The 206,346-nt window shown below is 41.8% G+C and overlaps 1 protein-coding gene across 1 annotated transcript; it reads left to right on the top strand.

Moving 5' to 3' along the window:
• The first annotated feature begins 12,611 nt into the window (after positions 1 to 12,611).
• Positions 12,612 to 154,887, top strand: Musk (muscle associated receptor tyrosine kinase). The gene is made up of 17 exons (XM_051162526.1): positions 12,612 to 12,687; positions 59,643 to 59,952; positions 67,323 to 67,449; positions 71,485 to 71,636; positions 82,818 to 82,945; positions 84,975 to 85,116; positions 109,692 to 109,721; positions 116,024 to 116,148; positions 124,213 to 124,372; positions 130,282 to 130,288; positions 137,827 to 138,090; positions 139,607 to 139,782; positions 140,449 to 140,472; positions 149,359 to 149,557; positions 150,008 to 150,199; positions 151,598 to 151,746; positions 153,988 to 154,887. Exons 2-17 carry the CDS (start codon positions 59,874 to 59,876, stop codon positions 154,668 to 154,670), a joined length of 2,637 nt encoding a protein of 878 aa, XP_051018483.1. The 5' UTR covers positions 12,612 to 12,687; positions 59,643 to 59,873; the 3' UTR covers positions 154,671 to 154,887.
• Positions 154,888 to 206,346: the final 51,459 nt, after the last annotated feature.

Below are 206,346 nucleotides of genomic sequence, written 5' to 3' on the forward strand. Positions count from 1 at the left end.
TCTGGAGCCTGGGGATGGCTCAGCTATTGCTGTCCAAGCCTGGCCCTCAGGGGACAGTGGGAAAACAGCAGGATTCCTTCCATCATTCACAGGCTCTCTTTCAAGAGGGACACTAGGACACGTCACCAAAAATACCCAGAGAGTCTTCCACAAGCTCCAGAACAAACTCAGATGGTCACCCACCCTTAGGGAAAGAGCCTTTGTGCTCCAGCCTTGAGAACAAATTATTTTCAATATGACTGCGCTCACCTGTGATGTTCTTAAGAAACGCTCAGATAATGTCAGTCCCACCTATGTGGGACTTGATTTAGTTCAATTTTTAAAATTCCCCACATCATAATAATATGTAGGCATTGGTCATCGCCAAGATCCATTGTCCTGGCGTGACAGAACAAAATTGTTTTCTTGAGTCGCATACAGAACTCTTCCTTCTTGCCGGGCGGTGGTGGCACACACCTTTAATCCCAGCACTCGGGAGGCAGAGGCAGGTGGATCGCTGTGAGTTCGAGGCCAGCCTGGTCTACAAAGCGAGTCTAGGACAGCTAAGGCTACACAGAGAGACCCTGTCTCGAAAAACTAAAAACAAAACAAAACAGAACTCTTCCTTCTCAAAGGAAGGAGATGGGCAGCTTTGGGTGCCTCCTATATTATTAAGCCTCTCTGCCTGATTGCCTGAATACAATGGCATTTTAAAATATGTAGACTCCAACATACAGTTTATGTATACAGTAGCTATGTGTGTGCGCAAATTATGTATAATAAATAAGAAACATCTTTGTCACTAAAATTAAAGTAAAAAACTAGAAAAATGCTTTTTATTTGTTCCAATTTCATTGGAAGTAAGACATAGCAATTTTGAAGAGTAATAGACTGTATTGGATTTTTTCAATTTTTATTAGTATATATTAACTGTACAAAATAGTGGGAGTCTTTGTGTTTCTACTCATCTCATATATTGTGCCTTGATCAGAATCAACAGGCTTATTAGCCCCCCTTTTTTGTTTTTTTTGTTTTTTGTTTTGGTTTTTTTTTTTTTTTTGAAACAGGGTTTCTCTGTGTAGCCTTGGCTGTCCTGGACTCACTTTGTAGACCAGGTTGGCCTCGAACTCACAGTGATGTGTCTGCCTCTGCCTCCCGAGTGCTGGGACTACAGGCGTGCGCCACCACGCCCGACCCTTATTAGCCCTTCTTATATCTCTTCCCTACACTTCCTCTTCTCCTCTATATCCACATAAGCTTGGTACCCATGCTCCCCAAATTCCTTATATCAGAGAAAATGTGTAACCCTTGTCTTTGTAACTATTTTTTTTTCCTAACAAGACAATCCCAAATCTATTTATTTTCCTGAAAACAACCTAACCTCATTTATGGCTGAGTAATGCTTCCTCGTGCACGCATACCCCCTCTATGCCTTCCTCTACCAGTGGGCACCTAGGCTGATGCCGTAGATTGGTTGCTGTGACAGGACAGTGACAAGAATGAGTGTGTGCATAACTCTGCAGTCACCTGGCACGGGCTGTCTGAGTATGTGTTTTCAGAGTTCAGTTAGCTGACCATTCATTCTGTTGCTAATTTTTTGAGACACTTCCATATTGATCTCCATAGCTGCCCGGCTAATTTATGCTCTACATTCAGTATATAATTTAAACTCCACAACCAACATCTTCCCTTTCTTTAATTCATCCTACTCTTCTTCTTTTACTTCCCCTTCTCTTTCCCTTCATCTTCCTCCTCTTCTTCCTCCTCCCCCTTTTCCTCTTCCTCCTCCTCCTTCCCAGCCATTCTGACTGGGGCATGGAATCTCATTGTTGCATTTCCCTATCAGCTAAAGTGATGAATAATTTTCATTTATTTATTCACCACTTGGCTACTTTTGAGAAATTTATGTTCAATTCTCTTGCCTATTTATTTATTGAGTTCTTTGCTCCCTTGGTTACGTAATTGTTTCTGAGTTCTTCTATATATGGATGCCATATTCCCTCTGCTGGATGGACTACGTCCTGCAGTTTGTCTCTTTGCTGTGTCTCTTCTTTTGCTATGTAGAGATGTCTTCCTGCCAACTTTTGTTTATGAAAGGAAAGTGAGTGGACAACTCCGTAGAAAAATATTTTTAATAAATAAGTATTTCAACTGTATGTCTTACATATTCCTTCTTAATCTCAAAACTTTCACCAGGTCTACCTTATCCACAGTTTCCTTTCTGTTTCTTCTTCTTTGTTGGGTGTGACTCTGAATAAGTTTCATGAACACAAGTCCTAGGTTCTAAATTCTAAATGCAAGGGGTCTGCTTTGACTTTGCAGATGGTTATGTGCTTTTTCAGATCTCCTTGTGACATAAATTGTCTTTTCCTTAAATTGTTGCACAATATTTGATCCCATTGTGACCCCTGCGATTGTGAACTGTAAATCCATTTCTTGTGGTTGAGCTCTAACATATACTTTTAATCCAGGAACTTTCTTTTTATTGTAAACAGGTGATTACAGTATGGTTCAGCCAGCCCTAACACACACCTTTAATCCAGGAACTTCTGTTTATTGTAAACAGGTGATGAAGGTGTGGTTCAGCCAGCCCTACCACACCTTTAATCCAAGAGCTTTCTGTACATGGAATTTAATAAAGTTAACCCTAGGTCAAGAGGTAGAACAAGAAATCAGCTGACAAGGATTAACGAGTAGGAGGGACTTTGAATTGAGCTTTTTGGCTCTTTAGTTTTTAGCTTTTAGCTCTTTAGCTCCTTGGCCTTTAGCTTTTTGGGGGCCTTTTGAACTTTGAGCTAGCAAGCCTTTGGCCTTGGGTTTTTTGGCCTTTTCCCCCTGGGCTGTCAGCTTAGCCAGTGAGCCTTTTGGGCCTTTTCCATTGCCGCATGAGCTGAATAGGAAGGTCAGCTGAGTGCTTTCTCTGCCTCTCTGAGCTAGCAAGTTTTTCAACCCAGCATCTGACTCCTGTGTCTTTATTGGTAAATAGAACTATTGGGATTTTCATTTAAATCATGTTCATGAATAGTATTTGTTCTTCTTGAAAATCTCTTTTGGAGCTATAATAAACTAAATGACTCAGCAGAGGCAAATAATACACTTGATTCAATTAGTATGCTTCACATTTTAACAAATGTCTGTATTCTTGTCTCAATTATGTATGTATGTGTTGAGCTTTTATGTTTTTTGCTTTTAGCTTTTGTTTTTGTTTATCACAAGGACTCAAACCCAGGTACTGGGTGCTAGGCAGAACTGTCCCACCCAACTCTACCCTTGAGTGCCAGTCCTGTCCTATCACTGTTTGCCTTCTCATGCATTTGCAAACAGACAGGTAATTGCTCACCTAGCAGCTCTTCACCTTTAAAAGCATGCTTAGTATTTGAAAATAATCAATAACACTGTCAAATCTCCAAAAGCCTGGTTTTTAAGAGATGAAATATGACGCGTATGAAGACGATAGGAATAAAACAAACGAAGCCTGAGTGGAAGGCAAGCCCAGAGAGCAGAAACATTTCTGGGCCAAGAAGACGGTTCACAATGAGTTCAAGTTTCATCGTGAGTCATGGCTTGGGGATCAGCTTCACGGCTCTTGCTTATAGTCGCTCATCTTGCATTTCCATGGTGCCTGGCTACACATGGAGAGCTTCCAAGTGCTTTCTCACTTATGTATTTTGCAATGAGAGGAGAGTCAATGTAGTAAAAAGAGCACATAAATGACCAATCTGGTAGCCATCTTGAGAAATACATTCACATTCACATATGTGTACATTTACACATTGTGCACACACACATACATATATATATATATACATACCCAGATTTCACACACATATATATATATACATGCATACATATACCCATGCACATATGTATACACACATACATATATACAGACAAGGTACAATTATAGATAGGAAGAGAGTTTTTAAATAATTTATAGTTTAAGAAATACTAAATACTTATATCAGCTTAATAGCCCAACTTAAGTAAAAGTTATCAAAATTAGTCTAAATACATTCATTATTTATGACACTTTCCTATTTTTATGAACAATAAGAAACAAATTTCAAGATATCTCATGTAATAAAACTCTTTTTTTTAAAAATAAAAACACTATTTTGCCCTGTAACATCACTGTGGGAATATGACCCAATCAAAAAGCAGCCTTTAAAGAAAGCGGCCTACAGACTCTCTGGTGTCCATATGATAAAAAGACCAAATTCATACTAATATTCAGTTGCTATAACATAAAAATGGTCCAGCGTGTTTTCTTGGGCCCAGAAAATATGTAAATTTTATTCACCATTTTAATAGGTTAAAAGAGGACCTGAGTTTGATCTTTTCAAATGGGGAAAACGACGTCCATTAGGATGAGAACAAAGTGTAAGTCTGGGCGGAGCTCTGTGTGCCCTGCTGGCTGCTGCCATTAGCTCCTTGGCCAGGGCTGAGCCAGGATGGGGTTGTGTGAGTACTGATGGATAAACAGGGCTCAGCTCCTTTCAAAAAGTATCTCCTTCCACCTCCTTCTACCACAACTCTTAAAAAAAAAAAAAAAAAGAAAGAAACACACACAAAAAAAAAAAAAAAAAAAAAAAAAAAAAAAAAGAAAAGTGTTTTCTTGTAATCTTAGGGCAATCTCAATGTTATTTTGAAATTGCAGATTAAGCCAGAAAGGTAATTCAGTGTTACAACAACCAAATAAATTCCTTTTTATCAAAAAAAAAAAAAAAAAAAAGAACTAAGTTCCTAACATTAGGAAGTAGTATAAAGTGGCTTTGAGAAGCAGAAGGAAGAACTGATATATTTTTTTAATCTTAGAAAAACATCACACCATTCTAGAACTGTATCATAGAAAGGGGCAGGGACTTAACCCTCAGGAATCTACACAGAATAAAAATAAAAGTATGGGTTAAGAAGGTAGATTAATTCTCCTCAAAAAAGTTTCAGGTTACATATGGTCTGCCCATTAAAAAGAGATGAAAAAAAAAAAAAAAAAAAAAAAAAAAAAAAAAACATGAAGGAACAGCCCATAGCTTCAGAGCACAGAGTAGGAAATAGTGCTTTGGAGGGAATCAGCAAACCAAAGGTCAGACTGAAGTGGCCTGGGACGTCAGTATTCTAGTCATGGCAGGGATGTGCCCGCCATGCAGCAGAGGCCTGTTGCTATAGGGCCATAGCAGAGAACTCAAAGCACTCAACAAGGAAATTTGAATTCTTTGTCACGCAGGTGATCTGGGTTTACTTGCCAGATCAGAGCCTAAGTGACTTAAAGGGACAATTACTCTCACAGCTATTATTAATGCCCATCTGAAACAGACACCAGGGCAGCCAAGAATCTAGAATACCAGAGCACGACATTTCACAGTGGTTGTAGATGTTTGCTTGACAATTATGTTTAGGATGACTTTTACTTATGAAAGGAGAAATAGATTTCTGATGGCATTAAGAGATAGTCCCAAGGAAATTAAATGACGAGTAAGTCAGATGACTATGTCGATGACTATAAGACATGGACAAATGCTTAAGCATGTACACAGAGGGAAAAAATAGAGAAAAGTCGCTTTGTTTGATGACATAGAAATGATTGTTTTGTTTATCAGAAAATGCTATAAATAAAATAAAAAGCAAACGACAAAACTTGAAAACGGCAGGGAAAATTTTATGTTCTCATATACCCATAAAACCCCTTTGTAAGGACATATTAGCAAGAAATTGAAAATGCAGATTTACTAGAAAAACAACTCACAAAGGAATAAATACAAAGAGACTCCAAGGCTGTAGAAAACCATTCCAGCACACTTAACAATTATGGAAATATGCATTGTTACAAAAGCAAGAACCTCTCTTTTTGCATTTCATGTTGGCAAAAGTTAACAAATACATCTTCAGTTCTAGAGATGGCTACTACTGGGGTGCAGACACAAAGCACATGTGTTTGCTTTCCTCCATTTTCTTTGAGGTTAAACGTGACTCATTTATCTTAGCTTTCTTTTGTTTCTTTTCTTTCTTTTCTTTTTCTTTTTTTTTTCTTTCTTTCTTTCTTTCTTTTTCTTTTTTTTCCTGTTGCTGTTTCCAGACTTGATCTTGCAGTCCTTCTCAAAAGGAGTCCCAGGTCACCACTACTAATTAATCTCTGTCTGTACTGCAGAGAAAATCCAACTGCCCTTTGTGAGCTAAACTCCAGTGGAAATGGATCTAGCCTACACGATTAGCCCTTGGCGGAGCTGTTTCAATAGTATATTTGTTTTTAAATGCCTCAATGATGACCATATCATTTATATAGAAAGGTTTCCTAAGGAAATAGTGAGGGGTGAGCACACACATTTACACATGAGACTGATTGTATAGCATTCATTATCTAAGTTAAATGTTGGGAATGCTGGGAACACCCTTAGCCAATAACAATAATAAAGTGGTTAGAATACATTAGATGGATACAAGAACCATCCATACAGTATTATGCCTATGTTTTCAAAACTGCTTAATGTTATAGATACTCCACTCATTCTAACAAGGTGGGAGGAGACAAAACACATGATCATGTCATGCCATTTAAAAAAATATATGAACATAGAAAGATGGTGATGAAAAGTAAAAACACATAATAATTTTGCCCAAGTTGCTATTGACTATTTTATTCATTGCATTTTAAGATATAGTATATATGAATTTGTGTGTATATCCAGGTAGGCAGACACACTATAAAATGTACAACCTAGGATTAATAATCTAATGGGGTCCTTACCTTAAATAACTTAATGCTGTAAATATTCAGAAAAGTTTATCATATAATGATGTTTTCCTAATACTGGCTTTAGGAACATACTAGATTTTGATTATCCATTGTGTTCAAACTACCCTACAACTTAATGACTTGAAAAGATAATGCGCTGTTATTTTCTGTGACTCTGTCAGTTGAGAACAACTGACTGCCTCATATTTGGTGTTTCCCATGAGACTTTGACTACATGCTAAGTTTGGAGAAATCTAGAGACGCAGCTTATAGACATCCAAATAGAACCTTTGTCCCTTTTTATAAGATGCAATGCATCTGCTTTCTCTCCCAGACAATGACCTGAACTTCTTACATAGCAGCTCATGGCTCCAATAGACAGAAAGCAGAAACTTCTAGACCTGCCAAGAGCGGAACTGGCATGACGTCATTTCTGCTGTATTCCAACATCCAAAGCCAACCTGACCCAATCTAGACTCACACTTCAGGAGATCACATGGTGTAAAGGACATGATACAGCCACGACCTAGTTGGGGATCTATACTCTGTTGGTCAGAACTAGACCCAGGTGTATCACTCTCAGGGGTCTCTCCTGTGTTCTTCCAACTTGCTAGCTCCTACCAAGAACTTTTAATGCATTCAGTGGGTCATGAACTGATGCAAAGTCTAAACACTTAGGGACTTCTCATTCCACTGGTTGATAAAAGACAGTTACAGTAGTTTAATTAATCCCCTGGGGCTTTTATCCAGTACTTACAGTGTGCAGACTTGAACCCTTTGGAACCTACTCTGCTAACTTCTGTTCATCCTATTAATTTGTACCTTGTTTTCCTCCACCCAGATGTTTCTTGTATTTAATTTACTTAACATATTCAGACTAGGAAACCATTCCAGCATTAAGATGATGCACCAAACACACCCTCATTTATTTGCCATACTCTTGGCTCTTTCTCAACCTGCTTTGCAGTTTTTAACATCCTTAATTTTGATTGAATACAGATGGAATCTAATTTTGCCAGGAAAGAAAAGCAAAACATACTATGGTCTTTTTTTTTTTTTTTTTTTTTTTTTTTTTTTTTTTTTTCTTGTCCTGTGGAGAAGGTCTAAAGGTAAAACACACCCTTCCAAATCACAGACTCCAGAAAATCAGCTTAAGATTAGTATTGTAGGCAAGGTCTAGACAGTCCCTAATTTTCCTGCTCTTGGGTAATTCTTTCCTCTTGAATGTAAGCTGGCTTTGGTAATGCACTCAAACAAGATATGGTATAGAAAGTTTTCAGGTGGCATTATTAAGATTAAGCTACAGAAGCCTCTGTTTTTCATGTTTGTCATTCCTTCCACTCCGCCCGCCCCCCCTCTTCCTTGTCCTCTGGGGAAAGCCAGTGGCTGTGTTGTGAAATGCCCCAAGGAAACCCATGTGGCAAGAATCTGTCTTTGGCCAACAGCCAATGAAGACCTTAGCATGTCAGTGCTAAGAACTTGCAATCAGAGCTTTCAAATCCCTATGTGAGAACTTGGAAATAGGTTCTTTCTCCATCAGCCTTGAGACGGCTGTCCGGTCTGCCCAGCACCGTAATTTAGAATCCCAAGTCACAGAAATTGTCAGATGTTAAGTGTTCGATGATTTAAGGTTTGGAGAACCACGACTGTAGCAGCGACATGGGTATAAAAGGTGAAGAAAGAGCTCCATGGTGGTCCAGAGGATATTCAGAGAAGCATCACTATCTTTGCCTCTTTCGTGTGACGCTTCACTCTGAGGGTAGCCTCAGTTGCACAGCTTATACTGAGAGGGAGGTGCTTAAGTTCTGAGAAATGCCTTAGCTTTATAGCTAGAGACCCCAGAAACGAAATTCTGAGGAACAGAGAATATAGGGGATAGTGACTCCGTCATTATGCGCGGAAACTGACAAATCCTTCCTCAGGATCTAGCAGTACACGAAGCAGACACACACACAGCATGGCTTTGAAAAGTGAACTCCCACTGTATCCCTGAAGAAGAGTTGGAAAAGCTTTGAAGATTAGAGCTGCACTCCCCAGAAGGAGCAAGAGAAGTTGTGGGCTTATTGGTTACTCAAACAAAACAAATCACAAAGCCACCTCCAGAAGATACTTAAATAACAAAGAAATTCACAGCATTATTGTTAAGATTTCCAGGACAGAATCCCAAATTATTTCTAGGAAAGAAAGAAATATCCACAAGGAGACCAATAGAGCCAACACATCCAGGTGGAGGAGGGGGTACTGCGGAGACTGATCCACCAACCATGGATCATGCATAGTGAGGACCTAGACCCTTTGCTCACACGCAGTAGATAGGAAGCACAGTCTCCTTGTGGGTCCCATAATATGAGGAGTAGGGACTACCTCTGACATAGACTCTGTTGCCCACTCGTTGGTCACTTCCCCCTCGAGGGGCAGCCTTGCCAGGCTACAGAGGAAGGAGACATAGGCAGTCCAGATGAGACTTGATAGGCTGAGGTCAGATGTTAGGGGAGGAGGGCTCCCCTTTCTGAGGACTTGGGGAGGGAGGGAGGGGGTATGAGGGAGGATGGGTAGGATCAGGAGGCAAAGAGGGAGGGGGCTACAATTGGGATGTAAAATGAACAAATTAAAAAAAATCTTGGATTCACTCATGATCTTCTCTAAAAAAGAAAAGAAATGAAAAGAAACTAATCCCTTACCAAGAGAGAAGACAATCAACACATGTTGACCCTAAGGTTTGCATTGTCACAGATGTCAAATCACTTCTGAGAAATTAGCTTCTATGTGAAAGTAAGCATTCTTAGAATGAATTGAAAAGTAGGAGTTTTGGGTATAGAAACCATTTTTTAAAATTGCCAAATGCACATTTAAAAACTGAAAAATAGAACTATTGAAATAAAAGAAAAATACTGGGTGGACTCACTGGCAGAAGAGAGACATCAGGGGAAAGAAGGTTTCTTTGAACCTGAAAAAGAGAGATGGAACAATTGAATTGGTGGGGGGAGGGGCACACGGAAGTCATGGGAGTGGGGTCCGGTCAGGGGTAAGCTGCCTTCAGCATCAGTAGTGACACCATAGATCTAACACTTTAGAGTCCTGGAAAGTGTAGTTTGAAGATTTTTTTGTGGGGGGCGGGGGGGGGGGGGGAGGAATCATAGGTACACTGTTATTAAACTGTGCGACCATAAGGAATTTTTTTTACTAAAGTAGAAGGTTCTGAGAACCTCAAGCAGGAAAATATCAAAGAAACCAAGTCCAGACAAAACAAAATCAAACTGCTGAGTCAAAAACCTCTCTCTTTTCTCTCAGTTCTTAAGATGAAAAACCAAAAACAACAAAGACAAAAATACCAACCACACCAAACCAAACTAAACAAAACTGGAGGAAATCAAGGCGCTCTAGAAACAAAACCAGCAGAAACTGTACATATGAAGGTAAACATAAGGGCCTACTTTTGCCTTTTCAAGTTCTTTTTAGCAAGCATAACTCTCAAATGTAAAAGTAAAACATTTCCTGATGGTACTTTCAAGGTAACTAAATAAGTATTTACAACTATAATATAAAAAAGGTACTATATGACAGGAAGTGCTTATATAAAACTGCTATGTTTTTACATGTACCTGTGAAAAAACTGTTGCAATATTTTTTAATAGACTTAATTCTCTTTATTTTTCTTGTATAAAAACCCTTATGTGGTAGCCACAGCTGGAGACTGGGGCCTCTGAACAGAGACTCTGGTGGGAGTGAGTTTTCACAAGATGGTTAGTGAATTCCTGCTGGGATGACTCAGTGAACACAGTCTCTTTCCAGAGGTCAGGTGTCAGGTAGCTGTAGGTCCTGGAAATGACATCAAGGATGGCCTTCACAAAGTTGCCCAGGGTGGTGGTGCAGCCCCTGGCTGATGTGTAGCAGTCACCAATACTGACCACCATCAGTCGCTTCTTGGGCACAGGAACAGCAATGATGCCAAGTGCCTCTGGGGGCAGGGATGAGACTCACCAAAACAGCCACAGTGGCCTGTCACCTTGCATGGAGCAGTGCGTGGCCTGCCAATCTTGTTCCCCCAGTAGCCTCTCCAGACAGGGATGGTGGAAACCTTAGCCAATATGATGGCCTCGCGATGGCAGTGGCTGCTTCCTTGAAGCACATAACACCAAGACTAACATGACCATTGTAGTCCCCAATAGTGACAAAAGCCTTAAACCCGGTCCATGGGTCAGCACGGGCCTGCTTCTGCACTGGTGTGATATTTAGAACTTCATCTTTTTAGGGGTGCACTCAGGAAAATGTCAATAATCTCAGATTCCTTAATGAGCAGGGAGAACAGGGAGATCTCCTCCAAGAAGACAGAATTCTTCAAAACAACATAATGGTCCTATAGTGTCTGTTCCTGAAAACAAGAATCAAACTCCATTAAAGCAAACAAACAAACAAACTAACTAAACTAAATTAAACTAAAAGAGAATGTAGGTAAACCGCAAGCACAGTAAGGGAGGTCTTTACTCAGTAGTTAGAAGGAGAAGTAGGTGAAAAGATACAGAAGAGTGAAAGAGCAAGCCTGATACCTATGTTCCATCCAAGATTATATCCTGAGGCATTTAAAAAAAAAAAACTTAAGTGATTTATAAAAACTTAAGCCATGCAAAACGCGAAGCTAAACACCATAAAGAGATGAAAATGATCAGCCTGGGAACAAAAGGTATGATATCAGTACAGACCCCAGAGGCCATGGAAATCAAAAGGAAAAGCCAGACTACAAACAACCCACCCATACATATTTGACAATTTAGATAAGATGGCCTGCAGGAGGAATGAGACCTGCCTTGAGTAGGAACAAGGCCCACTTGGCCAACACGCATGTGCAGAAGGGGGCCTTCGAGTAGAGTCTGCTGGAGACCTACCTGGACATGCCTGGGCATTCTCAGAGACTGACTACCCAGAGTCTGGTCAAGTCAAGATGGGAACCAAAGAGGAGGAGCCACAGCAGCAGCTCACAGTTTGGAAGTCAATGAGACACTGGGAAGGAACTGTAAAGACATGCCCTATTTGAGCAATAAAACTGTCTGCTTCTGCCTCATGCCAGAGTCTTGTGTCGTTGACCCTGCGCCAGCTCACCTCCACCCCCAAAGGTCCTGGCCATGGTTCCCAGCAACAAGGGACCAATTCCCTGAAATCTACAGGCTGCAAGAAGTCACCCCAAATCAAAGTGAGGGCATTTATTTCAGGAGACTGTCCAAGGTTTAGTTAGAACCATTGGCTGCCTCCATCAGAGCTTAATTCTGAGCTTAATTCCCCACAAGCCACTATTTCCATCTCTCCTCTTTCTCCAGACTGTACTCATTAGGAGTGAGAACTACTGCAGCCCTCAGGAACCCTGGATAGCTAGCTCAGTTTTCCTCAGAAACATTTACAAGATGATCTGATTAGCCTTCCCATCTAGGAGTCCTCCCCTCATTGTCCTCCCTAAACCTTTCTGCAGCTAGAATCACCAGAGACACACTGAAGGCTTTGGGCCATCTCCCCAAGGATCTGCGCCTGCGTCTCTCCTTTCTGACTCAGAGCTGCAGTGCTCTGGTTGACTTTTCTGTGGTGGGATCCTCGTCGCAGTCCAGCATTCTCTTGCTCTTTCGGTCTTGCAACACTGTTCCCTGGCTCAAGCAATTATCAGGAGCACATGGCTTGTCTCATGAGCTTTATTTCCTGCTATGCAAGAACCAACAGAGTTCTCAGAAGAGCCCAAGTTCCTGCCCAAATAACTGTGGCGATGTTAGGACACAAACGAAGCATCTGTCCCAAGTCTCTCTTCTAATCCAAGGGAGAACACAGTGTGTTTTCTGTGGCCTGTGCCTGTCAACTCTGCTTTCTGGATATACATCTTATATCCTTCTTCTCTTTTCAGTTGTTTTTTTTGTTTTGTTTTGTTTTTTTTTTTTAGTGTTAGTTTGTTGTGAAAACATTTACAGCAAATGCAGAGCTCTCATCTCTGCCTAAAATTTGTAAGTAGTTTCTTGAGCTTTTGTTTGGGTTTTTGTTTGTTTGTTTTTCAAAGACAAAAAAATTCTTTTCCTTTTAAAATGGTCTTTGCAAATTAATGCCTGGGAGGAAAAAATACACACACTTGCAGGCAGCCTGTTGTTAGTAGTAAGGTAGGTATATGAGGCGTGTGCATTCCTGGCCACATTTTGAGAGAGCAATGGAGTATGCAATAGAGTCACTGATTAAGCCAAAAAAGTTACAATGGTTGAGCCTCCCAAGAGCCATCTCCATACTTAATATGGATTTCTTTAAACCACTGGAGCCTCAGTCCTCTCCCACACTCCTTGTAGATTCTGACTTCCATCCAAGACCATCACTACAATTTTAAGACCAGGAAGACATGGTATGTGTGCCGTCTTCTGCACCAAACTCTTGCTTTTAGTTATGTGGCGTTGTATAACGCTATCTGGGGGTGGGGGGGGGGAGCAGGGGACATGAACAAATGCCTACTCAACCCAGAATGGGAAGGTATGACAGACCCAAGAAAGGATATCAAAGACCAACTTGGTATACCAATAATCTATTGGTGTTGCCCATAGTCTGGGTGAGGGGTTGTATCCAGGAGCAGAAGTGATTCAAAGACAGTGGCATCACCAACAGCCAAGCCCATCATGAAAGCCAGCCACCTGGCACTCACTGCGTAACCAGAGGGAGGTCAGCTCAGCAGATTGGTGAGTGTCTTTTCCAGGCAGCTCTGTTGGTCTGTTGGGCTTTGGCAAAGGCCTTCTCAGTACGATAGAGGTAATTATGTGGTTTTGTTCTTAATTTTGTTTATATGGTGAATCACACTTACTGATTTACATAGGTTAAAACAACCTTGTGTCTCAAGGAAGAAGCCCACTTAGACATAATGTCTGTCTCCTTAATGTGTCCCTGAAGTCAGTTTGCAAGCAAAAAAAAAAAAAAAAAAAAAAAAAAACCCGCTAGTCTGTAGTTTCTTTTTGTTGTGACCTCAATTGGTCTTGTTATTAGGATAACACTGACTTCATAGAATAAATTTGGTAATATTCCTTTGTTTTCTATATTTTGGAACAAGAAGAGTTATTATGAGATCTTCTTTAAAAGTGTCATTAAATTCAGGATATAATCCATGTGGTCCTGAGCTCTTCATTCCAGCTTCAATCTCACTGCTTGCAATGGGTCCACCCGAGTTCTTTACACCTTCTGGCTTTGACCTTGGCAGATGATAGGCAATTAGACTCTCATCCACTTCATCTAGGGCTTTCCAGCTTTCTGGGGCCTAAATTTTCACAGATCCTCAAACGATGGTCTGGATTTCATTGGAGTCTGTGGTAAATGACTGTTTGGTTCTTTGTAACTTATAGTCATCTTCCTTGGGTTGTCCAAACCTGTTATCCTGGGCGGTGCTCATGGGGGTCTCTGTGTATTCCTCACCCTTAAAAGTTTGATGGAATCAGCTAGAGCTGCTTGGTTTAGCTTTGGACCAAAGGCTGAACAGCACCTGTCCCCTTGGACTCTACTTGTTTCTGCCTCCTTTGGGATAGGCCTGTGTTTGCCTCCCTTGGGCTATACCTGCATTAAACTCGCATTCCCCTCTTTGGGCCCCAGCTGTGTCTTCCTCCATTGGGTTAGGCCTGTGTCTCTACTGGCTTGTATGAGCCAGTCCTCAGGACCTATTTCCCTCACACTATCTCAGTCTGTGCAGTCGTGTTCTCAAGGACACAGAGGTGGTCATGCAACTCAGCTCTCCTGCTTCTGAGGCACTTAGACTGACCCTACCTGTCCCATCACCAACAGGCTCACAAGCTAGGCTGGAGAGCTTTCCACTGTTCGAGTCAGGCAGGTCAGGGGCCAGGTGTTCCCTGATTGCCTTAGGTCTCTCTGCTGGACCACGGTGAGGCCTGCCTTTATGTTGATCACAGATTTTTCCTTTTTTTAAATTAAAGGTCTGACTTAAGTTACATCTTCCATTGTTCCCACCATGTGATTTTCTCCTCACTCGCTGATTCTTTCCACAGTTCAAAGTGTTTTGGATGTAATAAGGGCTTCTTAGCAATCTGACTTGTGTGCTCTTGTTCTTTTATATAACATCTCCATCGACTCCTCTATTACACAAGCAAATCCCATTGAGTAGTCATTGGGGCCACTACACATAGCAGTGGCCTCTGTGGCCATGTGTGGACACTCTTCTCCCTTACATCTTACTCTCATGGACTGCAAAACTTATTTTAAACCATTAACTCTTGTTAGAGCATCTCTATATTCATACACCAGACTCTACACATCAACTGGGCACCCTAGCCACCCCATCACAAGCTTTAAAGAAAGATGGCCTTACTGAGTCTCTACCTAAATTTTACTTCTGAGCAGAGAACTCAGTCTTGGTTGCATGGATCAGCAACCACTGTAAGGGTCATATGACTGCTGACCTAGCACAAAGGCACACTACTGCATACCATACAGGGAAAGATAGCCATATCAGGGTTTCTCCTATGTTCTAACCTAGACTTTTCCTCTAGATAGAGGACTCAATCTTGGTTGCATGTCTCACTTTCCATCATAAAGGCCACATACCCCTGACATAGCAAGAAATCACATTATCTATCCCATACCATATAGGGAAAGGTAGCCATATCAGGATTCATCCATCCTTGGGCTGCTCAGCCTCAGTTGCATGCCATAAGCAGGACTATGCACTCTTCGTCTTTGCTTCTGTCTGCCTGTACTTCAGTAGCAATTATACTCTGTGACATTGTTCCTGGGGGGATATCAACACATGTGTACTCAACCCAGACTGTGAACCAATGGCAGTCCAAGTAAGTATATGACCAAAGTCCAACTGAATGAACCAACTAGTTTATTAGTGTCACTTATAGGAGCACGGGCATGGGGTTACTTACAGGAGAAGAAATGACTCTGAGACAGGTATATCGGCATGACTGACAGCCTATGAAAACTAGAAATGTGGCATTCACAGCACACCTTGCAGTTAGAGAGACAAAACAAGGCAGCTTGACTTGTCTGAGAGTGTCTTTCAGCAGTCCTCCCTGCTTATATGTGCTTGGGGAGGGCAGGACCTAGTTAATCTGGTCTATTTCAGAAGCTTCCTGAAGCTTTTTAGTTGTTTATTTCCTGAAATTAAAGAGCCTCCCTGTAAGGAGGATACTCCCTTTAAGACATCTTGAATCTTTTTTTTTTTTTTTTCTTTTAAGATTTATTTATTTATTATGTGTACAATGTTTTGCCTGCATGTACAACTGCAGGCCAGAAGAGGGCACCATATCTCTTATAGATGGTTGAGTCACCATGCTGGGTTTTGAACTCAGGACCTTTGGAAGAGTAGGCAGTGATCTTAACCACTGAGCCATCTCTTCAGCCTAACATCCTCAATCTTAACAGCTTCCCTCCATCCAAGACAGGTGGTTTATCTCAGAGGAAATTGCTGCACAATTCATGGTGACCTTAGCTTCTCACTTACAGGATTTCCTTAATTTTCAAAGAACCTAAAGGCCTGCCACCAGCATCTCTTTGAGCCAAGACCTTGATGCTCCTCCCTCCATGCATGACCCGAGTCTGCAGCATGGGCTGTTTGTGCTGATGTCAACCCTGAGCATCCAGAATCCCCTGCCCATCGTCCCCTGTCACCTCTCCACATTACCCCCTCCCCCGCCCCTGCATTTTTGTTTTCTAAAACAAATTTTCCTCTTTTGGTCTCTCGTTCACTCTTCTGGTCCTGAGATGTATTACATTTAAGGCTTGACTTTGACTTCAAAGTGTTTCTCACATGTGCGACACCAATACCATCAGAGGACCTATGCCCTACTAAGTGAAAAATAAAAGGAAACAATGTTGAGGGAATGAAGTAAAAAAAAAAAAAAAAAAAAAAAAAAAAAAAAAAAAAGCTCTGCTGCCATTAAAAGGGAGTGCAATGGCCGTCGTGATGACTTCTGATGCACTCAACAGCATCCAGCTCTTTGGAGTCCTGCTGAGCCACAGTCTGAGCAGTTGTCACAGTGAGCTTGTACAGCCTTTGTGCTTCAGAAGACTGACTTTCAAGCCTGAATGCATCTAGGAGGAGAGGGAACAATTTGAAGTGTACTGACACCAAGTCTTACCCAAACATCCTTATTTAACTTGTGTGAGTTGCAACCTGAGCAATAAGACTTTTTTTTTTTTTTTTTCGAGTTTCCTAGGTGAGTTTTATCCAAACACAGTGACTTTCTAGGCTGCAACATTTTAGCATGATTGGGATCTGCAGTAGAAGGGGACAAAAATGCAGGTTGCTGGGGTTTCTGATTCCATAAACTTGTACACTGCTAGGGAATTTCCACTCTTTGCCAATTCCCAGTTAACTCAGTTTTCACATCTGCTCATTTTTCTCCAAGTGCAAATCCTTGGTCCTACCAAGAATGTAAAGTAAGCCAAGGCAAAAGCTAATGTCATGAGCCCTCCAAAGGCCCCAGTGCTTAAGAGTGTAATTGATGCTTAAGAAATGTACTGCTCTTGGGACATGACAGAACCTTGAGATATGGGGCCTACTGGGGATCCTTTAGATCCTGGGGACCCTTGCAGAACAGAACCCTAGATGCCTCTTCACTCTATATTGTCTAGTGGCTGTGAGGTATTTTGTCCCGTCCCCCCCACCCCCGCACACTTTCACCATGGTGTGCTGCTTTGTGTCTGGGGAAAACCAAAGCCACGAGGCTGGCCTTGAGTAGGAATATACAAAACAAAAACAAAAACAAAAACAAAACTTTTCTCTTTATAAACTGATTATCTTGGGCAATTTGTTACAGTTAAGGAAACCTAACAGATCCAATGCCCCACATTTCTGCTTTTAAGTATAAAATGAATAGTAACAGAACGGTAAAAAGAATGCCGTCTGAGAACAGGACACATGAGGTTGTTTTGTTTTTTGCTTTTAATTTTTGAGGAGGTGGTAGGGATGGAATGCAGAGTGTCGCACATGCTATACAGGCAGAGAGCTTGCATGCTCTCTCAGTTCTCTCATCTGAGGTCACAGGGTTACATGACTTCAAGTGTATGCTATTGGATTTGAAATACTTCCTCACAAAACACAGTTTACTTCCTGTTAAGGTCTGCCATGTTTTCTAATGATCCATTATCAAGCAGATTCAGTTGGAAGGAAAATTCAAATTCAAGAGCTTTGAAATAAAGATGGGACTTTCCCAGCTTTCAAGGAAATCAGTTTGGAGCATCTTAAAAAATCTAATGGCAGACCCAGAATACCAGTCCTTGAAGGACCTCAAGTCAACATGTCACAGAGACACTTAAATATCACTATTGATCTAGGAGACAAAAAAGGAGAAAAGAAGGAAAGGGAGGGCAAGAGATGGGAAATATGTGTAATATAAATTGAACACTTATATCAAATAACTTCAGACATCTCAGTACCATTTATAATAAGTCTATACCAATGAAATGGTGTGGCACAACTTTTATGCTTTTTAAAAAATGGGCAGAGCAGAATTTGACATCATAGAAGCTGATGACAACCTCAAAAAAGGCCCATGTTGTTGCTAAATTATCAATAGGGCCTAATAATCTTTATTATCAGGCCTATAATTATTAGTACTTGAGTAAAACACACTAGCAATCAATCAAGACATCAACACATGTAATATTTTAAAGTAGCCTTAGTAAACCTGGGGCAGGGCAGACATTAATCCTCTAAACTACTTCCCATATTGAGGCAGGTTTAGGATACCTGGCCCAATCCCATGCTATCTGTTCCTAATGACTTCTATCAAGCTACCTCCCATCCATAATTCCATATACTTGCTAATGTTCTTCATCTGGGCCAAATATCCATCCTCACCAGCCATGTGCTTCTCTTCCCTCTAACCCATGGCGGCCTTCCTCTCTTTGCTTCTCCACATCGGGTCTCTTCCTTCTTTTTGTCTTTCTTCTTCCCAGGATTCTCTCTGTCTCCCTAAGCCTGAGAACCATTGCCACGCCTATCTTGTTTGCCCTGTCCAGGTGATGGTCTTTTTTTGGTCAAAAGGTGGGTCACGGAGACAGGAAGCAGTAATTAGCATCAAAATACCTCAGACCATCCTCCAACAGGTCCAGGGATCTGAGCTGGGAGGGTGTTTTCCTAATATCATCATATTGGTTTGATACGTAGCATCACAGAAACAAGACACAGTGGTGCACAGCTATAATCCCAGCACTTGGGGCACAGAGCCAGGAAGATCAGAAATTCAAGGTCATCGTCTGTTACATGGTGAGTTAGAGGTCAGCCTGTTTATATGAGCTGTTGAAACCAAACACAAGAAAAAAAATAGACTTACAGTTTTGACACAAGAAGTCCTTGGGCCAAAATAACTATCTAAAGTTGAGTCGTATAGGTTTCTGGCCAGATAAGCAACCTTAAGCCTTCAACCAATTGGGCTCAAGAAGTTGTTTCTTTTTTAGATTTTTTTGAGACAGGTTTCTCTGCGTAACAGCCTTGGCTGTCCTAGACTTCCTTGTAGACCAGGCTAGCCTTGAACTCACAGATCTGCCTGATTCTGCCTCCTGAGTGCTGGGATTAAAGGTGTGCAACACCGCTGGCCTGCTAAGAGGTTGTTTTTGAGTCTTGTCAGTTATCCATCTCTATCTCTTTCTGGATGACCTTGAAGATGATGATGATTCTTGACTTGAAAAACTGTGGCCATGGGGACAAGAAGAGGATGCACAAGGTATGGGAGCTATGTCAAATGGAAGGTTATTTACTGTGGAAGAGCAGAGATCTGAACCCTAAGGGCCACATGACTCTGCATTCTCCTAAGGGATCACTGGTCCTCTCAAGGGCCAAAAAGGGCATCAGCATACTTTTGGCAAGGTATGAGGACCTCCAACAGTCACCCTAAATCCATGTCCACTCCAGGGGCCAGAAATTCAAGTGTAATGGGCCAGCTACCATTATGAAAACTAAGCCAGAAGGTTACTGTTATTTTAAAAAATATGAATGCTGGGGGAAACTAATTCCACTGTATTCATGAATAATTACTTTGGGGCTGTTTCATAAGAGGTCTAGTTTTGTCTTTGCTGACCACTTCCTATTTCTTTACTTTTTAGGGCTGAACTTAGTGGCTTCTACTTTTGTGTACTCCTCCCCTGTAAGTGTTTATTTCTGCACAAATGACAAATCATTTATGAATATGCAACTTTTCTCAGTGCCTAGGTAATATCTTGCAGAGTGAGGGTCTCACAGTAGAACTGGGTACTTAGACATGGATGAAATGGCCTCCTGAGGTCTTGTAACAAGTTGTCAACATTCCTGACCAGGGTCTGCTCTTGGGAATTCGCTTCCTTTTCTGTTTTTCCTCAGAAATATTTAACAGTGTGTAGGAGGATCCATGTAGAAGCTACTGTCTGCTTCTTATTTATTTGCACCAAGAACTTGGATGAGAAATTTGGCTGAGAAGCCCCTTTCATTCAAGCAAGTCACAGTGAGGAGGGTTCACTAATAAAGACACTGAGATGGGGTGTTTTCCAGTTGTTCCACAGACTCCAGGGTGGCAGGGACAGTTTATTACATAAAGCAATGAGGGAAGAGAAACAAATCAGATTTGTTATGCATTCACTTTCACTGGTCTAACAATTACTGAAAATTTCTTTTGGAGTCTACCAACAACTCTAAGTCTTCAGTACCCAGTGTTTTGGATTGCCATTCTTTCCTGGCTTACACATCTGATAGCACGTATATAGGTCATAGGACAATCTTAGGCATCAGTTCTTGGTTCTTGGGTACTTCACAAATCTTTTTTTTTTTTTTTTAATTCAGGGTCTTACTAGTCTGGGTTTCACAGTTGGTCTAAAGTTTGCAAGGATCTACCCATCTTCAGTCCATCATTGCTGGGATTACAGGTGTGGCCATTCTGTTCCATTTTTTATATGAGTTCCAGGGAAGGCAAGCTGAGGCTTTCATACTTGTGAGGCCAGCATTTTATCAGTTGAGTCATCTCCTACCACCTCCGCTATTTGAATAGGGTTGCTGGACAAGATAGCGCAGAAACAGCTAGCCTGAGGCTGTACTAACCATCTTGGATTAATTTGTTCTCAGTTGCTGTGATGAAACACTGGCAGAGACCAACTTGGGGAAGAAAGGGTTTATTTGGTTTATACCATTGCCCCATAGTTCATCACTGAGGGAAGCCAGGGCAGAAAGCTGGAGGCAGGAACTGAAGCGGAGACCATGCCATGGAGGAACTCTGCTAATAGACTTGCTCTCCATGGCTTGTTCAGCTTGTTTTCTTAAACAAAGCAGGACCAGCCACCTAGGGGTCATACTGCCCACAGTGGGCTGGGCCTTCACATGTCAGTCAAGAAAATGCCCACACAGACATACCCACAGGCGAGTCTGACAGAGACAATTCCTTACTTTTCCCAAGTGATTTTAGTTTGGAATAAAACTAACCAGCAGAGGTCCCATCTGCTGTTGTGGCTAGAATTGTCACCCTCATGGCATAGTTCTAGCCTTACCATTTGTCTTCCTCATTATTCCGTGGCCTTCTGAAAAAACATGCACCAACCTGGTGTATAACCAAAATTCAATTTTATGTTCCTTGTCTGCATACTTAACTTTTCATTTAGTTTGACTTTATTCTAAACATGTACCCACAATCCCCAGGGCCAGGGGAGCTTGAGGCTGCTGGCTCATCAATCCTACTGACATGAAACAGGTCATGCCACTTTATTCTTAGACCTAAGTGGGAGATCTATGTCAACTCCTGTCCCCAAGGCCCAGGGAAAATCACTGAGGAGTGGAACGAGTGTAAAATCCAGAGGGTGGAGGGAAGTGCTGTGAACGGCCCCTTGGAAGGCGGTGTGAATGGCCCCTTGGAAGGCGGTGTGGCCACTGTGCCCACGAACACATGGCAGCTATGCTTGCCTACACGAGATCAGATCAGCGTCCATCAGCATCCAAGAGACAACACGAGGTGGACTCAGCCAGGCATTAGCCAAAACCAGAGAGGATATAAAGGGACAAGGGGGCCACGTTGGAGGTGTCTGGAGAGATGCTTTGCTTGTATGTATGAAAATGTCAAAGACTAAATACGAACTACAGACAAGAAATTGCCGTTCTTTTCATCGAAAGACTTTAGAAAAGAACATAGTTTTAATGACTGCTATCTCTAACATCTAGACTTCTTTGGTAAATGTTTGTAATTCATGCGAATATGTAGTGAATTCTGTTTCTAATGTAACCATCTGCGGTCTGGGTCTGGCTTTCTAGGCTTTTGCTTTTTCCTCTCACCACATAAAGGCTCTCTATGCAGATTTCTGTCTCTAGCTTCATGCTTCCTCTACTCTCAAATATTCATGAGAAAGAAATCTCCATTTCTAGCCATTTCTAGCCCAAACTTTACTCCATTTTGTTTAAACCCTTCCACTCTGTCTCTATCACTCTGTATCTGTATGTATCTGAGATGCTGTGGGCATCTCAGAGCTGATGTACCAACACCTGTAGATTTCGCTCTCACCATTCCTTTTCCTCCTGATCCACTCCTCGGCCATCATTTGTCCATGGGGTGGTGGTGGTGGGGTGGGGAGACGCCCTTCTGATGTGTAAGGTGACACACGCTGCATTAACTGATCCAGGGGCCAGTCAGCATCACCTGTATCCATGGATCCAGTGGTATGTTCACTCGTTAAGTCTGTGTAGTTTGGACGAATAATCTCCACTGTGCCAATAGGGATTTTGCTGTCACTTAAGGCCTTTTAAAATGCATTTTCATGTAACTAAGTTGATGAAGGAATGTTTGGAAGGCATTTAGGTATATAATAAAGCCATTTCCATTCTACGGTGTTTATTTCTTTTTTTTTTTTTTACTTTTGGCTTAGAAAATACTGGTATTTTTAGTCAAGCTATCTGGCTGCAGGAGATATCATATGTTTTTGATAATTATATCAATTATTATTTACATCCTTAAATATCGCTGAAGGAATGCTGTTTGCTTAATTCGTTTTTTTTTTTTTTTTTCCCTTTCTATATCTTCCTGGCAACTCACTGAAGTTAGCTTGTAACTTAAGATAAAAGTTGGCAAGATATAGTTAAACAGTTTTAAATGAGCATCAAGAGATACCAAATGATCATGTTAATTACAAGTATCTTTACACTCAAATATTTTACTGACTTACTACCTTTTACTTTAATGTAATTTTTCCAGATTAAAAAAAAAAAAAACACTCTATGCCATCTGCTCCCACAGTATTTTGGCATAGTCACAAAGTTCCCCTTCCAGACCCTGAGCTTCTGAAGTTCCTTCAGGGGAGTTTGTTAAAGAAAACACATCAGAAGAATTTCCACCCCTTCCAGCTTGTTTCTTAATAAACAGCAGATGAACTGATCAAAAAACACACAGCTGCACAAATGGTCCCTTATCATCACATTTCCTTTCTGATTTTTTTCCTAGATACCATGCTTGTACTTTGTCCAAGGAGAGAGTGTTTTAGGTACTATATGTGGAACCTATGAACAATTTTTCTTTAAAACACACAGATACAGTGTTATAAGCTGAATTATAAACTGTGATGATCTCTCACATCCTCTCATCTAGTTCATGAGGAAGCAGACCCTCAGTACGTGACTAAATAAGCAAGGCAGCTTTTCAGAGGGAAGTTCACAGACAGAAGCAGTTCTATCAGTAAAATAATGTTTAGGTTCTGGAGAGGTGGCTCAGGGGCTTGAGGACATTGACTGTTCTTCCGGAGGCTTCAGGTTCAATTCTCAGCACCTACAGGGTGGCTTAAAGTCATCTCTAACTCCATTTCCAGGGGGATTTGATGCCCGCTTCTGGCCTCTGTGGGCACTGCATACGCATAGTGCAGGCAAAACACCCACACACATTAAAAAATAAGGTAGATTTTAAAAAATCAGTAAAGGCAATGATTTCCTGTTGAAATGAAAAGCTGTCTTATGTAAATGCCAGCCATTTCCAGTTTTCCCGGCAGCAATGAAAGATGAAGTGGCTCACTTTTTGAACGTATATTTGGACATGTAGAACTCAGAGCCTTTGGGTTTAATTTGCAAGTGACATGCAGTCTATGGAATTGACAAGAATGGATAACAACAGTCCAAGAGTCTCCCCAGGACAGTCCAGATGGAAAGGGTAAATTGTTTAGGAGAACATCCATATCCAAAGTCATTTATTTCTGGAACGTATTCAACCCTGCCAGACCTAGATTCTAATTCAGCTTCGGGAGCCAATCAGGACTTTTTAATTTCTCCATCACTCTGTGGATGTGATCAGTCTGTCTCCTCCAATATTTCTCATTCTGATCCATCTTTTTGCACACTGGCCGCAGTTGGCTTTGTAAAGTAAAAATGGTGTTGTCTGGTAAAGCCCAAACACCTTCCATGCTTGCCCTTGCTCCTTTCTATGGCTCCTCTATGCTCACACTCTGGCTCTCTATGGCCCTGCCCCTCTATCCGCACACTCTGGCTCTCTATGGCCTTACCCCTCTACGCTTACACTCTGGCTTTCTGTGGCCCTGCCCCTCTATGCTCACATTCTGGCTTTCTATAGCCCTGCCCCTCTATGTTCACACTCAGGCTCTCTATGGCCCTGACCCTCTATGTTCACACTCTGGATCTCTGTGGCCCTGCCCCTCTGTGCTCACACTCTGGCTTTCTATAGCCCTGCCCCTCTATCCTCACACTCTGGCTCTCTATGGCCCTGCCTCTCTATGCTCACACTCGGGCTTTCTGTGGCCCTGCCCCTCTATGCTCACACTCTGGCTTTCTATAGCTCTGCCCTTCTATCCTCACACTCTGGTTCTCTATGGCCCTGCCCCTCTATGCTCACATTCTGGCTCTCTGTGACCCTGCCCCTCTATGCTCACACGCTGGCTCTCTATGGCCCTACCCCTCTATGCTCACACTCTGGCTTTCTATAGCCCTGTCCCTCTATCCTCACACTCTGGCTCTCTATGGCCCTGCCTCTCTATGCTCACACTCTGGCTTTCTGTGGCCCTGCCCGTCTATGCTCACACTCTGGCTCTCTATGGCCCTGTCCCTATGCTCACACTCTGGCTCTCTATGGCCCTGCCCCTCTATGCTCACACTCTGGCCTTCTGTGGCCCTGACCCTCTATGCTCACACTCTGGCTCTCTATGGCCCTTCCCCTCTATGCTCACACTCTGGCTTTCTGTGGCCCTGCCCCTCTAATATTGTGGCTTTCTGTGGCCCTGCCCCTCTATGCTCACACTCTGGCTTTCTATAGCCCTGCCCCTCTATCCTCACACTCTGGCTCTCTATGGCCCTGCCCCCCTATCCTCACACTCTGGCTTTTTATGGCCCTGTCCCTCTATGTCCACACTCTGGCTTTCTGTGGACCTGCCCCTCTATGCTCACACTCTTGCTCTCTGTGGCCCTGCCCCTCTATCTTCACACTCTGGCTTTCTATGGCCCTGCCCCTCTATGTTCACACTCGGGCTTTCTAAGCCCCTGCCCCTCTATGCTCACATACTCTCTCTCTGTGGCCCTGCCCCTCTATGTTCATACTCTGGCTCTCTATGGCCCGGCCCCTCTATGTTCACACTCGGGCTTTCTATGCCCCTGCCCCTCAATGCTCACACACTCGCTCTCTGTGGCCCTGCCCCTCTATCCTCACACTCTGGCTTTCTATGGCCCTGCCCCTCTATGTTCACACTCTGGCTTTCTGTGGCCCTGCCCCTCTATGCTCACACTCTGGCTTTCTGTGGCCCTGCCCCTCTATCCTCACACTCTGGCTTTTTATGGCCCTGCCCCTCTATGTTCACACTCTGGCTTTTTGTGGCCCTGCCCCTCTATGTTCACACTCTGGCTTTTTGTGGCCCTGCCCCTCTATGTTCACACTCTGGCTTTTTGTGGCCCTGCCCCTCTATGCTCACACTCTGGTTTTCTGTGGCCCTGCCCCCCATCCTCACACTCTGGCTTTCTATGGCCCTGCCCCTCTATGTTCACACTCTGGCTTTCTGTGGCCCTGCCCTTCTATGTTCACACTCTGGCTTTCTATGGCCCTGCCCTTCTATGTTCACACTCTGGCTTTCTATGGCCCTGCCCCTCTATGCTCACACTCCGGCTCTCTGTGGCCCTGACCCTCTATGTTCACAGTCTGGCTCTCTATGGCCCTGCCCCTCTATGCTGACACTCTAGCTTTCTATGGCCCTGCTCCTCTATCCTCACACTCTGGCTTTCTATGGCCCTGCCCCTCTATGCTCACATTCTGGCTTTCTATGTCCCTGCTTCTCTATGCTCATACTCTGGGTTTCTGTGGCCCTGCCCCTCTATGCTCACACTCTGGCTCTCTGGCCCTGCCTCTCTATGCTCATACTCTGGGTTTCTGTGGCCCTGCCCCTCTATGCTTACACTCTGGGTTTCTGTGGCCCTCCCCCCTATGCTCACACTCTGGCTCTCTATGGCCCTGCCCCTCTATGCCCACACTCTGGCTTTTGCATCCTCTTTCCTCTGCCCAGCGTAGTTCTCTCTTCTCAGTGGTTTACCCCTTCTCCCATCCTTTAGCTCCAGCCCTGAGCATGTTAGGATAATCCGTAGGGCACAAAGGCTGGTCAGGGGAGTCTTGTTAACCCTGGAAAACACCTACACCTTCCCTCTTACTGCCTCCCCAGGCCCCAGCAGAGCTGCCTATTCACTTCTCTGTCTATCTTACTGAACCACGTAACTAGTTCTTCTGCAGTCCTGAATACACGAGATAAAATGTAATGAATTTGCCTAATGAGTAAGCGGAAAAATCAGACTGTGCACTTGCAGAGTAATTGCAGTGGATGAAGAGAACTGGTTTATTAAAATCTTGTCTCTGCTGCCACCCAGTGGTCAATCAGCTTAGAAGTCGAAAGACTTCAAAAGAAAAGAGGGGAGAAAGGAAAACAAAACAAAACAAAAAGAAAGCTCTTATTTGTGGGGAGAACAGATGCTCTGGTTTGTACCATTGGTATTTTCCTTGGGTAGAGTTCTGTATTCTTCCTCTTAAGTGTGATCTTTCTAAGTCAAGAGCAGTCGCTGAGATCAGGTGGTTTCCCATTTACTCCCATCTTCAGAAGGCTGAACTGGAGTCGCAATAAAAGAAGATGCCAATAGACATAAACCGACCATCACCATTTGCTTGGAGTGTTTGTATGTGTTAGTGGCAGAATTCTTTGACGAATGGTGTGTGTGTGTGTGTGTCAGAGAGAGACAGAGAGAGAGAGAGAGAGAGAGAGAGAGAGAGAGAGAGAGAGAGAGAGAGAGAGAGAATGTCTGCACTTTTTTTGAAAATGACTCTTGTCCCTTGGCATACAAAGTGAATGATGGTGTTAGTTTGTTTACTTGTTTGCTCTTTAGTTTAAAAAAAAAATACCACATAAGTGATACCTCTCATTATTTATTTGTAATCATCTAATGAATCATATGAATACTGGGGTTAGCCCAGAGTTCATAATTTTCTCATCTAAACTCCCAGTGTAGTACTGTTGGAAGATGTTTACTCAATAGTAAGCATCAAGTGTCTTCTGCAAGCTGGTGTCAGAACTGTATGCTTCTGTGGCCTGGGTCTATGAGAGTCACAAGCTAGATTCATCTGGTCCTTCATATGAGTGTAAGAGCAAATCTTCCTGACACCAGCTTTCTTCTACTCTCAGTTTTCCTGTAATTCAGACCTCATCCCAGGATTTTAGATAGTGATGCTGAACGGAGTCCTGCAGCTGGATTATTAAATCTTCCCCTGCTTTTGTAGATCTTCTGGAAGGTTGTTCTGCAGGCAAGTTTCTCAGTTTCCTCCTAGACTGCCACTACACCCCAAGCTTAGTGTCTTCCTGCTCATTTTATTTTCTTACTCAGTATATCCCATTCCTCCATCACAAAAATTAGCATTTTGTCTTTCTCAATTCTCAATAGGACAACTGGAATTTGCTGTACATTTTAAAAGCATTTGGGAATACATGCACTATGGAATACACATAACAAACACCCTTAAACATTGTTTTCCTCTAAAAATATTTTACCTACTTCTTATTTTATTACACATTTTGAAAACATTGTAAAATGCCTTATGACTGCCACTCAATATCTTATAGACTCATCACTGGCAAAAGAATATTTAAATCTAATAAATCTTAGTTTAGTAATTATAATTTTATACAGATACTAAATTTGCATGTTATAACTCTCATTCAATGTTTACTTGAGTTAAGTTGTCTTTCTCATGTTACACAAATACTTAGGTGAAATAATGAACTCTGATTGCTTCCAATTATGTACGTGATTGTCAGACGCATATATCACTAAGGAGACAATCTAGACGAAGCAGTCTTCAGGGGCTTCACTCACACCCGAGTCACAATGCAGCAGAGGTCATGGTGCCACCGCAGAGAGCAGAAGACTGGTTGCCTGGGGTCTAGAACGGGGACAGAGTATCAATCATTAGAGTCATAGGAAACCTCCGGCTGGTGATGGGAGTCCAGATTCCTGGGTGCTGGCTGTTTACACACTTATGGGTGTGTTCAAAGCTCACTGGACTGTAGATTTAAAACTGTGCCTTAGTGTTCGTTAAGTAGACTTAACTTCACTTTTCTAATTGTATGGAAAATGTGACATTCTCACATGGTCAGCTGTTAGGAGAGCTGTGTAGCTCATCTGTTCTTGTTTTGACATTTATCTCTAGGGCATATATTGGGAGGCTTAAATTTTCACTACTACAACCCCTTTGGGTTCTCCAAATACTCCAAAATTTATCTGGACATAATAAATTTTAACATTTTCAGCTATTACTGAAGAACACATTTTCCTTCGTCAGTATGTTTATTAAAACTATAGCATGCTAGTCCTGAGCTTAAATGCCATTGTGAGTGTATGCTGACTTCCATAAACACAAGTGTACTTGTTATTCTTTGGACAGAGTTGAAGGCAAAACCAGAAGGGACCATGAAGGCATTTCAGACAGAAGTCCCCTTATAGTCAACACTTGCTAGAGATGGAGTTTGTCATGTTTACAGCTCCATCAACATTCTCGGAGGCTAAATAGCCTAGTCGCGAGGGCACACTGTGACCACAAGGTCTTCTTGCACTCCACAGATTTATGTCTTTGCTGTAGTCAGTTACCACAGCCCAACTTGTTCTGAACAAGTACAACTTTCATGTACACTCAAGCTGCCTTACATCCAAGGAACAACAGCCAGATTCTTTATGTCCTGCACTTTCATGTGACCTCAGTCTATGTGTGCTGCCCAGCTGCTTCGTGATACACCAGCTGCCCTGCAGCAAAGCCACATGCATGGGGGGGCGGTTCTGCACGGAGGTGATCACGTGCTGCAGCTTCACTCCCTGGTTCAGCTCAAGTGTCAGGCTATAGATTTATGGATTAGGTGTCAAGACTCCACCTCACCAGCTTACTGTATCATGTAGTATGTATGTGTTATTACTCATTATTATTATTAGCTTATTTATGAATTTATTTATTTAATGTGCATGTGTGTTTTACCTGCATGTATGGCTCTGCACTACATGAGTGTCTGCCTGCAGAGTCGAGAAGAGGTCAATAGATTCCATGGAACTGGAGTTACAGATGGTTGTACCACCATGTGGGTGCTGGGAATCGAACCCAGTTCCTCTGGAAGAGCAGTCACTGCCCTTAACCCCCCAGTCATCTCACAGCCTCAGAATTGTGTGTGATTTTTTTTTTTTAAGCAAACAATTCCATAGATCTGAACAAAATGCTACATAGTAAATTTTGCTTACAGGCCATAGACACAGATCAGGCGTTTATGTAGTATTAATAGATTTTGTGTGTGTGTGTGTGTGTGTGTGTGTGTGTGTGTGTGTGTGTGAATGTGTGTGTACGTGTGTGCATGCAAGCCTGCTCTCTGCCCCTGTCTCTGTCTGTCCGTCTTTGATAGAGAGGGTCTGGCATATCCCTGGCATCAAACTCACTATGCAGCCAAGGAACTTGAACTTGTGATCCTCCTGCCTCCTCCTGAGCTCTGGGTTTGTGGTGAGTCTGTGTCACCATCCTTCCTTGATGTTGTGGTGGAGACAGAACCCACGTCTCCACCTCTTCAGTCCAAGATCTACTCCTAATACAGGCTCACACCTATCTTCTCTGTAGAGGAAATGGACATCTAGGTGAAAATTCTAGAAAAAATTATTCCTTAAAAGATTATTGAGGAGGTCAGGCAGTGGTGGCGCATACCGCTAATCCCAGCACTTGGGAGGCAGAGGCAGGCGGATTGCTGTGAGTTTGAGGCCAGCCTTGTCTACAAAGTTAGTTCAAAGACTACACAGAGAAACCCTGTCTCGAAAACCAAAAAACCAAACAACCAAACAACAACAACAACAAAAGATTACGAGAGGCATCAATAGGCAACTGTGCAGAAGAGGGATTGCACTGCTGAGGTACAGAATCACTGTTAACTAATCTTTGGAGATAACAAGGGGACATGAGGCTGCAAGTACATAAATATGCTTAAACTTTCCATAAAAAGAAAACTGTGTTATGTAGGGCAACTGTAGCGACTGGGACCTGGGGCCTATGTAAGGCTGTAGAATGGATGCCGGATTGCTAAAAAGAAACTTGTCTTAGCCATGGCTCTATTGCTATGAAGAGACATCATGACCATGGCTACATATAAAAGGAGGCATTTAATTGGGAGCTTGCTCACTCAGAGGCTGAGTCTACAGTAGCAGGCAGGCAGAAGTAGCTGAGGGCTGACATCCTGATCTGCAGGCAGGAGGCAGAAGGAAAACAAGACTGAGGCTTGTGTAGGGTTTGGAACCTCAAAGCCTGCCCTCAGTGACACACCTCCTCCAACAAGGCCACACCCCTCCAATAAGACCATAAGTCCCAATTCTTCTCAAACAGTCTACTGGCTGGGAACCAAATGTTCAAATACACAACCCTATTGGGACAAAGTCATTCAAACCATCACAAAACTCACCAATACATTAGGTGGATCAACCATCATTAGAAAGATGGTTAGTTTGGGAAATATTGTAAATATAATGTACCTGGAATTGAGAAGGTATTTGACAAATCATTTATTATGTCTTTGTGAACAAAAATTATAGACTATCTATAATAAATAAGAAGCAATAATGTCTCTTATTATTTCCTCTAAACTATTAGCATGTATTTTTGTGTCAGATACTCTGCCCTACAGAAAAGACCCATCAATATATTGTTTTTTAGTGAAATGTGCTGAAGAATTCTCCCCATTTGTGACCTCACTTCTGAGCCAATTCGACACCCCTCTCCTCCTAAACACATATGGTTTATTAGGCTATTTTACTTTACTCTAGGCCTTGGACCTCTCACCTGCACTCCTGGCTAGTGCTCTCACCTGCACTTCCGGCTAGTGCTCACATTCTTTCTTTGAAAGTTTCTATAAAAAGGGGTGACCATGAGTTAGAGATGATCTAATAACAAGGCCCAACAAAAAGATAAAAGATGCCGCTCATGCTTAAATGGTCTGAGAAGTTTAGCGGTACCCCATGCAGAGATTAAACTAAGTGGATCTTCCATAAGACATCTGCTTCTGCCCCACGTCACTTCTTAAATGTTTTAGTTTGGTCTGGGTAACTATTGGCTTCCTTTGTATCTGACTTTACCTGTACACGCTGATCAGCAGATGGCACCGCTAACCTGAAGAAACCGTAGTTGGCTGCATAAAAATCAAAAACATAACTTTAAAATGCTTAATGGTTGTTATTTTCATTGCACATGTGCATTGCAAAAATTGAGAAAATGAAGCCTAATTTTATAAGAAACAAATATTAATGTTTTAATATCGCCAAATTTCATATTTGATGAGAACAGGATCTACACTATGGGAGTTTGCTAACTGGATAAAAAAAAACAGCAATCTGCTATAAACAGATCACTATGTAATCACACATTTCTCAGCAACATAATTCATTATGTCTGTATAAATATGTCATAATTTAGCTAAGAAATGCCATGTTAACAGGAAACAGGTTATTTCCAGTATCTAATTTTCATAAACAGCAGCACTTCCTGAACATTCTTCTGCACATTCTGTTAGTTGGAAGGAACATATTTAACAGTCCTTACGTGATACATTCTTAGAACTCAAAGTATCATTTCAAATTGATCACAAAAGGACCTGGCAATTTGTATCATCCTTTTCCTTTGCTTCATATACACTGGAGATTGCACCGAAGAACCATTTATCTGGCTGGAGAGACAGCTCATTGGCTGCTCTTCCACGGAACTGAGTTGGGTTCCTGCAACCACATAAAACAGACTATAGTTGCCTATAGCTCCGGCTCCAGGGTATCTGACGCCCTCTTCCTGTCCCCTATGGGTATCTGGCATGTGCGCACGTGCACACACACACCCCACACATGCACACACGCACACATTAAAATATTCTTTAAAAGAACCATTTATCTTAAAGTAGGAACAAAATATAAATTGATTTTAAATAATATATCTTTTATTGTAGGCCCATTAACTACTTTACAAATAGAATAATTAATATTTACTCTACCTATTTCATTAGCACTCATATATGAAGTTATTCCTGCCATTAAAGTCGTTCGAAGTATTTTAACACCATTCATTCATATGTTTTTGATGAGGGCTATCATTTTAGGGTAGAAATAATGTATCTGTTCTTATGTTTGAATGTTTTAAGTTCTTTGAATTATTTTGTGATTAATTTCTTAATTAATTAAAATTAATTTTTGTCTCTCCTGGCGTGGTTCCCACAAACTGTGAGCTAACACAAAACCTGTCTTCTTTATGTTGCTTCTGGTCAGGTTTTCCATTGGAGCAAGGATAAAAATATGGCTGTCAGATTCATAAAGACAGAGAGCACCATGTGGGAAATGAGGCCTCCGGGCAGCCACGTGGGACAGTGCTCTTTATTTGTGTGAAACAGAACACAGCCTTGTAGCTGCCATAATTCTGGGACCTTTGCACAATGTTGTGTATTTTATGGCCTCTTGATTTGTCATGGAGAAGGCTAAAATCTCAACAATTATATCTCTCTGCATTTCCGTTTTGCCATATATGAAAACTTGTAATGTGGGTTTTGTATTTTGATGTTCCTGGAAAGTATTTTGCTCGAATACCGCTGCCTTTTCCCGTTTTTGCAATGGCTGGTTTACTTTTTGCATGTGGGTCTGTGTGTGGCATGTAGGTGTATGTGGGCAGGTGTGCCTTTGTTTGTGTGTACATATGTGTGGAGGTGTGAAATTGACATCAAGCACCGTCTTTTGGGTCACTTGTGTTGTTTTCGAGACATGGTTTCTCTGTGTGGACCTTATTGACCAAACTCAAAACTCACCAATGTCAGTTGTCTGGCGGGCCTGCTTGCCCCAGAAACTTTGTCCTGACTCTGAGTGCTGAGGTTACAGGTGGCTACAAGCCTCTCCGCTTTCACATGGGCTCTGGAGACCCAGCCTCACCCTCACACATGTGTAGCCCAGCACTTTACCCACTGAGCCATCTCCCCATCTTTCTTTAGTTTGAATTATACACAGTGCATTTCTCAGTGTGTCATTTAGTTTCTTCATCACTACGTTAATAGATGCTTTGAGAGTGATTGAAGAGTTAAATCTTTTCATCAGCTCTGTGTTTTACAGAGTCCTAAATATAGGGTTGCTTAGTCTAACACTGTTGACTTTATGAATCTCTTAGCATCTCTAAATAAGCCAGAGCTGGTGGGGCACACCTTTAATCCTACCATCCAAGAGACAGAGTCAGGCAGATCTCTGTAAGTTCCAGGCCAGCCTGGTCTACATGGGTAGTTCACGTCAGCCAAGGCTATGTAGTGAGCGCCTGTCACAAACAAACATTTCTCTATGATTCTACCTATGAATAAGAGCCTGATCATGCCATTGATAACAATAGTCATCCTTAGAATATTTAGTTTTCTAAGTTTAATTTTAAAAAATAAACCAGGCCAATTTATATCCAATTTAGCCTGTGTCATCTGCATCAGTGTGTCCTTCTGGGATAAAGGAGGTTGGTAGACCAGTCGAGGAGCAAGGTTTATCTCCATATGCCACCTCCTTTCCAACAAACCAATTCCTCAGGCACCCCAGGAGGCCCACGTCCTAACACGCTTGTGCAGCATCCATCTATTCACCCAAGTGCTGGAATCCCCGTGAGCAACTGGACCCTGTCCCCAACAAAGACCTTGCTTCTCACTTTAGGCTTCCTAAGAAAGTTCTGATGCCTGGTGCGTTTCCTACTCAGGGACACAGAGAGTGGTACCCATGGGTCACGGTGCACATTTCAGAGACATTTACTCATGCCACCTGGGAAATGTAGTTCCGGCACATGCACAGCTGTCCTTCAGACCTTTTCACAGTTCTCCTGAGGGTACTCATGCAGCGAGCTAATAACAAGCAGGAACAGGTGCAGGTCTCCAGCTTTCAAAGCCTTTCTTCTTTTTATCAGCAGTTCTGGTTTTATAAAGAATGAAAGTTACCAGCTCATTCCTACCCCAATTTCCTGGTAACTCAGTAGGGTGTCCTAGGGATCCAGATGTCCCTGATAAAACTTCGACACATCTGGATAAGACCAAGGCTTCAGGCTGTACCAGGCCCTGACAATCAAGTGGGGAGGTCATTGAGCACACAGGCATCCTGTGGGGCCTTCCAGGACGGCTGGGGACTAGTTTTTTTTTTTTTTTTTTTTTTTTTTTTTTTTTTTTTATCAGTGCTTTTGATTTAATTTCCGTGTTGAGATGAAACTAAAGAACTTTAGAAACAAGGCGTTCCTTTAGTCGCTGGTAGTTGCTCAGTGCCCAGCTCCTTGTGCTTTGTCACAGAAGCAGCCGTTAGTCTCTTTTCATATCCCAAAGTGCAATAACCCTAGCAAAACTCATCCATAATGCGATGTAATATTTGCTGTTTTCTGAGGGCTGAAAATTTGAGAGATTTCCCATTGCTTTATAGTTTTCATACTATTTGTTCTTTCTATTGGACCTTTTTTTTTTAAAAAAAAAAAGTTATTACTTTAAATAAGCCTTTTGTGCACAATTGTAATTGCCAGTTGCAAGCCCCTTACAAATATTTACCCCTAGGCTCTGTTAGGAAGCAGGGCTCTCTCATCCCTAATGTTTATGTATGAGCTTTATTTGCATACAAATCATGGTTCTTCTCTGACCTTGCTATCAGGAGAGGACCACTGTAATCCTATTGATGTGTTTAGGAACAGGATGTCTGTTTATGTGTGGGGGGTACATACACGAGATATCGCATATCCTGCCTATTATTTTGGCCAAGTCTTGTTTTGCGAGTTACCATAGATACACATTTTTTAATCCAGTAAGAACAGTGTGACATGCAAAGGCATGTTATAATATAATGCCAAGTCTGTAAACAAATGTTTAAATCAACTTTCTGCAGCAAATCTTCCTTGCTTAACATGGGGGGAGTTACACTCTCATCTGGGTATGAGCTAGAAGTCAGCCTGTGGACTGGACTGTGGCTTGTGGCACCAGTTGGCCTGCTGCATGACATAGAGTTGTCTCCGCCAGCCACACATTACATCTGTCTATGCCTCTATTTGTTAGACAATCTGGCACCAGGGACAGCTGAGAAGCAAGATTTTAGAACAGCTCAGTTGATTGATGCATTCAGAGCTATCTCTAAATCCAAATAAAAGGCTAAGTGCTATCAAGCACATGTAAATCAAGCAGGTCCCTCTTAGAGCCTTGACAGGGCCTGGCTAAGGTCACATGACACTCACATGTGCAAACGCCAAGTGACTTACATTCAACAGTAGAATCAAAGCCTGCCTGCACCACACACTCAATTAGGTCACATTTTAAAGTTGTTTCAACTGTGAGATACTAGTGCACGGTCCGGCACATAAGCCACGATGAGATCAAACTCAATGGTGGGGTCTTGGGATGTCAGGCAGGGTAGGTGCGGTATCAGTGATGAGTACAGAAAGTGAGCAGGTGGTGGTGCCGAGGAGGCTGGTGGGACATCATCTGTGACCAGTGAGTGGACATGATACATGACATTATAATATAATAATATGTGGTAGCTAAACGCCAATCACTAGAGTTTCACTCTTGGGAGAGCCCAGCACTGGGCCTCTAGGAGTTATGACAACAGCTTGCTGCGCCCATGAAAATTCTGTGCACGTGGAAGTACAAAGCACAGCATCAGACAGAACCTAAAAACAAGACAAGGCAACCAGCAAGATGCCCATTTTGTTATCTGCTGTTCCCACCGTCCCTAAGTAACACCAGCTCTGGCTAATGTAGGCGGCAAGGAATTTACTCTAAGAGTAGGAAGCTCAAGAAATTAAGCACAAGCCTAAAGACACAAACCAGAAACATGAGTGAAAAACAAGGAGGTGGGCGGAGGCACCATGTTGCAAGTTGAGCCCAGGAGCCACTGGACTCTGTGGCTTCTTGTCACCACAGCCACTCCCCCAGACTCTGCTGCTGTCATGCACCATGACAAATGAACCCTAAAGGGACAATTTGTTTTGCTTTTGTGGGAACAGTCTCATTGGCTCATCTTGGCCATGTGACTGTGTGACCTACTTTAGTTTACAGGAAAAGTAGAATCTGGAAGCTTCACATCAGGCATCATTAATGACAGACAGGGTCTAGACACCATAGCAGGTCCTGAGAATGGAAGGGTGATGGGCCTGGAGATTTAGTAGCAAAAAGTACACATGCACGTGCACACGTGCACACATACAAACACACTATACCGGTGGGGAGTTTCTGCATCAGAAACTTTTGAATTCTTTAGCTTACTTAATTATAATAAAAAGTTGTTTCTTTCTCTGTCTAATTTTTGTTATTGCTGTTGTTGTCACTGGAGATTGAACCCAGAGACTCTCACAGACTCGGCTGAGCTGGTACAGTGAAGTCTGAGAGTGGCTCATGTTGTGTGCAAAGGGATGATGGAGTGGGCAGTCATGGTGCGTGAGTCTCTTTTCTGGAGTGTCTCTCAGAGCTTGCATACAGTGCACGGCATCATGTAGCCTTGGATTGCACTCCTATTTCACCGCCATCACCACACATGCACTCCGAGGTGAGTAGCCTAGCCCTGACCCATCCTTGCCAACCTGAGACCTGATAGTACCATCTATGACTCAGTCCTCTCTGGACAACCTCCTCTGAATCCTCGTCCGTTCCCTCATAGGTAGAAGGGTGAGGTTTGGTGAGCATGGATGGAGGAGGCTTTCCTGATCTGCTGACCCATGCCCAGCTCAAGCTCTTAACATTTAGGGGGCCTTACTGAGTTTTGAGATGATTTGCTCTCTAAGGCAAGGCACTTGAGAGTCCGTATCAACGAACCTTCTCTCAGCAGGCTTCTTGGGCCCTTTAATGAATGATAGAGGTTCCTCCTCTCACCATCCTATATAAATGTAATTATTTCACCATTTTCTGGGTCTGTGTGACTTTTTATTCTGCATCCTTGGCACATTGCTTTCACTTGGCATTCACAGAAAGGCACGAAACAGAAGAAACATCGTTAAAGAATAGCTCTTCTATGCCTGCAGGCTTCCTAATCCATTCCCTAGCCCCTTGGTCTTCTCAGCTCAAACGTCAATGTCCCTGAGCACCCTCTCAGATTACTGTCCTGTTGCCTGACTCCCGTGTGCTCTCAACACACCTCTTTAACACTGTCACCTCTCCCTTCTTCCCTCCTTCCCACCCGCCTCTTACCTCTCTGGACAGGGTCTCACATAGTCCAGGTTTGCCTCAAACCTACTGTGTAGTCAAGGATGACTTTGAACTTCTGATCTTCCTGTGTCCACCTCCGGTTGCTAGGATTACACGGTGAGCCACCGGGCCCTGTTTATGCGGAGCTGCATAAAGGTAGACCTTTATGTATTCTGGACAAGCACTCCAGCTGAACTGTGTCTCCAGCTCTCCTAGTCCTGGTTAGTTTCTGGTGCTGTGGGTTGAACCCAGGATCTCTCGGTCTTGCCAGGCAAGCACTCTATGTCCCCAAGCCCTGCCCTCATTCTTACTTGCTAATGGCATCACACTTCTCCTTGGCCAGGCTGCAAGTCCCTTGCTCAGAGATTTGCCCATCCCTGTAACCCCAGAGCTCAGTTCAGTGACTTCGCTAAACGCCCCCCTTCAGAAGAGAGGTGAAGACGGGGACCAGGTTTCTCTTACACCCTCTACATTTTCTTTTCCAAATTTGAAATTTATGAGCTGTCTCACTTTGTTCTCCCAAGTTGGAGAACAAAAAGCAAAGAATAAAGAACTAAATTCAGCACAGCCACTGATGATTTTTATCTCCGTCATGTTAAAAGCTAACCAGCTGCTCGTAAACAATCAATAATAGCAAACAGCTATACAAATGTATCTTTTCATGAGACTCTCCAGACGATACCGACTTGTTAATAATGTGGTATTCTGTGCTGGTAGAAAAATGAATTGTTGACTGTGAAAATACCAGTCAGTCATATCGCTGCCCCTCAACAATATACAATCTCATCTTTCATAGCTCTCAGCTGCGCAGTGCTTGGAAGACATTAGACAGGAGCCAATGTTCTGCATATAACAAATGCTCAGTAAGGACGCATCGAATTCCAGTTGGACAGAGCTTGCCCCTTCTGCAAAGGGCACATAAACGAATAAACACAAGGAAATCCCCTCCCATGGCACACACACAGGCATGCACACAATCCTCAGAGCAGCTGGGACGTATTATAAGTTGGAGGATTTTGTTAGTTCAGATGGTTCAGGTCTGCTGAGGCACTCTGGAGGAGAAGTAAATATTATGAATAAGTCTCATTACCATGCTGGCCGTTGGGGAACACCAGCCCGGTTTACTACAGTGTGATAATAAAACAGTCTCATAAAAGAACACCAACATTACTCACTCAACACATGACTGCGAGCAAGATGGTCTCTGTTTTCTTCCCCTAACTACTCCAAACATGATTTCATTCAGACTGTCCTCCAGATGGACTGACTCTCTTTTCAGTAAACCCTGTCAATATAATCATGGAATGTGTGTGTACTGAATCAGTTATCAGTCTCTCTCTCTCTCACACACACATACACACACACACACACACACACACACACACACACACACACACACACACACAAATCATTTTTTTAAACCAAATATGACCTATTTATGGAACTTCACAAGGAAGAGTGGCGGTGGTCAAGGCAGAATCATTTGCAGGGCAGGAGGGAAGGCTGTGGGAGTCGGGAAGGAGCAATGCAGAATCCAGACCATAATAAGACAATGTACTCAAGATTGCTGTGACATCGATTTATTAATTGGCAATGAGAAAGGACTCTTATAACAAAAGAAAACACGGACGGCTCATCTAGTCAGCATGTGATTCCTATCATGAAGCTGAGTGGAGAGCCAGTTAGTGGCCACAAGCAGAGGCAGTGACCAGAAAGTCAGAAGATGGAGACATAGCGAAACTGACTTTTAATGGCCCAGGGCTGAGATGAGTCTCCAAGAGCTTGTCAAGGGATTAGAAAACACACTGCCATGCTCTTCTCAAAGCCTGGTACATTCTTTTCTGGTTCTTCACCAACTTTTACTAATCCATCTAATCTTAGCTTAATTATCACTTTCACAGAGAGACCTTTGCTGGTTGTCTTATCTCGGGAAGGGCCCTTTCTGAGCACCCCAGGGTCCCCTGTAATATCTCTTTATAGCTATTACCTCAACTTGTGCTTCCATATTTATTCCTTGGTCTTCCTACTGAACCCTCAAACAGAATGAGGGATGTGTTTATTTCAAGCCCCACTGGACTCTTAAAACCTAGCACAGTGCCTGGGATATTTGCAAGCACCCAGCAAATACTTGTTGACTGGCTGAGCGAATGTTTGGGTAATGGCTGAAGGTGCAGGGGGTAAGTTCAGGCTTTCTTGACTGAAACAAAATTAGTCTGTTCCATCTGCGAAATGAGGATATGATAGTGCCTGCCTTAGAGCACTCTCCTGAGTGAATAGATGTAAAACACTTTGAGGAGAGATTAACACAGAGTAAGGACATGAGCATATTAGCACCGTCTTACAAATGATAATTTTAAGAGAAACCAGAAGCCCAGTTGCAAAACAACTCAACTTCCCTGGGAGATTCCTTGGTTGGATGCCAGCAATACTAAGATATTTACCCACGTTTCCATGCTTTAGTAGAATTTTATAACACAATTTAATTAAACACATGACTTACAAAGTTTGCACCTAAGTCTTTACAGCTTAGGACCAGCTATGTCTACTTGTTCATATACCTCTGCACTCAATCACCGTGTGTGGACCTAGTTTTGATGGCAACTGTCAGTGGTAGACCTAGGACATTGGACACTGTGGAAGGAAGAAAGGCTTTGTCCCAGGTGAAAGCTGGACATTGGGACAGACTGAGAGGAGCCATCATGTTTCTGGAATTCAGGAAACAGACTGAGGACTCTGGCCAGGCTGTTGTGTTTCTTTTCTTTCTTTCTTTCTTTCTTACTTAAAAAAATTAATTTATTCATATTACATCTAAATTGTTATCCCATCCCTTGTTTCCTCCCATTCCTCCCTCCCTTCTGCTTTCACCCTATTCCCTTTCCCTATGTTGGTGACTAAGGGAGACTTCCTCTCCCTGTATATGCTCATAGGGTATCAAGTCTCTCCTTGGTAGCCTATTATCCTTCCTCTGAGTGCCACCAGGCCTCCCCATCAAAGGGATGTGGTCAAATATGGGGCACCAGAGTTTGTGTGAAAGTCAGTCCCCACTCTCCACTCAACTGTGGAGAATGTCCTGTCCAGTGGCTAGATCTGAGTAGGAGTTTGAAGTTTACTGTACATATTGTCCTTGGCTGGTGCCAAGGACCCAGATCTACCCATCATAATGTTCTACTTATAGGTTTCTAGGGCCCTCTGGATCTTTCTATTTCCCCATTCTCCCATACTTCTCTCACCTAGAGTCCCAATAGGATGTCCTCACATCTATCCCAATTTCCTGCTAAGTGAAGATTTCCATGGGATATGTTCCTTGGGCTAGTGTCCAATTATGAATGAGTATATAAGACTCAAATGGTATATACTCACTCATAATTGGACACTAGCCCCTAGGGGATATTGTGTTTCTAACTGAACATCAATGGGAGAAGGGAACTGGAGGGAGACCCCAGCCATTGCACCCCGAGAGAGAGACACAGGCGGAGAGGAAAGGAGAATGCTGCTGTTTCGGACCATGAGGGTGCTGAACAGATTGGGGAGAGGATCAGTGTGCAGGCCCGGAGACACCAAGAGATCTGTCCCATGGAGCTGATACCCGAAGGTTTACTCTTGTTTCCCTTTAACATTTTTCCCTCCTATATAGGTTACCTGGGTTGTATAATAAAGTCTAATTGTTAAGAAACAGGGCCAACAGGACATCCCAGGGAAATTCTATATTGCTGAACTATTTCCCCAGCCCCTGATGGCAACTGTATCATTTCTACTTCCATACGCTTAGTAGGATGATATCTGCATTATTCAAGGAACAAGTTGTGCAATTTAGAAAGCAGGCTGACTGATAAAATGGCTCAGAGGACAAAGGGACGTGCCATCAAGCCATGTAGCCTGAGTTCAATCTGTAGGACCCATGTGGCAGAAGAAGAGAATGTTGCCCTCTGACCTCTGCACATGCACCATCTCTCTCTCTCTCTCTCTCTCTCTCTCTCTCTCTCTCTCTCTCTCTCTCTCTCTCTCTCACACACACACACACACACACACATACACACACATCTACACACATTACACACACACACATTACACACACACTACACACATACACACAAACTACACACCTATACACACACACACTACATACACATACATAAACAGACTACACACATACTACACACACTACATACAGCACGCACACACTACACACATACTACACATACACACTAAACACACACACACTACACACACACACACACACACATAATAAAAACATACAAATGAAAACAATTAGCACACCCACCTCCTTAACAATACAGGTAGGAATCATAATTGTCTTACAAGTTTTAGGACAAGGATTTTGAGTTAAAACACTTGAACTTGGGCTGGAGCGATGGCTTAGAGGTTAAGAGCACTGGCTGCTCTTCTAAAGGTCCTGAGTTCAATTCCCAACAACCACATGGTGGCTCATAACCATCCATAATGAGATCCAGTGCCCTCATCTGGTGTGCAGGTGTATATGCAGGTAGAATACTATACATAATAAATACCATAAATAAATCTTTAGGAAAAAACAAAAACAAAACAAAACAAAAAACACTTGAACTTATATTCATGTTATAAGGGACACTTACCATGGTTGTTAAGAGTCTCTGGTTCATTCAGTGAACATTTACTGATGTCAAATACACACCAGGAATAAAGCATATTAAAGCTAAGCTTCACATTAAAGACAATAGTACAGGATCTTTCTTCACCAATTAATTTATCATCAATAAAATAATCAATGATAGTGTGATAGAATACATGTGAATAGAATACATATGAATAGAATACATGTGAATAGATTACATGTGATAGAATACATGTCATAGAATACATGTGATAGAATACTGGTGGAAATATTTTAAAGGAAATTTGGACAGGTAGACACAGGGTCTCATAAATATAGTCTTTTTTGACTGAGTAATTAAAATTCCATATTTACCTGCAGACTGTAATTAGAACATGACTTAAAAAAAATGAGATACTAGCAGTTTGTTTCTTACAGTTAAATTGCAAAACTTAAAATGAATGAGCACACAGAGGATGACATATCTGTTTATTACAATAAAATTCATAATCACCAATGACAGTAAAAATGTACATTAGATCACTTGTAAGGTACTCTAAATATTATTGGACATATATTCTCTAAAAAAGAAATGTACATATATTGTGAAATTATTTCCTACGTATGACCTCACTGTTAAAAGATCATTGGTCAAATTATTGACTTCTCATTATTTCAAAATATAATCATATTTTTCAAAAGAAAAATATGAGAGAATAAAAATCGACTAAAGTCACATTAGCTTATTGTTGAGATAATCTGATATATTTTGATGATAATTACTGCTTGCTGTCTGACCCACCTTTTAAAAATGTATTTATTAATTCATTCATATTACATCTCAATTGTTATCCCATCCCTTCTATCCTCCCATTCCTCCCTCCCTCCTACTTTCACCCTATTCCCCTCCCCTATGACTGTGACTGAGGGGGACCTCCTCCCCCTGTATATGATCATAGGGTATCAAGTCTCTTCTTGGTAGCCTGGTATTCTTCCCCTGAGTGCCACCGGGCCTCCTCATGAAGGGGGTGTGGTCAAATATGTGGCACCAGAGTACGTGTGAAAGTCAGACTCCACTCTCTACTCATCTGAAGAGAATGTCCTGTCCAATGGCCAGATCTGGGGTAGGGGTTCAATGTTTACTGCACATACTCTCCTTGGCCGGTGCCATAGTTTGTAGAGAACCCCTGGGCCCAGATCCGCCCATCATAATGTTCTACTTGTAGTATTCTAGGACCCTCTGGATTCTTCTATTTCACCATTCTCCCATACTTCTCTCACCTAGAGTCCCAAAAGGATGTCCTCACAGGTATCCCACTTTCCTGGTAGGCGAAGACTTTCATTGACATGTCCATTGGGCTAGTGTCTAGTTACAAGTGAGTATATACCATTTGACTCTTTCTGCTTCTGAGTTAACTCACTCATTATGATAATTTCTAGTTCATTTGTCCAGTAATTTCAGGAATTTCTGAGTAGTATTCCATAGTGTAAATGTACCACAGTTTCTTTATCCATTCTTCTACTGAGGGACACTTAGGCTGTTTCCATGTTCTGGCTATTATGAGTAAGGCTGCTATGAACATGGTTGAACATATGTCCTTGTTGTGTGCTGGAGCATCTTCTGAGTATATTCCAAGGAGTAGAATAGCTGGGTCTTGAGGGAGCCTTATTCCCAGTTTTCTGAGATAGTGCCAGATAGATTTCCAAAGTGGTTGTACTAGTTTGCATTCCCACCAGCAATGAAGGAGTGTTCCTCTCTCTCCGCATCCTAGCCAGTATGTGGTGTCACTTGAGTTTTTTATCTTAGCCATTCTGATGGGTGTAAGATGGGATCTCAGAGTCATTTTGATTTGCATTTCTCTGATGACTAACGACATTGAGCATTTCTGTAAGTGTTTCTCAGCCATTCGATAGTCCTCTGTTGAGAATTCTCTGTTTAGTTCTGAGCCCCATTTCTCAATTGGGTTATTTGGTTTGGTGGTGTTTAATTTCTTGAGTTCTTTATACAGTTTGGATATTAGATCTTGTCAGATGTAGGGTTGGTGAAGATCTTTTCCCAGTCTGTTGCTTTGTTCTGTTGACAGTGTCTCCTGCCTTACAGAAGCTTCTCAACCTCATGAGGTCCCATTTATTAACTGGCCTGGGTTGTTGGTGTTTGGTTCAGGAAGTTGTCTCCTGTGCTAATGTGTTCCAGGCTCTTCCTCACTTTTTCTTCTAGCCAATTTAGTGTCTCTGGTTTTATGTTGAAGTCTTTACTCCACTTAGATTTGAGTTTTGTGTATGGTGACAAATATGAGTCCAATTGCATTTTTCTATATGTAGACATCCAATTAGACCAGCACCATTTGACCAGCACCATTTGTTGAATAAGCTATCCTTTTTCCATTGAATAGATTTGGCTTCTTTGTAAAAAATCAAGAGACCATATGTGTATAGATTCATTTCTGGGTCTTCGATTCAATTCCATTGATCAACCAGCCTATTGCTGTGCCAGTACCATGCTGTTTTAACAACTGTTTCTCTATAGTACACTTGAGATCAGGTATGGAGATTCCTCTGGAGGATGTTTTATTGTATAGGATTGTTTTTGCTATTCTGTTTGTTGTTGTTGTTGTTGTTGTTGTTGTTGTTGTTGTTGTTTCTCTATATGAAGTTGAGAATTGTTCTTTCAATGTCTTTAAAATATTTTGTAGGTATTTTGATAGGCATTGCATTGAATCTGTAGATTGCTTTTGGTAATATGGCCATTTTTACTATGTTAATTCTCCCAGTCCATGAACAAGGGAGATTCCTCCATCTTCTGATGTCATCTTCAATCTCTTTCTTCAGAGATTTGAAGGTTTTTTCAAACAAGTCCTTCACTTGCTTGGTTAGAGTTACTGCTAAATATTTTATATTGCTTGTGGCTATTGTAAAGGGTGTAGTTTTCCTAATTTCTTCCTCTGCATGTTTGTCATTTGTATATAGGAAAGCTAATGACTTTTTTGAGTTAATTTTGTATCCAGCCAATTTGCTGAAGGTGTTTATCAGCTGTAGGAGTTCTCTGGTAGAATTTTTGGGTTCATTTATATATACTATTATATCATTTGCAAATAGGGATAGTTTGACTTCCTTCTTTCCCATTTGGATCTCCCTTGATCTCCTTGTGTTGTCTTATTGCTCTGGCTAGAACTTCAAGAACTATATTCAAGAGATATGGAGAAAGTGGGCAGCCTTGTCTGGTCCCCAGTTTTAGAGGAATTTCCTTGACTACCTCTCCATTTAATTTGATGTTGGCTATTGGCTTGCTGTATATAGCCTTTATTATGTTTAGGTATGTGTCTTGAATTTCCGATCTCTCCAGAACTTTAACCATGAATGGGTGTTGGATTTTGTCAAATGCTTTTTCTGCATCTAAGGAGATGATCGTGCCATTTTTTTTTCTTTCAGTTTGTTTATATGGTGGATTACATTGATGGATTTCTGTATATTAAACCATCCCTGCATGCCTGGAATGAAGCCTACCTGGTCATGGTGAATGATATCTCTGATATGTTATTGTATTTGTTTTGCAAGTATTTTATTGAGTATTTTTGCCTGACCCACCTTTTGTTTAATAAAAAGCCATCCCACCTGGACAGGGCAAGAGATAGATGGGGCTGAGAAAGAGAGAGAGAGAGAGAGAGAGAGAGAGAGAGAGAGAGAGAGAGAGAGAGAGAGAAATTCTGGGAAGAAGAAGAAGAATTGCCATTAGGAGAAAGAGAAAGACCTAAAGTTAAGAGAGGAAGGCTGCCATGAGGAGAAGCACATGGCCAGTGGCATGGATGGAGAATCTGGCCCAGATGAAGAACATGAGCAAGTATTTGGGATTGTGGATGGGAGGTAGCTTGATAGAAGTTATTAGAAGCAGATGGCATGGGATTGAGACAGGGATCCCATGCCTGCCCCACTATGGGAGGTAGTTTAGAGGATTGATATCTGCCCTGCCCCAGGTTAACTAAGGCTATTTTAAAATATAACAAGTATCTGTGTCTTAATTGATTGCTAGCCAGGCCCACAGATAATACTGATAACACAGATAATTTTTAAAAACCATAGCTTATTGCAGTCTCCAAGTATTTCTTAATGCAGAGATCCAGCCAATTGTGATTTCACCTGGCTGATGCCAGAAATAGTTGTTCTGCTCATAAAGAGAGAAATCTACAGAGCTTCTCTTTCTGAGTAAGTAGTGTAATTATGCGTAGAGTGCTGCAGATCATACCTTAGAACTTCCATGGTTTTCTCTAGTCATCAGTTCCCTTTGGCTCCGTCTGGGCTAACCTAACACAACCTCCAGTCTGGCCCCGGGGCCCCACACTCAGGCTTTGAACACAGGCCAGGAGTGTGGTTGGTTTGCAGACCCTAATCTGACTGAATACCAGGGCATTACAAAGCAAGTCTTAGCTGTGGTTTTATATTTTAATTAAATTGATCTCCAGAAAGCATCATAGTGCATTGGCTTGAAGAGATTGTTGCAAAAAATAGACTATGAATAATTTGGCCATGTCATGGTGATTCACTGCCATGGCACAAATCATCTAGAACTGTTTTGTGCTGTTGAGCTGTGAAGAGGCTAAAGCAAAGGACACTCTTTCATGACATGGTGTATTTTTCTAGACTGGAAAAGTCTTTCCCAGGTTCTCTTGATGCTAATGTTGTGTGCTTCTGAGCCATATTGACTCAGCGTACTGCACTGTGTTAATGGATGATGCTAGAAGGTCTGATAATAGTCATGCACGAAAGCATTTTGAAAAGTCATGTGCCCAAACGGAAATTGTTAGGTAAGAAAGGAGCAGTCATGCATTTGCTTTTTTTGATCTTTCAATCAGCTGGAAATGAAGGGGGCTGGTACTTTGGGAAAACAGTTTGTACATCTCTAATGTTTTATGGCTTTTTTTCTTTTTCTAAAATGAAAACTCCACCACTCAAGTGAAATCAAACTGAACATAACCTTTTCAGGACTGTTGGAGGTTGGTCTGGTGTATTTTGATGCTAATTACTCCTTGCTGTCTCTGCCCCACCTGTATCTTGCCTAAGAGTCTGACCTGTTTGACCAATAAAAGGCCATCACACCTGGGCAGGGCAAATGGGATAGGCGTGGCCAAGGTTCCAGGGCTTGGGGAGACAGAGAGAGTCTTGGGAGAGAAGGTCGAGGAGAAGTACATGGCTGTTGTGGATGGAGGATTTGGCCCAGATGAAGAACAGTAGCAAGTATTTGGGATTGTGTTTGGGAGGTAGCTTGATAGACATTATTAGAACCAGATGGCATGGGATTGGGGCAGGTACCTGCCTCACTATGGGAAGTAGTTTAGGGGGTTAATATCTGCCCTGCCCCAGGTTAACTAAGGCAATTTTTAAAAGATAACAGGTCTGTGTCTTGATTAATCGCTAGCAGGTTAGAAAATACTGACATAATAATAATTATAGGCCTGATAATAAACATTATTAGGTCTTACTGGTAATACAAACTACAACACGGGCCTTTCTGGAAGGCTTGTGGCAAATGTTGCTAAACCACACTTTGGTTTCCTGAGAACCTGCGGATCTGTGGTATGAAGTAGCCAGTGAAGGTTTGCTTCGCAGGACAATTACCACTGCCTGTTCCCCAACATCTCTTCCTCTCAGCAGTTGTGTGACAAGCTGGCCACCTCTTCCCACTCCATGTAAATTTTTCTACTCCTGCTCACAAAAACGAGAATAACTGGGCTTCCTTCAGCTTCCCTGGCAATTACCCCTCAGTCTTTTCTTTCTTTGAGCACATACATGTATGTGTGTTCCTGTAGGTTACATGTGTGTGCGTGTGTATGTGGATGCCTGTGGTCAACTTCTGATAACATTTCTCAGAAGCCAGCCACCTTGGGTTTTTTTGAGACAGGATCTCACATTGGTCTGGAACTCACTGAGGAGGCCAAGTTGTCTCTGTCTCCCTAGAGCTGAGAGATGACAAGCATTCAGCACCATGCCTGTCTTCTTTTATGTGAGATCAAACTCAGGATTGCATGTTTGCAAGAAAGCACTTCACCCGTTCAAGGACTTCCAGCCTTTTTTGCTTTCTTCATTTGGGCTTCCTTACCAGAGCTCCTGAAAGCAGGCCTTACCACGAGCTAAAGCTATGTGTCACTTTTGCTCCATCATGATAAAGGACCTCTGCCACTTGCTGGTTTAACAACATTAACCTATTGACAATCCCAAATTTAATTCTTCAGCCCAGATTTTTCCATCTGGGCTCCAGGCCTCAACTCCATGTCCTCATCAAACATTTCAGTTAGGGTGTGAAGGGATCTGTGTACTGTGGGGTGCTCCCCCTTTGGACCCCAGATTAGGCACAGACCACACCCAAATACCAGTTTCCAAGTACAATCCAAACACAAAAAGATCCTTCATTAAGCAAGGCAAAGAGACAAGGTGGGTAAATCTGAGTCCAGCAGAAACAGCAGCACATAGCTTTGTATGTGTTAATTTTAAGGTGTGTGTGTGTGTGTGTGTGTGTGTGTGTGTGTGTGTGTGTGTGTGTGTGTGTTGGAATGAGCTAGGGCATGTTGGTAATTCTGATTGGGTATTTTAATTAGGTTAGTCAAGATAATGAATTCTGATTCCTGGACCCTGACGGTGTGGTAGTTGGACCTTCGTGATAAGTTCCTGGAACGACTTAGTGGCCAAACACCAACCCCAAGTCCCTACACCGGGGGAGTAAACCTAAGAGGCCACCTTTAGGAATGCAGTCTAATGGTTTAGCAAAAGGAAGAAGAGTAAAAGGTGAAACCTGCCGGTGCCATGTTTGCCGTTCTTGTGTCTGTGGTCTCAACGCTTAGGCTTGCTGAAGCCCTTTAGGATGTTTAGACAGACATCTCACACTAACAGTCAGATTCTAAATCATGACTAAGGAACGCCATCCCCCACTCCTTCTTTCAGTAGGAGCTCAGGCCGATCTCAGACTTTCTATGTAGCCAAGGTTGAACTTGTCCTTCTGACCTTTCTATCTCCACCACCCCCCCACCCCCTAAGATTATGGGTCTGTACCACCAAGCTTATTTTTATGTGTGGTTGAGATTGACACACTAGGCAAGCATTGTACCAATGTAGACGGATCTCATCCAAGAACATTTTCCTTTTCAGATGTTTCCTTTTTTTCCAGTCCTCTGCCTCTTAGTGAACCCCACCACGTACACGCAACAACAGTGCAAACATCTGGCCCAGTCTTGTCATTGTAACAGCCACACAGAAGCAGCGCTGTGTTTTATAAGCTGGTCTCAGAAATGACATGCCAGGAACATCTTTTGTCCTCTGACTCTTGGAAGAGAGTCATCATGTCTATCTTACACTCAAGGAAGGAGGATTATCCTGAGGTCACTGGAACGGTCACCAGGCCACGTGCTACTACTTTGAGGGCAGGCTTGGCGAGGAGTGTTCCCGACCTTCTTCTGTGCTCCCGACCTTGCCAAGAACATCTCTCTCTCGCAAGGCCACACAGCCGGATGGATGCAGTTGTCCATGTTGCTTTTGGATTCCAGTACTGGCTTAGGGCCTAGCTGTGATTTGCTGAACCGAATTGCATTGTACAGCTGTAAGCCACAGTCAGAACATGTAAACAGTGCTGATGGCTGGGAGCAAGTTGAGAAATAAGGAAACCAGAGTTAGGCTCATTGCTGGCGTGTTCCTCTTGAAGATGATATAGGGCAGGGCTTTTATCATTGTTTTCCTCGGAGGGTTCAAAACATAGCTACTTTCCTTTGAGATGAGGTCTCACAGTATTGCCATCCTGATCTTGAACTCATAAGCTCAAGAAATCCTCCTGCTTCAGCCTTCTAAGTATCTAGGACTCCAAGCACTTATCCCCTGCCTCAAGCCTAAGCCTTTAAAGACTGTGTATCTGGAGGGTGGGGTACTCTAGCTAAGGAGGAGTGGCAGGAGGCAAACACCAGGCAGCAATGGGGCTCAGCTTGTTGTTCTGGTAAAGACTCACCCTGTGGTTTCCAGTCTCCCCTCTCTGTCTTTCCAAATGAGGTCACCAGGTGGTTTCCAGTCTCCCCTCTCTGTCTTTCCAAATGAGTAATTTCTGCATGAGACCTAGGATTCAGGGAGACAAAAGGAACAAGAATGCAGAATGGAGGCGTGTGTGTGCTCAGGGACCACATAGCAGCTGTATTAGAAGAAGAGCTAGGCAAGGTAATTGCTTAGCATTGCCCATCTGAGTCCAACTGACATAGGCTAGGGAAAGTCCAAATCATTCTTTCCCTACACATGGGATCTGCCCAGAATTCCAGCTTGGTATTTTTTCCCCCTGAAAAGTGAGATAAAGAACATTCTTCTTTGTTTTTTACCAAAAGTACAGATTTCAAGTATTCAACATGGAATTCCTGGTCTTCCTTTCAACTCTAACAAGCTGCACTCCAACTGTAAGATACAATTCGGAGGTGCTTAACATAGCCACACTCCCTGTGCGTGAACCTTTGCAGGGGAAATTTCAAAGCACACTTCTGGAATAGAGATAGAATCAGCGGGGAGACCCAGCAGGTCGATGCAATGATGAACAGACCTCAAATTACTGAGGCCTTACACCGACAGAGAGTGGGGAGAAAGGCAAAGCGTGTAAAGTGACAGGGCTTGGGCTAAATACAAGGTGAACGCAGGGACACCAGGGATCGCTCCCAGGGTGAAGACTTTGGAAGCTGAGGAGAATATCGTGGTTCGTATTAAAATAAGAGATTAAGCAACTTCTAGCGTTCAAGGAGGATGCTAATATTCCAGGGTCCTAGGGCCAAATCTTCCTGCTCCATTGGGCATCTTCAATATTGGGTTAATTCAATTAAGACATATTTTTTGCACTGCAGAAATTCATACTTAGCTCTGAGAAACTGCTTTCCCAAGCTCTCCAAAAAAGCTTCCTACTTTTATATAGAAAATAGGGCAAAAAAAAAAAAAAAAAAAAAAAAAAGCGGGACAAACATTGACATGATGTGGCTTAGGAACAGAGAGCTGTCTAATGCTGCCTTCTGAGGAGCGCTTTAGCATTGAGAGAGCATATTTTAGGGACCAACTTAAACCGTGACAACTGGAATACTCATGCTGACTTATACTTTGTGCATGTGTATGTATGTCTCTGTGTGCTTGTGTTTATGGGGTACGTGTATACATGTGTACAACTGCATTTGGAGGACAGAGGATAACCTGGGGTGTCATCCTCCAGAAACTCCATCTACCTCCCATGAGACAGGTCTCTTACTGAGCTGGAGCTCACCAATTAGGCTAGGCTGGTTGGACCCCTGTCTTAGTTACTATTGTATTGCTGTGAAGAGACACCATGACCAGGCAACTCAGAGAAGAAAGCATTTAATTGGGGCATTGCTGATAGTTTCAGAGGGTTTCTTTGTGATCATTAGGTCATGGCTGGGAGAGTGGCAGCAGGCAGGCATGGTGTTGATCCTCAGACAGAAGGCAGCTGGAGAAAAGGGGAGGGGGGATTGCAGGGGGGAGTGAGAAGGGGAAGGGGAGAAGGAGCAGGGAGGAAGGGGCAAGGGCAGGAGAGAAGGGAAAGGGGACAGGGGGAGGGGGAGGGAAAAAGAGGGAGGGAGACAGAGACGACAGAGGGAGAAAGAGGGCACCTGGCATGGACTTCTGAAATCTCAAAGATCATAGCCAGCGACACACCTCCTACAAGCAAGCCACACTTTCTACTCCTACCTAATTCTCTTAACCCACCCACTGGGGAGCAAGCCTTCTTCTATACCAGCTGCACTCAGATTACCACAGCAGCGAAGCCTAGGGATCCTCCTGTCTCCTCTTCCCAGTACTAGATCACAAACTTGTGGAACCGCACATGGGTTTCTCTAAGGGTTTTGGGCATCAAACCTACATTCTCAAGCTTTCAAAGCCAACGTTTTACAGTCTGAGCTTATATGGCCACAAGCACATCAATTTGAAATTAAAAAAAAAAAAAAGATTTTATTTCTTTATTTTATGTATATGAGTGCTCTGTCTGCATGTACACCTGTCCACCGGAAGAAAGCGTTAGAGGGTATAGATGGTGGTAAGCCACCAAGTGGTTGGTGGGAATTGAACTCAGGACCTCTGGAAGAGCAGCCAGTGCTCTTAACTGCTGAGCCATCTCTCCAGCCCCCAATTTGAAAAACTTTGAATTCGTCTGCAACTTGTTTGTATTAAGCACATTGTCATGATACAGGCTTTTTACCTGCCAAGTTGCTCGTGCCACTTTGTGAAGCGATCTGAAAGTCAGCCACAGGCCTTGCCCAGTGTGATCTCTAGACGACGCATTCTAGTCTGAGTCTCCTTCAGGCATCTCTGGGTAGCCATATTTAATCTTTCCAAGATAGCAACAGTGCATGGTAGTAACTGAGCACAACTGAGCATGGGCTAGAAGGTCAAAACACCTCTGTCTAGCTTACCGTCTAAGCCGGCTAAGTTAGTAAGTGTCAATTAAAACATGAAGTCTGTATGCGCAGTATATATGTAGTGATTTGGAGGGAAAAGATCACCCTCAAAAGTCAAATCTGCATTAGAAATTTACCTCTAAAAGGGAAAATTGGCTTTCACCAGGGACAAGGCCCTTGGTGTGTTCTTTTACCCCAACCCCAAGTGGTCACAGCCCTAAGCACATTTACGTACAAGGAACACTAAAAGACTCAAGAGAATATATATTATACATATCAAAATAGGAACATATTGTCCACTATCAATTAAATTAACTAAGTAATTATAATGATTAATTATGTATATTATTAATAATATATTAATATTGTTATATAATATAGTATATAATGTGTGTATAACTAATAATAAGAAAGGCCATGGAGCCGGGCATAGTGGTGCACGCCTTTAATCCCAGCACTCGGGAGGCAAAGGCAGGTGGATCGCTGTGAGTTTGAAGCCAGCCTGGTTTACAAAGTGAGTCCAGCACAGCCCAGGCTACACAGAGAAACTCTGTCTCGAAAAACTAAAAACAAAACAACAACAATAGCAAAACAAAACAAAACAACAACAACAAAAGATTGGGATAACCATTTAGATGTAATAAGAATAAATTAATAAAGTAAAAATTTTTTAAATTATAAAAAAATAAAAAAAAGAAAGAGGCCATGAATTTGAGAGGGAGTGGAGGAGGAGGAGGAGTAGGAGGAGTTAGAGGCATGGGAGGGAGCGATAGAAACAACGTAAAATGTAGTATCGATGTCTACAATTCTGAAAAAGATTAAATTAAAACATATTTATCATATTTATCTTTATTGTATAGTGGCTATAAGATTCTTGGAACAATCCATAATCTTTAAAGCCTTACCTTTTGTGAATGCAAAATAGACATTGTTACAATGGACTCTGATTAACTTAGGGAAAAAATAACTTATTTGAAAGGCTATTGGTTGGCTTATGGAAAGCTAGGAAACCCAAGAAAGCCACACAGCAATGAAGAGCAGCTGGTGTCTAGACCAATGGCCAAGATCTGATAAGAGGAACAGCCTGGTCAGGGTGACGCAGCACGGGACAGAGTCTGCCATCCCTGGACACTGGATACTGCAGAAGGCACTGCCATGGCTGCGTACTGCTGTTGGCATGAATGCCACTGGATACTTGATGTCACTGCCACTAGAATGAACCCCAACTTTTCCCTTCTTCCATGTTCCAGATTCCAAGTCCCTGAAAGGTATCAGACCATCTGAGCTTTGGTAACTTATTCATACCCAGCCACCAGGGTGAGAGGAGCAGGTAGTTGCTTTTCTTGACAGACAGCACACTTCTACTAGAACACACATAAGCATAAATAAAGGTTCAAGTACAGTATTTCAGCGAGAGTTCACTGTCAAAGACAATAGCATCTGTGCAAAGATGTTTCTTTCATAGTTATTACCTGGCCACAGAATGGTATCTAGACCTTTCACTTTTAATATAGTTAAAAAGTCCTTTAAGGGTACCAGTGAACATCTGAACAGCCCTTGCTTGGACCAGGGAGGTGAAACCTGCAAGAATGAGAAGAACGTCACCACCCTACACCACTTACAGGATGAAAGCAGCGCCCCCCAGTGGGTTTCTTTCTTCGGTACCATCAAATCAGAATCGAGAAGCCTGTGCTCTTCCAATTCTCTCTCCCTTGGGTTTTCAAACTGCCGTCTTGAAGATCGGTCAAGCTAAGCTTGCTAAGCCATTAAAGCACTCAGTATAATACAAAATGTATTTACGCAGACTACTCTGAGCCAGAAAGAAGTTCTGGATTCAGGAATGTGACCGATGTCCCTCAGAGAATATCGTGGAAAAAAACCCTCATAACACAATAGCGCTGAAGATGGACTTCAAAGGGGAAAGGGATGGAGCAAGTACAGAGGCTACAGGTGTTGTGGTTGAGCAATTAAAATATGTAACAGTTACAGCAAATGAGAGTTTGGGCGTGCCTGACTCTCCTACTGAGATGGCTAACACTATGTTGATGGATAACTTTATGTTGAAAAGTTTGTCGCCAGCATGGTGATGCATGCTTTTAATCCCAGCACTCTGGAGGCAGAGGCAGAAGGATCGCTGTGAGTTCGAGGCCAGCCTGGTCTACAAAGCGAGTCTAGGACAGTCAAGGCTACACAGAGAAACTCTGTCTCAAAAGAAAAAAGTTTAAGATAACTGTACTTAAGAGAACTATACTGCAAAAAAAATGAACTTCGAAATGTGAAAGGTTTCTAAGGGTTAATTTTTTTTGAATTGCTTGGAGTTGGGATAATAGCAGGTGGGCTGGGGTAGGGGTGGGGTGGGGGGTGGGGGCCTTGTAAAGTATGTCTTTGTAGAATTCAAATGCTGATCTCTGTACCAGCAGAGACTTGAGAACAGCTCAGACTTTTTGTATTGCTTTTCTTATGGCTGCATCATATTTTGTAAATACTCCCTCCAACACCTTCTGGTTTTGCCTCTGTGAACAAAAGCTTGCTTTTCACAAATGACCTTCTGCTTACATGTAGTCAGAGAGCATAATTTTGTGTTCTTTGCCTTTGAAAGCCCCTGAGTGATGTCAGGCTAGGTACCACATTGGGTGTAGACCTGGCACAGGCATATGGGGAAAAAAAAGCTTTCTTCATTAAAATGTACTAATGATGAGATTGGTGAGTCTCTGAGGGACCCCAGACCCATAACACTTGGCAGTATGTCGTCTGTGTTCCAAGGAAGGCTAAAGTGCCCTAAAATGTCCTGCTGGAATAACCCCTCCCCCGCCCCCCCCATTTTCCCTCCTGATCCATTCTTCAGCCTTCTTCACTTGCTGTGACCCAGGGAACTGACTTCTGTGAACCCTACCACCGGGTTTTCTTATTTCCATCTGTGTTTAAATGATGGAGAGAATTTCCTAGAAATTAAAGCCACCCCCTAGATTTGCATCTCTCAACCAAAGGTCTTATTACTTGTTGGGAAACTCAGTGTGTAGGTTGCAGTAACTATTTTTTTCTAGAGATGGTTAACAGCAGCTATTAGTGTCTGCCAGGTTCTTCGCGATGGTTTTGCACTTTTTTTCTATATTGTACTTTTGTATATAGCCCTGTGTTCTAATTGAGTGGGCTACTCCTTTCCTCCTGGAGCCCTCTGTTAGTTACTTTCTGTTGCTGTGATAAAATACCATGAACAAAGATACTTGATGGAAGAAGAGGGTTTATTTTGGCTTATGGATCCAGAAGGTTAGAGTCCACAGGATGTGGGAAGGATTAGTGGCAGGCAGGAATGGGAGCAGCAGCAGGAAGTTGGCTGGTCACATCTTCACTCATACGCAGAAGGCAGGGAGGGGTGGGGGGTAGAGAGGACGTGAAGGAAGAGAAGGAGGGAGAGGGACAGAAGGAGAGAGGAGGAGAGGGGAAGGGGGGAGAATGAAAGAGGGAGAAAGAGAGAGGGAAAGAGAAGAAGGGGAAAGGGAAGGGCATAGAGGAAGAGAAGGGAGGGGCAGAGAGGGGAGAAAACAGGAAGTAGACCAGCCTGTAAGCACACAAAGCCACCCCAAAGTGCTTCCTCCTGCAAGGTTCTACCATCTGAGGGTCCCAGAACCTCTCAACATAATGTCACAAATGGAATCAAGTGTTCAAATACATAAGCCTATGGAGGGCATTTCCCAGTAAAGCCAAACAGACCCTAGTAGCTGCTTACGTATATCAGATATAAACAAACCCGTTCCGGTGGCCATTTTTCTTCTTGGAAATTCCGGCTCCCATAGTTAAACATTCCACGGTTTCCTTTAAGTTGGAAATCTGACATTCATCTTGGATTTATAACTATATCTTTCTTCTTTTTTCTGTCCCCGTTCATCTTGAATCCATTTCATCCACACTAGGGCAACCTCATGGTCCCTCACAAATGCTAAAGGCTTCAGAGCCTGTCTCCACTCTGAGGAATGAGGTTACCTTCATTTAAACAAAATAGGCCCAGATCATGGGGGCTGTAGTCCCCAGGTTAACTCCTAAACTACTAACTTCATCCTGTCTCAGGGCCACCCCCTTTGCTGTCCTTGCTCCCACTCTCCAGTGTCTTACCACACTCAAGTGATCAAAGATGAGGACAAATGCTGGTCCTGTTTGTTTCCTGCCTGCATCACCACTTGCTAATCGACTGTTCTAAATCCATGGCTCTGCTTCCTGGTAAGCATCCCTTTCTGTTCCCTTTTGTGGAACACTGCTTCCTTGGACTGATGTGTCGCCAACTAATGCCTTTTCGCCCGAATAAGCCTACCCAACCATTCAATGTGTGTCATTCAGGAAGGTGACAAGTACTGGTGAAAAAAGATGTATCATGCCAGAGTAAATTAAGTACCACTCTAAATTTAAAGCCAACGACCTCAGCTGTGTGCTTCCTTAATCTCGGAGGCGAAAGCTTTAAATCACCTCACACCAGGCCATCTAATTTATAGAGACAGCAACAGCTACCAGGTGGAGACTCTGAAAGCTCTTGCTACCTTGCCTATGTATTTTCCTATTCATTTCTCCCTCAGCATTTTAAAGAGTATTTATTTATTTTGCATGTATGGGTGCATGACTGAGTGTATGTAGTGGGTATACCATGTATGTACAGGTGCCCAGATAGGCCAAAAGAGGGTGTTTGGATCCCCTGAAATGTGCACTGCATGAGGCTGTGAGCTGCCCAATGCAAGTGCTGGGAGCTGAACCTAGGTTCTCTTCAGAACAGCAAGTGCTCTTAATCGCCCAGCCATCTCTTTAGTCTGCTTCCTGGGCAATTTTTGTGACAAGATCTTGTGTTTAAAGGCCCAGCTCCTTCTGTCTTCCCTGAGACATGGAACATTCTATTTGCCTTCTCTGTCCTGTGCCCTTTGTCTTCTGCATTTTCACAGGATTCTGCATAATACATTTGTACAACAAAGGTTTGAAAATTTCTGTTTCCAACCAACATCTTCTTCCAAAGCTGCTAACATTCCTCCCCGTCCCAGTCTTTTGGAGAAGCTTAAATTCATGCACTAGCTCATTTCCCTCATCCCCTACTCTATTTATTTAAGTTGGCAACACATTTCATGTATGTGTATGGGGAACAGTTTTGATCTGTGTACACTTTGCAGAAAGATCTAATCAAGCTAGGTAGCACACATAACACCTCACCAAGAGGCAGCAAGCATGTTAAAGATATATTAGCAATTTTAAAACCATACACTACTATTAAGTATGGTTACCACAAAGAGTACTAGATCACAAAAAACTCAGCATTCTAGACTAACACAAAATGTGTAGCTTTTAAAAATTCATCATCTCTCTTTCCCTGTCTCTCCTCCTGACCCTGACAAACACCTTCTACTCTCTGTTTCTGCAAGACTGGCCTTTTTAGATTCCACATGTAAGGGCAATCACCACACAGTGTTCGTCTGTTTCTGCCTGGGATGATCACATCACCATACAGTGTTTGTTTCTGCCTGGCTTGTATCACCTAATGCCATACCTTTCAGGTTCACTCATATTGTGAATGGCAGAATCTCCTTGTAAGCCTGAGTAGCATTAACTCATGTGTATGTGCAACGTTTTCGTCCTCCCGTCACACACCAATGGATACTTATCCTCATTAATTGTGATTAATATTGTAATGGAAATAGGCAACTATCTCTTGGATATGCCAATTTCACTGCCTTTACCTGTATCTGAGAAGGGGGTTGATGATTACACTCTAATCCTATTTTTAGGTTGTTAGAGAAATCTCATCATTTTGTCCAGTGTGGCTGTGAGTTAGATTCCTACCAACCATGTGTAAGGGTTCTTTTTTCTTCATATTCTTGCCAACACTTGTGTAGTAATTACTATAATTTGGGAAGGAAACTGACTGGTTAGGGCAAATGTGAGGCTAAATTTTCACTATATGCCTGCCTATATCATTTACTGTGTTTTTGTTTAATAGGGTATATATAAAGCACATTTTAGATTGTTTTACAAAGTGGGAATTGAGGGGTTGGAATTTTTCCCTCATTACTATGGTTCACAGACAGGATGGTTAGTTTTCATTGTCATCTTGACCTGACTTGTTACCTAGGGGACACACCTCCGGGAATGTCTGCAAAGGTGTGTCCAGAAAAGTTAAGAAAGGAAGGAAGACCCACCCCGAATGTGGGTGACATCATTCCAGGGGCAGTGGCCCTGGACTAAATTAAAAGAGAGAAAGAAGAAAGCAGGTTTGACACCAACATTCAGTGCTCTCTCTCTCTCTCTGTCTCTCTCTCTCTCTCTCTCTCTCTCTCTCTCTCTCTGTCTCTCTCTCTCTCTCTGTGTGTCTCTCTCTCTCTCTTTCTTTTTCCTAAGTATGTAGGCAATGTGACCAGGTGCCTCAAGCTTGAAAGGGTGTATTAGAATGTGTCCCTTGCAGAAAAGGGAGTTTCCCTGCTATGATGGGCTGTACTTCAGACTTAAAGCTAAAACAAGCCTTTTCTCCTGGAGGCTTTAAAAAAACAAACAAACAAACAAACAAACAACAAAACAGATATTTGGTCATAACAATGAAAAAAAGCCATGAATATAGCATGCTTTCATGAACCTTACTTCAGCACCATCTTAAGATTGGGTCTTACCAGAAGACCTGGTGCATCCATCCTTCATCGTTTTGGGGTAGCTGGTTGGTATGGTTTCATACAGTCAACCAAAAGTGTGGGAAGATGTCTGCCCTCTCGTCAGCTAGGGTTGCTTGGGAATAGGGCAATATCAGTAGGTCATCAAATATAATACAGAAAAAGGCTAGTGAATGCCAGACAGTGCCCCTATGTCACAGCAGGGAGGCTTGCGTGCATTTTGTTTGTGTGTGTGTGTGTATATGTGCGTGTGTGTGTATGTGTGTGTGTGTAACAAGAAATCACTGCAGGTTTGGGGGCAGGAGGAGCTAGCTCTGAGAAGATACCCAAGGCATAAGGTGCAAGACTCTGATGATTGTCCAAGAAACAGGTTAAAATCAAACCATACTAGTACAAGGGAAAAGGGGGAAAGAATTCAAGGAGTGTATGGTGGCTGAAATCTGGAGCAGCTGGCCTAGGCTGGCTGTCAGCTGGGGGTCGGGTGAGAGATGGAGAGAGTCAAAATTAGTTTGATCCAGATTCCTCATTGGAGTGCAGGAGAGGTGGTAGACCCAAATTACATTAGGACCGTTGTCACTCAGGGAGAACTGTGACGGCTGTAACGGCATCTGGTATTGTCCTTTTGCCACTGTCTTAAAAGGGATTCTGAAGGGATTTTCTTTCCCTTGTTCCTCCAGCCCTCCACTTGCATTGCTGGCCTAAGTGGATACTCCCCAGCTGGCCACGTCCATCATTACAGTCAGGTCTAAGGATTCCTGATTATACTTAGAGCCTGCGGCGCTGCAGACACAAACAGTCGTTAGCGGACGGCGGCCCTATTTGTAACAAACTGTGCTTTAAAATGTAAACCACGGAGCGTTTTCCTCACGTTGTCCAGAAGAGGTCTTCATCCTGAGCCTGGATCAATCATGAGAGAGCGCATCCACATTCCACTGTTACAGATTCTCACCCTGGTTGCCTTCAGCGGGACTGAGAAACTTCCAAAAGGTCAGTCTGTACAATCTTGCCCTGAGGAGTGTGTGAGCTTCATGGTCACTGATTCGTACTCTGGTGTGCCTAGGTGACGTAGGAGTGGGGTGCATGGAGAAAGAGTGATTGTGTCTCCTCTGATGATTGTTTTCTTCTAAGCTCTGCATTTAAAAAAACAACATGATGTGTGCAGAGCCCTCCCTTCTAGGGAGAAGTTACCAGGTAGACTGCCAGCTATTGAGCTCTGTTCTGTTTCTGTGGCTGTCAAACGTTGGGGTGGTCTAAATGCATGATAAAAACCATTCCACGCCGTGTTTGCCAAAGATATAATCCACCCCACTTCCAGATAGCCAGGGTGTTTTTTGTTTTTGTTTGTTTGTTTTTGTTTTTTTTTGTTTTTTGCTCCTGAGCAAAAGTCATTTCTATTTTCAGTTTTGGTTTTTACCAAACTCTTAATGAACACTTTAGTAGGTGGAAATCAGAGCCAGGGAAAGACGCACAGAAGACGCCTATGGAGAAAATCCCAGGGACAACAGGCTCTCCATAACGCTGCTACTGGGGTCGTGATTTGGGCTTGGCAGGAGACTGCACTACTATTTTTTTTCAATGCTTTTGGAATGTACCGGAAATAACACCACCTAAGGGGGAAAGCAACTTAAGAAAGTGACAAACACCTGTTGCAGGGGCAAGAACTTCCACAGCACTGTGGTTTCTGGCCAGTCTTATGACAGTTAGAATCAGGAAGAGTGGAAAATCCATGGTTTGCAGAGACCGGGGCTTCACTCAGATCTTTTCAAAGTAAGGCAGGAAGAAGCAGCAGACTAAATGTCATTAAGTAGTGTCACGTTAGGTGTCTTACACCAGACTTATGAAGAGTTCTGGGTTTTAGTCAGCTGAATTATTCTCATTTCCTCCAGGTTGTCAATGTATGGAGAGATTTTATCTTGAGTAACTAGTGAACGCGATGTCTGCACGTACATGGGAAACATGTCTTTAGGTTCTGTAGTTCACCTACAGTTCTGGAACCACAAGGTCATGGATTCCACGTAACAGGCAGTGCTCTTCCCGAACAAGCCAATCACACGGGTATTATTTTCCTGTTTATTTATTTAATTCCCGTTTTTCCATCTTACTGGGGCAAACCGGTTGGTGTTTTCTAATGTTCTAAATCACTTACAGCACAGTGATACTTTAAGATATCTTTAGATAAAAAAGAATCTGGACCTTTTAAAATAGCTAATAATAGCTAGAAGGACTTAGCATTGGCTTCAGGTTATTTTAATGCTTCCTGATCAAAACACAGATGTCCGGTAGAGCAACACCTGGCTGTTTGGACCTATGAATTCTAATAGGTCTTATTTATTTTAATCTATACCAAGAAGTCACTGGCAAATGAAGAGGATACATGTTAAACCCCAGATTGTTAAGAACACCACAGCGATTTGATGTTCTAAATCACCTGTGCATGCACAAAACAGTATCAATAAAACTCAGCGAAGCACCTCTGTGTTTGTATGCTAATTTAGATTCTGGAGACAAATGATTTTCTTTGTAGCCCCCAACTGTCCTAAGTACTCATTCAGAAGCATACAATCACCTCTGTTTTACAAACTTCAGACTAACATGGCGCAGGATAGCTATACCAAATATTCTGGCTTAAAAAAAAAAAAAAAAAAAAAAAAAAAACCACCAGAACATCAGTGCAATTTTGCCTTTTTGTAGTGTGTTTGCTGTGAATTTTAAAAATGAAAACAATATTTCTCTTAGCCTACTCTGTTTACTGTAAAAGTTGAAATTAGCATTGGGTCCATGTCAGCCCTATCCCCAAATACTACCCCTAGGTGACTAGATGTCAATTCAATATACAAGATGAACTCTGAAAGTAAACAACATTATGAAAAATGAAATCCTTAAGATTTTAAATGTTGTACTATATGGCATATTTTTATATAAAAGGGCCATTTGAATGTGTTGTTCTCTTAATATTGAAAATTATGAAGATGTCCTCGCTGAGCTCACTCATGGCCGTTCTTGGTGGCTGGCAAAAGATAACAGCGAAGAGTGTTAGACTAACAGCGAAGGGTGTCTTTGACTAAGTCCAAGTACTTGTCAAAGTCCAAGTACTTGTCTAAGTCACTTGTTTAAGGTGACGGAAATCAAGGACCCTGCACAAAATAAACAGTCCTGTTCAGAACAGTGCCCAGGTTTAGAATGGACGTTCTTAAAACAGGGCTCTTTGAGGCTCGAGGGAATATTAGGAGGATTCATCGCTCCCTCTGCACATATTTTCTTTATAAAAATATCTGGCTTTGTAGACTAATAGTTTATTATTTTAGCTTTAAATTAATTGAAATGCCTAACATACCGAGACCAAAAGAAAGCCATTGTCTTTTCAGATCATTTCAACTGGTGATTTTTTTTTCAAATGAGTTTAATGTCCTCACCTCAAGTGGGAGACATTAGGAACCATGCCATGTATGAAAGTGGTTAACTTTTTATTTAATTTCCTCAGCACCTGTTGGTTTATCAGGCTGGGTTAGATATATGGTGAGATGTTAAAAATTTTGTATGAGCAGAAGATCCACGTTGACAGAATCTGGATTTATTTAGCATGCACAAGATTTCCGCACAAAACCCCACCTTCAAGATGACCCCATTGACCACCAAACCTAGAATGGTCAGTGTCTAACTAATTTCTCTTTAGATAAAGTGCAGAAGGCCTGCCTTTCAAATCACATGTATGTAGGGATAGGATTCACGGATTCCACTCATGAGTCAGTGAGCTGACACAGCTGTTGGGAACTCATCCAGGACAGCAAGTCCTGGGCGAGTGTTTCATACCGACACACATTTTCAGTGTTACTCATTGCATGTGTAGGAACACACAGTTGCTTTACGTCACTGCCCTTATGAGGGGAAGTGAAATATGGAAATTTCATAGCGTCTCTAAAAGTAAGTAGTCTAGAGGTCACTGAGAAGGGGAAAGGGGGATGTCAGCAGACTGATTTATTCAGGAAGATGACAGGAGTACAGGGGCCTGACAGAGCATCAAGCTAGGGCTGAGGACAGCAGTTTAAGAGTGACTCTGACCTGAACAATTGTTTTCCTGTGTCCAGCCAACACTGTGTAAATTCGGAAGTAGTGAGGGCAGGTGCTCAGATTAATCCAAGATTGGTGCTTTTCAGAGACCATGCAGCTGAAGAACTTGAGGGTACATAATCTGGGGTTATATGAAAAACATCAGATGCCAGAGGTCAGACAATGGAGAATGTGAAACAAGGATATTGAAGGCTTGAGCGGGGCATTACAGTTCATTTCTCCTTTCGTGTCCCCAGAGCCTTGCTGCAAATCTTTAAAGAAAACATGTAGTCTCTGCTTTGTTTCCTCATGGAATAAAGCAATGGTGCTATCCAGAGTCACAGTGAGGATTGCACATGGTTGTTGTGAGAGTAACAGGCAGCATGCTCAACCTGGGTCCTCACAGGACTGTGGCTTAACCCGAGGGAACACCTCCAAAGGATGCAAACTCAGCCATCCCCCAAGGGATGCAAACTGAGACATCTCCCAAGGGATGAAAAACTCAGACAGACATCCCGCAAGGGATGAAAAACTTAGATAACCCCTGCCCCCTGCTCCCAGAGCTACCCAGAACTCCTGTGAAAGCCTGTCCTTGGTGGGAACAATTGAAAATGCATTCAGCTTTGAGGAATTAATGGCACAACTTTAAGAGTTGAGTGTCATTAAAGGTTAATCTTACAAGTTACAAAGACATCATGACAGCAATTTCCATTTCACCACCATTAAATGAGCCAGCTAATAGATCAGATATGAATATGATCCCTGTTATTCTCTGGAGAATCTGAAAAAAAATTTCAATACCAAAGTGTTTTCTTAGGCTGAAAAAAAGAACCGATTCTGTATTGGTAATAATTAGAAAAATGTGAATTTTAAGGTCTCAGCATTAATTTTATTAAAAAAAACCATGCACCTGACTTCCTTGCATCTGGACACATCCATTAGAAATGGTTCAACCAAAAGTCATAAGAGACAGAGGAAAGTAGTGTCGCTCCTTACTTGCCAACAGTTAGAATTCAAGCCAAGTTTTCTGTGGATCCAAAAAGCACTGCACTTGCCCTCATGTGTTTGTTGTTCATGTGGTTCTTGGATCAGGAGACGAGACAGAGCTCCAGTTTAAACAGGCTCTGGCTGGGATGAAAGCTGGGTGATGGAGGTGAGTAAACAGGAGGAGACCTGCTGAATCAACCGTGCCCTGGTGCAAGTGAACCGCCAAAGGGAATTTGGGTAGTTTTAGAAGACGAGCAAAGTGGATCTGAAAAAAATTATATCCTTCTTTTAGAAATTAATATTGATTTTTAATATTAATATTTAGGCCACCCATTTTCCATGCGTAACTGTGACTATAAAACCCAGTCCATCTTAAAGCTCAGAGATAAGTTCTCTCTCTCTCTCTCTCTCTCTGTGTGTGTGTGTGTGTGTGTGTTTGTGTGTCTGTGTGTTTCCATGTGTAATGCAGATATGTGCAAGCCAAGGCATGTTTGTGGAGATCTCTCGTTTGCCAGTGTGTAATGCAGGTTCGCTGGCCTTTGAGCTTCCAGGGCTTCTCCTGTCCTGACCTCCCATCTTCCTGTAAGTGCACTAGGGTTACAGATGCACCTGCTACAATGCTTAGCTCTAGTTCATTCTGGAGATCTGAATTCATGCCCTCATGTTTGCACATCAAGGGCTTTGCCCACTGAGCCATCTCCCCAGCCCCAAGACACAGGACCTCTAAGCCAACCTTAACCCTGAAGTTCCTCTCCATCACTTCCTACTTTTGTGATGGTTTCAAGAATTATTTAACTATCCTTAGCTCTTGTCTCATTTCAAAATACTTAATTGTATTTAACTCTTGTTTGTATGATAAATAATATAATAAAGGTGAAGTGTGAGATGGAGCACATAGAAGATTCTTGAAAAATTTTAGATGCTGATATTACTAAAACCAGAGTCAGACGTCACCCAAAACTGTCACATCACGGAACACTGTGGGATTGTGTTACCAGGATAATGACTCTAAGTGACAATTCATGTCCTTCTCTGTAGCTAAGATTTTCAAAATTTTGCTGAGTCTGTCTTACTTCTTTGGTCTTAAATGTTCTCAGAGGAATGGGTGTCACCACCACACATGCATGTCTGTCTGTGTGGAGCAAAAGAAACTGATAGATAAAACTTACTGTTAAAACAAACACTACACAAGATTTATTTTGAAAAGACAAAGCAGGCAGACAAAACAAACAAAAAAAATGTTGCTTTTGCTTTAAGACTATTGTCTCATTCTTTCAGTGATGCTTTGCTGCCTGGCATGCTTGCCTTTAATGAAACCCTGAAAACTTTATCACTGATATCATTCCAGGCACTATTTGTAATAATCACATCCTGTCCTATGTATAGGACAGTGTACTGAAATATATTCAACATCCATCTTTCTGAGAGAAGGGGGAGGGAGGAAAAAAGGAGGGAGACAGAGAGGGAGAGAGAGAGAGAGAGAGAGAGATCCAGTTTCAAATAACTAACAAATCCTGGAAACAGAGTCAATCAAGAAACAGCACACCAGTACAGCACACTGCGTGTGCCAGCTAGGAACTGTTTTCACCCTCAGAGCAACCCCAGAACACAGACGCAGTATAGTTAGAAAGCAAGTGGTGGGTTTGGGTGGGTTTAGGGGTGGGGTGTCCATGCATCTGCCTCACCTGCTCTCCACCTTATTGGGTGATGCATACTCATCTGCAGCTCAGTCCTAATTCAGCTAAACTGGCTGGCCACTAAGCCTCAGGAGTTCTCCTGTCTCGTCTCTGCCTCCCGAACGCTGGGATTGCAGGCACGTGTTCTGTGTCCAGCTATTTCATATAGGCCCTAGGGGACTGAACTCAAGCCATCTCTCCAGCTTAGAAGTGGTTAAATTTTAAGCATTATTAATATTGAGCATTAATATAACTTAACTATACATCTATGCAACTTATCAATTACAGCTATTTAACTATTACAGAATTCCTGGAAAAAATAAAAAAGAACAATTCATTCTTGTCAGTTCAAACTGGCTCCAGCAGACCACAGCAAAGAAGGATACCATGTGACCTTACATCACTTTATTCAGTTAGCGCAGCCAAGCACAGTTCACATGTACCTTTCTATGTATGCGATCATTTGTAATAGGTTCCTGAGAAGCAGTAACTACTTAAAAATGTAATAGATTCCAGAGTATCAATTACTTACAGTTATTTTCTAGGGCTCGGGGAATGGCTCAGCCATTAGGGGCACCTGCTGCTCTTCTAGAAGACCTGGGTTCAGTTTCCAGGACCACGCCTAGTGGCTCACAACCACTTTAAATCCAGATCCATAGGGTAAGACTCCGCTCACAACCACCTTTAATCCAGATCCGTAGGGTAAGACTCCGTTCTTCCCACCCAGCCCTAGACAATCATTAATGCATTTTTTTTCCTCTGTAGGTTTCTGAGTTGCAGAAACTTTATGAATGGAACCTTCGAACATGATCTTTTGTGACTGTTTTCTTATACTTTGGCTTTGGGTTTTTTGTTTTGTTTTTGTTTTTGTTTTTGTTTGTTTCAGTGTTTCTTCCACACCGTAGAATGTAACACTTTCCTTCTTTTCATTGCCAAACACTATTTCATCGTGCGTGTATATTAGTTTTGCTTTTCCTTCCGTGGCGGGCACTTGGGTTGCTCCCATGTTTTGCCTATTAGATAGTAGTGCCATGAGTACAGATGTGCGTACAGATGTGCAAAAAATTGAGTATTTGAGTCCCTGCTTTCAGCTCTCTTGAATATGCGCCCGGAAATGGAGCTGTTGATCATAATTCTCTTTCTGTTTCTTTCTGAGGAACCTCCATACTCTTTTCCCCAGTGACCACCATGTTAATCCCTACCCACAATGCACAGGGCTGTAATCTATCAACATCCTCACCAACGTTTATTATTTTTTTCCTTGTAGCCTCCCCAAATGAGTATAGTTTTAATTTACATTTTCATTTATTTTTTCAAACTTTTTGCTTGTGGGTTTTTGTGTGGCTTCGTGTATGTTTGCACATCTGCACACACATGTGTGTGGAGGTCAGAGGCTGACATGAGGTGTCTCCTTTGGTTGCTTTTAACTGTATTTACTGAGAATGGGGTCTCTTGCTGGCTCAGCTAGTCTGGCCAGTCAAGAATCTTCTGTCTCCTCTGGAGCCCTGACATTATAGACAGGTCATCCCATGCCTACTGGGATTTTGAACAGCAATTCTCATTTAGGCATATCATAGCTTCCATATGTTGGAGGAGGAGCGATAAATAACATTCTGGAAAGTTCTCTCTTCTTTCTGCTCTGTTTAGCTCCTGTCATCACCACGCCTCTTGAAACTGTAGATGCCTTAGTGGAAGAAGTAGCAACATTCATGTGTGCCGTGGAATCCTACCCCCAGCCTGAGATTTCTTGGACCAGGAATAAAATTCTCATTAAGTAAGTATTCTGTCTCACCCTGATAAGGATGCTTGCTCTGCCTTACAGTTTCTCATCCATAGAAATATACCTATGCTGTTGGTGGCACTAAAAGTCACCTTCTAGAATATGTACGTGAAAAATATATTCATTTTGTAAATGGAAGATCTGACGTGCAGGGCAAAACATTGATTTATCTGACACGAGGAAAGCCAGATGAGAATCCTGAAGCTTTTCAGAAGTCAGGACGCACCATGGTGGTCTAAGTCTGCAGGCACATGTCCAAAGACACACAGAGGAGCTGAGAGGCCACCCTGTCCTCCTCTGTGTGTTCCTAAACTATGAGGTTGTCTAGGAATCTGACTTCTATGTCACTGTCATCTTTTTCTTTCAAAATGAGACATTCTCAAATGGATAAAATTCCCATTTGGCAGATAAAGGCTCGACTTTTCTTCTTTTGTTACAATAGCCATCTTACCAAAAATACTTCTTTTAAAAAACTCTAAAGCAAAGTGAAGCAAAGTGAGCCTAGGGGGCTCCCTAGCAGGCAATGAAACTTCTGCTGAGGCTGGGTGTTCTTAGTCCACATGGGCTACTGTGATCAGAACTGCTGAGACTGGGTGGCTGATAAGCACCAGGGATTATTTCCCAGAGCCTTGGGGACTGAGAAATCCGAAGTTCAAGAAGCCCTGAGTGGATGGCCAGGGGATAGGGGCTTACATTTTGTTCACAGATGGCCATTTTCCTTCTCTGTCTCTCCATCTGAGGGAAGGTCATGAAGTGCTCCTGGCTCTCTGCCATGGGGCCATGAGTCCCACCCACAAGAGTCCTAGTTTCATGACGTAATCACCTTCCAAAGGCGACATCTCAAACACTATCACATCGGGACACTAGGCGTCAAGGCATGGACTCTGGGGGAATGTGTGAGCATTTTGTCTTCTGTGAGTACTTAAACTGGTGTCTGCAGACTGGGACCCATGAACCTGGAGGGAGAAAGGGTGTACATATTTCTACTGCCTCGGACTGGAATGTCTTGCTTCTTTCTGTGACGCACACTCTGAAATGCCACGGAGAACTACCATGTGCCTTAGCCTTCATGGTCTCTGCTAGGCAAGCTCTCTCAGAAGATCCAGAGCATGACAGCTCACAAACAGTTCAAAGACTGGAAAACATTGATAACATCGTTTGCAATTTGGATAGGGTGAGAGTTTTCCACTTCACAAAGCCTGAATTTCTGTTTTTATTTGGCAGTACTTTTTCCTCCTTTATGAACAGCCTTTGAAAGATTTATTTAGTTTTATCTTGCTTTTATGACTATTTTGCCTGCGTGCACACACTGTGCATGCAGTGCCCAAGAAGTACAGGAGAGGATGCTGAGTTCTCTGGAATCGGAGTTACAGATGCTTGTGGGTTCTGGGAGCAAAACCTAAACCCAGGTCCTCTGCTAGAGCAGCCAGTGCACTCAACCACTGAGCCAGCTCTCCAACGCCAGCTATCTTTCTCCTCTTGAATTTTGCTACAAACTTCCCAAGACCACCAGGCTGTAGCGTCCACACCGTGCCTGGAATTTTCCTGGCTAATTGTGGGTCCATTATTCGTAAGATTTGAATTCCAAATAAGTACGAGGCATCCTTCAGCTGAATTCTCTGCCATTGTTTGTCAAGGATCATCTTTCTTTCATTTTTACAGGCAATGTCTTAGCCTCCCCAAGTAGAGTCTTTAACATGCATATTTTTAAATCAACAGTCCCTTCAAGTCAACTGCCAGTTAATGATAATTTAGGCATTCTCTAAGCTGATTGAGCATTTCCCTACTATGTCTCTTAGCTCACTCCAGGAGCTATCACTAACACGTATGTTCCAGCTGACAGCTTCCTCAAGAAATCTAAGAGTTTGATTTTTTTTCTTATTATTATGGTTCTCACAACTCTGCCAATTCAGCTTTAACTGCCCAGGGTCAAAGCCACGCTTCTGTTTTCCGGTAATTGTCACAGCAGCACCATGATGCCAGCTACCAACATCTGTATTTATTTTTCTGTTGTGACTGTCACAACTGGTCACAAGCGTAGTGACTTCAGACAACACATCCTTCTTAGTTACAGTTCCGGGTCATGAGGGCCAGATAATCTCACTGAGCTAAAAGCATCGGCCCCTGCTGCCCTTTCTGAAGCTGTTTGGCTCAGTTGTCTCACTTGTCAGTCCAGAGGCCCCCTGCATCCTCTGGCCCCTTTTTCTGTTTATAAAGCTGACAATTACGTGACTCTGATCCTTGCCTCCATGTCAGACCTCCTCTGACTCTTCTACCTCTCGTTTTCACCTTTAAAGGGTCTCCTTTGTCATTACATGTGGCCCATGTGGATAATCTAGAATGTTCCACTTGAAGATTCTGAATGTGCTCAAATCCCCCTTGCAGTGCATTGCAGACTCTGATGACTGAGATGTGTGCGTGTGTGTATACATATATATGTATATATATGCATACATACAAACACACGCAACATGTTTCTATAGTTGAAGCTCTTTTATTTCCTTATGTATCTCAAGTCACTGGCAAAGGGTTCCTGTCACTTGTTAGACATTTAAAAGTTACTTGTTTAAAAAAAGGGAAGAACTAGGATTTTGGAGAGGAAAGTAGAGATAGAGGGAGGGGGAGAAAGAATAATAAAGGATATGTATAATCAAAGTTTATTATATACATGTGTGGAAATGTCATATTGCTGTCTTGTACTTTGTATAATTAACATTTAAAAAGCATAAGAGTGGGACTTACGAACACAAAGGTAATAGATGCAATTCTATTTAAGGTATTTAACAAGCCATTAATGTAAATAAGATTCCTTAAATTTTTATTTAGTTAATTATAAATTCATTGCTCATATTCACATGTATTAAAATATGCTACAGTATTCATGATTATTAAATATGAGAATTAAAAGGAATAGAGAGTTGGTTCAGCAGTTAAGAGCACTGGCTGCTCTTCTGGAGAGCCTTAGTTTGACTCCCAGCACCCACAGGCAGCTCACAGCTGTCTGTAATGTATGTAGCTCCAGGGCATCCGACACTGTCTTCTGGCCTCTGCAAGCCAGGCATGTATGTGGTGCACAGAAATAATGTGGGCAAAGCACTCATACACACACTATACAATAAAGGTAAACAGTTATCAAAAGAGTGAAAAGTACTTATTTAGTGAGTGAATAGATATTCAATTAATTGCTGTTGATGCTTGTGAATATTTAGTTCTTTCTGCTCACTACATTTCCATGTGCACTCCTTTTCCGGTTTGCTCCTTTTGGGAAAAGACTCACACATCTTAGTTATACTTCCGTGGGCTAGGGGGGACTCTTTAGTCAGTAAGAGTCTTTTCTTGCAAGCATGAGACTTGAGTTCAATCCCCAGAACACATACAAACACACACACACACACACACACACACACACACACACACACACACACACACACACACACGGTAAGTTCAGTGTGGCAGTGAGCCCTTGTAACCCCACCTCTAGGGAGGCAGAGGAGGCAGATCCCTACAGCCTCGTGTAAGTTCAGAGTGGCGTGCAAGTGCACACAAAGCCCATGCTTCCCTGTGTAAATGCTACATGTGTTTTTAGCAGTAACCATCACCTCACAGAAGTGTTTTGTACAACTCAGTGGTGCACTGATGATCAGAATATAGAATAGCTTTATCTTACTGGACTAAGCAAGGCTGCTCAACTAACTCCTCAAAACATATATTTCTTCCAACCCTGTTTCTGCTTCCTCACTGACTGGCCATTTATTTGGTCCATTAATCAAAAAACAAGTGTGTGTGTCTGTGTGTGTGTGTGTGTGTGTATGTGCAGGTGAACATATGTATGTATGTGTTTGCATGTGTGCGTGTGTTTGCATGTATGTGTGTGTGGATATGTATGTACATATGTATGTATGTTTGATGTGTGTGCATGTGTATGTATGTGAGTGTGTGTGTGTGTGTGTGTGTGTGTGTGCGTGCGTGGGTGCATGTGTAAAGTCACAGATGGTACACTGATCCTCCACTTTTCTCTGTGACCTGCAGGCTGTTTGACACCCGCTACAGCATCCGGGAGAATGGGCAGCTCCTCACCATCCTGAGCGTGGAAGACAGTGATGATGGCATCTATTGCTGCATAGCCAACAATGGAGTGGGAGGAGCCGTGGAGAGCTGTGGCGCCCTGCAAGTGAAGATGAGTGAGTAGGGCAGAGCATCGCTTATGATCTTAAAGTTGTCTCCACCCAATTCATAACAGTGGTTAACAGAGTACTCTGATAACCTGACACTCAGCCATGGCACAAGCTCAAGTACAAAATACAACTTCCAGGGCCAACCTGTTCCAACTCCCTTATTCCTGCCACAACCGCCACTGTAAGGCAACCCTTTGGATCTCTCTCCTTTCCACTTGTTTTTGACCTCTCACAGCTCTTGACTACATTTGAGAACTTCCTTCTGAAAACATTGTGCATTTGTTAAACATTCATGTGTTCAAGTATCCGCAGAGACCAGAAGAGGACATCAGACCTGTTGGAGCTGGAGTTACAGGTGGTGTGTGCCACCTGCTGTGGGTGCTGGGAACCAAACACTGGAGAGGTGCACAGTGCTCTTAACTGGCGAGCCACCTGTCCAGCTTTTTCTGTGCATCTACGAGCCTTGTTCCATCACAGTCCAACACCTTTTAAAATCTCTCCTCTTTTTGTAGATGCATTTACTTCTTTGCTTTATCTAAAGTTACTTCTTTTGAGTGACTTTTTACATAACTGGAGGATGTTCTGGTTTTCCCTACCTCCTTACGGGGAGCAAATCTCCTATCCCTTGGTGCCACCTTTAAGCCATTCCTCTTGTATTCCTGTGCAGACTCTTCTGGAGGCTACGAGGTTCTGGTCCTCCACTTCTCTGCCTCCATCAAGCACTCACTCCTAGACACTCCCATACCCATCAGAGCATCTGAGTCCAGTCTCAGCATCTTCCTGTTGTCTTTGTCTGCCACCATCCCCGAGGGCTTTAATAGCCAGGAGATAGAATCACCAGCTACATCTTCACAAGTCCTCACCCTGCAGCCCTGCAGTGCTATTTATCTGAACTCTCCGCCAGTCTTTGCAGTCGTAGACTCGTCCTGAACCTTGCCACCCATGAGCAGTAGACCAGATTCAAAGCCATCAGTGCCAAACTGTTGCTCTCTGTTTGTGAACGCTTTTGTCCAACTTCACTGGATGTGGAAAACCTCCCCACACTCAAGACTTGCCTCCATGGAGCAGGCACAAATTTAAGGTCAGAGTAATGTCAGCACACTCTGCTCTTCTGATGCCTTGTATTGTAGGTATCTGCTGTTTGAAACACTCTCACTCTGCAATAATGCAAACTTTATATTCTCACTAATAATAAGAAAAAATTACATAGGCATACATGTTGGCATCTGATAGAATCTGAGTCTACCGGAACCCTGTTGTTTTTAGGTCTTCATTATTTCCCCATTATTTCTTTTTAAGGTTTTTATGTATTTCATCACTTTACAGCCTGATCCCAGTGTTCCCCTTGCTCCACGTCCCAACAACATGAGCTGTCCCTTGAGTGTTTGACCTTAGCCACTCTGATGGAACCCAGGAGTCCTTTTGATTTGCATTTCCCTGATAGCTAAGGATATTGAAGATTTCTGTAAGTGCTTCTCAGCCATTAGAAATTCCTCTGTTGAGAATTCTCTGTTTAGATCTGTACCTCATTTTAAAAATCTGGTTATTGGGTTTGCTGACGTCTAGTTCCTTGAGCTCTTCATATATTTTGGATATAATATCTCTGTTGGATGTGGGGTTGGTGAATATTTTAACCGATCCTGTTGGCTGCCATTTTGTCATTTTTATGGTGTCCTTTGCCTTATGGGAACTTCTCAGTTTCAGGAGATCCCATTTATTAATTGTTGAACTTAGTGTCTGAGCTGTTGGTGCTTTGTTCAGGAAATTGTCTCATGTACCAATGAGTTCAAGGCTGTCCCCCCTTTTCTTTTCTAATAGATTTAGTGTATCTGGTTTTATGATGAGGTCTTTGATCCACCTGGACGTGAGTTTTGTGCAGGGTGATAGATATGGATCTGTTTGCATTCCTCTACATGCAGACATCCAGTTAGACCAGCACCATTTGTTGAAGATGGTTTCTTTTTTCCATTGTATAATTTTGGATTTTTTTGGTCAAAAATCAAGTGTCCTTTGATGTGTGGATTTACTTCTGGATCTTCAATTTCATTCCACTGATTTACTTGTCTGTTTTTATGCCAGCACCAGGCAATTTTTATTACTATTGCTCTGTAGTACAGCTTGAAATCAGGATGGTGATACCTCCAGAAGTTCTTTTATTGTACAGAACTCTTTTAGATATCCTGGGTGGTTTTGTTTGTTTGTTTGTCTTTCTATATGAAGTTGAGTATTGTTCTTTCGAGGTCTGTAAAGAATTGTGTTGGAGTTTTGATAGGAATTGCATTGAATCTGCAGTTTGCTTTTGGGAAAATGATAATTTTTACTATGTTAATCCTATCAATCCATGAGCATAGAAGAACTTTCCATCTTCTGATATCCTCTTCAAAGATTTGAAATGCTTGTCATATAGGTCTTTCACTTGTTTGGGTAGAGTTACAACAACATAGTTTATATTATTTGTGGCTATTGTTTCCCTACTTTCTTTCTCAGCCTGTTTATTGTTTGTATGTAGGAAAACTATTGATTTTTTTTTACATTAATTTTATATCCAGCCACTTGGCTGCAGGTGTTTACCAGTTGTAGGAGTTCTCTGGTAGAATTTTGGGGGTCACTTACAATACTCTCATATGATCTGCGAACAGCAATACTTTGACTTCTTCCTTTCCAACTTGTATCCCCGTAATCTCCATTAGTTATCTTATTGCTCTAGCTAAAACTTTAAGTACCGCATTGAATTGATAGGGAGATACTGCACAGTTTTCCATGACCCTGATTTTAGTGAAACACCTTTATATTTCTCTCCATTTAATTTGATGTTGGCTATAGGCTTGCTGTATATAGCCTTTATTATGGCCTGGTATGTGCTTTGTATCTCTGATCTCTATAAAACTTTTAACATGAACAGGTGTTGGATTTTGTCAAATGGTTTCTTAGCATCTAATTAGATGATCATGTGGTCTTTTTCTTTCAGTTTGTTTATATGGTGGATTACATTAATGGATTTTCATATATTAAATCACCTCTGCATGTCTGGGATGAAGCCTACTTGATTATGGTGGATGGTGTTTTTAATGTGTTCTTGAATTTAGTTTGCAAGTATTTTATTGAGTATTTTTGTATCATAACAGAAATTGGTATAAAATTATTTTTGTTGAGTCTTTGTGTGGTTTAGGTATTAGGATAACTATAGCTTCATAAGTTTTGACAATATTCCTTCTGTTTCTATTTTGTGAAGTAATTTGAGGAATATTGGTATTAGCTCTTCTTTGAAAATCTGGTAGAACTCTCTACTGAAACCATCTGTCCCTGGGATTTTTTTTTCTGGGAGACTTAATGACTGCTTCTATTTCCTTAGGGATTATAGGACTATTTAAATGGATAAAGAAACTGTGGTATATTTACACTATGAAATACTACTCAGCTATTAAAAACAAGGAAATCTTGAATTTTGAAGGCAAATGGATGGAACTAGAAATGACCATACTGAGTGAGGTAACCCAGACCCAGAAAGACACACATGATATATATTCACTTATAATTGGATACTAACCCAACATGGATGTCCTCTGAGAGTCTTCACTCAGCAAGGGGTTGGGACAGATGCTGGGACTTGCTACTGGGACTCCAAGTGAGAGTGGTATGGGAGAATGGGGAGATAGAAGGAACCAGAGGTCCAGGAACCCTACAAGAAGACCATCAAGGCTTGTAGATCTGGACCCAGGGGGTTCTGCACAAACTAATGTACCAACCAAGGGCAATGTGTACAGTAAACCTAGACCCCCTATTCAGATCTAGCCAATGGACAGCGCATTCTCCAATTGTGTGGAGAACATGGACCGACTCTTACATGAACTGTGGTGCCCCCTATTTGACCACTTCCTCTTAGTGGGGAGGGGTGGTGGCACTCAGAGGAAGGGGAAGCAGGCTATCTGGATGAGACCTGATAGGCTGTGATTATATGGTAGGGGAGGAGGTCCCCTTCTGTCACTGGACTAGGGAAGCGGAATAGGGTGAAAGAGGAAGAGAGGAGGGAATAGGGAGATACAAGTGAGGGGATAACAATCAAGATGTAATCTGAATAATAAAATTTAATTTAAAAACGAATAAATTGCTTACCTGATCTTGATTAAACTTTGGTAAGTGGTATCTATCAAGAAAATTACCCATTTTGTTTAGATTTTCCAGTTTTGTGGAGTGCAGGCTTTTAAGTCAGGCCTAATGATTCTTTGGATTTCCTTGGAGTCTGTTGTTAAGTCTTTTCACTACTGATTTTGTAGTTTGGATAGTCTCCCTCTGCCTGTTAGTTTGGCTCAGGGTTTGTCTATCTTGTTGATTTTCTCAAAGAACTAATTCTTTGTTTTGGTGATTGTTTTGTTCTCTTTGTTTCTATTTTATTGATTTCAGCCCTGAGTTTGATTATTTCCTGCCATGTACTCTTCTTGTGAGTGCTTGTTTCTTTTGGTTCTAGGGCCTTCAGGTGTGCTGTTAAGTCCCTAGTATGAGATCTCACTAATTTATTTATGAAGGTACTTTTTGCTATGAATGACCTTTCCTCTTAGCACTGTTTTCATTGTTTCCCATAAGTTTGGGTATGTTGTGCATTCATTTTCAATTCTGGAAAGCATTTAGTTTTTTTTTTATTTCTTCCTTGACCCAGTAGTCATTGAGTAGAGAGTTGTTCAGTTCCCATGAGTTTGTAGGCTTTCCTTTGTTGTTAAAGTCAAGCTTTAATTCATGGTGGTCTGATAAGATACAGGGGTAATTTCAACTTTCTTATATCTGTTGAGAATTGCTTTGTGACTGAGTACATGGCCAATCTTAGAGAAGGATGTGTACAGTGCTGAGAAGAAGGTATATTGTTTTGTGTTTGGGTGAAATGGTCTATAGATATCTGTTAGGTCCATTTGAGTCAAAACTTTTCAGTTCCATCCTTTCTCTGTTTAGTTTCTGTCTGGATGACCAGTCCATTAATGAGAGCAGAGTATCAAAGTCTCCCACTATTAATGTGTGGGCTTTGATGTGTGCTTTAAGCTTTAGTAATGTTTCTTTTACAAATGTGAGTGCCCTTGAATTTGGGGCATAGATATTCAGAATTGAGACATCATCTTGGTGGTTTTTCTTTTGATTAATGTGAAGTGTCCTTCCTCATCTTTTTTTGATTGATTTTGGCTGAAAGTCTATTTTATTAGATATTAGAATGGCCATGCCAGCTTTCTTCTTGGGTCCATTAGAATTGGAAAATCTTTCCCCAGCTCTTTGTTCTGAGGTAATGTCTATCTTTGATATTGAGGTGTATTTCTTCTGAGCAGCAGAATGATAGATCTTGTTTTCTCATTCATTCTATTGGCTTGTATCTTTGTGTTGAAGAATTGAGACCATTGATGTTGAGAGATATTAATGACCAATGATCAGTTTTTCCCTCCATTTATTTAATCACTTTACATCCTGATCCCAGCCCCCTCCCTCCTCTCCTCCCAGTCCCACCTCCACACTCCTCTTCTCATCCTCTCTCTTCTTCCTCCCAGAGAAGGGGAGGCTCCCAATTGGAACCAATCCACCCTGGCATCTCAAGTCACTGCAGGACTAAACACATTCTCTCCCACCATGGAGGGACAAGGCAGTCCAGCTAGGGGGAAGTGACACAGTGGTAGGAAGCAGAGTCAGAAACAGCCCCTACTCCTATTGTTAGGGGACCCACATGATGACCAAGCTGCACATTGGCTACATATGTATAGGGAGGCCTAGGTTTGTCAATGCAAGCTCTTTGGTTGGTGCTTCAGTCTCTGTGTGATCCTGTGAGCCCATTTTAGATTACTCTGTGGGTCTTCTTGTGGTGTCCCTGACCCTTCCAGTTCCCTCTATTATTCCTTCCACTCTTCCATAGCACTTCCTGAATTTGGCCCATTGCTTGGCATTGGGTCTCTGCATCTGTCTCCATCAGCTGCCGTACAAATCCTCTCAGAAGACAACTGTGCTAGACTCCTGTCTGCGCCATAGCAGAGTATCATTAATAGTGACAGTGGTCAGCCATTTTCTGTGGGATGCGTCTCAAGCTGGGCCAGTCACTGGTTTGCCATTCTCTTAATCTCTGCTCCATCTTTGGCCCTATGCTTCTTGTAGACAAGACACATTTTGGTTCAAAGGTTTTATGTGTGGGTTAGTATTCCTCTTTCTCCCTGGATACAGGAGGTGCTGACTTTATGCTCCTTAACATACATTGCTTGGAGTCTCAGCTAGTGTCACCCCCCATGTCTCTCAGGAGCCTCCCCTGTCCCAGAGATGCCCCACTAATTTTTGTTCTCTCTCCCAGTTCTTTTCCTCACCCCATCTTCCTCTTTCTGCCTACCTGATCCCCACTCCCATTATCATCCCCATCCTATCTCTTACCCAGTTCCCTCCCTCCATCTACTCCAGATTTGTATTGTATTTCCTGTTTTGAGTGAGATTCAAGCATCTTCCCTTGGGCTCTCCTTGGGCTCTTTGGTATGTGGATTGTAATATGGCTAATATCCACTTATAAATGGGTACAGTACTAAGTGTATGACCAATGATCATTAATTCCTATTATTATTTTGATGTTGTTGGTAGTGTGTGTGTGTGTGTGTGTGTGTGTGTGTGTGTGTGTGTGTCCTTTCTTTTGGTTTTGCTGGTGTGAAATTACTTATTTCCTGTGTTTTCTTAGGGGGTAGGTAACCTCCTTGAGTTGAAATTTTCCTCCTAGTATCGTCTGTTGGGCTGGATTTGTGAAAAGATATTGTTTAAATTTGGTTCTGTCTTGGAATAACGTGTTTTCTCCATTTATCGTGATTGAATGTTTTGCTTGGGTATAGTAGTCTGGGCTGGCATCTTTGATTTCTTAGGGTCTGCAAGATATCCATCCAATCTTTTTTGGCTTTTAAAGTCTCTGTCAAGAATTCTGGTATAATTCTAATAGGCGTAACCTATTAGAATATTTTACTTGGCCCTTGCAGCTTTTAACATTCCTTCATTTCTCTATATATTTAGTGTTTGATTTTTATGTGGCAGGAGGATTTTCTTTTTTGGTTCAATCTATTCAGTATTCTGTAAACTTCTTATATGTTTATAAGCATATCTTTCTTTAGGTTAGAGAAATTTTCTTCTATGATTTTGTTGAAGATATTTTCTGGGCCTTTGAGATAGGAATCTTCTCTTTCTCCTATTATTCTTAGGTTTGGTCTTTTCATAGTGTCCCAGATATCCTGGATGTTTTCTGTCTAGAACTTTTCAGATTTAACCTTTTCTTTGACCAGTGTATCAATTTCTTCTACTGTATCTTCTATGCCTGAGATTCTTCTTTCTTACATCTCTTGTGTTCTGTTGGTGATGCTTCCATCTGTAGTTCTTGTTTGATTACCTAGGTTTTCCATCTCCAGGATTCCCTCAGTTTGTGTATTTGTTATTGCTTCTATTTCCACTTTTAGATCTTGAACAGTTTTATTCATTTCCTTTACCTGCTTAATTGTATTTTTCTGTATTTATTCATTTCCTCTTTCAAGGCCTCTATCATCTTTCTAAAGTTGAATTTAAGGTCATTTTCTTGTGCTTCAGTTGTGTTGGTGTATCTAGGGTCTGCTGTGGTAAGACAGCTGGGCTCTAGCGGTGCCATATTACCCTGGAGGTTGTTGAACTGTATGTTTCTGCTGTCCTCTAAGTTATCTGTGTTTGGGGTTATTATAGGTTTAGGCGCTGATTTCTTAGTTTATCTTTGTTAGATGGGTATATTTTGGATGTTTTCCCCCTTGATTTCTGTTCCCTCTTAGTCTTCTGGCCTGAGTGGCCTGTGGTTCAGGTTTAGTAGGGTGTCTCCCCTGGGGTTTCTGTGGCCTGTGTGACCTCTGGGGTTTGGGTGCCAATGTTGCCTAGTACCAGTGTAGCCTGGAGTCCCTTTTGCTGATGGGCCTCTGGGAAAGCAGGCAGAGTTGGGGGATGGAAAATGGAGCCCAGGGGATGGGGTACAGGTTAAGGCTGTTGGGTATGCTTTAAGCGAAGTTGGCAGGCATAGGGCTTGGGTGGAGTCTTACCTGGTGTCCTTGGTGCTGGCTGCTAAGATGTTTCTTGAACTTTTTCCTTCATATAATCATTTTGGATTTAAGTATGAATGTTCTGTTATATTCAGTATTTTGAACTTAAAGTGGAATGTTTTAAATTCTTAAGAATTGCTTTGTCTCCAGTGGTTCTTTTTCACAGTGAGCTGCGCTTCTGGGATGACGCAATGCTCCATATTTTTCCAAGGGAATTGCCAGTGAATTTTTTAAAAAAAGACATTTTCTTACTTTATTTTTGTTCCATCCAAGATAAACTATGATCTCACTTCAGTTCATTTCTTTTTGTCTTTCCCCTTAAATGTGTGTCACTCTTGTACTACTTGAGTACAAATGTAACAGTCTTAGGTTACTTTAAGTGGAAGCTGGCGGGGCAGCGTTGTAATGGTGAAAGATAGGTTTCATACTCACTATGAAGAAGTAGGTGGCATGTAGCCACAACAGAGTTCTTACGGTGTGTGCAGCAACAAAGGAATCAAGGAAAGAGGCCAGGCTGTCTCACTTGCTGAGCAATGAAGACTCGGTTCTGAAGATGAAGGCCCGCCCTTCTTTGGGGAAGGGAGCCCATGTCAATAGTTCACTGTCCTACCTTTCTTTGGGCTCTTCTTGTTGTCTCTCAAACACAGATGTTTGTAGCTTGGTTCTAGACCAAATCTGCTCATCTCTAACTTCACCTCCTTGTCCCCATCTTTATCTTAGCAAGGTTTATCTGTTTTCATGGGTTATATTAGTATGGTCTTTCTAACCATTAAGCTTTGAAAGGTTCCCAACCTCCACAATGATTCTGGCCACACCCTTCCCCTAGGATATTCCTTTTGAAACTTCCTCAGGTTCAACTCCATGTTCAGCAGCAGAGTACCACCCATCCTTTGCTTCAACAAGCTACCCATTCCTGATTAGTTCCACCATGAGTCACGATCCCCTTGGCAAGAGGCTCCACACCTCCACATGCCCATTTTTAGTCAGTTTTCCAAAAGCTGTCCTAACCTTCCACTGCACAGATGATCAAGGCAGCTGTTTCATTAGAAGCCAGGAGTAAACTCCTCAACACAGCAGACAGTTCCTTAAGCTACTCACAAAAACACCATTATCTGTGACTTGGGTTCACTGTGGGGATCTTGTTCATGAAAGCCAATGGAAGGAGTTGGAACCTCCTTTTTATTCATTTATTCATTTATTTATTTATTTATTTATTTATTTTTGACAGTAATATGAATAGTGGCTCCCAAGGCAAGGTTTTGCCAATGTTTGTATAGCAATACAACCCACAGTTAGGTACTTGGTAAGTACCTAAAATCTAGATGTTCCATATTGTAAATATAAAATAGAACTGCAAATTCTAGAGTACAGTAGAATGGCTAAGGCTCACAGTTTTCTGTATAATATTTTAAGCCTGTCTTGTACTTTTGCCACCATGTTGAATCCTATTAACTGTAAGGGGAAAGAAATGCCTGGGTTAGAAACCAACAGGCACTTAATCAGTTGTATGACTTACAACTGACACAGAAGGCTCCACAGCCCTCCAACATATTCACAGATAAGGAAAAAGAGAAGTCTTTATCCCTTATGCATATCTATCAAAGTGGCCCGAAACACACACACTTCTCAGATAAATGTCCCACAAAGGTATCTCTTTGCTCTGTATCTGCAGTATAAGATCACTAGGGGCATAAGGCAGTTTAATTTTACTTTATGAATGCCTTGAGGTATTTTGAACTTCTCAATTCTACATGTTAGATTTAATACCTTTTTTCTTTCAAAGCTTCATGGTAAAGAATAAAAATGAGCCTATACCACCCATTTTTCCAGAAAAGCTAACCTGAGTGTTGACAGAAGAGTGCACTTCTCCAAATTATGCCAATTTTCTCCCTAGCTGCTCACATAAAAGCTGCTTACATGCTTTCTAAATGAAACACCACATTCAATAGTCAAAGTAACGTGGGAACCGGAGTCAGAAACAAATGCCTGTAGTCTCAGCCCCTGGGAGCCAGAGGCAGAAGGATCACCTCAAATTCAAGGCCAGGCTCTTCGATATGGTGAATTCTGGGTCATCCAAAGCTATGTAATGAGACCCTGTCCCAGAAAACACAAAATAAATATGGGAATGAAAAGGAAACAAAAGGGAAAGTAGGTTGCAATTCAAAATGATGTAAATTTAAATTTTGAAAAATTTCAAAACGTTTCACATCTATTGGTATATATTATATAATGTTAAGTTATGGGGCCAGTTTATGCTGATCAACTTTTTATTAAGTGTAATTTAAAATAAAGAGTAGTAAGAAATTTCAGACATCTAGTATGCTTTATAAATATGAATTTTGCAAAAGAAAATAGGGGTTTTTTTTTTGTTTCTTTCTTTCTTTCTTTTTTAAAACACAACAGATCTGACCATCCTTTAAGATTGATTTCCAACCTACCATAAAAATCTTTACTCACCAAGAAAGTGGGTCAGAGGAGAGGACATCCGATTGAGACTTTAGGCAAGAGTAGCATGGAAGAATGGGGAAATAGTAGGACCCACAGGGTCCTGGAAACCTACAAGAAGAACTTTATGACAGGCAGATCTGGATCCTGGGGTCCTCCTCAAACTAAGGCACCAGCCAAGGAGAATATAGGCAGTAAACTTCGAACCCCTACCAATACCTAGCTGACGAACAGGATATTCTCCACCGTTGAGTGGCGAGTGAGATCTGACTCTCACACGAACCCTGGTGCCCCTTTTCTGAGCCCTGGATGGGGAGACCTGGTGGCACTCAGAGGAAGGATAGCAAGTTACCAAGAAGAGACTTGATATTCTAAGAGCATATATAGGGGGAGGAGGTCTCCCTCAATCACAGACATAGGGGAGGGGAGAAGGGGGGAAGTGGGAGGGAGGGAAGAATGGGAGGAAACAGGGGAAGGGCTAACAATCGAGATGTAATATGAATAAATTAATAAAATTTTTTTAAAAAGATTGATTTCTATTTAACACCAACTAATGACCTATATTAGCCTTTACCAAACTTTGTAGTTTAGGATCCCTAAGACAACTCTTGAAATGAATGTAAGAATTAACTAGAAAGCTAAAAGTCAAATTTTAGTACAGGTGCATTGCCTTTTACATATTTGACTTTCATTTTACCCACAGAACCCAAAATAACACGTCCTCCTATTAATGTAAAAATAATAGAGGGCTTGAAAGCAGTTCTGCCATGCACTACAATGGGCAACCCCAAGCCATCTGTGTCCTGGATCAAGGGGGACAATGCTCTCCGAGTAAGTGATTACAGTGTTAAAATATGTGTGTAAGACATTATTTTTAAAAGATTTATGTTTGTATGTATGTGTGTGTGTGTATCTGTGTCTGTGTGTGTGTACATTGGTATGGGTAACCATGGAGGCCAAAAGAGAGTATCAGATCTCTTAGAAGTGGGGTTGCGGACAGTGTGAGCCACCCAGTGTGGGTGCTAGGAGTCAACTTCAGTTCTCTGCAAAAACAGCAATGCACTCTTAATGGCTGAGCTCTCTTTCCAACCTGCATAAGTCATGTTGTAAATATGACTATTCCTGAACACCTATTTACATACTAACAAACTTCTAGTGTATGTTTCATGCACATGCATTAGCCAAACTTAAATCTTTCTATTTCTAGTTATACACACTCACTCTAGGGCATTCCAGTATGGACTGCCCTGGAGACAGAAGTGATAAAAGTCAGCAACATTAGAGATAGAATGGGGCAGAGCCCAAATAAAGCAAGGCCTGTTTTTCTTGGTCAGTTGAATCATTATCATCAACATCATCATCATCCATAGTGGTATTTTAAAATTGAATATTTAAGACTTTAAGAATAACAAGGCTGAAGGAAAAACTCATGTTTTAGAACTGACAGTTTTTGGGTGTAGAGAAATGAAGTATGGAAGGAAAATGAGAGAACACAGGTGAGAAATTAGAGCACAGAGGACTCAGAATGATACACAGGACAAGCAGTAACGAAGAGAAGTTAGATTAGAGCTTTGCTGTTTGGGCCACAGAGATGGTTTCATGGCTTAGCGTGCTTGCTGTGCACAAAAGCCTGAGCTCATACACATCCACGCAAATGTGAGCCTGTATCCCTATGGCTTTGGGAGGAGGAAACAGGAGGATTTGGGGCTTGCTGGATACCAGCCAGCCTAACTCTGCGCTCAGTGAAGACCCTGTCTCAAAGGAATAAAGTGGAGAGAAATGGATCATGACATCCAATGTCCTCCTCTTGCCACATTTATACACGTGGATACATACACCTGCACAGACATGTAGATATGCGGCATTCATACACACACACACACACACACACACACACACACACACAGAGACATACCACACACACATACACACCGACATACATACATACACGCATGCATAAATGCACACATATACACACGCATGTGCACGTGTGCACGCACACACACATGCACACACACACGATGTACTATTCATGGGCTTAGCTTGCACTGCTTTTGTGTATGTCTGAATGCTCACTAATAAATTGTGATTCCGCATCATGATCACCTCCAAGGTTTTATCTCATCTGAAAATGAGATGACAGGCTCCAATTCCATCCTACCAAGCCCAGCACACTCCACAGGAAATAATACATACTTGTCATGACCTGTCAAATAACTGAGACAAACTAAATTTGATGGCTTTGCCAACTTTAATTACAATATTTACTGCCCCTGGCTTTCCTTTTATTCTAAGTCTTGGTGTATTTTCTAAAAAAAAAAAATCAAAGGCGATTGACTCTGTGTACGTTACTGAAGTTACAGTGAATTAAAGAAGAGAAGATAAATGTCACATCTGAACTCCAAAGAGTAATTCTAATGTTCTCAGAGGATATGGGTTCTCCTAAGCATGCAGTGTACAGCATGGTAACTGAAAGCAACGTTTTGACATTTTGCCTTGTTTTGTTTTATTTTGGGGCTGTGTGTATGGTAAGCACATTTTCTACCACTGAGCTACACCCCCAGCCCCAAAGCACAATGCTTTGAATCAAGCGGAAGCTGCAAGCATGACTTTTGGAAGTCACGATTGCTGGTGTGTTCTAGTGGGAGGAGAGGAGAGAAAAAGAATAGATGCAGCCTCCCAGGATCCGTGAGATGGTCCATTTAGATCATCTTGATGGTCTCAGTAGTATGTATTATGATGCGTGGACAGGACAGAGGATGCTATTGTGGGTGATAGGGACAATGATAAATCAATGAAATAAGGCAAGCGTTGTCTGTGACTGAGGCTGTTCTCAAACTCACATCCCTGTCTTTGGCAGGAAAACTCCCGAATTGCAGTTCTTGAATCTGGGAGTCTAAGGATCCATAATGTGCAAAAGGAAGATGCGGGACAGTACCGGTGTGTGGCCAAGAACAGCCTGGGCACAGCTTACTCCAAACTGGTGAAGCTGGAGGTTGAGGGTAAGGTGCAGCGTGCATCACTCTAGTCTGGGAAGACCGTGCTTTGAACTGAGAAAGAGGGTAGGAGACTGTTTTGTTAGCTCTGAGGGAGAGGCTATGGAAACAGAAAGGCATAGAGCCACGGCATTAAAAGCCATTTCCTACCTATCACCTCAATTGCTGCTAAGTTTGACCATTGCCACCAGCAAAACCCATGATAAGGCTAAAGCGACGACACCATTTTAGTGTCTCTTTCTGGCTTGAACAAATCTCTTATTTATAAGTTTGGGGACAACTAGTTTTTTTTTTTTTTTTTTTTTTTTTTTTTTTTTTTTTTTTTTTGGTTTTTCGAGACAGGGTTTCTCTGTGTAGCCTTGGCCATCCTGGACTCACTTTGTAGACCAGGCTGGCCTCGAACTCACAGCGATCCACCTGCCTCTGCCTCCCGAGTGCTGGGATTAAAGGCGTGCGCCACCACGCCCGGCTGTGTGACAACTAGTTTTTATATTTTAATGTATTTGAATTGACTTTTAAAATATAAGAAGATGAAAAAAAAATCCTTTATAGATTAACAAAAGATGTGAAAATAAGATAATGAATTGCACATATAAAACATGGTCCCGATTCTGTGGCTCATGTAGTAGTCAATGCTTTGAACATAGTAACAGTTTGTCCATAAATGTTTTTTTTTTTTTCATTAATTAATTCTGTAATTTACTGGGAAATCAGAATCCAAACAGATTTTAGTGTTCAAGTCCATTGTTCATCTGGTTAGTTACCTAAATTTTTATCACATTTGGTTTAAAAATAGGAACTAGGATCCAGATGGGAAGGAGAGAGGGAGGCAGGGAGGGGAGGGAGGGACGGAGGGAGGGAGGGAAGGGAGGGAGGGATGGAGGGAAGGATGAAAGGAGGGAAGGAGGGAGGGAAGGAGGAAGGGACGGAGGGACTAGGAGGAGTAGAGGGAGGGGAGCTGTAATCAAGATATATATATTATGTGTGGAAAAATCCTATTTTCAATAAATGGGGGAAAAAAGAACTACCAACACTCCGTGCTAGCAAGTGACTCGGTGTGAAATCCTTCCCAAGTCTTCCTGTTCCGAGCTGCAGATTCGAGAGCTCTCACTTTGTTTCGTCTCTGTAAAATTGAGTTTAGGGAGTTAGTAAGCTATGGATTATGTTCAGCAGCCTGTCCTTGAATGTGCTTCACAGATGATGGCTACAGATTTTTCTGCTTTTAGTTTCCTTTTTTGACTGATAAAATGTTGGACTAGATATACACACAGAAACAGCAGTTAAAACAAGGGGGATTTTTGATAGGTTGTGGAGTTTTGTGCCTGCCCATTCTGCTTTAGCCAAAATCTATCTTTTGCTGCAATTTCTACTTATTACTTACTCAGGCTTTTATGAAAGTTGCTTTTATGGTCTGCGTAGACCTATGTTTTTTTACTCTCACAGCTTTAATGACCTTATTTTTCCATATTTGTCTCTAATTGAGGCAACATTTTTGTGGTGTCATTATACCAACTGACCATAAAATTTCTATTAGAAAATGGCAAATTATATATATATATATTACATATATATCTTAGATAAGAACATATATTATGAAACATATCAGTATAGTTCTCAATATAGTCGGTATAATTTAATATCTTTTAAATTATCAATTCTATTTAAATACTAGAATACAATTGATGTGTTTTTCTTAATGAAGTCTAAATAAACATACAACTGCGTTCAAGTACCTACTGAGACACTGAATACCTGCCTGGATTCAGAAGTGCTTTGAATGCTCTGTATAATAGTGTGGAATGAATGTTATCCAACTGTATAAAATTCCACAAAAGATTCCCTTATCAATTTATCCAGCTGTATAAAATTCCACAAAAGATTCCCTTATCAATTTATCCAACTAACTCTAGCTTTCTGTCTTCTCAGATATTAAAGCAAATTGTTTCAATTTGGTTTGAGAAAGTTACCACCAATATTAATTCATTGGAGCCCAAATTACACAGTGTGCCTTTTCTTTGCCAGTTAATTGTAGATCAATATAATGGGATACCACTTCCTTCTTCCTAACATTGAAATGATCATGCTTGCTGCCTTGACTCTTAACCTATGCTAGAGGTTTTATTAAAATTTGCTAATGGCTGAGAGCTCATGTTAATGCTTGAAGCTTCTCTAACAGTTGGTAAGAAAATCATTTCAGCTCCTAAGTCTAGTCTACATCCTCTATGTCTCAACAAAATACCCAATATATGTGACATACTGTTGCTAGTCCATAATAAGAATATGATAAATGATATCTATCACAATTTTTTATTGCTATCAAGACATAAGAACCACAGAAAAATCTGTTTTAGCTCAGGAAGCCCCCAAAAAAGTTGATTTCCTTTGGCACAAAGAGCTAGGCATATGCACAAATTACAATTCAGACAGAACCTATTCAAAGAGGAATTTAGCCTACAACTCACAATGCAAGGAAAAGTGATAATGAAATGATTGTGAGAAGCCTCAATACCTTCAAATGCCTGTTGGTCCTGAAGAGGTGAGGGTTCCAGGCTAAGCCACGTTCAGTTGGAACTGTATCCACCACTTACTAATGACCTGTTAGTTATGGCCTCTTTTGAGTCACAACTCCACACTGCTGTTTCAGGCCATTTGGTGCTTACTACAAGTGGGCATACAACTGGGAGCCTCTAACCAGCAATGTCACCACACTGGGTACAGTGTAGTAAGTCCGTCTTAGCTGCCATAACAATTATGAAAGAAATATCCTGTCTTGTGGGATGTAAAACTTTCTCCTTCAACTACCATCTTCAGGATTCCAGACCTCTAAAAGAGGAAAGAGAGTCTACCTATATTAGTTACTTTACTGTTGCTGTGACAAAACACCACGACCAAGGGAACTTATAAAAGAAAACATTTAATTTGGCTTACAGTTTCAGAGGGTTAGAGTCCATAGTGATGAAGCAAAGGCACGGCGGCAGGAATTGCCGAGGCCTCACATCTCATTCACAAGCAGGAGGCAGAGAAGGCACACTGAGAACGAAACTTCAAAACCCAAGAGCCAGTGAGGCATCTCCTCTAACAAGGCCACACCTCCTCATCCTTCCCGAACAGTTCCATCAACTGGGCACCACATACTCAGAAGTATGGACCTCTGGGGGCCATTCTCATTCAAATCACCACACTACCCTCCTGCCTTATGTCAAACGATAGCACATGTGAAAAATTCCTGATGAAACTCAAGCTGGTGGAGCAGCACGGTGTCTTTCAAAAAGCGTGGAATGGCTAGAATGTTGAAATGGGCAATTGATGCTTGCATGGAGGACCTTGTGTATTTGTTACTCAGAGTATTTGAAATCAGAAGGTCCTGTACTCTGCTATTTTAGGAAATAAAAGACAGTGAGGATGGCTCATTTACACAAACGTCACATGGATGGCAGTATCTAAGAAATTGAGACATATTCAATCCTGTCCCTTCTGTTAAAGAGCAAGACAGTTCTTCATGACATTGCCTAGAGTAGCATCAAGATGGAAGAGAGAAGAAGAAGTCAAGATCCTGTATGTATAGAGAAAAAAACTGTGTGTATGGGTGAGGTGTTTCCCACATTTTTCAATAAGCGTGGCAAAAAGAGATGAGCAATCAAAACAACGAGAAGTCAGAAATATTGACCATGTTAAAACATCATGAGAAGGAAAAATTGACCATACACAGGAGAAGGAGGACACAGTCTAAGGAATGAGGTGCCTTGGCACACACAAGGGTTGCATCTAAGGTTCAGGTGAAACTACAAACTTTATATGGAAAGAGACCACATGCCCTGTTTTTCCCAGGACAGTTCTGGTTCACACCTGTTGTCCTGGAATAATTATTTATAGAATCCCGCTTTTACTTTCTGAAGTATCTAGGCGCCCAGGATACATTATACAGCTGCTCTCCTTAGGGATAGAGAACTTTCTTCCTTGGAGTAAGAAGGAAAATGGGGACATTTTCTGATATGAATCAGTATATAAGTCAGGCATATTGAAATTTAGGAAGACTAGTCTCGTGGTCTCCGTTTCCTTTTGGAAGTAGATGGTAGGCTATCCTCTGTGAAGAGGCCATGGTGGGGGCAACAGGAGGCAGGGGTAAGCAGAGTGGAAAGATTTTAAAATAGCTATGGGGTGGAAATGGTGACTCAGAAGGAAGCATAGGATTGTGAAGCAACTTTAAGGCTTTAGCAGAGGACAGGATCGTGACTATGGAAGGAGAGGCCTCCTGTACGGCCGGATCACACCCCTCCCCAACTGCCTGAATTTTGATCTACTCTACAGAGACACATTTAGAAAAAGTATGTCTACATAATGTTTAAAGACAAGACATGAACATTGGAATCTTACCAGAAAGGAGAATAGGGCCAAAGAGAATATTTCCCCAAGAGAGTAAAGCAAGATATCCCAGAATTTCAATGCAAGAAATTCATTGGCTTAGAACCCAAACACTGAATCTAGGAGAGTTTAACCTGAGGTTAAATCTTATAGCTCCAGCAATAGGACAGATATAATATGACGGCCTTCCTACTACAAAGGCTTAGAACTCAGGGTTGGCTACACAACTCATAGGGATAAAATGTAAATATCCAGACACCAGAAATGATTAGAGATTGAGCAGGTTAATTAGTAGGCTCCTGAGCATGGGTTTTGTGAACATTTCTGTCTCCCAGTTTTAAGATCTATAGAGATGAGGAGACAAGGTTTTGAGCCCCATGAGAAGTAGAGGAAAGCACTGAGACCCTTGCTTAGGGCACAGTGATGGCAAGACAGGCCAGGAAAATTCAAGGGCACACACACAGACACACAGACACACACACACACACGTGTGTGTGTGTAAAGACTTATCTGTCCTTACCTGAATTCCATTTATAAGGGTATACAATATACACATTCTTAGAAACACACATTAAACACACAGAACACAGAGGCATGATATTAAGTTGATACAGCAACACAGTCTGGAGATCCTTGGTAGAATAAATTGACATAAAGAGTCAGTTCTAAGTGAAAAATTTAACAAGAAAAAATATGCAAATTGAAAGTGCCTTACTCAAGGAATACAGCGGGACACAGTGTTTTGATGGATGAAAACATGGTAAGGATGAATTCACAACAATAACTGTAGCAGTGAAGGAAGCACTCACTTGACTGTGAGTCAACACAGTAGACAAAGGATCTCAGGTAGCAGAACAACTCAGTAGGGAACATAAAGAAATATACTCAGAGAAGTTAAAAGACAAAAAAGGAGGAATAGAAACACAATGTATGTTTCCCTGTGTTATCCCAGCATGGAGGAGAGATGTTCTAAAGCCCCACCTCTGCTGAGTAGCTATTTGCTGTCAGAGAAGGAGAGACCCTTTCCTTTTGGGGAGTAGTCATGCCTTAGTGGATGACCCCACACCCATGAAAATAAGAGCGTCACTGATTGGACCCATTGTGAGATAAAAACATAAACGAATGAGAAGAGGATATAAAATTAGGAGTGAGGGTGGATCTGAGAAGGTAAATGTGTGCATGTATGGGGTTTTCAAAGAATACGTTAAAAAGTATTTTAGGAGGATGCAAGGCAATTTTGAGAAAGATGATTTTAATAAATGAAAATATATAATGGGTGAAATTTAAATCTCACGGATGAGTATTGATATAGAGAGACATAGAGGTCATTTACTCATTAAAGAGACCACCTCCGTATTTGGACAACAGTGCAACAACATTTAAAAAGGTAGAAAAGATGAAATGAGTTTAGAAATAATGAAAAATAATGCTATCATAACATCTAAAGAAATAAATAAAATAAATAAGAATCCACTTTGAAGAACGTGACTAAGAATGTGCCAGAAGTGATGTAAGACTTAAACCCTCAAGAAGGCCAAGGACATCACGTCCTAATGAGTCAACAGGAGCAACTTCATTCAGACACATGATAGTAAAACAACAGGAACTAGATGTGATCAAAATGTCGAAGAAGAGACAGTTTACATGCAAAGAATAACACACCGCATGGCCAAGCAGTCACTTTCATCAACTTACCTGATCACCTAGCACAGCCTAGTGGTGGTCATTTAGGGGGGAAATTCATTTTTAAGATGTATAGAGATTTGTCTTAATAATTGAAACTCTGAAAATTTATCTAAATGGAAATTTACATAAGTTTATGTTTGTGGTTAGTTGCTACAAAGTTGCATATAATAGCAAAAATTTTAAAAAGATATAATGTTTATCTAAAAAGATAATGATGAAATTCTATCCAGCTATTGAAAAGGAGTGAAGTAGATTTGTACGTCTAAGAATATCCGGCATATATATTCTGAGCCTCATTTTCCCCATCTCTAAAATACAAGTAAGACCACCCTCCCGCACTTACTGTGAGCATTGGTTAACATGTGGCAGAGAGTAAAAAATACAGAATTATTTTCAATTTTATTATTTTCTTCTTTAATAAGTCCTTGTACAGGGATTACCATGTGCTTGAAAAATAATAATTAGTTACTTACATAATATTTTCATAAATGAAAAGTTAAACCCATCTCACGTTACATGTTAGTATAAGTGCAAAGCTAACAACCCACATCCCTGTTTATAAAAGTTACTTGGATTATACCACTTAAATAGCTGTAAATTTTTTTGAACCTTTGTAAAGACACTTTTATAATTAGGGATAGCTACTATACATGTCCATGCTTTGAAAAGCTGTATCTCCCAAATACTTTATTGCGCTGACAAGGCATCATGAACCCTTCCGTTCACCCATGCAATGGTTTTTCCATCTTGTTGTTTTGTGCTTTCCTAGAACCAACTCAAGGATGGGGAAAGTTTAGTCAAAGGCCCTTGGTGTATTCTGGATGCTTACTAAGCACCCACAGTACGTGCTTTCAACTGAAGAATATTCCCTTCCCCCCAGGAAGGAAATCAGTCCATGAAGACATCCTGCATGAGATCTGTGGAAGAAGGGAACAGAGCTTTCTAGATAGAGCAGGTGAAGGGGGTCATAGACAGGCACATGGCTAGATTCTCTACGCATTTGGCTCACTTACTTACTGGTAAGCAGAAGCCTGGCATTTTTGTTGGGATTCTCCAGTGGTTTGGAGGCTCCGGCGTAAACGCTGCTTGAATTCTGATCTTCCTCTGAATGCTTCCCAGCTCCATTGGCTACCGACTTACAGCAAAAGGGAACTACAAAATAAATGTAAGTTCCCGTAGAAAAGTGGGATGAGACCTGCAGAAGTACACAAATTAGAATTTGACAGGGCATCTGTTGTTCTCCGAGTTCCACAGTCATCTGGAATGCAGGAAAAAGCTATCCCGTGATGGTGACCATCCTCCTATGGAAGACTGACTCTTGTCTCCGGGCCCTCTGGGACAATGGCTACATCCAGGGAAATATACTTGACCTATTACACAAACCCTGAGACGCTCAATTTTAGTATTTTACCCTATCTGGGTCATATCACAGACTTATTGGTTCCGTAGGATCAGAGATGGTTGTTTTATTCCTTTCCTGTAGATTTCAATGTTTATTGGAATGGATCTTACAGATGCTAAAGGAAGCCATACCTGGACTTTGGCTTTCAGCCTTTAGCTACCGTCATCCCTTAACTATCGAAAGACATATGCGCTAACCATACTACCTTATAAGGCTACCTTTTTTAGACTAGAAATTGTTCTTCTCTTTGTCATGGCTTATTTTAAGTCCCATAAAAGCAAAAATCCTATTTTCCCCCAGTAAAATGATTCCATGTAATGTTTTTCTCCTTAAAAAGTTGCTACCCGTATATTATTTTGTTAGGCTTAAATCAGAGGCAGAGTGAATTTCCAGTGTTATATAGTAGGAATTTTTTTTCCCTTCGGGTAAAGTCCTAACTGTCTCTCTAATCAGCTCTACATTTCACTTATATATGGTTCATATCCAAAGAGTGAGCCAAAGTGTTTCTTTGTGTACCTTGAAAGTTTTCTTCTGAGCCAGGGGGCAGATACTCAGTGGCCCAGGGCAATGAGAGCAGAAAGTCCTGTTGTGAATGGTAAGGCTGGTTTTCAAAGTCATGTGGTCACTGGGGGACAACTCTGCAGGGCAAGATTGAATTTCTCCTCCTATTATCTTTTTAAACATTTATTTTGTGATTACATCTGTGTGCTTAAGCATGCTTTCAGGTAATGATGGGTTAAAGAAGAGAGTGGCAGATCCCAGAGTTGGGGTTACAATCGGTGAAGTGGCACCTGCTCTGGGTGCTAGGAGCTGAACCCAGGTCCTCTGCAAGAGCCCCAGCTGCTCTTCACCCCAAGACACTGAAATAGTTTTTAGTATGATTGTGTATTTTTTATGCTTTTTTGTGGTCATATGGGTCTTTGCTATAAGTTTTTTTTATCACTGGGAAAGGCTCTTCTACAATGCACATTCTTTTGTTTTTGTTTTGTTTTGTTTTGTTTTCTTTCCTCAAGATTTTTACTTAACCATGGGTAACAAGATATATCTATCTGACACTGAATATAGGAATATAGATCATAGTGCATTGTGTAAATACCACATTCACATGAGTCCTATTAGATAACAAAAACTAAAATGAGTAGTGAGTCCTCAATAGACAGATGCTAGAATGTGCCATGATCCCTGGCGATTGCATTATTTATTCCAACCTGGCTCTCTTCCAGCATTTTTTTTTTAGTAAGAGTCAACGTGGCTTTAATCATTCTTATAAATTATATAAAAATGGAGAACAGGGATGGTTCTGGAACTTCTTGATGCAGTTGGAAGTACTCTGGTACAAAACTGGCACAGACTTCTTGTGAGCAAAGACAAGAGTTTTCATCAGTTCTACGCATCTTAAGCTATGGAGAAATAAAGGTTGGACAGAAAAGAAGCGGAGCTGCCTTAGCATTCCTGGAGACCTCAGAGTGTGAAGTGACTTGATAGCTACACAGAAGGGGCAACTGGGAGCCAGGGCAGGGCAGGAAGCAGACAGGAATGTGTACGGAGTCCTGGGTAGAGGGCTGCTGTGCGCTTCTCTAATGTCTAGGCATCTCCTGTTTCCACGAGGCTTTGAAAAACAACATCTTATCTCAACATGAAGAGGAGTGTGGGATGCTGGGAGAGAAAGCAAGCGGTGTGGAAATTGTAAGTGGCTCTAGGACACGAGGCTCTGTTGCTAGTCAGAACACCCGAGAGGCATCAATAGTTTTTCCTGTAGTCTAAAGGGCTTTGCTTGCATACCCTTACAGCTGCCCAAGCCTATTTAGAAACTTGTCTACTCAAGACTTTTTGCAAACAACAAAGTAGATCATCCTGAACTAAATCCTAAACACCAATGTTCTGTCTGTCCACCTGTCTGCCACTTACTTCTCTCTCTCTGTCTCTGTCTCTCTCTCTGTCTCTGTCTCTCTCTGTCTCTGTCTCTCTCTCTCTCTCTCTGTCTCTCTGTCTCTCTCCTCTTTCTCTCCTATCTATCTATCTGCCTATCTATCTATCTACTTATCTATTACCAATCTATCAATCTCTTGAGCACCTATTATGTTTCTGAGGCTGACATTAATAAACATGCATACAGTAGGCAGCACTGTTTTCATGATGTTAGACTTCTGCCCGCCCCCTCTGTTGGGGATCAGATTTCTCTTGTTGCAGCTACAGGAGTGGAAGCAATTGTGCAATGTTCATACCACATTTGATTTGCTCTTTCCTTTGTTTATACTACAGCTCTTAATATGACAAATGCCACAGAGAGAGGTATTTAACCCTGTGTGTGCGGTGTCTCAGTGATTGCAGTTTTAATAGATGTGCAGTGGTCCTGTTCAGGCATCAGCACTATGGGTCCGATGCCACTAACAGGTTTGGCTTGCTGTCATGGATAGAACCTGCACTTTAAAATAAAACAAAAGAAAAAGCCACAAGCCTCTGACACCCCTAGGGGCTTTCGTTGGCATAATTAAATCTGCATGATTTGATAGGTGCATGCTCCAAGCAGAGTTTGATCTACTGATTTGGGCGCTATGCTGTGGTTGCCTAGAGTGCTGTAAGACTTTAGGGGAGAATGCTTCCATGGCCCTTTCTTTGTAGACTTGTCACTAAAGACTCCAAGGAAAAGGAGGTAGATTAATAATTATAGTGCTAAGCCAATAACCGTGTAAGTCAAAGGATGGTCAGGCCCTTTTAGTCTGAACTGATGATAAAACTGGGTTTGAAAACAAGTAAATGGCTTTGTGCAATGTTTATGTATTTATGAATTATTTAAAACAAAAAAAATCATTGTGAACAGAAATTGATGGTCTCTAGTTGGAGGAAGCTTTAATTTAACTTTCTGTGTATTTTTAAGATGAGACTCATGGGTTCAAATACACATTTGCAGCATAGAAAACTTTAATAAAATAATATACTCAACAAAGACGACCAATTCTAAGTGCTAAGTGATAGAAAAAAGCTGCTCTGTCTTTTTTGGGGGGGGAGTCCTACGTTTAAATTGTAAATTGAAAATTTGTGTATTTGGATGCAAAGAAACTGTGACAAGCCTTTTAAATTATATAATAAGCAGGAGTTCAAATAATTTTACCTTTAGTTATTTTCCTTAGACAGCGAGTGTGGATTTATGAGATCTGAGTTAGTGCTTTGCCCTCATGAACGATAGGCTATGGCAGCCATGATTCCCGGAGGGAACATGCTGCTCAAGCTGATCACACAAGGTGTGGCGGCTCATGACTTTAATCCCAGCACAGTGATAAGTTCAAGGCCAGCTTGGTCTACAGAGCTCTAGGACAGCCAGGGTTACACAGAGAAACTCTCAAAAAAAAAAAGTAGAGATAATTTTTTATTAGCTTTGAGTCTATCAGAATTGCAATCATATTTTCCATCTGGAATGGGGACTGTAAGAAATAAATTCAAACCCTTAATTTGCAAATAATGAAACTTGACACCAAGGTTAACAATAAGATGAGGCAGTCCTGGTGTGTGTGTGTGTGTGTGTGTATGTGTGTGTGTGTGTGTGTGTGTGTGTGTGTGTGTGTGTGTGTGTGTGTGTGTTTTAGCACATCTTCTGCTATCCATTTGTGATTCCTTCCTTCCTGTATACATAAATTACATAGGCCAGTCCTCAAAGGGGTTGCATACTGATTGGCTGGCCCTGGGTATTAATCCTGACTGTTCTACTTACCAGTTACACAAGTTTGAATAACTTGGCCTTTGAAAGTCTATCTCTTCATGTGTGTGTGTGTGAGAGAGAGGGAGAGGGGGGAGAGAGAGAGAGAGAGAGAGAGAGAGAGAGAGAGAGAGAGAGAGAGAGAGAGACCGTTGAGAGCCAAGAGTTGTGCAGAATGGAAGGAGCACATAATGTCCATGGCGACTTCTCCATCAGTCCTAGCTGGGCTTAGCATTCTTGTCTGCTGTGAGAATTGTCATAAAGTTGGATGACACCTACCCAGAGACGGCTTCTGGCTAGGTTTCTCATATTTCATTGACAGAGCGTCAACATTCATAACTGCCCATCTGGGTTCCAGAGAACATAAATTCACCCCAGTCAGCGTTCCCTCACACCTGCATGCCTGCTGCTTGTTAGAGATTACAGCTCTGTGTTGGCCCCACTGTGACGAGTGGTGTATGAAATAGGAACAGACTTTTAGTAGCAAACCGGATAGGAGCTATTTGGAGACAACCTGTCTGGAAAAAGAAAATAAAAATATATGACACAGAAACAAAAACACCGCATTTCTCAAGTTTATATCATTTTTAAAAAATTCTCTATAAAACCAGATATTTGCCCAAAAGTCTTGTTGGCAATATTGGTTTTTCTATCACTTTGTGTTTCTAAGTGAATCTCAAGTGAGAAACTGATTTAAAACTTGAGCAACTGAAGGAAATGAGACTTCCATGAGAAAATCACGCTTCTCAGTCCTGCCCAGTGGTGTCTCCCGTGTCCCCCCATCTTGCACCGTTTCCTCCTCTTGGGGCTGCATCTCAGAAGAGACCAGAAGCTTAGTTGTTGTGTCTGTTAAGTTGAATGGCTCAGAAACAGTCTTTTATCATTTCCTGGCTGGGATGTACCCACCTCCAAACCTGTAGGGAGGAGCTAGCTAGGGAGGAGTGGTTGAAAGGACTTGCTGCTGTTCTTAGAGACAGCTGGAGTCTGGTCCCCAGTACCTATATGAGGTGGCCAATAATCACTTCTAACTCCCAGCCGCGTGAAGTGCAGCCCCCTCTTCTGGACTCTTTGAGCACCTGGAGGTGATTGGTGAGCTACACTATACTTTGAGAAGCACTGGCTTGAAGATGTCTACTTGGAATGTCCTTAGTCTTGATGAACCTTAAAAGTCAGTAGCAAGGTTACCCACAAGTAGTAGGACATAAGTGTCATTATAGTTTTAAATTTTTTATGTTTCCTTACTGCTTACTATGTTTAATGCAGTGAGGTAGCTTGGGAAGATATGAAAAATTAAGATTTGTATCAGTCAGCTTTCCACTACTGTGACAAAATGCTCAAGACAACCAACTTAAAAGGAGGAAGGGTTTGTTTTGACTAGCAGTCTCAAAGGATTTTGTCAATGGTCATTTGTGCTTGTCATGGCCTTGAGTCTAGCACAGTGGTTCTCAGCCTTCTTAATGCTGTGACTATTTAATGCAGATCCTCATGTTGTGGGGACTCCCAACCATAAAATTATTGTCATTGCTACTTCATAACTGTAATTTTGCTACATTTTGAATCTTAATGTAAATGGTCCTAGGTGATTCCTGTGAAAGGGCCATTTGACCCCCAAAGGAGTCATGACCCACAGGTTGAGAACCACTAGGCCTAGGGTAACACAATACATCATGCAGGGAGTGTGTTCACTTAACATTGGACAGGAAGCAAATTCTGAAACAGAAAGACATTTGATACATTCTTTAAGGGCATGTCTAAGGGACCTAAATTCTTCCTGTCAAGTTCTACCTCTTCAAAGATTCATCACTTCCAAATAAATACGACCACAGAGTGGTGACTCTCACAACAATGGGCCATCAGGAGACATTCAAGCTCCGAACCATACTAGATTGGTTCATGTCTTGAATATTTCCAAACAATGAAAAGTCATGGAAACTCCAGGGCTTCAGAAAGGCCAGGCCCAAGAGAACTTTGACTAAGGAACAGCCATTTGTTGTGTGCATCCCACTTCTGTAAGAGAGGGAAAGACATTGGACAAGGTGGTGAATGGAGATCTATCACGCACACAGAGAGCCTGGCCTTGACTTATACTCAGAGAGTAATAAGAAGGGAGAGTTTGGAGTAGCATCTACTAGTGGCACCACTACAACCACTGTGACCTGTGACCTGTGACCTGTGACCTGTGACCTGTGACTTGGGCCGTCATTGAGGTTCTTTTTTTATTGCATTCTGTCTCAGATGTATTTTTCAAATGATGATGTGAGTGTGGAAATCTACAACCCAGAAGCAGGTTGGCCCTATGGAACACTTAGAATTCCACCTTAAAAAACAAAAACCAAACCAAACCAAACAAACAAACAAACAAACAAACAAAAAACACAGATAGTACCAGTTCACACCATTTCCTAAACCAGAATACTATAGTAGTGTTTCATACTAAAGTTGTTAAGGTTGCTAGGCTCCTATTTATGTTTTCAGTTAACAGTTCTGGTTGATAAATAAAAGAAAATACTTGACTTTTGACTATTCTCAGAACACAGACATGTTCCTGAACTTCAATCAAAAAGAACATTTGGTTCCTTTTTTTTTTTTTAGTTGCCTGCTATGGTTACACAAGATTAGGAGATGCTGGGTGGTTGGCACATGGAAGGTTCCCTGTTTATTAGGCTTTTCTGAATAAATTATTTCAGATGCAGAGTCTTAGAATGGTAGCCTGGGTAGGACTTCCCCTCCAGGAATTACCCAGCTCAGCATCTTTTCCCATCAGGACTGAGGGTTGTTTCTCTTCGAGAGAGGACATTGAAACGGAAGCCCAGCTTTTTATTAGTGGGTGGTTAAAATGAGATGTTTTCAGGAGCAGGTTAGTCAAAGAAAAACTCTTTCCCACCATTTTCCTGTCTACAGATGGGCCTGGGCATTAAACAAGTGAACTTCATTAGGCTCTGCTCTGATTGATTGGGCAATAGTCTTCTCATGTGGATTAGTCTCCAATATTTATTTATGAACAGGGAAAAATGTCACTATCTTAAAGGCCATAGATGTGTCCTCAGTGTCAGCTACAATAGAGAATCTTGGTCTCATGGGGGCGGGCAGGTCTTCCTTTGAGGATGTGGTGCAGAGAGCCATGGTAAGAATGGTGCACTCTGGTTCTGCGTCCTCTAGTGATGAAGGCACAGTGGGGACTGCCTCACACACACCCTGCGCTGCCTCAAAAGTGACAGTCAAGTACACGGTGGCCACACACCAGGATCCTCTCGCTTTGCTTTGTTTTATCTTCCAAGAGTCAAAAAGAGACTCCAGGCTCTTCTTCTTCTTCTTCTTCTTTTTTTTTTAATGTTTGTTATTATTTCCAGATTTTTAAAAAATGGCCGAATAACAAAAGAGGAATCTGTTGAGAGGCAGAGTTCTAAGGAGCCATAGCACGATTCCTCTTCAGCCCTCTTTCATTCAATAATGAAAAGTAAAGAAATACAATCTAATAAAATGGCCCCTGGGGATGCTAGTAGCATGTGTCGACTAAGAGACATCTCCAAATCAACGATTCTTACAAAACAGGGTTCTGGAAGAGATTCATTCACACGGTGGTTTAGTGGCAACATCAATAGGATGACTTGGTCTCTTCACGGAGTAGCTCCTCCCTTAGATAGTTTAGATTAGGAATGGAGTTGCAAACATGCTTTCAACAACTGTGAAAAAAACAGCACATAGCATGACCAGTATCTGGGAAGCATGAGCTAAGGCAGGCGGGTGTTAAAAATAAAATAAAGCCTCTCTGTGAAGCCTTTCAAAGGGACAGGACTGCTTTTGTGAGCCCAAAAGATATCCTGGGGGTGGGGGGTGGGGCGGGGAGAGGGAGAGAGAGAGAGAGAGAGAGAGAGAATAAATCTGGCTTCAAACATTGCGTCACATGCTTTGTAGCTGTATCCTCAGTCAGTGTTTTTATAATAATTATTACTCATTATTATTATTACTAACTACTCCATAGAAATTGTGCTTTTTAATTTATAAAAACTTAATATTTTATTAATTCTTTTACAGATGTGTACGTGTTTGTAATGTATTTTGATCACCCCCTTATCCTCCCCCTACCTTCATCTAGTACCCTTTGTCTCACTAAGTTTCTACCCCTATTTTATATCTTTAAAAGTATTTCTGGAAAATTTAGACATGTGCTCAATGTATCTTGCATGCATCCCCCCTCCCTCCCTCAAGATGCCCCCTTCTGCCCCCAAATATCTATCATCTTTTCATGATTTAATCTTCTCTACAATTCTGAGTTAGGAGTCAATTACTCCATTTTTTTTTCTTTCAGTTGAAAAAAACTGAGTTTCTAGAAGTTGAGCAAGAACCAGATCAAAAAATCAATGAGCAGCATAATTAAGGTTCTAACCCAGATCTGCCACCTGGGTGGTTCCCCCGGGTATCATCTATCAATGTCAGGAGATTAGCTTAGTGACGAGCGTGGGTGCCCAGCCTCTGAGTTTGCTTAATTGCTGAGTTTGTCCTTTATAATATCTTCAAAGTTAGGTAGAGCTATGTGCCAGGGTGAGGATTTCCTAAGGTACCGACTGAAAGAAAACTGCAAACACAATCTGCAGAAAAGAGGATCTTTTATTTTAAAAGGCAAATAAATATGTCTGTGTACAGGTACCCACAGAGACCAGAAGAGGGCACCACATCCCCTAGTGCTATATTTGCTGGGGGATTGTGAACTGTGAACATGGGTGCTGGGAAATGAACTCAGGTCCTCTGGACAAACAAGTGGTTTTGACCACTGAGCCATTCCTTGTCTCTGTGGGCACTTGTACACAGACACATACATACATACATACATACATACATACATACATACATACATACATACACACACACATGCACATACATACATGCACATACATACATGCACATACATACATACGCACATACATACATACGCACATACATACATACATACATACATACATACATACATTCAACATTTGGGTGCAGAGGAGAATATAAGCTCTTTAGCTGAGCTGCAAAGGGAACACGTGAGACCAGCCTGGCTTACTCATATTGACTATCTTAAAAGAAAAAAAGAACAGCAAAAGGAAAATAAAATCTCAGTGTTTCCTATGACTGGGGTAATTTTTATTTCTCCTTGATGAACACTTTAAGACTTCTCTTTACTCTTCCACTTTAAAACCATCACCACATGAAGTCTCGTCAGGTGACAGAACGGCTGAACTCTGGGTGGTGCATGAAGAGACCGGGGAACCGGACTTTACAACCTGCTATTTTGAGAAGTTGCTTCGTAGCATTTATAATCTTTCCATTTCAGTTTTATGGTCCAAAAATTTATACTGTGGCAGAAAAGTAAATTGCTCTTGGGCCAGAGTAAAAGACATAGCTTTCTTTTTCCCCTTGATTTACATTTTAAACTCACTGTGACTTTCCCTTTTAAAAGTTAGTCTTGTCATCCGAAGCAGGCCCTTTAGACCTTCGCAGTGGCTGAGTAAGTCTCAGGCTGTGTTAGCAGCAGCCTTTCACAGTGACCACCACTCTTAAATCTGCCAGTTGGAGTTTTATAAGTTTTGAAATTTTTATTTTATGGAGTGCGTGTGCATCTTGTTGTAAATCCCCCTTCAGATGATATTGTGTTTCTAACCTTTTGGCATTCTTCCTCTTTTTTTGCTATGAGTACTTTTTGTCATAAAATCTGTTGTGTTTTATATCAGTTTTGTTGATATATTTTAATTCAAGGTTTCCCCGTTGGTTTGTAGTCTTTGGTTGCTTTCCTCCTAGCCTTCCTGCTATGGTGTTAGTAGAAGACCGCTTGATTTGGAAAAATAATACAGTCCAAACGATTTTGTCATCTTTAGTAGATGAGTTTAGTCATCTATATTTAATGTGAAAACTTATTTCTAATATTCGTTGGAGTGAATTAATCAATTAATTAATTTACAAGGCCTTTCTAGATAGTTCAGGATAGCCTGGAGCCTGTGACCCTCTTGCCTCAGCTTCAGGATACTGCCTTAGCTTGCATCTTTACCATCCACGCGTTATGCTAATTATGCTGTTTCTTTATTCTGCTTCCTTTCAATTCCAATTCTTCTTCTGGCTGAATTCATTCTTTCCTCCTCCTCTCTTCTCGCCCCTCCCCCAGCTCACTGATTCTGACATTCGAGTCTTTGTATTCTACTTTGGTGATGACCTGGATGTTTTTAATGCAGAGCTGGTGCTCTCCTTGTAACTGAGTTCAGTATCACAGAATATCATCCCTAGTCATCCCTCGCAGGACAGATCCTACTCTCAACAGCTTGACTCTTTAATGGAGCCCACTCTTCCTCTTCCTCCCTTAAGTATTAGCTAATATTTCCTAATCTCAAAAATGAAGTAACTTTATAGACCATAATTAATATTCCTCTTAAGGTGAAGCACCAGGTCCTGTATCCATTATTTCTTTTTCATGTTTCCTTTTTTATGCATTTAAATTCTCATTCCCCAAGTGTATTCTTCACTAGTTCTTTCCATGGTAATCTATGCGCACTAGACTGCTTGCTTTTTTTTAAAAAAAAGTATATTTTATGTGTATGGGTATTTCATCTACGTGTCTATTTGTGTACCACTTGCGCGCATGCACAAAACACACACACACACACACACACACACACACACACACACACACACATCTTTCAAGACAAGGTTTCTCTGTGTAGCCTTGGCTGTCCTGGACTTTGTAGACCAGGCTGGCCTCGAACTCACAGAGATCTACCTGCCTCTGCCTCCCAAGTGCTGGGATTAAAGGCGTGTGTCACCATACTCTGGGTAGTATTTACAGTTGAAATGTTGGCTTCTTCACTGTTTTGAAAGCTTGATGAACTTGGAAGATCCAGGTCCAGCTTGGCAGCCAACAGGTTAGTTATAGTTGGTGCCGGATGTTGGCAATCTGCGGCTCCTTCTGCTGTGGGACCCTGTGCAGCTCGAGTGTGCTTGTCGCTCTCCCTAGTTCTTGCCTGAGAGCTACTGGAGAGCAGGAAGGAGTTCCTTTTTCTTTTTAACAGTCCAGACTCAGGAGTCATGTGGTCACTTCTGCCATCTTTCATTTGTTAGAAATGAGTCATTAAATCCCACCCGCCCTTGAAGGAGAAAAATCTGGCACCATTTTCCCCACTTAGGAAGGATATACTTTCAAACCACAATTGTCAACTTATTTTTATTAATCTTCCTACACACACATTTTCTAAGTGGATTGCAGTTCTACCACCCACTAGAAAGACCAAGATGTTTTGAAGTGTTTCCGTAAAGGAAGACCTCTGAGACCTTGGCAAAACCACCTGATTCCGCCGTGCAGGTTGTGTTGCCTGCATTACCTTCCTAAGATCCTCACAAGTGACGGTGAGTTCCTGATTTTAAAGGCCACAACTTTAGTGCTTCTAGAGAGAGAGCCAGATGTTTAGTCCTCTAGAGAGCCAATGTTTAGTGCTTCTATGGAGCCAGATGTTTAGTGCTTCCAGAGATCCAGATGTTGCTTCAAGTTGAGATCGTTCCATTATCTCTTCACACGCTGCATCTCTGCCCTGTTCTTACTGTAGATCTTCGGTGCTCTTATGTTACGGGAGCTCTGAATCCTCACTACTGTCTTCCCTGATCTTTCATGTTTTCTCCTCCTTTCTGTATGTATTAGGGCTTCACAGTTTTCTTAAGCATCAATTTCTTGTTCACTGATTCTTTAGTCGACCTTGTCCAAGTCTAAACTTATTATATGTTGTTATTTCATTAATTATAGCTAGTCTATTTTTTTCTTCAAAAATTTTTATTCTGTTTTTTTATTCTGTTTTAATTTTTAGCATTTTATTGCTCTCTGCAGGGTTACTAATTTGTGTTTGAATTTTGCCTTTTAGCTCATCACTGCCCATTCTTTTTAGTGCTATGGCTTGTTTGTTGATTTTTGCACTATTTGATTATAATGTTTTATTTTCTTCTGGAGAGATTAATCACCCAATTACTAAATGCATTGGATTTCTTAGCATTTTTATTCCCAATGTTCTATGAATCATTCCTAATTACTCTTCCTTTAAAATAATTTCCCCTTTTCCAGTAACTTTGACGTTTCTCTTAGAGAGCCTGTTATGAGAATTTAGGGCCCCAATCTGTAATGTTCTGGAGTCCAATCCAGATTTAGTCCCACAGGCACCCAAATTCTGCAAAACTGTTACTTCTTCTTCCTCCTCCTCTCACAAGGAAGGGCACTTCACTCTTGCCCTTGTTTCAAGCAATGAGCTACTCATTCCTAACATCAGGTGGATTCTGCGTGCACGTGCCCGCGTGTGTGTGTGTGCGTGCATGCATATGCTGATATACAAATACACACACACACACACATATATATATATGCATCATATATGCATACATAATCTACGTGTACATGTGCATATACCTATACAGCAGACCTTAACTGCTGTTGAGAGAACTGGGACTTAACAGTACCTGCCTATCTATGGGTTTTGCCTGTTTTCTTGCTGGCTGAGGTATTAGTTTAATGTTGACAGTCTCTATAATACTGCTACGTATTTGTTCTAATGAGATGATTTTCAATTGTGAACTCAGGACGGTCGCAAATATAGCATCTGTGCTATGTTTACATATCATTATGTGCATTTGATCCTAGCCAAAAGGCTGAGATGCAATTCCATCCTCATGAAAATTCTATCTCACAGAATTAGTAAGAAATGAGGGTATGTAGTGATGTTGGAAAAGAGTAAAAGGAAGCATGACTTAAAGGGAGCCTTTTTATCCATGTAGAAAATAGGATACTTTAGCTGGCATATTTGGATTCCATTGACAAACAAAATGCAAGTGTAGGTACACACACACAATAGCATCTACTGTAGTAGAAACACCCCACAGTGGGAACTTGTAACCAGATAGCCTAGACCCAGAGCCTGCCAGAACTTTTGTGCTGCCACTATTTGCTGTGTCATTTGCATTGACTGGATCCTAGTCACTGAGCTAAGAAAAGGATCAGGAGACTTGGAAACTCTGAGATGGCCATGTTCAAAGTAGCCACCTCACACATCTCGGGCTCTCTCCCTCCGTGATGTCAGTACTTCCCTGTTGCTCAGACTTCTCTAAATACCTCGCATGCTTCTGCAGAGCCAGCCAGATCATAGCTGGCTTCTCCTCCAAGCCTTTGCGCGCTCTCTCTCTCTTTCTGTCTCTCTCTCTCTCCTCTCTGTCTCTCTCTGTCTCTGTCCTCTCTGTCTCTCTCTGTCTCTCTGTGTCTGTGTCTCTCTGTGTGTCTCTCTGTCTCTCTCTCTCTCTGTGTCTCTCTATCTCTCTCTCTGTGTCTCTGTCTATCTGTCTGTGTCTGTCTGTCTATCTGTCTCTCTGTCTCTCTCTCTTTCTGTCTCTCTCTCTCTGTGTCTGTCTCTCTCTCCTCTCTGTTTCTCTCTCCTCTCTGTCTCTGTCTGTCTCTGTCTCTCTGTCTCTCTCTGTGTCTCTCTGTCTCTCTCTGTCTGTGTCTCTCTGCCTCTCTCTGTGTGTCTCTCTGTCTCTCTGTGTCTGTGTCTGTCTGTCTATCTGTCTCTGTCTCTCTCTCTCTCTCTGTCTCTCTCTCTTTCTCTCATGCTTTTCTCTCATAAGTCTGCTTGCTTCTGGTTCTTCCTTCACTCCACACAGTCTACATGACCTGTGCGATTTTACTAAGTTTATCCCTTTTATCTTTTTTGAAAAGAATCATCACTTTTCTTCTTCCTTTGATAACCCAATTTCCTCCTCAGTCAGTGAACTGAGGAAGTAATCTCACCTCGTTGAATTTGGGGAAATAGATCTTAATAAGGAAAGTAATAAAAACAAGTGGTGGGTATTTGTGATTTTCAGTGGCACCAGTTGTCTGACTATATAACACAACTACAAATGCAAAGACACCCAGATTCAATTCACATAAGTAAAGGGCATACAAAGCTTCTTTCCTTCAGACTTATCAGACTCAGCATGTATACTTGTGAATTCTGAGTAACTCAAAAACAGCTAAGGAAGCCAAAAAATTAACAATCAGAATGAGGGGCTGTGGCTATTACATTTGGAACCATGAAACCATTTATTGGATTTTTTTTCAGTTTTCTCCCAGTGAACGGAAGTGAGAAACAGGTCCCATGGGTGGGAGTTATAAGGAGAGTGGTTCAGAGTATAGGTCTCTACTCTTTTTTTTTTTTTTTTTTCCACAAAGAATTGGTCAGAGTATGTTGCTAAAATGATCCCGGGTTCCCTATAAATGAACATATTGAAGAAAATAATTGATAGTTATTGCACTTGGGTGTTGCAGTGTAGTGAGTAGACCATGCCCGTCAGGCAGGCAGATTGTCTATCCTAACTGCCCTCCTGACCTAGTCTAAGAAAAGCAAAATGCAAGTCATCCCTTATACAAATGGCAAGACACTTTTAAAAAATGATAGTGTTCTATATATTTTCTATAAGAAATTAATTGTTCTGTACTTCAGGAAGAGAGGCAACAACATTCTGCCTTCTCCGGAAGATTAAAAATCTATTTGAAAAACAAGACAGAAAATATAACATGTAAATCAATTAGATGAAAATTTAACAACTGAATAGGAATGAAGACCATGAAGTAGGATTTTCAAAATGGGCAGACAACAAGTTCAGAGGTCACCGAGAATCGCTGTAGACACTTGGGACACATGGCGATTTTAGGACTGCAGTGTGTCCATGAGATGACCAGCAAACTGCCCCTCGGGGCTCGTACAAGTTTCAATAGGTTCTCATAGATTAGCTTTTCATACTTTTCTCTAAGATAACCTTAGCTTTGGGTGCATGTATTTATGTGTGTGTATGTGTGTGTGTGTGTTAATGCCAAAGCATGTGAGACAGTTGCGGATATTTGCATGTATGTATAGAAGAGAATTTTCATAGTATACATATGAAAGTGAAATCCCTAGGTCAAACTCTAAGTGTGCTCTTTGGAAAACAGCAAATCTCAAACACTGTTGCATCTCTTTGGTTGGATCTGTTTAGCTGTAGCAGGTTGCAGCGGGGTAAGGGGATGGGTGGGCATCCTTTCACAATTTGTCAGACCTAATCTTGCTTAAGGATGGACCTCTGTTTACCTCTTCTGGTAACGTCAGTAATACAAGCAGGGACTCTTACAGGGTGTGGTGGGACACCCGTAGATTTCCAAGTACTCAAGAAGAGGAGACAGGAGTCCAAGCATAGTCTAGGGTACACAGTGAAACCTCATTGCAAAAAAAAAACCAAAAAACCCAAACAATAAAAATGCAAAACACAGGGCTGGAGAGATGGCTCAGAGTTTAAGAGCATTGGCTGATCTTCCAAAGGTCTTGAGTTCAATTCCCAGCAACCACATGGTAGTTCATAAGCATCTATAATGAGATCTGGTGTCCTCTTCTAGTTCTGGTGTGCAGGCAGAATGTTATACATAAAATAAATAAATAAATCTTTAAAAAAAAAAGAGAGAGAAGTGCAAAACACAAACAAAACAGGGACTCTACAGTTTCTAAGTGTCCAGTATAGAAAAAACTAACATTTATTCCATGCTTTGCCTGGCACTGCTAGGAATGCCATAAAAACCCAATCAGCTGGATGTGGTGCTGCATACTTGTAATCCCAGCACGCGGGGAGGCAGAGCAGGCAGATCTCTGTGAGTTCAAGGCCAGCCTGGTCTACAAAGCAAGTCCAGGAAAAGCCAAGACTACACCGAGAAACCCTGTCTTGAAAAAACAAACAAACAAACAAACAAAAATAAAATAAGCAAATAAACAAAAATAACCCCAAACCCTAATCTCTCCATCTAGACTCAAGGTTCATTTGACAGACAACTTCCACATTGGCTTTTGTGTAATTGGCATCAATTCGTAAATTGTTACTAGCCTCTAGCTTGAATTCTTAGAGCAAGAAAATAGAATTAAATAAGCTTTCTTGGTGAAGGCAGGAGAGTTCGGAGGGAGTCCAACTTAAATAGAGATTCTACATACATTTAAACTTCAGATTTGGGTATGAAGTTTGAAATGGAGAAGTCACTATGGCATCAGGTCACAACAGAGGACACCATGACATCAGGTCACAGCATAGGACACCATGACATCAGGTCACAGCAGAGGACACCATGACATCAGGTCACAGCAGAGGGCACCATGACATCAGGTCACAGCAGAGGACACCATGACATCAGGTCACAGCAGAGGACACCATGACATCAGGTCACAGCAGAGGGCACCATGACATCAGGTCACAGCAGACAACTCCATGACATCAGGTCATAGCAGAGGTCTCCACGTCTGAACCTGAATGTGGGTGCTGCATTCCTGGCTCTGTCCTGGCAGTAGGTCTCTAAGTCTTAGATTTTTTTGTTCATTTTATATGTAAAATATCCCCAGTCATATCAATCATAGCAATACAGGAGGAGCTCACTGAGTGACATATGACATATATGAAAATACTTACCATCTATGAAGAACGGTGCAAGGCTATCCTGTCAGAAACAGTTTCCAACAACACCACTACTTTGCCCACATAGACACATATTGCAACTGGCTTATCATTAAGCCAGTTTTAATGGCTTTAAAAAGACTTGAAAAAATAAGCCTTTGGGGGAAATATTAGGAGTTCTTTCTGGGTGTTTGCGTGTGATAATGGTCATATTAAACATATTTGAACTACTGATTAGTTTTGTTTTTGTTTTTTTTAATTTTCCCTTGCTTAAGGTTTCAAAGAAAGAAAGAAAGTATACAAATTCGCAATACTTTCTATCCAATTTAGAATTGTTGTTAGGTTATTTTGTCGTTTTATCTTTTCTATTTTCTTCCAGGGAGCAGCAGCCTTGCCTAGTCTGTTCCCAGGATGCTTTGTTCCTCTCTACTCTCTGAGCTGCCCCTGGGGGCTTAAATGAGAACTGTAGATCTTGGTTGATGGTAGGCTCTGGTTCTGCAGAAACCCCCTAATCCCCTGTTTACCACAACACAAGTCTATTGCCATAGAAATGACAACTGAGATCCCACAGTCCACAACCCTGACTTCACAGCAGGGCCTGGTAAGATGAGAAGCCAAGCAAAGGGAGGAACAGAATTCTCTAGAATAGTAAGGACTCTGTTGCCTTGAAAGAAAGGCAGTGATTGTCCTGGTCCACATTAAAACAAAAATGCATGAGTGAGCTACATCCTCCGGTATGCTGTAGTTTATTTTCTGTATAACACTGCCTGGCTACCAGTTGTAATTTGGAATCTTATGCCATGGGATAGTTTGCTTGCAAAGGAAGCTCTGCATTTTCCTTTCATGGCAGTTGTTTCTTACTGAAACAAGAAACAAGTAGATTCCAGTGAATTGTGCTTGAAGTGCTATGGTCTCAGATCTCCCTTCTCACGATGCATTGTTTTGTTTGTGTTTGTTGTGTGTGTGTGTCCGTTTCTGTTTTGTTCCTATTAACAGAAGACAGTGAGCCTGAGCAGGACACTAAAGGTATTTTTTTTTTTACCCTTTTTCTGCCTTGCTGCTTCTCTTTTAGATGCATAGTATATTTCAATTGCTTATTTTCCTGACCTTAAGTGCTATTATTTTGTCAAGAGATGACAAATGGCCTGTGGAAATAAGAAGTCATAGCATTAAGCAGAGCACCTGAAGGTGGCCTGCTTTCCTATAGATTTGGGTTATTGAACCAATCACATTGCTTAGGAGAACACTGAACCCAGAGAAATGTTGTAATCGTGTGGTCCAAATTCTAGAATCACAGCAAGAAGTTAAACAAAAAGGACAGACAAGAGAATTAACCCACACAGGTCATAACAGAAAGTTATTACGGGGCAGGGGTTGAATAAATTAAAATTTTGGAGAACTGCTAAAAATTCAAAGTGCTTACTTATGTTTGGTTACCACAAGTTCAATTCAGTGAGGAGTTCAGTGCATTTACTTTAAGTCAATAAAAATGAAGTGATTTTTATTTCAATTGACATAGAGATGTGTGTTTTGCAAAATATATTCAGGAGGAAAAATCAACTGGAAATAAAATTTGTCTTGGAATACCCTCATGTGCAACAAGTCTCCCATCACCATTGGGTGATGCATCCTCTTCTCACCCAAACTTTGATAATCCGAGGCTAAAAGCCACAAGTCCTCAGGTCACACAGCTTTGTTCTAGGTTATCTTATCTATCTTAGGCTGCTATTATTTTAAGCTGACCCTCCTCGTTTTGCAGACACAAACGTAACGGACTGAGTATCCTTTACCCGAAATGCTTGGGGTCAGAAGTGCTTCAGGTTTCAGAATTTTTCAGATTTTGGGTTGTTCACTCAGACTTGACCAGCCGACCATCCTGAGTCTAAAGATCTGAAGTTCTATCTTGAATACTTCCAAACTGAAACTTGTTGAGAGTCATGTTGGCATTCCAAGAGTTTTTTGTTTGTTTGTTTGTTTGTTTGTTTTTTGTTTTTGGCTTTTAAAAATGTCAGATTTGCAACACTGTCCTAGCTATTTACCTCACTGCCTTGACAAGGTAGCTGACAAAAGTAGCCCTAAGGAGGAGAGGTTTCATTTGGCCTAGAGATCCAGGGGATGGCAAGCTGTCTTGGCAGGGAAGACATAGTGGCGGGTGTGGCTCCCATCTGCAGCTGCAAGGGTGTGAGATGACAGACCCAGGCATCAGATCAGGAAGCAGAGAGCCTGGACCAGTACCACAATGTACACACCATGCTCAAGGTCTGCCCCCGTGACTCAGTTCTGCTGGCTAACCTATATGTCCTAAAGAATCCAGAACTCGGGCCGGAGAGATGGCTCAGTGGTTCAGAGTGTGTATTGCCGCCAAGTTTGGTTCCCATCTTTTACACTGGGAGGCTCACAGCTGCCTCTAACTCCAGCTGCAGAAGATCTGATGTCCTTCTCTGGACTCATAAGGCACCTGCACTTATACGTGCACATACTACACACACACACACACACACACACACACACACACACACACACACAATGTACATATTGTTAAAATAATAAAATAAATCTTCAAGAAAAGCAAAACCTGAAACCCCCAAAGCAACACTACCAGCTGTAGGCAGCGCATCTGCCCACATGAGCATGTGGCAATTATAAGACTGAGTATGGATCTGAAAATAACTTAAAAAATGGAGGTAGCATGTAGCAGGTGTTCCAGACAGGGACAGAAGGAATATGGCTGTGTTTGCTACAGAAACGACTTTGATGTAAGGTTTCCAACCTTCAGGTAGGTCTGCAGGTTTGCCCAAGAGACACAGAGTCCAAGACAAGTGAAGAGATTTCCTAAGAGAAAATCCAGAAGTTAAATAATACTGTACCTGCCCATGGGAACAAGAATGAGAAAGAGCGAATAGCGAGCTGGACAGTGGTAAATCAGATTGTCTATAACAAGAGGATTGTATAATATCAGAATAGTTATAAAATTTCCCCAAATCATTGCATAATTTCAAACTCCTCCTATTCAGCAGTTTATTTGTTTACATAACAAAATGTATATACTTACATGAAAATAAACTACAAAATAAAGACATTTGATGTGCATTTTATTGGCTAAGAAGCAGCCTCACTGTGCTTTGAACTGATGACCTAGAATGTGTTTTCAGTTTGTGGCTGCTCACTAAAGTAATGGGATTTTCTTCAAGCTACATCCAAGTTCATTAAGGCAGGGGATGAAGTTAGTCCTGCTTTTATTTTTGCTTTCAGCTGCTGGGATTGTTGTTGACAGTTGTTAGATGTTTGGAATTTCTCTCAGCCCATCTTCACCTTTCACAGTTAGAATTGGAAACAAACACAGATGGGTAACAACCCATGAGCTTTATTGCTGATAAGGCTGAGTGAGAAACAGAGGCATTTAGTTCAGCTAACAAGGAGACTAACGTAACTTCTGTTTTTCATTCCTACCTTTCCGACCTTTTCCATTTCATATCATAATGTTTGGAGAGAGAACTCCTGACCTGGTAAACTTTTGGTAATCTCTTCCCCTTCATATAGGTAGGATAGCCTTGCAAGCTCTTTCCCTTCATATAGGTAGGCTAGCCTTGGAAGCTCTTTCCCTTCATATAGGTAGGATAGCCTTGGAAGCTCTTTCCCTTCGTATAGGTAGGATAGCCAAAAGAATGATGGTCCAGCAGGGATGAAATACACAAACTATAGATAACTTTGTTTGCCTGATCTCACCTCCCTCCCTCTCTCCTACCCTCCTTCCCTCCCTCCCTCATTCACTCACTCACTCATCTGCTCACTCCCTCATTCACTCATTAATCTACACACTCACTCAGTCATTTAATCAGTATTTATTGATTACTTACCCTGTACCCAGGAATGTACATCTGGAGATAAACAGAGAGACCCACATACACGTAAGTCAGCCTGCAGTAATGAACGAGCAAAGCAGAGACAGACATTGCTATGTTTCCATCCCGGGGAGACAGACAACCAAAATAGAAATAAATAAAGGGACCCGCATTTGTCACGTGGTGCTCAGTGCTCGGATGAAACACCAACAAGGGGAGGGGGAATGATGTATGAGGTATGATAAGAAGACATTTCTATGCAACCCAAAAACGCAAGTGAGATCTAGAGCCCCCTTTTGGAGTAGAGGAAAAGTGAAGGGAAGGATGAAGATGCCTGTCAGTGTTTAGGAGGGAGAATTGAGTCTTATCCTTTGGAGAGTGAGGGATAGACCAACTTCACTGTAATCCCAGCTCGTTTTCTTCTCCTAACACACTGCACCTAATGATGAAGCCCACGTTAGAGAGAACAACTATTTGTTAGCAGTTTTGTACTTATGGAGCCAAGCCACCTGTGTGGCCAGTAGTAACCATCATGTGTGCCCAAACAGAGCCCCTACAGAGTTCTGCATGAGACAGTACAGGGAACCAATTGAGTTCAACATCATGATGAGCTGTACAAGAATACCTGGCTGATTTATCCACTATCTCACGTTATGCTTAGCTGATTGTGCAATATAGACCGTCAAGGGTTTTGCAATGGGCCTAAATGTCAATCCATATAATGTAAAAGCAGCCAAAAGAAAAAGAAAGGCTGTAAATCAGAACACAATAAACACACCCTGGTTACTAAATTTCCAAGAAGAATTCTAAGTTCCCAAATTAAAACATTTGCTTCTATAAATCAAAATGGGAGAAAGAATCTAGATTTCCTATTTCTCCATTTTGTTTTTATTGTCCTAGTCTTTATCCAAAAGGACCTCATTTCAAATCCAAGGGTAGAATCAAGTCGTTAGAACACTTTTCTAATATGACTGATATCAAAATGACCCAAGTCTCTCAAGGATCTTACTGTTTCAATGTTCAGAGGCAGTGGGCCCCATGTGGGACCGATTACAGTGACTCAACTCAGAAGCTGTAGTGCCAACCCCTGCACACATGATTCCAGCCACATGCTACAAATGGCATCAGATGTGTGGCATGGCCATCAGAAAACAGGAAGAGTGCATGACTGATCCCTGCTAGGACGCCTGTCAGCAGCATTTGGCTGTCAAAAGTACACAGCCTATGAACTCGGATTAAGTGGGGAAAATAAGAAGCCGAACAGAACACTTGGATGGTATGGCCCTTATGCCTCTTTCATCCTGTAACAGACTGCTTCTTTCTTACTATTTATTGAGGCAACTAAATAATTTGCCATTTTAAGTTTCCTACATTCTGAGTTTAAGAGATAGGGTCTCCAGGGTATTGTTTACTGTGTTCCCTGAACTCTGACTCTGTTGGGTGCTTAATTAGATCTCAGGACTTTCTAAAGCCATGCTATTATTGTTACTTTTTTTTTTTTTAGATATAATCTCATGTGGTCCAGGATGGTCTTGAATTCCCATTTAGCTGAGGATGACCTTAAACTCCTGCCTCTACCTCCTCAGTGCTTGGCTTACAGGCATGTGGTGCTGGGGACTGAACTCAGGGCTTTGTGTGGCCTAGGCAATCACTCTATCAATTGAATTACACCTCTAGCCCTCAGTTTTGGTTTTATGAGGCAGGTTCAGCTACATGTTCAACATTCAATACATTTTTTAAAGCTTTGTGTGTGTGTTTTTTTTTAAAAAACCACTGTTGTCTTTGAAGATGATACTTCTATTATTTTTGTTGTTGTTGTGTTGGCTTTTGGGTACAACGTTTACATATTTAAAATGGGTGAGCCCCGCTGACGTTACAAATAACACATGTCTTAGAGTCCTCAATATCAAAAGGTAGTCTTGTTAAAGTAAATTAATTCAGCTTAGCACCAAAGATCCAGTTGTCAAGAGAGAACATCATGCTTTTTTACCCTTAAATCATGTAACCTTTCAAAGAGGTTATCAAAAGCCAGAGGTGCTTCTGACAGGCTTGAGCCTCTCTGTGGTTGCTCTGTGCATGCCCTGCCTTGTCTACACGAACCCCATGGATTTCAATGAAGTAGAACTATGTTTCAAAGTGCTATGCCACTTTGGCTTTAGAATTCCTGTCGTGCTCTGGGTTTAAACCCTAGAAAACAAAAGAAAAGAGTGCAAAAATGTAGCGACAATATAATAGGGAAACAAAAAGACTTCAAAATAGCTTAAACGAACATTGGATTTGACATCAGAAGACATGAGACCAGACTTATAGCCATCACTGCTATCACTCGGGGAAAGTAAATAAAATTAATGGGGATTTGCACATCTATAAAGAAGAGTAGAAATCTGGTCCATCTTGTAAACTGTGCCCTCCAATACAATCTGAGTTCCCACCTCTCTCCTTAATCCAGGGTAAACCGGGCAAGTCTAAAGAACTGATTGTCTTCAATTGGTGAAGAATTGCAGCCATAAGGGATGCAAATGACTCATTCTCCTCCTCACACTTATCTGAAATATTCCTTTCCTCCCCCAGTATGTCATTTCATTATCTGAAATGTGTATTTGAATCTCTTCTCCCTACTGTGATAGAACTGAGGATATAAAACGTTAATTGTTTTCAATTTGCTAAAATGGTGTCCTGCGATCATTTTGATCATGAATGCTTCTGGGCACTTAATCCAGCTGTGAACAAAATGGGCTAAGACAGTCTAATGGAGGAGCTGAAGAACAGATGGGTAGTAACTGACTGTGGGCATGTCAGATAACGGTACGTGTGTAAAGATCATAACATAGAATGGCAAAGGTGAGTGAGAGTCATACTGTGTATTGAATGACTAAGGTTCTAAGGAAACCTCCCTTAACATGACACCTGAATTGTACATACAAGGAATCCATCACATGAAGACGTGAGCATAAATATTCTAGACTGAGGATCAACAAAGACAACCTTCTATGTTGAAAATAAGTCCTGGGGTGGTGACAAATGCAATATCATACCACAGAGAGCATGGAGGTCAAGCATAGCAACACTGAAGGATTGATTGGTTGCCCTCAGGGGCACTTGGCATGACTGCCATTTTTTTGTATTTTATTAATTTATTCATATTACATCTCAATGGTTATCCCATCCCTTGTATCCTTCCATTCCTCCCTCCCTCCCATTTACCCCTTACTCCCCTCCCCTATGACTGTGACTGAGGGGGACCTCCTCCCCTTGTATATGCTCATAGGGTATCAAATCTCTTCTTGGTAGCCTGCTATCCTTCCTCTGAGTGCCACCAGGCCTCCCCATCCAGGAGATGTGGTCAAATATGGGGCACCAGAGTTCATGTGACAGTCATTTTAAAGTCCTATCTTGCTTAGCCATTTCATTAAAAAAAAAAAAAAAAAAAAAAAAAAAAAAAAAAAAAAAAAAAGCAATCACTCATGACCTTTGTCTTCCCAACAGTTTTTGCAAGAATCCTGCGGGCTCCCGAATCCCACAATGTCACCTTCGGTTCCTTCGTAACCCTACGCTGCACAGCGATAGGCATCCCTGTCCCCACCATCAGCTGGATTGAAAATGGAAATGCTGTGAGTGCCTTGTGATTGGGATTATTTGGGGAAGGCCCACTGGTGGTGAATTTCTGACACAGCACGTACCTACTGTGTGTGGTGATTTGAATGAGAACATTTCTCATAGCCTCATATGTGTGAGTTCATGGTCCCTGCTTCATGGAACTGTTTGGGAAGGATTAGGAGGTGTGGCTTTTGAGGAAGGTATGCCACTGAGAGTGGGCTTTTGAGGCTTTAAAGTGCCATTCCATCTGTCTTTCTCTCTCTCTCTGCCTCAAACTTGGGGATTAAGATGTAAGCTCTGAACTGTTCCCGTCACCATAACTTTGTTCCACTATCAAAGACTTTAACCCTCTGAAACCATAAGCTCCAAATTAAATGTCATCTTTTATAAATTGCCTTGGTCATAGTATTTCATCATGGCAATGGAAAAGTAACTAAGATATAGTGTAACCATTTCTATCTATCTATATCACTGGTCCTACTTGTACCAGTGTTTAAAGCTGTCTTTGTTCCCAGAACCCACTTGGAGTTTGCATCTTTCCCTGTGCCATGGAAACAGTAGTGTACCACCTTTGTTCCAAGTCCTTCCTACAACTAAAATCCTTTTCATGAAATGTATCAGGAAACGACCAATTTACTGGTGGAGGTAATTTTAGTGGAAAATGATCCAGAATTATAATCCATCTGTATCAGCTCAATATCAGTATGTTTTTCTTTATTTTTAGTAGGGGTAGTAATAGCTGATGTGGTCACTTTACCTACAAGCATTCACTCAGCCATTTTACAAACACATGCTCAACACTGGAACACCAAGTACTCTTCTAGGCCCCATGGCAATGAGAGCAGAAAAATGGGAGACCTTTCCTGATGTCAAACAGCTTCTATTCTGGCGGAAAAGGTCAGAGAATAAAATCAGAGAGTATGTGTATTGTGTGTGGATTGTGTCAACTTCAACAAAACAAACGAACAGCCAAACATAAAGCTGGAAATGAGTCAGAGACTCAGATGTTGGGAGAAAGATTCCAGTGTCAGTAGAGTAGTTGAGTCTAACTGGGACAAAGCCATCTGGGCACAGGTCTGGATATGATGACAAGGGAGGCCATGTGGATGGCTGCTGGAATATTATTAGACAATGTCTCCAAGACAAAGGTATAGACATGGCTTGCTGGAGGAGCAGCAAGAAGGTTAGCACGGTTATAGTAAGTATATATAGTACGTATATATAGTACGTATACATAGTACGTATATATAGTACGTATATATAGTACGTATATATAGCAGAGATAGGCGGTGCACATGGCCCATGAGAGTCCAAAAGGTCTGCAGAGGCCCCTGAAGCAACTTCAACTTTCCTTTGTCCAACATGGGACTCTGTTGCAAGTCTGTCTCTATTGTCCTGGCACTCTTCTTCATTGTGCCCTCTTCCTGTGTTATCTTTGAGTAACCACTATTCATTGTCCTGGAATGAAGATGTCTAACTTGAGTGCTGGAGGGTGGTACCTTCCTCCGAAAACAATCTTTGCTTGTTCTGTCAGAATCTAAGGGCTATCTCTAATCTTGGACCACTTACGGTTTGGAGCTCCGTGTATATGTCTTGTGATTTTAGCATAGGTATACTACTTCAAGTGGACTGTTTCACTTGTGGTTCACGTTGATAAAATCCTGTCAGCTGGTGCTTTGAGATCTTTCTTTATTGTATCTAATTACTCACTATACTTTATAATTACTCCATTTTAATTTCTCTTCTCACTCCTTAAAGACAACCAGAAGAAAATTCACACTTCCCAAAGTTGCAAAGTCTCTCAGGAGAAGAATGACACTCTGCATTTTAAAGATCTATATGTCAAATATTTCTGGAGTTTTCATTTATTTTCAGCATGAACATTCATCTGTAACAGCTCATTTATTGGTATCTGGAAAAGCAAATCAATCAGAACTCTTGTCATATTTTAACATTTTGCCTCTTGTCTGTTTGTGTTTGGTGTGAATATCCTTTTTATCTTATCTTAGTTTGCTTCCTGTTGCTATGATAAAACCCCGTGTGACCAAAATCAACTTGAGAAATACAGGCTTGACTTAAGCCAATAGCTTATAGTCTATTATGAAAGGAAGGCAGGGCAGGAACCTGAAGGCAGGAACTGAAGCTGCTCCCTGCCTTGCTGTCCATGGCTTGCTCAGTCTGCTTCCTTATACACCTCTGGACTGCCTGCCCAGAAATGGTAATGCCCACAGTGGCCGTTAACAGGCATTAATCAAGAACATGTCCCCACACATGTGCCTATAGGCCAGTCTGATGGAGACAATTCTTCAACTGAGGAGTACTGTTCCAAGATGACTCTAGCTAGGGTCAGTTTGAGAGTACAAGGCACAACAGAAGACTGCCTACCTAGGACAGTTTTACAATTGTGCTTATGAGGTAAAGAAACATATTTTCATTGCTTTGGTATAGATGCAATTTAAATCAATATAAGTCCTCATCAACTATTGGTGAGCAAAGCATTTTCGCAGTAAATGGCTGTTCCCCCTGTGATGTTCCATCTCTTCACTCCCTAAAGCACCATGCTTTTGTTTCTCTGTCCTGTTTCATCTTGCTCTATTTTCTGTTCGGGATTATGGTATCTATTTTCTGAACTGGGAGCAGCCTGTTCTTTCAGTGAGCTCTCAAGCTCGTGTTCTGAGGACACTGTCAGGTCAGCCTCATGGGCGCACCTGGCAAGCTTGCGTCTTTTCCTTTAGTGCAGAGCCTGAAGTGAAGAGCTTCAGATGCAAGTCTCTAGAACTCTGAGGCACTTCCCACAGCTACAGCTTTGAGGTTTGCTTCTCTCTCCTCTGCATTCTCTCTACTCAGCCTCCGCGTCAACAGATTCCTTTCCGTGATGGACAATAGTTGTAGTTAACTGGACTGGACTTAACTCACCCTGGAGATTAAGGGAACATCAGAGCATCAGCTAAAAGCATCAGCTAAGAGTGTTCACATGCTTCACGTGGGCTAATCACTAACTAGAGCCAAACGAAAACTCGCTTCCCAATGTGGTGATAAACCTACAACACTGTAAAAGATGTGGTTGTCCGCCCTCTCCTATGCAAACTAAAACACTGACCAGTCAGAGGCAAAGAGTAGAGGAAAGTCTAGGAATGTGCCATAACTTGAAGATGTGTCTTCTTTTTTCCCTTGTAAATGTTTTTCCCCCATGGACATTTGTAGTTAGATAAACTTGAGAGTGATAGGTAGTTTTTATTTTCTTTTACAATGGTGAATATAGTAATTTGATGAAGATAAAGAAGAGCTTACTTTTAAAAAAAGAAAGTGTGGGCACGTTATATTTATTTTTATTTATTAAAATAAACTTGTCAATAAAATATTTATTAAAGCGATTCTAATAATAGCAGTTATATAACACATTTAACTAAAAATTTAGAAAAATTTGTCTCTCTTGTTTTGTCCAGTACACAATTCCTAAAAATTTGTAAAAGTTGACATCATTTTTATAAAGAATTTTGTAAAATAAACAGACAGTACACATATTTTAAAGATTGTATTTTTTAAATATTCTTACAGGTAGCCATATTTCACCCAGATTTTTAGAGGGACATAATTTTGGTTTCAAGTATGTGAGCTTTGGAGTCATTTCATATTATTAGCTAGTAAAACAAAATAATCACATATAACAAGTCTTATGTGGGATAACTCAGTAGCCAGTTTGAAAGAGAACAATATTTATGGCTATAAAGATGCCTCCATCCCAGTGTCTGCTTTTCCAGGAGTATGAGCCTTACTGAAGCATACCCTGACTGCTCCCAATGAAATGGAGTTATTTATAATGCAGGACCACTGAAGCCTGAATGGTTTTCAAGGCATTCCAGTGTCCAGGTGATGACATAATGTTACCAGATTATCTATGGCTGCAGGTAGATATCTCAAGATTGGCAGTCTTAATGTTGTACAGGAGTGAGTTAGGATGTTTATCTGATAGAACATTGTATTTTACTGTTTAAAATATTTATTTTAGAAAGCTTTATTTTATTTTTAACTCTCTCTCTCTCTCTCTCTCTCTCTCTCTGTGTGTGTGTGTGTGTGTGTGTGTGTGTATGCATGTGCGTGTATATGTGTGCACACATGTGTGCACACTTGTGGGTTTATATAGCTGTGAGAGCAAGTGCCCAAGGAGTTCAGAAAACATTATCAGATTCCCTGGTGCTGAAGTTACAGGCAACTGTATCCTGTCCATCACGATACTCCGCAAGAGCAGCACATGTTCCGAAGCCCTGAGCCATCCCTGCAGTCCCCACACATTTCTTTATTATGCTTTTTCTGTAATATGCTTAAGGCATACGAACGATATCTTGTATGCATGCAGTCAGTGAAATAATCACTGTAGTCAATCAAACAAAGCAGCTGACCCAGCTACCACCCTATAAAAGTCATAACCAGGAGAAAGACGAGTACTTTAGCCCAGTGGCTTTCAATCTTCCTACAGCTCCTCATGCTGTGGTGACACCCAACCACAAAAGTATTTTTGATGTTTCTTCATAATCATAATTTTGGGGGTTGTGAGCCATGATATAAATATCAGACCTGCAGCCCATCTAATATGTGATCCAAAAGGGGGTCATGACTCACAGCTTGAGAGCCACTGCTTTATCCAGAGAAGGGAGAGAATTTATCCTGGCTTCTTTAGTTAAGTGAATCTGAGTGACTTGGCAAAACCACACACTATAAATGTCAGATATAATCATCTGAGTCAAGTCCAGTTGGTTACCATAGGGATGGGCTCCAGGACCTTTATGGATAAAAAAGTTTCTTGGGTGCTCAAGTCCCTCAGGTCCAGTGGTGTTGTATTTGCTCATAACCAGTGTATACCCTCCTCTGTACTTTAAGTCATTTCTCAGTACAAATGCTATGGAAAAAGCTGTCACACTATTGTATTTAGGGAATAACAACAGGTTTAAAAAAAGCTCTCATACCTGTTCAATATAGACTTACGTTAAAAATATTTTCAACAAATATTAGCCAAATCCATACAGTCCACAGACAGACATGCAGGGCCACTGTGCCGGAAGTCGTTAAGCATACCTTGGTAAACAGTCAAAACAAGACCCTGAGCTCATCCCTTTGATCTTTTAAAACCCAGATGGGGCAAAATGCTCCAGACAGAGGGCAGAGGCTTACTTTTATTTTTAGATCATCAAAAATACTAAACTATTGATCAGGATGAGCTATGAAGAAAGAAAAACAAATTCAAACTATGACTTAACAAGGGCTGCTGTGCGTGACTCACCGAGGGCATCAAGTGAGAGGCCTCTGGATGCAGGAGGAGAAGTGCTTAGAAACTGCATCATCCTTGACCAGAGAGCTTCAGAGTGGCCTGGGCTCTGCACCGAACTATTTCAGCACTTGGACGGAGTCCCCTGGAGAGCGCAGGAGGCTTGCCAAGGTCTTCTCCTTTCTGCAGGCAGAAGAAGACATTTAGGAATGACATGGTCATGTGGGAACAGGAACGGGTGGGCAGTGTTGTGGGCATTGTTTGATTCTAAGTTGCATCACAGCACTGCCATCTCTTCTTCTCCAAGGAAGGAACCAACTTGACAAAGAGGGAAAACAACAGCGCCACAGCTTCACTTCTATAAATTGGAAAGAGATGATCCTCGTGTGTGTGTGTGTGTGTGTGTGTGTGTGTGTGTGTGTGTGTGAGAGAGAGAGAGAGAGAGAGAGAGAGAGAGAGAGAGAGAGAGAGAGAGAGAGAGAGAGAGAGAGAGAGAGACTAGTCACATCTCAGAGCTTCCCTCAGTCTTGCTATTCTAGAAAAAAATCCGGCATGCCAAATAATAAGATAATGCTCTTTAAGTTTCTCATTCTTAGCCATATTCACACTAAAAGAATTTACTTCAAGGAAGCCAAGCTCAAGGCTTCATGGTGCTGACATCCAGCCTTCCAAAGTACCATTGACTAATTCTTTAATTTTCTCAATCACTTGAATTTCCCTCAAACTGGTATCATTTTTCCTTCACCTAAATTGTGGGGATTAATGAATAGTTATTGAAAATGTGCTTAAGAAAACAGAAGAAAGAATTGCCATCTCAAAATCAGCTACCATCTTAACAATGACATTTGCTGCTGATTTGTTAAGGTTGTGGTGTTTAATTTCTGTTGCTTATGACAAAATATCTGAGTCAGACAACACAGTGAGGAAGACAGACTCATTTTGCCTCATGGTTTCAGAGGCCTGAATCTATAGTCATTTGGCTTCCTCTCTTGGAGGAACACAAGCCAATACAATACTATATCTGATGAGGGAGTGTATGGATGAGGCTGGTCTCCTCAGGACAGCTGTTGAAACAGAGAGAAAAAAAGGAGGGGGCAGGGATCCATTATCCCATTGAAAGTGCTTGATGGTGTAACTTCTTGGTTCTACCCCCTAATGCTTCAATGGCATCCCAGCACTAGCAAGGCTGCCGACCATGCCTTTTCACACGCGAGGCTTTGAAAACATTCGAGATCCAAGCTACTGGGCTGGCTTGCTAACAACTCATCTGCCGTCTCTTCAAGGACTAGGGACCACAATGATTAAAAGGCATCATTGGCTTTGGTCTCAGGCCAACAGGGATATAGATTCTAACTCCCAGGTGAATAGAAAATGTGGACAGCCTTGGACAAGTGGAACAATGGTTCAGCAGGTAAAGGTGTCTGCCACCAAGTCTGATAACCTGAGCTCAGTCCTTGAGAGCCACATCACGGAAGGAAAGAATTAATTCACACACTCTCACCCATATCCACACACTTCTACAAAATAAATAAATAAATAAATAAATAAATAACATAATTTAAAGATTATAGAGAAAATATAGGCAGTCTTTCCTGTATAGTTGGAATGACTAGTGAATAAGCATTTGTATAATTAATCTGTCAGTCACATGCTAATATATTGATATTCTGGCTCGTCAGTGACATTTGACTTCTGGTTTGAGGGTTCAAGATATTTTGTATGTTGTGCCTCAGAGTGTCTTGGTCTCACAAGTCACTTTTCTCACTATACATCTGTCAATCTGATGTCCTTTTATAGAAAAGTGCTCAGATGCTGGAGTCTAAAACCTCTTAATTTTGTCTCTTCCTATCTGCAGCTCAGGATACATCTTGGAGCATCTACAAAGAGTGTCATTGTAGCTGATATTAGTTATCTGTTGCTATCTCACAAGCCAGCTGAAGTTGAGTGGATTAAAACTAGAACTGTTGACTGTCACATCTGTGGGCCAGTGGGATGGTTTTGCTGATTTGAGCCAGGATTGCCAAACACTAGGCTAGTCTGGCTCTTATGACTAGCAGCTTGGGTGGGTTTTGGTTAGTCCAGAATAGCTTTTTTTGTATGTTTGGTGGTTTGAGGCTTTTACTGAGGGATAGCTAGGCCATGTTTATTTCATCCTCCAGTGTCTTAGTTAGAGTTTCTATTACTGTGATACCATAACCATGGCAACTCTTATAAAGAAAAATGTTTAACTGGGGCTGGCATACTGGTTCAGAGGTTTAGTCCATTATTGTGGTAGGAAATATGGCAGTATGCAGGCAGATGTGGTGCTGGAGGAGAAAAGAGTTCAACATCTGGATCCCCAGGAGTCAGGAAGAGGAAGAGACACTGGGCCTGGCTTGAGCATCTGAAACCTCAAAGCCCACCCCCAGCGACACACTTCTTTCAACAAGGCCACACCTCCTTATAGTGCCACTCCCTACGAGCTTATGGGGGCCATTTTCATTTAAGCCACCATTTCCAGCAAGCTCTCTCTAGCTTATTTATCAAAGGATTCAGGCTCCAGAATCAAAAAGAAAACAAGCCACGATGTGCCAGAGCTTTGTAAGTGATCTCAGAACACACCACTAGCTAGATCATAGGGTGGAGAATGATACTAGCTCTTGCGGAGAGGTTTAAAAGGCACAAGGGCCTAGGCACAGGAGACTTGTGTCTATGTTTGCACTTCTCCTCGGGCCTGTTGACCAAAACTGGAACACTCTACCCTTCTGGACTACTGATGTGGTGTGCTAGGGAAGAGTAAGCTAGTTCTACCTTTTATTTTCCCCATACCCACCAGGTTTCTTCAGGCTCCATTCAAGAGAGTGTGAAAGACCGAGTGATTGACTCAAGACTCCAGCTCTTCATCACGAGGCCAGGACTCTACACGTGTATAGCTACCAATAAGCATGGAGAGAAATTCAGTACAGCAAAGGCTGCAGCCACTGTCAGTATAGCAGGTAGGTGCTGTGGGTTTGCACTGCTCCAGGAGAGGGGCCAGAAGGCACTCAACAGCATCTGGAATAGAGACAGTCCCCTGAGGCCATTCCCTTCTTCATTTTGACACTCATGGGTAATGGAGACATAGATTTTGATTTTATGGTGTCAAAAACTAAATCTCAACATTCTTGCTCAAATGATGGATACCAATATAGGACCTTATTTTTCTTTCTTTCTCCCCATGTTTCTTTTTCTTTTTCTTTCCTTCCCTTCCCTCCTTTTCTTCCTGTCTCTATCCCTCCCCCCCCCTTTGCTTCTGCCTCCCTTCCTTCATCTCCTCTTCCCTTCCTTCCCCCCTTCCTTTCTGGGTTCCTTTTTTCTATCCTTCCTTCCTCCTTTTCTCCTTTCTTCCTTTTAGCACTTCTGCTACCCTCCTCTCTGGGTTGATCAACTTTCCCAAGGTTCTTAGAAAGTTGGTAGATATTTAACATGGTGGAGTCAGTTTCCACATGGCTGTTTCCTAGGGGCATTTGTCACGGTTTTTCTCCTCCTCCTTCTTCTTCTTCTTCTTCTTCTTCTTCTTCTTCTTCTTCTTCTTCTTCTTCTGCTTCTTCTTCCTCCCTGTGTTATCCAAGTGACAGTGGGCTTGCAGGTATTCCCATAGGAAACAGCTGACACATGGTTTCTAGGCTCTCTGCATCGTGTTGTGAAAGGTTATTTTTAAAAGTTCAATATCCAAAAGGCTTCTGGGCACATTTGTGGAATTCCTAGAGGTGGAAATAATCCTTGTATCAGGAAATGCCAGGCATGTTAGACTCATAGCAGGCCTACTGTTCAAGGACCAGTCGAGAGGTGTTTGGCCTGACATGGAAGGCCAGCACTGAGAGGACTCAGGGCCAGCTCCTGGAACCTGCTGTTTCTTATTACAGCCTAGTTCTTTGATCTTCCCCGGCGGAGGACTTTCCAATAGTGCCTATGATTTTTAACTTGAAATGAACAGAGGATATAAAGTATAAGTAGTGGCAGACAAGGCTGGACCTGGGGGACATGCCCACCAAGGTGAGGAATGAGCTCCCCCTACCATTGGAGGATCTGTCTGTCTATAGTGTATTTGGTCACTGAATCAGTTAAGGGTACCACTTCATCCAGACAATGATGAGGACATCAAAGAGACTAAACATAGCAAAGATAATAAAAAGTGATCAAAGTTACACTGCACCCTACTGTCTCTAATGGACTTTGTATGCACTATTAAATGTGCTGAATGTGGCCCATGAGCCTAGAGGAGACATGACATCCAGAATACAGCAGCATCCACAGGGACTAAAAGGAGGAACTCCCAGGATAAAATTGAGATCTGCATGTGCTCAAACGTGCCATTAGAGTGGGGGAACTAGTTATTATATGCTTGAGACCTCAGTCTCTTACGAGGAAAGGATGAGCGCACCTACACAGGGGTATTTCAGGCATGTAGACTGATGTGATTAAGCTTAGCGTGTTCTTCCTCTAGATAGAAAATAAACATTCATGTTGCCTGTCTTTAGAGAGTCTCATATATGCAAGTTCTTGACTTTTTGTTGATATTTCCTAGCTAGAGTTCCCATCCTTCCTTCTTCATCTGTCCCTTAGATGGTAAGGAAGAAGGGGATTCATGCTTCATTGGTGTCTTCCCATTCCCCATCTGAAGCTGGAGAACTTGTGGTTTCATCTTCTAGCTGGATTAGAAGCTAAAAGAACTCTCCAGGATGACTTGCTGCCTTCGGGCACCTTAGAGAGTCATAGCTCTCAGCAGCTCAGTCAAATCACCATCAAGATTCCACATAGAGTCTGCTCCGTAACCTTGACAGTGAGGTCACCCTGTACATCCTCACTGTGACCTGAAAGTAGGCCTGCTGCTGTTCTATTCGACTGCCTATGTCCTCCTTGGGCCTGAAACCGCCCTTGCATCTCTTTCAAGGTGTGAGAAATTCAAGCACAATTCCTATTTCTTCACCGAACTTGCTGACCATGCACCCATGCCATGCTATTTCGTTGACACTAGTGTTGTCACCACATGTCAGGGTAGGAGACCCTTGTACTGTGATTTGTTTTTAGAGGATCTTAAAAAAAAAAAACCTCATTTTGGCTTTATCTTAACTATTTAGTATATAGAGATTAGGCTCCGCAATCTCTAAAAATGTGTATCCAAAATTTCTGCTCTCCACCTTCCTCTTGCCCATAGCAGAGTGGCTGGGAGGACCTCCCCCCCAAATCCTTAGTCTGGTAATCTGTAGAGCCTATTAATAGTAGATATCAAGATGATCATAGAGGCAGCATTGTGGACAATAAGTAAAGAACCTAATAAAACAGCTATTTCTAGCCCACAAAAAGAACCTTCATTTGGCAGCATGGTAGATCAGAAACTATAAAAGTCATTGAGCATAACTGACTCATGTCTTACAGAGCAGTAGCATCTCTCCAACCCTGTGCTAACCAGTGAGAACCAGGTCCAAGCTCAGTAACAATGGAATACAGCAACGAGAGATAGATAATCCCAACATGTAGTGATATATTCTTTTTTTAATTGTATAACTTTAATGTGTGTGTGTGCGTGTGTGTGAGAGAGAGAGAAACAGAGAGAGAGAGAAACACAGAGAGAGAGACGGAGACAGACACACACACACACACACAGAGGAGAGAGAGAGAGAGAGAGAGAGAGAGAGAGAGAGAGAGAGAGAGAGAGAGAGAGAGAGAGAAGTGAGCACATGCTATAGGCATGTATAGAGGCCAGAGCACGCCTTCAAGTGCATTCTGGAGATGGAGCTTGGTTGTCAGGCTTTGCAGCAAGCACTTTTACCCAGTGTACCATCTTGCCCTCTCAGTGGACTCTTCTTGTGGTTCAGAGATCCGAGCATTATGAAACTTTCAGTGTAGAAGGCAACATCCAGGGGTACAGGATGGGGATAACCAGCAGTGAAAGATCAGAGGAAAGCACAGTGGGATGGGGCTAGACTAGTGGGAGTGGTGTCTGCCTTGGCAGGCAGCAGCAGAGAAAGGTTTTCAAATGCTGTAGCTTGCAGAGTTGAGTGCAGATGTCCACCAGCCACCTCAGTAGGACCAATGGCCATCAAGATTAGAACCAGGGATGCCTGAATTGGCCAATGGGTCTGACAATAAGGTTGTATGGTAGTGTCTTTAGATGTAGGAAGAACTGGAGTCCCTAAGAGTGAGACTTGATGCTATCCTGGAGAGTGTGATCTCTAAGAGCTAGAGAGGGGCCATTAGACAGAACACACAGCATCAGGAAGTGTTGCACCTATAACCCAGTGAAGTCAAGCCCTTTCTGGCTCTATGCCTTCTTCAGGACTTCATGAGAGATATCTAAGCCTATCCCTCTGCATTATCACACTGTTGCACAGTGCTGAGGATCAAGTAAAGAACTGTGAGTATAAAGAAAAGCAGAAAAGAAGAGAGAAAAGGACTTCAGGGCCATGGTTAATCAAAACCCTGCCCATCTGTTGGGGGAAATCCTTACATAGCTTGCGTTATTTCCTGCTCTAGTGTCCAGCTCCTCACCTACCCTTTGGGAGGTGTCATCAGTTGAGATCTGACCCTATTCCATTCTCCGCAGGCAGTCCTAATGAGTACCCTGGTGTAGCTGACTAAGACCTCTCATTTATCAGGACCACATGCCATTTTCTCCTTAACTGTTGTCAGCTAGACCTGCTGGATGCCCATGAAGACCTCTCTGGAATCCCAAGGAAACTAACTTTGAACTCTAGAGTGCTCCATTGGTCAATATTCCAGGGAGGCGAAGTCACTGTGATGAAATTGAGATCTTTAACACCACAGTCATTCAGGGCCTGGAGAGGGGGTTGTTTTAGACAGGATCTTGGGAATGCTACCTCCTCCCCAGACAGCCCTGTCTCTGATGGCCTCTCTTGACATTGCCAGAAAAAGGTGGGATTTCTGACAGAATGTCTCCTCTTGCCCTTCTGTCAGTGCCTCTTGTCTCCACTATAGTTGCCTCCTCATTCAGTCATTTCTCTCCTCATGCCCTGTACTCCACAGTTCCCTGTCACAGCCATTGTTTCACCTGGAAGCATTACCTCCGTTTATTTACTCATGCCAGCAGGAAAACTGATGTAGAAAGAGCTGGTATCTCTGTTTTTAGGGTTCTGTCTGAGGATTTTTCTAGGGTTTGAAGGGCAATGAGAAGAGAGACCAGCCTTCACTTCCCCGGGAGTCATCCATGCATTGCTCAGCCCCTCGCCCATTGTCTGAGAAATAGAATACATTTCTTTCTGGGGCATTTACATCTGATAGTAGTCACCAAAAGGCATCATAAAAAGCTCCTGAGCCTGTCCCCATGAGCCAGGAAGCTTAGTTACCCATCATCATAACCCCCCAAAGGCCCAAGTTATGACTTAATCTCACAGGATGACACGTATTAGGCAAGATGCCTTCTCTTTGTCACTAGAGCCCCTCAGCCTGTGGTAGAGAATGAGACAGCCATGATCCTAGAATGGGCATTTTCCTGGATCAGCTGGAGACTACAATAGTCATCACAGGGATGCACAGGTGTGTTTCCCTTTTTCAGTGGCATGAGTAAGTCCTTGTTCCTGTTTCATTTCTGTTCACGTGACAAATACACTGGCCAAAGCAGTTTAGGAGAAGAAAGGGTTCATTTCAAATTACATCTCCAGTCACAGTCTGTTATTGAGGAAAGTCAAGGCAGGAACTTGAAGGTGGACCTGTTTGTTATTCTACACAGAATTGCCTCTGACCACGTGACTTAACGCATGGTCACTCACGTCAGGAAGGGTGGGAGTTTGGAGGTCTTTGTTGGCTAACACCATGATCCATACTAAAAACATTTTTTTAATATTGTAAATTTCTAAACAAGCTTAGGTGACTCATACATTCAATAGGAAACAGTGGGGTGACTATGTCCCAAAATGACATGTGCAACCCAAGTATTAAAATCTAGACTTGACACACACACACACACACACACACAGAAAATTAACAGTTTTCTGGGGACTGAGAAATTATGCTTTCTAGAATCTTCTTTTCCCTTAGGGAGTGGAATTCATTACAAGCTTTTAGCAGATCCCACAACTCTTGGGTGGTATTTAAGGATCAAACACAGCAATCTAATCTAGTTTGAGCCTCCAGTCTTATTATCCACCTTTAAGCTCTTCTGCTTCGTCCCTGCCCACTGATAAGCAACACTTGGCTCGGGAACCTGGGGAACAGGTGAAATCTGGCCTGCTGCTGTTGTACAACCAGCTCCCCTCCTGCCTCTCTTCCAGGTCCTTAATATCAAAGGAGAAGAGGATTATAGGGGAAAGAGCAAATGGATTTCCTGAACTCAGTCCTCTGTCTGTGACTGATGCAGTTTCTCTGGCCATTAATACTAATTGATAGTAATATTTTTAATAGTAATACTACAGCTAGTGATTGGAAACCATATTCCCAATGCCAGTAAGACATATTAATATCTAACATCTATCTATTCATTATCTATCTCTATTTGTCTATCTAGTCACATCTATCGTCTATCTATCTTCTATCTACCTAAGATCTTCTATCTCTTCTACTTCCCTATCTGTCTATCTGCCTTATCTATTAACTTAATTGCAAAATTTGGTGAAATGTGTATTTTCTTTCACAGTGGTGCCCATGGCTGCTGCTATCAGAAACAACTACAGCACCCCGGGACAGCGCTCTTAATCTCACGCAATTCCACCTGTTAATGTGGTTTCTAGCCTCCTTGTAAAAGCAAAGAGCCTCAAAGAATTCTTGGTTTTAGTGGTTAAACTGTAAGATGAAGGTGTGCTGACTCCCCTCTGTCCTTATTTATTTATTTATTTATTTTTTTATTTATTTATTTATTTTTTCTTTTCTGGCCCATGGTTTCCTATGGACACTCCTTTCCTGCTACCAGAATGGAGGTAAGAATCCAATATTATTATTACAATGTTTTGTGTCACTCACGGTTTTAATTAAACATGTCAATGATTTGCCTACTAAGAACTATAAACTTTTTGGACATTCCTAGTACCCAGAGCCATTTTAGTATTTTTATAAGATGATTTAAAAAATGAAGATAGTGGTAGGTAATGTCAACTGGGTGTTTCCTGTGTGTCAGATGCTGTTCAAGATGTCCTCAACATATCCCTGTCAAATAGGGACCATGGAACTGAGAAACCCTTTGCACTGTTCACTCAGCTAGAAATGAGGCATCTCGAAATACAACTCAACACTGACTCCGTTTTCCCATGTATACCTTTCCAAGAGATGAAAAATATTAAGTTATTGAGGTTTTATCTACTGTACTTTACATGCAGAATTGCTAAAACTGGCTTTCATAAACACTCTCCGTGGTAACCTGGCACACAAGTTCATACCTCTAATCCCAGCAGAGAGTGAAGAGGACCAGGAATGGAAGACCAGAGTGGGCTACATAGTGTGTTTGAGGATAGCCTGGGCTACATAGTGAATTTGGAGACAATCTGCACCATATGACATCTTATCTCAAAATTAACAAATTAAAGAAAAAATAACAATCAAACAATCAGCTAGGCTTGGTGGTATATAGACCTGCCAGAAGCAGAAGGCTAAGCAGGAGAATCAGAAGTTCAAATTCAGCCTTGGCTAGATGAAAACCAAAAACCAAACAAGTGAAAAAACAAAAAAACAACAAAATGCTTTTAAAAAAATCCTATGAAGTAGCTGGGCATGGTAGTACATGCCTGTATTCCCAGCACTCAGGAGACAGAGGCAGATGGATTGCTGTGAGTTCGAGGCCAGCCTGCTGGCACACACCTTTGATCCCAGCACTTGGGAGGCAGAGGCAGACCTCTGTGAGTTCAAGGCCAGCCTGAAGCAAGTCCAGGACAGCCAAAACTACACAGAGGGAACCTGTCTTGAAAAACAAAAACAAAAACAAAATCCTATGAAGCTGCATAAGTACAGATGACTCATCCATAACAGCAGTTATGACTGTTGCAGTTAGTTTCATGGCGCCTGTTCTCGTCTTGACATTGCACGGATGTTAGGGAGAAGGGTTATTATTTGCACTTCTCCATATAGGATCCAGGAGCAGCAAAAGTCGCCAGACCACACAAAGTGCTAGGCCTCCATTGCTGTTTGGACAGGCAGACTCCAGACTCTCATACACTGCACAAAAGTGTCTTACCAAGGACCGCAGGAACTTAGAGTAATAGAAAACTCTAGACACTGATTTGAATTCCACGGAGTGAAATAACTCAATACCCAATAAAACACAGTTCCTTCTAAGTCTCATCTCTGGATGTACAGCTGTGATGTTCCATTTTGAGATAAATTGCTAGTTACTGTGAGGTCTTCACAGTTCTCAGAGACAGTGTACTGACTCTTAAGAACTCCACAGTGAAGCCCAGTGTCTACCTAAGGGCCAGATGATGTAAGCATGTGACAATCAAGCCAGTGGACAATGAGGACATGCCACCATGCCTGCCAGCACAACTGCCCTCTCTGCCTCTTGTAAAACCAAGTACTCTGTTCCTGGATATACATTATAAATGTGGAAACAAAGCCAGTTCACTCTCCCATGCCCCTGGAGGATTTATAGTTCTCTGCACATAAAGATTAATTGTAAGGGCCAAGAATGTGGGGTTCCTGACCACGAAGGCCTGAGGACTCTGCCCCTCCCAGAAAGGCCTCCTGTTAGTGTCTGTGGGAAACTAAGCAGGCTCTCCCTGCCCTTGATCTCCCAGATGGAAAATTTCAAAAGCCAGACTGTGGCCTCTGGAGATGGTAGTCCTCAGAATCACTGGCCTGGATGGGTGAGTTTAGTGTCAATGCGGACGTCTAAACCCAACGTTTGAGAGGAGGTAGTCATAGAGGGGCAGGGTATGGAAGGATGCTGGTCCTGACAGAACAAACATTTCTGCCTGAACCTATCAATTCCACCCATCACCAGCCAAGGCAAGGAGGGGTGGGTGGGGGGGCTTGTGGACCTTGTATCTTTCTTTTGATGCTTTTGTTCATTCTCCACACCAAGCATGCATGTGGACACACACCCACACACACACACACACACACACACACACACGCACACACCCACACACACACACACCTACACACACCACAGATTATTTGTAAGACAGTGTAATACTGGAATTATACATTCCAAGAGTGTAAAGAGTAGACATAGGTCATCTCCATGCAACTAAATTCAAATAAAGCCGTTTAAGCATGTTAGAAGTTAAATAAATACTAGTCACAGAACAGTTTTGAACTGCATGTGACAACTATGCAGGCCCTACCAACACTCAGAAAACTGGGACAAAAGACTGAAAGTTTGAGGCCAGCCTAGCTAACAAAGTGAGACCACATCTCAAAAAATCAAGAGAACCACCCTGTCCACTTTACTCTTGTGATAATGTAAGCCTTCTCAATAGTGGGAAAAATCACTGTTTTATAATTTTCAACTTAGAAATTTTCATTATTATTCTTAAAATAGCTTGTATCTATAGAAAAATATCCACTTCTAGAAATATATTCAAAGGAAATAAGAATTATGAACATTATTTACAACTGCTTGCACTCTGGATATAACATAAGAACACCATGTATATCTATTGATAAAGGAAATTGATTAGAAGCTTCATTTTTTTAAATGTTTACAATATGCTACAAAGCAAAAATACAGGATACAAAAAATGTATTTACAGTTCAATTCTTATATTTCTGTATATAAAGAATATTATATATATATGTAATATGTAATTTATCTGTTTATGTGACTAATATATTTCATTTTTAGTTTAGAAATATATTTATTTTTATTTGTACCTTGAGAATTTCATATAATACATTTTTATCATATTTTCTCTCTGTCCCCCAACTCCTCTTAGATCCCTCCATCCCTGTTCCACCTTATATTCTTTCTCTTACCAATTGGCAGAGGTAAAATTAATTTTCTCCATTTTTTTAGTCTTTAATAAAAAGAATTGCTTCTTTATACTATAATGCACTTTTATAGTGAACAGCTCCTCACTTACTCACAGGAAGCACGAGAGTTGTTTCAGGGAGGTCACGTCCCTCTGTTGAGGACATTGTGCTTGGCAGTTCAGCAAAGTGACATTTGATCGGCACGCTACAGCGGAGGTTGGCAAACATTTTCTATAAAGGGTCAGATATTAATATATTCCCTCTGTAAGCCATACAGGGCCTTATTGAGCCTCTCAGCCTGTCAGCTTAGCACAGAAACAGCCATGGAAATTGTATGAATGGGGACAAGTGCTTCGTTCTAAATAAAACTGCATTTGCGGACACACATTTGAGTCTCATGTAGTTTTCACATGTCATTAAATATTCTTTTGACCACTTTAAATGTAGATATTCTCATCTATCAGGTGAAAATAATAATTCTATGAAAGAAAAACATAAACGTTAAATTATGAAGGATATGAAGTTTCAGTCAGACGTAGGAGTAAGTTGAAGAGACCTAACATAGGGCATGGTGACTTGTGTTAGCACCATGTAAGGTGTCCTTTGAAAACCACTCACATCTTAAGTGTTCTTACCACAAATGCTAATATGCATCTGAAATAATACATATGTGAATTAGTTCAACTTAGCCATGCCACATTATATGCAAATTTCACAGTACCGTGTCATACATGCTGTACACAATTCAGTCAATTAAACGTTAGCTTATAAGACAACATTTTTATGAGCCGAGTGCGGTGGCACATGCTATTAATGCCAGCACTCAAGAGGCAGAGGCAGGTAGATCACTGTAAGTTCAAGGCCAGCCTGGTCTACAAAATAAGTCCAGGACAGCTAAGGCTACACAGAGAAACTCTTTCTCGAAAAAACAAAAGAAACAAACAAAAGAAGACCAAAATTTTTGCTTAAATGAAAGACTAAGGAAGTGTCATGTATATGTTACTTTGAAGAAGAGAATATACATCATTGTACATACATGTGAACATTTAAATTAGTTTTAAGTACATGTGAATGTGAGTAGCTGTAACTGACCACATTCCAAAGTTTTAAAATATTATCAGAAGTCATTAGGTCCTTTTTTGAGTCTGAGTATTTCTTTAAGAATTGAGTCTGACAAGGCTTGAGTTGTGCTTGCTGGCCTCTGCCTTAGCAAATGAATCACGCAGAGACAACAGGCATAAAGGAATGAGAATGCTGCCAGCTGCTTTGAAGATGGGGCCATCATCACCTTTCTAGGGGAAATGTGACAGTGCCTCTGTAAGGGAAGACCCAAGGAGAGGGACAGCTATCAAGTGTACCTCCACTACAGTAGGGGGTGTCATAAACCAAACAGGACATAGCTGGTCCTCTGTATATGCCTCTGGACAAAGTTCAAAGGAAATAGATGGTGCCTCCGTTATAGAAACCGGAAGGTACTATTTCAAAAGGTGATTCAGACATGTCTTAGCGGAGAGAAAAGGGAGGGCGAATCGCACTAATGTTCCATTTGACTGTTCAGAGAAGGTGAAGGAGAGGTATTGGGGCAAACACTGTCGTCGCCATTACAGAAGGAGCTCGGCCAGTTTGGTTTGCCAGGAGGTAATGCAGGAATGGGCGCCATGTACAACGGCAACTCGTAGTTTTAAGGGATGGTCTACCAGAACGCTCCGGAATAATCAGTATTCTGTAAAGGGATCTGTGTGACCTCTGTCCCAGTGTTCAAAAGAGCGACCGAGCCAGCTGCCTGTAAGACTGCCCTCCCAGCAGTCCCAGGAACTAAAGAGGCACACAGCTTCAGGTGGGCAATGCAAAAGCCCTCAGAAAACACGGGGCAGGGCTTTCTAGTCTCCATTCCCAGTTCTTGCTGGGAGCAACAGTCAGGGATTATTTTATTATTATTATTATTAGTAGTAGTAATAGTAGCAGCAGTATTAACGATAGACTTAGGAAGCCGGTGGAGTCATTCAATTTGCTTCCGTGTCTGAAATCTAAAATTTGGTAGCTGTGTAAAATTTGAGTTTTATAAATATCTTCCAAAAATAGTTAAAATGTCAAAACAGCAGGATATAAAGTGAATAAATTTTTAAAAACAAATTTTATAATAAAAATAACAAAAGCTCACTCTGAGAATGAGTCAGAGTCACAGTCTTGGTGCCCAAATCCATACTGTGTCCCTGACTGGTCAGTCTTGGTTAAGCATTCATTTAACTTTCATTGATCTGAAGAGAAAAAAAAAAGTCAAAAGGTGACTAGGCCATTCACAGATAGATGGAGTGGTGATTTCTAGATATATAAGATATATCTTTGTATACACTGATTACACATACACACACACACACACACACACACACACACACACACACACACACAAGATATAATTGTATGCTTGGATGGTGGAGCTAATCAAAGCCTATGTGTGCTATCTAAAGTTTTTGATTCTTTGGGGCAGAAATTTGGCTAATACTGAAAAGTAGGTGAGGATTCAGCTCTTAAGCCACACTAATGATGTTACAAAGATTTGCTGGGGTTCAGAGAATTGATTCCGAGTTCTTTATTTCTGAGGCCAATTTTATCAGTTTTCTGTAGTGGCTTTTTCTTTTTGAAAAAGATTGTTTGTGCAATTAAAAGAAAAACACCCATCAGGGCACAGTGCTGCACACCTGTAATTTGAGCACTCAGGGAGCAGAGGCAGGCAGAGCTCTGTGTGTTCAAGGCCAGCCTGGTCCAAAAGTGAGTCCAGGACAGCCAAGGCTACACAGAGAAACCCTGTCTTGGAAAACCAAAAAAGAAAAAAAGAAAGAAAGAAAGAAAAGAAAACCACTAATGTGTGTTACATTTGATGTTCAAGGAAAAAAAATTAGCTTCATTCAGTAGTTGACACTTGATATGAAAGCCTGGATCAATAATTCTGAAGTCGGAGACATTGAGAGAGTTATTTAACTTTTACATAGTACAGAGTTTTCCCTGGTCTTTTTTTTTTTTTCCTTCAGTTTTTCAAGACAGAGTTTCTCTGTATAACAGCTCTGGCTGTCCTGGGCTCTCCTTGTAGACCAGACCAGGCTGGCCTTGAACTCACAGAGATCTGCCTGTCTCTGCCTCTGAGTGCTGGGATCAAAGGCATGTGCCACCATGCCTGGCTTCCTGCTGTTTTTTTATCTCTCATGTCACCAAGATGTAACAACACGTCAGACCCTTTGGAACTAGGCTAGCTTAGTCATTACTCGGATCTTTTGAACTACAGCAACCATGACTCTAAAGGGTTTTTTTTTTTTCCTTAGTGTCACCACAGATTGAATTATATTCTTAGTCACAGTTTTTTATTTGAAATGTCTACTATGAATTAAGTGGCACATTAAGGATCCTGCTGGGTAATTAGTAAATGACCAACTCAAACTGAAATTGTCTTATCAAACATGACTTTATTTGAATGACTTGTGTTTCACTCCAGTGGGTTTGTTTCAAAAAAGTGTATTGGTTTATAGACTATCAATTTTTCAAACTTAAATAGTGTTCCTTAACCATCTAAAAAGTTCACAAATTTTAGAGTATTAAATTTCCTTCCTTTAAATCTTTTTGGTTTGGTTTGCTTTGTTTTATTTTAGTTTATTTGTTTTTTCTTTCATTTTGTTTTAAGTTTTTTGTTTTGCTCTGTTCTTTGTTTTCGTTTGTTTGTTTGTTTGTTTGTTTTTGAGACAGGCTTTCTCTGTGTAGCCTTGGTTGTCCTGGACTTGGTTTGTAAACCAGTCTGGCCTCAAACTCACAGAGATCTACCTGCCTTTGCCTCCCTAGAATTACGGTGTACACCACCGTGCCCAGTTACTTTGAATCCTTTATATAATGGTAAATCTTAAATTTTAAATAATTTTTTAAAATTTAAAATGTTTAAAAATTGAAAAGATTAAAAAAAAACTAAATCTTAATAGTAAACATCTAAAAATAATAGCATAAAATTGAATTAGAAATATGATTGAAGTTTGGCACCCTGTTAGTGATAGCGATCCTTGGAAACCATAAGAATACAGTAGACGTGATGGTCCCTACACATGATAAATGTTCAATATGTATTGTCAGTGAGTTTATGAGCTACCACCTTCCCAGTACACAGTGGTATAGCCAAGACAGGAATGTACTAAACATTTCAGGCACCTAGCTACATGTAGATTGTTCTTAAAGCTACAGGCTTCTTTTATCTGTTACTCATCAGAGGGAATGTTTCTTTGTTTTTGTTTTCGTGTTATATCAGCTTATGTGCAAGAAGTATGTGAGCTGAGGGTAGTAACAATCACATCCGTGGATAACATAAACAACAAAAATGCCCAAATTCACTCTGCTCCTGACCATTTCCCAAGCTTTCCACAGCCTGAGGGGACAAGATCCATCCATAAGAAACATTTCAACGCGTTTGCCAGGACAGTCTCCCCAGTTCTAAGACACAGATGCGATGTGTGGCAGAGGCAGAGTGGATGCCAAGAAACTGTGTATGACTGGCTCTGCTCTTCACTGCCTCTTTCAGTAAATCACAGACAGACAGCAAAGGCTACTGCGCTCAGTACAGAGGGGAGGTGTGCGACTCGGTCCTGGCGAAAGACGCCCTTGTCTTTTTCAACATCTCCTACACCGACCCCGAGGAGGCCCAAGAGCTGTTGATCCACAGGGCGTGGAGTGAGCTGAAGGCTGTGAGCCAGCTGTGCCGGCCAGCTGCCGAGGCTCTGCTGTGTAACCACCTCTTCCAAGAGTGCAGCCCCGGAGGAGTACCTGCTCCCAGGCCCGTTTGCAGGTAAAACTTTGAAATCTGTTTCCCCCCTGTACGTATCTTGGAAAAGAAGGAATTGCTGTGATCAGTAGGTCGGGCAAAATTTGCTGTTCACCCAAAAGAAGTAATTAAAAGGATAAAATTCCTCCCAATTAAACCATGGATGGCAACCTATAAAACAAATATACTGAACTTACAGTCTGTTTCAGTCAGAAAGTGCCTTGTACACCACAAAGGAGCCCTGTGACACAGGTGTGCACATGCAATGCATGCACAAACAAAATCTCTTCTTGATAGGGACATAGGGCACCCGTTATTCTCCCCCCGTTTGTGTGTGTGTGTCTGTCTATCTGTCTCTCTCTTCTCTGTCTCTGTCTCTGTCTCTGTCTCTGTCTCTGTCTCTGTCTCTGTCTCTCTCTCTGTGTGTGTGTGTGTGCATCTATCTGTTTCTGTCTTCCTGTCTCTCTGTGTGTCTGTCTCTTTCTCTGTGTGTCTCTGTCTGTCTGTGTGTGTGTGTATGACGCAGGCGCACGCGCGTGTGCTCATGCATACATGTGTGCATGTTACATAAGCAATCTACCACGTGCCTGCACCCAAGCCCTTACACACTTTATTTTCCCTCTTAAAGTATTTGTCCTCTTCTTATCAGCTCTAACAATCTTAATTTGAAATTACCCAGGTTTCTCTTGATGCAGTTTGTCCTAGTAAACTCAAACAAATGTTAACTTCCAAAGTCCAATTAGTCTAACCAGTCTTTCTTTAGTTCCTCCACTCATTATACAACCTGCCCAAAACCTCAGTGATTAATGTGGCGTTCCGGGTGGAAGCGTCTTACATCCTCAGGGCAGGTCTCTGGGATGGGCTCCCAGGGAACCCAAAGGGCTTCTGTGAAGGGTGGCAGGAGCTGCTGCTGTGTTCCTGAAAGCAGAACTCGCAGAAGCTCATGGTGTAGTCCTTTCTCAAGCCCCGCCCACCAACTCCAGGCAATAGTCCACGCCCCTTAGTTCTTAACACTGCTGACTTTGTTTCTGTACCTTTTTAAAAAAAGGTTTATTTATTTTATTTTACATATAGGAAAGTTTTTCTTGCATACATGTATGTGCGCCATCTAAGTACCCATTGGATTCCCTGAAACCACAGTTGCAAATGGTTGTGAGCCACCACATGGGTGCTGGGAATTGAACCTGAATCTTCTGCAAGAGCAAGAAGTGTTCATAACCTCTGAGCCATCTCTTCTGCCCCTGTATCTTCATTTTTTAATATGAACTTCGAGAAGAGGATATTATATAATTCATTCTAACGTTCAAAAAAAAATTAAGCAAGATAGTATTTCATCTCAAAGCATAGAACGTTTCTTATAATGTCTTGCATTATTTAAGTAAAAAAAAAAAAAAAAAAAAGAGCCGTATAAAAATGCTTTTGTAAGCAAAAAACACTACGACGTGATGGAGTTTTGAAAGCACAAAATGTAAGCCCCACTGCAAATTTGGCTTCAGCTCCTCGTGATTCACTGAAACCTTCTCGCCTTACGGCCTTTCAGAGAGTACTGCCTGGCGGTGAAGGAGCTTTTCTGTGCAAAGGAATGGCTGGCAATGGAAGGAAAGAGCCACCGAGGCCTCCACAGATCCGGGATGCATCTCCTCCGGGTGCCAGACTGCAGCCAGCTTCCCAGCATGCACCGGGACCCCATGGCCTGCACAAGACTGCCATATTTAGGTAACAAAGAATTCCCTCCAGATTTTGGAAGTTAAGGAAAGTTTACTGTTTTCAGTCAAATAAGGTGTGTACTTAAAGCTCCTAACATTCATTTTTAGGCTTTCTAGGCTGTTCTAATGTTTTTCGCTTGGCCATCTCTACACATGTACTAAGGAGAATCCTAATGCTATCCTAATTGCCTAGGTTATAAAGACTCATTTATTTTCAGATAAATCAAAGGGCACTTTCAGCTGCTGCTTGGATCTTGTTTCATTTCATAGGGGACTCTTACAAGTGTAACCTTTTCCGTAATGTATGGGGAAAATGGCTAAGAAGCATCTCATGTTTTGTCAGAGGAATGGCATAAAGGAATAAATAATCCTCTTTCTTAGTCAACGATGCAGATTTTTGTAAGCATGCAGAAAATAAGCCACATGTTTGAAAATGCTGACCTCACAAAACACAACCAAGCCACTGACTGCATGGTGCTTTACGGATTTCATTTGTGAGGCTGTTGTTACACTAATGGCTGGTTTCATTTCAAAGATGCCTTCTTTACATCTGAGTGCTCATCTGTCATTCATGTAAACGCTGACAGGGAAAGTCGCTTTTCTTAGCACTAGCTCGGACGATCTAGGAGGTGTCTTAATATTTACTTAAAATCAATTTTTATCCTTTCCCCCTCAGATTATAAAAAAGAAAACATAACAAGTAAGTAATTCCGTTTGTGCCTCTGAAATCTTCTGTGTCTGTAAGTGAATTCGTGCATGTATATTTACCCCACACTTCCCCATATGCAGAACAGAATGTCCCTATCATCCTCAGCACGCACTCAGGGTCGGAGCTCATCCACCCCCTCAGCTTATAGCCTTTAAGTGGCACACTGGAGGACGTGTGGTGCTTGTGACTGGAACAAATACTATCTCATACCTCAAATGTTGGCCTCTTTTAAACCTCATCCGTCAGTTAAGTTTAAGTGTAGCCTTTTGATTCTGCAGTCACAATTTTAAATTCTGTCATTGTTTTTGGATGGAAACAAATCCTGTTTTTTCCCTCTATTGAGCTGACTTGTAATCTTTATTTGCAACGTTTTTTTTTTTTTTTTTTTTGAGAATAGATGTAGTTTTCTCCCTTTGTCTTTTTTTAGTCTTCTTTTAGGTTTTCATACAAAAATTCCATATTAATTATAGAACCTCTTGTCCTTTGGCCAACAAGGAAAAATAAAAGGGCCAATAGGTCACCTATAATCCTACTTTTTTTCTTTCTTTCTTTTTTTTTTTTTTTTGGTTTTTTGAGACAAGGTTTCTCTGTGTAATCTTTGCTTTCCTGGACTGACTTTGTAGGCCAGGCTGGCCTTGAACTCACAGAAATCCCACCTGCCTCTACCTCCCCAAGTGCTGGGATTACAGGTGTGCACCACCGCACCCCGCTCTAATTCTACTTTTTAAAGTATTTTGCTTTAATTCTAAAACTAATCATTCTAATAGAAACACAAAGAAAAGTTCCTAGTATGTCAATGGCATCTCAATTTCTTATTGTGTTTATTTATTAGCAGTTCTTTGAGACAGTGACACACTTCCTCCAACCTACTCCAACAAGGCCATAGCTCCCAATAGTGCCACACCCGATGGGCAAGGCATTCAAACATGAGGCTATGGAGGCCATACCTACTCATACCACCATGGTTGGTTTCTACTGTTGTGGCTTTAGGAGAGCCACTTTTCAGATAGTGTTTGCAATGCTAAGCGAAAGGCCAGCAAAAAAGTAAAGTTTCCTGCTACAATTCCTGATGCCTCAACCCCTGGGACCCACATGAAGCAGGAGAGAAATAGCTCCTGCAAGTTGAAATGCTGAGCAGCACAGAACTAGCTACAGATATTAATTTCCTTGTCTTTAGAAAACAGTTTTCTGAGAAGCTGGATGCATTTGAGAAAATTAGCTTCAAATGTTTGTAAAGGGGTCATTTTCTCTCCACATAGGTGGGTTATGTTTGTGCTCTCTGAGTCAGAAGCAAGTGCTTGTCTCTGTTATCTTATAGCGGGTTAGTATTCTAACAAAGAAAGTGCCCTTTTGCACACAGCAAGTTGGGTTCTGGGGAATGTATTAAGCCCTCAAATGGTCCTTGTTTTATATTTTTTAAAAAGATCTTATTACATTAATTTACTTTGAGTGTGTGTGCGTGTGCACGTGTGCGTGTGTGTGCGTAAGGATGACTTGTGCGAGTCGGCATGTATGTGTGTGTGTGCATGTGTGTGTGTGTAAGGATGACTTGTGAGAGTTGGCATGTATGTGTGTGTGCATGTGTGTGTGCGTGTGCATGTGTGTGTGTGTGTAAGGATGACTTGTGAGGGTCGGTTCCACCATATGGGTCCTGGGGATCAAACTCAGTTCACATTGGTTAATGCCTTTAGCCACTGAGCCATCTTGCCTGGCCCTGCATTGCTGCTTCTTAATAGACTCCAAATTTCATTACTAGCTCGTTTTGAGAGACAATGGAGGGAGATTTTAAAATCCTTCTTCATCTTTCCATTATTTTCGGCTTGGTCGAACACAGGAACTAGAGTCTCAGTAGTTTCTCGGTTTGTTTTACTTTGACAGTATCTTTTGCTGAAGTGAAATGTCTCCTCGAACACGTCATGACTGTGCCGTATTTACATTACTCTGAGCTAAGTGTACTGTTTGTCTCTTCTGTGGGATTGCGCATATCTTCCTGGCACGCTCAGTAGCAAGCCTGCCTTTTGTTTCAAGGTTTCTGAAGGAAAATGCTGTGTGGCTTTTTCTGGTAATGGAGAGCTGCGTCCCATCAAGTCTCTCGTCCCTTCTGACTTTACTCTCACCATTCCTGTCCCTGGAGAGTGAGTGTCTGTTCACTCCAGTCCTGACAAACTGACTGGTGTGGTAGGTACAGACTCTCTTAAGTACCCCCAGCAGTACTATGAAAGTAGGTGCTATGAGCATGTTCCACGCTACACCCTAGTCAAACAGGTCAACCGACTCGCCCAGGTCAACCACCTCAACCACGTGGCCTATCTAGTGTGGGGGTGAGCCAATATTTAAGCCCCAATCTGTCTGATTCTGCCTCCATCATCAATGTCTAATTTTAAATTGTCACAACTTATGTTTCTATATTATCTTCTTTTTTAATTTCCAAGACTTCACATGAAAAGCTTGCCTGCTTGTCGTCACAGACGCATTCTAAAGGAGACGCCCATGGCTTTTCACATTCCATTAGGAGTGACTGGTCTTGAGAAGCTCCCATTGACAAAAATGTTTCTAACTTTAAATCATCCAGACAGCTTGACAACCATTTAATCACCATTTAGATAAATATATGGTTTGCTTCTAAAATTCAGTTTCCATAATGGCCAGCTACTATTTTGGCCACAAATAAAGGGAGGGAGGGAGGGAGGGAGGGAGAAAGGGAGGGAGGGAGGGAGGGAGGGAGGGAGGGAGGGAGGGAGGACGAGTGAGTTTTGTAATGTGTTAATATTTTAATCATTGGAAATGCTGGCTGGGCCTGTCTTTTGGGGGATGGGAAAGCTAGAAACTCAGAAACAGAATTGGAAACGATTTTAATAGTTTCTTCCACCTAAATTTTCCTACAGGGGGCGCTCTACTCTGCACTGTCTCTGCAGGCATTCTCTTTCCCAACTAGAAGTCACTCCATTAATTGTGAGACCGTTTCAGCCATTTGGTCCGTTGTGTTGTGGCTGATCATTTTTCCACTTCCTTTGATGCACCCTTTGTAGCACAAACTTAAAAAGTATTTGGAGACGCATCTTCTGTCTCCTTGTAGTTTCTTCCTCTTTGCACTAAACACGCCCAATTTCCAACTTTTTCTTTCGTGAGATGAGGTTCATAGCCGCTGCCTTCATATCTACCCTGCCCTGGCAGTAGGGAGGATGGAGGGGATGCTCAGAACTGGATGCAGTAGACAGTTCATGATATGACAACAATTAGAACGCAGTCCTTCTGTGGTGATGGCTTGGTCTTCTATGAGTGTAGAGTGAACTCATGCTGACCACCTAAGCATCTCCCTGTGTCGGCTCGGGGAGGAGATTCAGATAGCAGAGTGCTTGTTGTGCAAGCACAAGGATGTGAGTTCAATCCCCAGCACAGTGGTAGAAAGAGAGGTGTAATGATGTACACGTGTGATCTCAGGCTGGACAGGCAGAGAGGCAGGTGGATTCCTAGGATTTGGTCTTTACTTATTTTGAGCTAGTTATTTTTCCACTGTTGTTCAAAAGCCAGATCCCAGCTTCCCCTTTCCATTTCCTCATTCTGACCACCATGAACCCTGTAGCATCTCAGTGAGGGGCTCAGCATACGTGTATCTCGTCCTTTGTCTCCCCAGCATTAGTGATTTCTTCTCCTTGAAGAGTGACTCTTTTTTTTTTTTAATTCTTATTTAGAGAATTAGACAAAGTTCCCAGTCATGTCACCATTTCTATTTAGGTTTGGAAGTACATGTTTTTATTATTGCTCCTTTATTCTTATCATCTCAAAGTCCCATTCAGATTCAGTTGGCAGTGGAGAGTTGTTTTGTGTATCTTCTCAAGGGAAGTCTTGAGAGTGAGTATCATCCAGTAGTCTCATCTTGCCTCAATAACTGAGGTAAAATAGCAAACTAAGAAGATTTTGGGTGTCACTACATGTCTCTAACCAGCCTGTAGATGTAGTTGCATCCTTTGTAGCTTCTAGTTTAGAAAGTGGAATAGTTTAATATGTTTGAATATTTTTCTCGTATTTGTTTTGTTGTTGTTGCTGTTGTTTTTGTCTAGACAGAAGCCTTTAGATGTTCTCTTTATCTGTGGTGTGTGTGTGTGTGTGTGTGTGTGTGTGTGTGTGTGTGTAATCCTACCCAATGGTGTGCATCAGATAATCTCTTTATGACTCCTTAGGAGGTCATGCTAGGATCTTAAGATCAGCCATAATGGGAATGGTATCGTGGAGGTCTAGGTTGCGGCTGAGATATCTTTCTAAGGCACAAAGCTGACCAGCTGCTTCACTGCTTAACACCCTCCTGTGGTCTTCTCCAATTGATGCAGAGCAAAAGCCGAATAACTCCCATTCGCATGTGAGACCTTCTTATGGCCCAAAGCTCATGTTGCCCATAACTGTAGATGTCTCCACCTGGAACAACGGAACTGTCAGGTGTGCTTTTGAAGAAGCATCTTGGTTCCAACCCATACAAGCTACATTTCCATTGTAAAAATATCTCCCTACCTGCATTCCACTCAACTCTTGTAGTACCCCGCCCCAAGCAGTCATCTTGGTTTTGGGCTTTTAAGATACAATAGCAAAACACAATAGAGGGAGCAGCTTGTAACCCCAAAAATCTGTTTCTCGGAGCTCTGGAAGTTGGCTGTCCAGGATTAAGACATGGACATATTTGGTGTCAGGTGAGGACCATCCGCATGGCTGCTGTAGCTACAACTTCAGATGTTGTTATCTTCGCACTGTAACACCACATGGCAGAAGGGAGGAGCCACTCAGATCTCTTTGATAAGGGCATATATCACATGTGGCTTTCAAGAGCCACAAATGCTCAGACTGTAGTGGCTTTCCACTAGTGTTGCCCTTTCGTTATTTATATCTAATTTACATTTGCATCAGAAGACTCACGCAGCATGCTGAGACTTGTGCTGTTAGTGCCCCTACGTGCTCTTGACATGTTTTACGACTCTTACCACAGCCTCTTGCATTTTGTTGCTAACAGTCTGCTTAGTGATTGGTTCCTCCTTGACAAGTCGGCTCCCGATGCTTCTGATTCCTACACATCATTAACAAGAATCAATGTCCTAGTGTAGGATGAGTGACTACCTGGTGACCATCGGGAAAAAGATGAAGATATAAATTTTATTAAGACAAATTAAGGCTAGAAGGGGAATTTCATGGAAAATTGATTCGGCCATTTGGCTCTAGGGGGGTGATTGACATGGCTCTGGTGGAAATCTGCACAACTTGCTCTTGCAAGCAACAGTCAAAGAATCCTAATAGAACTGTCCAGGGAGGAAGATGTATTTGAATCCATACAGCGGAACTACTGGTCAAACGATGGAAATTCTTGCATTTAGAAAATAAACCTTACAGAATGATCATGAATTTTTAAGAATACATCATTAAAGTCTATTTTATAATAATTCAGTGTGTGTGTGTGTGTGTGTGTGTGTGTGTGTGTGTGTGTGTGTGTGTACATATGTATGTGGGTAGGTGCACCTGTGTACATATGTGGAGACCAGACATTTCTTTATCACTATCCATCTGTTTTTTGTTTTTTGTTTGTTTGTTTGTTTTTTGAGACAGGGCCTCACCCATTGGTGAGATGGGCCAGCCCGTGAGCTCCGGGACCCAGCTGTCTGCGCCATGTCCCCTGCATTGGAGTACAAACGCATGCCACCACACTCCACTTTTTTCTTGAGTTCTGGAGATCCAAACTCCTATTCTCATTCTTGCATAGCAAAAGCATCATCTGACGAATCCAATTTTTAATATTTTTGAGGGAAAAAAAAACTGACCCATATACTTCCTGACTGTATCACATCAACTTCACAAATTATATTATCTCACATATTATATATAATATGAACAGCTCTGTAAAATCCAGGTATAAAAATAGACATCAATCTATATATTTTAATATTTATTCTTACTGTGTTAAGAATGGGAAGTTTAGCTGACTCTTGTAAACCTTCCTTTGGATTGAAAAATTCAGGGGTGACTGTGGACCAGCATTAGAACCTAGGGAGTCTAACCCCACCACTGCTGTGCCCTGATGTGGTGAGCTGTCACCAATCCCACGCAGATATTTACTGCTGTGCTGAATATCTTCCTGTCCCATATGTCTTCATAAGTCACAACAGTGACCACGCTTGATCTCTACAGATCAAAAACACTTGCTTAGCCATTGGTAGTTGTAGGCTCACTTTTTTTAACCACTATATTTTATTACACACTTATTACGTGAGCACACATCACTTATAACCTGACGAACCGAAACAATATGAAAAGAGGATTAACGAACACAATACCAAAACCATAAGGATACCAGTTCCGAGGAGCGATTCTCCTGGTGTAGTCAGCAAGATTTCTCCTGCTGGAACTTGAAGTAACCAGAACGCGGTACCTCAGCAGGAGCTGGATTCTAGAAGCCTTCCCTCCAGCAGTTCTCTCTAGGAGCCTTTCAAAGTGGCCAAAACTATTCGAAGTCTCCAAAAAGCCCTGCCTCCAATTCTGGGCTCATTTATATATCTCCTCCCAGAGTCTGTTTATGGGATCTTTTCAGCTGGCAACAATCAAGCTCCCGCAAGAGGTGGTCCGTCTTCTAGTGGATTAACCTCACCTGTTCTCTCATGAGACCATTCCGATCCCACACTTGGGATCATAACGAAAACAAGTTTATCTCTCCTTCAGGTAGTCAGGGTGTTCATTGTGTCCACTCCTAGACTAAAAGTTGGACATAAGCGCCCCTTATAGCCTGTACTTTCGTGAATGCTGTGTTTCAAGCGGCCCTGGGTACCTGCTGTATCAATGACTTTCTTTTGTTCAGCTAGCAGTGCTGAGCTGTCCCCACTCTAGACTAAGAGGCAGACACAGGCACTATTTACAACCATCACTTTCAAAAACCCCCTTTCCAAATGCCATTGGCTCCTATTGAAATACAGATTTTTCTTTTCTGTTTTTGATTATTTTTTTATTTTAACATGTTTCTGTTTGTGAAACCTGTATTTTCTTACTCTATTTGGATTGGTTAGCAATTGCTCCCTCAGGCACTTGTGAGAAGCATCTGTCAGATGACTGGTGTGTGCTTTTTCCTTTTCTGCTAACATTTCTGGGTTGCATATTAGCGCTATAGATCCTTTAATGGGTTAAAAGAGTGTTCTATAGATGGGACATATTGTAATATTGAACTTTTACCTCCCCAAAGCCTCAAACAGTATGTTTGTCATTATACAATGGTTTTAAAAAGTAATTTCTTGCCTGTGGCTGTACTGTGTCTATTTCTTATTCAGATTCTGCAACTACTGTATTCCTATCATTTCGCCTAAGTGTGATTGCATAATTATGTACTATTTCGTCTTTATTGATCTGAGAGTCTCTTGAGATAACACTTCTTTCTTAATTGCTACACTGTGGCTTTCTTGTCTTTTCCAGTTAAAATTCTCCTCATCAAACCATGTTTTAAATGTTTAAAAGACCAGTAATTTTACTCTGTCGTCTGTGGTATGTGTGGTCCCACTCTGTAACCTCTGCTTGCATAGGTGTACCAATGTGTGTCCTGTTTCCCTTTGCTCTCAAGAATTACTGTTGCTTGTCTAAAGTCTCATAACTCCACTCATCCTCTTCGGTATGTCTAACAGGAGAAGATAAAGCCACGAGTTTATCAATGAAGATAATTTTAGCCAAATTTCATACGTGCCATTAAGACTTTCATTTACTGACTTATAACAATGGTTACTTTAAATTTTTTAACCATAAGAGTTACAGAGCTTTCTTCTTCTTCTTCTTCATAATCCTGTTGGATTTTATTTAACCTCCCATTGTAGGCATTTTTGTGAGAGAGCAGAGTTTTGTGATTTGTGCCTTTGAGATCAATTGAGGTTTATCCCCGTAGCCTGCGTTAGCCACATCTGTCCGTGTTCCCCAGATACTTGGAGAAATCATCTTCACTCCCTTTAGGCTACAAAATTGATTTTTAGATGTCAAGACTCTTTTTGGTCATTTATAAACTATTCTGTTTTCATGTTTTTACCTTTGGTCACTCTACAAAAAAGATTCAAGGCATGTGTAAGAAGGTTGTTTAAATAGTCCCCGTGAACTTGCAAGATGCAAGCAAAGCGACAGAAGTGTGGCATCTGCTGATCTACAGCACAACGCAGATTTTACTTGTTTTTAAATCTCATTGGCCTTTTACATGGGAGTTTGACGAGTTCAGGTTTTAGATGAATCTGCTTCTGCTCATTATGTTCCAATGGCTTCATTTTTCTTCGTTATTATTTTCATTATTTGTAAGCCTACTACTACTACTACAACTGCTACTGCTACACACACGTGCATGCACACACATACACATGCATACATACACATGCACACACATGCAAACACATATACACATACACATGTACATACATGCATACACATATACACATACACACACATGCATACACACACATGCATACACACATGCATACACACATGCATACACACATGCATACACATACATGCATACACACACATGCATACACATACATGCACACACACATGCATATACACACACATACATCTCAGACATTCTCACCTTCAACTTCAGACTCATTACATGAAAATATTTTTACTGCATACTTTTCCAAGTGCTGTCACTCATACATAGTATATAAGGAGCCTAAGTCCAAGATTCAGATTTCTTATAGGAATGCATATTTCCTTCCCCTTGCAAATGAACCTTATTGGAGTATTAATATTAGACTTTATGGACAGACAACCAAGGAGCACCTGACCCACTGCCATATTGTTAACGTTGTGGTAGCAAGTACTTCATACAAAACCTGACTCTTAAAGGTTCCAAAATAAGCACAAAGAACTACTGCTTGCTTGCAGCATTCCCATCAGTGGTGTCCTCCAAGCCGAGCGTGGACATTCCCAATTTGCCTTCCTCCACGTCTTCCTTTGCTGTCTCGCCCGCGTACTCCATGACTGTCATCATCTCCATCATGTCCAGCTTTGCCGTGTTTGCTCTTCTTACCATCGCTACTCTTTATTGCTGCCGGAGAAGGAAAGAGTGGAAAAGTAAGAAAAGGTGAGGATTGCGTTGAAGCCAATCGCCCGAAGTCGCGCCTTATTATAACCCACATACTCAGTTTGGGAACTGGGGATGGGAAATGTCTGTCATACCAGCATTGTCTTACTAGCATCCATACTCTGGCTTTAAAATTCAACACCCCTTACTTTGTACTTTAAAAAGGCCATGGGTACCAAAGTCAGTTTTTATAACTGGTAGAACTTAAATAGTTATGTGGATGAAAATGGCTTCTCCTGCATCCTTTCTTCTCCCAGCTTTGCTGCTGATGTGGATGGTGATGAGATGAGCCTATTGACTGGAGACCAAGCAACAGACTTTATCATTCTCAAGCCCAAGAGTCTCCAGCCATCTTACTATTTATTATATGCTCTGTGTATTTCTAAATATCTCTAAGGATCCAGTTCTAAGTGCAAGGGCCACTGTTGATCTTGCCTCTCTCACCTGCAGAGAGTCAGCAGCGGTGACCCTCACCACATTGCCTTCTGAGCTCCTTCTGGACAGACTCCATCCCAACCCCATGTACCAGAGGATGCCTCTCCTCCTGAACCCCAAGTTGCTCAGCCTGGAGTATCCCAGGAATAACATTGAGTATGTCAGAGACATCGGAGAGGGAGCATTTGGAAGGGTCTTCCAAGCGAGGTAAAGTTAACTATGGGGAAAAACATTCTCTGCTGAAGTTCACTACGTTTGAAAAGTAACCAGGTTGTCAGAAGGATCTACTGGGAATAAAAGTTATTATTGGGTCATTTTATTCTTTACATAATTTGTTTGTATTGAAAGCTATTTTTGAGGTTTTTATTTTTTGTTTTATGTGTTGGGGCTTTGCCTGCATGTATGTCTGTGCACCGTGTGGGTGCACAGAAGCCAGAGGATGGCATTGGATCCACTGAAACTGGAGTTACAGACAAGTGTACGCCATTATGTGTGTCCTCTGGAAAAGCAGCTCGTGCTCTATGCCATCCCTTTACCTCCATGTGTTTTTATTGTGAACCTTGATGCCTGCTTTACTAGAAAGTAGCATGCCTAGAAAGAATGCAGTTTGCTGGGTTTAAATTCTTAATTTAGAGGAGATCCAATGAAAGTACCTTACAAGAAATGACTAGCAATTGAACCATATTTGATTTCTAGAAATCATGTTTCCATACATTTTAGCCATAATTTCTTACATTTATTTGGTAGCAATACCTATTTGCTTCACTTTCGTTTTTCTATTACTAACCTCTGCTTTATTTAAAGTTTCCTTTGAATTAGTGTTTAAGAACTCAGAGTTTGACTTCTATAGACATTAAATAAACATTCATGGAATACGAAAACCAAGGGAAATTGTAAAAATTCAAAAATCAGTGAGTTCAGGAAAGGGGTGTATTTACAGTCAATCATAGCTCTTTTGTTTTTTAAACTTTGTTTGAAATGGAGTAACATACCCACTCTGTGTGGACCTAGATCCACAGACACGTGCTGTGCAGCCAGACGTGGGCTTGGATTAATCACCAGTTGTCAGTCCTGTCCTTGAGCACTCAGCGTCCTACTCCACTTAAAGTAGCCTTGGTATTAAGGCTACATATCTAAAATGAAAAGTCTCACATGCTTACTGTGAGCTTGGCAAGAGGGCATTGTATGCTGTGAGGGCGACACAAAGACAGTCAGCCGCACTCTTCACTTGAGGGATCTAGGTTCAGGCTAACCAGTAGGGGATTATAGTGGATATATTAGCGCTCTCTCTCTCTCTCTCTCTCTCTCTCTCTCTCTCTCTCTCTCTCTCTCTCTCTCTCTGTGTGTGTGTGTGTGTGTATGTGTGTGTGTGTAGTGTGTGTCTAGTTGGTAAGCAATACATTGTCAAATACAATCTATGTTAAGAATAACTAGTTAATTTCTTATCTAGCGTCAAGAAATTTCAGCATAACTTACAGTTGACATCTTCCTTCGCTTTGTGGCTTCGGAAAAGGCTTCATAAGTGTGTGTGGGGGGCAGTATATAAATGTGAGTAAATGTAAGCACGGGGGGCATGAACATCCCCATCTTTGGTTTACCTCTCAGGGCTCCAGGCTTACTTCCTTATGAACCTTTCACTATGGTGGCTGTGAAGATGCTTAAGGAGGAGGCCTCGGCAGACATGCAAGCCGACTTCCAGAGGGAGGCAGCCCTCATGGCGGAATTTGACAACCCCAACATTGTGAAGCTCTTAGGTAGGAAAATATAACTGAAAAAAATTGTTCCTCAAAAAAGATGTTTTCTCAGGTTTTCTTCTTTTGCATTTCACTTATTTATCCTTTTGCCTTACTCTCTGATCAGTGCTGTATGCCTCTTCCTTTCCTAGTTTAGCCTTTCCACCTACCTCCCCACATTCCTTCTACCCCAGATTTCAGAACACTTTGTGTTTCACAGATACCCACCTTTAATTCCACCATTTCTGATTTTCTCTGTCATTGCTGCCTCTTTTCTGGTTCGAAGTTTTTCCAAGTGTCTTCACATGAAGAAAATTTCCTTGACACTCATTCACCATCATGGAATCTATTAAGGCCTAAAAATATATACATCTCATTTGTCCATTTTTTTCTTAACTAGAATATCTTAATTTAAGTAATATGTTTGCTCACTGTTGTGTCACCATTTCATCATAGATTCATAAATTTAACAAGTATTAATTGAATAGTTTATATAATTACATAGAAATAAATAAAACTTCCAAAATCATCTGGCCTTACAGAGCCGACATTCTTTTTGAGAGACAGATATAGAAGTAAACATGGCTTATATTCCTCCTGATTTTTTTAAAAACTCAAAATAAAGGAAAACTTTTTGGAATGTGAGCTAATATTTTTGAAGACTGCAGCGAGCATGTGGCATTTGTGTAAAGACCTAGCAGAGGTAAGAGGCTGGCAGCAGAAGTAAGAGGCTGAGTGGAGAATGAGATGCACTTGCACAGGCCCCAGGGCAAGCTTGTCCGGTTCTTAAAGAACACAAGCTGGAGTCGGGAAGAGGGTACTCTGTGTGTAAAGTGTCCACTGCACCAGCAGGATGCCTGAGGTTGGATCCCCAGCACCCACAGAAGGGCTAGGCATGGTGATACATGGCTGTAAATCCCAACACTGGGTGAGTTGAGACAGGAGGATCCCTGGACTTGAAGCCAGGCAGCCTAGTGGACCTGGTGGGATTCAAGGTCAGTGAGAGACTCTGTATCAAAAAAATAAGGTGGGGAGCAAGTAAGAAAGAGACTTGAGCAGGGCACGGTGGCGCACGCCTTTAATCTTAGCACTGGGAAGGCAGAGGCAGGTGGAGCACTGTGAGTTCAAGGCCAGCCTGGTCTACAAAGCAAGTCCAGGACAGCCAGGGATACACAGAGAAACCCTATCTCAAAAAACCAAAAGAAAAACAAGAGACTTGACATGGGTGTTTATACTCCACATCCACACGCATACATGTACACATGCATGTGAATATACATATAGCTTTATATGCAACCATAAACATACACACACACACACACACACACACACACACACACACACAGGAGAGAGAGAGAGAGAGAGAGAGAGAGAGAGAGAGAGAGAGAGAGAGAGAGAGAGAGAGAGAGAGAGAGAGAGAGAGGTGATGGATGCCATGGGGAGGTTGAAAGATCCTACTAGACCTTCACAAAAAGAACTAATGGATAGAAAGAGTGTGAGAAATAGTCTTCCTCAGGGAAGAGCTCAGCAACTCTTATCCAGCACCAAATGGTCAGCCCTGAAAATATACATACAAGTAACATTATACAGACTGACTGGCCAAGTTGTATTTAGGAATATGTATTATATACGTGCATATATATGTATGGAACAACAGTGAAAAATGAGGCCATGAATTTGAAAGAAAGTAAGATGGGGGAGAAATTACAATTATAGTATAATCTCAAATGTTAAAAAAAAAAAAAGATAAAAGTCTAAAATTCGAACAATTTTACTATGGCTACCTAATAAGTTCCTCTAAGAATCTTGGATTTGTTTTTTGTTTTTGTTCTGTTTTTGTTTTTCCTAAATGTGGTAGATCTCCCTTGTTCTCACTCTTCAGAGATCCAAACACAAGGATTGCATCACCCATTCCTGAATCCACTTACATTTGTTACAGTAAGTCTGAGTGATTTAAAGAAACAGGGAACATAATCCCTCCACTCCAAGAGATAAGATGTTGGGGGAGCACATCGAACACAATGAATGTGTAGGAAGCAAGGTAGTAGTATAGGTGAAAAGATAACAGACGTCTTACAAAGAGAAGAAATACAATGACTCTTACCAGGTAACAGGGCATGTTCAAGCAAAGAAGGGGGTTCACGGTATGACAAACGATGTCCATAATACTTGGGACCACATCTTTTCTGGTCTGGTCTTTTGATTTTGGAGCGCTCCTTCTTTGTGGAAAGTTCCAGTCTAACTAAGATATTCTGATTGCAGGTGTGTGTGCGGTAGGGAAGCCGATGTGCCTGCTCTTTGAATACATGGCCTATGGTGACCTCAATGAGTTCCTCCGAAGCATGGCCCCTCACACCGTGTGCAGCCTCAGCCACACTGATCTGTCCACGAGGGCTCGGGTGTCCAGCCCTGGTCCCCCACCCCTATCCTGCGCAGAACAGCTCTGCATTGCCCGGCAGGTAGCAGCTGGCATGGCCTACCTGTCGGAGCGCAAGTTTGTCCACCGGGACTTGGCTACCAGGAACTGCCTGGTGGGGGAGAACATGGTGGTGAAGATTGCAGACTTTGGCCTCTCTAGGAACATCTACTCCGCAGACTACTACAAAGCTAATGAAAATGACGCCATCCCTATCCGCTGGATGCCGCCTGAGTCCATCTTCTACAATCGCTACACCACGGAGTCGGATGTGTGGGCCTACGGTGTGGTCCTCTGGGAGATCTTCTCCTACGGGCTGCAGCCCTACTATGGAATGGCCCATGAGGAGGTGATTTATTATGTGAGAGATGGCAACATCCTCTCCTGCCCTGAGAACTGCCCCTTGGAACTGTACAACCTCATGCGCCTGTGTTGGAGCAAGCTGCCCGCGGACAGACCCAGCTTCTGCAGTATCCACCGGATCCTGCAGCGCATGTGCGAAAGAGCAGAGGGAACGGTGGGTGTCTGAGGTTGACCAAGCTCCAACAACAACACCTGCTAGGCTCTTTTCCGACTGTGAGTGGGAGGAATCCCACAGCAGAGGCTGGGTAAGACCGTATAAGAAAGGGTTTAACATAGACATCCCGAGCCAGTTGCCTGTTTGCCGGGAGAAACACACCGTGAAGAACCCACGGGTTAAAGGGTCACATTGAAATATGTAGTTGGAGACCCAGGCTAGGAAAGAGGACAGCACGTAGCTCTTCTCCCTCATCCTGCATGAGAGCATCCCGGGTTCCGTTCCTGCATCCTGAGGCTGGTGTGCTCAGGTGGAACCCAAAGCAGGATGGGCGGCTTCATTTTTAACGGAAGACATCCTGTCCATTGCAAAGACAGTGTGCCTTTGTGTACATTTTGGCAAAGGAGAGAAAACCAAAGACATACGATAGGTTCTTTCTGTTTTTCCTCTCTCTTGCATTGAATGTGTAATCACGTGTTTGCATTCTGGAGTCGGGTGTCTATTTGAATGCAAGTGCGGGCCGCACTTCCTGGCTCCTGTTTTCTGTCTGTTCTCCACCTTCCTTGGTGTGCCCGCATCATGGGTGCGATTTGCCTCATTTCTCCTGTTTTTGTTTCTGGAAAAAAATATTTTATAACTTGTTAGTCTACCTTTTTTTTTTTTTTTTTTGAGAACTATATTGTCACATTTTCCTTAAAATAACATAAATGACAGATACATTTCTCACCTCTGTCAAGTATGACTGTTTCATTCTGTACGTCCTCTTGAATATGCCACATAGTAACTCTGTCACCTCGGGCCAGTAACTACTGTAAAGCATGAGGTGTAACATTGGATAGTGCAAGATGCTTTGTGGTCCCAAGCTATTTCACACCGAGTGGTTTTGTGTCTTCTGATCTCTTTTAAAAGGCAGTTTTGGTTGAGTGATCACACAAGTAGCCGTGTGCTGCTTCATAGCTTCTGCACAGCAGATCAAACCATCTTGTTAGTTAATATCATTTTTTTAAAAACTTTCTGGACTCAGGTCCCCAGTGCTTAAAATTTCTCAGTGGATATCTCCTCACATATGTAAGGACTCTGTGGAGGTGATTTGTCATCTATCTGTATGTGGTCTCTAAGCCTGCACTGTATGCCTTGTTATTAATTCCCCCAAGTGTTTTCAATGACTAGGAAGAAAACTTAGTTTTGTATTATCAATTTAAACCAGTCCAAACATCCAGTAGATGGTATGTTTGCCTCAGCATGAGTTCTAATTGTGCTTTTGAGTTAAAAATCACTAAGTTACTTCTTTATTGATTTTACAATCACTAAGTATTAAACCATTAGCTGGCTATTCTATGCTGTAGTGTAGGAACATGGGGCCAGCATCACTTTCTTTTCTGAACATAGATTTTCACATTGTGGACTCACTATACCAATTTAAAGGGGGAGGCATGTTACCAAATGCAGCACAGTGTCAGCAAGTTAGCAGCAAGTCTATGTAACTGTTCAGATACCAAAGACAGCAAAAATGCCAGGTCATTCTGCACACATTCTCTGGTAGGTATTGGGACAGAGCAGACAAAAAAACCTTTCCATCACTTCATGGTTTATCGTGAATCTGTTACATGCCGTGATTATTCTAAAAAGCAAATGCAATATCTGAATAGTATCAACTTTATGGGTATCCCATCATTTAGTCAATTTTAGATTTTGAACATGTGAGATTCCTCCGTTTTTGTTATCATAAACAATATTCTGATTACCTACAGTTGTACAGAGCCCTACATCCCTCTCTCTCTCTCTCTCTCTCTCTCTCTCTCTCTCTCTCTCTCTCTCTCTCTCTTCTATCTCTCTTCTAAGTCAGGACATGTATGGACCAGATGGCATGCACATCATTAAAACTTGTGTTGCGGGAGCAGGAGAGATTGCTCAATGATTACAAGCTCACACTGCTCTTGTAAGAATTGGAGTTTGGTTCCCAGCATCCACCTTCCTACCACCTGTAATGTCAGGTCCCAGGGGCTCCAATGCCTCTGGCCTCCAAGGGCACCTGCTCTTGGAGGTGCACCTACACACACACACACACACACACACACACACACACACACACACACACACACGCACACACACTTTTAAAATAATAATAAAAAGAAAGCCTTTGTTATATATTGTCAGTCTCTAGAAATGTTTTTATAACTGCACTGCATGAGATAACTCATAACACTAAGCACTTGTGTGTGCTTTGTGTGTGTGTGTGTGTGCACGCACAGTGTCATGGTGCACATAGAGAGGTCATAGGACAGCCTCTAGGGTCAGTCCTCACCTTCTCCCTTGTGAGCTGCTGTGTGTGGTGGGCTAGCTGACCCTGGATGTGAGCTGCTGTGTGTGCTGGGCTAGCTGACCCTGGATGTGAGCTGCTGTGTGTGGTGGGCTAGCTGACCCTGGATGTGAGCTGCTGTGTCTGGTGGGCTAGCTGACCCTGGATGTGAGCTGCTGTGTGTGCTGGGCTAGCTGACCCTGGATGTGAGCTGCTGTGTGTGGTGGGCTAGCTGACCCTGGATGTGAGCTGCTGTGTGTGGTGGGCTAGCTGACCCTGGATGTGAGCTGCTGTGTCTGGTGGGCTAGCTGACCCTGGAGCTCCTGATGATTCTCCTGTCCCCACCTCCATCTTGCTCAACAAGCTTGGAGATTACAGCAGAAGCTACTTCATCTGACTTGATGTGGGTTCTGGAAGCCTGAACTTGGGTCACAGCCTTGTGTGGCAAGTAGTTAACCCACCCAGTACAATGCCATTTTAATTTAATTTTTTAAAAATCACTGATAGAATTGTCCTAGGCATGGCAGCACAAGCCTTCAATCCCAACACTTGGGAGCCTGAACCAAAAAGGTCACAAATTCCAGGCCAGCTTTGACTACAGATTTAGCAAGACCCCATCTCAAAAAGCAAAAGTAAGATTTGAAATTTTCTTTTTCCTAGAGCATTTATAGTTTTATTTTAGCAATTGCCTGCAGTCTAATTTTCTATTGTACTCATTTTAGAGTTGAAATGTAAGGTTTATTTTGTAAAAATGCACAATATGCTTCTGTTACACTTTATATGAAAGAGAAAATAGATGTATATTTTACCTTAAGTGTTGTTTCTTCCTTGAAAAAGTAATCATTTCTTATGAAAAGGAAAAAAAAAAAACAAGCAACATACATTAATATCATACTACATAAAAATAAACCATTGTAAGAATGCAGAAACACCAGCTTTTGCTTATTAATTTTAATACTATTAAAATATACTTACACTGTTTATCAGTAAGTAGATAGGGAGGTAGACAGATGATAGATTACAGATATATAGAAGATGATAAAGGATTATAGATGATAGATAAGTGATTATAGATGATAGTAGATAGATATAGATAGATTATATGTAGGTAGGTGTATAAATGATAGGTGATAGCTATGTAGATAGATTAACAGATGATAGAGAGACAGACAGACAGATAGGTAGATAGATAGGTAGATAGATAGATAGATAGATAATAGATAATTTAAAGCTAAACAGACACACTGATACTTTTATACAGGTTTGAGCTGTGTTCTTATTACCTAATGACCTTACCATAGTCTATATCAAAAATATTTATGTATACCATCACTTGTAATGATTGCATAGCATTATATTAATTTATCATAGTTTTGTAATGTAATGGTCCATTGTTGGAATTAGGCTTTTCATAATAAAGCAATCTTTTGTAATCTTTATTGCTGGATATTCTGAGCACTTTTCTTAAGAAATTTCTTTAGATATCACTCCTAGAAGTGGAATTTCTAGAATAAAGAGTATTTGTACTTTTAATGATTTTGAACATATCGAAAATTATATTTCTTGGTTATTTTGTCAATGCATATATCTTTCAGACAAAGGACAGAGCCCGTTTCTCTCAGTCTCACCAATACTAAGTACATTGGCATTGTAATCATTGCCAATAGAGTAATTTAGAAATTTTTATTTTGCAGCTTGCACTTGTAGTTATTTAAATATCAATTATATTAAACTTTCTCAATGTTTGGGGGACATTTGAATTATGATTTGTGTGATACTAACATTTTTCTGTTGATTGTATCACTTTCTCATTGTTTCATGAAAGCACCTTAAGCGTTAAATTTTGTCGTACATATTTGAACCACTGCTATCATGATAAAATATCTACAGGAGCTCTCTGTGTGTCTTTGTTAACAGTTTTCATTCATTGGAAAATGATGCTGAATTTTGATGTATTCAAATGATTCTTTTTCCTACATTATATGTTAATAATCTACAACCATATAAATTGACTTCCTAATGTTGAAACAACCTCGTATTCTGAGAATAAACTCTCTTTGGATGTCAATCTTATGTTTAACTTCTGATCTATTAAAATTTTGCACCAACATTCCTTTTTTATTTAAATAATTTATTCAGATTGCATCCCGATTGTTATCCCCTCACTTGTATCTTCCTGTTCCCCCCTCCTTCCCTCTTTCACCCTATTCCCCTCCCCTAGGCCTGTGACAGAAGGGGAGAACCAACATTTCTATGTTGAAAATTCATCATTTTTTTTCTCTGTTGAAGTTTTATCTGCATAGTGATAGTTTCATAAATGTAAGAAATTTTCTGTGTAGTATTGGCTTATGCTATGGTTTGGCTCTAGTTTGCCTCTAGGCTATGAAAGGATGATTTTCTAGAAGCTTTGTCCCCAGGGTGGGTGACATTGCTGAGAAGTATTGGAGCTGCTCCAAGGTCAGGTGGATGTCTAATTGTATGTGGCCAAGGCATTGCATAAATCACCCTCATAAGGGATTAATGCTCGTGCCCCACAGTGAGTTAGTCCTCATAAGAGTGGGTTCTTATAAAGTGAAGTCACTTCTGCATGTGCCCTACCATGGGCTCGTCTTCTTTGTTTTTCCTGGCCATGTTGTAATGGTGTGCAAACCAGTACCTCGCTGTTTGTACCCTCCAGCCACCAGAATAGTGAGCCAAGTAAAGGATTCTGCCTCTGGCATTTGGTTATTGCAAAAGGAAATAGAATAATACACAAATGCAACAGGCCCTCAGACTGTATCAGTCTCCCAGATGTTTGCTGTGATCGCAGACAACTGACACCATGATAGAAGTTGTACTCAGACCATTAACCTCAACATGTAGACAGCACCACCTGCCAAGGCAAAAACAAAGACTAAGCCATTAAAGTTCATTGTTTGGAGAACTAGCCTTGCTTTTTGGCTTCTGTAGCTCTGCTTCTGGCTAACCGTTTTTATTAACTGAAGTGTGCCAATCCAGAATATGGGATTTTTTTGTGGTTAAAAGCTCACCCTGAGAAAGGCTTAAGGCTACAGTAGGATCCTGAACACCCAGTGTAGTCACTAGATGGCTAATGATGACTTTCTATCATCTTAAACCTGTGTCTGGGTAGCCTTATCTGGCGTGTACCACAATAAGTATATTTTAAACTAGTTATTTGTTTACAGAGGTAACAAATCTATGTTTGAAAGCTCTCTTCAAAAGGGGACAAGTGAAGAAAGCCTCCTGCTTCTTTATTGAGAGCTTTGCCACTCGTAGTCTTAGCTTTTCTGGTGCTGGGCACAATTGTATGAAACGTGCTCATTTAGCTCTTCTAAATTAATCAATATAAGAAGGTATAAAGTCTCTCCCATTGTGATGGCCACTTTTGGTTGTCAACTCAACTACATATAGAATTAGCTAAATAAAAGCCAAAACTGGGGCACACTTGTGAGAACATTTTGCTTACTTTGAAGAGGGACCATCTACTTCAAATCTGGATCTTTGAGGTAGAAAGACACACCTCTAACGCAGGGTTTTGGGGGTGGAAAGCCAGCCTCTAACCCGGACCTACTGCTGGAAGCCTATCCAAGAACATGGGAGAAGGAAGATTTCGTTCTTTGCCTGCTTGCTCTCACCTTGCTAGCAAGTCCATCCCTTCAAAAGCATGGCTTTTTATATTGAGTCATTACATATCGGAACAGCCAAAATCTATGTTGATAGGAAAAAAATTGCAGGTGTGAGGATCTGATTTTTTAAAAATAGAGCAAAATTCCTCAACTGGAACATTTATAAAACCACTCCAAGGCTCATGGAACATATTGGAAGAGGTCCTGGAAAGGATGCAGGAGCCAGAGAAAGGGATGGAAGGTTGTGGAATATTCACTTCCAGGCATGACTCAGCCACTGCACTCTCTCAGTAATTGTGCCTTCACTATTATTATATCAGTTATTACTATATTTGCACACTTGCCCAAAGTTTGAGATAATCTACAGCCTGTCATGGATGAGTGAGGAGCTCATAAATTTCCAGCCATCTCAGAGGACCGACAGGCAGATAACAGTTGCTGGAGCAAGGCCATTTTCTTCAGTGGTGTGGTCACTGGTGAGTTGTCCATACTCTTGTTAATAACCTCTAACCTAGGCTTCTGCAGGAAACACTGATAAAATTCGTTGGTATGTACACACACACACACACACACACACACACACACACACACACACACACTGGACACTAGAAGGGAAATTAGGAAAGTGAAAGGGATCGTGGGAAATGACAAAGGACAAGAAAAGGTAATGGGGATCAATATTATCAAATTTTATAAGTCTAATGTCCATTATACCATTGTCAAAATAAAAGATGCATGTGTGTCCAGATGTTCTCTTGGTTCTAAGGGCAGGTGTGTCAATTATGATGCATAGTAATGGACTCGTCCAATCACTTCTAAGCCCACCTCTGCACGCCTTCCTTACTGGGTCCCTCTGAATTAGAAACATCTATTCAACAAGGATAGTTTTCCTATCAATTGGCGTCACCACACCTCTGATTAACACCTGATCATTGTTACCTTTTTTCAAACACAGCCTCCTAGGAAGTAGACACCATGCTTAGAAATTTGCTCCCAAGAAGAGGAACCATCTTTACTATCTAAAGTTAAGTCAGACAGATGCCACCCACAGAAAACACCATGCTGAGATCTGTAGTCACTTTCTGGGTCTTCTCCTCATTCTTCAGAGCTATGATTAAAATTAAGGGTGTTGGCTTGATGCAGCTTCGTGTGTGTGTGTGTGTGTGTGTGTGTGTGTGTGTGTGTGTGTGTGTGTTTTCTTAGCAATGTTGGTAATATGGGCAGTCACCGAAGCTCTTTCTTGTTACAGCTGATGTCTTACTTGCGTATGGACCAATGTAAGTTAAAGTTGACACTACTTTTTCTGTCTTGTTTGTTTGTTTGTTTGTTTCAATGATTGGAATGGATTGCATTGAAGAATCTTTGGGAAATTGGTTGGGTGCCTTGTATTTGTTTTATCTTCACTGCCTCCACACACCTGCCTCAGACACTATTTTCTCAGGGGACCCTCCCCCCGCCGAATCCTCCTGTCTCAGGTTGCTCTGTCAAATTGCCTTGAAAGAGGAACCATTGTATCTACATCCATTCTCACAACTATTCTCAGAAGAGACAGTCAGTGGAGAAGGAAAGAACTGGAGATGAGAGAGACTTGCCCAGCAATGATACCCAGAGACGGGAGGACCAAGACATTCTATGTCCACCAGGAAGACTAGCACCAGGAAAGGATGAACACACACACATGTGTAAAGAATCAGCCTCTAACACTTGAAAGAAGCATCTCCCTCTCAGTCTCTAGAGCTGATAGACACGATATCTGACCACAGGATAGCTCTGCAGTGCAATGTGAGACGAGCTGAATTGTAATATGCTTAATATAATTTTGGAAGAAAGGAACATGTATTTACACAGCTTTGAGGAAATTTGGAGGAAAGTGAGCATTTCTTATAGAAGACCACTTTGTCTTATCCCAGCAATATCTGTCGCTTGGCAAGACTCATCTTTTGACTCTGGAAGGAAACAGTTCCCTAGGGACCACCGCTTGTTTCATGTGAATCTTCTACCTTTAGAGTAAGCAGTTTTGAAATCTGCACTTAGATCTTTTTTTTCCGAGATGGACTTAGAGTATATACTAAGCTTAGTTTTCGACTAGCCATAAACTTGGGCTATGAAAACATGTAAACATTTAAATGTGATTTTAGTGGCTTTATAAATTCTTCCATTAACAGAGCATGCTTGATCAAAACTGGCAATAGACAGTGTTGAGATAAATATCACGACTCGGGTGCTGACTCAAATCCCAATTGCTATAATTCCTCTCTGTTTAAACTTTTTATTGATAAAGGTTTACAGGGTATGCTAATGTTGAATTGTTCCTTTAGTCAGAAGTGTGTAGCAAAGTGCCTGAAACTCAGTCAATACTACAAAAAATTTGCAAATATGATTTTGTCTATTTCTTTTCTATTATACTATAACTCCATTATTATCCTGCATGCTTCTTAGTTTTTGGAGTACCGTAAAGTGAGAGAAACAATTAATCAGACTCAACAAATATTTGTAGGACTCTTAACACACATTTCAGAATTAACCTCTAGAAAACTGTACAACAGTCTTACAGCCACCACTGACCTGTGCAAGTGGCAAGTGGAGAGCTTAAAATATCATCAAGTTTGAATCACAGCCGGTTTGATACTGGAGAAATTTTGTCTCTTTGGCATTCATTTAAGGGGTTTAAAATAATTGTCTTTGAAAAAAAAATTTTTAATCATTTTTAAAAGTTTGACTTTGTGTGAAGTATCCATTTTAATTTTTCCTCTACTGACGGCCCATCATTACTAGTCTTATTAAAAACCATTCTAGAACAATGTATATTCTAGCTCCTCATGGCTATTAGTCATTATTTTTCTTCTCACTGCTTTAATTTTAGGGTTTGTTTTGTTTTCTGAGATAAGGTAAATTTCCTGCTCTAATATTTCAACTCTTCCATGCATTCCCCATCTAAAACATTCAACTTCTTTATGTGGTTTCCACAGCAATATCCTGATTTTTATTTGTTTTAGTGGGCCATGTGTTCACTAGGTCAACAGTCAAGTATTATACAGATCCTCTCATCAGACTTCTCTCAGGAAGATGAAGTAGATGTTTCCCCACTTCCTCTCACTAAATACAACAAAACCCTGAATGTTACATATAAAGAAGCCACAAAAAAGGTGGTAGAAGGTGCAGAGAAAGACATACTCACCATGGGGGAAAGACAGACCCACGGCATGACATCCTGGTGAGCTCTCTAGGCTGTGCCCCATGGCATGACATCCTGGTGAACTCTCTAGCTGTGCCCCACGGCATGACATCCTGGTGAGCTCTCTAGGCTGTGCCCCATGGCATGACATCCTGGTGAACTCTCTAGCTGTGCCCCACGGCATGACGTGCTGGTGAGCTCTCTAGGCTGTGACCCATGGCATGGCATCCTGGTGGACTCTCTAGGCTGTGTTCCAAGGCCTGGCATCCTGGTGAACTCTCTAGGTTTCCCCTGTGCTATAAGTAGCACAGACTTGACCTTAGCAAAACTGGAAATACTGAAAGGCCAGTGGGCAAGTACCAAAAAAAAAAAAATCCGAAAGAAATCCTGCTATTTTCAGTAGAACTATGGAAAGGGCAGGCTACCAAGATAGAAAAATTTCAAACAAAAACTGATCTTCCTAAGACAAACACACCACAGGAAAAGGCCTTACTTCCACCTACGCCCTGAAACCCAGCTGGGAACCCCACCATCTCCTTCACCAGGCTGTAAAGAAGGGCTCAGACTCTCCACAGGGTGAGGGTGCCAGAAGTCTTCAGAAGCAAGTACTTCTCTTCCTCATGCCTGGGCTCTAAATGTGTGGAGAGGAAATATTTATGGCAACTGTATAATCAGAGGAGGCTAAAAGAACTACAAAACCTCATTTTTACACACACACACACACACACACACACACACACACACGCGGGTGCACACACACACACACACACGTGGGTGCGTACACACGCAAACACACATGGGCACTCACGTGCATGCACACACACATAGTCATCACTAAGAAAGCAATACACAGACAAACCCATATGCACTACCTGTAAATCAAAACAGAATTCTAAACAATGTTCAGGTAGCCCATAGTGAGCCAGAAAAACCAGAGGACAAACAGAAAGCAACAAATAAGGGGCAGATTTGAGTCGCAACCTAGCAACGCTTACATTAGAGGCAGTTATTTCAGGATTCCACATGTTAAGAGGCATGGAGAGAGAATGCTGCACTTGCCTCACCACCTGGGCTCTCAGTGCACTGGACACCTGAATACATTCCTGTAAGAAAGGAAATGGATGGACTCCCACTGACTAGCAGCAGAGCACAGAAAATGGAGACTTAGAAGCGGCTACCATTCTTCTGGGCCATGCCCCTAAGAGAAGCCTCCCCCATTCTACTAACCAGAGTACCGTCTCTGCAGAGGAGGAATGTCGATCTTACAGAAGGTGAGTTTGCTGTTGTTGGTGTCATTTACTAAAACCAACCTTTGTTTCGTTTCTTCCTTTCTTGAAACCATACATTAACTTTTGTTCCTTTATGTTTTGAGATAGAATGTCATTATGTGGCCCAGGGTGGCCTTGTGTGCAAACCAGGCTGTCCTAGAACTTGCAATGCCTCCCCTGTCTCCACTCCCAAGCACTGGGCATCCAGGTAGGCACCAATAGGCTTAGCCAGCCATTAACTTCTTCTTTCTTTTCTTCTTCCTTCCTCCCCCGCACTACCCTCTCTCTCTCTCCCTGCCTCCCTCCCCCTCTCTGCCTATGTATCTATCTGTCTGTCTGTCTGTCTGTCTGTCTCTCATGCTTGTGAGAATACATGTTCGTGAGTGTGCATGTGAAAGCCAGAAGTCAGCAGTGGTGTCTCCCTCAGTCACTCTCCACCTGTCTTTTAAGATAGCACCTCTCACTGAACTTGGGGCTCACTGACAAGGGCAGTCTGACTGGGAAGCCAGTTGTGGGTATCCTCCTGCCTTCACATACTTAGCACTGGTTGATTGGCATGCACTGCAATGACCATCTTTTTTACCTGGGTTTAAGGGATCCAAATTCCAGTCCAAATACTTGTGGAGCAAGCACTTTACTGCCTAAGCTATCACCTCCAGCACCCATCCATTAACTTTTGATTCATCCTTTGGCCAGTAGCACTAATGAGCTACTAAATGCTGTCATGGAGCCTGGGAATATTTGGTGCAAACACAAATTGGTAGTATTTCAGTTCTAAAGGGAAAGAATGCAGAAAGATCAAGGACCATTACAAACAGTACACTCTTTCTTTCTTTCTTTCTTTCTTTATTGGTTTATTTATTTACTTTTTAAATCTCAACCACAGTTTCCCCTTCCTCCTCTCCCCCTAGTCCCTCAGACCCACTTTCTTTCTCCATCCCTACCCCAACCCCCATCTCCCTCCATCCACTCATCCTCCCAACAAATAGTACTTTAAAGGCAGAGACATCCCACAAGTTAGTGCAACTTTCTATCTGTTCATGTAAATGTGTTACTCTCACTACCACGGCATACCATGGGCTGTCAGTATCCACCTACTCAGAGAGGTGGTTTGACTTCAGAATCCCATCCTTAGAGGATGCTCCCTGGCACCACTCCTGGAGCACTGCAGAAACCAAAGCTGAGTTGTAGATTCCTGGGAAAGTAACTGAGGCAGTGCTCTGGGGCAAGGCCTGAGAGGGTGAAGGAAGCCTGACTGGAGTGAGAAGGAGCAGCTGGACAGTACAGGCTGTCAGCTGAGGCCTGGCCTCAGCATGTCCCCTCAAGGAGCTTTAGAGTATGACCCGCATTCTGGAGAATGCCCTTCCCAAGACAGTGGAGACCTAACAGCTATGCTCCTGCTTTGCTCAGGCTTTGGGTGGGGCCACCCCAGCTGGTTTGGGAGAGGCTGTGGAGGAAGGCCATCTTCGGGTCACTCTGGGGCAATTAGCTGGAGAAGGTGTGTTGTGAAGTGTTAACACTAACACCTGAGGTAGCTGAAGATAGGCTTCTAGGCCTGGGTAGTCCCACTCCCGTCCTCAGCCCTAACATCTGAGTTAAAGGATTCTGCAGAATTGCCCTGTGCTGTTATTTTTCATCTTCTCTCTAGACAGCTCTTAAGGGTGTCCAAGCCCAGATCCACCTCTTACCCTCCTGAAAGGTCTTCAGAGCTTCTGACATCTTCCTGACACCCTCTTCTAGTCCCCATTGCTGAGATATTTTCTCCCTTAGCAGGCATCTTGGTGTACACCCTCAGACTTTGGAACAGACAACAGTGTAGAAGCAGGCTGGAACCACCATCTTGGATTCAAAGTCTTGAGGTTGTTGACTTCCAAACTTTTGATGAATCAAGATTCCTTTCTGTCTGTCTCCTTTTGATAGACAGTCATCTCATTATAGTGACACGGTAGCCAGACATAGTGATACAAGTCTATAATTTGAGAAGCTGAGCAAGACTAATACGGGTATGAGGCTCCCTAGGCTGTGTGTGGAGAATGGCGTGGGGTGTTGTACACCAAAGACCTCAGTATAACACATGTGAAAGGGCAATAAAGTTGAGTCTTTTGGGGATGGTTCAGGACCTCACCTTCTTTTCTTATTAAAGAAGCAACTGAACTGCAGAAGAAATGTGGTTTGCATGGGAACTACTTCCTCGGAGGCTCATGTTTGAACACTTGGCCCTTGGCTGGTGGCACTACTTAGAAGTAAAGCTCACTGGAGAAACAGGAAGTCACTAGGAAAGGCTTGGGATTTTATGACCTGGCCCTATTTGCCATCTGTATCTGACTACCAATGGTTAGGCACCCCAGACTATACCCACCATGTCTTCTCACAAGGATGGATTCTGTTTACTCCAGCTGTAAGCCAAGTCTAGCCCTTGCCCCTGTAAGTTGCTTCTTGTGAGATATGTGATCATCAATGCAGGAAGACGCAAAATCTGTAAATATTGGCTACAAAATGAATGAGATAGAAAGTGCCCATCTTGCCATTCACAATAGTAACACTTCACACTTAACTCAAGAAGTCTTTACTACAAGAAAGCTGCTTCTGGTGGCTAGCAGTGGACACGTACACATCTCCTTGGAGTTCTCAAAGTGTAACAGATTCTCCAAGCAGACAAAGAAAGAAGATGGAGAAGGAGGAAGAAGAGGGGATGATGAGCCAAACCATCTTTCTTATTTACAATACATAGGCCAGTCCTAAATTCTCTCAATTCCACAGTCTGGGTTCTCAGAATTTAAGAAGAAATTGATGTTTTTCACCAACTCTGATGCAGAACATTCCTGGAGGATTGTGTCTCTATGTGCTGGAAATGACAAAGAGGAAGTGTCCCAGCTACAGTTTGGTGACCCATAATTCTTTCTGTTGTCAAACACAGCACATGTTCACTTACACTTGGGGAGCTTCTCCAAACAGATCTGAAAATACTTCACAAAGACCACAAAAGGAATTGTTTAGCAAAGAAAATGCCAAACTTGGCACTAATGATGCAGTCTAGCAACCGCTAACACTGAGTCTCACTTGGTATAAAGAATACAAAGCAGAGACCAGCTCAGACCAGTTCAGGGCATGCGCGAGAGGGGACCTAACATGGACCCTAGGACTGAGCAAACTTAACAGGTTCTTCTTTAGCCAGGATCTTGCTTATGGAGTAAGAAGCCTAAGGGAAGAAGAAGACATACTTGCCCAGAGCCAGTCTCCTTCCTTATGAACCATGTCACAGTTATCAGGAACCTGAGAATGTCAGCTCCATTAATCACCTTCCTGGCAGCTTTGGGACTCTAGAATGGGCTATGCCTTGATGTGCTTGTGTAGGCCAGGGATTGTCTGACAGGCAGCTATAATGAAAAGAAGATAACCATCTGTGTCCATCACCTCTTGGGCAGGCCTAATGATGGGAAAGGGAATGAAAAGGGCCAGGGTCCATGGCTCCGCTTTCCACATCCCCATGTCTCACCAAAGTGCTTTAAAAACTGCAGATCCTAAGAAGAGAAGTCCACATATGTTGCTCTCCACACTATATCTACAAAGCTGAAAAGAAACAACATAGGTAAAGGAATAAAGATTTGTCTTAAGGAAGAACTTCCCAGGGGTTGGGGTGGGAGTATGATGGGTGAGGCTCCACCTGTCGTGGCAGGGGCTGCCGATGTAGCTTGTTACAGTTCTATAGATTGGGGAGCAAAAAGGGAGCAACAAACAGATCCAGCCTCAAGGCCTCTCCCTGGAAACCACTTCCTCCAGCTGTGTCTAAACTTTCCACAACCTTCCAAACAGAACCAACAGCTGGGAACCCAGTGTTCAGGCATATGAGCCTATGGGAGACATTTTATATCAGATTCCCTTCTTTGCAAGTGTGTAGATAGATAGACAGACAGACAGACAGACAGATAGATAGATAATAGATAGATAGACAGACACATATATGTATACATACACATTTATATGTATATATTTTACCACTATCTTATGGGATACCTACCTCTAGGGAGTTAGGTAATCTACATCAGATCAATCAGTAAGCAGCAAGTCCATGATGCTCCAGTGCAATAAGGTTTTGAAGCCCACATGACTAACCATTTTTCCATCCAAAAATAAGTTTTCATCCTTTGGAGAAATCTGGAATGCATTTGAATCTTCTGTGGAATCATTGTTTTAAAAATAATATTTGATTGGAGAAAAATACCAGTAAGGAAATTGACAAGGTGCTAGTGAGCAGCTTGATTGTTGAAAGAGCATGCAGTGAAGGAAACTAGACTCTAAGCAATGGAGTTTTTTTGGTTTTTTGGTGGGTGGAGGGATCCTGGGGTAGAGGAAGCTTGAGTTAAGTCTTAAAGGACAGACCCTAGACAGGTCAGGGAGAGAAGGAGCACCAATCCCAGCTTCCCACAGAAGAATAAGTAAACCCAGATCAAGGTAGGGTCCTTATCTCTGAGCGGCTACAGACATGAGGAAGACTCAAAGCTGAAGGCCTTATTATGTCTCTAACCTTATGGAGTTTGTCCTAAAAAAAAAAAACCTCCCATAAACATGTACCCAATGGCAAAGAGGGACCTATACTGGCTCTGCAGGTTTAGATAGTTTTGGATATTCAAAGACAGGCTTATAGGAATGTATAATCTTACTTTGTCAGCAAGAAAAATTGCCCCTGAGAGTGATAGGGTCAACAGTTGGCAAATGCATGATCTCCTGACTCTAAGCAGAATTGCGTATTTGTTCTTGGTCATCTTTAGGCCTTTAGGGAGAGACCCCAAGAGCTTATTATGCCAGTGCTTGGGAAGGATGGCCTAGGACTTGACTTACACTGGCCACCACTGACATGCCCATTACTCAGCTATACACAATCACTCAAATTTGAGAGCTCCACCACTTTCCCATAACACACACCAGTTTTTAAATTATCAGTCTAGGAACTCAGGTTTCTAAAGCCCAGTCTCTTTAAGAAGCCAGTATCTCTAGGAGTCTTTCCACTTTAATAGGGTATCCAGAGAGTAAATGCTCTCTACCACTGAACCCCAAAGATCTCAATTCTCTTGTCACCCTGGACAGTCTGCCCCAATTTCCAACACTTTCCCAATACCCAACTCCACACATCCTTGATCTCCACTCTGCTGTGAGTATTTGATGTAATTCTCCAGTTGCTTTTCTAGATTTTTTTTCTCCAAGTGGATCAATGAATCTATCTTCCATCCTACACAATGGGACAAGTAGCAAAAAGATCTTGTGACCTTGCAGCAGCAAAGACATGGCATCTGGGCATCCATGCTGATACACAACGCCACTGGATCTCACAGCTTGCCTGACTGTGCCCTGGATTGTGACCACTGAGGCATAACTGCTCATATCATGGATTGTTCAGCTTTAGATCACAAAGTTTCTACATCCATTATAGTCAAATAATAAAATAGTTCAATTGAAATGAAGTAGCTTAGTTGAAAATAACATAAATGTTGAGACACACATAGGACACTAGAGTAGCCACTGTAGGGTTTTACTCATAATGTATGAATGCCCAATGAATTTAACAGTACTTTAAAAAGGTACTGGGTAATTGAAGTTAATACATTCATAAACACTGCCAAATGTATTTTAAGTTCTAGTGTTTCAATGACCAAATGAAATTCCAGCCAGCGCTGTTTTCCATTACCCTGAATGTGTTGAGAGCCCCAACAATGACACCGTGTTCAGGCTTTGGAATTGCTTTTCAGAGCCCCAAGCCAGGAAAGAGAGGAAAGCCTCCCACCAAACATTGAAGACAACGGAATAAAACAGTCACAGAACTTTCCTAAGTCTTAAGTTCAAAGATGGAAAGTCTTGTTTAAGAGCTTCGGGATGTGGACAATCCCTGGCTGTTGACCAGCAGTCGAGGGTGGGCAGTTTGTCTGCAATAGTTGTGAACCATCAGTCTTCAAGGCTGGATCATTTCCATGAGAACAGCTTATCTCCAGGACATTTCTTCTCTGGGAACAGGTGCCAAGGGGTAGCATGAGAACTGGGGTCTATTGTCTGGAGGCATTGTAAGTTGAAAACTTTCAGAAGAACCTCCCTTCATATCTAAGTATGTCTTTCCCACGAATGAGCATAGAAATGCTAGATCATAGAGGGCTAGAACTGGTTTGAGAGCAAGAGTGGCCACTTAACTTTAGGCCTGTTGTTGCTATGAGCAACTTGCTTCTAGACTTGGTAACACCAACAGATGACTCCTAATGGATCTGATGGGTGTGCCCCTTTTGAAGGGGAATATTTTAAACTGACACTTTGTTGTTGTTGTTGTTGCTTTTGTCGTCGTTGTCACCATTTTGCTACAAAGGAAAAAGTGAGTAAGAGGCCATAAGTGCAGTGAAATTGACAGTGTTGAACATAAGTGAAGTTACTTCTATTTCTGAATTTGAAGAGTTTATGTTTGGGAGGCTTCTTTGCTGGGGGTTGGAGGTGCAAGGAGTAATTGTGGGCTTCAGGTCTAAAGTTTTAAATCACTTGCAGTTCAAGACAGAAGAGGAAGAAAGGCATGTGTTTATCTCCTCACAGGAATCTCAGTTAGCTACCTATTTGGAAGATGGCAAGCCGAAGGGGTCCTGTTGGCAGGTGGCATGACTGCAAATGAACCAGAAAAGGATGTAAAGAAAGTGGGAGCCATCTTTCCTGCCTAAATTTCGGTGAAACAGTCCTCATTTTGGTAAGGGCCCACATAGCCTTTGCTTTTATTGCCTAGACCAAATTACCAAAATATGTGCTAAATAGTTGACAATGATGAAATATCAACAAGCTCTGAAAAATGTTTAAGATGTTCCATATCCTGCAGTATCAGGTGGTCATCCATGGTTTAACAATTAATGTAAAAAAGAACAAGCCTGTCTATCTCATTAGCATGCAAATTGCTTTTATCTTTAATAAATGATAAAATTAGATGTATACCAAAACTTTCTGTAAATTAAGTGCATCAGGAAATGTTTGATGTATGGTCCTATCTAAAATACCAACATACCGAAGTTGCATTAAAAAAAAATCTGGCTGGGTTGGCAAGATGGCTCAGGAGGTGAAGGTGCTTGCTGCAATGCCTGATGACCTGTGTTTGATCCCTGGAATTGACAAGGTGGGAGGAGACAACTGCTTGAGGGGTTTCCTCCTACCTATACATTTGTGTTATGGTGTACACACACACACACACACACACACACACACACACACACTCACACACACACACACACACACACACACACACACACGTAATTCTGTGATGTCACACATAAAGGAGGCCCCGTCTACAGCGCCCTTTAGTACTCCCAATGCTGTGCACGGCCGTTTTGGGATCTCACAGCAGTTCTCGGGCTGTGTTGGAAGCAGACTGCGCAGCTTGGGTCTCGGGCTCTCAGATATCCTCTTTGCCTTATGGAGCTGAAGTCATCTAAGGAAAAGAATGAGCTCATTTGTACTGCTGCTCCAGGACTGAGGCTCTCCGAGCTCCCCACTGCTCCCACCCACATTTCTTTAAGTCAGCAAGACACCACCTCTCCCCAGCAAGAAAAAGGCTGCCTCTCTGATTTCCCAATGACACTCCTTCTTTGCCAAGATAATCTTTCCCAGACAGGGATATTCAGGAGAAACAGAGGTGTCCAAAAATGAGGAGGGGTGTGTGTGTGTGCGTGTGTGTGTGTGTGTGTGTGTGTGTGTGTGTGTGTGTGTGACACACAAAAAGGCCCTGGCAGCGCTCAGTTAGATGATTCAATGCCTGGCTGGGGACCAGCAGCTGAAAAGCCTACGAGAGGCCTGGCAGCCTGTGAGTTGAGTAGTTGCCCACAACGACTCAAAAGTCAGCATTTGCAGGCTTATGCGCAAGAGTGCTCCTTGACAGAAAAAAAGATTAATCTTTCATAAAAATAGCTGTTAACCAGCAAGTTCTCTCTCCAGAGTTCCCAGTACCACAAAATTTCCCTCACTTGGTGAAAAGGGGAGAAAGGCTAGGAGTCAGAGCTCAGTTTTGAGAGGGGAAGGCTGATTGTGTCTCTAAATGCCATGTAAGTGAAAAAGGGTAACTGCTAGCAGTCTCTAGAAAACTTCAGAATGAATGACGTGTGTGTGTGTCTGTGTCTGTCTGTCTGTCTATGTGTCTGTATGTGTCTCTGTGTGTGTGTCTGTATGTGTCTCTGTGTGTCTGTATGTGTGTGTGTGTGTGTGTGTGTGTGTCTGTGTATCTGTATGTGTCTCTGTGTGTCTGTATGTGTGTGTGTGTTTCTGTATGGTGTGTGTGTGTGTGTGTCTGTGTGTCTGTATGTGTCTTTATGTGTCTCTGTGTGTCTGTATGTGTGTGTGTCTGTGTGTCTGTATGTGTCTGTATGTGTCTCTGTGTGTTTGTATGTGTGTGTGTGTGTGTCTGTATCTGTGTGTCTGTATGGTGTGTGTGTGTGTGTGTCTGTGTGTCTGTATGTGTCTGTATGTGTCTCTGTGTGTCTGTATGTGTGTGTGTGTGTCTGTATCTGTGTGTCTGTATGGTGTGTGTGTGTGTGTGTCTGTGTGTCTGTGTCTGCGTAGGTAGAGGCCAGACACAGACTCAGCTATTGTTCGTGAGGCGCCATCCATCTCTCACTGGCAGGAAACTCTCTAGTTCAGTAAGCTCTTTGGCTAGCAAGATTCAGGGATCCACCTAACATGCCTGCCAAGCCATGGGATTTAAAAATGTGCGAACACACCCAGCTTCTTAAACATGGCTTCTGGGAATCAAACCTCTATCTTTATGTTTGTCAGGCGAGCACTAACTGACTGAGCTAGCCCCCTAGCCCAGAGACGCTTTCTCATTGACTTCAGAATGCTACCTTCAGTGACTGCCAGCACGCTGGCAGGTGGGCGCTCATCACTGTATCATCTATAATAAGTGACAATAGAAAAGGGATTTTCTGGTTAAGAGCAGAAACACCCACCTCACAAAATACCCTTTTCCCTGTCTAAAGCCAAAGAAGGTTCTATAGTCTCTTCGAGTATGGCCTTCACAATGTTTTAATGTCTTCCCTCACATGCTCCCCACCCCCAACCACTAAAATGACACAACAGACAGAAAACCAGCCTTTCTATGTTTCACAGAGAGCAAAAAACACAGCTCTACAAGCTGAACAGGGAATGTAGTGATGCCACCCTCAGGTGCAAACAAATATATCTTGAAGACTAAACTTGGCCTCTTACAAACCCATGCAAGAGACAAGCAATGCTCGCATAATAACTACAGAGGACAAACAATGGAGCTGTGTTGTGGATGTGCATAGACAGGGTGGGAGATGCCCAGGGTGACTAAGCTTATTAAATGTAAGTACCATACTTCATGCTATAGTTTGGGTTGACTCATGGTTTTGTAAACCCCCAAGCTGAGTCATTGTAGTTGGAAGGCAGGAAAGCTGAACCGAGAGAGCCAGCTGGATTGCATCCTTGCTGCCCTGTGGCTGAGAATGGCACCACCAAATCTGAACGAACAAGCCCTCCAAGCAGATTCCACACCAAGGGCCAGTTTGTGCGTTCCATGGTCACACCTATCCCAAATACAGATAAATTATACAGATAATTGAGTCATAATATGAAAATCAAGTTTGAAAAGCCATTTACCTTCATATCAAAGCAGTTTCAGATTCCTTATTTTGTGATTAAAACAAAACAAAACAAAACAAAAACAATGTCAGCATGGCCCATTTGTAAAGTCAGTAGAAACAAAGCACAAAATAAAATCAGATATCTGGAGGAGGAAGTGGATGAGGAGAGGAGGAAGAGAAAGAGAGAGAGAGAGAGAGAGAGAGAGAGAGAGAGAGAGAGAAATGAGAAATACCAGGGAGTCCAGGAAGAGATTCAGACACAGAGAACAGAGGCTCCTTTTGGTAAATGTGGGTTACCTCCATTTGGAAAATGGTGAAATCATTTGTGTCTAAATATGGAATAAAAGGTCACAGCAAGCAGTTGAAGCCTTAATAGAATGAAGAGAGAACGTGTGGGTGTGTGCTGGGCCAGAGTCAAAGAGGAGTGGAGTACAGTGGACACCTGGGTCTCCTCGAGACAGGTGGGTGCAGAGGATTTCCTCTCCTCAAGTTGCTACTGACGAACATTGTTGATGGATCAAAAGAAGGTCTGGTCACCTGCATTATAGTACGTTATAGCTTCACTCAACAAGATGAGTGTAACTACAGTGGAGTGAATGCTCATGTAAAATGCTTAATTATTAATTTTTATGTTATATGTATAGGTGTTTTGCTTGCATGTATGTTTATGTACCACATGATTACTTTGTATCCTAGGAGGCCAGAAGAGGCCATCAGATCCTCTGGACCTAGCCTTACAGATGGTTGTGAGCCACCATGTGAATGTTGAGACTCATACATGGATCTCCTGGAAGAGTAGCCAGCGCGCCTAACCACGGAGCACCTGAAATGACCAGCTTAGAGATAAAACCAGTTTTGATAACCCAGGAAAAACAAAAGTTATAAAGCTAATGAAAGTGCTGGGGTGTTAATTACAAATAAACATAAGTCCTCAATGGCAACTGATCTAATGGTATCACTCAAAATGTATAAAATCTAGGAATTTCTATGTAAACCACATGTGGAGTGTGTGTAAAATGCAGCAAGAGGATGATTGCTTACGTGGAGAGGTTTGTTTGGAGATGAGCCTATTAATACTCACCTTGTCTCCTGAGTTCAACTTAAACTCCACCAAGACATATTTAGAATGTAGCGAAAGTATTTATGTCATAGAAAAAGGCCATTGGTTCTAGAAAAATATTAGATGAATTAATTCAAAAGAGGACACTTACCAAAACACATACTAGAAGTTTCCACAAAACTACGGTCATTCAAAATGGTGTGCTAGCATGTGAAAATAGAAGGAGATGGTGCTAGGAAGACGAATTCCAGGAGGAGGAGTTCAGAGAGAAGAACAGGAGTGAAAATCATCAAAACACAATACATGTGAGGAGTTGTCACAGAATAAATAAAAAAAAAATTTCAAAAGTAAAATGAGATTATCTTGTTGGAAGTAGGACAAATAAGAAACCTGTTTAGCGATTTCGAATATATAAGGATTTGGCATATGGCAAAGGTCACATTTGAACCCAGCAGTTATGTGATAGATCAGCTACTGAATGGAGTTGTGGAAAATTAAAGTTAGAACAATTATGTATCTGTCACAGCCAATTACAAAAGCCCAGTGTCCTCATTAGCAAGTTTAAGCAGAAAGGAATGCATTCCATGGAGCTCCCTGGCTTACAGAACCATTACAAGGACATGGGAGCAGGGCTAGGAGTATCCGCAGGCGTGACTCCCAAAGCCATGGGGCAAGTCTAGGCAAGCAGGCTGGATGCCAAACTGCTAAGCTGCTCCTATACTTGCTGCGTGAAAGCTGGATGGAGGCCTTTGCTAGCTTCTGCCTTCATGGACAGATAGACGCCTTTCACTTTCTCTCTGGGTCTACCTTGCAAAGCCACATCCCACAAAGTATCCTCAACCAACAAAATGCAAATCACACCCAAAATACTTGGCTGTACATATTGTATGCCAACTGCAGGCTCTAATGTTCTATTCTGGAGGGAGACAGAGAGAGGTCGGGGTCAGGGGAGGGGGTCATTAAGAGAAGGAGGAGACTAACCCTCCAACAGTTCACATGCCAAGACCCTAATGGGAGCCAAAGAGATGGCTCAGCCAATAAAGGTGCCTGTGCCCGTGCCTGATGACCTGGGTTCAGCTCCAGAACCCTACATGATGGAAGGAGAGAGCAACTACCACAAGTTGTCCTCTGACTTCCACATGAGTGCCACACATGTGCTACAGGATTTGAACTTTGTCCTGCTGGGTTTTGACCTCGCTTTGGTCCAGTATTTTCCCACCGTGCTCCTGGTCCTCCCTTAAGGAGCTGTTCTGTACCATTATCTGCCAGAAGAGTATAATTTGATTTTTGAGTTTGTAGAGGTTACAGTTGAGAGACTGACTTGAGCCTCAGAGGAAACTTTGGATTTTTAAACAGTATTGAGTCTGTAAAAGGGACTTTAAACTAAATGCATTTTAAAAATTATAATATGGCCTCGACCTTATGGGGGCTATGGAGTGGACTGTGATGGTTTAAATGGCAATGGCCCCTGTAGGCTCAAGTTTGACTACTTGGTCCCAGGTTGCTGGTACTGTTTGGAAAGGATTAGGAGGTGTGGCTTTGTTGGAGGAGGTGTGCCACTGGGGGTAGGCTTAAGGTTTCAAAGACTAGTACTGTTCTGTGTATGTTCTCTGACTCCTGTTTGAGGTTTGAGGTGTAAGCTCTCATGTCTTCCTGCCACCATGCCTTTGCTCCACCATCATGGACTCAAACATTTTGAAACTGTAAGCTAAATTAACTGCTTTCTTTTATATGCTGTCTTGGTCACGTGGATTTTATTGCAGCAATAGAAAAGTAAGATTGTTAAATACAGAAAAACAGAATATTTTTTGATGCTACAAGGGCAGGTCATTTTAAAAGAACAAAGAAGGAAAAAGAACCAATACAGTTTATAGCAAAAAAATTCTTGTCCGGGTAGTGGTGGCGCATGCCTTTAATCCCAGTGCTTGGGAGTCAAAGGCAGGAGAGTGAGTCTCTGTGAGTTTGAGACCAGCCTGATCTACAAAGTGAGTCCAGGGCAACCAAGGCTACACAGAGAAACTCAAAAAAAAAAATAACACAAAACAAAAAAAATCCTAAATCTCACCTAAAACATTAGCTAACATATTTTAAAGAAAAGTTAACATTGTCTAAGAACTCATTGCTTGAGACACTGATCTTTACGCCTAAAATATGTTAATACAACATCTCTATGAATAACACACGAAGTTGGCACTATTGTTATTATTTTACACTTTGAGAACTAAGATACAGCTACTGAAAGTTAAATAACGTGTCTGACATCACACTGCTAGTGAGTGTGAAGTGGGCAAGGCAACCAACCATCAAAGAGCTCACCACAGCATTAAATGCTGTTATAGAAGTTAACACAGTACATTAAATGTTGTTTTAGGAGCGAATATTTCCCAAGATACCATCGGTGGCAACGTTCAATACAATTCCATCGTGTATTGAATCAGACAGATCAATGGCTCACGGCATATTTTCACAGAACGGAACATTTGGAATCCAAATAAAGAAGCCCAGTCCCCTCAACCACCCCTCCACCTCCCATCACCCTAGGCATCCGACCAATATGTCCCTTGTGTGATCTGCCCCGTTGCAACAGCCAATAGCTTCACTTTACAGATGCGGTATTGAGAGGATGAGAAACGTGCCAGTGTTCAAGCAGCCAGAAAGCTTGCTAAAGTGGAAGCTGGGCCCAAGCAGCCTGCTGTCAGAACTCTTGCTGCGGACACTCGCCCACGCTACTACCATGTCATATCATAAAAATGGAGACTCAGGAACCTAGGGATTATCCCAGGAAAGTAAGATGGTTCAACATGAAAATATTTAATAATGTCATTTATTCTAGAAATATAAAATTTAAAATCGTATGTCCAAAGGCATTGGACAGCATTCAGTATCTATTTGTAAGACAAAAAAAAAAAAGACTGAAAAAAATCCTCTTAGTAGATAGGAATAAAAACATCTACCTGTAGAAAAGTAGTTAAGGATGAAGCAAATCTGCTCTCATCCTCTTAAGCTTGAGTTTTGGTCAATGTATTAAATTAGTGAAAAATCAGGTTTCTATTAAAATGAAAACACAAAATAATTATTTCTATGTAGTAAATTGTATAAACAGAAAAGTCAGCTCTCTTAATCATTTTTCTTTTTTTGATAGTTTAAAGGGTAAATAATCCAAGAAGTTAAAACCAAGAAGGGGCCTGAGGGATAACAGTCTGCCTGCCCTTCCAGAAGACCTGCGGTCCACTCTCAGCACTCATAGGAGCAACTGTATGTAACTTCAGTCCCAGGAAGTTCAACGCCCTCTTCTGGCCTCTGCAGGCACTGCATGCGAATGATGCGCCGTCGTACATGGAGGCAAAACACTCAGACACACAACATTTTTAAAAATAAAAAATAGAAGATAAATATGTGTGGAGGCAGAAGTGGGAATGTGGAGGCAGGAGGTCTCGGGGTTAAAGCACAAATCTATCTTTCAGGCTGAATGGTCCCCATAAACTTGAAATCAGTAAGTCTTGTTTCATCTCCCAAGAATGCATGCCAGTTAAAATTCTTTACATTCTTTTCCATTGCCTATTATGCCTGGAAAAAAATACTTGAAACCACAATGCTGGATGGAGAAATTGTTTTTGTGCGTCAATATGCCAGTATTTTCGCTGTAAGGGCAAGGAGACGGTTTGCATAGATCCTCAAGTTCTGGTGATTTGACATTTTTAGTTGCAGGATTTATTGCTGATACAGGAAAAGGAAAGTCTTTTGCAAAAGAACCTTGGAGAACTAATTCAGTTTTATGTACTCCCCTCTTCCTTGACCTACTAGTTTAAACTTCCTGTTTGGGAAGCAAGCAGAAGAGACCCAGAGTGCTTTGAAGTCTGTGGCTTTGAGGAGATGACAGAGTACAGCTTAGCCCTGTCATAGGACATCTTGCAAGCCGCTTGGGTCACTAGGGATCTGCCATGAAGGGCATCTTCTGCTTTTGGAGCCAGGAGCTCACGTGCTTCTGCTCAGCTAAGGGTTATCAGTGCCCCCAAGAAGTTGGACCTAACATACTTGCTGATAATTTGATCAACTGTCTACTCAGACATCTTGATCGGCCTCCCCACACGGAGCCTTTAGTAGCTACGATGTCAGTATATTGATGGGTCTTTAGAAGTAGACAAGCATATGAGGCGTTGCACATAAAAATGGACTGAGAGTCAGAAGCCTTGGTCTGAGTCTCAAATAGATGGCTATCGGTGTGTGCTCTTAGCCAAGGTACTTATGCCATCAATACTGCACAAGCGGCCTCCTCAATGTTGCTAACCTCCTGCTGCCTATCAAGTCCAATGGTCTTTCCTATTCCAGCCTTATTTGATTACTCCCTAGATTTTTCTTCCTGAACCTTCACGGTGTGCCTTTTAGGGGGTTCCTACCACCTGTCAGGGATTATTATGACAGCTGTGTGCACGTATATAACGCATTCTGATCCCATACAGCACATTACTTTCTCCTAGTCCCCTCTCTTCCTCGCTCCTGATGAATTAGTTTCCTTTCCATAGAGTTCCTCTCCTATTTTCTTGGCTGTATTTTTGTCAGCCGCTGTCAGCTGATCCTTAGCCATATTCACTAGTCCACCTACGGCAATTTAGCATCTGCATCCAGAACTCAGTTATCTAGGTTTAAAATCACTCTTCCTGTGTAGCCTCACCCCAAAGCCACACACTCGACTCCCAGACATTCATCCTGAGGCCCAGACTACGGACTGCGCATCTCCCATCCAGCAGTGCCCAGAAATGTAACCTCAACAGGCCCCAAGTTCAAATGCACATCAATGCCCCGCCCCCAATGTCTCCTCACACTCCCCAAACCAGGAAGCCATACTAATTTCTTGGGTAAAGCTGATGTTACTAGCTTATGGCTAACAACTTCACCAGTAATTTTGAGAAGTAAAAATGCTTTTCATGACGTCAGCAGCTGGACAGGTCATGCAGAGTCTACCTTATATAAGTCCTTTGTTTTTTGTCATCCTTGCCTCCATTTCCCTAACTCAAGACTGCCCAGCCCTTCCTCTCCAGCCCCTCCCACCCTCTGAACGGATCGCCTTTGCCTTCCTACCTTGTTTGTCCCACAGCTTAGCTTCTCTTCTGGACTCCTCCCACAGAGGCCTTTTGTCAAAAGGCCAGTCTGAGGGTCTCACTTGGCCCCCATGTCTGTAAGGCTATTTAAGCTCTGTTTGTACATGAGAACCCACCATGTTCTAGCCTCAACCCATCTCTACCCGCATCTCCAGGCTTCTTCCCCTGCTCTCTGCTTATGCCTTTCATTTTTCCAAAACTCAACCTGCTGTCCTGAGTATCCTTTCCTCCTGGTATACACTCCTTCTGATGGCATGCCAGTCGAAACCCCCAGTATGCTTTATTTGTTTGCTTGCTTGTTTCTTTTCTCATCCTCCTAGGATCAAGCTCACTGGCTCTTCTTCTCAGTTCTCCCTTATCCCCAGTGTGATAGGGTTGCATTGGTGACCACAACTATCCACAGTTTTCTGCATTTGTACTTTTTAAGCTTTATTTTTAACTTTGTATATTTGTGTAGGAATGGGGCTGTATGTGCAGGTGAGTACAAACTCCAGGTCTTGTACTTCGGACCGAGGTTAGAAGAGGTCAGATGGCCTGGAGCTACTTATAAGTGGTTGTGAGCTGACCAACCTGGGTGTTGGGAACCAAATTCAGATCCTCTGCCTGAGCAGTGCTAGCTCTAAACTGATGAGCCACATTTCCAACCCTTACATTTGCATTTCTGATGTGGCCTCACCATAATCACAGCATACGCCCCTGCATCTTCATTTTTCAGTTGGCTAGTACCTTGCTTCATAACAATAGAAACAGACATGATATTGTACTGCTTCCAAGCCCCTTAAAATGAACTCTTGACATCACATCACTATGAAAAGAATAGATCTGAGCTTCTCTCAGAAAAAGAAAGGGCTCTCCCTGAACAGAGCTTCTCCAATGAGTTGACCTCTCTGAGTGGGCCTTCAATCAGTTGAATGTCTACTTCTATGAAATTGAGATCGATGGTTATACAGTTTATTGTAGCAATAGCTTTGCTGGTCTCTTAGTTGGGCTTGATTGCTGTGATGAAACACCATGACCAAAAGCCCTTGGGGAGGAAAGGGCTTATTTGGCTCACACATCCTGAATCACACACTGTCCACTGAGGGGCAGCAAAGCAGGAACTCAAACCCACTAGAAACCTAAGAGACAGGAGCTGATGCAGAGATCACAGAGCGGTCCTGCTAACTGGCTTGCTCCTCGTGGCTTGCTTAGTCTGCTTTCTTATAGACCCCCGGACTCACGTATATCCCCACCCACAATGGCCTGGCCCTAACCCATCAATCACTAATTAAGAAAATGCCCTACAGGCTTGCCTGCCTGCTCCCCAGTCTTACAGAGGCGTTGTCTCAGCTGAGACCCCCTTCTCTCAGATGACTCTAGCTTGTGTCGAGTTGACATAGCCGCTGTATCATGTGTGGTTTGTCTCTTGTCCTGCCACACTGCTCTTGCATTTTTCCATTCCACTTCTCTCCAAGAAGAGGAAGAAAGCAACGCTAGCACCATGGTCCTCTGCTGTTCCTATCTAGCATATCTCAAACTCCAGGCAGGGAACTGAATTTTGCACGCTAAGATTGTTCTTTAAAGAGGAAGACTGCAGCTGGAAATACGGTGCAAAGGAGAAAGAGCACTTGCCACACAGGTGTTAGCTCCTAAATTCGGATCCTCAGCACCCATTTGTAACCCCTGCTCTGTGTCTGCTGGAGACAAGAGAGATCACTGGGGCTTGAGACAGTCCAGGCAAGTTCAAAGTTCAGTGAGAGTCTGTTTCATGGCAGGGCAACCAATGTCCTTTTTTGACCATAAGGCACACAGGTGTATATGCAACACACACACACACACACACACACACACACACACACACACACACACACACATGAAAGACAGACAGACAGACAGACAGACAGACAGACACAGAGAGAAACAGAGACAGAGACAGAGACAGAGAGGCAACAAGACAGAGAGACAGAGACGCACCCTGCCTGACATGTAATGTTTTCCTCAGATAAATGGAACTTTGAGCATTTTCTTTAAGGAATAAATTCTCTAACACAAACAATTTTACCCTCTATGGTTTCAAGTACACATTTTTATACATATTTCATTTACAGATATGAAATTATGGGAAGGAATGTCTAACTAGCTTCAACCTTGGTTCGTCATAGAGATCAACTCTTTTGGATCAGCAATACCTTGAAAACTGTAAAAAGTAAAAGTCTGTTAACTTCTCATCACTTTTGTTAGAGTGCCTCTTTGCCAAGAGCAAAGACTTGCAAATTAGTTTACCAAAGGTTTGGTTTCCAGAAAATTGCATCTTATAAAGTGATTGTAGGTCAAGACTTTGTCAGTAAGAGGAGAAATCTGAAAGGCATGATCCTGGGAAGATGCCAAAGTTAAAGACTCACTCACATTCCACACTGACTGCCAAATCCAAAGGAACAGGCAAAGGAAGAGTTTGGTCTGAGTCCAGAGAGAGGCCATTTGGGTAGACAACTCTCACACTCATGAAAAGGTTTGCTAGAGTTGTCCAACCCTGAGCACGGATGGGGGACCGTGGTACTGGTAAGATTTGGACAACATCTGTCTAAAAGTTTATACATGTAGCTTTGTGATGCTACAGGGACAGTAAGAGTGATGACACAAGATGGTCGTGATGAAGCCCTCTGGAGAATATGCTTATCCTATAGTATCTATGAAAACTACAAAGGCAAAATTATTAGATTTTATTATTATAATATTATAATATATATACTTAATATATATTATAATATATATATAAATTCTTGCCTAGTGTGATTGTTATGTAAGTAAAATAGATTATTAAGATTTTCCTACTTTCATATCTTTAGCTATATATATATATATATATATATATATATATATACACATAATTTCCCCCTTTCTCTTTCCACTCTCCAAATCTTTCCATATTCCTCTAACTCCATCTCAAATTTATGGCCCTTTTTTCTTTAATTGTTATGCTCTGAATATATCAAATAAATATATAAATAGAGCCTGTTGAGTTCATTTAGTATTGCTTGTATTTTATGATTTCAGAGATGACCATTTAGCATTAGATAACCAATTACTTTTCTATTTTTAACACATTTTATATAAAAAAAATCACAAATTTACTATGACAACTGTAACTGTCTTGTTCAAAACAACATTTCCATATAAAAGCTGGAAATTAATGAAGAATGTTTTCTCAGAAATCATTGAACCTAAACAAAACAGTGGAGGAAATCTAACAAACCAACCAAACAAAAGCCTTACTGGAAAATCTACATGGGGCACAGCTACCCCTATAGGAGGTCATGGCTCCTCTCTAAACCTGCTTGGAAAATAAAGAACCTCTCCCTCTCCGACTCCAGATCACTAAACTCTGTGGAGGCCAGTGTCCTTCTGGTGTGGGCCCACTGCACCAACATGCCAGACATGTGCTTCTTACCTATTTTCTCAACTGAACAAGAGGCTATATATTATACACGATCCTTTGCTGAAGATCTTGAAATATTTCGTCAATAAATGCACCTTATTTTAACATTTATTATTACTATTATTAACCTGGGTGCACCTGTGTGAGCCTTCACAAGTATATATGCATGATTTATGTACAGGGTCCCACACAAGCTCACTAAATCCCTAGTTTTGAGCTATCATATGAGAGCTGAGAACCAAACACTGGACCTCAGAAACAACAGCAAACAGTACCTGGATCAGTCTTATTCCCGAGTCACCATGGATTAACTTCATATGGATCACTGCCTCCCATTGCGCCAAAGCAAGTTAGAAAATAGCCTTCTTTTAGGAGAGGTGAAACATTGAATGCTCTAGGGAGAGAGAGAGGGAAGGAGGGAGGGAGGAAGGGAGGGAGGGAAGGAGGGAGGGAGAGAACAAGCTGGGGACCAACTATAGATTATATATAATCTATAATTATTATAGATTAATAATTATTTTTGCTGTTTCCCTGCTCTTCTAGTAAAAACTAAAGTCCACTACATAACAGTATGCACACACACACATACACACCACACACACACACACACACACACCACACACATACCCATATACATATACATACACACACCCCACACACACATACATATACACAACACACACACACACACACACACCACATGCACACAAAAAAACTTTCAGGCAAATGAGGAGGCCAGAAACTCTTGCTTCCTGCTGACTTCTACAGAGGCTGTCACTGCCTTTGTGACTTTGCTCCCAGGTAACCTCAAAGTGGGCAACCACAGTCCCTCCTTCCTAAACTTGAGGCTGGAGCCTGGACACATTCCTGGCAGGCATTTAATACTTAACAGGCTGTGAGTCAGGAGGTCTGCTTTGGGACCCTGAAGCTGTGATCCTAGGCATCCTCCTGCTCCTTTCTTATCCCTGCACATCTTGTGGGCAGCATAAATTTTGGGTCAAAGGGTGGGTTGGTGTCTCCCTCCCTCTACTGGGAGTCCTGTCTGACTAGAAGATAACTTCTGCAGTCTCCATGTCAGCTGCAAGTAGGCGTCTCAGAGTCACCCCATATCCTCCCAGGAACCAAGCATCCTCCCTTGGGCCCTTCTTGTTACTTAGCTTCTTTGGGTCTATGAAATGTAGTATATTATCCTCTACTAGATGGCTAATATGCACTTATAAGTGAGTACATACAATGCATGTCTTTCTGGGTCTGGGTTACCTGTCTCAGGATGATCTTTTCTAGTTCCATCCATTTGCCTGCAAATTTCACGACTTCCTTTTTTTAAACAGATGAGTAGTAGTCCATTGTGTAAGCGTACCACAATTTCGTTATCCATCCTTTGGTTGAGGGACATCTGGGCTGTTTTCAGTTTCTGCCTATCACAGATAAAGATGCTATGAACATAGTTGAGAAAGTGTCCTTGTTGCATGGTGGAGCATCTTTTGGTTTTATGGCCAGGAGTGGAATACCTGGGTCTTGAAGTAGAGCTATTTCCAGTTTTTTGAGAAAGTGTCAGATTGATTTCCAAAGTGGTTGTACAAATTTTCACTCCTACCAGCAATGGGGGGAGTGTTCCCCTTTCTCCATATCCTTGTCAGCGCATGCTGTTGCTCGAGGTTTTTTTTTTTTTTTATCTTAGCCATTCTGATGAGTGTAAGATGGTATCTCAGAGTCATTTGGATTTGCATTCCTCTGATGACTAATGACACTGAGAATTTCTTTTTTGTAAGATTTATTGCACTGTCTGCATGTACACCTGCAGGCCAGAAGAAGGCATCAGATCACATCATAGATGGTTGTGAGCCACCATGTGGTTGCTGGGTATTGAACTCAGGCCCTCTGGAGGAACAGTCAGTGCCCTTAACCCCTGAGACATCTCTCTAGCCCCCTGAGCATTTCTTTAAGTGCTTCTCAGCCATTTGAGATATGAAGGGATAAAGAAAGAGCAGAGATTTAGGGAACAACCAACTAATGCCTGGTCACACTATGCAAGACAACCAACCCCTAACATTATTAGTGACACCCTGCTATGCTTTCAGACAAGAGCATAGCATGGCTGCCCTCTGAGAGGCCCCACCCAGCAACAGATGGAAACAAATGCTTATCCAGCCAGCCAAACATTGGGTGAGGAGCAGAGAGCCTTGTGGAAGAGTAGAGGGAAGAATAGAAGGACCCAGAGGGAACAGGAGCTACACAAGAAGACCAACAGAGCCAACCAACGTAGGCCCAGAGCAGCTTGTGGAGACTGAAACACCAGCCAAAGACCATGTAAGGAATGGACCTAGGCCCCCAACACATATGAACCAATGGGCAGCCTGGGCTTCATGTGAGCCCCCTAGTAAGGGGAGCACAGGTTGTCTCTGACAAGGACTTTCTTGCATGCTTTTCGATCACTTCCCCATGGTGGGGCTGCCTTGCCAGGCCACCGTGGTAGAGGATGTGCTCAGTCCTGATGAGACTTGATGTGTTGGGATGGGTAAGTGGGAAGGGGTTCCCTTTTCTGAGGGGTAGGCGAGAGGGGATACTGGGAAGAGGAAAGGGGCTATGGTTGGGATGTAAAGTGAATAAATTAATTTTTTTTTTTTTTAAAGAAAAAGAGTCCTCCTGATTGCGAACTACCACTAGATGTCCCTCTTCTCCTCAACCTAAACCACAAATGAGACTACCCCACACCTCCACCCCAGGCTCCAGAAGCTTCCCTCGGGCAATAAGTTGTATGAACCTTAGCCAGCAGGGGCAGCCTTGGAAAAGCCCACCAGTGTCTTACACTTCTGAAGCAGAGACGGTTTCCTAGGCATTCCACCCCACCATTAAGTTCATCATCCTATCGGGGCAGTCAGCCTTGCACCCAGAAAGCTTTTCATGTGGACTATTTGTTCCTCCTTAACTCTCTTTTTTTCTTCCCTCGTAGACTTGAAAGGTCTCTGGAGCCAACCAAATTCTGAACATAAATCTTTAGACTTTCAATTTTTACTTAGTAGCCTCTTGAAACATGGCCTCTGCAAGATAAAAGGAAGCCAGATCGATATTATAACGGATTATAGATTTGGCTGAGTCCGATCACTCTCCATGTTGGTAGGAGGCACAGAAAAGTCAGCCATGACCTCATCCATGGGGCTTTCTACTGAGACACCCATCAGACCTTCTCATAAAACACCGGTGTTTCTCTAACTGTGACCTTGATATTCCTTATTCATTTCTGTGGTGTATGCTAACCTCACTGCTCCATTCTTTTTAGTCCCAAAACTTCCTGTGGCAGTCGGCAAGTACCAATACATCCATAGTCTACAAGCCCATATATGGGTACCCAGGGGGAAGGCAGATACAATTAACTTCCTGACAAAGGCAAGCTGAAGCCTTAAACTAGCTAAGGCAGGGCCGACTCAACCCATGTTGGCTGAAAGACCTTTTATGGATGAAATTTTGTGATGATGTTCTGTGTCCACCCAAGAATGGCCCAGGAATGTAAAACTATCATAATTAACAAATTTAAAAGATAATGAAAGCAGTAATGATAGAAGAGATATTTCCAGAAACCTGAAATTAAAGCACTCCAAAAGCCATATAGGAAAAAAAACTGTAAGCACAGCTCCCTAAGACATCTGTGAGTGTGGGTGTCACTGTCTCCTCAGCTTCAGGAGAGCATGGAAAGGAAGGGAGAGGACATTGTGTCTCTTGGGTGTTAGACAGAGCAAGGTGGGTGTATTTTCTCAGAAGCTGCCTGAGAACACAAAGCAAAGACACGGAAATTATATGAGAGTAGCCTAGCCATGAAGACTTGGGCTGAGCCCTTCCCCATGGCTGAAAGGAGGGCTGCAGACCTTCTGGATCAGTGGTGAAATCCAGTGAGGGTTGTCTTGAGTCATTCTACAAGGCTGAAATGAGCATGCAACTTTGGAGAACCATAACACATATTTTCACTGTAATTTAAGAAATGAAATAGGACCTTTCTTTGAGCTCATAGAAGTTTACATTAGGAGGACTCACTGAGTCCTCATAGAAATTGTTCAAAAATGAGTTCTGATAATATCAAATTTTAAAGTGTTTTAACTTAAAATGTATTCTTAAAGATGGTGTTTTTGTTACTCTTATATTGCTATGATGAAAGACCATGACCAAGACAACTTTTGAAGGAAAGTGAGGGCTTGCTCACAGTCTCAGAGGGATGGTCCATGTCCACTATGGGCGGGGGGGGGGGGGGGGGGGAGGTAGGAGGCAGGCAGGCCTGGTGCTGGAGAGGTAGCTGAGAGCTCACATCTGATCTGCGAGTTGCAGGCAGAAAGGGGATGGATGGGGCCTGGTGTGGGCCGTGACACATTTTCTCCAGAAAGGTCACACCTATTCCAATAAGGTCATACCTTCTAATCTTCCCAAGTAGTCCTACCAGCTGGGCACCAAGCATTTAAACATATAAGCCTATCGGGTCCACCCACAGATAGCCACATATTCTTTGCAGCTTGACCAGTTGTGCCCCAGACAAAATCCCATGCAGGAATGGAGATATGGGCATGAAATCCCACTCTTAGATGTGGAGTTATTAGCAATTAATAGATGCCAGGAGGGGGAGAGTCAGTTCTCTTTAAAAGCATGGCCCTACCAGGTATTTGACCATGCTCCAGTCGGTGGCCACACACCCAAGGCTATATAAGATCAATACAAGTTAGAACTGATGAGCTTAAAAAACCAACCAAACAAACAATAAAAAAATAAGGACATAAAATTGGCTGGATAGGAAAAGAAGTAATGGATCTAGCAGAAGTTGGGGGCTGGAAGAGAACAGGATCAAAATACACTGTATAAAATCTCAAATAATTAAAAAAAGGAAGATAGTCACATCAAATAAAGCTAACTAGGACACATATTTTAAACATGAATATTCTTAATGAAATAGGATACATTTATGTATTTACATGTTTATATAATGTAGAAATCCAGGCCTTTCCCCAACTAAACAATGCACCATCAAAACAGGAGGCCTCGCTCTGCTTGTCTCAATAGATGACAAAGAAGACATGAGACTAGCAGGGATTTCAAGACACAGCCAACATGCTCAGTCTAATGAAAACGCAGAATTTTGCATCCAATTTTGGAAGGATACTAGCTCTCCCTAACCATGGAACTACATCAGGAAGAGGGACACCAATGGCGAGATTTTTGATTTCCGAAGCCCAGAATAAAACTGATTCATGGCACTAATCCAGATTCCCGTTCTGTATCCACACATGCATACCCAGGCTGGAGATGGGCAAGTTGTGTCTTAACATTTCTTCAGAAAAACATTATTTCTCAGAACTCCACACTCAGCTGAAAACACTCATGAAAAAGGAAAGATGAAACATGTGTCACACATCGAAACTGTCCCAAAGTGTGTTTTCATGGGATGGTGGTGAATCATTTAGGGGAGCCAAATAATAATAATAATAATAATAATAATAATAATAATAATAATAATAATAATAATAATAGTTGTTGTTGTTGTTGTTGTTGTTATTAAATTTATCATCATCATCAACATCCTCATCATCATCATCATGCCTAAAGAGGCAAAGGAAAGAAAATGTGAGATTTAAGATTTTTAAACAAACAAAAGCCCTGCCAACATCTCTGACCAGTGAAGTTATCTTAGGGCTCGCTGGCAAATGTTAGCAGAAATCCTTCTACGTGAAATTAAACTGTGGAAAATAAGAGTTGGGGAATAACTTGGCAAATCATTTTAATGAATGAAGGCTGCTGGAGAAAGGGGTGGGAAGGAAGTGAATTGGTGAGTCGGTAGGAAATTACTCAGTAAGAGAAAGGGTTTGCATTGACAGACGTTAAAATGTTTCTGAAAGCCATCTTTTAAATACACAAAACTTCAAAGTTAACTGGATAAATAATTTCAAGATGGCCAACTAGAATAAAGAAAGGGAGGCACACATGCATAAGAAGAAGAAAGAAAGAGAGCCAGCTAAGTAACCCTGTCCCGCAAAGAGGCATGGGATGAAGGGCAAAAGAAAACAACAACTTCTGCTTATAAGATACATTCCACCAAGTAACAAGAAAGTAAAAAATGAGCAAAGCAGTGAGCAGGAGTCTCAGAAATGCTGCTGTTTAAAGAAATGTGAATTTAAGCAAATAACCAAAAATAAAAATAAAAATAAAAATAAAAGAAGTTAAATAAGGATGCATTCAACCATCCACAACATCGAACAAAGAATTCATGAGTTGATAAATAAATTGCTTCAAATTAGAAAACGTCCAATTTATAAAAATAGACAAAAGCTATGTATAGAAAATAATGAAAAATAGTGTTGTCAATGAGCTAAATAAAATTAAAAGTGAGAAATAAATGAATATATGCCTATTTGGCCAAAATCAAAGACCCTCTTCCTAGTTAGTACTGAGGAAGGGAAGGCACTGACTTCCACAGGACCGAGAGCTCTGAAGGACAGCCAGAGGGAAGAATCCACTGAGCAGACAGGTCCCTTCCTGATTCTTACCTGAGGGAAGTTATGGTGAAGACAGGAGAATCTGAGGCTGTCGAGCTGGCTCGGTGCTTAAGAGCACACACTGCTTGTCCAGAGGACCAAAGTTCCCAGCACCCACAGGGGCAGTTCCGTCGCCTTCCAACTCCAGCACCCACAGGACCAACCAGACACCCTCTTCTGGCCTCATGCTGGTGATTCGAAAAATCTAGTTTATTGAACTCTCTCCTGGCACCTCTGTTCTAACGCACTATGATAAATTATCCCAGGAACCAATGCTGTACTCCTGAGTGGTCATTCTCTTCCCCAAACTAATATCTGCTCACTAATTGCCCACATGCTTCTGTGTGGATAAAGAAACCGAAGAATGCCAAACAAGAGGACTCACTGTCCCAGGCAGCCCTTGTGATGCTCAGTCTTTTTTTTTTTTTTTTTTTTTTTTTTTTTTGTGACAACTCTTTATTTTTCTTTTCTTTTTTTAAAAATTTTTTATTTTAATTTTATTAATTTATTCAGATTACAACTCAATTGTTATCCCATTACTTGTATCCTCCCATTCCTCCCTCCCTCCCACTTTCACCCCGTTCCCCTCCCCTAGGTCTATGACCGAGGGGTCCTCCTCCCCCACTATATGGTCATAGGCTATCGAGTCTCATCTTACATAATTACCATCTCTTCTGGATGCAGATTCTTCCATGCTGCAGGCATTGTAAAGAGATCTAAAACTTGTCTAAATGGAGTCTAGATCTTTACCAAAATCATGAGTAATTACTCATTTCAGCTGAGCCAGATTGTTTCTGTTGGAGGGGAATTCCTAGAATTCTTTTTCTTTTTCTTTCTTTCTTTCTTTTTAAAGACTTATTTATTTATTATGTATACAATGTTTTTCTTGCATGTACCCCTGCAGGCCAGAAGAGGGCATCAGATCTCATTATAGATGGTTATGAGCCACCATATGGTTGCTGGGAATTGAACTCAGGACCTCTGGAAGAGCAGTCAGTGCTCCTAACCGCTGAACCATCTCTCCAGCCCCCAAGAATTCTATATCCTAGTCCAGTGCCTGCTGGTTCCCAAGCCCAATTCCTTAATAGTCTAATTACTTTAGCAAAACTTTAAATGTCCTTTCGATTAATTTCTCATTTAACGTAGCCAAGGTTACGATTTTACTACTGCAGCAACAACAACAAACTCTAACTGATGGTCCAAGATGACAAAATACAAAGTTTGTTTAAAGATGTTTTTTGTTGTTTTTGTTTCTTGTTTTGTTTTGTTGTTTTCAAGACAGGGTTTCTCTATGTAGCCTTGGCTGTCCTGGACTTTCTTTGTAGACCAGGCTGGCCTCGAACTCACAGAAATCCACCTGCCTCTGCCTCCCTGAGTGCTGGGATTACAGGCACATGCCACTGTGCCAGGCTCTTAAAGATTATTTTTAATTATGGGGGGTGGGGTGCACATAAGTGCAGGGCCAGAGGAGGCCAAGAGAGGATAGCAGGTCCCCTGGAGCTAAAGTCTCAGTGGTTGTGAGCTTCCCGGGGTGGGTGCTGAGAACTGAATCCTGTTCATGTTAGTCTCTATAGATTCTGATTTATAGATTCACAGCTTCCTCTTTAAACTCTTTTCTACCATACGTGTTAGCATCTTTGCAGGTGTGTTCTCACTTCCCCCATCCAGTCCATTCTGTGTGCGTTTTTGAGCATCTGGAAACACACCCAGGTTTCCAGAGCCATTGCCTGTGAATTGCTGGCCATGATCCCTGCCTTCTGCCTTCTGAGCAAGAGCAATGACCTATTATAAGATGTTGTGGCTGATCATCCTGGAGGGAGAGACTACCTACATCTCTCCACGAGCATCTGCTCTTCTTCCTTTACTCTTACCCTAAATCTTCTTGTCTCTGAAGATTCTCTCCTCAGTAAATGACCCCAATATTCACACAGATGGTTAAATCAGAAAAAACAAAAAGAGTTTTCCTTACCATCTAATTTTCCCTATGTCACCCACAGCCCACCCATCATTTCTTGGCTCTGTTTTTACCTCTTGTTGAACCTGAAACATGCTCACGCCTTTTCGTCTCCCGCATCAGCACCTTCATCGAAGCTAACTCCGTTGCCCCTCACACATACCATTGGCATCCTGATGCTCATATCCCCCATGCACACCATGGCACAGTCAGCGCTCTCCAAAATGGCATGTCTCATCATTTCCTTCCCAGTCTTGAAATGCTTCGGCAGCTTATTCCTTAGACTAAAGAGAAATTTCTTTAGCATAAATTACAGGGTTTGTCTCGATGCAGTTCCTGACAATTATCCCAATGCTTTTCATGTTCCATGTATATAATCTTGGAGGTCCTTAAGTATAGGCTTTTAAATCTTACACATGACATTCCGTCAGCTTTCCTGTAGCCCCAAGGTCACCTAGTCTTCAGCTCCCGGCTTTAAAGTTACTTTCTCAGAAAAGCCTTATTTACAACACAAACTCATTCCTGGAAAACTGCCTCACATAGTAATTCCTCTACTGATGACTGTCCCTCCATAAGCTCTGTAAAGAAGGCACTGAGTTGTGTCTACTGTTCTTTCTCAAATATGCTTAAAAACTCTCCACTAGGAGCCAAAAATCAAATTGAAGAGAACTTTAGACAAAAGAAAGTGTAAATTTATTTTTGAAATAAGAGTAGAGACAGATTTGATCATATAAATAGAGAGGTACCCAGACGTGATTAGTACAAGGAAGTTCTTAACTGAAGAAATTGTGTGTGTGTGTGTGTGTGTGTGTGTGTGTGTGTGTGTGTGTGTGTGTGTGAGAGAGAGAGAGAGGGGGGAGGTACAATTGTTAAGGCCCAGGTAAATTTCTTTTTGCAATCTTTAAAAAATATTAATTTGTTTGTTTACTAATTTACTTATTTTTGTGTTTATGAGTATTCGGCCTGCATACATGTGTGGGCACCATGTCTGTGTAGTGCCAGAAAAGGATAATTGGATCTTCTGGAACAGAAGTTAAAGATGGTTGTGAGCTACCATGTGGGTGCTGAGAACTGAACCTGGGTCCTCTGCAGAGTAACACGTTCCCTTCACCGCGAGGCCCTCTCTCCAGCCCCCAAGAAAGATTTCTTGAAGCACACAGTAGTTCTCCTCTCTCCCTTATCCTACTGCAGAGCTTTCGACCACGACCTATGACTTGCGTGTACTGTACAGTGAGTAACAATCAAGAAGAGCTCAGCAGAGAAGTGCTGCAAGAAAAAAACTGTGATAAACAAAAGGCGGATGGAGATTCGCCAGAATCACCGTGCTGGGAAGCTGTGGGTGATACCTATAGCCTCAAGATAGAGACAGAGGCTCAAAGAAGAAAACAGACAGCAAACATAATGGAATGCGATCCATCAGTGCTCAGGAGAAGTGGGGAATGAAAACTCAGACCATCACAGATGAAGGTCATACTGACAACAGAATACAGATCCCTATGAAAGCTAAAGCAGCACCAGGGAAAACACAGCCTGCTTGACCCATCCCTTTTTTTTAAAAAAAAAAAAGCAGTTTTAGACTCCTGGCAAAATTGAGAAAGGGAACACAAATTTATCAGACATCCTCATGCATCTGTACATGCACGAACTCCACACCACTCACATCCTGCACCTAAGTGGGTATCTTTATTACAATCAGTGTGCCAGCATGGGTGCGTTGCCACAGCTCACTCCTGGGTGTCACACAAGCTCTTGTTTTGGACAAATGCATCCAGAATGTACTAAGCCATCATATAATATAAGTTCGTTGAGTCATGGGAGGTGAGACGTACTGAAAGCTGATTATTTCCTGCAGCAGGCCAGCCTGCTCTCCTCCTCACTAACGTCCCTGCTCCATCTGTGCACCCTTCCCTCCTCTCACCCTGGGTGAGCACTGATCATTTTACTGCCTCCACAGTTTCGTAGTTCCAGGATGTCTCATGGTCCGAATTATGCAGTGTGCAATTTCTTCCGTCTAGCTTCTCTTATTTAGGAATGTGCTGCTGAGGTTTCTCAATGTATCTTCAAGGATTAGTTGCTCACATCTTTTGAATGTTAAATAGCCCTCCTAGGTCAAACTGTGCCAAGATTATTTATATAGTCGTCTGCTGAAGATCATATTATCTGCTTCTTAGTTTGGGCAGCTATAAATAAAACTTCTTTATGCATTTGTGTGCAGGCCTTTATGTGAGAACAACATGTCAAATCATTTGGGCGAATAGCTCCCAGATAACCTGAGGCTTGGACCTGGGCCTGACAGCTCTGTGCCTGCTTAGTTCATGCCTGTGACTGTTACGGCTTCTCACCTGCCCCACTACAGACTCTTCCTCTGTGGCCATATCAGTTCTCTTCCTGGACGTCAGGACAGCCTCTGTGAACTGCAGCCTCTTTAATATTTTCTTAGCTATTCTATAATATGCCTGGTTGTCTATTGTGGTGTGATCTGTAAGGGATGACATTTAAGAGAAAACAGCCTCTGATTATCAATGGCCAGCTCTTGAGGGAAATTAGGAACACTTGAAATTTCTCAGTCAAAGCAGCTAGTGTGGTCTGTGAACTTATTTGGTATTTGATAAATTCTGAGACTATGGAAAAGACACAAACATGTCCCTCTGTGTTTCAGACATAGCAGCTCATGGCAGCTACTGTAAGTTTTGTTTGAGAAAACTCTCGATAATTTGCTGAGAGGTGGTGTGAATGAGTGGGTGGCACACTTGCATTCCTGAATTGCAGGTTATTCAGTCATTCTGTATAATTCATCTTTATACAGTTTTAACTCTGTTAACGTTTTGTTGAACATTTTCACATCTGTGATAAAAAATACTGTAGTTTTTGTTGTTGTGTGTGTGTGTGTGTGTGTGTGTGTGTGTGTGTGTGTGTGTAAGATAGTATGATTTTGGTACAGAGTAATGCTAGTGTCACAGATGTCAAAGTATTATCTGTCCGAGAGAGAGAGAGAGAGAGAGAGAGAGAGAGAGAGAGAGAGAGAGAGAGAGAGAGAGGGAGGGAGAGAGAGAGAGAGAGAACGAACCATGGGGCATGATTTTTTCTGTTTTACAAGAACAGTGATTACTTGTTTAATGTTTTGAACAGATAGAAACATACAAAGATTGTCTATTTCTTCTTGTCTCCATTTCACAGAATGTCTTTTGATAATTTTAGACCATCAAAACTAGGTTCTCAAATTTGTGGACAAGGTTACTGTTTTCTCTCATCCATGTGATCTGTAGGGCTACCTCCTTTTCCTTTTCTGATTAATTTGTACTTTATTTTTTAAGGCTGGCTAAATCTTCATTCATTTTGTTGACCCCCTCCAAGAATGAGGTTTCAGCTTGATTGATTCCCCCATTGATGTACTAGTATCAATTTCATTGATTTCTGCTCTAGTTTTTATTACTTTTTTTTTTTTTTGCTTGCTTTGGATTTAATTAATTTTTATTTTTCATAGTTTCTTAAGATGGAGACTTAAAGTGTTGATTCATGAAGATTCAATATGTGGATTCACTGCTTTGAGTTTCCTTCTTAGCCCTGAACTCATTATCACTCCCACATTTTGGTACATTGTGTTTTCATTTACTTTGAAAATTAAAATTCTATTAAGATTTCTTCTGTGATTTTTGTTATTTCAAAATGTGGCTGTTTGTTAGATAATGTGCAGCAGATTGTGGTCTGGCTTTCATCCTATGAGGGAGATTTCTTTTTACTTTATTCAGCTCTGTGTCTCTATGTGTATAAATACACATATATGTGATTGTATGTTTTATGTAGTCTCTTTCTTGGCTATGTGTAATCTGTTGTAGAGCTTATTATTTATTTCTATATATTTATGAGAGGTCTTAAATACAGAAACATTTAGGAAAGTATCGGTTCATTATACTGAGGTTGTCCTTACACAGAAGTGCTGTGAGCTTCTCCTGTATGAAAACAGTGTTGAAACGTAAATGGGGAACAATAGATGTTAGGTGTCAGGATGCTGAGGAACCATGGATGCTGGATGTCAGGATGCTGAGGGACCATGGATGCTAGATGTCAGGATGCTGAGGGACCATGGATGCTAGATGTCAGGATGCTGAGGGACCATGGATGCTAGGTGTCAGGATGGTGAGGGACCATGGATGCTAGGTGTCAGGATGGTGAGGGACCATGGATGCTAGGTGTCAGGATGGTGAGGGAACCATGGATGCCAGGTGTCAGGATGGTGAGGGACCATGGATGCTAGGTGTCAGGATGGTGAGGGACCATGGATGCTAGGTGTCAGGATGGTGAGGGAACCATGGATGCTAGGTGTCAGGATGGTGAGGGACCATGGATGTTAGGTGTCAGGATGGTGAGGGACCATGGATGCTAGGTGTCAGGGTGGTGAGGGACCATGGATGTTAGGTGTCAGGATGGTGAGGGAACCATGGATGTTAGGTGTCGGGATGGTGAGGGACCATGGATGTTAGGTGTCAGGATGCTGAGGGAACCATGGATGCTAGGTGTCAGGATGCTGAGGGAACCATGGATGCTAGGTGTTGGGATAGTGATGGAGGGGCACGCAGCTATGACATGTATCAAGAAAGACTTTGGGCTGTCGGAGCTCTTCTATCTCTGGAATATATCCGTGTCCACATTCTGATTATAATTTTATACTATGGTTCTAAAAGCCAGCATCATCTGAAGGAACTAGGTAGAGGGCACAGTCACTCTTTTCTTATCCATTTTCTCTTTTCTTTCTTTTGTTTTTCATGAATCTAAATGTTGTTTTTATTTCCTCAGATGTGGGGATGAGGTGAGAGCAAATCCCAACCCTTTTTAAGCTCTTTCTGAATTCTCACTGGCTGGCTCAACTCAGCTATTTGGGCCTAAACTCCTCTCCATGCTGACTGATTCAAACTGATTTCTCTTGACTTCTGACTGAATTGCTCTGCCTGGCCTGAAACTAATTCTGGAAATATGTTTTAATCTTCTGGCTCCTTCTCATTTTCTGTCTCCTTCTGTCTCCACCAGTGTCTAGCTTGTTCTCTCTGCAACCTAGCTCTGTGAAACTGTCCCAGTAAGAAACTCTTCACACACACACACACACACACACAAACCTCCTTTTCTCTCCCTGCACTGTTCTTCAGCAGCCTTTCTTTCCTGTCCTCTTTTTGTCAGAGTTGGGCATATCCTATCCTATCTCTGACCCATTCTGTCAAATATTCCTCTGATTTGTCACTTTATCTGCTCCTCAATTGGACATCACTTTCAAACATGGCTGCTTCCTTCTATAAAGGAGCCGTACCTTCATTGTTTGGGATTAAAGGTGTGTCTGTATTCCAACCACATCACATAGACCTAGAAGGTCTTTGGAGGTGATCCCTTGCCAGAGCATCCATGTTGCTGAATTAAAATTCCTCTACAGAGGGGAATTGAGACAGTGTCACACATAGCCCAAGCAGGGTTTCAATTCCTGATAGTCCTGCCTCTGCTTGGATGATGGGATTACAGGTGTGCTGTCCCAGTGTCAAGCCTTATATTATCTCTAAACTGCATGTGAATCTGTAAACACTGATAAAGAGAAATATCATATAAAATGATAGTAACATTAACAACTGTTGAATATAATAGGAAGCCATGAATCTATAGAAGTTTAAACAAATGAATGTCTGGAAGAATAAAGAGCTTTATTCCCTCACAGAGAGCTACTAAGAAGTGAAGAGAATTAAAACATATTGCTTTCTAGTTGGAAATTTCTAAGCCTGCTAACCATTAGAAAAACTTAGCAATTTACTTAGCATGACCATGAAATTCTCAGAGTTCAGCAGTACTAAACCATTGGTAATGGCTTCATCCATGAAAATGGATGCTGAAATTAGATATTAAAATTCAATGAAAAGGGAGCTGGGGAATTGACTCAGTAGATAACATGTTTGCTGGCAAGTATGGAGATCTGAGTTTGGATCCCCAGCACCCACATACAAGCTGGGCATGACGGCATGTGTCTGCAGGGTTAATGTTGTGGTAGTGCTAAATAGTGGGTAAAGAAAGAGTGGAGCTAGATGGATCCCAGAGCTTGGTGGCCAACTAGCCGAGCCAGTCAGTGACTTCTGAGTTCAGAGAGAGACCTTGTCTCAAAAACTAAGGTGGCAGAAAACACCCAACATTAACTTCTGGCTTCCACATGCATGTGCACATATACAAGGCAGGAAGTCACTACAATACACACAATGAATACACTTTTTAAAAATGAAAGACATTTACATAATCTTGATGTACCTTGTTGTAAAATACTAGTTATGAAGAGGAAAAAACATGAATTTTGTTCACAGCAGGGAAGCCTGAGAAACATCAATCATATTTCATGGCTAACATAATCACTGACTACTCAAGGAACGATAAATCATACGAATTTAACTCAACTTGGGGAAAATTTTCCAAAATGACCTATGATCTTCAGGTGCCAGAACATAGGGATCAAGAAAAGATGAAGACATGGGTAGTAGACAACTCTGGGGGTTCTGGAATTGATTCTTTTGCTTTGATAGACATCATTAGACTATTGATGAAATTCAGATGTGGGTTAAATGGCAGGTTCCAGGTCCATGTCGATTTCCTGGAGGTGATGGATGTATTTGGATTTGAAGGCATATGTCCTGACTGTAGAAATCACAGAGCATTTATGGATGTCTGGACATTATGTTGGTGGCACAGCAATGACTGAGAAACTTTAAACCTTTTCAGAATTATGTGAATTCTATATATTTGGTAAGCTTTTCTAAGGACTAGTAAATATGAAACTTAAAATAAAAATTACTTTTAATACAAAACTTCAACTGAAGAGTCTCTCTGTGGCCTGGGGCTGGAGTGAGACTGGTCCATCATCTTTCAATGAATGTGCACATTCCAATGAGGATAGGATGACTGAAAATGGAATCTTGTAGAATTAAATGATGGTGGTGGTTGTTGTTTTATGTTTTGTTTGTTTGTTTCAGTTTCTGGTTTTCACTGTTGTTGTTTTGTTTTGTTTTGTTTTGTTTTGTTTTTGGCAAAGTGTCTATGGTGGTTTTTCTGAACTGTCAACTCAATGAGATCTAGAAGCACTTGAGAGATGGGTCTTTGGTCATGCCTGTGAGGAACTGTCTTGATTAGGTTAACAGAACTAGAAAGCCTTGCTTACTGTGGGGTGGGCACCATTCACTGACTGGAATTTTGAACTGTATAAAGCTGAGCATAGGCTTTCATTGGCATGCATGCAACAGAGCCAGGACCAGATACCAGCACCTAGAAACCCAACTTTCCCAAGCCCAGATGCCCAGACACCAGCAATAAAAACATGATTGTAACAGCCAGGACAATGTATCTCCATTATGGCCCTGCAACCTTACCACAGCTGGCCTTGACTACTGCAACAAAGCTGAAATATAAGACAAAGACCTTAAAACAGCCATGTGAATATAGTAGTGATCCTTAAAGAGGGCATGGATAGATCTCTTAAAGAAATCAAACAAACCATGGAAGGAGATGAATAAAACTGTTCAAGACCTGACAGTGGAAATAGAATTAATAAATAAAAAAAATCCCGTACTGGGGGAAATTTGGAAATGAAAAAATTAGGAACTTAAACAGGAACCTCAGAGGCAAGCTTCACCAACAGAATACAAAAGATGGAAGAGAAAAATCTCAGGCGCCGAAGACATAAGAGAAAAAACAGATACCTTGGTGGGGAAAAAAAATGTTAAATCTAAAACAAACAAAAACTCCTGGCACAAAACATCCAGGAGATGCTATCAAGATACAAAAGGCATATAGAACACTGATAGACAGGAGCAGAAAAGAAAGTCCGCTTGGGACATCGGAGGCATAAAATTATTGTCTAGTTTAAATTCTGATTTCCTGTCAAACTGTTGTGTAAACTCTACTGCCCAATTGTCCCCCTGTTATGTCACTAAAACAGCTTATAGCCAGTTGATGAGCAGGGGAGACAATAGGGCTGGACTTCCTGCCAATCGAGGTAGGGAGGAGTTAGGGGAGGAAGAGAGGAGTGAGCCACAGAGAAAAACCCTAGAAAGATCAGGAGGAAGGAGCTGGAGCCAAAGTTACAAAGTACAAGTACGCTGGATGTTTTCTGGGAGTGAGTCAGGATAGCATAGAGGGTCAAGAACAGACTTAAAGTCCTCAGATTGTGTTGTGCAGCCTTGTATTATAACAGAGTCTCGATTATTTGTATGATAGCTGGGTTAAAACATAAGCTAAGAGAAACACTGTCTTATAAAAATAACTTAAACAGGACATGATAATCAAAACACCAAATGTACAGAACAAAGAAAAATATTAAAAGCTACAAGGAGAATAGACCAAGTAACATATAAAGGCAGCTCTATTAGAATAAGATATGACTTCTTAATATAGATTCTAAAAGATGGAAGGGTCTGGACAGATATCCTACAGACTCTAAGAGACCACAGATGCAGCCAAGACTACTACACCCAACAGAACTTTCATTCATAACAGATGGAGAAAATAAGACAGTTCATGATAAAAACATATTTAAGAAATACTTATCAACAAGGAAACATCCAACCTAAAGAGGCTAACTACTCCCAAGAAAACACAAGAAATAGTCTCAGACAAGCAAATCAAAAGAGAGGAAAACACACATACACACACACACCACCACCACCACCATCACCACCACAACAACAAATAACAGGAATTAACAATCATTGGTCATTGATATCTTTCAACATCAATGTTCTCAATTTCCCAATGAAAAGAGACAAACTAACAGAATAGATTTTAAAGAATCTGTCTGCTTCATTAAGAATCCAAACCTTAAAATCAAGGATGGATGTCACCTCAGGGAAAAAGGATGGAAAAGGATATTCCAAACAGATGGACCTATGAAACAATCTGGTGTATCCATTGTAATATCTGACAAGATAGATTTCAAACCAAAATAAATCAGAAGAAATAGGGAAGGACACTGCATACTCATCAAAGAATAAAAATCCACCAAGAGGACATTGCAATTCTTAATATTTATGCACCAAATTAAATGACACCCAACTTCATAAAAGAAACACTACTACAACTTAAATCACATATTTACCTTCACACACCAATAATGGGATATTTTAATACCCCACTCTCTGAATAGACAAGCCATACAGACAAAAACTAAACATACAAATGATAGAGCTAACTGACATTATAAACCAAAAGGACCTAACATATTTACAGAACATTTCACCCAAACACAAAACAATAGATACCTTCTTCTTTGCACCTCATGGTATTTACACCAAGATTAACCACATACACAGACATAAATCAAGTCTCAACAGATCCAAGAAAATTGAAATAACACCCTTCATCCTATCTGACTGCCACAGATTAAAGCTGGATACAAACAACAGAAAGGTTACAAACTCATGGGAACTGAACAGTTCACTACTGAATAAAAAATAGATCAAGACTGAAATCAAAGACTTTCTAGGATTGGATGACTATATAAAACCCAAAATCTATGAGATACAATGAAGGGAGTTTAAAGGCCAAGTTTATAGTACTAAGTGCTTACATTTAAAAAGAAGAAGGAAGAGGAGGAGAGAAGGAGGAGGAGGAGGAGAAAAAGAGGAGGAGAGGAGAAGTGGAGAGATCTCATACTGGTAATTTAATAGAGCACCTGAAAGCTCTAGAACAAAAATAAAAAATCACACCCAAAAGGAGTATATACCAAAAAATAAACCCTGTCTTGAAAACCAAACCAAACCAACAAACAAACAAACAAAAAAAAAAAAAAAAAAAAGAGAAAGAAAGAAAGAAAGAAAGAAAAAGCAAAAAAGAAAAGAAATAAACTCAGGGCTGAGATTAATAAAACAGAAACAAACAACGATGATAAAAAACAAATACAAAGAATCAATGAAACAAAGAATTGGTTCTTTGAGAAAATCACGATTGACAAACCCTTATCCAATTTAACTAAAAGGCAGAAAGAGAATATCCAAATTAACAAAATTAGAAATGAAAATGGCATAACTATAGACACCAAGAAATCAAGAAAATCATAAGAGCATATTTTAAAAATCTGTGCTCCACCAAATCAGAAAATCTAAAAGAAAGGATAATTTTCTTGATACATACCAGTTATCAAAGTTAAGTCAAGATCAGATAAGCAATTTAAATAGACCTATAACCTCTAATGAAATAGAAGCAATAATTAGAAATCTTCCAACCCAAAAAAAAAAAAAAAAAAAAAGCCTAGGGGCAGATGGTTTTAGCACAGAACTGTACAAGACTTTCAAAGAAGAGTTGAAGCCAATATTCCTCAAATTATTCCACAAAATGCAAACAAAAGGAACATTGTCCAATTTATTTTATGATACCACAGTTTTCATGACACCCAAATCACCTAAAGACTCAACAAAGAAAGAGAATTACAGACCAGTTTCCCTTATAAACATTGATGCAAAAATTCTCAATAAAGTACTTTCAAACTGAATCTAAGAACACAGCACAGGCAGTAAGATTCACAGTTAACAAACGGGACCACATGGGACTGAGAAGCTTCTGCACTATCATTCAGGCAAAGCAGCAAAGAGATTTCTACCCACTACACATCGATAGAGGGCGAACACCCAAACTATATTGAGAACTCAAAAACCAGATATCAAGAAAACAAATAACCCAATTGAAAAATGGGGTACAGAGAGTTCTCAATAGAGGAAACTCAAATGGCCAAGACGCACTTAAAGAAATGTTCAACATCCTTAGCCTCAGGGAAATGCAACTCAAAACTACATTGAAATTTCATCTTATGCCTATCAGAAAAAAAAAATGTGTCTCATCTTACACCCATCAAAAACAAACAAACAAACAAAAAGGAAACAATAAGACAGACTAACATCAATTTTTTTTAAAGTAACAGCTCATGTTGGCAAGGATGTAGAGCAACAGGAACACCCATTCATGCTGCTGGGAGTGAAAACTTGTACACCCACTATGCAAATCAGAGTGGCAATTCCTCAGGAAGATGAGTATATATCTACCTCAAGGTCCATCTACTCTTGGGCACATATCCAAAGGTCACTTCATCCTACCACAAAGACACATGTTCAACCATGTTCATTGCTGCTATGTTCATAATAGCCAGAAATTGGAAACAACCTAGATGTCCCTCAACAGAAGAATGAATAAAGAAAGTATGGTACATTTACAGATGGTACATTTACAAATGGTACACTTACTCAGCCATTTAAAACAAAAAATTTGCAGGCAAATGGACGAAACTAGAAAAAAATATTGCCAGATGTAGTGATGCACAACTTTAATCCCAACACTCTGGGAGGCAGAGGCAGGTGGATTGCTCTGAGGTCAAGGCCAGCCTGGTCTACGAAGCGAGTCCAGGACAGCCAAGGCCACACAAAGAAACCCTGTCTCAAAAACAAAAACAAAAAAACAAAACCAACAAAACAAAACAAACAAAACATCATCCTGAGTGATGTATCCCAGACCTAGACAGAGAAATGTGGTATATATACTCATTATACGTGGCTATTAGCCCCTAAGTCAATGATAGCCAAGCTATAATTCATAGAACTGCAGGTATTTGACATAGGGTGACTCAGGGGAACAGATTGATCTTGTTAGGAAAGAGAAATAGAATATAGTTATGGATGGATTGCAGAGGGATGGGATTGGAAGATCAAGAAGGGAGAAAGTGAATGAGGGAGGGAAAATGGGAAAAGACAGTTGAAATTAAGGGTTATTAGAGGGGTATAAGATTCCTAAAATATATACATATATTAAAGGCAATCTAAATGAAATTGCCAAATAATAGGGAAACAGAGACACAACTGGCTATCTTTTGTCACCAATGAAGATACCAATGTTGGAATTGAACTACACAAGTTGAGTTGTTGGACAAAGGGGTACCATAGCAATCCCCTAACAACCCAGAACGCTGCTAAGACTATATAGAGGTTGTTCTCCACAAACTGACACTAAGGCTCCATTGCTGAAGACAACACTTATACAACTCGCTAAACATGAAGAAGTTGAGCTGGTGCCTACATAGATCCTTCATCCCTACGTTCTAGCATCTTGGGTACAGAAAGGTACACTCTACAGGCTACCAAAAGAGGAAATAAACGCCAACTCTGCCCCAAATCCTTGGATTGACAATGGATGCCTACCTGTAATATATGCTAGTACAATGGTGGCACAAAGCTTGTGCAAATAACCAACTAATATCTGATTTGACTTAAGGCCCACTCCATGAGATGGGACCCATACCTGACACTGCTTACGTGACCTAGAACCTGAGACCAAGGACCTAGGGTAAAATCAAATACTTCTGTTAAAACAAAAACAAAAACAAAATGACTCTTAACATTGTGCTATACTCATAGCTCACTGCCTTGTTCAGCCATCATCAGAGAAGCTTCCTCCTACAGGAGGCAATAAGAAGAAATACAGAGATCCATAACCAGACAATATGCAGTGTGAGAGACCTTGAGATATTCAACTCCAAATGGGATACAGCCATCAAATCCCTCCCCTCAGGGATTAGGGCACTCTGAAGAAGAGGAGGCAGAAGGAGAGTAAGAGCCAGAAGGTATGGAGGACACTAAGGAAACAAGGCCCTCTAAATTAGCATGGTCACAGCTCATATGAACCCAGAGGCTGGAGCAGCATGCACAGGGGCTGCATGGGTCTGTACCAGGCCCTTTACATATATATTACAGCCCCCAGTTTAGTGTTCTTATGGGATTCTTGAGTGCAAACAAGTGGGTCTCTGTTTCTTGTGCTTTCTCTTGGGCTCTTTTCCTTCTGTTTATTTGTTTTTGTCCAATTCTGATGTGTTGGTTTTTTGCTTTATTTTATATTTCTTTTATTTAAATTAAATAAATAAATAATAAACAATCCCTTGGAAGCACTTTGCTTTAGGAGCCATACTGTTGAGGTAACATATCTCTCATGAATTTCATGGGACAGGAACCAATGCCTTGGCTGGAGGAACAGTTGTTGGTTCACCTCAGACTGTTAAAGATCAGAGAGGGAAGACAGCATAGTACAGGCGAGAAGCTTCTAGAACAATAGAAATAGCACCGGCCACCAAACATGGATTGAGAATGATTTATTAAGGTTCAATTAGTACGTTTTTCAATTCAAATAGTCTTTACCACCCCCCCCCCACTAAAATGGGCATCAATAAAAGTCCAAGTTTATTTCACTCACTTCCAGTATGATTTTTTTTCCTTTTTGTGTAAACTCTGACCAAAATCCTTTTCCTGCCAACTGGCTCTCCACTTGCTTTTATTTTCACCAGGCACACATCATGTGCCTACCCTCAGTCCATGCACAGGCCACACTCTGCCTTCCTCCTTCCTGGAATGCCACTCTCCTCAGGACTTCTTTCTCTCAGACATCCTCCTGACCTCCCCACACCTGTTTCAGGACTCTCCTCCTTCCTAGTTACTCCTTATGTCAGGACGATAGAGTCACTAGCCACCAGGTCAACAGACCAGGCATCTCTGAACACGGAACATCTAGTGGGTGGTTGCTGGAGATCACACAGCAGCCAGTTGCTAACACACCCCACCCAGGCCACTTAGTACAGCAGTGCTGGATTCACTTCCAATGTTCGGTCTCTTCATGTTTTCTTTACTTCTGACAG

The sequence above is a fragment of the Acomys russatus genome, chromosome 2, assembly GCF_903995435.1.
Source record: "Acomys russatus chromosome 2, mAcoRus1.1, whole genome shotgun sequence".
NCBI lineage: Eukaryota > Metazoa > Chordata > Mammalia > Rodentia > Muridae > Acomys > Acomys russatus.

What these genes read in the sequence shown, in the direction of transcription:
- Musk (XM_051162526.1), top strand. Translation starts at nt 59,874, where the DNA reads ATGAGAGAGCGCATCCACATTCCACTGTTACAGATTCTCACCCTGGTT. An exon ending in CGCCCTGCAAGTGAAGATGA is followed by an intron (nt 71,637 to 82,817) that starts GTGAGTAGGGCA and finishes TTTTACCCACAG; the next exon opens with AACCCAAAATAACACGTCCT. An exon ending in AGGGGGACAATGCTCTCCGA is followed by an intron (nt 82,946 to 84,974) that starts GTAAGTGATTAC and finishes TGTCTTTGGCAG; the next exon opens with GAAAACTCCCGAATTGCAGT.